Below are 285,728 nucleotides of genomic sequence, written 5' to 3' on the forward strand. Positions count from 1 at the left end.
TAACATCCGAGTCGAACCAATCTTGCTGCATTAGAGAGTTCTGCCATTCCTGCTATTAGCCGAGTGAAGCTCTGCAGCACTTCCTTTATGGCAAATATATCCTTTCTTAGGTAGGAAGACCAAAACTGCACGCAATAATCCAGATGTGGCCTCACTAAAGTTCTGGATAATGATGGTAATATATCCCTACCACTGAATTCCAATCCTCTCGCAATGAAGGCCCATATACCAATTGCCTTCCAAACTGCACACTGAACCTGCCTGTCAACTTCCTTTGAGTAGTTACAAAGACACCCAGATATGTTCATGCATCCACACTTCCCAAATATCACCATTTAAATAATACTCAGCATTTCTGTTTCTCACAATAAAGTATTTAACTTCACATTTAACCACTTTGTTCTGTATCTGCAATATGCTTGCCCACTCACTCATCTTGTCGAAATCACCTTGAAGCCTCTTTATATATCCTGGCAACTCACAATTTGACCCAGTTTGTGTTGCTAATAAGCTTAGAAATTTGTACCTGGTTCCCTCTTCCAGGTCATTTATTTGAATCACGAATAGGCCAAATATTAATTCTTGTGGCACCCTACTAATCACTGCCTGTCACTCTGAAAAAGACATTTATTCCCACTTTCTGTTTTCTATCTATTTACCAATTCTTGACACATGCCAATATATTACCCCAATTCCAAATGCTTTAACTTTGCCTACGAACATCTTATGAGGGATATAATCAAAAGCATTCTGAAAATCCAAATATATCCACTGGTTCTCCTTTATCTACTCCCCCAGTTACATCCTGAAAAAGCTCTAGTATCTGCATAATCCAAGCATCCCTTCATTCCCTCAGTATGAATGGTGATTTCTATCTTCAACATCCTCAGTGTCTGTGCATCCAAAGATGTCTGAGGTTAAGGACTGGAATGATTGACAGCTCTTTTCAGTACTAAATGGCTGACCCTTTAGACTGTGATCCTGTGTCCTAGCCGGTGTAGCATTCTCTCAGCATCTAACCTGCCAAATGTATTTGAAATTTTATATGTTTGGATTAAGATAATCTCTCATTCTTCTAAATGCTAGAAATTTAGGCTAGTCTTCTCAGCCTTTTTTCATCCAGGGAGCCAGTCTAGCAAATTTGCAAAGTACTGCAGATCAGATTTCAGCTATGAGTGGAAGCAACTTGGTTATTTCTGTCCCTATCACAACTCTTCCATCTTTTAAAACAAGTTCCAGCACTTTAAAAGCAACTTTTCTCTTTGAACACTGCACATTGCAATCATTAGAGATATATGCAGCCAGCCAAGGTCTCTGAATCAGCTTCACTTGCCTGCATTTTATTCAAGAGTGGAGACCTGTGACCAGTGGAATGCCACAAGGATCGGTGCTGGATCCACTCCTTTTTGTTATTGGAGGTATAGTTAGTAAGTTTGCAGATGACACCCAAATTGGAGGTATAGCGGACATACCTCAGATTACAATGGGAACTTGATCAGATGGTCCAATGGGCTAAGGAGTGGGAGATGGAGTTTACTTTAGATAAGTGTGAGGTTTTGCATCTTGGGAAAGCAAATCTTAACAGGACTTATACACTTAATGGTAAGGTCCTAGGGAGTGTTGCTGAACACAGAGATCTTGGAGTGCAGGTTTATAGCTCCTTGAAAGTAGAGTCACAAGTAGATAGGATAGTGAAGAAGGTGTTTGGTATGCTTTCTTTTATTGGTCAGAGTACTGAGTACAGGAGTTGGGAGGTCATGTTGTGGCTGTACAGAATGTTGGTTAGCCCACTTTTGGAATATTGCATGCAATTCTGGTTTCCTCCTATCGGAAAGATATTGTGAAACTTGAAAGGGTTCAGAAAAACTTTACAAGGATGTTTCCAGAGTTGGAGGATTTGAGCTACAGGGAGAGGCTGAACAGACTGGGGCTGTTTTCCCTGGAGCGTTGGAGGCTGAGGGGTGACCTTATAGAGGTTTATAAAATCATGAGGGGCATGGATAGGAAAACTAGACAAAGTCATTTCTCTGTGTTGGGGGAGCCCAGAACTAGAGGGCATAAGTTTAGGTTGAGAGGGGAAAGATATGAAAGAGATGCAAGGGGCAACTTTTTCACACAGAGGGTGGTACGTGTATGGAATGGGTTGCCAGAGGAAGTAGTGGAGACTGGTACAATTACAGTATTTAAAAGACATCTTTAACGAATAGGAAGGGTTTGGAGGAATATGGACCAAGTGGTGGCAAATGGGACTAGATTAGTTTAGGACATCTGATTGGCATGGACGATTTGGACCAAAGGGTCTGTTTCTGTGCTGTACCTCTCTATGACTCTGAGACCTCTAAATAGGAAAGCTGGGCTTACTTCCTTAAGTTTGACATTGTAGCACCCAAACTACTTGTCTTCAACTGGACTTTAGTTTAACTTAAGACCACTATCTGGGAAAGCAAAATCACAGATTCTTTGACAACCTCTAATGATCCTTTGGAACCTTCTATTGTACTAATTACAGAAAAGTTAAAGATTTTCAAGCAAATTTAGGAATGTAACATCCTCGATTCCATTAAATAGATCAAAATACTTCCAATGGTCACATATCTCTTGTCTATTTTCCTGAGTGATAGGCTCAATGGCCTCCCCCGGACTGTATCAATCTATAAAGTCACTGAAAAATCACACTGCCAGTTTGTATCATAATCAAAATATCAGAGTAAACTGTGAAGAACAATTGACTTGTTAGCATCTTTTCATAAATTAAGATTATCTGTTCTTTGAAACATTGATCTCCAATTCTACATTCAAATTTTTGTCATTCTTTTTCACATAGCATATGTCAATGTTTCCTTATAATGTAAGTAAAATACATTTTTCCCATCTGTTAAATAATATCCTTAATATATTTGTTTCTTGAACTTGAGAGGCTCTGCACCTTACAAGTTAAAACATCTCCAGACCCACTAATGATGTGTTGTCTGGTGTATGACCCTCCTGACCAAACTGACTTGCAGCTATGCTGAAGTGAATAAACTTCATCTGAACATTGGCCAGCTGTTTTGTTGCTTTCCATTGCAAGCTGAGCTCTTGCCAAGTAAAAGGTATGTAAATTGAAGATGTCACCCAAACTAGTAAAATATCAGGTGAAAGTCAGGCTTAGTTAAAGTTCGAAGATAAAGAACAACTTAACTTCAGCGAATTTGTTGTTTAGTGTGACGTTAATAAAAGGGTAGCAGTTCTGCAGTCATTACTATATCTCATCTGTCAACTGCTTCTGGCATATTTTTCTTAAACCTGATTTGATTACTTACAGGCAAAGAATTGGAAAGACAGCCAATGGATTCTGGTACCAATTGTAGCATACTTAATTAAAGGTAAGGATGCCATAGTTTTACCAGACCATAGGCCTAGCCTCTCTGCAAGGAAAAACAACTGGTGGTGGTTTTATCCCAAGGGTTACCACACCTCTGGCGAGGGAAGCAATTCAGTCCTTCATGTTAACCTCAGCCAGTGTGGAATATGACTGCTAATATATCATAACAGTGCAATAAGTTCAGGCTGGGTATTTTCCCCCTACTTTTCCAGTTCTCTCCTTCATTTCTTTGTGGTTATTTTTACTTCTCTCCTCCCAACTCAACTGTGCACCATTTGTCTTGCTCAGAGGCTGAATGCACAACCTGTTCCCTGGTTCTCTACTGCGTAACTAGCTGAAAGAATTGTGCATGTGTTGATTGATTTGCTCCTTCCCTGTGGGGAAATTCTTTGATTCTGGTGTGCTCCCTGATTTTCCCAGATGGCCAAGTGGAAGCTTTCTGAAAGAATGGCAGACTTTGATCTCTGCTACTGTGTGGTGAAGCCTGTTAATGGTATCTGTTCACAGCACTCCCCAAAATGCCTTTGGCCTCACATGACCATCTTCTCTTATGTTTAATGAGTGTGACCTAGTTGTACAGTTCAAATGGTCTTATTTGCAGTAAGGCAACAATTGAAAACTAATTTAGAAATTAATTCTTGAAGTTAATCTGTAGTATTTTGTAAATTTGCTATAAATCCATAGAACACCTAATTAGGCTTTCTCAAACTAGACGTTAGTGTTGCTAATCTAATGGAAGAAATGCTTATTGTATTTATATTAACCTCCAACTGCTATTATTCCAGAGCCATTTAGAAGAAACTATGGAAGGTTAGGGTTACAATATCAGTGATATCTTATAAACATGTATTTTGTGGCCACCTATTAATGTTGTCACCATTGGTTTTTAGGTTTTAACTCGACGTACATTTTAAAATTATGAAATTAAGTACTACCTCAGTAGCACTGCAACTGAATGTAGAGCACTTAATGTTTCAATGGTGGAGACCAACTCCAGCACAACTCAGTAATCAAAGACAGGGCCATTCCTGATAGTTAAGGTTCTATCACTCTGAGCAGTGCAGTATCTGACTAAACTTCCAGTGACATTCTTCACAAAGACCATTTTTAATTTTTCCAAGTCGGCCCATGTGGATTATAAATGTACTTTTCCCAAATACTTTGGGGTTTGTTTTTTCAAGCGTTGACTGTAATCCGGGCAATGTGGTTTGACAGACATATTTTCATCATGGCATTCCTGCACCCAAAATACAGTTACTCAGTGTGAACCTTTTACAGGGTGTTTAGATCCAGTGTCAAGAAGAACAAAGAAACAGCCACATGCAATTTCAAATAAGGAGTAAACCTTTCAAAGCCTCCTTTAACAGTTGCTGTAAAGGTACATTTCATACAATGTAATCCTAGATGACTTTCTATTAGTTTTTTCCAAGCATTACATGCAGCACTGAATAGGATTACATAGAAGCCGAATTCCACAGATGCCTTGCTTTGCAGTTTTTGAAACCCAAACTGTTGTAAAAGTCAAAATTGATGGCATTTGATGAATCACCTTTACCCTATGGTTAGTGCCATGAGTAAATCAAATCATTTTACTATATCAGTTACTACCCAAAGCTTTAAACTGTCAGCAGGGAGAAAAAAGAAAAACGAGGAAGTTGTTGGTACTCAAGTTTTCATTGTAAAATGAACCAGAATTGGGCTTATTTGAATCTGCTCCCACTGAACATAATGTGGATTTTCAAATCAGTTGTGCAAGGATGGAGAAGAAGCACTGGGATGAGAAAATTGGGTCCGCAGTTTTTATGTATAGTTTACACCAGATTAATTCTAATACATGATTTTCTGTCAAGTTGTAAATACGTTTTTTAACATATCTTGTGCCACCAGGGGCAATTTTGATTTCTACTGCCCAGAGGAAATTTAAGTTGCTGTGGTTCGGATCGCCGAGCTGGGAATTTGTATTGCAGAGGTTTCATCCCCGGTCTCGGTGACATCCTCAGTGCTTGAGAGCTTCCTGTGAAGCGCTTCTGTGATGTTTCCTCCAGCATTTATAGTGGTTTGTCTCTGCCGCTTCCTCTTTTTGCAGTTCTGATGCAACTTCTTTTGTGTGTGTTGGGGTGGTTGCTTTCGTAGTTCAGGACTTGTTCTGTGTGTGTGGCTTTCCTGTATACCTTTGTGGTGAATTCTCCGTTCGGTTTTCTCTGTACCATCACGCCTAGGAATGGGAGTTGGTTGTCCTTTTCTTCCTCTCTAGTGAATCGGATTCCTGTAAGTGTGGCATTGATGATCCGGTGTGTGTTCTCTATTTCTGTGTTTTTGGTTGTTGAATGTGAAGTGTGTTGTGAGGCACAGGTCCAGTAGTTTGAGTATGCCATCTTTGTTGATAGGTTCATCGTCCTGTTGTCTGTTCTGTATGTCCAGCAGGTTGGCTATTGCTTCTCTGGCTAGGGAAGACAACGGAACGAGGACATGCCGCAACCCAAAGGACTAGCCACACTACCATACACCAAGAGCATTTCCGGACTGACAGCCAGATGACTGCGACCACTAGGACTCATAACAGCACACAAACCAACAGCCACGCTCAGACAACAACTCACCAGAATGAAGGACCCGATACCCAGCATGAGCAAAACCAATGTAGTGTACAAAATCCCATGCAAGGACTGCACAAAACACTACACAGGACAAACAGGAAGACAGCTAACGATCCGCATCCATGAACACCAACTAGCCACGAAAAGACACGACCAGCTATCCTTAGTAGCTACACAAGCAGATGACAAGCAACATGAATTCAACTGGGACAACACTACTATTATAGGACAAGCCAAACAGAGAACAGCCAGGGAATTCCTAGAGGCATGGCACTCATCCACAGATTCAATCAATAAGCACATCGACCTGGACCCAATATACCGACTACTGCAACGGACAGTTGGAACTGACAACCGGAAGCGGCAGATTCAAACCACTATAAATGCTGGAGGAAACATCACAGAAGTGCTTCACAGGAGGCTCCCAAGCACTGAGGATGTCACCGAGACCGGGGACAAAACGTCTGCAACACAAATTCCCAGCTCAGCGAACAGAACCACAACAACGAGCACCCGAGTTACAAATCTTCTCACAATCTTTGAGGAAATTTAAGTAGACAGACAATTCAAATGATCCTGATCATTTTGCAGAAAACCACTAGGAACGCACCATTCAATGACAGGCTAGTGGCTTTCATTCTCATTTAATTATCTTAAATGCATGCCTCCCAGTTACTGTCTCATTAACCAGTAAAAATTGAATTGCCTGTTTCCCTACCAAACACCACATAATATTGAACCACTCTATCCGAGGGAATCTTAACTTTCTTTCATCCTATGAAATTGGTCTTTCTTCATTGTAAAGCCTTTTATCTTCATATAATCCTGATTAATCCATTCTGCACTTTCTCTATGGGCTTTGCATTTTTAAAAATAATGTTCCCAACAATATAACTCCATATAGGTCTCCCGCCTCAGGCTTACCTTCTGCTTTGTTTCCAGTGTGTTAGCCTTTCAACGTGTGCTGTGATCCCAGCTGATGTTATTCCTGGACAAATCAAATCCCAGACTGAAATCAGGCTTGATCAGTCATATTTTGTTATGGTTTCAACAAGGTGATTCATCACTGAAACACAAACACACAGTATTGCAGATTTTGTTTTAGCAACGAATTAGAAGTTTATTCATGAAAAAGAGATAAAATAGAATAAACCAATGTAATTACATATAACATAAATTCAAATATTTCACAAACAGATGATAAAAGCAAAATCCCATTAATTCTATCACATTTATTCCCAGATCCCAAAACATGTCTTACACAGTTTCTAAAATTACTCCTTGTCCAGCACACACATCAGTGGAAAATTAATTCTCTATCACCTAAGTAGACTTAAGATAAACACAACTTTAATTTGCAATCCTGATTTTTTTTCCTGGAGCTTTCATGCACCTTATTTTAAATGCTTCAAATAACCTCTTCAAGAAACCTTTATCCACATATTTCTGGTTGAGGCTATCACTAACTCCTTAATCTAAGGTTATCTATGTTTACTATTTTCTCCTTCCTTTTTCAGGAGCACTGATCGGATTAGATTCCCTACAGTGTGGATACAGGTCCTTCGGCCCAACAAGTCCGCACCGACACTCTGAAGAGTAACCCACCCAGAGCCATTTCCCTCTGACTAATGCACCTAACACTATGGGCAATTTAGCATGTCCAATTCACCTGACCTGCACATCTTTGGACTGTGGGAGGAAGCCGGAGCATACCCACGCAGACATAGGGAGAATGTGCAAACTCCACACAGACAGTCATCCAAGGTTGGAATCAAACCCAGGTCCCTGACAGCAGTGCTCACTATTGAGCCACTGCGGCACCATGCCACCCTGCTTTATACAATTAACTTCATGCAAAGACTTTGCAGAACTGCCTAAAACTAAAAGTAAAAAAGAAAATGTCTCACTGCTTATGCTAAGCTTAAAAGATCCCAAGTCCACAAATTTCTAACAGAAAACTTGAGGTACAACCAAATGACATTACTTCAAAATTTAAAAATCAAACTTAACACAAACAATATAAAAGTATTTATAGAATACAGTCTACATCACACTGTGGAATCACACTGTGAATTTTCTTAAGTATTAGATACTTCTCCACATGCATGCTCTGGAATTTCATACACTTGGATGCAGTCATGGTTTACTTGCATTCAATTTTTTGTCTACCTAAAGAGAAGCTAAAATCTTTGTTTTTATTTGCATCCTTTACTCTTCAGTAGCAGATATGTAAATAACTGTGACTTTGTCTGGGCCTCCATGCGTGAGGCTACACCTAAAATTGAATTTGCCTCTTTTATAAACTACAGTAAGTTTAAAAGACAAATTCTGAATATTTAAACACCTGAAATAAGAGAGAAGGAATTAAGTACTCACTAGCACCGAGCTATGGCCACTGGGATTGAAATTCACAATCTGCCCATACGTATTTCCCTTGAGACAGGCAACACACAAAATTCAAGCAGCCTCCTTGGTTTGCAAAATTTCGGCATGTAGTTAATGCAACCTGCACTGCTGACTGGCTGCACACACAACTGGGGGTTGCCAATATGTGAGACTAGCACATGCTCCAGCTCGCCACCACTGTCACCCTCTTCAAGGTAATTCGCTCTGGATCGATGGAAGCTGTTGCTATCTGTCACTACTGCAGTTGAAGTGAAGAAGAAAGAGAGCAGCACTGGGAGAAAGAGTTGGCTCAGATGAACATGAGGAGAGTGCATGCTTCCTTGGAAATGAGGTGGGCCAGGGGGATCTTTCTGTTCGAAAAGAATTGGAAAAAGTGGTCAGGGAGATCAATTCCCAGAGTACTGGCAGAAGATTAGTGACCTTCTTGAAATGGTCAAGGTTGTTGTATAATGTTCTGAAAGGGTTACTGGTGGAGAATGCATTAAACTCCACCCTCTTTGACGGTGTTATAGAAGCTTGGATAATGATAAGATAAACATCTTAGGATTTCATGAAATGGAGATCTATATCAAGAGTTCTCTTCATAGCCTCAGTAGCAATATCTAAGTAGCTAATGTAATTTAATCTATACCTTAAGACAGGATCCTTTTCTTGTTAAAGCTCAGTATTGGTTGACACCAATGTTTCCTGTAAGCTGTGCGTTTGAGAAGTCACTCTGAGGTTCTGCCAAGGTTCTGCACATGCTGAATGTTCTTGCAGACACAATGACTTCTAGCTTCTGTTTTGGTCACAGAATGTGGGAAACCTCCATTTTGACGTGAAAACATGCGCAAAACATCCAGCAAATTGTACAGATATACAGTATAGCTATTTAACAGTATTAAATAATTTAAAAGAAGATAGATAATACTATGCTATACTGCAAAGTCTAGAATTTTAAGATAAGGAAAGTAAAAGTGCAATTCTAACTACAGAAAAGCCTTCAAGTGAAAGAAATTACAGCATTGTTAAGATACCTCAGAATTTCAAAACTTGGAAGTAAGAAGAGTAAATAATTGCATCAGAAAGACATAGCAGGAGAAATAATACCATCAGCAAGATTGCAAATTGAAGGTAGACCAAAAAGAACACAGAATTAAATATCTTGAAAAAAACAGTTCATAAGATACAGAATTGCTTCAAACTTAAATATTAAATCACAAACTGACCAAATAAATACATTATTACATTCAATAGGACCTAGAACTGATGATGTTATAAATTAGCAAAATAAAAAGGCACAGATACTTTTGAAGATGTTCTAGAAACTTTTGACTACTTTAAATTACAACAAATAACACCTTAAAAGAGTAGGAGTTAACAGAAAAGGTCAGCATACAAGGAAATTCAGATAATTTATTTTAGGAATTCTACAGGTTGGCAGAAAACGGTGACGATGGAACGTTTGAAATTAGAATTTGTAAGGGGTAGATCTGCTCTTGGAATTATTGATGAATTTTAGCAGATCTGTTACTATCTGAAGAAGATTTGACTTTGGAAACAACTGTGCCAGAAGCATTAATCAAGAAAATTGCAGCAAAATCCTCAATGGGAAAGGATAACTTTATCACAGGAGAGACTAGAACTCATCAGGTGACAAGGTAATGCAAAGAGTTAAACAGCAAACATGAAGAGACACTTTCAATATGCTGGAATGAAAAAACGCCTGACAGGCACAAGCAAGTTTAAAATTAATTTCAAGCTTGATACAGGTACAAGTGTCATTGCCTCATTATACTGAATACCACAACAGACATTACAGCCTACATAAATGAGAATACACTCTCCAGAGCGCATAACTCTCAAGATTAAATGTATACTACAAACAGTGCTGCAACAAAAGAGTTTAAAAGTGTTGAGAATGTATATGTGTTTTGCAATGAACTCTTCTCACCTCAAGCCCACATGCATCTCATGATCTCAACATCCTTGAGGTAGCTGAAGGAGTTCAATTACTTACAAGGGTAAGTGAGCAGCTCAAGAAAAACAAAGCTATATTAAAAAGGCTAAGTGAATTCGCAATAGGACACAAAAGAAAGATTCTATTAAGATTACCCTTGATAGAACAAGCTAAGTGTTTCATATGGCCACAAATAAGCCAAAAGAGACTCAAGTAAGTTTGACAAGAATAATGGTGCTACCATTCACTGATGTGTTGAAAGTTGGCCAGAGCAAAGGTCCAATAAATTGGTCAAGCGCTCATTTTTGAGAAATGATTGCAAATGATCATAGCTGACTTACTTGTATGTGGTAGAAGAACTAGTTATTCCAGCTTCCTTTTGGAAGCATGTCTTAGAAATAATACAATGGCAAATACACTATGTGATGCTAGACATACACCCAGGGCTCTGTCAGCAATGTCGTGGCCAATGCTTGAAGATCCCATAAGTCATTGTGAAATCAGTGATTTTCTCAGATTGTCAGGTCTTGAAAACATTCCGATCATCACTGAACAAAAGTCAGCAAAGTTTGCACGAAGAAGAAAGTACTGCAAAGAAGAATATTGAGAACTCTTTAACTGAAGTTCTTCATACAGCAAAGCTATCTGCAGAACAATAGCTATAGTAGTCTCAAAAGTGATTTCAGATGCTACGATGACACAAGTGTGATAGGATCATTTCAATTTTTCATTTCCAAGGGAGTATTGTCAGTACCAGCAAATATTGTCAGTACCAGCAAATATTGTCAGTATCAGCAAATCATCAGCAATCCTCAAGTAGCATGACTGAACATAGAACATAGAAGAGTATAGCACAGGAACAGACCCTTTGGCCCACTATGTTGCTGCCAACTGTGATGCCATTGTAAACTAATCCCATTTCCTTGCACATGGTCCGTATCCCACTATTGCCTATCTGTTCATGTGTCTGTCTAAATGCCTCTTAAATGTTGTTATCATGTCTAGATCCATTACTCCCAGACACCTACCACCTTCTGTGTAAAATAACTTGCCTTGCACATCTCCTTTAAACTTTCCCATCTCACCTTAAACCTATGTTCCCTAGTATTTGACATTCCACCCTGGGAAAAAGACTCTTACCCTTCATCCTATCTATGCCTCTCATAATTTTATGTACTTCGCCCCTTGGCCTCTGATGCACTAGCGAAAACAATCCAAGTTTGTCTGACCTCTCTTTCTAGCTAATGCACTCCAATCTAGAGGACATCCCGATAAACCTGTTCTGCACCCTCTCCAAAGTCTTCACATCCTTCCAGTTTTCCAAATGTAGCCTAACTGAAGGTTAATACAGTTGTAACGTGATTTGCCAACTTTTATACTCAGTGTCCTAACCAATGAAGGCAAGCATGCCATATGCTTCCTTTATCATCATATCCACTCATGTTCCCACTTTCATGGAGCTATGGATTTGGACTCCAAGATCCCTCTCTGTAAGAGTCTGGCCATATAGAGTTTACTTTCCTCTTCCATTTGACCTGTCAAAATGCATTACCAAACACTTCTCCAGATTAAATTCCATCTATAATTTCTCCACTTAACTTTCTAACTGAGCTATAGCCTGCTGTATCCTTTGACAACCTTCCTCACTTTCCACAAGTCCACCATTTTTGTGTTGTCTGTAAACTTGCTTATCAGACCATCTATATTTTCATCCAAATCATTTATATATATACATATTTTTTAAAAAGGCAAAAGTCCCAGCACTGATGATGTGGAACACCCTGGTCACAGACCTTTGGTCAGAAAAGCACCCCTCTATAACTAACCTCTGTCTTCAATGACCAAGCTAATGTTGTATCCAACTTACCAACTCACCTTGGATCCCATGCTAATTAATCATCTAGACCAACTTACCATGAGGGATCTTGTCAAATGCTTTAGTAAAGTCCATGTACCCACCACCTGTGGGCCTATCCTCGTCAACCATCTTGATCACATCCTCAAAATTCGCAATCAAATTTGTAAGACAAGAGCTCCCCCATACATTCTTTCCAAATGTGAGTAAATCCTTCCCTAAGAATCTTGTCCTCTAATTTCCCTTTCACTGCTGTTAGGCCCATCGGCCTATCATTTCCTGGATTATCACCATTGCTTTTCTTGAATAAAGAAACAACATTGACTGTTCTCCAGTCATCTGGGACCTCATCTGTGACAAAAGAGGATACAAAGATCTCTGTGAAGTCCTCTGAAATCACCTTGCTTGCCTCCCACAGTACCTTGTGATCTCATTAAGTCCTAGACTTATCCACATTAATCTTTTTCATGACACTTGATTGCTTCTCCTTAATAGCGAATTTCCCTTCATTATCCCTTGTTTAAGTTCTTTCTTACTTCCTTTATATTCTTCAATGGCCTTGTCTGATTTCAGTTTTCTAAATCTTACGTTTGCCACCTTTTTCTTATTGACAAAACTTTCAATATCTCTTATCAACTAGGGTTCTGAAGTATTGTCATCCATACTTTTCATTTTCACAGCAGTATGTTGGTCCTGAATTCTGATCCTTAAAAATACTCCCATATATCAGATGTGAATTTACCCTCAAACAGTCCCAAGTCCAATTTTTCCAGTTCCTCCTAATGTGGTTGTAATTGGCCTTCCCCCAGTTGAGATCTTTCACCGGTGGACCAGACTTATCCTTATCCGTAACTGTCTTAAAACTTACAGGATTATGATCACTGTTCCCAAAATAGTTCCCCACTGAAACTTTGGTTACCTGGCCAGGTTCATTCCCTAACACAAGGTCAAGTATGGCCCCTTCCCTAGTTGGAAAATCGATATTTCAATAAACCTTCCTGGATGCATTTAACAAGTTCTGCCTCGTCTAAGCTCCAGCACCAAAGAAATCCCAGATAATATGGGGGAAATTAAGATCACCCACTTCAACAACCATGCTGTTTTTACTATCTGTTCCTCTATTTCCACTGGCTACGGGAAGGCCTATTGTCTAACCCCTTCATAATCATCATAGAATCCCTGCAGTGTGGAAACAGGCCATTTGGCCCAATGACTCTACACTGACCCTCTGAAGAGTAACCCACCCAGACCCATTCCCCTACTACCCTACACATCCCCTGACTAACGCACCTAACCTACACATCGCAGAACACTATGAGCAATTTAGTATGGCCAATTCACCTAACCTGCACATCTTTTGTGACTGAGGAAGGAAACCCACACAGACACAGGGAAGAATATGCAAACACCACACAGACAGTCGCCCGAGGCTGGAATCGAACCCAGGTTGCCAGCGCTGTGAGGCAGCAGTGCTAACCACTGAGCCACCATGGCACTCTGTCTTATTTCTGAGTTCTACTCTTGCAGCCTTGCTGGATGAGCCCTCCAAGATGTCCTCTCTTAGTCCAGTGTGACATTCTCCTTAATAATTAAACTCCCCATCTCTTTTGCATCGCTGTCTGTCATACCTGATATGTGAATGCGTTGGGTTCATCAGTAAGATAATCACAGAGGGCAAATGAAGATGTTCAACATAATATGCAGGTGAAATAAAGGGTTTACTTAGTTCAACACAATTCTATCAGCAGGTTGAAAATAAATATTTGCTTAAAGATTGAAAACGGGCTGCATACTACTCCCAACAGTGAACTGGGACCAACCCAGAGTTCACAATATCAGATACAGAAATCTAGGATACAGTCAAGAAGAATTTGCCTGAATTAGAAATCTAGGCTAATGCAAAAAATAAAACACTTGGCTCAACAAAGCAGCTGCATTCCACAAAAGAAATTCAAGAGGACATCGAGGACCTTCCAGATAATGTCATGATTGACGATCTGGTTCAGCAGGAACAAAATCCTCAGTGAACGAAATGCAAGATCCTCCAGTGCAGAGAGACCTTACGATCCACACAAGTTTAAAAACAGAACCAAGGACTTTAGCAAAAGACCTACCAACCATCCAGGTCTGAAAAGAGTGGCCTGGGAGAATTGTGAAACTGCCTCAGTGTCTTAATGGGAGATGAAGCTTGGCGGGAGGTGTTGTGTAAGCTAATTGTTCTGAGAGCATTAACGTTGGAGATTGCACTGAGCTCTAGCCAATCTAATGATATTGTATCCGCTTAGGTTTAAATAAGACAGATCAGATTAGGATCTCATGCAGTGAAGACATATCCATAGGTATTCTCGTGGACATTTGAATTAATTTGTTCAAATGTGTCATGACTTCTGGGGCAGGTAGGTCTGGAACCCAAGACTTATAAACCAGAAGTAGGTACAACTGCACCACAACAGCCCTCAGCTAGTTTGCACAGCAGAGTAAAATACATCAAACTAGCTAAAATAGCTTGTACTTAATTGCAATAAGCTAAGAGAAGAGTCACCTCTAGTTTAGACGCAATATTCTTGATTATACATTAAATATACCCAGTCAAGAAAAGAGGATTGGTGACAACATCCTTCTACACACAAATACCACAAAGGTCAATGAAGGACTTCTAAGGACTTAATGCAAATCATACCACCCATCTCTGACTATTCAATGTACCCCACCTCCATCACTCACCCCAAAGCATAATATCCACATTCTCTAACTTTCTGAGCAAGGTTCACCATGGAAGTCCTTATCAGAATCCATTTGATTATATTGGACCTTGCCATCCGGTGAGCTTATACTCCAAACTTTTGCTGTGGCCTGACTGTATGGCTGGAGTGGTAGCTCTTGCAATTTCTATTTTTCCCCCTATTGATGAAGGGAGCCAACACCATTGGGAATATTACTATCCAGCCAAATATGTAGCTCACGTAACCTCCTACCCTTTCCTTGGAAACAATTCATTAGCCAGCCCTACCTTCTAATGTAAGTCTCCTGAAAGAAAGTTGGAAGAGTTATTGTCTGTGAGTGTATGCTTAGCCTGCCATAACTGAAAGCCAGATATTTTTGAAAGCGACAGTGAAAGATAGGTATGAAGCTGACATCTTTTGAAACAAACAGCAAGATTCACAGCTGACCTTGGAGAAACCTGTGTGGGGGAGCTCACTGCAGGGGAGCAGCTCAGTGGCTACTTTGAAAGTGTAACCTTTTAAAAAATCCACAACAGTGAATAGAGTGGGTTCGTTCTTTACTATTAGTTTTTACTGAGATCTGTCTCTTGAGTAAACATTAAAAATATAAAACATAAGTATTAAGCTTGCCTGGAGCAATGTTTCTTAGAGCAGTAAGATGGCTATTTTCTGGGTCGATACATTGTTAAAGTGCAAAGATGGCGTTTAGTAGAGTAATGTGCTCTTCCAGTCAGATGTGGGAGATTAGGGAGAGTTTCCATGTTATTGATGATTATGTCTGCAGGAAGTGTGTTCAGCTGTGAATCCTGTCGGATCGCGTGGATCGGTTGGAGTGGCAGTTAGAGGCAATAAAGAATTTATAGGAACGAGGGGGTATGATGAATGGCAGTTGCAAGGAGGGAAATAAACTGAAGATACACTCAGGTAGGTGGGTTACCTCCAGGAAAGGTAGGAGAGGGAGGCAGGTAGTGCAGGAGTCTCCTGTGGCTATCCACATCTCAAACAAGTATGCTGTATTAGAGAACATAAGGGGTGGTGGACTCTCAGGAGAATGTAGCACAAACAACCAGGTTTCCAGTACCAAGGCTGGCCCTAATGTAGCGAGGGTTACGTCAGGTTCCAAGTGATCAATTGTGATCGTGGACTCTCTGGTCACAGGCACAGACAGACCTTTCTGTGGCTGACAGCAAGACATCAGAATGGTATGTGGCCTCCCTGGAACCAGGATCAAGGATATCCCAGAGATGGTCCGAAATATTCTCAAAGGGGAGAGGGACCAGCAGGATGTCTTTCTTTTTAAAGATAACAGCATCAAATTACTTCATAGAGGTGTACAGCATGGAAACAGACCCTTCAGTCCAAGTTGTCCATTCCAACCAGATATCCTAATCTAGATCATAGAATTCCTACAGTGTGATAACAGGTCCATCGGCCCAACAAGTCCACACCGACCCTTTGAGCAGTATCCCACTCAAACCCATTCCCCTCCCTATTACTGTACATTTATCCCTAACTAACACAACCCTGAACACTATGGGCATTTTAGCATGGCCAATTCACCTAATCAGCACATCTTGAAATTGTGGCAGGAAACTAGAGTACCCAGAGGAAACTCACTCAGACACGAGGAGAATGTGCAAACTCCACACAGTTGCCTGAGGCTGGAATCAAACCCAGTTCCCTGGCACTGAGGCAGCAGTGCTAATCACTGAGCCACTGTGCCACCCCAAATGTATCATTGTGCGCATGGGAACTAATGACACAGGAAGTGAAAAGGATGAAATTATGAGGAGAGAATATAGTATGTTAGGCAAGAAGTTAAAAATTAGACCCTCGAAGGTAGTAATATTTGGGTTACTCCCGATGCTACAAGCTTGTGAGGGTAGGAATAGGAGGATAGAGCAGATGAATGTGTGGCTGAGGAGCTGGTGCAGGGGAGAAGGGTCCATAGTTTTGGATCATTGGAATCTCTTCTGGGGTAGATTTGACCTGTACAGGAAGGACAGATTGCACCTGAATTGGAAGGGAACAAATATACTGGCAGGGAGATTTGCTCGAGTTGCTTGGGAGGATTTAAACTAGAAAGCGGGGAGAGGGGTTTGGGACCCAGGGAGTTAGTGAGGAAAGAGATCAGTTGGAGACTGATACAGTTGGGAAAAGGAATAAGTCAAGTTAGGACAGGCAGGAACAAAGCAAAGAACAAGGTAGGACTGATAAATTAAACTTCATTGATTTCAATGCAAAAGGCCTAACAGGTAAGGCAGATGAACTCAGGAAATGGCTGGGAATATGGGACTGGGATATCATGGCAATTACAGAGATGTGGTTCAGGGAAGGGCAGGACTGACAGGTTAATGTTTAAGGATATAGATGGTATTGGAAGGATTGAAAGGGGGACAAGAGGAGAAGTGGTGTTTTTGATTAGGGATAACATTATGGCTATACATAGGAAGAATATTTCTGGAAATATGTCCAGGGAAGTTATTTGGGTGGAACTGAGAAATAAGAAAGGGATGATCACCTTATTGGGATTGCACTATAGACCTCCCAGTTGTCAGTGGAAAATTGAGAAATAAATTTGTAAGGAGGTCTCAGTTATCTGTAAAAATAATAGGGTGGTTATGGTACAGGATTTTAACTTTCGAAATATAAACTGGGACTGCCATATGTTAAGGGCTTGGATGTAGAGAAATTTGTTACGTGTGTACAAAAAAACTTTCTGATTCAATATTTGGATGTATCTACTAGAGAAGATGCAAAACTTGACCTACTCTTGGGAACTTAGGCAGGACAGGTGACTGAAATCTCCGTGGGAGAGCACTTTGGGACCAGTGACCATAATTCTACTGATTTTAAAATAGAGATGTACAGCATGGAAACAGGCCCTTCGGTGCAACCTATCCATGTCGACCAGATATCCCAACCCAATCGAGCCCCACCTGCCAGCACCTGGCCCATATCCCTCCAAACCCTTCCTATTCATATAACCATCCAAATGCCTCTTAAATGTTGCAATTGTACCAGCCTCCATCACATCCTCTGGCAGCTCATTCCAAACATGTACCAGAATTGCACGCAATATTCCAACAGTGGCCTAACCAATGTCCTGTACAGCCGCAATAACTCCTCTACTCAATACTCTGACCAATAAAGGAAACATACCAAACGCCTTCTTCACTATCCTATCTACCTGCGACTCCACTTTCAAGGAGCTATGTACCTGCTCTCCAAGGTCCCTTTGTTCAGCAACACTCCCTAGGACCTTACCATTAAGTGTATAAGTCCTGCTAAGATTTGCTTTCCCAAAATGCAGCACCTCACATTTATCTGAATTAAATTCCATCTGCCACATCTCAGCCATTGGCCCATCTGGTCCAGATCCTGTTGTAATCTGAGGTAACCCTCTTCGCTGTTCACTACACCTCCAATTTTGGCGTCTTCTGCAAACTTACTAACTGTATCTCTTATGCTTGCATCCAAATCATTTTTGTAAAGTCCTGTCAGGATCTTATTTATTTCAATAAAGTCACCTCTGACTCTTCTAAATTCCATGTCTGTGTGGGTAACAAATGGTGACTCCTATGCTCAAAAAATGTTGCAGGCAGATTTTTTAGCCCAGGATGATTAACTGAAAACAACAGAAACTGCAAGACAAAAGCAAAAAGATAATTACATGAAAAGAAACAAATGCAGCTTCACTTTCAACTCCAACATTAAAATGAAATCATTTAGTCAAAACGGCAGAACAATATCTGCCTAGGTTTTATAAGGTCGTGATGTAGAGAGAAGCAAATTAAATTTTCGGAGATATTTAATAGATGCTGTATTCTGTTGTTTGGCTAGGAGATGTCATTTTCGATAAATAGTTTGAATGAAATCCATAAAAATGTTTCATAAATGTTATTCTGTGCTAAATTTCTCAAAGCTAATGTTATATCTGTTTTACATTGTTCTTGAATCAAAGGAAATTAACAACTGTAATGTGTGAACAGAAGACAATGAAGCCACAGCACCATGCTACACTAGCAATAGTGTTTTTGGAAATCACTAGCTTAACTCTCACATTTGCTTTATATTAACATATTTTTGGAGACAGGACTGGCAGAAATTCATGCAGGTTGTGGCATTACCCTTCTAGTTCTGCCTCATGCCTAGATGCCAACATCAAAGGTAGCAGGTGCAGAAACGCCAATCATCAGGACATCTGCAACTGCACAACCAGGATGAAGACTGACAAATAACCAGTCCTGCATCAACCTCAGCTGCTCAATGGCCCCAAGCAAATCCAGAGAGTGCAACAATAGTCACAGATATCTGGGCACATTTCAGGTCCAATGGAGGCTCCAGCATTAATCTCTAGCATTAATCTCTTTCTCATCCAGACACTGACAGACTTTCCGCACTTCGCCAGCATTTTCAGATTTAGCATTCTACATCCTCCTTTAAGCATGTTAGGGATAGTCAACATTGCTTCGCGAGTGGGAAATCATGTCTCACTAATGAGTTTTTTGAAGAAGTAATGAAGACAATTGATAAGGCCAGAATGGTGGTCATGATCGATATGGACTTCAGTAAGATGTTCAACAGGGTTCTTCATGTTAGACTAGTTAGCAAAGATCACACAGAATACAGGGAGAGATAACCATTTGGATACAGAACTGGCTCAATGGTAGAAGTCAGAGGATGGTGGTGGAGGGTTGCTTTTCAGACTGGAGACTTGTGACTAGTGGAGTGCCACAAGGATTGGTGCTGGGTCCACTGCTTTTCATCATTTATATAAATGATTTGCATGTGAACATAGGAGGTATAGTTACTAAGTTTGCAGATGACACCAAAATTGTAGGTGTAGTGGACAATGAAGCAGGTTACCTCAGATTATAACAGGATCTTGATCAGAATGGGCCAATGGGCAGATGGAGATTAATTTAGATAAATGTGAGGTGATGCATTTTGGGAAAGCAAATCTTAGCAGGACTTATACACTTAATGATAAGGCCTGCGGAGTGTTGTTGAACAAAGAGACCTTGGAGTGCAGGTTCATAGCTCCTTGAAAGTGAAGTTGCAGCTAGATAGGATAGTGAAGAAGGCATTTGGTAGGCTTTCCTTTATTGATCAGACTATTGAGGAAAGGAAAAGAGTTCAGAAAAGAATTACAAGGATGTTGCCAAGGTTGGAGGATTTGAGCTATAGGGAGAGGTTGAATAGGCTGGGGCTGTTTTTCCTTGAGCATTGGATGCTGAGGGGTGACCTTATAGAGGTTTACAAAATCATGAGGGGCATGGATAGGGTAAGTAGCCAAAGTATTTAACGTGGGGTGGGGGAGTCCAGAACTAGAGGGCATAGGTTTAGGGTGAAGGGAGAAAAATTTAAAAGGGACCTAAGGGGCAACATTTTCATGCAAAAGGTGGTGCATGTATGGAACGAGCTGCCAGAGGAAGTGATAGAGGCTGGTACAAGTACTTCATTTGAAAGGTATCTGGATGGGTATCCAATAAGCAGGGTTTAGAGGGATATGGGCCAATTGCAGGCAAATCGGACTAGATTAGGTTGGGATACCTGGTCAGTGGGGATGATTTGGACCAAAGGGTCTGTTTCTGTGCCATACATCTCAATGACTCTATAGGGTGGAGATGATTTCTGGTCATGTGATGGTCAAATTCTGATTACCTATAGGCTTTGATAGAATTGACTATTTTGGGAAGGTACAAAGTGTTAATTAATCCATTTTATGAGTGTAAACCAGATGAAAGTGCATTTACCTATAAAATAAAAGATGCATTAACTGACAATCACCTCCTAAATACACACACAACAGAGCAGAGACAGAAGCAAACCAAGAAGGGGAGCAATCATAGGTCTTCACTACATTAGTTCTACCCAGTTTTATCAAATTATCCCCAGGATAGATTGCTCAATCTTAGTTTTTAAAATTCATTCACAGGAGGTGGGCATCACTGGCTCTGCCAGGATTTATTGCCCAGAGTGCATTTAAGAGTCAACCACATTGCTGTGGGTCTGGAGTCACATGTAGGCCAGACCAGATAAAGGTGGTAGTCCCCTTCTGTAAAGGGCCTGAGTGAACCAGATGGGTTTTTCCAACACTTAACAACAGCCATCATTTATTGAATTCAAATTCCACCATCTGTCGTGGTGGGATTTGAACCAGAGTCCCCAAAACATTACTTGGGTCCCTGGATTAACAATCCATTGATAATAGCACTAGGCCATCACCTCCCCAGGCCAACCCCCATAAGTCTAAAGAATACAAATTTCTTAATTTAGTCGGGATAAGGTAACTGAGTACCTTAGAAAAGATTAATAAAGTGGTATTTCACCACTTTTTACAGATTGCTGGAAATGTATATCAAATCAGTTACCTTCCTACTGAATTATTGTTATCAAGAATTTCAGTCGTGATGTTATGAAGTATCATCAAAATGTCAGTTGGTTTTGGCTGCTTTCTCCAAAATCAATTTGGTTGGATAGGTGGCCAAAAATCTGCAAGTTGTCTTCCCAATCTTGCCTCCAACAGAATTTCGAAATTGGAACAAGCGTCAATGAGGTCACTATTTACAGTACCTTTTTACCTATTGCTATTCATAAACTAGTCACTTGCAAGGCAACCTAAACACATGGTCTCCAAGTGTGTAAACCATAATATATTCTATTAATGTAATTATGCTGAGGTAGTATAGACCAACATATCTTGAGACTGTGCAGAAGTTCTTTTGGATAATGTTTTGGGCCCAACAATCTTCAACTATTTAATCAATGATGTATCCTCCAACACAAGGTCAGAAGTTAAGATGGTTGCATATGACTGCACTGCACTTAACATAATTAACTATCACTGGGTAATCCAAGATGGAGGACGGGAAATATTTCTGGTTGTAAGAGCTGCTCCTTTTTTGAGGCATTTTAGGTGTTGGAGGTAATTTCCTCAAATTCCAGGAGCAGCAATTACTGTTTTATATGCTGTTGCATTGTTTAGGAACTTAGGGAAAAAAAAGTCAAAACAACAGCAGTTTTAAAAAGGAGAAGAGCAGACAAAGGTAGCACATGGTTAGGTCAGTGCAGGTGAGAGAGAGAACTTGCACAGTTACTGCCTTTGCTGTTTTTGAATTTGTGTATCACTGGACATCGGAGTGCATCTGGGAAAACTAACGAACAGTGATATTCACAACTAATCTTGGAGGAACTGTTGGGCGAAGTTCACAGCACAGAATCAGATAAGTCAATTGTTATAGAATCATAGAGATGTACAGCATGGAAACAGACCCTTCGGTCCATACCGACCAGATATCCCAATCCAATCTAGTCCCGCCTGCCAGCACCCAGCCCATATCCCTCCAAACGGTTTCTATTCATATACCTATCCAAATGCCTCTTAAATGTTGCAATTGTACCAGCCTCCATCACATCCTCTGCCAGCTCATTCCAAACATGTACCACCCTCTGCGTGAAAAAGTTGCCCCTGAGGTCTCTTTTATATCTTTCCCCTCTCACCCTAAACCTATGCCCTCTAGTTCTGGACTCCCCGACCCCAGGGAAAAGACTTTGTCCATTTATCCTATCCATGCCCCTCATAATTTTGTAAACCTCTAAAAGGTCACCCCTCAGCCTCTGACGCTCCAGGGAAATCAGCCCCAGCCTGTTCAGCCTCTCCTTACAGCTCAAATCCTCCAAACCTGGCACCATCCTTGTAAATCTTTTCTGAACCCTTTCAAGTTTCATAACATCTTTCCGATAGGAAGGAGACCAGAATTGCACGCAATATTCCAACAGTGGCCTAACCAATGTCCTGTACAGCCGCAACATGACCTCCCAACTCCTGTACTCAATACTCTGACCAATAAAGAAAACCATACCAAATGCCTTCTTCACTATCCTATCTACCTGCGACTCCCCTTTCAAGGAGCTATGAACCTGCACTCCAAGGTCTCTTTGTTCAGCAACACTCCCTCAGACCTTATCAGTAAGTGTAAAGTCCTGCTAAGATTTGCTTTCCCAAAATGCAGCACCTCACATTTATCTGAATTAAACTCCATCTGCCACTTCTCAGCCCATTGGCCCATCTGGTCCAGATCCTGTTGTAATCTGAGGTAATCCTCTTCGCTGTCCACTACACCCTACTTCAGGCTTATGCCTGAAACGTCGATTCTCCTGCTCCTTGGATGCTGCCTGACCTGCTGCAATTTTCCAGCAATATATTTTTCAGCTCTGATCTCCAGCATCTGCAGTCCTCACTTTCTCCCCTCAAAGATCAGCAAAGTGGCCTTTGTGTGGAGCCACAGAAAATGGGGGAGATACTAAATGAATATTTTGCATCAGTATTTACTGTGAAAAAGGATATGGAAGACATAGACTGTAGGGAAATAGATGGTGACATCTTGTAAAATGTCCAGGTTACAGAGGAGGAAGTGCTGGATGTCTTGAAACGGTTAAAGGTGAATAAATCCCCAGGACTTGATCAGGTGTACCTGAAAACTCTGTGGGAAGCTAGAGAAGTGATTGCTGGGCCGCTTGCTGAGATATTTGTATCATCGATAGTCACAGGTGAGGTGCTGGAAGACTGGAGGTTGGCAAATGTGGTGCCACTTTTAAGAAGGGCGGTAAAGACAAGCCAGGGAACTATAGACAAGTGAGGCTGACCTCAGTGGTGGGCAAGTTGTTGGAGGGAATCCTAAGGGACAGGGTGTACATGTATTTCGAAAGACAAGGACTGATTTGGGATAGGTAACATGGCTTTGTGCATAGGAAATCATGTCTCACAAACTTGATTGAGTGTTTTGAAGAAGTAACAAAGAAGATTGATGAGGGCAGAGCAGTAGATGTGACCTATATGGACTTTAGTAAGGCGTTCAACAAGTTTCCCCACGGGAGACTGATTAGCAAGGTTAGATCTCATGGAATACAGGGAGAACTAGCCATTTGGATACAGAATTGGCTCAAAAGTAGAAGACAGAGGGTGGTGGTTGTCATTTATATAAATGATTTGGATGCGAATATAAGAGGTACAGTTCGTAAGTTTGCAGATGACACCAAAATTGGAGGTGTAGTAGACAGCGAAGAGGGTTACCTCAGATTACAACAGGGATCTGGACCAGATGGGTCAATGGGCTGAGAAGTGGCAGATGGAATTTAATTCAGATAAATGCTAGGTGCTGCATTTTGGGAAAGCAAATCTTAGCAGGACTTATACATTTAATGGTAAGGTCCTAGGGAGTGTTGCTGAACAAAGAGATCTTGGAGTGCAGGTTCATAGCTCCCTGAAAGTGGAGTCGCAGGTAGATAGGGTAGTGAGGAAGGCATTTGGTATGCTTTCCTTTATTGGTCAGAGTATTGAGTACAGGAGTTGAGAGAGTGTTGCAGCTGTACAGGACATTGGTTGGGCCAGTGTTGGAATATTGCATGCAATTCTGGTCTCCTTCCTATCGGAAGGATGTTGTAAAACTTGAAAGAGTTCAGAAAAGATTCACAAGGATGTTGCCAGGGTTGGAGGATTTGAGCTGTAAGGAGAGGCTGAACAGGCTGGGGCTGTTTTCCCTGGAGCTATGGAGGCTGAGGGGTGACCTTATAGAGGTTTACAAAATTATGAGGGGCATGGATGCGATAAATAGACAAAGTCTTTTCCCTGGGGTAGGGGAGTCCAGAACTAGAGGGCATAAGTTTAGGGTGAGAGGGGAAAGGTATAAAAGAGACCTAAGGGGCAACTTTTTCACGCAGAGGGTGGTACATGTATGGAATGAGCTGGCTGAGGATGTGATGGAGGCTGGTACAATTGCAACATTTAAGAGGCATTTGGATGGGTAAATGAATAGGAAAGGTTTGGAGGGATATGGGCCGGATGCTGGCAGGTGGGACTAGATTGGATTGGGATATCTGGTCGGCCTTGGACAGTTGGACAGAAAGGGTCTGTTTTCATGCTGTACATCTCTATGACTCTATAACTATCTCTCAGGTTCTGAGCAAATGCATGCCTGCATGCTGTAAGATCTGGACTGTGTACAGACTTAGGCTGATAAAAGGCTGGTATCATTTGTACCACAAAAGGCAATATTTCCAACAAGTGCTGATTCAACCCCTCTAATAGTATTATGAGTTTACCCACACCTATTGGCTGCATCAGTTCAAGAAGGTAGCTTGACACCATCTTCTCAAGGGTAATTAGGAATGGACAATAACTGTAGGGACAGTCCACAACATCCTTGTCCCATGAATGAATAACCAAAAACAAACCAATCATTCAACTGCACTGAATATCACTGAATTCCTTCCTACCAACATCCTGGGGGTAATTATAAATTAGAAATGCAACTGGATTATCTTCAAGGTTTGTGTAAAGATTTGTAACTTGGGTGTCAGTTGCCGTAGTTGTGGGTATGCTCGCTGAGCTGGGAAGTTGATTTGCAGATGTTTCTTCCCCTGCCTCGGTGACATCTTCAGTGCTTTGGAACCTCCTGTCAAACTCTGCTCTACTGTGACTTTGGGAATTTATTTGGTTCTGTTCCTGCTGCTTCCGGTTGCTGGTTCTGGTAGTCCGTTGTAGCTGCTGATGTATTGGGTCTCAGATCATGTGTTTGTTGATGACGTCTGTGGAGGAGTACCATGCTTCTAGGAATTCTCTGGCTGTCCTGCTTAGCTTGTCTGATGATCGTTGTGTTGTCCCAATTGAATTTGTGGTCTTTGTCATCTGTGTGCATGGCTACTAGGAACAGCTGGTCGTGGCGTTTAGTGTTTGTGGATGCAGATTGCTAGCTGTCGTCCTGTTTGTCCTATATAGTGTTTCGTTCAGTCTTTGCATGGAATCTTGTAAATGACATTAGTCTTTAGTCCTGGTGAGTTGTTGTCTGAGCGTGCCTGTCAGTTTATGGGCTGTCAGGAATCCCAGTGGTTGGAGAAGTCTGGCTGTCAGTTCAGAGACCTTTTTATATAAGGTAATGTGTGTTGGGTCGTGACACATCATTGTCGTGTTGTCTGTCTGCTAGACATCTGTGGATAAAGTTATGGGGATATCTGTTCTTGGTGAAGATTTTGTCGACTTCGTATTTATGTGACTGATCAGGAGTAGGTCAAAGGTTGACAATTTTAAGGCAAGTAATTCACCTCATGGATCCTCAAAACTTGTCCATCACCTGCAGGCACAAATGAGGGGTGCAGTGAAATAATGGAATATTCTGCTTGGATAAATGCAATACCAACAACTCGGGATACTTATTATCCAAGACAAAAGCAACCTGCCTGATTGGCACACCAGCTATCACCTTACACATTGACTCCTTCCATAACTGCCACATAATGCCAGCAGCATGCACCATCTCTAGGTCATTCTGCAATAACGCGTGTTTCGTCAATTCGCTGTAACGCGATTGACAAATTGGGGACGTTGATTCTAAAGTGCAGACTTTTAAAACCTGTGTTGGCTGTAACACAGTTACATTGCCAACACCTTAAGTGCTGTGCCTAAAGCATGATTTTTCTATACAGCAGGATTATACAAGAATGCAACCATCTCGTTATAAAAGAACTGGGTCTGTATTAAATGAACTGCAGCAACTCGCTGAAGTTCCTTCATCACCTTCCAAACCTGCAACTCCTGAACCCAGAAAAACAATGGCAGCCAGTGCAAGGGCAGCCAAATTTATAGATGACATTAAAATAGGTGGGAAAGTAAGTTGCAATGGAGAAATAAAAACAAAATTCAGGCAAATATGATCAGAACATAGAACATTACAGCACAGTACTGGCACTTTGGCCCTTGATGTTGTGCTGACCTATGGAACCAATCTGAAGCCCATCTAACCTGCACTATTCCATTTTCCTCCATTTAAATGCCCTTAAAGTTGGCGAGTCTACTATTGTTGCAGGCAGGGCATTCCATGGTCCCTACTACTGAGTAAAGAAACTACCTCTGGCATCTGTCCTATGTCTATCACCCCTGGATTTAAAGTTATGGCCCCTCATGCTAACCATCATCATCTGAGGAAAAACATTCTCACTGTCCACCCTATCTAACCCTCTGATTATCTGGTATGTCTCAATTAAATCACTTCTCAACCTTCTCTTTAACGAAAATAGCCTCAAGTCCCTCAGCCTTTCCTCATAAGACCTTCCCACCATACCAGGCAACATCAAGTAAATCTTCTCTGAACCCTTTCCAAAGCTTCCACATCCTTCCTATAATGCAGTGACCAGAACTGTACCAGTGAATTTGGCAGAATTAGGTTAAACTTAAGTGTGAAGTTATCCATTTTGTCAAAAATCACACAACACCAGGTTATAGTCTGAAAGTTAGCATTTTTAAATAAACCTGTTGGATGATAGTTTGGTGTCGTGTGATTTTTGACCTTGTCCCCCCAGTCCAACACTGGTACCTCCACCTCATGGTTATCTATTTTGGTCAGAAGATTTGAAAGATAGCTTATTACCCAAGTTATAGTGTTTCAATGCAGAGGTGTCTTCGTTCATGAAATGCAGAAAATTAGTATATGGATACAGCTAGTTATAAAGAAGGCAAATGGATACTTGGCATTTATTACTGAAGTAAAAGTATTATAGTATTGCTTATCCTGTTGGTCCCCTTGTTTGAGGAGGAACGTAGTTGTGTTGGAGGCAGTTTAGGGGAGGTTCATGAGATTGATTCCAGAGATTAGGGACTTGTCTAAGAAGAGAGATTGAGCAGTTCAGGCCTATATTCTCATTGGAGTTTTAAACGAGAGTAGACCTAACTGAAATATCTAAGCTATTAAAAGGGGATTGACAATGTAGATGCAGAGCATATGTTTCCTGTTGTGGAGCAATCAAGAATGAGAGGTCATAGTTTTAGGATAAGAGGTAGCAGATTTAAAAAAAGGTAAATTATGAATCTGTGGAATTCATTATGCCAAAGTGTGCTGGATGCCAGGACACCAAGTAAATTTAAGAAGGAGATAGATCTTTAGTTAGAAATGTGTTGAATAGACTGAGTAGGCAAATAGAATTGAGATCAGCCATGATCATTAAGTGGCACAGCAAGCTCAAAAGGGCTGAATCGTCTACTCCTAGTTCTTACTTTCTACTAAGTACACACGAACACCACCACCTACAAATTTCACTTCAGGTCATGTAAACTTCCTGACTTGGAACTATATCATAATTCCTTCATCATCACTGGGTGAAAATCCCTCCCCAACAGTACAATGGTATATTTAAACCACAAGGACTGTTCAAGCCAGCCACTTTTCCAGGGCCACAAATACTGGCCATTGCAATAACACTGCCGACTCAGGATTGGACTTTTAAAATCCATCATTTAAAAAATAATGATACTTTATGACACAAAAGGTGGTCTGTTCTTATTTCCATGTTCTGGATTTTTAAAATTGTAACTAGGCCTTCTTTTTTTTAAAAACTCAGCTGAGGAAACGGGGTTGTGCACAAGTTGGAAAGGGAGCTGTTGGAGGTGAACAGAAGTTCTCCTGGAGAGAATCAGAAGCCTGTTGATTTTTATTAATGGGACTCAGTTGAATCTGGTCAGTCAGAAAGCAGAAGCTGGTTGACAGCACAACCAGGTGACGTTGAGCACCTTTTAACAAGAGACACTTGGTGAGCAGTAAGGTCATACTGGGTGGGAGTGGGAGAGGTGGGGTTGGAACAATTCTGGTCCTTCAAACCACTTGGAAAGTCTGTTTTCGAAGTTATTTCTGCAGTACTCACTCCACTTGCCCCTCTCTTTCTTCCACCCTCACCCCACAAACAAGGAACAAATAGCTATGCATTTGACAGGCAAACATGGGTGCAAGGCTCAGGTGTCAGTTTAGATCCATTAGGGTCCTACAGGTACACATCCAGTCAGGCAGCATCCGAGGAGCAGGAGAATTGATGTTTCGAGCATAAGCTCTTCATCAGAATCAGTTCATTCCTGATGAAGAGCTTATGCTCAAAATGTCGATTCTCCTGCTTCTTGGATACCATCTGACCGGCTGTGCTTTTCCATCACAACCTCTCTTACAGTCGGATCTCCAGCATTTGCGGTCCTCACTTTCTCCTACGGGTGCACCACAGAATACAGTCATGGACTCAGAGATGTACATTATTTAAACAGACCCTTTAGTCCAATTCGTCCATGCTGACCAGATATCTCAACCTAATCTAGTCCCACTTGCCAGTACCAAGCCCATAACCCTCCACACCCTTCCTATGCATATACCCATCCAGATGGCCTTTAAAAGCAGAGAATGCTGAATAAATGTTTAATAATTGGCAGGAGTCTGAACTGTTCCATTAATGTGCAACAGATTAAAACCAGGTATAGAGCAAAAACAAAAATGCAGCAGTTCCATTTTAACTTCTCTCTGCACTGTTCACATTGAGTAGGAAGGTTAAACTTATCCGGATTCTGTAGAACACTGAAAAACAACAGCCTTTCGTACAATTACCTGAAATTCTCATTAATGGCATTGTTGCAATGAAAAAGATTGATTACACTTCTCATAACCTTAAAAAGGTATTCCAAAGTGCTTTAGTAGTCAACAAAGCTCTTTTGAAGCATAGTAATTATGTTCTCAACTGATGTAATACTGACAAAAGAAATCCTAGAATGAAACTCACCTTGATAGACATCGACATTTAAAAAAAGTCATGGAGGTTAATTACTTAAAACATTGACAAGACTCTGCCGGTGTACTTACAAAGAATAAAATACTTATTAAACAAAAACATTAACTGCATTCCATTGGATAAAAGGGATGAAAGCTTTCATTACAAATGCCAGAAAAGGATTCAAACTCACTTCCTTTCATTCCAGCAATATCCTCACAAACATCAGTCCCGAGTGAAGATTTACCAGATTCGCTACACCAAACCTTCTTGCTCAGACTGATGAGTGGCAAACTGGGCAGTTTCAAAAAAACAGAGTTGACACTTAGCCCAAGTCCAAGAATATCACATGCTGCAACCAGTTTCCTTATGGATGATTTTTAAAAATATATCAACTAAATATTTGTTGTTCAGTTGGCTTTTCTTCCAAGAGACCCAAACAAAACTGCAAACTAAATTTGCTATTTCTTTAAATGGTAGTAAAACAGTTTCCTAAACTCAATTTCCAGCATTCTTGCAGGACTCTCTAGACCATACATCCATTGATGGACTCCATTCTGGATTTTTGGGCTGTGTCCCTCAACTCCTTTAAGTAACAGAGGATATTTTTTCCTAACTTTTGCTCATTGCACTAAACTACTAACCCTCATCTCTAATTCAAGCTTGCAAAACCTCACTAAAAATGTACACAAAGTAGTCTCCAGACTCCTCTGCATCAAATCACAAAAAACTCAAAAATACTGTTGGAATATCACGTGCAATTCTGGTCTCCTTCCTATTGGAAAGATATTGTGAAACTTGAAAGGGTTCAGAAAAGATTTACAGGGATGTTGCCAGGGTTGGAGGATTTGAGCTATAGGGAGAGGCTGAACAGGCTGGGGCTATTTTCCCTGGAGTGTCGGAGGCAAAGGTCTTATAGAGGTTTACAAAATTTTGAGGGGCATGGATAGGATAAATAGGCAAAGTCTTTTCCCTGGGGTTGGGGAGTCCAGAACTAGAGGGCATAGATTTAGGGTGAGAGGGGAAAGATATAAAAGAGACCTAAGGGGCAACTTTTTCCACGCAGAGGGTGGTACGTGTATGGGATGAGCTGCCAGAGGAAGTAGTGGAGGCTGGTACAATTGCAACATTTAAGAGGCATTTGGATGGGTATATGAATAGGAAGGGTTTGGAGGGATATGGGCCGGGTACTGGCAGGTGGGACTAGATTGGGTTGGGATATCTGGTCAGCATGGACGGGTTGGACTGAAGGGTCTGTTTCCATACTGTACATCCCTATGACTCTAAAAGCTAAATCATGCCTCAATCTCCTTAACACAAAATATAAAAGTAAACTTCATTTAAACAATTACTAGGAATAATGTATAAGTGGAAGGAAGCAAGGAACAATAAGTAAAATAAGTGTGCAAATATATGTTTAGCATTTTGGATAATTCTATCGAATAAACTTGCCTTTTAACGTAATTTGTGATGTGGATAAAATGTAATTCTGGTTTTAATTCTTTCAGACCTATTTTTCCTCAAAATGGGAGACAGCACTATTACACAAGAATTATCTATTAACACAGATGTTTTATTGGCCACTTCAAGTAGACTACTATAATCAGATTGGACAAAATACAAAATTTTCTATATTCAGGACACGCAGATCAGAAAACAAAGTAACATATAACCAAAACATACAAAAGCAGAACAAACTTGCCCAATTAATGATCTCAGGCTAATAATTTAAGCCTTAATAAAAACCAAAAGAACTGCGGACGGATGCTGTAAATCAGACAAAAAAAAAAGCCAGAAATTGCGGGAAAAGCTGAGCTGGTCTGGCAGCATCTGTGGAGAGAAATCAGAGTTAATGTTTTGTGTTAAGTGACCTTTCCTGCTGAGGAAGGATCACTCAACCTGAAATATTAACTCTGATTTCTCTCTGACAGATGCTGCCAAACCAGCTCAGCCTTTTCTATTTAAGCCTTGAATCTGATCAAGTAAAATAGCATTTTATTTGTAAATTCACAAGCCCTGAAGAAATCACAAGACATGAAAAAAGGAAGAAATCAGAATGACTCAGTTTATTACATTCAGTGAGTAATATCCAAGTAGGAAAAGTTACTGACTTTTAGGAACAGTGAAATATTTAACATTTCAGTCAGATACCATTCAATAGATCAGTAAATCCAAAAAAGGTGAAAAAAGCACATGAGACGATGCTTCAGAAATAATGCCACTTATAATTTTTACTGTAATTTTATTTCAATGATTCTAGAGTATAAAATCTTTGAATCTCCACTTATCCTGTACTGAAAGTAAATAATTTCCACTTTGTCCATTGCAATTTTTTTTATATAAATACAAACTGTGTCTCTAATGTTGCTTGAAAAAAAAAGGACATCACATCTAAATATAAAGGAAACATTCTTTGAGAAACACATTAGCATTTTAGTCAAAAATTGACTTTGACTTTCAAAGTTATTGTTATAAAAAGATAGGTCACATGCTTTTAAAAAATGACAAACATACAATATACAAAAAAATTCTGTAAGGGTGGCACAATCGATTGCAACTGAAGTCTGCACCAAGGCAGAATGTACACCACAATCAAAGACTTTTAATGAATGGCTGAGATATGACTCTTTTTACCGTAGCCTTCCAATGAAGACAGCTAAAAATCTGTTGCTCATTTTCTGTTTAGGGCGTCATCAAAAACTGGTTTTGTAAACTCCAAGGTAGCTGAAAAGTAGTTAACCAAAAGAAAACACTGTACATACCTTTATGGAGTTCAATTGTGTACACTGTTTAAAAGTGATCAAATTCTCCTGGAAACAATTCTAACACATAGAACAAAAAAACCCAATGATTATATAGTCACTGTGTTAAGCTCAATGTTGCACATATCTTCAATATTTTACAGAAGAAAATGAAAAATCTTCTAATTTTAGGTTAAACGTGGGGCAGTCTTGATTATCTGAATTAATGGACCCAGTCTTTGGGATTCCTCAGGACATTCATAATTTCTGCCTCTCTTGTGCCCTTGGCTGGATTATGCATGTATTCCCATCTGCAAAACAGAAGCAAACATGGACCATGAATTAATCCCAACATTGAAAAAGAATCTCAGCAATATAATCAAACTTTGTGCCTTCATTGTATCGATGTACATAGGTATGGTTGAACCAGCAGTCACTCACGACCCAGAACTCGTATAGCTAGTGAAAGAACCTGCCAGGGTTAAACCCTCCCCAGTTGTTTGATCCCAAGTTGTTGTCTGATGCTGAAAGTGAGATATGGCAACACCTCTGCAGGTGTGCCTTTTTAACCAGATTGAAGGATTATGAAATGGACTGTATCTGGTCTGGACGAGGAAACAGCATGAAATCAATTCCAAATCAGATACATCAAGAAAAATTAATAGATAAAAGATGAAAATTGACTAAGTTGGGAAAAAAATGACAAGTTAGAACGCAATTACCACCAGAAGATTGGACTTTGTTCTTGCAATACTTAAATTTTCAGTATGAGAAGTTGTGACAGTAATTAACGCTTCATCATTAAAAGGATTATGTAAACTTCAAAGAACAATTTTATTGATGAGTTCATGCCATACGTATTGTTCAAGTACAGAAATTTTATACCATTTGATTTATTGTTTGTATTTTCTGAAATGCTCGACTTGAGCTGATTTGTAATGGATTTGTAGATCATTTATTTTTAAAGGATACTTTTGCAAAACAATTTCACACTGCTTAATTGTTTGAATGGAAAACCAGACAGTGACAGCCTGCTTTTGTGAAGATAATGGTAAAAGTTAAACATTACCAACAATAACCTTTTGACAGTTGTACTGCTTTATCTGAAATTCTTGTGGATTTGAACTTAAATACCATTATTTCAGCAGCGATCTTAAAACCAATATTGCAAAAAAAAAGTGACAAATGGGATTAAAAGTACAATTTCTTGCTCTTAGATTGTGACTGAATCTCTCTCTGTTAATGGTGGCTTAAGTGCTAAATCAAAACATAAGAAATCTTGATCCTTGCATTCTTTTATTTTCTTACTATTAAAGTATTCAAAATGGCACCAAGATCATGGCAAAATTGAAAAAGCTTTTCACTGTTCTTCTTGTTGTAAGATATACGTGATAATCAAATCGTTCATAAATCATTCATTCACATGTAATATGTTCTTTTGACTTTCTGGATTTGTTTTTGATTCCTTGCCTGGCCTACATATCGCACTGAAATTCAATAGCAGTTTGCTTTCAAATTAGAAATCAGTTATCCATCGGAGACCTTATTTGTCTGGCCTCTCCATTGACAAAAACAGCATATTACTGTCATATCAGCAAAACTGGAGAACATGAGTTAACCATTAGATAAAAGCAACTTGAAGTCCTCAATGCAAAGAGGACACGAGGGAAAGTACCAAAAAGAGAAAAAGAGAGAGGCTACATGGCATTGCTAGCAAAAGGAAACCTATTTGGACTACATTATTGGATGTATTTTGAAGAATGGGATTTCAGAGTTAGAAATGTAAAGACCATATTTCGCTTCAGCCTATCAAATAGAATAGTGGTTACACATGTTATGGACTAGGCCAGACCCCCTCAAAACATTCAGTAGGCAAGACCCTGACTTTGCTAGCTGTTTTACGCAGGTGCAGAGCAAATATTCCCGAAGGGATGCAGCTGGTCAACCACTTTGTTTTAAACAAAACTGAATTTATTTGCAAGATTACCAAATGAAACACAAGCAAAAGAGAACAGCATACTAAATAACTCAACCTGTCCGAAAATCCAACAGATTATCCCAATGTAATGATGCTATTCTGAATGCAGGTTTGATCGCTGAGCTGGAAGGTTCATTTTCAGAAGTTTTGTCACCACACTAGGTAACCTCTTCAGTGAGCCTCCTGAGGCTCACTGAAGATGTTACCCAGTATGGTGATGAAACATCTGAACATGAACCTCCCAGCTCAGCGAGCAAACCTACATCCAGAACCTCAACCTGAGCTACAAATCTTCTCAAAACTCATTAATGATGCTGTTCCAAATAATTACAACAATCCCCATACATCTCTTGGCACAAAAGATACAATCAAACCCAGGGCCTTACAGGCGATGTCAGAGAGAGGGAGAATCAGCCTGGACCTGCTTCCCTGGGTCCAGCAGCTTTACAACTTTAAGTGAACAGACAGACTGCCAAAAAAATCAAATCAAACCAGAGGAAAGCCGAGCTGGGAGAACTGTCCCCTCCCCTTTCAATCTGTTTCTTTTGCCCAAAAACTTGAAAGCCTTTTTCCTGAGGCAGTATCTGTTAGCTATAATCAAATTGGCCCTAAACCCATCCAAGCCCAGACTTTTCGGAACCTGTGTTTATTTGCTACCCCCGAAATAAAAACCAAGGACAACATAACTTTGTTAAAGGAGCAGCTTTGTCCCAGACTATAGGGAATAATAGCAATGCTGGCATACATTTGTTTCATATCTTAGAAATAATTATTTTGAATTATTAGCTAAGAATTTAATATAAATTACGCTATGATGATTAATTAAATACTGTACAACTTCACTTAATCCATTAGTATCACTCAAACCACTTAGCTTAATTAAATGTCACATTTCAGTATAAAACCAAAAAGTAAATGCACAGGTAATGGTGAAAGTGTGAGATAATCTTGCTGGCCCCTTACCTAGCAGTCAGTGGGAGAGACATCAGAATACTTTCTATCCTAGATCCTGGAGTTGCAAGACCAAATTTTGTTCCTCGATCGTAAACTAAATTGAACTCTACATATCTGAAAGAGAAATCACAAAGAAATAAAAAAAGAGAGCCAACACTGTTGGCAAGGACGGCTGAACAGCTAGTATCATTTACATCATGGTCAGGAGGACAGGAAGTGTAAGAAATACTCAGCAGGCCTGGAAGCATCAGAGAGAGAAACAGAGTTAATGTTTCAGATGAAGGATCACTGACTGAAAACATTAACTGTTTCAGTCCACAGATGTTGTCTGATCTGTTGAATATTTCCAACATTTTGTTTGAACTTTAAATTTCCAGCATCCAAAATATTTTTGCTTTTATGGGTCAAGGTAATGCCAGATTGCAGCAAAATGCAAAACTAGCTTTACCTTGGTGTAAATGTAACAGAACTAGAATCTATGATAACGCATGGTAAATTTATAACAAGTGTGCTGAAAATAAACAAGCATTAGTTTGAACTACTTCTTTCTGCCTCTCTGCTTTCACTGCTGATAGATGAGACTAGGATTTGAAACAATTCTATTATTGGAGTTCCAGGTTAAGTAATGAGTTAAATAAATTCAAACTCTCTGTGGATCTTGGAAAATAGCAATGTGAAACTCTGCTTAAATGATTGACAAATAGTGCCACCTATTGGAATATTTTGTAGCTTTCCCTTTAGGACTGAATATAATAGAACAAATGTGCACAAGACAGAAAAAGGTTTACAGTACTATGAAGAAAAACAGAGAAGGCATAGAGAGGAGGGTTATGTACCACAGAACACATTGTAGACCATGGTCAGGTTGGATTGTGCCAAAAAATTGCTTTTCAGCCGAGATTAAGCTGCTTTTTGCAACAATGTCCCCGCTTCCAAAAACAGGAATTGCTGGACAAACTCAGCAGGTCTAGCATCATCTGTGGGAAAAGAGCAGAGTTAACATTTTGAATTCTAACAAAGGGTCAGTGGTCTCAAAATGCTAACTCTGCTTTCGCTCCACAGATGCTATTGCTGAGAAACTACTGAGTTTCTCCACCCATTCCTTTTTATGATTCAAATCTCCAGCATCTGCAGGTCTTTGTTTTATTTTGATGTTCTTTCTATGATTGCTGCATGGCAGCTTAAAACACATGCAGGCTGTTCATAAGTTGTTTCTTTTAAAAATAGGACTTGTATTTGTATAACACCTTCGTCACAATCAGGTGCCTCAAAGCTCTTTTCCCTCAAGTACATTTTGAAGGTGCAGTCACTGTGGGAAAGCAGGAAATATGGCAGATAACTTGCACACAACCTTGTCCTATCAGCAGCAACGTGATAATGACCAGGTAATCTGATGGTGACTGAAGACTAAATATTATCCAGGATACTGGGGATAACACCCCAGCATCTCTTTAAAATACTGCCATGGAATACTCTATCAACCATAGAGATCAGGTAGAACTTAGTACTTCTGCAGCATTCCCCGAGGTACCAAATATTTGGATTAATTTGATTCTTGCTCCAAAGCAAGTTTACAGAGGTCAATGTTTTCATGTCTTGTTGGTTGTTCACACTGAAATAACCCTAATCACGACCAAATGCCAGGATTAATGCACTGTTTCTCTATGGAGGAGATGCATAAAGTTGCAAACAGGACATTCTCTTCACACCCATCTTGAGCAGCCAGGTGCTTGATTTACCAGCTATCAAGTAGCACTCGATACTTATAATTCCACCACACCCACCCCCTCCCCAACAAATCTATCTTGTTTTTTTTCATCCTAGCTTTTGTTTCATTTTTATCCGCCATTGTTCCTTCTCTCACACTTGAAATCCATTCAGAAACACTATAAAAATAACTAAAACCTATACGTGCCACCAGAAGCAACCACTTATAATCAAGTGCTCATCCCTTTAAATTTGGCCTGGGGCAGACTTTGCAACGATTAGTAGGTAATCATGTAAATTGTATGATTGCTTAGTTTTACACCAGCATGAGAAGGAATAGACTAAAACTTTGTAGAAGCACAGAGATCAATCCTTATTATGCAAGAACTGTTTAAAATTAATGTCAATTAAACTTAAGGGCTGCTGATGGGACTCAGTGAATTGTAAACAGAAATGGAATATTAACTCCTTACATTATGGGAAATGGCACGTATTATCAACCATTAAAAAACTTTGGAAAGCTCTCACATCAGCAATTTATTTTTGAACTGCAAACACATTTCCAAAAAGGAGAAAATGTTCATTATTAAATTAGGCCTCAATTATTGGCCAGATGTAGTTCAGGTCACATGTAAACTTCTGCACAATACATTTACCAGAGACTGAGCAGTTAATTAGGAAGGTTAATGGAATTTCACCCTTGGAAGAATAAGAGCAGTGAAGTCTTATTGGTGAGACCACATCTGGAGTACAGTGAGTAGTTTTAGTCCCTTTATTTAAGGAAATATCTCATTTCAGTGGAGGCAGTTCAGAGAAGGTTCTCTCAGGGAGGAGAGATATCCTGGTATGGAGAGATTGTCTTATGAGCTAAGGTTCAACAAGTTGGGACTCTACCCACTGGAATTTAGAAGAATGACAGAGATGGTCTTATTGGAGCATATCAGATTCTTAAGAGACATACAAATTAAAAACAGAAAAAAGGTTATTTGACCCCTCAAACCTGCTCCACTGTTTAATACGGTCGTGGTTGATTGGTTTGTGTTTTGAATTCCACATTCCATCTGTCCTGAAATCATTTGATTTCCCTGCCCAACAAGAAGTTATCAACCTTTCCCCTTAAAAATATTCAATAAACACACCTTCATGGATTTCTCTGGCAGAGCTCCAAAGTCACACAATCCTCAGAAACAAAATCTCCTTATCTGGCCTAAAAGGGTAACTCCATTTTTAAACACTTGTGGAAACGGTTTAACCTTTCCTCAAACAACCTGCTCATTCCAGATATCAATCTAGTAAACCTCCTCTGAAACGCCTCCAACGCATTAACATTTTCCCTCAGATATGGAGACCAACGTTTCACATAATGTGACCCCACCACTTCCCTGTATAACTGAAGCACAAAGTTTAAAAAAAAAATCACACACCTGGTTATAGTCCAACAAGTTTATTTGGAAGCACAAGCTTTCGGAGCGCCACTCCTTCAACAATTGAAGAAGGAGCAGAACTCCGAAAGCTAGTACTTCCAAATAAAGCTGTTCGACTATAATCTGGTGTTGAAAAATGTGTTGCTAGAAAAGCGCAGCAGGTCAGGCAGCATCCAAGGAGCAGGGCATAAGCACCCAAGGGCATAAGCCCTTCTTCAGGAATGAGGAGGGTGTGCCAAGCAGGCTAAGGTAAAAGGTAGGGAGGAGGGACTTGGGGGAGGGGCGTTGGGAATGCGATAGGTGGAAGGAGGTTAAAGTGAGGGTGGGGGCGGAGAGGTCGGGAAGAAGATTGCAGGTCAAGATGGCGGTGATGAGTCCGAGGGTTGAGACTGAGATAAGGTGGGGGGGGGGAGGCGGCGGAGGGGAAATGAGAAAACTGGAGAAATCTGCATTCATCCCTTGTGGTTGGAGGGTTCCTAGGCAGAAGATGAGGCGCTCTTCCTCCAGGCATCGTGTTGCCATGGTCTGGCGATGAAGGAGGCCAAAGACATGAAGGTCCCTGGCGGAGTGGAAGGGGGAGTTAAAGTGTTCAGTCACGGGGCGGTTGGGTTGGTTGGTGCGGGTGTCCCAGAGGTGTTCCCTGAAACATTCTGCAAGTAGGCGGCCTGTCTCCCCAATGTAGAGGGGGCCACATCGGGTGCAGCGGATGCAGTAAATGATGTGTGTGTGTGGAGGTGCAGGTGAAATTGTGATGGATATGGAAGGATCCCTTGGGGCATTGGAGGGAAGTGAGGGGGGAGGTGTGGGCGCAAGTTTTGCATTTCTTGCAGTTGCAGGGGAAGGTACCGGGAGTGGAGGTTGGGTTGGTGGGGGGTGTGGACCTGACGAGGGAGTCGTGGAGGGAGTAGTCTTTCCGGAACACTGATAGGGGAGGGGAGGGAAATATATCCTTGGTGGTGGGGTCTGTTTGGAGGTAGCGGAAATGACGAAAGATGATACGATGTATCTGGAGGTTGGTGGGGTGGTAGGCGAGGACCAGTGGGGTTCTGTCCTGGTGGCGATTGGAGGGGCGGGGTTCAAGGGCGGAGGAGTTGCAGTGGAGAGCATCTTCAACCATGTCTGAGGGGAGATGGAGGTCTTTGAAGAAGGAGGCCATCTGGGTTGTTCGGTATTGGAATTGGTCCTCCTGGGAGCAGATGCAGCGGAGGCAAAGGAATTGGGAATATGGGATGACGTTTTTACAGGGGGCAGGTGGGAGGAGGTGTAATCTAGTTAGCTGAGGGAGTCGGTCGGTTTATAGTAAATGTCCGTGTTGAGTTGGTCGCCCAAGATAGAAATGGAGAGGTCTAGGAAGGGGAGGGAGGACTCTGAGATGGTCCAGGTAAATTTGAGGTTGGGGTGGAAGGTGTTAGTAAAGTGGATGAACTGTTCAACTTCTTCGTGGGAGCAAGAGGTAGCGCCGATACCCTCTGCTTCTTCCTTTCCCACCAAACCAACCAGTACCCTTCCACTGACACCCTCCTTCAACTGACTGAACTGGTCCTCATTCTGAACAACTTCTCTTTCCAATCCTCCCACTTCCTCCAAACCTAAGGAGTAGTCATGGGCATCCGCATGGGCCCCAGCTATGCCTGCCTCTTCATAGGATATGTGGAACAGTCCATCTTCCGCAGCTACACTGGCACCACCTCCCACCTTTTTCTCCGCTACATCGATGACTGTATCGGCACTGGTCCTCACCTACCACCCCACCAACCTCCAGATACATCGTATCATACTTCGTCATTTCCGCCACCTCCAAACAGACCCCACCACCAAGGATAGATTTTCCTCCCCTCCGTTATCAGTGTTCCGGAAAGACCACTCCCTCCGCGACTCCCTCATCAGGTCCACACCCCCCCACCAACCCAACTTCCACTCCCGGCACCTTCCCCTGCAACCGCAAGAAATGCATAACTTGCGCCCACACCTCCCCCCTCACTTCCAAGGCCCCAAGGGATCCTTCCATATCCGTTACAAATTCACCTGCACCTCCACACACATCATTTACTGCATCCACTGCACCCGATGTGGCCTCCTCTACATTGGGGAGACAGGCCGCCTACTTGCGGATCATTTCAGAGAACACCTCTGGGACACCCGCACCAACCAACCCAACCGCCCCGTGGCTGAACACTTTCACTCCCCCTCCCACTCCGCCAAGGACATGCAGGTCCTTGGCCTCCTCCATCGCCAGACCATGCCAACACGACGCCTGGAGGAAGAGCGCTTCATCTTCCGCCTAGGAATCCTCCAACCATAAGGGACGAGTGCAGATTTCTCCAGCTTCATTTCCCCTCCCCCCCACCATATCACAGTCTCAACCCTCGGACTCAGCACCGCCTTAGTGACCTGTAATCTTCTTCCTGACCTCTCCGCCCCCACCCCCTCTCCGGCCTATCACCCTCACCTTAACCTACGTCCACCTATTGCATTCCCAACACCCCTCCCCAAGTCCCTCCTCCCTACCTTTTATCTTGGCCTGCTTGGCACACCTTCCTCATTCCTGAAGAAGGGTTTATGCCCAAAACGTCGATTCTCCTGCTCCTTGGATGCTGCCTGACCTGCTGCACTTTTCAAGCAACACATTTTTCAGCTCTGATCTCCAGCATCTGCAGTCCTCACTTTCTCCTATAATCTGGTGTTGTGTGATTTTTAACTTTGTACACCCCAATCCAATACTGGCACCTCCAAATCATAGCTGAAGCACAACATTCTTACTTCAACATTCAATTCCTCTCATAACAAAGGATAGTGTTCCATTAACTTTTCAGAATCCTGAGGGTCAAAAGCAATCCATATTCTCATGAGATTTTTAAAAAACTATGATAGGAGAAATATGTTAAGTAGAAAGCGGTTTCTCACACTATTTTGTCAAGTATTCCAGAAGATGCCACATGCCATTATGTTAGAACACATTTTGGTAGTATTTATACCAGATTTTGGTTTGTGAAGGAACTGTGAAGACATAGCATTGGCCCAGTGGAGGCTGACTGGTTTGCAGAAACAGGGCTGTAGTGGCAGTCAGGCAGCCAAAGAGCTAGAGGCTCTGTGAAAGTGGTAAAAGTATGACTGAAAGACTCAGAATTCTGCTCGCAATGCTGGACAGGGTAAAAAAGTGATTCTTCTGTGCAGTAAGACAATTAAGATAATGGAAAAAAAAGAGTGTGCATGTTCAACAGGTATGTACCACAAAAATAAATTAACAACATGAGAATTAAACAAAGATATGAAAAAAACAAAACTATGATGAAGGGTACTAGAAGAATGGAATTGAACACACTGGCAGTGCCGCATTTGTCTGGCTGACTGTTAGATGACAATATGCGATACAACTGTGCCAATGCCTCTCTTGTAAATCATCACTCGTGAATAACTTTGGGTGAATGGCTGTCTTACATCAGAAGAATCTCAGTGGAAAGGCTTGTACCAAAAGATGTGCCTCATGTTTAAAAAAAAAATCACATCAAGGTTCTAATTGTACAATAGAACCTCACCATGCATATTTGTCATGCCCCTTGGCTCCCTATAGCAAGCATTTTCATTCCCTTCTGAAACCTGGAATTGATACTGGGTGAGACATGAATAGAGAAACTAGTAACTCTCCCTATTTTAAACTTGCTTCCTCCTGCTCTATCTTCAGGCTCAAGGGACTAAAATAAACATTAATGATTCTACTTTCTAAAAGACTTTTCATTTCCCTCTTTGGATTTGAGCTTGAGTGTGAAGCTTGCAATACTCATCAGCTTCCTTGCATAGAAGCTTTTGATGAAGCTGCATGAGGAGTTGGTTTCACATAGAAAAAAGAAAAGTATGAGGTTTAATTTTCCTGTCAAAAAAAAACAATTGTTAACTGTAGACTTGTTACTAAAGACTCTACTGAAATAATTGAGGGAACTTAAAACATATTCATAGCACTTCCATTTCTTATGTAGTAGTTGCTTGGACAATAGTTCTCGGTGGCTGTGAAAGATATAAAACTTGGAAGGACAATTTAAATTTTTTTTAAATCTTCCAGCATACCAGTGGAGAATAAACTTATTCTTAAATTAGCATGGAGCGAATAAATGATCAGTTTCTGGAAACTGATCATTTTCTTTTGGATTGCATTCAACTCACCTGCCTCTCCGAAGTTGCTGCCAGGCTTTTTCTTCTGCTGTATATGAATCATGGAGATGCTTCCACACAATAGGAATGTAGCAAGGAACCACAGCCTTAGCACAGCTTCGGACAAATTCGAACAGCCCTTCTGCTGAGGGTGAATTCAAATCATCAAAAAATATGCCTCCCACTCCTCTCCGCTCCCCACGATGTTTGATGACAAAATAATCATCACACCTTTATTTGGGAGAATGGAAGGAATATATAAATAAAAATGTTAAAATATGTATTAATGTAAATTTCTAAATTTTCCTTCAATATGTCAGCCATCCTGACTGACTTTCGGGTGCAGGTGCAATGGCTTAGTTAGTGAGATAAAGATGGCCTAAGTGTTGGAAAATCAAATTGGTTCCCAGGAAATATCATTGGACTGAGTAACTGTCAAATAAAGCAATATTGTATATTGATTGGTAATTGTTTGAATGTACTATGTGATTATGGCCTGTAACCTTCTTTAAGTATGAAAATGTCTGTTTTAAACCATGTGGGCAGCTCCTCCGAGGAATACAGAATTATGTGTTTTCAGACCGCTCCGTACCCATCTGTATGAAGAAACAAAGAATGAAGTCTTAAAGAACCAGACTGATTGTGAGTGCTTATTGACCAATCATGGAACAGAGATACCCCCCACCACACCTCCCCCGACCCCCCCACCCCCAGGGGTCCAGATCTTCAAATGGTCTTTACTATCCACACAGAACAATGCTCCAGTGTCTTCTCACATTACTCATATCATCCTATTCCTTGTCCCCTCATGTACTTATTGAGCTTGCCCCAACCATTTCACATGATGATGTGTTCCACTTTGTGTGTAAAGTCAATTCTCCTAAATTCCTCATTGACGGGACATACTTTAAATTTATAGCACTGAAGCTATTGTACCCATATTATGGTTGAAAAACTATAGAATGAAGTTTGTTACAAGTGGATCTAAGTTGCTCAGTTTGTAGATGACACAAGATAGGTGGAGGGGCAGGCAGTGATTAGGAACAGGAAAGGCTGCAGAAGGACTTGGACAGGCTAGAGAGTGGGCAAAGAAGTAGTAAACGGAATACAATGTGGGATGGGATGAGGATATACACTTTGTTAGGAAGAAAGAGGCACAGACTATTTTCCAAATGGGAAAAGGCTTCAGAAATCTAACGCACAAAAGGACTTAGGAATCCTAATTCAGAATTATTTTAACATTAATATGCAGATTCAGTTGCAGTTAGGAAGGCAAATGCAATGATAACATTCATTGCAAGAGGGCTAGAACACAAGAGCACAGATTCCCTGTTTAGGCTGTTTAAGGCACTAGTGAGACTACGTTTGGAATACTGAGAGCAGTTTTGGGCCCTGTTTCTAAAGGAGGATGCACTGGCCCCAGAGGAGATTCACAAGAATGATGCTGGAAATTAAGGTTTTGTCATGAGGAACGATTGAAGGCTCTGGGTCTGTTCTAAATGGAGTTCAGAAGGATGAGGGGGAATCCACTGAAACCTACAGAATACCAAGAGGCCTGGATAAAGTGATATGCACAAGATGTCTCCACTAGAGACTAGGACCTGACGGCAAAACCTCAGAGTGAAGCGTTGACCCTTTAGAACTGAGATAAGTTGGAATTTTGTCAACCGGAATGTGGTAAATCTGCAGAACTTGGCCTCCACAACCTTCTGCAGCAACAAGTCACTGAGTGTCTTCAAGACAGAGGTAGATAGGTTCTTGATTACTAAGAGGTCAAGGGTTATAGGGAGAAGACAGGAAAATGGGGTCGAGAAACAGACTGCCATAATCAAATGCTAATGCATACTCAATGGGATGAATGGCATAACTCTGCCGATTTCTCTTGTGGTTATATAACCATAATATAAAATACTTCACAACCACAGTTTCTTTAATAAAAATGCCGACCTGTGTATTTCTGCCTGTTTTAGTGCAAGGACAGTCCCATATATTCCCAGCATTGGTTGACCAGATCCTCAACCCACTCTTACTGCTATTCAGCTAAGTCAAAAAGTACAAAGATACACAGATGTTTCCAATGGGAAAGCTACTGCAATCTCTCCTAAAATAGTTTGGGACAAAAATACCAAATCAACAGCAAATTTCACAAAGGCAGTTATTATTGCAATTGTAACAATCAGAGACAAGTCAAACTAAGATTAGGCTCTTAAACTGCTTTCCACTATCACCTTAGTAGCTTTCTTATACAAAAAGAGGAAGAAACACTGCTACAAAAAAGGAAATTGTAGAAAATGGCACACTGGGTAATAGGTCTGCTTTACTTGCATGGAATTCCCCAGCATTTTATTATGTGTTTTCCTGCAGCCATCAATAATGACAGTCGAATTTGGAGAAAACACAGGAGAGAGCAGAGACTTGACAGTATGAAACTCTTGTCAACTTTTCCAGTTGGATGACACAATCTTGACTTTGGAGTATATTCCAGGTTTTGAAGACAATGGGATGCACAAAAAAAAATCATCCAACAGATTTGTCACTGGTTATTGTAAACCAGGTTTGAACTGAGTGAACCGACCCATTCCACAATGACAAGTATTTGACAAAAATGCCAGGAATCACACTAATTCCTTTGTGTACCCTTGATAAGAACTCCCCAGTCCAAAGTCACTGCGATCTGGTTTCACACACAAAGTTCAGGCATAATCTTACAAGTCACAAAAATGATCAGTCATTCAACTGACTCTTATCAGTGTGTCCAGCTGCAACTTCCAGCGAGGTTAGCCAAACCTTCCCCAGTGTGCAATCATAGAAAAACAGCAGCTTTTTTAGGAAACAAAGCGAAAATAATCAGAAAACAGTAGCCTGGATAGAACGATAGAAAGAATGGTCAAGAATGCTCAGTTTTAAAAATTGTAAATCTAACAGAACTTTCAAACAAGTGCAGTGAAACACAAAGTGGAACTTTCTTTCCAACTTCCTTTACCCCAACCTTTTCTTTTCAGCTTTAACAGGGTGACTCAGTTTGAAACATAACATGACCAAGTCAAAGAAAATTTAAATATTTGTCCGAAGATCAAAAAGCCATCAAACATACACCCTTAAAGGCACTTGTATTCTAACCAAATAACTGGAGCGCCTTTTCACCCCTCCACAATGGGTTTCTATTTTCCTCATGTTTACCTACCAGTTTCTTCTCTAAGATGTTTTCGTACCCTCCCACTCTTAGCACTAGTAGAGATATCCAGTTTGTTGGCATGTGCCATTGGGCAGCATGGTGGCTCAGTGCTTAGCACTGCTGCTACACACAGACCTGGGTTCAACTCCACCCTTAGGCGACTGTGGAGTTTGCACATTTGCTGTGTCTTTCCTCTGAATGCGCCGGTTTCCTGCCAATGTGCAGGCTCGGTGGATTGGCCATGCTAAATTGCCTATGGTGTCCAGGGATGTACAGGCTTGGTGGATGAACCATGGGAAATGCAGGGTTATTGGGATAGGGTACAGGGTGGGTCTAGTTGGGATGCTCTTCAGAGGGTCGGTGTGAACTCAATGAGCCAAGTGGCCTGTTTCCATACTGTAGGGACTCTATGAACCTCTTAATTCTATGACTTTCTGTCTTTTCCACCTTTGTAAAAACTCAAATGACTGTATCTTCAACATTCTTACTTAATGCAATCCCCCACAGTCACTCCACTATGTTACACCAAATTCTGGTTAACCGCAGAGTACAGGAACATAGACCATCCCATGAGTAACAAAAAAACCTGCGAGGTGCTATAATAGAAATTGCCCATCTATTGTGAAGGACAGCACAATCCAACACGTCCTGTCAATTAAAGAGGGGAAAGAAAATCAGGGTCAAAATTAGTATCTGCAGTATCCACTTCTGCCTGGAAGAAAATCAGACCTGAGGCTGATCTCGAAAGTGCATGGATGGAGTGTATTCTCTTGCACATGGCCAACTTTATATAGGCTTTGATAATTACGTATATATACTCACAGCATTCGGTAACTTTGCACATTAGCAATTAGACATTTTCAATGGATTTGAATGAGATTCTAAAAAAATCAATCCTTAAAACAAAATAAATGAAACAGCTTCTGCATTCCATTCAACTCACCATTTTTTAAAAGTTGGATAATAACTTTTATCATGCTTGTCACAGACCTCCTTGAGAGTCTTGTGAAAATGGACAGCATCGTCCTTATTCAGGTATGTCGGAGTAAGGTCTGTGCCCCCACCAAACCACCAAGATTTATGACCTATTAAACAAGAATGTTTAACTAACAACAACAACATTTATTTCATATTTACAATACTATTCAATTCACAAGATTACTTTGACACTGAGGTAATTTTTGTATCACTAAGATAAAAGATCAAAGGGCTGAGTCCCATAATGGATAGCCTCAGAGAAGAGAGACTAGAATTTGGTGAATAAATACTGCAGTGACATCAAGTGGGCAGTTACTTCATGACAGAAGATGCAGTATTTCCACCTCCCAGTCTGAAAGGTTGAGGTTAAACCCACACTATGCAGTGCTGGAGAGAGAACACTGCAGCACTGTTGACAGTTGTGACAACCACGCAGCAATGGAGACAGGGTCACTGAAGAGAGTTAAGACAGAGTTAGGTTGATTTCCTTGTCAATCCAGAGTCAAAGATTATAGGATGTGGATAGGAAAGTAAAGTTGATGCCACAATCCAATCTCATCAAATGGCACAGCAGTCTTGAAGAACCAAACGGCCTACTCTTGTTTCCAATTCATATGTTAGTATGAAAAGCTTAGAACTAAATGTTAGCTTTTGTTTTGAGGGCAAGGAGGTGGTGGTTATTTTAACCCCATGGAGAGGAATAACATAGCAGTAAATCAGTCTGCCCGAAACACAATATGTGATTTGAACCTTTTTAGAGCATAACCATACTTTTCCCTGTTCCCAGGTAACATGTAATGTCATCCTGTGCTTTACTGATCTTCACATTCCTATAGAGACAGTTGGAATGCAACTGTGCCAACGACGCTCACTGGGTTTTGAAAAAAATCTCGAGCAATAATTGATGGGAATAATTTACTGCTACCATCCTCTCCATGGAGTTCACTGGGGCAGTCTTTCAATCAGAGTAGGGGATACTCCATAGTTAAATGACCCCCATGGAGCTGGAAGCCTCATTGGCAGAACTTGTGCTGCCAAGTGGAGGCTTAACTCCTTCCGTATTCTCGGAGATCTGTGGTAATGGATATTGGTATCCTGACATCCTCATTAAATCCTGCTTCCTACGTTTCATGTCTTGCTATTCTTGGCCCAATCTACAGCCATAAATGCAACCTATTAATTCAAAATTGACAGAACCATATCGCTGAATGGGTCATGGGTGTCTCGTTGGCATATATTAATTGCCCTCCTCCAGTTACCCTTCAGAACATGGGAGTGAGCTGCCTTCTTGAACTGCTGCAGTCAAACCCACAATAGCCTTTGGGAGGGAATTCCATTATTTTGAGCCAGCCATAGAGAAGGAACGTTGATATAGTTCCAAGTCAGGATATGAGTGACTTGGGAGGGAACTTACAGGTGGTGTGCCCAAGTATCTGCTACCCTTGTCCTCCTGGATGGAAGTGGTTGTGGCCTGGAAGGTGCTGTCAAAGGATCTTTAGTGAATCTCTGCAGTGCATTTTGTAGATCACACACACTGCTGCTACTGAGTATTGGTGCTGGAGGAAATGGCTGCTTGTGAATGTAGTGCCAATCAAATGGGCTACTTTGTCCCGGATGGTGTCAAGTTTCTTGCAAGTGAGAAGTCTATCACATTCCTGACTTGAAGATGGTGAACGGACTCTGGGGAGTCAGGTGGTGAGTAATTTGCCACAGTATTCCTAGCCACTGTATTTATAAAGGGAAGTCCAGTTACGTTTCTGGACAGTGATAACCACAGTTATAATTTGTAATGAGGGATTCTGTGACCACTAAATGTTATGGGTGATAGTTAGATAGTATCTTATGGGAGCTGGCCATCGCCTGGGTTTTGTGTAGTGCGAGTGTTACTTGCCACTTGTCAGCCCAAGCCTGGATATTGTCTAGATCTTGTTGCACTTGAACATGGACTGCTTCAGTATGGAAAGGGTCACAAATGGCATTGAACATTTGTGCGATCATCAGGGAACATCCCCACTCCTGGCCTTACGATGGTACAAAAGGTGATTGATAAAGCAGCTAAAGATGATTGGGTCTAGGACACTACCCTGAGGAACTCCTGCAGAGATGGCCTGGGGTGGAGATGACTGACTTCCAACAACCACAACCATCTTCCTATGTGTTGGGTGTGACTCCCACCAGCGGAGGACCTGCCCCCTAATACTCATTGAATCAAAGGTTTGCTAGGATTCCTTAATGTTACACACAGCAGAACGTGGCCTTGATGTCAAGGGCTTGTCACTCTCACCTCACCTCTGGAATTCAGCTCTTTTGTCCATGTGTGAACCAAGGCTACAATAAGGTCAGGAGTGGAGTTATCCTGGTAGAACACAAACTCGGTGTCACTGAGCAGGTGCTGCTTGACAGCACTGTTGATGACACCTTCCATAACTTTACTGATGATCAGCTAGGAGAGAGTAGACTAGTGGGACAGTAAGTCCCTGTTTGGCTTTAGATTAAGTCAGATTTTATTGTCACATGTACCAGTGTTCAAGAGTACTTTGTGTGTACAGGGCATACCTGGACAATTTTCGATATTGTCGGACAGATACCAGTGTTGCAACTGTACTGAAACAGTTTGGCTAGGGGTATGGCAAGTTCTGGAGCACAAATCTTCAATACTATTGCCAGAATTTAGTCAGGGCCCATAGCTTTTGCATTATCCAGTGACTCCAGCCATTTCCTGATTCTTTGTGGAATGAATTGGATTGACTGAATGTCTGTGATGCCGAGGGCCACTGAAGGAAGCCCGGATTAATCATCCACTCAGCACTTCTGACTGAAGATTGCTGCAAATGCTTCTGCCCTCTCTTTTGCATTGATGTGCTGGGCTCTTCTAGCATTGGGGATAATCATGGAATCTCCTCCTCCAGTGAGGTGTTTAAATGTTAAAACCATTCATGACTGGACGTGGCAGGACATAAGAGATAAGTTAACAGTGAATATATAAAATATTTTAAAATGGACACTTACCATCTGCTTCTTCAATTTCAAAGTATCTATAGTTGAAATGGATGGTTGGAATGTGGGGATTCTTGGGATGGATCACAGAACTCACTCCCATGGCACAAAATGGCAGTTGCCCTGCATCCAAAATAACACAACACACTCAAATGACAGGGCTACATTTATAGTGTTCCTTTAAGGGTTGCTTCATAGCCTGCAGCAAAGATAAGGCTAGGAGTCTAATGAGACCTGTGACCAGTGGAGTGCCATAAGGTTCAGTGCTGGGTCCACTACTTTTTGTCATTTACATAAATGATTTGGATGGGAGCGTAAGAGGTATAGTTAGTAAGTTTGCAGATGACACCAAAATTGGAGGTGTGGTGGACAGCGAAGGAGGTTACCTCAGATTACAACGGGATCTTGACCAGATGGGCCAATGGGCTGAGGAGTGGCAGATGGAGTTTCATTCAAATAAATGTGAGGCGCTGCATTTTAGGAAAGCAAATCTCAGCAGGACTTATACATTTAATGGATAGGTCCTAGGCAGTGTTGCTGAACAAAGAGACATTGGAGTGCAGGTTCATAGGCCCTTGAAAGTAGAGTTGCAGGTGGATAGGAGAGTGAAGAAGCAGTTTGGTATGCTTTCATTTATTGGTCAGAGGACTGAGTACAGGAGTTGGGAGGTCATGTTGCGGCTGTTCAGGACATTGGTTAGACCACTGTTGGAATATTGTGTGCAATTCTGGTCTCCTTCCTATTGCAAGGATATTGTGAAACTTGAAAGGATTCAGAAAAGATTTACAAGGATGTTGCCAGGGTTGGAGGATTTGAGCTATAGGGAGAGGTTAGATAGACTGGGGCTGTTTTGCCTGGAGCATCAAAGACTGAGGGAGTGACCTTATAGAAGTTTATAAAAATCATGTGGGCATGGATAGGAATAACTAGACAAACTCTTTTCCCTGGGGTAAGAGAGTCCAGAACTAGAGGGCATAGGTTTAGGGTGAGAGAGGAAAGATATAGACACCTAAGGGGCAAGTTTTTCATGCAGAGGGTGGTACATGTATGGAATGAGCTGCCAGAGGAAGTGGTAGAAGCTAGTACAATTACAACATTTAAAGGCATCTGGATGGGTAAATGAATAGGAAGGGTTTGGAAGGACATGGGCTGGGTGTTAGCAAGTGGGACTAGATTAGATCGGAAAATCTGGTTGGCATGGACGGGTTGGACCAAAGGGTCTGTTTCCATGCTATATATCGCTATGACCAAGGTATCCTTTCTATTACAGAACCCTTTCAACTAGAGGCAGATCTGGGAACTGCAGAATTAATCTTGTTCAAACTGTAGAATAGTTTGCCCAGTGCAAACCAGCAGTAATTTGGAAATACTGCACATGTTCAAATTTATTTTTATGGAACTGTTTGAAAGTTGTCAGTGTGACAGAGCATGCACAGGCCAGTGATAGAAAATTCCCACTGGCAATCTGCACAGCTAACATAAGTGATCATGGTCAGAAAAAGTGGCAGCATTTGGCAACTGACATACAGGTTAACAGCATCCTTTAATGTAGTTTCTTCCTCCTCAAGTACCAAGCCATTCCTATTATTGTTCTGGCATTGAAATAGGGTCTGCTAACAAACTCAGCACCTCAATTTACATATATTAGCTTTAAAAAACACTGAGGATAAGGAGGGTAAATGCAAAGAATGGGTGCATGCAAGACAGCGCAATTATAAATGAGGAGGTGGTTGTGATTGGGAACATGGCAACAAGCACCACCAAATAACATTCATCCCAAAAGGTTAAATACATCTCTATGACTCTATTACCTAGGAGGAAGAGAGTCTTGAAATTCTTTGGGCTAATGCTGACTGAGTTTGGTGTCAAACAGGAAATACTAATTCAGTCACTGTTCAGCCTTCCTACTTGCGCCTTGTGACTGAAAGTGAATGCAAGGCACATAGAACATAGGACCTGTACTGCGCTGTAATGTTCTTCGGCCCTCAACGTTGCGCCGACCTGTCATACTAATCTGAAGCCCATCCCACCTACATTATTCCATGTACGTCCATATGCCTGTCCAATGATGACTTAAAGCACTTAAACTTAGTGAATCTACTACCGTTGCAGGCAAAGCATTCCATACCCTTACTACTCTCCGAGTACAGAAACTATCTCTGACATCTGTCTTATACCTATCTCCCCTCACTTTAAAGTTGTGTCCCCTCGTGTTTGCTATTCCCATACTTGGGAAAAGGGTGGACAGGGAGAGCCTATCTAACCCTCTGATTATCTTGTATGTCTCTATTAAGTCACCTCTTAACTAGCTTCTCTCGAACGAGAACAGCCTCAAGGCCCTCAGCCTTTCCTCGTAAGACATTCCTTCCATACCAGGCAACATCCTAGTAAATCTCCTCTGCACCTTTCCAAAGCTTCCACATCCTTCTTATAATGCCATGACCAGAACTGTACTCAATACTCCAAGTGGGGCCGTACCAGAGCTTTGTAGAGCTGCAGCATAACCTCCTGGTTCCGGAACTCAATCCCTCTATTAATAAAGGCCAGAACACTGTATGCCTTCTTAACAACCCTGTCAGTCAATCTATTAAATTCTATTAAAGCTCGAAGTTCAAACTGATGAGAACTTGAGGAAATATAGCGATTAGCTGCTCTAAAGCGCTTTGCACATCGCCACATTGATTCAACTCCAATTTCACTAAGATTCATGTGTTCCACTTGGCTGCAGAACATGAATTTAAGAACTTAAATGTTTAGGACCAAACTCGCAATCCGGGGTCCTAAAGTCCAAATTCACATACGAACAATATACAAATCAGTAAGTGGATAAAAATGTTAAATTCTTATGTGGAAAACCTGACTATGGCCATCTGCAGGACAAAGCCTTGGGAACAATGAAATTGCGTAGATGATACTCTTGAGGATCCATGGGCTCTTCTGGCGTGGGTTTTTGGGAATGCATCATGGTTGGTTTTATTCACACAGTCAAAAACAAAATCAGTCCATTAAAATTGTCAAATCTGAATTGAAACCAACAATTATTGGGTATCTGTTTACAAAGAAAATGAAACTGATTAATGCCATGTCACTCAAAATGCTCTTAAAAATCTTAAAATCCAAGGTAATGAAACAGAATGTAATTTATTTATTCAATTCACGTGAAAGGAGCGGTTTGATAATTAGCTTTTATTCAAGACTAATTTACACTTTTTTGTGGCTGGGAGGGGGAGACTGAATTCTACTTTCATGACATTGTTTTTCAGCTTTTCCAATTGTTGTAGATTGACATATAAGGGAAAATTAGAAGCCAACAAAAACTTGTATGACAGAGTGCAGACGAAACATTCAGAAAAGTGAGAGAGAGAGAGAGAGAGAGAGAGAGCAAAAGCCAGTTTGAACAGGACAGAAAGAAAGTTTCTATAATATGAGAAAGGCAAATGCTGGGAATTACAAACCAACAGATTTCAAATCAGAAATTCCTCCTTACCATCTTTAGTTTTCAACGACTTTCCTCTGCTTCGCATCTGCTTAGCAGCTTCCTCCGAAAGGTTGCCAAATACAACAGAAACATTCACCCCGGCTTTCTCAAACACTTTGCTATCTTGAAGTACACAGCTTATCCCACCGCCACCTGGAATAATAAGTGTGTAACTCAAATGTCAATCAAACCAGACCAGCGTTGCCTATGAGAGAGCAAAATACTTGCACAGGTCTTAGTCAAGCACACCTGACACAGGTGTGTGCAAAACTATTCAATTTTTGTCTTCCTTTAAATGAACTATAGGGGAAAAAAAAGATGCAGATCTGCTCTAATTCCAATCCACTGTAACTCGTTAAAGAATTCATTAACCATTTTAAACTAAAGAAATATAAAATAAAGGAGAGAAAGTTCGATTACAACTATACAGAGCCCTCATTGGATCTCAGTTAGAGTACTGTGTATGGTGGGGATGGGGATTCAATGGCATCAGTAATGAGACATTTTGATAGGCTGTCTTGGAAGCAGGAGATGTTTTGTAAAGAGGACTCTATGGGAGCGGGAGCGGGAGCAGGAGTGGATGTGTAGAGAGATCTGAGTAGGTCACATGTTAATCAGGTTTTTTTTTAATAAACAAAAGCTAATAAAGTATTGGACTTAATTTATAGGAGCAGATCCACTGAGAAAAGATGTTAACATTTCAGGTGTAGGCTCTGTAGTCTAACAAGGAGTCGACATCTAAATTGTTCACTCTTCTGTTTTCTCTCCACAGCTGACTGACCTGCTGAGTTCTTTTGTTTCTCGAAATATATTTTCATAACTACAGGCCATTGCCTCTAGTTTCAAGCTAGTGAATCTACTCAGTGTTTATTTCCGATAATAGGTGATCAAAAACAAAGAATATTCCAATTTCAGATTGAGATATATTATAAAATTCAACAATGCCTTCATGATCTTTTATAACTTTTTTTAAATATTCAAAACTAAATATATTGCTTTACTTATCCACCCTAGCACATTTAATGATTTGCATATCTGTAGCTCTTTCCCAACTCATTTAAAATTCAAAATGTATTTTCCATGTTGAGCTACACTTGCTGTCTATAGGCATCTTATTCATTTTAGCTGATACTGTTAACTTTCACAATTTGGTACAATCTCCAAAAAGGTGTCATCAGAAAATGTTAATGCAAATTCTAAACCCAGACTATTTATTATATGCATACAGATTGCTGGTGGAACACCACTCAACATAACTAATTTACCATTCTGGGAAACTTCCTTTCATACTGACCTTTACATTTAACCCTCCAAACAACTCTTTAGCCTTGTAACCAATTTCCCCTTAGTTCCATGATCCGTTAAGTTTATCACAAATCTCTTTCAGGTACCTTATCAAATATTTTTTGCAACTTATTACAATATCCACTACATCTAGTTTTGCTGCTGTAGAGAATTCTACTTGACTGGTTAAAATAAAGCTGCCTTTGGAAAATCTATGCTGACTGCATTCATTAGCTGATGGTTCTCCAACTGCTTAAGAATTCAACCAGATATAAAAAAACTAGAAAGTAGGACACACCCTGAATTGTTACATGCTCACACTGGCAAAAATTGATTAGATGAGGTCAACTAATTTAAAAGGAATTGCAAAAAAAAACCACCAGGCTCCAAATGATCATAATCTCACCCCATCAACGTAAATTACAATATTTTTTCCTTAAGTGTTTATCTAGAGTCCCCTTAAATATACAGTATCCATGATATTCTCCTGAACTACTCACTGTGACAATGAGTTCTATATATATTAACACTCTGGGATTTCAAAAGAAATATGTCTTTAACCAATAAATGCATTTATAAGCCCTTACTTTGGTCAATACCAGCTCCATCACTCACCACTTTGAAACGTCTATCTTTTCATAATCATAAAAATTTCTATCACATTATAATTTCTCTTCTGAAAATAGCCCCAAACACTTGGATCTTTCCCTACAAGTTTGCATTCTCGGGGATAAGATCACCAGTGTGAAACTTTCTTACACCTTTCCCAGTGCCTCTGCATCAATTTTATCACAACGTAGACCAGAACTGTGCACAAGACCCCGAGTGCCGTCTGACCAATTTTAAAGGACTCGCTTGTTTTTCCAATTCCACTCCACTATAAATTAAGTCCAATACTTTATTAGCTTTTGTTTAAAAAAAAACCTGATTAACATGTGAACTACTCAGATCTCTCTGCACATCCGCTCTTGCTCCCGCTCCCATAGAGTCTTCATTACAAAAGATCTCTAGCTTCCAAGACAGTCTATCAAAATGTCTCATTACTGATGAAGGGCTTTTGCCCGAAACGTCGACCCTCCTGCTCCTCGGAAGCTGCCTGATATGCTGTGCTTTTCCAGCACCACTCTAACCTCCAGCATCTGCAGTCCTCAAAAACAGACCACCACACACTTTGCTATCCTAAAAAATATTTACCAACTGCCCATACTTTTCTCCAAGTTTATGAATTAGATATGGTGTTTTGTTGCAATCAATCTCAGTATTACCTACATTTTCTAATTTGGTATTTGAACATTTTGATCTGGTAATTCTGATTTCCTATTCAAAATCATTTATGCCACGATGAATAACAGTAGTCTCGAAACTTACCTTTGTGGACAGCCGACTTCCACTTTCTCACGGGCAAAGTAACTATATCACCAACTCTCTGCTTTCTGTTTTGTAGCCATCATGCTATGTATTCTGTTATCTGCCCTCCCCAATTCCAAATGTCCCAAAGTACAAACAGAAAATGCTGGAAATGCTCAGCAGATCTGGCATTATCTGTGTCGACTGAAGCAGTGAGCCATGAACTTTCATCTGAATTAAAGTTACAAATGTTATTGTTTTTATGGAAGCAAATGTGGAGAAAGTAAGGGAAAAAAGGAAAGTTGACGGCAGGTTAGAAAGCAAAGACAATACATTAAAAAAATGTGTTGATGGGAACAGCCAAAAAGGACAAGTTAAGAAGTCCAAGATGGGTGGCAAACCTTGTCCACTCCAGTCCCACATCAGCACCTCCAAGAGATAGGTCGAGAAATAGTTGTGAATGATAGAGAAATTAATACTGCTGTTTGAAACAATACAGGAAAAGTGAGATTAAGGCCAAAACATGCAAAGAAAAGGAAACAAAATGGTGGAGCAGGGAAAACAATCTGAACTTGTTCAACTTAATGTTAGTTCAAAAGGTTGCCAACTATTTAATCAAAAGACAAGTTGCTGTTCCTCAAATTTGCTTTGAGCTTCACTGGAACACTGCAGGAAGCCAAAGTCAGCAAGATCAGCTTCAGAGCAATGTGCAACATTAAAATGGCCAGTCACCCAGAGCGCCAAATGTTCCAATCTTAGTCACAAATCTATGAAATCTCATTTCAAAACCCCTTCCAAAATAAGAATACATTGCGTCTACTGCATTCCTTAATACACCCTGTTACTTCCTCAAAAGAATGCAATAAATTCAGTTAAGCCAGAACTTCCCATTTTGAAATCTTTGCTAACTACTTTTCATAACGTTTTCCACTTTTAGACTTATTTTCTATTACTTCCTGGAGTATCACACAACACCAGGTTTAGTCCAACAGATTTAATTGGAAGCACTAGCTTTCGGAGTGCTGCTCCTTCATCAGGTGGTTGTGGACCAGATCACACATCACTCCTGTTGGACTACAATCTGGTGTTGTGCGATTTTTAACTTTGTACACCCCAGTCCTACACCAGCATCTCCAAATCATTCCTGGAATACAAAATTGCATTTCTTGCAAATTTCCTGCAAATTGACACAATGGGTCTGCTGGACAGTCCTTCTTGTGGACTTTGGGGAGTTGGTAGAAACAGTCTGTCAGGGGTTGGGAGACTATGAGGTGGTGGGGGGGGGGGGGGGTGAAGCGGAGGCAAAATGGAAAACAGGGGAGAAGGGTAGCAAAGGGGGAAGAGGAGAGGAAAAAGGTGATGAGAGAGTGGGGAGCAAGAGAAAGAGAAACAACCAAGAAATAAGAGGTACAGAAGTGAAAAAAAATTTTTAAAAGGATAAATAAAATAAAATTATCTGAAGCTGTTGAATTCAGCGTTGAGACCAGCAGGCTGTAACGTGCCTAATCGGAAGACAAGATGCTGTTCCTCCAGTTTGTGTCGAGCTTCAGTGGAACATTGCAGCAGGCCAGGGGCAGACATATGGGCATGGGAGCAGGATTGTGTGTTGAAGTGGCAAGCCACAGGAAGGTCCGGGACCTGATTGCGTACAGACCGAAGGTGCTCAGCAAAGCGATCACCCCTTTTTTTTGGGACCCTATCCTTATTCTGGGACGGGAGGGAGGGGGTGAGGGTCGTGGCGCGGGAGATGGACCGCACGTTGTCGAGAGCCCTGTCAACAACTGTAGGTGGGAAGCCACGGTTGGAGAAGAAGGAGCACATATTAAGAGCACCACTTTGGAAAGTGGCCTCATCGGAACAAATGCGGCAGAGGCGAAGGACCTGAGAGAAAGGGATAAAGTCCTTACAGGAAGTAGGGTGAGAAGAACTGTAGTCCAGATAGCTGTGGGAGTCAGTGGGTTTGTAATGGATATTAGTGGATAAACTATTGCCGGAAATGGAGACAGAAAGGTCAAGGAAAGGAAGGCAAGTGTCAGAGATAGACCAGGTGAAGGTGATGGAGGGATGGAAACTGGGAGCGAAGTTTATGAAATTTTCCAGGTCAGGACGAGAGCATGAAGCCGCATCAAAATAGTCATTGATGTACCGATAAAGCAATTGTGGGAGGGGACCTGGGTAGGCTTGGAACAAGAAATGTTCCACATACCCCATGAAAAGGCAGGCATAGCTAGGACCCATGTGGGTACCCATTGCTACACCTTTGATTTGGAGAAAATGGGATGAGTTGAAGGAGAAGTTGTTGAGAGAGAGAACAAGTTCAGCCAGGGGGAGAAGAGTGGTGGTGGATGGAGATTGTTCGGGCCTCTTTTCAAGAAAGAAGCAAAGAGCTTTCAAGCCGTCTTGGTGTAGGATGGAGGTGTAAAGAGATTGCACATCCATGGTGAATAGAAGGTGATTAGGGCCTGCAAATTGAAAGCGGTCAACGTGTCGCAGGGCATCCGAGGAATCCCAGATGTAGGTGGGGAGGGAGTGAACCAGAGGAGGGAGGACGGAGTCGAGGTAGGAGGAAATAGGTTCAGTGGGGCAGGAGCATGCTGACACAATGGGTCTGTTGGACAGTCCTTCTTGTGGACTTTGGGGAGTTGGTAGAAACAGTCTGTCAGGGGTTGGGAGACTATGAGGTTCGAAGCTGTGGGGAGAGGGGGAGACATCTGGAGGAAATGAGATCAGTCACGGTTTATCACCTACTTTCCTACCTTAAAATTTCTTCACATTTCTTTTGATTTCCCCGTCTAATGTCATGCCCATTTGCTTAAATTACCTGGTCAGCGCTGAGGCAAAGAAAAATTTGTCTTTCAAAAGTTCCAAAATGTTTTACAGCTAATAACGTACTGTGGAAGTAAGAAAATCTGCTATCGGCTCAGATTTCCAGCACCTGCAACGTTTTGCTCAAGTATAATTTGTAATCATAAGCTTTATTCGTGGTTACATTCACTTATTAAAAAATCTATTCTGAAATTTTAATCTAGGAGGAGATAAAGTGCAGCAAACAACTTGATGACGTGGGATCTCCCTTCCCCAGATTAAATCAGTTGCAATGCTAATACTAATGTCAAAAAAAAATGAAATTAAGTCAACATATGTAACCTGTGTCCCCTACCCTAAAAATACATTGGACAGCAAAGCAGTTTCTTCCACCCCATTCACATCATTACGACAGTTTCACTGACAGTTGGTATTTCCCAACAACTTCTGCCACTCAAGAAGCATGTGCATTTGCACGTAGACATACATTCAGAAATGTATACCTTCCTTACGGTGCCATCGGTCGACTTTGAAGGTCTGACTGCCGTCAACTTCAGCCAAGGCTTTGCAAACATCAGCCTGAACATCCATGATCAGCAACTCCATCTTAGTCCTCATATTCTCCTTATTTTCCAGCAACTGGTCGATGTCGGTCACCGGATCCGACATGAAGTGTTTGCATTTCTGCAACATTTCATCCCGCGCCAGCTGGTCCCGCTCGGTCCCCCCGCGCCAGCGTTCCGCTGCCATCACGGCCCGCTGACGGCTGAGCCCAAAGCCGGCGGCGGTGACCCCGACCAGCACGGCGCCACCGACCAGCAGCCCCGTGCAAACACCGTCCCCCCGGCCGATCTTCCGAACGCCGTGCCGGCTGAGCCATCGCACGCCGCAGAGGCGCCGGCTCACGGCGGTTCCGCCGGCTCGCTGGTGCGCCGCGACGGGGGCGAGGGCGGACCTGGCGCAGATTCCGCAGCGAGCCAGCGCGATCAGCTGGGACATGGTGACAGTGCGGCGCGCGCGCTCCCCTGGACGACACAACGTTCCAATCCCAGACACTTTTATATGAATGGCCCCGCGCTGCCTTTCAAATGTTACACTGGGATGGGAGGGCGACGGCAAGCTCGCGACCCGGCTTCCGAATGTTACACCGCAAGGCAACTCCCTGTTACTAGCGCTCCTGCCTATGAGCTAGGACACCCAAGGTTGAAGTCCCACCAACTCCACAGATGGTGCGCAATAACATTTCTAAATAGGTCGTTTTCAGAAAATATCTATACCAGAAGGGCGGGGCGCCCCAAGTCATAAATTACACCGGAGAGGCGGAGCAATTAGCGCACACAACCCAACTGTCTGCTGGGATTTGTAGTTTTTAGTGGGACTTGTTTTGATATTTATATAAAGGATCTTTACCCTACAAAATAAAATTAAAAACCTTCCTCCTGAAAGGTCCTTAGTTCCTACAGGAAAATTCTCTGCACCTTACAAATTGACCACACTTTCTCCATGGTGCACTTCCTGGTTCCCGGGCTTTCCACCTTCTACGGTCAATCCGGACAATTCTCAAGCCTCCCTTGAAATTTGGCCAGCGGAGATTTGGTCACCTGCAGCCCACACCGAGCATAGGAAACGGATCAGATGTGTCTATCCAAGTCAGACCATCATCCATGATTGAACTCAAAATGCTAACTGTGTATCTTCGCCTATGCTGCCAGACTTTCCGCTTTAGAATATAGAACATAGAACAATACAGCACAGAACAGGCCCTTCGGCCCACGATGTTGTGCCGAACTTCTAACCTAGATTAAGCACCCATCCATGTACCTATCCAAATGCCGCTTAAAGGTCGCCAATGATTCTGACTCTACCACTCCCACGGGCAGCGCATTCCATGCCCCCACCACTCTCTGGGTAAAGAACCCACCCCTGAAATCTCCCCTATACCTTCCACCCTTCACCTTAAATTTATGTCCCCTTGTAACACTCTGTTGTATCCGGGAAAAAAGTTTCTGACTGTCTACTCTATCTATTCCTCTGATCATCTTATAAACCTCTATCAAGTCACCCCTCATCCTTCGCCGTTCCAACGAGAAAAGGCCGAGAACTCTCAACCTATCCTCGTACGACCTACTCTCCATTCCAGGCAACATCCTGGTAAATCTTCTCTGCACCCTCTCCAAAGCTTCCACATCTTTCCTAAAGTGAGGCGACCAGAACTGCACACAGTACTCCAACTGTGGCCTAACCAAAGTCCTGTACAGCTGCAACATCACTTCACGACTCTTGAATTCAATCCCTCTGCTAATGAACAATAATACTCCATAGGCCTTCTTACAAACTCTATCCACCTGAGTGGCAACCTTCAAAGATCTATGTACATAGACCCCAAGATCCCTCTGTTCCTCCACCTGACCAAGAACCCTACCATTAACCCTGTATTCCGCATTCTTATTTGTTCTTCCAAAATGGACAACCTCACACTTGACAGGGTTGAACTCCATCTGCCACTCCTCAGCCCAGCTCTGCATCATATCTAAGTCCCTCTGCAGCCGACAACAGCCCTCCTCACTGTCCACAACTCCACCTATCTTCGTATCATCTGCAAATTTACTGACCCACCCTTCGACTCCCTCATCTAAGTCATTAATAAAAATTACAAACAGCAGAGGACCCAGAACTGAACCCTGCGGAACTCCACTTGTAACTGGGCTCCAGGCTGAATATTTACCATCTACCACCACTCTCTGCCTTCGACCAGTTAGCCAGTTTTCTATCCAATTGGCCAAATTTCCCTCTATCCCATGCCTCCTGACTTTCCGCATAAGCCTACCATGGGGAACCTTATCAAATGCCTTACTAATGCCTTTAATTTCAGATCACCAGGATGCACAGTATTTTGCTTTTGTCCTTTTACTGAACTTCTGCCAAGTGATTCATTCCTGTATCATTCCCATTCACGTGGAACTGTTGAATGAACTGCTGACTTCCATAAAGAATATAACTGCACCCCCTTAAGGAAATGTGAAGCCAACTTGCACGTTCTCCTACCTTCCTTCGACCACAGTACCAGCACTGAACATAAAACTATCATTTCCCAAACTATCATCAACTTCATCTCCTCTGGAGATTTTACTCCAATTGCCCCAATTGAATTTATTCCACATTGCCTTTTCTGCTCCCTTTCCAAGAACAACAAATAGGAATAGCCACATCCACTATTCCAACCTGTTGTTGCTCTACATAACTTATTGCTTTCTCTTTTAACTTTCTCTTTTCTTTTCCAGCCTCTTCCAATTACTGATAAGTGATTCTTTGGATGCCGGCTGCAATGTTAAGTGTTAATAATTCCATATCTTCTTTATTATTGGCTGTCTAGTCCATGTACACCTCCAGTCTCACCAGGATGGGCAAGTGGGTGTTATGCCTCTTCCTTGAACAGAGATCTGATCAATGCTAGGATCAACACCTTGTCTACCTGGCAAAATTTTCTTCTTATATTGGAAAACTTTTCTGTTCAATTTCTCCAAGTAAAAGCTTTTGCTATTGGTAATCATATGGGTTCTAACAATACCTGCCTTTGGATATAGTTTTGCTCACTGAGCTGGAAGGTTCGATTTCAGATGTTTCCTCACTATACTAGGTAACATCATCAGTGAGCCTCTGGATGAAGCTCTGGTGGTATGGCCCACTTTCTATTTATGCGTTCAGGGTTCCTTGAGTTAGCGATTTCCTTTCCTGTGGTGACACCATTTCCTGTGATGATGTGATTTCTGGTTCTTTTTCTCAGGGAGTGTTAAATGGGATCCAAGTCAATGTGTTTGTTGGCTGAGTTCCCGTTGGAACGTCATGCTTGTAGGAATTCTCATGCATGTCTCTGTTTGGCTTGTCCTCGGCTGGATGTGTTGTCCCAGTCGAAGTGGTGTCCTTTCTCATCTGTATGTAAGGATAATAGTGAGAGTGGGTCATGGCTTTTTGTGACTAGTTGATTTTGTGTATCCTGGTGGCTGGTTTTCTGCCTGTTTGTCCAGTGTAGTGTTTGTTACAGTTCTTCCCAGATATTTTGTAAATGATATTAGTTTTGCTTGTTGTCTGTATAGGGTCTTTCAAGTTCATTAGTTGCTGTTTTAGTGTGTTGGTGGGTTTGTGGGCTACCGTGATGCCAAGTGGCCTGAGTAGTCTGGCAGTCATTTCCGATGATGCTATCTAGTATGGTGACGAAACGTTTGAAAACGAACCTTCCAGCTCAGCGAACAAATCTACACCTAGAACCTCAACCTGAGCTACAAATCATCTCAAAAACTCACTAACACCTATGGGTGCAATCTGCTAAAACAGGCCTGAAAATGGGAAACCAATGCCATCTGACAGAGCGCCACCTGAAAACAGCTGTACTTCCTGCACAAATGCCTAAGTAAACAGGTACTACCTGAATGTCTTAAATTCAAACCACTCCTTAACACCCACTAACCAAAAGAATAGCAGAATGAAACGGCCACAGAATACTGAGAGAAATGATTAATGATGCCCACAACAGACTCCGTATATACGACCGGGAAATTTTGTGTCAAAAATCTCTACTCAGTAATGCAACAGATCATGAAATGACAGAAGCTGCACAACAAGCCCATAAACATTATACAGTGACAAACACAGAAAATGAAAAGAATAGACATGCAAAAAAAACTAGACCAACTTACACAAAATAACAACACAGACAACACAGAGGCATGGATAAAAATCTGATCTGATCGACCCTTAACAGACACTGAAATAGCCGTCTTAGCAAGAGGATGAAATGACAACTTCCAGGATATAAACAAGAAAGATTTATTAGCAGCATTAGAAACAACACTGAAAGACAACCAACTCACAGAAGAAATCCAGCAAACCATCAGACAGACAGTCGCACCAACATTAAGCAGGAAAAAGAAAGGAAACATGCTCAATACACAAGAATGAATTGCACTAGAAAGATTAAAAAAAAGATAAAAACGTTGTTATCTTAATTGCAGACATAGGACGCTTGACAGTGATTTTAAATCAAAGATACTACAGTGAGAAAGTGAACGCACTACTTGCAGATACTAACACTTACCAACAAGTGGCAATAGACCCGACCCCACAACAAGTGAATTGCATCATAGCCCTTCTCAATAAACTTCAGAAATCTGGAGAAATAAATAAGATCGACTTCCAAAAAATGGAACCAATTGGATCCAACACACCATGCTTCTACAGATTACCCAAAATTCACAAACCAGGAACCCCCCCCTCAGACCCATGGTCTTGCTATCTGGAACACCAAATTACAGATTTGCCAAGGCTAAAGACTCACACCACTCCATCCACTCCACCCAAGAATTCCTGAAGACTAAAGACACCAAGATATAAGAGGATGAAATAATGGTCTCCTTTGACGTAATAGCCCTGTTCATATCCAACAACATCAACCTGGCAAGGAAACACTGACTACACTATTAGAAGAACCAAATGCACATACACCAAACACCAAACTTCACCAACAAGGGCAGTATCATCAAGCTAGAGGATCTATGCCTTATCACCCACTTCACCTTCAATAACAAAACCTATAAACAAACCAACGGAACATCCATGGGATGTCCGATATCAGGGTTCTTAGAAGCGGCAGTAATGCAGAGACTCGAACAAACAGCTCTGCCAACCATCCAACCCAAACTTTGGGTCCGCTAAGTGGCTGACACCTTTGCCATCACCAAATGAAACAAATTAGAGGAAACCTTAAAGAACATCAATAATACCCTTACTGGCATAAAATTCACTAAAGATGAGGAAAACAACAACAAACTGCCATTCCTAGATAGCGCAGTAGGCGAACAGCTGATGGGGAAATTCAAACCACTGTCTACAGGACAACAACACATATTGACTAAATACTGAACTACAGAAGGAATCATTCCCAATATCCACAAATGAAGCAGCATTAGAACATTATTTCATTGAGCAACCAAACACTACAGCACAGAGGAACTACAAAGACCAGAGGAAACTCATCTATACAGTGTATTCAAAAAGAACAGGTACCCAATGAACACAGTCCACTGATTTCTCAGCAACAAGCCCAGACAAGCAGACAAACACATCCAGAAACCCTAGCCACTGTCCACTACATCAAAGACTTATCGGAAATGACTGCCAGACAACTCAGAACTCTTGACATTATGGTAGCCCACAAACTCACCAAAACAATAAAACAGCAGCTAATGAAGTTGAAAGACCCTATACAGACAACAAACAAGACTAACGTCATTTACAAAATACCTTGCAAGAACTGTAAGAAACAATACATTGAACAAACATGTGGAAAACTAGCCACCAGGATAAAGGAACATTAACTAGTCACAAAAAGACATGACCAACTCTCACTCGTATCCTTATATACAGATGAGGAAGGACACCACTTCGACTGGACAACACATCCCTCCTAGAACAAGCCAAACAGAGACATGTATGAGAATTCCGAGAAGCATGGCATTCCAACTGGAACTCTACCATCAAACACATTGACTTGGATCCCATTTATCGCCCCGTGAGAAAAAGAACCGGAAATGACATTGTGACAGGAAATGACATCAGCACGGGAAATGACACAACCAATCCAAGGAAACCTAAACACATAAATAGAAGGCGGGCCATACCACCAGTGTGTCATCCGGAGGCTCACTGATGATGTTATCTAGAATGGTGACAAAACGTCTGAAAACAAACCTTCCAGCTCAGTGAGCAAACTTACATCCAGACCCTCAACCTGAGCTACACATCTTCTCAAAACTTGCTATACCTGCCTTTCATGGAGTATGTAAAACAATCTTCATTCCAGCCCTGCTCAGATCCAATATCTAAAACTAAATTGCAGCAAATCCAAACTGGAACATTTCAACAAATATATTTCAAGTTTCCTCTGTCACCTTCACATGTTTTAATGGTTTGGTTGTGTATCCTTAATCAATATTAATAATGATTTGTACATGGCACTTCATTCATCTTCATTCTATCATTAAATTAAATCAATAAACCTGGGATCTCACATTGATATGAGGGTAATAAATTGTGGTTGTGTGTTTTTGCATCATGAAATTGAGTAAATGGAAGTGATTGTTTACAGAGGTCTTGTTCCATTTGAATTTCTAGGTTGGCACTAATTTCCATATTTTCTGACGAACTCTCACCAGCCAAATGGCTTGATCCAGGGGCCTGAATTCCCGTATTTGTGATTTGAATTCAAGTAGCTGCTGCAGTTAATAGCTGCTGCAGAGTTAGTGGTCCAAATCTGGTAAACGACAAACACAACTCACTTATAGGAATCAATACGTGAAACCAGGAGATGACTGCACAATTCAGTGATGTTGCAACAATGATGATGTTGGTAGAGCTGGCCTGTCTGGGCCTCCAAAGTACTATCAAGAGAGAAGAGCAGTGTACAATTTCTGTGAGGTTGATACTGTTAAAAGTACTTGTAAAAGAAAGATTATAGGCGACAAGGAAAGACAAATATGTGACAAAGCTGCTCCTTTAACAAGGTTATGTTGTCCTTGGTTTTTTTATCAGAAAGGCTGTAAAAGACACAAACTCCGAAAAATCTAAGTTGAAGGATTTTAGGGCCAGTTTGATTATAGCTAACAAATACTGCCTCAGGCATCAGGTTTTCAAGTTTTTGGAAGGAAAACTCGTATAATGAAAGGGGAGTGGCCAGTTCTCCCAGCTCAGCTTTACTCTGGTTTGGTTTGGTTTTTAGCTCCTCGGATGTGTCTGACGTGCTATGCTTTTCTAGCACTACACTTTTCAACTCTGGTTTCCAGCATCTGCAGTCCTCATTTTCTCCTTGGTTTTTAGCAGTAGTATTGAAAAGTTGTTGGATCCAAAGAAGCAGGTAGAGGGTGGAATTCTCTCTCTCTGACTTCTCTCCTGTAAGACCCTGTGTTTGATTTTACCTTTTGTGCAAAAGGGTATTTATGGGAATTGTTGCAAGTATTTGGAATCATTTGGTATCATTATCTGTTGGGTTTTCAGATAGGTTAAGTTATTCTCTATTCTGTTCTCTTTTGTTTGTGTTTCATTCAGTAATCTTGTAAATAAATTCTGTTTTGTTTAAAATGAGTGGTTTGACCAGCTGCATTTCTCCTGGAATCTCTCCTGTACACCTGCTTAAACAACTAGCAAAGTTAGGGTCTGGACTACTTTCTTGAAATCTTTTGAGTGGGCTCAGCCTGGTCCAAACAAATATTATCCATCCCTTATTACAGCAACAACTTGCAATTATATACCACCTTTATAGTAAAACAAAGATGCACTTTAAAGAGGCAAAATCATAAATAAAGAGATGCTAAGCCAAAAAGGGATATAAGCCCTGATGACCAAAAGCTTATTCAAAGAAATAGGAAAAGAAGCTACAAGTCGACGAGTAAGATAAATAGGCAGACAATTCAAGAAAGTGGACCATTAAATCAAAGTGTGAACAGAGAGAAGCTATGTAAAGTAAATAAATTTTGAAGGTTGGATTTGGGCGTGGAAAGGGTTTTTTAAATGAAGGGAGTTATAGTGATATATAAAAATGTATTTCAATAGTGAACTCTGGACGTTAGCAAGATCAACGGACAGATAGATAGCTGGATAGAAAGATAGACAGATAGGTAGGTAGGTAGGTAGGTAGATGGATAGATAGATAAACAGACATAAAGCCAGATGTATAAAATACATTAGTTAATGCTACATCCGAAATTTTCAAATCTCTCATCCTTAGTATTAACTTGTAATAGTTAGGTATGATTTTAAATCCAGCAAAAGGATTGTCTAAAATGATTACATGCTGTGCCAGTTGTAAAGCTGAACTAAACTAAAGGATGAAGAGTCAGTGATGTAGTAGTAATGTTACTAGACTAGTAATACAGGGACTCCGATGATGGGGCTTGAGTCCTGCCATGGAAGATTTGAAATCAAAGGCTCTTGTGATGTGATGACTTCCAGACCAAAAGATTGACATTGCAATCGCTCTGCAGGTACATCATAACATATTCAAGTAGTTTAACTCCAAATCCTTTGGTGCTCTTGTGGAACAGTGGTCCTATTCTCTATCTCTCAAAAAGTCTAGGTTCAAATCCCATTACTCCCCAGGCATGTGTCATAACATGTCTAAACACATGGACTCAAAGGATATGTCTTTCAGGCAATGGTGTCATAGTGGTAATGTCACTGGATGAATAATCTAATGGTCTAGGCTAATACTATGTATAAATGGTTCAAATCCCAGCTGGAAGAATTGAAAAAAAAATTGTTCAAGTCCCACCTATGCCAGAGGTATAATATAAATGACTGAACAGATTGTTTAAGAATATACAAATCAGATTAAAGGCATGACATTATTGCCCAGTAAGGCTCTTTAATGCTCCTGTCAGCAATTACAATGATTCAGGAAAAGCCACCTGAAAATCTGATTGAAAATATTTCAGCATACATGGATAGTTGAAGTAGGATAAAAATTGTTAACTTCCATATTTTGGTAATATGACAAATTATCCCCTGTTTTCAGTTCATTATAGGATATTTCATATAGATTCCATAGAAAAAGGGCTCCATTGGCTACATTATCTTTTGTGAAACATATTTTTATGTTGTTGACTGCAGTATTTGGCATACTGTGTATTGTGAAGAAGTATTCACTCAAATAACATTGAAATTGTAGTGCCTTGCACTGAGTTGATGCATTCAAAACTAATTCAACTGAAGCTTCATGAAATACGATAATAGAACATCATATTTTGGATTCAAAGAATGAGTCGTAGATACTGTTAGTTATTACCATGAAAAATAAAAGAGGGTGTGATAGTTAATGGTAGTTAAAATACAGAATACAAGGGAGCAAACAGTTACTTGATGTTTGGGAGAAATATGATACAAATACTTGATACAATGCCACACCACAGAACTGTGAACAAAGTTACAGTTCATAGAAGAAAAGGACAGTAACAACATGGATACAACATTGGCTGAGTGACACGAAACAGAGAGCAGTGGTTAATGGATATTCTTTGAACTGGCAGAAGATTTGTCTCAACGTTCCAAGGGATCAGTGTTGCTTGTTTATCCTGACATTTATTGATGATCTTGATCTTGGTGTACATAGGATAATTTCAAAATTTGTGAATGACATAAATGAAGGGCTTTTGCCTGAAACGTCGATTTCGCTGCTCGTTGGATGCTGCCTGAACTGCTGTGCTTTTCCAGCACCACTAATCCAGTATAAAATTTGAAAGCACTATAACTGTGAAGAGGATGGTGTAGAAATTCAAAGGGCCTTAGAATAAGTTTTGAGAATATAGATGGATACCAGATGAAGTCTGATATGGAGAAATGTGAAGTGATTCATTTTGTTATGAAGACTGCAGAGACTCAATATAAAATAAAATCTGCAATTATAAAGAGGGTGCAGGAGCAGAGGGATTTGAATGTATATGTGCATAAGTTGACAGGACAGGTTGAGAGAGGACAGTTAAATTATGTACAGTATCCTCAGCTTTGTTAAAAGGGCCATGGAGTACAAGAGCAAGGAGATTAATTGTATAAGACACTAGTTTGACCTTCGCTGGAGTATTTTGTCCAGTTCAGGGCACTGTACTTTAGAATGGCTAAGAAGGCATAGGGAAAGTGCAAAAAAACCCGATAAGAATGGTTTCAGGGATGAGGAACTCTAGGATAGGTTTAACAGGTTGGAACTATTTTCTTTGGAAAAAGAAATGTTGAAAAGTGATTAGATACAAGTGTGCAAAATGAGAAGTGGACGGAATAGATAGAGAGAAACTGTTCCCACTCATGTAAGGATTGAACCAGAGGGCACAGATTCAAAATAACTAACACAAGAAGCAAACGTGATATGAGAAAGCAAACGTCTTTCGCAGAACAGTCCTGAGGATCAGGAATGCACTGCCTGAGAGGGTGGTGGAAGCGGTCTAAAAGGAATTAGTTTTTTTCATTGAAAAGGAAGAATTTGGGGGGTTTGGGAAAGGGGGCAAGAGTGGGGGAGGCAGAGGAGTGGCACGAAGGGAACTGCCAGCAGAAATAATGGGTCGAATGGCCTCCTTCCGCGCTGTAGCAATGCTGCGATTCTGAGATTTCGTATTTTTCAGTCAATTCGGACTCAAGTTCCACCAGAGGGAGCGCGCTGCACTACAATGGGACTTCTTTACAGAATGCACAGTAACAGTAACAGTTAATATTTACTCTAATACCTGAAACATGTTACACCAGTCAGTGTGCACCAGCCGTGTGCATGGGGGTCAGGTAGAAAACCGGGGAATACCTGTTTTTGAATGCCCTTGTCATAGAGGAAGCTGCATTGAAATTATTTTTCAAAAGGTCAATGCTGACATCCAGTTGTCTAAGGTGCATCGAAAGCCGAGTACTCTGCACTTTAAAGCAACTGAGCTCAGAAACAAAACAACCCAGTAGACGTCACAGGTGCGTAGTTTTCCTTGTTGATGTGGGGAATTAGTCAAAGCAATAGGAACCTCTTGCCATCTTTCTTGCCTTGGCATCGCGTTTTATCTGTTGCGCGCTATATTTTCATGTACCTAGCAGTCCGAGAGCTTTGTGTGACAAGCGGTAACGATATAGCACTTTTGGAATGTATACCAACTATATGATATATCCAGTACACATCAAGCTGCCTTATGTGAGACTCTAAACCAACTTCTTAGATTATGCTCATGTCCTTGATCTACAAGGGGGTTGGGGAGAGAAAAAGTTTGCAGCCTCCATTAGTTTCGGGCTGGCGAGGGGAGCAGCATTTGCAACACGTTCCGCCCACACTTCGTGACGCTTCATGTTGTCAATTCAACCACCAAAACACTGGCGGCTGTTTTCTTTATTTTCACCCAAAGGTCAGAAAGCCCCAATCGGACGTGTTTTACATTTAGACGTGCCATTGGCGAGCCCCGTGCGGGGAAAGTCTGACGCAGAAACAGATGAAGTGGGAAAAAGAATCGGCGCGAGCTTTTGATTTGAGGGTTACACGGGACCGTGTGTGGTTGCCGATTGAGGATTACCTGAAACTGAGGTGGGAATAGAGGTAGGCAAACCGGGGAGGGCCCGGAGGCTGAGAGACTCTCACTCTCTCCAGCCATGGGGACGGGACAGAAGCTAAACAGTTTCACAGCTCAGTAAGCCTGACTCCTCCCGCGTTCATCCACTTGGGATAAACAAGGGTCACCGGGAGGAGGAGCAGGGTGGATAAATGATGGAAAATCGAGCACTGTTGGAAAATAGCCCTCAAATTGGGAATTGATGCTGCAACTTCTCTAGTAAAAGGACCCGAGGAGGGTTTACTTCACAAGGGGACAAGATACAACTGAAGACTTTCCTACCTCCAAGAGATTTTAAACATGATTACACTCAGCGGCCAATATACTTAATTTTCTCGAACTCAATCATTTAACAAACGCACCTGAATTGCGCGATGAGGAAGTGCTTTTAAAAGAAAAAAAAATGAGATTTGCACCTTTTTAAAGGTGTCGACCCCAATAAGCTAGGGATGACAGTCCAGCGGAAAGCCCCTGGTACATTCTGGTGGTGAAGAGACAGCCGACACTTATCTGGGTGTGGAGCGCTTACTGGAACTGCAAGTTTACAAATCAATGCCAACTCCACTGGACTGGAAATTTAAACCGATTCGGGACGGCACTGCCAACAAGCATTGGCAAGCGAACAGGACGGTGCGGTGAGGAAAGCTGTTCGCTCCGTACCGCAGTTTTTGGATATGCGCTGGTAGGGGACAGAGAGCGTCTGCACTATACTGTACACCAAGAGACAGCAACCTACATCGAGTGGTGCACGCTGTGGCAGTTCGAGACAAAAACGCATCCAGAACGGGAGGCAAAACAGCTCAGTCAAACTGGTGGTAATATAACGCGGAAACTCGGAGCACTGGCGCACAGCCAGAACTGGGCGCGCCGGCCTCTGTGATTCAACCCTCGCACCCTTTCAGGTATTGGGTTCTATACTGTCCCCTGCCCCTCAGGTGGGGTTTCTGTACTGTCTCCCTGCCCCTCAGGTGGGGTTTCTGTACTGTCTCCCTGCCCCTCAGGTGGGGTATATATACTGTCTCCCTGCCCCTCAGGTGGGGTTTCTATACTGTCTCCCTGCCCCTCAGGTGGGGTATATATACTGTCTCCCTGCCCCTCAGGTGGGGTTTCTATACTGAAGCCCTGTTCCTCAGGTATGGTTTCTATATTGTCTCCCTGCCCCTCAGGGGTTTCTATACTGTCTCCCTATCCCTCAGGTGGGGTTTCTATACTGTCACCCTGCTCTTCAGGTGCGGTTTCTATACTGCCCCTGCTCCTCAGGTGGGGTTTCTATACTGTCTCCCTGCCCCTCAGGTGGGGTTTCTATACTGTCTCCCTGCCCCTCAGGTGGGGTTTCTATACTGTCTCCCTGCCCCTCAGGTGGGGTTTCTATACCGTCGCCTATCCCTCAGGTGGGGTTTTCTTTACTGTCCCCATGCTCCTCAGGTGGGGTTTCTATACTGTGCCCCTATCCCTCCAGTTGGGTTTCTATTCTGTTTGCTTGCTCCTCAGTCAGGGTCTCTATACTATCCCCCTGCTCCTCAGGTGGCGTTTCTATCCTGTCCCCGTGCTCCTCAGATGGTTTTCTGTACTGTCGTCAGGCCCCTTAGGTGGTGTTTCTATCCTGTCCCACTGCTCCTCGGGTGGGGTTTCTATACTGTTCTTCTGTTCCTCAGGTGGGGTTTCTATCCTGTCCCACTGCTCCTCGGGTGGGGTTTCTATACTGTTCTCCTGTTCCTCAGGTGGGGTTTCTGTACCATCCTCATGTCCCTCAGGTGTGGATCTATACTGTCCTATGTTCCACATATGGCCATTCAATACTGTTCTCATCACTCTTAAATTGGATTTCTACACAGTCCTCGTGTTCCTGATGTGGGATTTTTATGCTGAGCTCATGTTCCATACACTGCATTTCTAAACTGTCTCTACATGTCACTCAAATGGGTGCCTACACTGTCGTCATACTCCCACTTGAGTGTCTGTGCTGTCCTTACAAATCTTGGGTGCTGTGCTGTGCGCTTGTCTTTGTGTCTATCACACACCTCAGGTAGGTGTACCTGTGAGGTTTTGTGTTGCATTATTTACTTGGGGCAACTTGGTGACAACTGCTCTTTTTCTGGCTGTCCAGGGCCTGTGACCTACACACCTGAGAAGGACGTCACCTGGAGATGGGTGGTCAGAGAAAAATTTAAAACAATGTGAACTGCTAGTTGTCAATACACAATGCACCTGCTTGATGGATGTCATAGGAAACAGATACCAGTGCTTCTCAGTGTGATCTATGTTATACTTATTTGGACCAAAGAGATGGGCGCTTCAAGTATTTTTTCAGGTAAGAGAGCATTTTATTTTAAAAAACACTCTACCAAGTAGTCAATAATGCAATCAAGAGTTTAAGTGTTTGTATATGTCTATTTTAGTTTAATTTGACACGTTATTGCCATGTACGTCAAGCTCTTCACTGATTATTATCGTTAATATGAGGATTATGGAATGACATTGTGCACCAGTCAGTGAATGTGTGTTTAAAACTTTTATGTCGAATAAATTGTTTGAAGATTAAAGCTGAACTTGAAGTTGTATCCTGAAACATACAGAATGGGATGATATGTGTGAGAGAGGAGCCTTGAACCTTCCTATTGCAAATCTGATTCTGAGTTTGTCATTACCAATAAGATGGCAAAGAGTGGTGGATGGGGCTGTTCATCATTGTTGTGTTCCTTTTAATCTCAGCTTTAAATAATAAATATTGTAATCAACTTTTCAGTCTCTTCAATTAGCTATCATTGATTAATATTTAAACATGGGTGTTTCTAAAATTTGAATTGCAGAAAATTTTGTAAAATGTTTACTTGTGAGTAGATATAAATAGAGATATAATTACAAGTATTTGTCCTGCGCATTAAGTAAATGGTAATGATAATGTTGACATTGTGAACTCTCTTTTGCTTGTTATGCTGACTATAGAAATGTCAGTTAAGCATATCAGTAGAGTAGAATTTGCCTCAATAGACTGCTGCTTTGTTCCTTAGAGGTGGGAACTTTCTTTTGGAGTGAGTTTGTATAATCTTTTTATTTATAAAATTCACTTTGTTTAAATAATCCGAGGTTTCCCTTTGGGCAGCACATAACTAGCAAATGACCAAAGGTCAATCTATTCCCACACCTTCACTGTGTTAGTTTATGGCATGTGGGCATTGCTGGTTAAGTCAAATGTAAAGTTAAAAACACCAGGCTATCGTCCAACAAGTATAATTGGAAGCACTAGCTTTCGGAGCGCTGTTCCTTAATCAGGTAGCTGTGGAGCAGGACCATAAGACACAGAATTTATAGCAAACAATTACAATGTCATGCAACTGAACTGATAATTGCATGACACTGTAATTTATCTTCCTGAACCGCAGCCGTCCATGTGGTATAAATACCATCATTTTTGAAAGAGGGGTCCAATCTTTGACACATGAAAGTAATGTAACAATGATTATTTTCCAAGTCAGGATGAGTGTGACTTGGTGGGATACTTTCAGGTGGTGGTGTTCCTATGCTTCTGCTGCATTTGTCCTTCTATGCGATAGAGATCATGTGTTTGGAAGGTGCTGTAAAGGGAGTTTTGGCAAGTTACTGCAATGTATCTTGTAGGTAATAATCATTTGTACCAAGGGGTTGGGGGAATGCTAGGTGGAGAACAAGGAATCAGTCTTGTATTGACCCAACTCCAAATATAGTGCAAACAGAAATCCTGGCATCTTGTGATTGGCATGAGGCTATTTATACATAAGCAAAGTTAGAAATTATTTTACATGCACCTTGTAGCTGCTACCCTGTTGGCAGAGGGACAAATATTTAAGATGATGGATGAGGCATTGATCAAGTAGGCTGCTTTATCCTGAATTGTCTTATAGCTTCTTGCATTTTGTTGGAGGTCTCTTATCTAGCCAAATGGAGACTATTACAATAAAATCAAGGCTTGGGCCTTGTATATGGTGAACAGACTTTGGGGGCAGGAGAAAGTGTGGTCAGGAAATGAGTCACTTATTGCAGAATTTTCAGCCTTGGACCTGCTCTTTAAGCTCAGTATGTCATCCTAACCAAGGCTAAAGTAACAATTTTACTACTGTATTACTTTCAGGCTAATGCAAAACAATTTTGAGTGTGCCTCTGTGCAAGAGCTGCATTGTAACTAAAGAAGGGGATAGTATTGAAACCAAATGTTGTAATAGGACTATAGAAGCTGTTCTTCTGTTACATTTTAAAATTGCCTAACCACAACCCAATATGAAGCCAAGTTCGAAGTGTCTCAGAAGCCTGTTGCATCAAATAAAACTTGTATTCTTGGCTTAAAATTTTAAAATATATGCCATAGGCTAATTTTCAATGACAAAATAGAGCAAGCTGATGATGGGTGGAGCAATTGCACTACTCACTTGTTGACAATAGCCAGCGGACTGAATTATTTTCATGGTTAAGACTCAATTGCATGTTTACCAGAGCTGTAAGTATTTAATGAGGCCTGAGTGCTCTTGTGCTGTAATGGTAGTATTCCTATCTTGTAGCCCAGATTCAATTTGGCTTCAATTTCCAACGACTGTGGAGGTGTGTCTATACAACTTGATTAAATGAGTACTGAGAGGGAGCTTGTCAATACAGAACAGTGTAAATGTGGCAGGCACTTTGGTTGTGAGTTCCAAGTTTAATTTTAATGGGGACAGGGGGAGTTCATTATGGGGTCATGCATGGAACTTAGTGCTTTTGGTATCAGGAGCAGATAAAGAGACTAATATCATATCTTTGATGTGTTATGCAGCAGTACCAGTTAGGACCACTGATCAGCTAAAATTATATGGTGCCACTGAATAGCACACAGGTGATACATGCGACTGCCAGTGACATTTGAAAATGAAATTGTTAGCCCAATAAAATCCTCTCCTTCCCCATATCTTTATACTCACCTTGTGTTAAAAATTTGCCACTTCGGAGAGATGATTGTATAAATTCAACCAAATATGCATCAGCTGATTGCTTTTCCATTAGGACAACAACCTAGTGCAGCAAGTGTTTAAGTTGAGTCTTTTAGCAGCACACAGTACTATGACTATAGCATAGCAACAGCTGAGATCAGTCTTTGAATAGTTCTGTTTCCAAGTTATTCAGTAAGAAAGTATTCAACCACCACTCCCACATGGAGATAGGGAGTTCAAATACATGGAAGCTAACAATCATGAACCCATATCCCATGACTCTAACATATTGTTTCATTCATTTCTGTTTAACTGCTCTTTTGAAATGAATACTGACAGTGCGGTTACTTTTCAACTTATATGGAAGATGAGATGAGTTGAGGAAACAAAGCATGTTATTAAAATTGTGGATGTGGATTTGGATGTGGATTAAAATGGTGTTGTCAGTTAGCGAGTTTTGAGAAGATTTGTAGCTCAGTTTGAGGTTCTGGATGTAGGTTTGCTCGCTGAGCTGGAAGGTTCATTTTCAGACATTTCATCACCATACCAGGTAATATCTTCACTGAGCCACCAGATGAAGCAATGGTGATGTAGCCACTTCCTATTTATGTGTTTGGATTTCCCTGAGTTGGTGATGTCATTTCCTGTGATGTCAGTTCGTATGGCAATGTCGCTTCTTGTTCTGTTTGTCAGGGGGTGGTAAATGGGATACGAGTCAATGTATTTGTTGATAAAGTTCTGGTTGAAATGCCATGCTTCTAGGAATTTTTGTGCTTGTCTCTGTTTGGCTTGTCCTAGGATGAATGTGTTGCCCGAGTTGAAGTGGTGTCCTTCCTCATCCATACTTTTTTGGATTAGATTAGACTCCCTAGAGTGTGGAAACAGGCCCTTCAGCCCAACAAGTCCATACCAACCCTCCGAAGAGTAACCCACCCAGACCCATTTCCCTTTGACTAATGCACCTAACACTATGGGTGATTTAGCATGGCCAATTCACCTGACCTGCACATCTTTGGACTGTGGGAGGAAACTGGAACAAACCCATGCAGACACAGGGAGAATGTGCAAACTCCACAAAGACAATCACCCAAGGCTGGAATTGAGCCTGGGTCCCTGGTGCTGTGAGGCAGCAGAGCTAACCACTGAGCCACTCACACTAGTATCCTTACATACAGATGAGGAAAGACAAAACTTCGACTCAGACAATACATCCATCTGAGGATAAACCAAACAGAGACACCCACGAGAATTTCTAGAAGCATGACATTCCAGCTGGAATTCTGTCAACAAACACATTGACTTGGATCCCATTTAACACCCCCCCGAGAAAAAGAACAGGAAATGATATCGCCGTATGAAATGATGTCACCACAGGAAATGACATCACCAACCCAAGGAAACCCAAACACATAAATAGAAAGTGGGCTACACCACCAGTGCTTCATCTGGAGGCTCACTGATGATGTTACCTAGTATGGTGATGAAATGCCTGAAAATGAAACTTCCAGCTCAGTGAGCAAACCTGCATCTGGTATTGTCAATTGTTAAAAATGGTAATTGTGGTAAAGAAAGTTGTAGGACCCTTTGTTCTGTGGTATTGTTCCCATACTAAACAAACCAATACATTTTAAGGATAGAAATAATATTGTTTCCAGAGATCTAAATTTCTGATTTAGGCTTAACTACTTTCTCTGTGGATTGAACATCTTACTGCCTGTACTTCTCATAAATTGTCTGAAAATAAATATGTAATTGTGGCATTAACTAGCTGAGTGAATATCATTGTTTTCTGTATTAAGGCTAGCTATTTTTCATAGTTATTTTGCTCAGGAAGATGACACATTATGCAGTGGATCTCATGAAATATGTTACACCCGTAGGCATTTGTTGAATTACTTCATCCATATTAAAGGCCCATAGGGTTTTGAGGTAACAGAGAATATGGTTAGTCCTGTATCAAACCAAATCAAGAAGTATTGTGAAAATAGAAGTAATGGAGTTTTGTCTTTGGCATGAGCCTATTTACACATAAAATAAGCAAGGTTAGAAATGTCATACTTTTTTACTGTTTTAATTGCAGTAAATTCTCGATCTTGATTACTTTAAGCGTGGCATCAGGACTGTGGAAATATAATTGTGAAAGAATGTTCATACTTTCACTTAATAATGTATTTTTAACATTGTTCCCTTGGTTTGAGCTGTTCTTTAACTAACCTTTCCCAAGTGTACAAAGTGACAAAGCCACTTTTAGGACTGTAAGAAATGCAAGCAATGAGTCATAGCCATTGTTAGAACTGTGGATATGACTACTTTCTGAATTTCAGAAGGCAGTTATCTACCATAACAACTGAATTTTCTTGCATGCAGAAGGCTAAGTCTTCATGTGATTTCCAGAAAAAGTTGAAAGTAAAATGAAACTTCAAGAAAAAACATTATTAAATATCATCCTGGAGATTGTATTAATTTTAATACAACATATTTTCATTTGCCATTTAATTCATGTCAAAATCAGTTTACATTTTTGTTGTTCCTGCAACAGATGTATGCACCAAATTAGGAGATATTGGAAGAACAGGAAGCTTGGTCAAAGGCATAGGTCAGCAAGTCAGTACAGTTTGTAGCTGAGAGGGAAACTTGCAGCTGGTGTTTTCCCATATACCATATGCCCTTGTCTCTCTCATTCGCAGAGTTTACCACCCACAGCACTTTAGTGCCAGAGAAGACACATTTTCAAATTAGTGGATGAGTTACCGATCATACAGAATGTGGGTATTTTTTATTGAGGCCAGGATTCTGGGCATTGATTATTGATGCACTGGCCAAACCCCGAGAGATGTAAGTGGGAGGGATGAACAAGATGGAAAATACCTTCAGAATGAAAACGCCTGTCCTCAGGCCTACATCATTGTCATCAGTTGACTATTATCAGGGTTCCTGTTAAACATATTCATCCTATTTTATTCACCATGCATGATCATAACTCTTCAGAGGGGATTTTCTATGCTATATGAGTTAAGTATTTTACTGTCATGTAAGTTTGTTCACTGAGCTGCAAGATTCATTTCCAAACGTTTTTTTATCCTACTAGTAACATCTTTAGTGTGCCTCAGGCGAAGCAATACTGAAAGTTCCTGCTTTCTATTTATATGTTTAGATTTCTTTGGTTTGGTGATGTCATTTCCACAGGAAAGATGTTCCTGAAGATGTTACCTAGTAGGGTAACAAAACGTCTGGAAATGAACCTTGCAGCTCAGCGAGCAAACCTACAACCTGAGCTACAAATCTTCTCAAAACTCAGTAATTTTACTGTCATGTTTTATGCTTCTCATTGTTGCTTTTTTAAATGAATGAACTCACAGATATTGGCTAATTCACCTTTAGACAGTCTTTCTTTCATTGGAATTCCACTACCCTCCCCCAAAGGCTCATTCACCTCTGTTGTGTGTTTTTGGATGTGGCCAGGTATATTAAACTACTGTCTGACCTACAGGGTTAATCTGTCACTGGCAGTATCATCTACTGTCTGTATGGCAGAAGGATCTAATAATTGCCTTGACTTATTGAGTTTACATAGGCATGATCTGCCCTGATGGTAAATATAAGACAGGGAGATGATGAGATATGAGCCCCCCCATCATTGCACTTGGCAAACTGGATAATGAGAGTACTGAAACATAGGATTGCTCCAAAGTCACTTTATAGTTGGCTTTAATGAAAGGTGCAGGAGTAGAATATAGTGACTCTGCCTTTATCTCTATAGGCAGAGAAATAACTACCCTAGAACTTTGTGGGAAAATTAGGGAAGAGATTGTTGGACCCGTTGCAGAGATATCTGTATCATCAATAGCCACAATCAAAGTGCTGGAAGACTGGAGATTGGCGAATGAACACAAGCATCATGTACCTGGAGTAGGCTGCAAGGGTGCATTCATGATTCCCAGATGAATTCTCCACTATTTAAGCAACGTGGTAAGGAAAAGCCAGGGAACTATAGACCAGTGAGCTTGACATTGTTGGTGGGCAAGTTGTTGGAGGGAATCCTAAGGGAATGGATTTACATATGTTTCAAAAGGCAGGGACTAATTAGTATTAGTAAACCTGGCTTTGTGCATGTCTCACAAACTTAATTGAGTTTTTTGAAGAAGTAACAGAGAGGATTGATGAGGGCAGAATGGTGGATGTAATCTATATAGACTTCAGTAAAATGTTTGACAAGGTTCCTCATGGGAAACTGGTTAGCAACGTTGGATCTCATGGAATAGCGGGCAAACTAGCCATTTGGATACAGAACTGGTTCAAAGATAGAAAACAGAGGGTGGTGGTGGAGGATTGCTTTTCAGACTGGAGGCCTGTGACCATCAGTGTGCCACAAGGGTTGGTGCTGAATCCGTTGTTTTCCGTCATTTATATAATGATTTGGATGTGAACATAAGAGATATGCTTAGTAAGTTTTCAGATGACTCTAAAATTGGAGGTGTGGTGGACTGGAAGGAGATTCCCTCAGAGTGCAACAGGATCTTGATCAGATGGACCAATGGGCTGAGGAGTAGAAGATGAAGTTTAATCTAGATAAATGTGAGGTGCTGCATTTTGGAAAGGCAAATCAGAGCAGGACTTAATACACTTAATGATAAGGTCCTGGAGAAGGTTGCTGAACAAAGAGACCTTGAAGTGCAGGTCTTGGAGTGGAGTTCATAGTTCCTTGAAAGTGGAGTCACAGGTAGATGGGTTAGTGAAGAAGGTGTTTGGTAGCTTTCCTTTATTGGTCAGAGTATTGAGTATAGGAGTTGGGAGGTCATGTTGTGGCTGTACAGGACATTGTTCACGCCACTATTGGAACGCTGTTGTGAAACTTGAAAGAATTCACAGAAGATTTACCAGGGTGATTTACGAGGAGGGTTTAAGCTATAGGGAGAGGGCTGAATAGGTTGGGGCTGTTTTCCCTGGAGGTTTGGAGGCTGAGGGGTGACCTTTATAGAGGTTTATAAAATCATGAGGAGCATAGATAGGGTAAATAGACAAGGTCTTTTCCCTCGGGTGGGGGAGTCCAGAACGAGAGGGCATAGGTTTATGGTGAGAGGAGAAAGATTTAAAAGGGACCTAAGGGGCAACGTTTTCACACACAAGGTGGTGTGTATATGGAATAAGCTGTCAGAGGAAGGGATGGAGGCTAGTACAATTGCAACATTTAAAAAGGCATCTGGATGGGTATATAAATAGGAAGAGTTCAGAAGGATATGGGCCAAATGCTGGTAAATGCAACTAGATCTATTTAGGATACCTGGTCGGCATGGAGTTTGACTGAAGAGTCTGTTTCCGTGCTGTACATCTCTATGAGTCTTATCCCTCTCCGCACCTGCTAGAAATGCAGTTCCTCAATCCGAAAGTGGAGAATTCATCTGGGAATCATGAATGCACCCTTGCAGCCTACTCCAGGTACATGATGCTTGTGTTCATTTTTAAAAAAACTATACCTGCTTTTAAATTGTTAAGAAAATGCACTTTACCTGTGACTGATGTAATCAGAAAGTATTCTATATAATATTCTAGATTTGTGAAATAAAACCTGATAATCACTATTATATAGATTTATATGGTTACATGTAGATATTAATATCTATATTAAGTAGTCTTATTTCTATAAAATAGTTTTCAGTTGTGTATAGTCCATACTGATATCGTAAATAAACATAAATATTTACTCAATATGGATGTAGTTAGGTGAAAGGTAGTGTGTGTATGGAATGAGCTGACAGAGGAAGGGATGGAGGCTAGTACAATTGCAACATTTAAAAAGGCATCCATGTGTTTGGTGTTCCATAATGATTATTGAGAATAGGATGGGTTGGTTGTGCAGAATAAAACTAATTGCCAGTTTTATATGAAGCTGCTTCTCTATTCACAACAATTGTCCTTGTCACACTTTTATTTGTTTGTAGCACACTAAGAGTAAGTTACACTGTAGTAGTGTACATTGAACATCGAAATGATGAAAATCCTAACAACAGTGAGAATGTACCCACAGCTTGGGCTGTAATGGCTCAAGAAAGCAGCTCACCACTATCTTTTCTAGAGCTGTTAGAAAAGGGCAACAATTGCAGGCCCAACCAGTGCCATTCACATCTCATGAAAGAATCAAAGGGAAATAGTGCTGCCATAGATGTAAAGAGCTGCCAGGCATATTCAGGAAGCTGAGCTCCTAATCCACTGCTTGGGGAACTTAAAGTGTCTCCTGCCACCTGCAGGATCCTGGAGGCTGACTCGAAAATCTAAATTGGCCTCCTTTAAAATGATCTGGGAGTAGACCTTATTAAACTGTGTCAGCTGCCCAACACGTAGTGAGCTATGGCCATGATAGAAGCATGTGGTTAACTGTTCCCTGAACTTCACAAGTGGCGGACAATTATTTACCACAACTTGCATCTTTTTTGGGAGAAGAAACAGGTTACTCATGCTTTCAAGGGAAAGATGAAAATAAAAGGAAACTTCAATTAATGATGTTATTAAGTTCCTTCTTAATGTTTATTTCTCTTGAAATGACATGAAAGATGGGACTAGGAATTAGCACTCTGGCCATATTTTAACTCCTATGTGTCTCTAATCCTGACCACAGTAGGGTATAAAAGCCTAGTCCATGATAACATGCTAATGCTGGAGAGTCAGAGTCCAAAAGTATTGTGCTGGAAAAGCACAGTAGGTCAGACAGCATCCGAGGAGCAGGAATGTCGATGTCCTGGGCATTAGCCCTTCATCAGGAGTGTAGAGGGGAAAGGGGGCTGAGAGATAAATAGAAGGGTGCGATTGGGGCTGGGGGGTAGGTAGGTGGGAAGGCAATTGCTGAATGCAGGTGGGAGTTAATTGTGATAGGTCAGTGTAGAAGGTGGAGTGGATAGATGGGAGGGAAGTTGAACAGGTAGGACAGATCAAGAAGGCAGTGCTGAATTGGAGGGTTGGATCTAGGATGAGATGGGGGGGGAGGGGAGATTTGGAAACTGGTGAATTCGATTTTGATGGTGTATGGTTGGAGGGTCCCAAGATGGAAGGCATTCTTCCTCCAATTGGCAGCTGGGTTTGATTTTTCGGTGGAGGAGGCCCAGGACTTGCATGCCCTTGGGGGATTGGGTGGGGATGTTGAAGTGATTGGCACAGCTTGGTTGGTTGGTGCGTGCGTCCCAGAGATGTTCCCTGAACCGCTCTGTGAGTTGGTGTCCTGTCTCCCTGATGTAGAGGGGACCACATTGAGAGCAACAGACACAGTGGAAGAGGTGCAGAAAATCTCTGCCAGATTTGAAATTATCCTTTAAGATGTTGGACAGAGGTGAGGGGGGAGGTATGTGCGCAGGTTTTACGCCTCTTGCAGCAACACGGAAAGGTGCTGGGTATAGAGGCTGAGTTGGTATGGGGCATGCGCAGCACCTTCCTTTGCAGCTGCAAGAGGTGGAAAACCTGCTCCCATACCTCCCCACTCACCTCCGTTCAAGCCCCTAGAGGATAATTTCAAAACCAAATGGAGATTTTCCATTTTCCACAGGATGCCAATTTGCAGAGCAATTCAGGGAACTTCTCCTGGACGTACGCACCAATCAACCCCAAAACGCTGTGGCCAACTTCTTCAACTCCCCCTCCCACCCCCCCAAGGACATACAAGACCTGGGCCTCCTCCACTGCCAAATCAAACCCACGCACCAACTGGAGGAAGAATGCCTCATCTTCCAATTTGGGACCATCCAATCACACGGCATCAACATCAACTTCACGAGTTTTCAAATTTCCCCTCCCCCCACCTCATCCCAGATCCAATCTTCCAACTCAGCACCGCTCTCTTGACCTGTCCTACCTTTCCATCTTCCCTCCCATCTATCTGCTCCACCGTCCCCACCATTAGATAAATAACACAATTACCTATTGCCTTCCCGCCTACCTTCCTCCCAGCTCCACTCCACCCTTTATTTATTTCTTAACCCCCTTCTCCCTCCACATACCTAATGAAGGGCTTATGCCCAAAACGTCGACTATCCTGCTTCTTGGATCCTGCCTGACTTTCTGTGCTTTTCCAGCACCACACTTTTCGACTCCATCTCTGTTGTTAACACACTGGAACCCACTCACTGACCTTGTGTTCTATTTTCATGCTTCAAACTGCAACAATATTTTCCGTTGTGGCTCCCCTTCAAAAAGGATGACTGCCAGGCTTGCTGTTTCATGTGCCATTAGCATAACATTGTCCAGTCTTCTACTGAGTCAGAGGTAGCTGCCAGCAAGGTGGATGCTCAACCACTGTTATAGTAATGAGGTGGGGGTACCACATTTTTGTGCTGCTTACCTCTAATGTTACCAATGTAGACACATTATGAAGCATAACCCCTGCATCTGAAATCCATGGCAAACCACCTTTTAACCATTAGTTTCCCTGTGTTAAGTATCATGGGTGAAATGGACTGGGAAATCAGATATTATTCCCTCTTCTGATTAATATTCAGTTAGCTCTATTGATGTATTGTGGACTTAAAGTGAAAATTTGTTTTAGCCATAGCATTTTTCGTACTTGAATAATGCTGATGTTTGCTGTCCAGATACTGCTACTTGTGAGAAGGATTTGGTCACTCATGATACCAATACACAAATCAGTGCCATCAACAGATGAATAATGACTAAGGGCAATGATCAATAGCATCAATCAAACACAGGTTTGATTGTTTAATTCTTCACTTCAGATCAAAATTATAATGTCCATGAAACTGCATGGATATAAATTAAAAGACTTAGTAGTGAAGTTACTGTGGGGAGATAGAAACTGCAACTACATCATGCGTCCATGTAGAAAGAAAGGTCACATTAACATAGTTAGACAGTGGTTTGTTGTATAGAGTTACAATGATTCTTGATTTATATACGATATAATAAATTGTTAAAAGCGATTACGAGGCAGTAATTGAAATTTTCAGATGGTATTGACTGTAATCCCCACTTGAATAATTGGTTTATTTGACCACCAAAATAGATTATAACTATGATAATATAACAGGAGTTCTGAGAAATTATTTTTCAATGGGAGGTGGTGCTTATGTGATAAATGGATTTAGATTGTCAGGAATTGTGATTTCAGTGGCAATCTATGAGATTACTGGCATCTGGAGTGATTTTTTATATATTTATTTCACATTCATTTCTACAAAATTTTTAAAATTAACTCTCATGATTAGTCCATTGCAGCAAGTCCAGAATTTATTACCACCATTTATCATCCTTAAGAAGGTAGTAAAATTAACTTGTGTGAAAGGCGATTTAGAAAGTGGGTTTAAGTCCAGATTGATGTGGAGCTAATGTAAATATAGACTAGGTTTTTTTTAACTAAAGGACATTTGTGAATCTGTTCAGTTTTTAACAGCTATTGAACAACATTGTAGTAATTTTTACTGGTATTGGCTTATTAATTATAGATTTTTAAATCGACTTTTATCATTCCTTTGGATACTGAGGGCAATTGCAGTCTTTCTTGAGATTAGTGCATAAAATCATGTGAAAGTGTAACCAGTTTGAAGTAAACCCCCATTGCAGAATGATCACTGATTAAAGTGGCGGCATATCTTTAAAAGTTTGCATCCCTTCTGGTATTCGCTTTTACATCTTCCTTCAATGGGTAGAATTTACATGGAGTGCTCAGGTCATAGAAGAATAATAGCTGCCTTGCAATAATCTCAATAACAACAACAGGTAATGTGAAGTGTGAATAGTATGCATTGCAAGTTAAGTCATAGGAGAATAAGTCAATATTCTCCTGATTTTTATGCACCCATTTATCTCCAATGGGATTGCTCCCATACATCAGAACATATACGCTGTAATTTCCAAATTTGGAGCAAACGTGAAATTCAGGTAGAAATATTTCACCCAATGTTACTAGGCATATGAAATAAATAGGAGAGCGTATAGCTTGAGATTTCATGAGGGTGTTTAGCTATTAATAATTGTTCCAAAATGTATCCCTATCTAAAAAAAACTCTTGTACTTAGAAATATTGTAGGCAGGAGTTAAGCCTGTTGACCCTTTTGTCAGACAGAATTGTAACTTAATGAAAGTTTAATTAACACTTTACATGTTGCTATTTTAAAAAATATATTTCATGCTGCCAGTTCTTACCTAATTAAAGTCTTTAGGGAATCAACTTGAAAAAAGAACCGTAAAGACATAATAGGATTTCTTTAGGCTGTTTTGTATTAAACTTGGCCCATTTGAGTTGAGCTCTTGAAAAGTTACATTAGTGTTTTTCACAAGCACTCCAGTGACTTATGGTTTTGTAAAATACATTTATAAGCTCTGTTAGCTGAGGTCAGTGAAGGTCCAATGCATTCGATTTATTTATAGACCTTTGCTATTGTTCTAATTCGGCTGATGATTAACTACTTTTTTTGTTTTATATGGCCAAAGAACAAAATGTGCTGTACCTTATGTGGTACTTTAGCTGTTTCTTCTTCCACCAATGTAAGACTTCTGCTTGACTTTTTCAGATGGAGTTCCATAAACAACCTCCTAAGTTTATAAACTGGATAATATGTATACAAAAATTCATTTTTGTTTCTTCACAATGTTGTGCATCCCTTAGGAAGAGTTGAGCAATTTTCCTGTATTTTTGTTTACTCATCTCAGTATGTTATTACTACTTTGTCTGTAGTGATTGAAACTACAACTGTCTGTGAGCTCTGTTTTCATTTCAGAATTATTGTTGTAATAAATAGCAGTCATGCTTCTTAGGACTCTTAGGCGCAGACGACCAAACATTATTTATATTGCATTGTTACAGACATTATCATGTGTGTCACAATGTAGTTAATAGTTTACAAAGGGAATCAAGACCTTGCCTCACTATTGTTAGCAGGACAAGATCATCCTCTACCATTTTGGCTAGAGATGTTTAGATTAGATTACTTACAGTGTGGAAACAGGCCCTTCAACCCAACAAGTCCACACCGACCCTCCGAAGAGCAACCCACCCAGACCCATTCCTCTACATTTACTCCTTCACCTAACACTACGGGCAATTCAACTAACCTGCACATCCTTGCACTGTGGGAGGAAACCCACTCAGACACGGGGAAAATGTGCAAACTCCACAGAAGCAGTTGCCTGAGGCAGGAATTGAACCCGGGTCTCTGGCGCTGTGAGGCAGCAGTGCTAACCACTATGCCACTGTGCCGCCCTTGACGAAAACTGCTGATAACAATTTAATAATCTCTTTTGCACTGAGCTGCCCTTCTGAGGCCAGATTGATTAGATTACTTAGTGTGGAAACAGGCCCTTCAGCCCAACAAGTCCACACTGACCCTGCGAAGAGCAACCCACCCAAGCCCATTTCTCTACATTTACCCCATCACGTAACATTACAGGAAATTTAGCATGGCCAGTTCACCTAACCTGCACATTTTTATTTGGACTGTGGGAGGAAACCGGAGCACCCGAAGGAAACCCACTCAGACACGGGGAGAATGTGCAAACTCGACACAGACAGTTGCCTGAGGCAGGAATTGAACCCGGGTCTCTGGCGCTGTGAGGCAGCAGTGCTAACCACTGTGTTCCAAGTCATCCCTTAATTTTCACAACTGGTTACTATTGGACACTTCACCTATCTGGCTTTGCACTAATTCTTTTTTAACTTGGCTCAGAGAAGAATATTGGTTGAAACTACATGGCATGGCTTCCAGGTAAATAATTAACTTATAATTCTGATACTCAGAAACTGTAGATAATTTTTTAAAGTTGCTTTTTATCAAAAGATCTATCAGTCATGTTTTTCCTGGTCTTTTTTTTTGAAAATTAGCATTTTAATTTTATTACTGAAGATTTGGAAAAATTAACCAGAACATGTGGAAAAAGCCAATCTAGTGCTCTGTGACCTAATAATGCTTGATATATGTGAGAGGTTTACCAATAAGGCATGAAGTGTTTCCAAACCTGTCCTGATAAAACCACCCATCATTCCATTGCTGATCTATTTACTAGCCAATTTGTCCTTCTAACTTTGTTGAGTGAAGATTGCCATATTATAACTAATTATGGGAAATCTGAGAACAATTTATATTGAACATATGCACTGGAAGTTGAATTATGAATGCCCAAATAGAGAAAACAGAATTTAAATTTAAACTGAAAGGACTGTGGAAGCTGTAAATATCATTTAATGCCCTCTTGAATACCTTGATTAGAACTGCCATCGAAGCAGTGCATTTCACATCTGACCCTCACACTGTCTGAAAAATGTTTTTTCTCAAATCATGGTTACTTCTTCTGCAAATTACTTTAAATCTGTGCCCTATTGTTCCAGATCCTTTGACAAGCAGGAATAATGTCTCCCTGTCCACTCTGTCCAAAACCCCCTTGTTGAAATCTTCAGTAAGATCTCCTCTTTAGCTTCTTTCCAAGTAAAATACTCCCAACTTCCCCAATCTGTCTTAATTATGCACGGCGGCTCAGTGGTTAGCACTGCTGCCTCTGAGCACCAGGGACCCAGGTTCAATTCTAGCCTCACGTGACTGTCTGTGTGGAGTTTGCACATTCTCCCCCCTGTCTGCGTGGGTTTCCTCCGGGTGCTCCAGTTTCCTCCCACGATCCAAAGATGTCCAGGTCTGGTGAATTGGCCATGCTAAATTGCCCATAGTGTTAGGTGCATTAGTCAGAGGGAAATGGATCCGGGTGGGTTACTCTTCGGACAGTCGGTTTGGACTTGTTAGGCCAAATGGTCTGTTTCCACACTGTAGGAAATCTACTCTAATCTAATATGAAACAAAAATTGAGGTTGCTGCAAAAGCTCAGCAGGTCTGGCAGCATCAGTGAAGAGAAATCATAATTAATGTTTCTGAGTCCAGTGACCCTTCCTCAGAACTGACGATGGCTAGGAAAATGTCGGTTTATATGAAGAAGATCGGGGTAAGGGGTAGGGGAGTAAACGATAGGTGAGGATAGAGCCCAAAGAGAGAGAAGAACAGTTGACAGACAAAGGAGGGGATAATGATCTGGCTGGGAGGGTGAATCGCGGTTGATGGTGACTGTTAGTGGTTAACAATAGGTAGTGTGTCAGCTATTGTTAGCCACTAACAGTCACCATTAACAGCTATTCATCCTCCCAGCAGGATCATTATCCCCTCCTTTGTCTGTCCAACTGTTCTCTCTCTTTGGGCTCTATCCTCACCTATCGTTTACTCCCCCACCCTCTACCCTATCTTCTTTATATAAACCGACAATTTGATAGCCACCATCAGCTCTGAGGAAGAGTCACCAGACGTTAATTCTGATTCCTCTTCACAGATGCTGCCAGACCTGCTGAGTTTTTCCGGTAACTTCTGTTTTTGTTTCAAATTTAAATTTGCCTTATTATGTTGTCATAAAAAGAATAGAGCTCCCAGTGATAGAAGAGTTTATTTATTGGATTTTATTTAAATTAATATAGCTGTAATTAGATTGATCATGATATTATCTGAAATGGGTGTCTGTTGACTTGCTCCAGTCTGACAGACTTAAGAGATCAGAGTTTAGAATGTGGTGCTGGAAAAGCGCAACAGATCAGGCAGCATCCAAGGAGCAGGAGAATTGATGTTTTATGCATAAGCCCTTCACCAGGAAGGCTTATGCCTGAAATGTTGATTCTCCTGCTCCTCGAATGCTACTTGACCTGTTGTGCTTTTCCAGCGCCACACTCTCAACTCTGATCTCCAGCATCTGCAGTCCTTACTTTCTCCTAGTCATAAGAAATGAGCCATTGTCACCGGTAATTGTTCAGAGGATCAATCACAGCAGCCAGAAAAAAAGATGGAAGAAAAGGAGGGCAACCAGACAAAGCATCAGTGTGTCCAAGATTAACAGCCCACACCTTACTGCTGTTTAATTGAAGAAACCTTTTCACAGAAATGCTTCATCATCAGACTTGGACTACAACTTAAGATCCATCAATAAGTCCACAATTTACATTCAACAGCTTCCTTGTGAAGACCACAATGAAAATAATTATCAACTTTGCTACCACCAATTTGAATTACGTTTAACCTGTGGCAAATAATTGAAATATGAAGTGCCAAATCGATTTTTTAAGAACAAACTTGTGGGACTGTTTGGGTCAGCAGTGATTGTCCATTCCTCGTTTCCCTTCAGAAGTTGGCAGTGAGCTGCCTTCTTGAACTGCTGCAATGCTGTAGTTTGGCCCACAATGCTGTTAGGGAGGGAATTCCAGGAGTTTGGCCCAATTACACTGGAGGAACAGTTGATCTATTTCCAAGTCAGGAAGGTGAATGACATGGAGGCACAATTGTAAGTGATGGTGTTTCCGTGGTATCTTCTGTGCTTATCCTTCTGGGTGGAAGTGGGTGTGGGTTTGGAAATTGCTGTCTTAAGGAGCCTTGGAGAATTTCTGCATTGCACCTTATAGTTAAGTATACATTACTGCTACTAAGTGTTGATGGTGGACGAAATGAATGTTTGTGGATGTGGTGCCAGTATTATCACTGGCTTGTTAATCTAACGACCCAGGTAATGCTCGAGGTACCCAGGTTCAAATCCTGTCATAGCAGATGGTGGAAATTGAATTCAATAAAAAATAAATCTGGATTTAAGGGTCTCATATTGACCATGAACCTGTTGTCAATCATCAGGAAAACCTATCCAGTTCACTAATGTCCTTTAGGGAAGGAAACGGCTGTCCTTACCTGGTCCAACCTCCATGTGTCTCCAGACTCTCAGCATTGTGGCTGCCTGGGCAATTAGGAATGGGTAATAAATGCTGATCTGGTCAGCAATGCTTACATCCCATGAATGAGTTAAAAAAAATCATGTGAGCTGCTTTGTTCTTGATAATGTTTTTAGATTAGATTACTTACAGTGTGGAAACAGGCCCTTCGGCCAAACAAGTCCACACCGCCCCGCCGAAGCGTAATCCACTCATAACCCTACATCTACATCTAGATCTACCCCTTACCTAACACTACGGGCAATTTAGCATGGCCAATTCACATCTTTGGAGTGTGGGAGGAAACCGGAGCACCCGGAGGAAACCCACGCAGACACAGGGAGAACGTGCAAACTCCACACAGTCAGTCGCCTGAGGCAGGAATTGAACCCGGGTCTCTGGCGCTGTGAGGCAACAGTGCTAACCACTGTGCCACCGTGCCGCCCATGTTCTTGAGTGCTGTTGGAGCTGCACTCACCCAGGTAAGCAGAGTATTCCATCACACTCCTGACATGCGCCTTAAAAATGGTGGACAGGCTTTGAGGGGTCAGGAGATGAGTTGCTTGCTGCAGGATTCCCATCCTTTGAGCTCCTCTTGTAACCAATGTATTTATAAGGCAAGTATAGTTCAGTTTTTAATCAAGGTAACACCCAGGATGTATTAGTTTAGCCTTAGTGGATATTCTTTAAGGAGCAAGACAATATTGAAAGATGTTAGAAGAATGAATGAACTAGGATCCCTGGTTTAGACTGCTAATCTGTGACCTGCTGGAAAATGAGAGTTTTGATGTCAAATATTGTCAAACATTCTCGTGATATTCATTATTTTGGATCGTATCAGTATCTACTTGGGTGAGATCCAACAGAACAGCAGAAATTATTGCATCCAGGACTGATAAGGAGGAAAGGAGAGATAGTAAGGTATTGTGTTTGAATAGTTTTAAAGTTGCTGTGTTGATAGCAAATTTGACACGGTTGAGATAAGAACTATTATGAGCTGTTCAGCAGAGTAGTCACAATAGTGCTGCATGTTTCTGATTTGAATCTTGTAGGACTTGTAATTTGTAATCCATTTTTACAACATGATAAAAGGTCTTTGAAACATAGCTTATTTCTCCCTTGTATCTGAATATTGAGACAGAGATTTCACAAAAGTATTAAGACATCAACAAGTTTCATCCCACCATCAAACTCCCCATGGACTACTCTCGACTGTCTGTCTCATTCTTGGACATGTGCGTCTCCATCAAGGATGGACACCTCAGCACCACACTCTACCGCAAACCCACATACAACCTCACAATGCTACACTTCTCCAGCTTCCACCCAAAACAGATTAAAACAGCCATTCCCTATGGACGAGCCCTATGCATACACCGGATCTGCTCAGATGAGGGGGAACGTGACGGACACCTGGAAGTATTCAAGGATACCCTCACAAGAATGGGGTACGATGCTCAACTCATCGACCGCCAGTTCCAATGTGCCACAGCAAGGAACTGTAAGGACCTCCTCAGGAGACAGACACGTGCTGCAACTGACAGGGTACCCTTCGTTGTTCAGTACTTCCCTGGGGCTGAAAAATTACGCCATGTTCTTCGTGACCTGCAACACATTATCAATGAGGATGAGCACCTCACCAAGACCTTCCCTACACCTCCACTACTTGCCTTTAAACAACCGCCAAACCTCAAACAGATCATTGTTCGTAGCAAACTGCCCGGCTCTCAGGACAACTCCATACAACCCTGTCATGGTGGACGCTGCAAGACATGTCAGATTGTGGACATAGATACCACTATTATGCGTGGGAACACCTCCCACCTTGTACATGGCAGGTACTCATGTGACTCAGCCAACATTGTCTATCTTATACGTTGCAGGCAAGGATGCCTGGAGGCATGGTACATTGGGGAAACCGAGCAAAGGCTATGACAACGGATGAATGGGCACCGCACAACAATCAACAGACAGGAGGGTTCCCTCCCAGTTGGGGAACACTTCAGTGGTCCAGGACATTCAGCCTCGGACCTTCGGGTGACCATCCTCCAAGGTGGACTTCGGGACAGGCAGCAGAGGAAAGTGGCCGAGTAGAGGCTGATAGCTAAGTTTGTTACCCATAGGGAGGGCCTCAACCGGGACCTTGGGTTCATGTCACATTACTGGTGATCACCATTGCACTACACGCACACTCACAGATATTCCTACACACACACACTCTCACATACACACGGACAGGTACACACAGACTCGCACACAGACACCCACACACACCCTTATAGACACACACACTCCCACACTCACACATGCACCCCCTCACAGACTTAAGACACTCTACACTCACTACACACACAAACACACACACACACACCCACCCACATGCACACATATATTTTGTGGGGTGAATTTGTAATTGCAGAGTTACATTGCACTTTTCTCAAAAACTGCATACATTCATGTAGAACTCTGAGCTCAAAAACTGCATGAATTTATGTAAAACTCTGTTATCTCACTTTATAGATTAGAATCAATCTAAACATCATGGCATACACAGAGAACACAGGGGGCCAACACCTTCAACATATTGTCTAGCTATCACCATTGTTAACAGCTAACCCGTGAATGCAAATTTTAAAAAAAGTTTTGTGATTTACACATGAAAGAAGTGAAACTATCACTGTATTCTAACAGATGAAAAGCTTAACATACAATCAATGTTTCAACGTATAATTTCAGTTACATCACACTGTAAATTTTTGCTATAAATTCTGTGTTACGATCGAGCCCTCCACTATCACCTGATGAAGGAGCGTTGCTCCGAAAGCTAGTGTGCTTCCAATTAAACCTGTTGGACTATAACCCGGTGTTGTGTGATTTTTAACTTTGTACACCCCAGTCCAACACCAGCATCTCCAAATCAGTCATAGAGATGTACAGCATGGAAACAGACCCTTCGGTCCAACCCGTCCATGCCGACCAGATATTCCAACCAAATCTAGTCCCACCTGCCAGCACCCATCCCATATCCTTCAAACCTTTCCTATTCATATACCCATCCAAATGCCTCTTAAATGTTGCAATTGTACCAGCTTCCACCACTTCCTCTGGCAGCTCCTTCCGTACACGTACCACCCTCTGCGTGAAAAGGTTGCCCCTTAGGTCTCTTTTATATTTTTCCCCTCACACCCTAAAACTATGCCCTCTAGTTCTGGACTCCCCCACCCCGGGGAAGAGACTTTGTCTATTTATCCTATCCATACCACTCATGATTTTATAAACCTCTATAAGGTCACCCCTCAGCCTCCGCTCCAGGGAAAGCAGCCCCAGTCTATTCAACCTCTCCCTGTTGTAACTCAGATCCTCTAACTCTGGCAACATCCTTGTAAATCTCTTCTGAAACCTCTCAAGTTTCACAACATTCTTCTGATAGGAAGGAGACCAGAATTGCACGCAATATTCCAACACTGGCCTAACCAATGTCCTGTACAGCCACAACATGACCTCCCAACTCATGAACTCAATACTCTTGACCAATAAAGGAAAGCATACCAAACACCTTCTTCACCATCCTATCTACCTGCCACTCCACTTTCAAGGAGCTATGAACCTGCACTCCAAGGTCTCTTTGTTCAGCAACACTCCCTAGGACCTTACCATTAAGAGTATAAGTCCTGCTAAGATTTGCTTTCCCACAATGCAGCACCTCACATTTATCTGAATTAAACTCCATCTACCACTTCTCAGCCCATTGGCCCATCTCATCAAGGTCCCGTTGTAATCTGAGGTAACCTTCTTTGCTGTCCACTACACCTCCAATTTGGGTGTCATCTGCAAAGTTAATAACTATTCTTCTCATGCTCACATCCAAATCATTTATATAAATGACGAAAAGTAGTGGACCCAGCACCGCTCCTTGTGGAACTCCACTGGTTACAGGCCTTCAGTCTGAAAAACAAACCTCCACCACCACCCTCTGTCTTCGATCTTTGAGCCAGTTCTGTATCCAAATGGCTAGTTCTCCTTGTGTTCCATGAGATCTAACCTTGCTAGCCAGTCTACCATGGGGAACCTTGTCGAACGCCTTACTAAAGCCCATATAGATCCTGTCCACCTGTCTGCCCTCATCAATCCTCTTTGTTACTTCTTCAAAAATCTCAAGTCAAATTCATGAGACATGATTTCCCAAGCACAAAGCCACATTGACTATCCTTAATCAGTCCTTGCCTTTCCAAATACATGTACATCCTGTCCCTCAAGATTCCCTCCAACAATTTGCCCACCATTGATGTCAGGCTCACTGGTCTATACTTCCCTGGCTTGTTCTTACCACCCTTAAACAGTGGCACCACTTTATCCAACCTCCAGTCTTCTGGCACCTCACCCGTGAGTATCGATGATACAAATATCTCCGCAAGACGCCCAGCAATCACTTCCCTAGCTTCTCACAGAGTTCTAGGGTACACCTGGTCTGGTCCTGGGTATTTATGCACTTTTATGTGTTTCACGTCATTCAGCATTTCCTCCTCTGTAATATGGATATTTTCTAAGATGTCACCATCTATTTCCTTACATTCCACATGTTCCATTTCCTTTTCCACAGTAAACACTGATGCAAAATACTCGTTTAGTATCTCCCCCATTTTCTGTGGCTCCACACAAAAGCTGCCTTGCTGATCTTTGAGATGCCCCATTCTCTCGCTAGTTACCCTTTTGTCCTTAATGTATTTGTAAAAGCCCTTTGTATTCCCCTCAACTCTATTTACCAAAGCCACCTCATGTCCCCTTTTTGCCCTCCTGATTTCCCTGTCAAGTATAATCCTACTGTCTTTGTACACTTCTCAGGATTCACTCGATCTATCCTGTCTGCACCTTACATATGCTTCCTTCTTTTTCTTAACCAAACCCACAATTTCTTTAGTCATCCAGCATTCCCTATACCTACCAGCCTTTCCTTTCACCCTAACAGGAATATACTTTCTCTGGACTCTCGTTATCCCATTTCTGAACGCTTTCTATTTTCCAGATGTCGTATTACCTGTGAACATCTTCCCCCAATCAGCTTTTGAAAGTTCTTGCCTAATAACATTAAAATTAGCCTTCCGCCAATTTAGAACTTCAGTTTTTAGATCTGGTCTCTCCTTTTCCATCACTATTTTAGAACTAATCGAATTATTGTCACTGGCCCCAAAGTGCTCCCCCACTGTCCTTCTTGTACAGGTCACTTCTACCCCAGAAGAGATTCTAGTGATCCAAAAACATGAATCCTTCTCTCATACACCATCTCCTCAGCCATGCATTCATCTGCTCTATCCTCCTATTCCTGCCCTCACTAGCTCACAGCACCAGGAGTAATCCAGATATTACTACTCTCAAAGACCTTTTTAAATTCCGGCCCACCTCTATATTCTCCCTTCAGGATCTCATCCTTTTCCCTTCCTATGTGATTGGTTGCAATGTGTACAATGATCTTCTGCTGGTCCTTCTCTCCCTTAAGAACATTCTACACCCTCTCTGAGACAGCCTTGATCCTGGGACCAGGGAGGCAATACACCATTCTGATGTTTCGCTGCTGGCCACCGAAATGTCTGTCTTTGCCTTGGACTAGAGAGTGCCCTAACACAATTGATCTCTTGGAACCTGACATACCCCTCATTGCATCAGAGATAGCCTCGATACCAGAAACTTGTCTGTTCATGCTACATTCCCCTGAGAATCCATCATCCCCTTTATTTTCCCAAACAGCATACTTGTTTGAAGTGGGGAAAGCCACAGAAGACTCCTGCATTACCTGCCTACCTCTCTTACCTTTCCTGGAGTTAACCCATCCATGTGACTGTATCTGCAACTTTTCTCCCTTCGTATAACTGCCATCCATCACATCCCCTCACTCTTGTAAATTCCTCAATACCTTTTACTGTCTCTCCAACTAATCCATTCGATCTGATAGGATTTGCAACCAACGGCATTTATTGCAGATATAATCCTCAATAACACATAAACTCTCTCTAAACTGCCACATTCGACAAGAACAGCATATCGGTCTACTAAATGCCATTTTTGCTTCTTTCAATCTACAGACCCAGACAATTGCACGGTCTTATTCCTCGACAAAACACTGCTCCAGGCTAACTTAATACTTATGGCTTATATTTTTAATTTTAATCAAGAGACATAGATCAATGTAACATATAATCAAGAAAGAACCCACTCCACTCACGACTGCAGACTTAGTTTAAGGCCACACTTAAAATCCACTTATCTGTTTCTGTGCTGTGACCTCTCCCAAACAGGTTCCTCCAAGATCAGTTGTGAATTTCACTGTTCGTTACTTTTCCCAGATGCACTCTGATGTCCAGTGATACATGAATTCAAAGGCAGGAACTGCACAGGTTCACTGCTGTGTCAGTTAGCATTACCCCAGGCAGTTTTTATAAAATTCTTTCAGAGTCTTACCGTAAAGGCTTTAGAGAACTTTATGGTTAGAGATGATGTAAGGCACAAGAACAGGAATGGAAGGATATTTTCAAAAGTAAAGCAGCCTTAAGGTTCATCATTAGGTCGGTGTATATTCCTTGTATTTAATTCTGCATTAAAGGATGTATACTAAAATTATTTGTCATTGCATAATTTTTTTTATAAATGCTAGTTGATTATGCTTCATAAAGATCACCTACCTTGCAGAAGTGTCTTGGAAGATAAAAAAAATTCAAACTTGACCTAACGCTGTATATCACACCTAATAGTGCATCTAGTCCATCCTGAAAATGCACTGGAATTTTATTTATGAAAATATCATGCTATATAATTCTATATCATGTAATTGCACAAGGTAGAGTTAAGAGTAAGTGCATTTTTCCTTAAAGTGAGGGACTGTTGATGATGCTGTCACTGCCAACACATTGTACCAGCTGGAATGCAGCAGTTCAAGAATTTGCACCACCTTCTCAAAAGCAGTTCTCAGTCGGTAGCAAATCCTGGGCTTGTCAATCATGCCCACATCCTACTGAAAAACATCCCACCAATTCTAGTGAGGATGCTTGAATTTGCAAATTGAAGACTGGAATCTTACCAGCGTTGCAGCTTTTTCTACGTTGGCAAAATAATGCCAGTCCCAACTTCAAGCATATAAAACCTGAAAGTGCTGGTGAACTCAGCAGGTCTGCCAGCATTTGTGGGGAGAGAAAAACAGAGTTAAGATTTTCAGTCAGATATGACTTCTCCTTTGGAACTGGGAACTACCAGCTTCCGTGATGTGAGCTGGGCGTAGGATGTTGCAATCTTACAGAAAGTAATCAATTAAGAATACCCTTCCTTAATTAAGGACAATGGACAGACTGCCCAGGTGGGAGGCCCATTCAGAGACCTAAAAGCTGTGGAAGCCGGCAGCCTCACCAGAGGAGATAGCAGCTATTCAGAGAGGCAAGGCTCCATGGCAGCACCTCAAACTGGAAATGCTTTTGACAGCTTTCAAAAAATGTGAAAAACATTCGGGGACAGAAATGCCAGACTGGCTTTGTGGAGTGGTGGCAGGAGCCAAAATTGTAGCCCTGTTTCCAGGGTCAGCATACTTTGGGTATTAATTCATGGCTTGAATGGTGTTCTGGCTTGCTCCTAGGAGTTTCCACCTTTCATATGTCAGACTGCAGCCTCATTTGAGGAGCTGACTGTTGTGGCAAGATCCCCAATATGCTGCAACCATTCCCTTTTTTGATTTCTTAAAGGGCCCACTTGGCTATCTGCTACTGCAGAGCAGGTAGCTGTTGCTGCATTGACCCTGATCCAGCAAGATTGACTCATTCCTACACTGGAGCAATCTGATTCTCAAGTTTCCTCCTGATCCTGCCTCCCTGTGTAGTTCCAGGAAAAGTTCACTAAAGGTGTTATTCATTGTTAGGTTTCCAGATATTTTCTCTTGCAATCTGTTCAGAGAAGGTAGAATTTGAACATAGTCCACTGCATCACAACACCAGTTTCATGTTAGTCTTCTTGTCGTGATTATAATGAGGTCAGCCAGGTGGACCTCATAGAATATGAGTGCCCTGATGGGGTCTATTAAGCTGATCTAACCAGGGAGCCCTGGCTGACAGATATAAATAGGAGTGTCAGAGGTTTTGTCATTTTGAAAGCTGGCTCTGAGGATGCTAGATGAATGTCAAGGCCTTTCCAGATTTAATTAAAGGATGACTTGGTGACGGGATACTGATCGCTCTGAAGTTATTTCTGTGGCAACGGGAGAAAAGCGCACTTCTGAAGGTATTCATTGTTACATTCATCTTTGAGTTGGGAAAGAATGTATTATTCTTTGTGAAGATGACATTGGGCCAGATGAAAAGCAATGAGTAATTCTCCTGACAGCTTGTGGACTTGCAGCTTTTTGGTTATAAGGGGCTTAACTTTTCCTGATGCACCAGATACTAAAACCTTTCAAGAATTGATGGATTAAGTTAAGGAATATTATGACCTCAAGCCTCCTCTAATTCTGAGTCACTGTTGGTTTTACTCAGCATTCAAGAACTAGCGAAATTTGTATCGGGACTTTTGACTATGTTAAGATGACTGGCAGAGGAGTGTGACTTTGGTTTAACCCTTAATGAGATGCTGAGAGATCGTTTGGTATGTGGGATGAATGAGGTAACCCCGCAAAATTGCCTACTAACTTAAGTCCAACTGGACTTCAAACAGGCACTACAACTGGTTTTATCATTGGAAAATGCAGCAAATGGAGCTTGTAAGTTGCAGGGTATTCTCATAGAAGTGGACACCCTTGTTAGCCTGACTTAGCTTGGGAGCACAATTTGAGTGAAGGCAATTGCATTACCTCATTCAGGACATATCCTGATCAGAGGGACTTCAGGTCAGTCCACAGGAAAACCCCAAAACAAAGCCAACCCTCGGCCAAACAGTTAACATTTTCTTCAGGAACCGGGCTGGCAAGCCATTGTAGTTGCTGCTGGCATGTGGACCCGAGACAGCAAAACGGTCCCACTGGATCTAAATGGAGTAAGAGTAAGAGTTCATAGGCTTGTATCCAGGAGACTGCATACCCTGGAAAGTCCACCTCCAGCTGTTTTGGAATACTTAAATTGCTTAGTAATATCCAAATCAGAACCAATCAAAATAAGCATCTGGTTAAATGGTCACCCAATACTAATGGAGGCTGATACTGGAACGGCCATTTCACTGATCACAGAACCAATATTTAACAAAGCTTGCTCTGGACTACAACTCTTAATTCTGTGCAAAACCTTGGTGAGACCAAGAATCTGTACTGGAGAACCTTTACAGACTAAGGGTACAACTTCAATTTCGGTCTCTTATGAGAAACAGCTGGTTCAGTTACCACCAATTGTAGTAAAAGGCTTAGACCTCAGCTTGATTGGTGAAATTGGTTGAGAAAGATTCACCGATATTGGTCCAACATTTTTCAATTAGAAAATGGCTGCCTGATTGAAGTCTTAATTAAATACCTGAATGTTTTTCAGCAAGGTCAGTGACTATCAAAGGAGCCAAGGCCATCTTGCCTGTTGACAAGGAAGTAATTGCACAATACTGTAAGCTTCGCCCAGTGCCAATTGCCTTATGGGCAAAAATAGAAGCAGAAATCAAGAGGCTGGAGAGCAAAGGAATCATCAAATCGGTCCAGTTTGTGGAATAGGCAGCACTAGTTGTTAGGTTTCACAAATGGTACAAGTCAGTTCGGTTTTGTGGGGATTTTTAACAAACAGTGATCCACTTTTCGCAGCTGGATAAATGCCCAATCCCACACATAAAGGACCTACATGCAAAGCTGGCTAGAGTGACTGTCCTTCATGAAGCCTTGCATGTTTGCACTTGCGGTTAGATGAAAGTTCTCAGAAGTATGCTACAATTCATGCCCATAAGGATTTGTACTAATATACAAGTCTGCCATTTGGGGTATCATCAGCCTGTGCAAGGTTTCAGTGGACTACTGAAGAAGAACTACTGGAGAACATTTTACAAGTTCTACCCCAGGTGGCCATTTATCTAGATTATATGCTAATAACATGGAAGACCAATAAGAAACACTTACAGAACTTGGACAAAGTCCTTAGATATTTTTCCCAAGCAGGTGTATGACCTACCTGGGTTACAGAGTCGACAAGACCGGGTTACCCATTGAAGAAGACGTGAGGTCGATCAATGGTGCCCTGGCTCCCACCGCCATGCCAGAGCTTAGGTCTTTCCTTGGATTGGTGAATTATTACAGAAAGTTCATACATAACCTGGCCTCCATCCTGTCATTTTTCTATCAATTCTTAAAAAAAGGGTCAGCCTTGGAATGGTCACATATCCAAGCCATAGCCTTCATGAAATTGAAGAAACAGCAATCATGCTTTCAGGTGTTGGCACACTATGATCCCAAGAAAGGTCTGGTATTGACGTGCAATGCCTTCTCATATAAGCATCAGGGTAGTATTAGCTCAAAGGTGGCCCAAGGGAGAGGAATATCAGATCGCATATGTCTCCAGGGCTTTGGATAATGCAGAGGGTACATATGCCCAGATGGAAAAGAAAGGTTTGGCTGTCATATTTGAAGGCAGGATCTTCCACCAATACCTATATGGGCATAAATTTGTAATAATAATGGACCACAAACCTCATAAAGAGGACAAGACAGTGCTGCCCATAGCTTCAAGCCGAATTCAGCTCTAATGCTGAGTGCCTATTATTATAAGTTGGAATGGCATCTGGGAGCCCATAAAGCAGGTGCATTGAGTTGCCTTTCACTGACAGATTAACCACAGGTAGTAGTGCCACTGGAAGAGTCCGTGATGGTTTTAAATTTTCTGGGCACACTTTCAGCTACAGCTGACGACATCAGTCTTTGGGCACAGAAAAATCCAGTCGTGGCAAACCTGAAACAGCTGGTGGTGATGGGGGAAGCCATCACAACTAGAATTGAAATCTTTCTGGACCTGAGAGATCAGATCACAGTGGAGGATGGAGTGTTATTGTAGGGAGAAAGAGTGATTGTCCCAAACAACAGTCACCACCAGACATTGGCTGAACTCCACCAGAGTCATCCAGAGATTTCCAAAATGAAGATGTTGGTGTGAAGTCATGTCTGGTGGCCAGGATTTGATGCAGACATGGCTGTGTTGGTGGGGCAGAGCCCAGAGTGCCAACAAAGACAAACATTACCACCAGCATCTCTCTCACATTCATGTGAATAGCTGGGGAAACCTTGGACTCAGTTACACGTCGACTATGCAGGCCCTTTCATAGGCTCAATGTTCTTAGTCATCTTGGACACTGACTCAAAATGGCTGGACATGCACAGAGTTCATTCATCAAACACTGGTACAATGAAAGAAAAACTACGTGCATCCTCCGTAATACGTGGACTCCTGGAAATGTTAGTCAGAGATAATGGGCCATTGTTTATCAGCAGGGAAGTTGCACATTTCCTAAAGTTGTACAGTATTTGTCATATAATGAAAGCTCCATACCATCCATCATCCAATGATCTGGCAGAAAGAGCAAACCAAACTTCGAAGGTTGGCTTAAAGAAACAGCCTGCAGCTTCACTAGATACCAAACTGTCCTGGTTCCTATTTGTTAACAGGACGACCCCTCATGTAACTGCAGGATAACGCCAGCAGAGTCACTAATGGGGAGAAGACTCTGCACCAGGTTAAATCTGATCTTCCCGGACCTGGCAGTGAGGGTGAAATGATATCAGGCAGGAACATCAACCCAGACACAAAACTCCACTAAGTGAGAGAGACAGTTTATTTCAGGGAATGAAGTTTGGTGTAGAAACCATGGGAATAGCCCTGCACGGGTAAGAGGCATGATTGACGCAAGGTCAGGTCCAGTGACGTATAAAGTTCGGATAGGGGCAATGGTTCAGAACAAGCATGTGGACCATATAAAAGCTGCAAACTCACAAACAGTGGGAGCAGGAAGTGTCCTTCTCCTCAATTGCCTTGCTGACTGTTCTGAAACCCGTGGGCTCTCCCTCTCCATTAAGCGTTGAAGATACCTCAGAATCTGAGTTAGACATGGTGGATGGTGCTGCCTTGACATGGTGGGCACCATGGTGGCTCAGTGGTTAGCACTGCTGCCTCACAGTGCCAGGGACCTGGGTTTCATTCTGGCTCAGGCAACTGTATGTGTGGAGATTGCACATTCTCCCAGTGTCTGCGTGGGTCCTCTCTGGGTGCTCCGGTTTCCTCTCACAATCCAAAAGATGTACAGCTTCAGTGAATTGGCCATGCTAAATTGCCCACAGTTTTCAGGGATGTGTAAGTTAGATGCGTTAGTCAGGGGAAAATGTAGAGTAATAGGATAGGGGAATGGGTTTGGGTGGGTTTGGAGGGTCGATGTGGACTTGTTGGGCCTAATGGCCTGTTTCCACACTGTAGGGGTTCTATGATTCTTTGACACATCTGCCACCTGAAGAAGAAAATAATTTCTTCAGAGATGTTCTGGGTGTAAGAGGCGAGCTATTGTGTGTTACACTCTGCCCATATCAGAGGCAGAGTTGGAGGAAACTGACCCGGTGATAAAACCCCCTGGGAGGAGCTACATGAAGAAGAATCAGCCTATGTCATGCCAGGTGGACCTCAGTGTATATTGGTTCCCTGATTGGGACTGGTCGTCTGGTCTAATCTGCCTTGGCTGACAGATAACAGGAGTGTCAGAGGTTCTCGGAACTGGCTCTGAGGGAGTTGAACCAGTGTTCATGATTCTCCATATATAAATAAATAGTAACACAGTGAAGGGAATCCGCCCTCTGTGAAGTTATTTTACTTCTAATTTGTAAGTATTTAATTGCAACTGTTTAATCCTCATCATCAATAAGGACACTTCATGATAATGTTGGTGTTTGGTAGTGTGTTCCATCCAACTTTAAAAATATCTGCAGACAGAACACAAGTCCTGGTCTCCTTCCTATTGGAATTATGTTGTGAAACTTGAAAGGGTTCAGGAAAGATTTACAAGAATGTTGCCAGGGTTGGAGAATTTCAGCTATAGGGAATGTTTGAATAGGCTGGGGCTGTTTTCCCTGGAACATCGGAGGCTGGGGGGGGTGACTGTATAGAGGTTTATAAAATCAGGAGGGGAATGGATAAGATAAATAGATCAAGTCTTTTCCCTGGGGTGAGTGAGTCCAGAACTAGTGGGTCTAGGTTTAGGGTGAGAGGGGAAAGATAAAAGAGACCTAAGGGGCAAATTTTTCACACAGAGTGTTACGTGTATGGAATTAGCTGCCAGAAGAAGTGGTGGAGGCTAGGACAATTGCAATATTTAAGAGGCATTTGGATGAGTATGTGAATAGGAAGGGTTTAGAAGGATGTGGGCCAGGTGCTGGCAGGTAGGACGAGATTGGGTTGGATATCTGGACGGGTTGGACCAAAGGGTCTGTTTCCATGCTGTACATCTCTATGACCCTAATATCTGGTCACACTGTATAAGCAGAATGTTCATACTTGCTTATTTGATTTGTTTGCAGTATTAAAAATGGCCAAGACATCATTTTTTATAACAATGCAAATAAAACAAAATGGTTTGCATGATGGTTTAATCAAATAATACTGTACTTAACAAGTTGGGCTTAATGCTATCCAGTGGCCTGTGCTGCATTATGTTTGTAGGGTGAGCTAAAATTGGACAGAATTATGATGTTCTACACTGCTAAATAATCTGTCAACACTTCCTATTCAGAATTGCATATGAAAAGTGGTTGCTTTGGTGATGTACCAGAAGGTTGCCAACACTTGTCCTGGATGGAAAAACACGTATGAGATGGATTTAAGTCACTCTGCATCACAACAATGTAATTTAATGAGTCTAATGTGACAAAACCATATTCATGTTGCCTATGTATATTAGAGCAAATGTTTTCAAATATTTTTTGAACTTGATTTCCACTTCCACAAAAAAAATGCAACACAGCAACTTAAAAGTAATCAGACTGTGGGTAATAAGATGGTAATTGTGCCTTGTGGAAGACTAGTGTTTGGAACCTGTGTTCACTGACCCAGAAACCGATGGGAAGTCAAGCCATTAGAGTATTCTATTAATGTCGCGTGCCAATATTCATTCATAAAAAATCCACAAGATTTGCAGAATAAAAGACATATGCTATGATTTTTGATTCTTAGCAAGCGGCTGGAGGATTTCATTAGTATCAATAAAGTCAATAAAGTTTCTTCTTGCCCTAATTTTAATGGAATGTATGAAATTGATGCAATTAGGACAATATTACAAATTATTCCCATTGTAGCCGTTGAAGGTTGATAATTACTGCGTCCTGGTAAAGTGGTGATATTTTCATCCTCACATGATGCTGAATATTGTCAGCCATAAAAAACCAATGAACTGGATGTTTCAAGCAACATGTGGTAAATGATTGGTAGAGAATATTTACTTTTTTTAAAATCTGTTTTGTCAGTCTTTATATGCCAGTCTTGCTACCCACACACACACTGTCACTGACACAAAGCAAACATTTTTTGTATACAAAGCCCGTGGGCACACCGAAAAGGGCATACATTGAAATGCAAATCAGATTATTTCAGAAAATAAAATTCTAGAATACATTATTTGAGCACTTTGAGACAAAGCATGTGGTGAGAGCAGTGTATCTGAGAACAAACAGTGACATTGTTTCCAGTGCTCACCACCACTGGAATTTTATTTTTGGGTCTGTAGTAGACTAATTGATATGGATTGATGCAGTGATTAGTCAGTAATTCCACTATATTTGTTTCTAACAAGTAGAGGATGTTGAATCTTGTCATTTTTTTTCTTTTAACCAGCCTAATATCTATTAAAACAATGCATGCCATTCCCATTGGGCACTTCACTCTTCCTAATGAGATGTACAGAGCTGCTGATTCTATAGTTTATAGGTCAGGAATGTTAGTATATGTTGCACATCTACTGTGCTACTCACTCATTAATTTCTCATGGAACAATGCACCAATTCATAAAACACAATTGACATACAATGTCTTTTTTTGTTGTTGGTTCTTCTTAAAAAATTTTCTGTTTCCTTCTTTATCATTATTTTCATTTTTCACTGAAGGCTGAATTTAATGCTCACCGAGGAATAGAATGAGAGGCAGAGAGGGGGAATATAATGGGGCAGGAAGGCACCGTTGCCTCCCTAATTGAACCCAGTTGTGTCCAGGGCAGGCACGGTAAAGAATGAACTCTAACCAAGCTGGCACTTTAAGGGCCTCATCCTGCCACTGATAATCAACCAGCTCATACCATGTGAGGAAACCTTCATACTGTAGCCTTGTGGAGGAGAACTACTTCCTTCTTGGGCCCTAGGAGACCTCGCCACTGCCAAGTGAGGGATTATTGGAAAGCCATTTCCCTTCACTTGACAACAAAACCCCTCTTGCCCTCCCTAGGGTTTTCTTCACTGGGCTTGGGGTTCTCAGCCATCTTAGCTATGTCCTGAGGCTCCAGTGACCTCTGATCAACTTTCAGGTCTTGGAACACTGCAGGAAAGTGTCCCTGCAGAAACTGTGAACCCCAACAACAGACAATGCACAATCTGACTGAGATTTCATTCTGACAGCACTGCCAAAAATGACCAGAGTGGATTGGCCCACCCCCTATGATCATTAAATTTTATCCAAATTTTTCTGGGATGAAAATTCTTGGAGTGTTTATGGAAACTTTGTCATTTGTGAAATGCAATGGATCTTTTTAGTAAAATCATCTCCAGGAGAGGTTAGGGAATAAAATGCTAAGATGATGGCTGGGGGTAATCCATCCAAAACTTAAGGAAGCCTGAGCTATTTAACATTTTCAAACTGATCATCCTTTGATGAAGAAAGAATATTTGTTTTTTGTAACTTTAAAAGGAAGGAAATAACAGAAGTTTATCTTGTTACATACATTGCTACGAGTCAAAGCAGTATAAATCCATGTGTTTTATATGTAACATATTAGCCTTATTGTGTGGGCAAATGTTTAACAAATATGCTATATCTCTATTGTTTAAAGACATCTATGCATCATTGTACTGTCCTATACGTCCTGTTTTTGCAAAAGGCCTGTTTATATTCTTTTAGCTCAAGATTCCTGGGGCTAGAGAAGGAAAGATCTGTCTATGCAAATTGAAGCTACATTCCCTTTTCAATATATGCATTTGGAATTCTACTTTTCAAGATCCATATTATTGGCAATCTTGTGAATGGGGCCCTAACTATCTGCTCATCACATAAGCTTGACGCTGAGAAATGGTGTGACAAAATGATCCCATAATAGCTACTGTAGGAACTGCAGACTCATGAAGGAGTCTATATCCACCTCTTTTGGCTCTGAACAGTACCCTGTCTACTGCAGAGCGAAGGTGTCTCAATAGCTGAAGCCAGCTTTCACACATTATTACTTTGCAGTATACCCTGAGGGATTTTCTTCACTGTTATAGGGAGGATATTATTAAGCTAGAGAAGGTTAAAAGTAGATTTACCAGGATGTTGGTGGGAATGGAGGGTCTGAGTTATAAGGAGAAGCTGGAAAGCCTGGGACCGTTTTCACTGGAACGTACAAGGTTGACAGGTAACCTTATGAAGATTTTTTGAATCATGAGGGAAAAAGATAAGATGAATGGCAGGTGTCTCTTCCCTAGGGTTGGGGATTTCAAGATTAGGAGGTATATTTTTAAAGTGAGAGGAGAAAGATTTAAAAAAAGACATGAGGGGCAACATTGTTAACAGAGTGGTTTGTATGTGGAGTGAACTTCCGGAGAAGTAATGGATACAGTTACAATGTTTAAAAGGCATTTGGATAAGTACATGAATAAGAAATGTTTGGAGGGATATGGGCCAAGCAAAAGCAGCTGGGCCTAGTTTAGTTTGGACTATGGTTGGCATTGACTGGTTCGACTGAAGGGTCTGTGACTGACTAATAGGATGCTGCCATAAGGGCAGAAAAATATTTTGCCTAACACAAAAATGAATAGTAGGTCATATGCATGTCAATGCTAGGTTCACAGGCCATACATCCTACTGACTGGCAGAGTGTATCAAACAACATGTCCTGTTGATCATTTACAGCAGACAGCATGCTAAACATCTCAACCAGCTTGTGTTTACAAACCTCGAAATACCATGAGCAACATTAGATGCTGGAAATCAGATACAAAAATAGAAATTGCTGAAAAAGTTCAGTAGATCTGGCAGCATCTATGGAGAGAAATCAGAGTTAGTGTTTCAGGTCCAGTAACCCTTCTTCAGAACTGATGATAACTATAATCAGTTCTGGATGTAGGTTTGCTCGCTGAGCTGGAAGGTTCGTTTTCAGAAGTTTCATCACCATACTAGGTAACATCATCAGTGAGCCTCCAGATGAAGCGTTGGTGGCATGGCCCACTTTCTGTTTATGTGTTTAGGTTTCCTTAGGTTGGTGATGCCATTTCCTGTGGTGACATTATTCCCTGAACTGCAGAAGCAATCGTCCTAACACCCACAAATGAAGCTGCATTAAAACATTATTTCAATGAGCCACCACGCACTGCAGCACAGAGAAATTACACAGAGCAGGGGAAAATCACCTATACCGTGTATTCAAAAAGAACGGGTACCCAATGAACACAGCCCACCGATTTCTCAGCAACAAACCCCAATAAGCAGACAAAACATGTCCTTAGCCACTCTCCCCTACATCAAAGACATCTTGGAAATGACTGCCAGACTACTCCGATCCCTTGGCATCGTGGTAGCCCACAAACCCACCAACACACTAAAACAGCAGCTAATGAACTTGAAAGACGCTCTACAGACAACAAGCAAAACTAATGTCATTTACAAAATACTGTGCAAGGACTGTAACAAATACTACCTTGGTCAAACAGGCAGAAAACTAGCCACCAGGATACATGAACATCGACTAGCCACAAAAAGACATGACCCATTCTCACTAGTATCTTTACATACAGATGAGGAAGGACACCACTTCGACTGGGACAACACATCCATCCTAGCACAAGCCAAACAGAAACATGCACGAGAATTCCTAGAAGCATGGCATTCCAACCAGGAATCTATCAACAAACACATTAACTTGGATCCCATTTATCACCCCCTGAGAAAAAGAACAGGAAATGACATCACCACAGGAAATGACATCACCAACCCAAAGAAACCTAAACACATAAATAGAAAGCGGGCCATGTCACCATCAACACTGATGATGTTACCTTGTATGGTGACGAAACGTCTGAAATCGAACCTTCCAACTCAGCGAGCAAACCCACATCCAGAACCTCAACCTGTGCTCCAAATCTTCTCAAAACTCACTAACTATCATCAGTTTTGAGAAAAGATCACTGTAGCCAAAACGTTATCTCTGATTTCTCTCCACAGATGCTGCCAGACCTGCTGAGCTTTTCCAGCAATTTCTGTTTTTGTGCAACATTAGATGTGATTCTGCTGATGGACCACATTTATTAAATTATCTGCACTAAGAATTATATCAGAAACCACTGTTAAGTTTATCAGTCCGGCTTGTGTTACAATCTATGTATTTTAACACATAGGATCCTGCTTTATGTAGGCAGAAGAAATTTGTATGGACATTACAACATTTCATTTTAAAATGAGTCGTTGAGACTGCCTATCTTTGCTGTGTTCCTATGGCAATGCCCTGATTAATTAGAATTGACTAACTTGATCTGAGAACTAAACTTGACAATTAACTATTCTTGCTGCATCTTCATACCAGCACTGATCCAGTCAGCACCCCCTTTGCATATTATATGAATTGGTGTTTATTCTCCACATTTGGTTACTTGTGTTCTAGTCCTATTGATTGTGTGACAAAAGGTTTCAACATTGTGTCACCTCTCAGCAATGTTTAAGTTCTGTTCTACCAAGCAACTATCAAGATTATTTTGTCTATATCCTGACATATTATACTTCACAAGGATTAGGTTCCGTGCATAGAGGTTAAATAGCTCTCTTTGAGACAAAGGTGATTTTATTTCCGAGGTCCTATCGTTGCATGTTGAAGTTTAATCTTTGAAAAGCAATCTGGACAGACATGGGCAGTGTACCATGGCTATACAGATTGATTTTCCAGTATTTGATTTGGGGAGCCCAGGCCATGGTTGGGATAGAGGGAGGTCGACAGCAAATCATTTGTATTGGTGGTGAGGATGCCAGGAACTTTGGGACCTGTTTTTATTTAAATTAAGCTTTAATTTTCCTCATATCATTAAGTAACATCAGTGGAAGAATGTTAAAGCTCTTTATCAACAGAAGTTTTCTCTTGTGCCCTTATTCAGGTTGACCATTCACATTTCCATCAGCATTTCTTCTGAAATATGATTTCCCATTATTCTGTTTTTGGTCAGACTTGCCATCGGTCATGAAACACATCAACCATTGCACTTATTTTGAGCAAAGCCAAGTAATTTACATTACATCATCTAATAGATGATTAAAGAGAATTCTTATCAGTGGCGCTCAAACTATCAAATACTGGAGCTGTACTTGGCACATTTGCAGCCTACAGAAAATACTGTAGATGAGTAATGTAGTCTTATTTTACTTCTGTGAATTTACTTGGCCATGTTTAATCGTCTTCCTGTGCTGACAATTTCACCAGTAGAGGAGAACAATGTGGGAAGCAAGCTCACAATCTGCACCTGTAACCCAGCCAATTCTATTGCGGGGGTACACATCTCTCTTCCTCATGTAATCTTTCCTGGATTCTGGCCAGTTTCTTGAGGACTCTCAGATTACAGACCCATAGGGGAGTCTGGATTCATGAGACTTTAAAAAAAATAAGTTTACAAGTTCCTATCCATTTCCCCTCATATCGCCCATGGTTCTCCTCTGTAATTTTTATTACATGCTCACTTTACATTCCTCATTCCCCATCCTTGCCCTCTGCACCTTCTTGCCCACTCACCTAGTATACACTACATACAGAACTATGAATCATAGAGTAACAATGACAAACTTTGATTTTAAAAAAAGCCGTTAAGAAATCTACTTTGAAAAGCAACTGCTGCTCTTGCAAAATTGTAAATCAAACATTGCCATCCATAATTTGAGGAGCATAAACTTTTCCCCACTTCATACTTTTAATCTTGTCCAAATAAAAATCCACTCATGGCCTGGGATTTTTTTCTCTGGAGTATAGGAGGCTGAGGGTGACCTCTTAGAAGTCATGACAGAGAGGTCACCCTCAGCCTCCTATACTCCAGAGAAAAAAATCCCAGCCCATGAGTGGATTTTTATTTGGACAAGATTAAAAGTATGAAGTGGGGAAAAGTTTATGCTCCTCAAATTATGGATGGCAATGTTTGATTTACAATTTTGCAAGAGCAGCAGTTGCTTTTCAAAGTAGATTTCTTAACGGCTTTTTTTAAAATCAAAGTTTGTCATTGTTACTATATGGTAGCCAAGGTCTTTTCCTAAGGCTAGGGGAGTCCAAAACTCGACAGCATAAATTTAAGGTGAGAGGGGAAAGATTTAAAAGGGACCTGAGGAGCAATGTTTTCCACACAGAGGGTGGTGCATGTATGGAATAAGTTGCCAGAGCAAGTGGTAGATCGGAGTACAATTACAACATTTAAAAGATATTTTGAAAGGTACGTGGAAAGGAAGATTTAGAGAGATATGGGCCAAATGCAGGCAAATGGGACTAGTTCAGTTTTAGAAACCTGCTCAGCATGGTCGTGTTGGGCCAAAGGGGCTGTTTCTGTACTGTATGACTCTATAACTCAAGTTCTAAAAAAAAGTAAAAAGCATTTTTTTAATGAATGCTAACACTCCACTGCAGTATGTGTCAACAAATCCCTGCACAACAATTCCAAAAATTCAAATTCATTGGTCATTTGTAGAGACCAGCGAGGTATTTATCATGATACATGAGAAGTCTGGCTATATGTTTCCATTGCTTGATATTGAAGCACTAAACTGTACGAACTCTGACTACAGGGGCCTGTGTATCATGATGAAGTCCTAGGCCCAAAATCTGGGGCTCATTAGGCCTTCCCAGTTGAATGCAGATTGTTAAAAAACAGTTTTATGATACATTTCCATGGTAGGTGGGACTTGAACCTAGATCCTTTGTCCCAGAGGTGTGGACACTACCATTGTGCTACAAGACCACTAATCAACCTGTTCAGAGATGTGGGTCTTCAGCTCGTCTCACTTTAGGGATAGGGTCTCTACCATTGTGCCAAAACAGGGCCCCAAGCTTGGCAATTTAAAAACAACGTATTTTTCAACTTTTGTCCATTTCAGTTCAGGGGTAGTAATTTGACCATTGTCTACAAGAGGGGCCCAAGCTTGGTCATTGTTTTTTGTTTAACCTATTTTTCTAATCAACTGTTCAGAGATTTTATTACTCACCTCCAGTGCTGGTGGGACCTGAACCTCCTGGTCCAGTGGTAGGGACTCTACTTCAGTGCCACAAGAGGGCACCAAGCTTGACAATATTGCAATGGAAAGATGATTGGAAATAGGTGTGGAACATTTCTGCCCCATTGCATTATCAGCTTAAAAAGTAAGGTTAATTTCAGCTGTTGTAAAATGCAAGTTTTTAGATGTAAAAGGAAGGGTTTGTGGGACTTGGGTGTTGCTAACAGAACTATTTTTTTTCCTGGCAAGTTCTCTTCATGGTTATCATGGAGTTAAATCACTATCCTTTCAAACATGACTTTGGACATTAATCCAGCAAAAGCAGCTGGAAGGATAACATATACGGTTATTAAAGTCAAAGGTAAATTGAATATGATGGTTTAAATTCAGTACTAAGTTGATGCTAATGTTAAAAAAGACTTAGCAAGGAGATTGAGTCAATGCTTTTTTCAACAATCTCCTTCAGATGGGGTACAAGAGACAGAATCTGGGCAATGTAAATGTCACCTTGTGAAAATACAGGATTATGTGTGTGATTAAAGTACACTAGGTTTATGCAAGAAGGCTCTGCATTATATCTGTCCTAACTTTCTCATGTTGCAAAATGTGTTTGATGCAACTGTCTGCGAATGGAAATACTGTTAACAATGTTTGTTCATGAATTATACTTGTTCGTGAAAATTTCCAGCATGATCCCAGGCTAATTACATAACACTTGAAAAACAAACTCATAATTATATTTGCATGAAGGGTTTAAATTGAATTTAATACCATATTTTTAACTTTTAGAAATATTTTGTAAATAGAGAAAATGTAAATATGCAAGACCCATTTTATAGTTGGGAGAATATTCAAAGGAGAATGTGGTGGTTATCTACAGTGGTAATGTTGCCGTAAACCTGCATTAAGAATTTAGATCATAATTTAATTATTTCTGAAAGTATTTTGATTATTATGCAGAAGAACATTTATAAAGGCAATAACAATGAAGTACAAGATTGTATTAGGTAAATCAAAATCATTTTTTAAAAATCTAAAATATACCTGATAACCACCTGATTCCCCTTTTGGAAAGAAAATGCCCAACAAATACCCAAATAAAATCGCTGGAAGTACAAGCTGAAAATGTGCAGTTACAGCAGCAGAGTTTCTGGAGTTTTGACAAACAATGGGATAACAGTAGATTGAGATATAATGAGAAGAACATCAGAAGTCACAAGTCATCAGCTTATTGTCCAACAGGTTTATTTGAAATCGCAAGCTTTCAAGCACTGCTCCTTCATCAGGTGAAGTGATGAAGGAACTACACTCCAAAAGCTTGTGCTTTCAAATAAACCTGTTGGAGTGTAAGTTAAGACTTTGTCCACCTAGGTCCAATATTGGCACCTCCACATAATGAGAAGAATGGCTGAGCTAGGAGTGAATTATTGTGGGAAAATTCAACATACAATAATGTAGTGAAGGTTTGGCCTGGATATTCATACCAAGGTGAGTGGTTGAGTTAAGAAAATTCCTCACTTTGTGCATGTGCCTTTGGAGAAAAGGTCTGGTGCAGGCCGCAGTTAGCCCAGCTGACCTGGGAAGGAAGTCAAAGGTAGTCATATGGTTATTGCGTACTGGGATGACCTCTTTAAAAGGCCAGCTTTGGTGTCGCTGGACTTCATCCCAGTTAAAACAAAATAAGGAAGAAGCCCTAGCCTTTACCCCTCATTCTATCTCAGGCCCACACAATCCCAATGTCTCCTCCATGCCTCCTCATGCATCCTGTGTCCCTCCAGTTAACCCCTGATGCTCGTATGCTAAGCTATGGGACATCCTCACCTATTGGCTACAAACTTCACAGAACAAATGAACTTTAAAATGACAATAGGATATCTAAGGAAAGTCTCAAAGAAGTCATTCATTTATTACTTTCTACTATGTTAAATAAAACCTTCCTATTAAAGAGTAATTAAAAGTATGAATCATGCAGGCTGTTGAGCATCAATCACCTTGTGTAAGTAAACATTGGGCAATTGGTAGCAGATATTGGAGAGACGGAGCTGTCAATCCCTTGGGCTCAACTGTTTCAATAGATTAATGGATTTCTGGGCTCTCAGCCAAGTCAGATTCTGCATTTACTTATCGGTGATTAATGTACTATACTACAGAGAGCTATCCCTTCCTTAACTTCTTAATACAAGCTAAAACCCCATGCTGTAAGACCAGAGATCATAAGATCTAGGTAGGTGCAGATGCAGGCTATTCAGCCCATTGAGTTTTCCACTATAATGAGATCATGCTTGATCGATTAATATTCAATTTCACTCTTCTGCCTTTTCCCCATAACCCTTGATTCCTTTACAATTAAAGATCTGTCTATTTCAGCCTTGAATATACAGCCGCTACAGTCTTCAGTGACAAATAATTCCACCAATTCACTACCATCTGAGAGAAAAAAACTCTTCCTAATCTGATTTAAAAAGGAAAACCTTGTTCTGAGACTAAGCCCTCTGGTCCTAGACTGTCTCACAAGGGATAACAACCTTTCCACATTAACCTGGCCAAGTATCCTAAGAATTGTCTGTAGCCGTGGAGGACTGAGATGAGGAAGAATGTCTTCACTCAGAGAGTTGTGGAATTCTCTATCACAGGAAGCTGTTGGGGCCAGTTTGTTAGCTATATTCATGAGGGAGGTGGACATGGTCCTTGCTGCTAAAGGAATCAAGGGTATGGAGAGAAAATGGGAGTGGGATTGCATGATCAGCCATGGATCATCTTGAAAAGTGGTGCAGACTTGAAGAGCTGGATGGCCTACTCCTGTACCTACTTTCTGTTTTATATGTTTCTATGTTTTAATAATGCTGCCTCACATTCTTCCAAACTCCAATGAGTAAAGGCCCAACTACTCCATCTCTCTTCATAAAACTGTCCTTCCTTTCCTGGGATCAGCCTAGTAAAGCTTTTCTGGACTCCCTCCAATGCTAATATATCTTTCTTTAGATAAGATTCCAGCTGTGATTTAACTGGTGTCTTGTATGGTTTTAGTGAGGCTTCCCTATTTTTATACTACATTCTGTTTGAAATAAAGGCCAACATTCCATTTGCCTTCCCTGTTTCCTGCTGAACGGTTATGCTATCTTTTTGAGATTTATCCACAAGAACTCACAAATCCCAGCTCCCTGCAGTCTTTATCCATTTACATAACACTCAGCTCCTTCAATCCTTCTGAAAAGTGCATAACCTTATGTTTTCCCACATTGTATTCTATCTTCCAAGTATTATCCACACTCTTAACCTGTACATATTCCTTCTTTGTGTCATCCTCACCACTTTCCTACTTACTTCTGTGTCATCCACGAACTGGTCTATAGTCCATTCACTTTCCTCATCCAAGTGATTAATATATATATATAAATAAATGAATCCTCAGCACTGATCCCTGTGACACTTCACCAGTCACAGGCTGCCAGCCTGATAATGTGCCCTTTATCCCAACTCTCTGTCTTCCAGTAGTTAGACATGTTAAATAAAACCTTCCTATTAAAGAGTAATTAAAAGTATGAATCATGCAGGCTGTTGAGCATCAATCACCTTGTGTAAGTAAACATTGGGCAATTGGTAGCAGATATTTGTCACTGAAGACTGTAGCGGCTGTATATTCAATGCTGAAATAGATCTTCCATCCATGCTAATATAATACCTCAAACACCACACGTTCTTATGTTATTTACTACCCTAACATGTGGTACCTTATCAAATGCTTTCAGATAATCCAAATATGCTATTTTGCTGTTTCTCCTTTACATAGCCTACTTGTTACCTCCTCAAAGAATTCAAATAAATTTCTCAGGCATGAGATGCCCTTCATGAAGCCACAATGACTCTGTTTGGTCATACCATATATTCCTAAGTGCTCTACTATTACATCCTTTATAACAGACTAACATTTTCCCAATAACAGACTTTAAACTAACTGGCTTGTTGTTATCTCCTTCCCTTTTCAAATAAAGGTGTTACATTGGCAGTTTTCCAATCCTATGGGAATTTTGCAGAATCTAAGGATTCTTGGAAGAATCATGCTATGTGTGCATACGTTATGTACACTTTTTATTCAATTGTCGTATTTACAGGAGTCAGTCTGAAGTGACTGCCAGTGTGCAACATGTTCGCTTCTCATTGTATCATAACAGCCAGTGTCAACAGAAAGACAATGTCCTCAGTTTTCTGAGAATTTCCAAACTGATGTTGGGCAGCAAGGCACACACGGGTGATTCTTTTTTCCGATGACACTAGGGCAAATGGTGCTGATTTGCAATTCTTGACGTATTTCTTCCATGCTCCAAAGATGTTTGCTAACTTTCACAATAAATAGTCTTCAAAATACAGTCTGGCCCTTTATCCCTCACTGATATATTCAGCAAACAGTGAAAATACCACAGGTGGTATTGTTGGTATCTGATACCTTTTTAAAATGATTTGTTTGGCATTCTTCTGTAGATACAGTCACAGAGTCATAGAGATTACAGCATGGAAACAGACCCTTTGGTCCAATTTGTCCATGCCAACTAGATATTCCAACCCAATCTAGTCCCACCTGCCAGCATCAGGCCCATTTCCCTCCAAACCCTTTCTATTCATGTACCCATCCAGATGCCTCTTAAATGTTGCAATTGTACCAGCCTCCACCACTTCCTCTGGCAGCTCATCCATACACTTACCACCCTCTGCATGAAAACGTTGCCCCATAGGTCTCTTTTATATCTTTCCCCTCTCCCCTCTAGTTCTGGACTCCCCGACCGCAGGGAAAAGACTGTCAATTTACCCTATCCATGTCCCTCTTGATTTTATAAACCTCTATAAGGTCACCCCTCAGCCTCCGATGCTCCAGGGAAAACAGCCCTAGTCTATTCACCCTCTCCCTTTAGTTCAAATCCTCCAACCTTGGCAACATCCTTGTAAATCTTTTCTGAACCCTTCCAAGTTTCACAACATCTTTCCGATAGGAAGCAGACGAGAATTGCATGCAATATTCCAAAAGTGGCCTAACCAATGTCCTATACAACCGCAACATGAACTCCCAATTCCTGTACTCAATACTCTGACCAATAAAGGAAAGCATACCAAACACCTTCTTCACTATCCTATCTACCTGCAACTCTACTTTCAAGGAGCTATGAACCTGCACTGCAAGGTCTGTTTGTTCAGCAACACTCCCTAGGACCTTATCACTACATGTATAAGTCCTACTAAGATTTGCTTTCCCACAATGTAGCACCTCGCAATTATCTAAATTAAACTCCATCTCAGCCTATTGGTCCATCTGATCAAGATCCTGTAGTAATCTGAGATAACCTTCTTCGCTGTCCACTGCACCTCCAATTTTGGTATCATGAAAAACAGTCTGAAAAACAAACCTCCACCACCACCCTCTGTCTTTTACCTTTGAGCGAGTTCTGTATCCAAATGGCTAGTTCTCCCTGTATTCCATGAGATCTAACCTTGCTAATCAGTCTCTCATGAGGAACCTTATCAAATGCCTTACTAAAGTCCATATAGATCATGCCCACTGCTCTGTCCTCATCAATCCTCTCTGTTATTTTTTCAGAAAACTCAATCAGGTTTGTGAGACATGATTTCCCATGTACAAAGCCATGTTGACTATCCCTAATCAGTCCTTGCTTTTCCAAATACATGTACATCCTGTCCCGCAGGATTCCCTCCAACAACTTGACCACCACCAACATCAGGCTCACTGGTCTATGGTTCCCTGGCTTGTCCTTACCATAATGTAGTGGCACCACATTAGCCAACCTCCAGTCTTCTGGCACCTCACCTGTGACTATCGATGATACAAATATCTCAGCAAGAGACCCAGCAATCACTTCCTTAGCTTCCCACAGATTTCTGGGGTACAGCTGATCAGGTGTTAGGGATTTATCCACTTTTATGCATTTCAGGGCATCCAGCACTTCCTCCTCTGTAATCTGGACATTTTGCAAGATGTCACCATCATTTCCCTCCATTCTATACCTTCCATGTCCTTTTCCTCCGTAAACACTAATGCAAAATACCTGTTTAGTATCTCCCCCATCTCCTGTGGCTCCACACAAAGGCGGCCTTGTTGATCTTTGCGGCGCCCTATTCTCTCTCTAGTTACCCTTTTGTCCTTAATGTATTTGTAAAAACCCTTTGGATTCTCCTTAACTCTGTTTGCCAAAGCTATCTCATGTCCCCTTTTCGCCTCCTGATTTGCATCTTAAGTATACTCCTACTGCCTTTACACTGTTCTAAGGATTCACTCGATCTACCCTGTCTGTACCTGACAAATGCACTATGGTAGTCCCAGTCTCTGTTTGGAAAGTTAAAATCCCCAACCATTACCACCCTATTATTCTTACAGATAGCTAAGATCTCTTTATTGATTTGTTTAGGCGGAAATGAGTACTGCAGATGTTGGAGATTAAAGTCAAGAGTGTGGGGAATGAATCAGGAATGAAGGGCTTTAGCCTGAAACGTTGATTTTCCTGCTCCTTGGATGCTGCCTGACCTGCTGTGCTTTTCCAGCACCACACTCCTTACAAATTTGTTTCTCAATTTCCTGCTGATTATTAGGGGGTCTATAATACAATCCCAATAAGGTGATCATCCCTTTCTTATTTCTCAGTTCAACCCAAATATCTTCCCTGGATGTATTTCCAGGAATATCGTCCCTCAGTACAGCTGTAATGTTATCCCTTATCAAAAATGCCACTCCCCCTCCTTTCTTGTCTCCCTTTCTGTCCTTCCTGTACCATTTGTATCCTGGAACATTACTCTGCCAGTCCTGTCCATTCGTGAGCCACGTTTCTGTAACTGCTACGATATCCCAGCCCCTGTTTCTAACCATGCCCTGAGTTCATCTGCCTTCCAGTTCGGCCTCTTTCGTTGTAATAAAAGCAGTTTAATTTATCAGTCCTATCTTGTTCTCTGCTTTGTCCCTGCCTACCCTGACTGTTTGACTCACTTCGTTTCTCAACTGTACCAATCACTGAAATTTATAATCACTATGCCAGCTATCGAGAAACAGTGAGCAAAATACTGAGGGATGTACAAATCCATACCTGTTCTTGGCATTTCTACAATATTCAATTTTGGATCATACTAAAAATAACAAAACCAAGAATACTGTAATTGAGATTTATCTGCAGTACACGAGTTGACAGGCACTTAATCTGTATGTGCATTGTATGTTAGATAGCATCTATTTGGCAAAGATGGATTTTAATTATGATGATTTTTTTGCACAGTGTCTACTTTAATTCATGCCAGACGTAGCGTGTGAGTTTTGATTGTAATTAGTACCGAAGTAATTTACACACACCGATGATACTGATGGTGAACAATGCACATAGAATCTAAAGTAACCTGATAAATGAAGTATGGTATTTTGTATGAATGAACAACACACTGTTAGATAGCATTTTAGCTACAATTGTATCAATGGCCAAGATCTAATAGGGGTGTGAACAATGTGAGAAATAGGGCAGAACCACATGAGAGGTCCAGCAAGCCCTACTTCATGAACAACTTGCTTCATCACAGAGAGAAACTCTCTGTGAAACAACACTTAAACCAAACAAAAATTAGATGCATCCCAAAACATTTGTACCAAATATTCTGTGTAACTTCTCCATACTCAAACTACATTTACTAATTTATGAAAATCATCTTGCAATCACCGTTTTATTAATTGAACTTTTCATGTTTTGGCTGCATTTCAGAACTTATTGACTGAAACTGGATCCTAACTGCAACATTGTTACACTTAAATTCCCTATCTTTCTGAGATTTATTACACATTAAAACTTCTACATTAACTGGTACATATTTGCAACTTTCACTGAGCCTTGTATGTAATGCACTGACTAGAATTTATATAGCTCTCTACTTTCTATATCTGTTTCTCTTTTGGACACATTTTACTAAAAAGTAAAAAGTAAAAAAGTGAAAAGTAAAAGTCCAAGGGATTCAGGATAATGTGTCAAATTGGATCCAAAGTTGGCTTAGTAACAAGAAACAAAGGGAAATGGTCAATGGTTGCCCTTGTGAATGGAAAACTGTTTCAAGTGGTATTCTGCAAGGTTTGGTGCTTGGACTTCTTTGTTTTATATATTAAAGATTTGAACTTGAATGTGGGGATACACAATTAGGAAACTTGCAGATGACACAAAAATTGGCTGTGTCGTGGATAGCATAAATAATAGCCATAAACTCCAAACTTCTGGAGATGGGTTGCTAGAGTTGGCAGGAAAGGGACAGATGGAGTTCAGCTCTGATAAGTGTGAGGTAATGCATTTAGTGAGGTCAGACACTAAAAGGAATATACAATAAATGGGAATATACTGAGAGAGGTCAATGAAGTCAGAGGTTTTGGTGTGCAAGTGCACAGGTCCCTAAAGGTAGCAGTGCAGGTAGAGAATGTTGTAAAAAGTGTGTATGGAATGCTCGCCTTCATTGGCAGAGGTATAGAATACAAAAGTAAGAATGTAATGATAAAACTGTATAAGACATTACTGACATCCCAACTGGAATACTGTGTGCAGTTCTGGTCACCACATTACAGGAAGAAGTTAATTGCTTTGGAGAGAATGCAGAGAGAAGTTACTCAAATGTTGCCAGGGCTGGAAAATTATAGCTACGAGGAGAGATTGGAAAGGTTAGAGTTGTTTTGCTTGGAACAGAGAAGCTGAGGGGTGACATGATTGGTATATAAGACTGTGAGGGATGGAGATAGAGTAGATAGGAAGAACCTGTTTCCCTTAGCTGAGAGTTCAAAAACCAAAAGTCATAGATTCAAGCTAAGTGGCAGAGGGATTAGACAGAATATGAGGAAAAATATTTTTACATAGAATGGTGGGTGCCTGGAGTTCGCTGCCTGGGTTAGTGGTGCAGACAGAGATCCTGAACTCTTTAAAAAGTTCCTGGATCTGTACTGTTAGTGCTGTAAGCTGCAGGGCTATGTGCCGTGTGCAGGAAGATAGGATTGAAAAGGGCATCTGAGGGTCTTTAGGTTGGCGTAGACAACATGGACCGAATGGTCCCATCTGTGCTGTATTATTTCTATTCTTCTATGGTACATGATTTATGTCAGGTCAGGTGAGTCGTGAACTAACAGGGAACCATTTCCTGGAGTCAGGAATCTTCTGATAGCTATGTTTGAAAAATGTTGTCAGCATCATATATCAGATGCTACGTGATTATTTCATTATGTTTGTAATGCAGTGATTTATGATTGGTCATTGTTCTTAAAAGGTAGGTGACCATTAAAGTAACTTGCATTGTGAAAGTGTTTAGATACATTAGAGTACTTTATGTAGAAGCTAAAGGATTCTTTTTCATTGAAAACAATTGAGATTCAGATTTTATTGTATCAATTGGTATAATTTGTAGTTTTGACATTTATTTTCCTTTGCAGTCCAGTCATCTGTTGAGTCTCTGAAAAATGGCTGATGTCCTTGATTAAGTCATAGTCATCTGTTCAGGCTACTTCAAAAGTTTAAATGTTTAATTCTCTGGAGGTTTGTTCACACATTTATGCAGTGAAATACCATTATGAATACTTGGCTGTGTTCCAAACTCTACAAGTGGATTCAACCTAGCAGAGATTGTAGATGAAGTTGTAAAGGAAAAGAAGAGCTTTGTTTTGGTTGGCAAATTTATGAGCTCCAAAAATTATCATTTGTTTAAAAACTGTTTTTTGAATGAAGGAATTTTCAGAATTCTATAACCATTCATTCATATGGGGGGCGGTGGTGAGAGGGGAAGGGATGGGTGGAGCAGTGAGTACTGAGGGCTAATATGCTTAACAATCATGTGTAGAACAGGTTCAATTTCCCAGTGAATAAAGGTGTTTTTACCCAACTCTGCACCTGTCTCAGAAGTATGCTGAGTGGGTGTCACCCAATACCAACCTGACTCTGTCATTCACCACAAAAACTTTATGGATGGGCACTGCTAGACTAAAGGTGGGATCACAATGTCATGAATTCTTTCAACTCACAATTTCTACCTCAAAGGGACAAATGCTTCCCATTTACTTGAATACTATTTACTATCCCATGGCTCTGTCAGGATATCCAAAATAATTAGTGCAGTATGAGTAAAACATAATCCACTCCTTTACTCTGAGAGTGAGTAGGAAAGCACAGGATAGAAATAGTGTTCCCTTCTTGGTCCTCAGATTAAATCAGACGCAGAGAGGCAGATGAGAATAGCTTGCTCACCTGGAGGCCAATTAATATCCTTAAATGGCCACTTAAAACATCACCCTGCTGTTGCTGGTGTTCAGCCATGCCACATAAGGAGAGAACACCACCGTGGCAATTAATTTTAGCTATATTAGCAGGCATTTCCCTCATTGGAATGGAAGGGGAGGTGGGAATTAAATGGGTATTGTTGGTAAATGTCCCAGCAATCATGTCAGTAAAGTATTTCAACATCAACATTCTGGAAGCAAGATCTGACAAAAACAAAGTTTGATATGTGCTGCAAATTCAAAACAATACTCATATAGGTCATTTTTACTTGCTTTGGTCTTATCTGACCACTTTCTAACTGCAGCTGCGAAATGTTAGTCAGGCCCTGAAGACCATTTGTTGTTTTTTAACAAATAATGAAAATAATAAAGATCCATGATGGGGTGGTTGGATGAATTGCTGGTTCATTTTACTTTTCATAGATCTTGACACAGTCTGTGAGTAATGATAAGATATATATAGATAAGTGTATAGATAAGATGAATGGCAGGTGCCCTTACCCTAGGGTAGAGGATTTCAGACTGGAGGGCACTTTTTAAAGTGAGAGAAGAAAGATTTAATAAGACATGAGCGGCAACATTTTTACACAGCGAGTGGTTTGTATGTGGAATGAACTTGCAGAGGAAGTGGTGGATGCGGGTTTAGTTACAATGTTTAAAAGACATTTGGATAAGTACATAAATAAGAAATGTTTGGAGGGATGTGGGCTGAGTGCAGGCGGTTGGAACTAGTTTACTTTAGGATTATGATCGGCATGGACTGGTTGGACCGAACAGTCTGTTTCTGTGCTGTCAGACTTGTCATGAGAATAGTGCAGGATCAAATTGTAAATGTGGTTTCTTTAAACTAAAGTTGAAGCAAAATGTGTTGATTGACAATAATGCAAGTTCTTTCTTATTTGTGCTTGTCGAGAGTGAATGCAGCAATCATGAGATTGCTACAATTTCACTAATATTATTGTGTGTGAGTGCAAGATCAAATTCATGAATCTAATCTTCTCACATCAAATTGCATTTTGAAGCTACAATATATTTTATTTTGTTTGACTCTTAATGTTCTATACTTGATATTAAGTCTAATAAAGCTAAATTCTACTTAACAATCAAGTTTTAGTCATGGATTTTTAAGCCTCATTTTATGCTACATTAATATTGATGACAGAACTTTTTAAATCACATGTTGCCAGCCCAGGTAAACAGCATGGCTCAGAGATTTCAATCAGGGCTGGAAACCCTATTTGCACCCTTACCTGCTTACCTTTAGATCATTTCTTGGACAGGAGCCTCTTGTTGCGAAACAGTGGAGACCGATCTAAAAAACCTCCGAGCGAGCAAAGAGAGTCATTGTGGAAACCATGATCCATTTGCAACAATAACTGTGCTGTGCTCTAAAGTTTAAATGCCCAGCAGCAGAACAATCCATTTTGACATTTAATGTATGTGTGGGAGCAGGGAGGATGGGAGGGGGAAGAATGGACTGTGGGTGACTTGAATTGTGTGCATGATGAATGAAGTGGATAGGGTACCTGGTGGGTGAATAGTTCAAGTAGAATAACAGGTGAGTGAGTGAATGGGTAGGGTGCCATGTGGGTGAGTGGGTTAGGTACACATATATGGATGAATGTGGGTTCAGCAAAGTTTTGGGCTTAGAGACCGTCGCACCTTTTGTGTGTGTGTGTGTGTGTATGTGTTTGTGTGTGTTCCAGTAGAAAGGCTGTCTGATATGGTGGAGATTTGGTGATGGCTTTAGGTTTGGAATTGGGAATGGAGTGGTATTGGGTCCAGCATGGGGTAGGCGCAATGGGGATTGGTGTCTCGAATTCAGTGATGGTTGTTTCAAGAATGCCAAGGGGGTGACTGGCCAGTCCAGAATGAGGGATTTGCTGGGTCTGGTGGTGTTGGTTGTTAGGTCAGAAGAGGGGTGTGAGGTGTTTCCTGAAGAAGGGCTGATGCCCGAAACGTCGATTCTCCTGTTCCTTGGATGCTGCCTGACCTGCTGTGCTTTTCCAGCAACACATTTTCAGCTCTGATCTCCAGCATCTGCAGTCCTCACTTTCTCCTCGTGTGTGGTGTATGGTCAGGGAGGCTTTTTATTCTGCAGAGATATGGGTATCAGATCTGGGTATGTCAGGAGTTGGTAAATCTAGGTTGGTGGGATCAGTGGTAAGTTGAGATTTCAGGTTTATAGTTCCCCAGAGTTTCAGTAGGTTTTTAGTCCTCTAACCTTTCCTGGGTAAGTATTGAACTTGAATTATTTTTCATCAGTAAAGTGATAGAAGGTGTCATCAACAGTGGTATCAAGCAGCACCTGTTCAACAATAACCTGCTTAGTGATGCCCAGTTTGGGTTCCATCAGGGCCATTCAGCTCCTTACCTCACTCCAGCCTTGGTCCAAACATGAACAAAAGAGCTGAATTCCAGAGGTGAGGTGAGAGTGACAGCTCTTTACAATCAAGGCTGTTTTCGACCAAGTGTGGCATCCAGGAGCCTTAGCAAAACTAAAATAAATGGGTATCAGGAGGCAAATTTTCCGCATACCTGGCACATAGAAAGATGGTTGTGATTGTTGGAAGTCAGTCATCTCAGCTTCAGGACATCTCTGCAGGAGTTCCTCAGGGTGATGTCCTCGGCCCAACCATCTTCAGATGCTTAATCAATGACCTCCCCTCCATCATAAAGTCAGATGCAGGGATGTTTGTCGATGATTGCACAATGTTCATCACTATTTGCAATGCCTCAGATACTGAAGCAGTCTATGTTCAAATGCAACAAAATCTGGACAATATCAAGGCTTGGGCCGGCAAGTGGCAAGTAACATTTGCGCCACACAAATGTCAGGCAATGGCCATCACCAAAAAGAAGGAATCTCATCACCATCCCTTGACATTCAATGGTGTCACCATCACTGAATCCCCCCACAACCAACATCCTGGGGGTTACCATTGACCAAAATCTCAAGTGGATTCACTACATAAACACAGTGGCTACAAAGGTAGGTCAGGAGCTAGGAATCCTGCAGTGAGTAATTCACCTTCTGACCCCTCCAAAGCCTGTTCACTGTCAATAAGGCACCAAGTCAGGTGTTTGACAGAATACTCCCCCTTGTCCGGTTGGGTGCGGCTCCATCAATACTCAAGAAGCTTGACACCATCCAGGACAAAGTAGCATGCTTGATTGGCACCAAATCCACAAGCATCCACTCCCTCCACCACCAATGCTCAGCAGCAGTAGTGTGTACTATCCACAAGATGCACTGCAGAAATTCACGAAAGATCCTCAGACAGCACCTTCCAAACCCATGACCACTTTCATCTAAAAGGACTAGGGCAGCAGATGCATGGGCACACCATTACCTTTAAATTTCCCTCCAAGCCACTCACCATGCTAACCTGGATGTATATTGTCGTTTCTTTGCTATCGCTGGGTCAAAATCCTGGAATTCCCTCCCTAAGGGCATTGTGGGTCAACTCACAGCAAGTGAACTGCAGTGGTCCAAGGAGGCAGCTCATCGCTACCTTTTCAAGGGCAATTAGGGACAGGCAATAAATACTGGCCAGTCAGCAACACCCATTTCATACAAAAATGATTTTACAAAAAGTTGGAATCCTCTGAAGTCACAGACATTAAGCAACATTTCTTGAGGGTTCAGACGCAGTGAAATTGTTGATTGATGTTTTTTTCCATTTCTCAAGCAAATCTCTTAGGCTTTCACATGATGCTGACCCATAACTCCAATCTAGGCTGCAGAAACTGCAACCTGGTCATTGGTATGTCTGTTTTCTTCAGCTATATGCCATGCCATATGAACCAAATGAAATAAAATTCTTGACATATATGAATTACGTAACGTATGCACATGCTGCACGGAGAAAATTGAGTATAGACTGATAAAACTTACAAGGTAACTCTTTCCTTAAATTGACCTTAATTTCCTGTTACAGTGTATATACTCTGTATGTGTGTGGATTATAACAATGGGCTCAGAGCTTTATTTATATTTTGAAGGGATCATTTGATATATTCAAAATGTGAATGCATTATCAACAGCACTGTTGACACTGGCTCTGGGAAGGTTAGGAAATCTCACGAAAGTAACTTTAATCATATTGAGGTAAAGTGTCTCAGATCCTTTTGAACTAATTGTAGCCTGTGGTAAGAACTATTGAATTGTCAATAGGAAAATTTGAAGAGCCAATTAATACAAGGTGAGAAAAAAAAACGATGACTCACCTTACTTCAAAACTTACAGCTGGGATTTCTTTTACCAGTTGGGGGTTCATCAACTATGTGTTAAAGTTTGTTTGTTTTAAATCCTTTTAATTGCACATAATCAAAATATTATTTCAATAATGTCATATTATTTCCAGATAAGATTGGAACAGTTTAAGGGCAAATCCAGAAATAAGTTACACCAAGCATAGATATTTTTAATTTGTGGTAAAATAGTTGTGAAGCATGCAGAATGTTTGCAGCATTCCCCAAAACTACTTTCAAATACTCAACTCATTTTCAGGTTTGAACTTCACCTTTGTTTCAAGTAAAGAGAAGTTCATTTCACGTTAGAAAATTTGAGATGTTGCTTGGATCAGAATAACACTACACCTTGACCAGGTGTGCATCTAACTAGGCTTTACTTAATAATCACAGTTTAATCTTGTTAATCTGTTATCATGCATGAACGCAACTGTTGTCTCTGTTGCTTTGTGGTGCAGGCATTACATTTAAGCATTCATGAAACTATATTAATGGGGGTAGATAGTATCAGTTGCAGTATATTACAGCAATTAAGCTGACATAGTTAATGCAGATCATTTTTTTGAAGGCTGGCCTAAAGCAAGTTATTGCATAGTCTGTTCCAAGAAGCATCTCACATTATAACAATCATCATTGTAATTTGATATGTTGGAAAATCCATCTCTTTAATGTTACTTTCCTACAAAGAGATGGATTGAACTGAGAAATTACAACCCAAGGGAACTCATTGTCGACTATTAGACAATATGCCTCGGCAAAGGAACTTTAAAGAAAAATACTCTGGTGGAAAGGAACATCCTAAACAGTAAAATACCCATATTTTACATAACTAGAATTTCATTTCCTTTAGGGAATCACCAGTTGAAATATTTGTGTAAAATTTTCGAGTGTAGCATTTTCATAAAATGGTAAGTGTGTAACCAGTTTCACTTATATTCTACCACACCTCCCTAACAAAGATTTAACTGCTTCCAATAGTGTATTGGTTTTTCTGTTTTTTCCCATGGCATATTTACAGATGTAAAATGTGTTGATGGAGTTGATTCTAATTGTCTCTACGTGGCACGGCTCTCTCTGTAACATTAGTGTTTTGACAAGGGCCTTCAGAAGAATAAGGCAACTGCCCACCCAAAACATGCAGGAATCTCTTTAAAGTATTTAAATCAGGGTCATATGGAGTTCAGAGAATGCAGTGTCATGTTCATTAGGAAAATTGGAAGTCATGCTCAACATTGGACTTGAACGCTACTGAGGCAGAGGCAGGAAATGGCATTGGGGAGTCCCCTTTAAAGAGCCACTCACCCGCAAAGTACTCGGGTCATTGGAATCTGGTTTGCCCAGTTGGATATTTTGTAGAACTTTTGATCTTGGAAATCACTGTATTTATGCTTTTAGTCAGCTTAAAAGTCTTCAAAACACTGAAGGAAATCCAAAACACAATGCTCTCCCATCCTCCTTATATGCTTCCACCACCACTGTCCCCATTCCCTCCCATACATACTGCACACATAAATGCGCAAAAACATGGAGGCTGACTGTTTGCAGAAAAAAGCTTTCCTATTATGCCTGACTCATGACAATATCTATGTAACATCTGCTCACTGACTGCAAGTTGATAGAACCTGAGCTGTGTACTATTTGTGGTTACCTTGAGTAACTCCTTGGATTACCAAACCATGGACTGGTTTGAGGGATATCATGTATTGCTTAGATCATCCTGCATAATAGTTCTCTGCTATGTTTTACTCAAATTTGCTGTGAAATTGAGTTTTCTAAGTTGGGGTTTCGTTGCAAGAAGATCTTTTATAATTTGATAATAAAGACCTCAACAATATCAGACGCAAAAGTGTTAGCCTGCAGCTGGAGTTCCTCGATACTCCTGCTAATTAGTTGCAAATTCAAATTAATCTGTACACCATCTTTACCAGCCCAACCCCATATTAAAGTACTTCCAACCTTTGAACACAATTGACACTACATGTTAAAGACTGTTTAGCCAATACAGGATCGCATTACAGACAAAATTTAGATATTCTAATACTTTGGTATTGTGTTATCTAATGCATTTGCTGTCAAATATTACCTTTGTCTATGAGTTAGTGATAGAATTTTGTTTAAGTGATTTTTTTTGTTTATTTTTGCTACTTACAATGTGCTATCCCAATAGTTGCCTGGTGATGGAAGGTTGCTGACTCCAGGAGCTCAGAGCCGTGAGGGCCAGCTGCTTAATTCAAGTTGAGTTTTACTGGATCCATTTATCTCAAAATCCAGATTCAAGTGTATTCATTCACCATGAGCTGAATATTGCTTTAGGTTCACACCAAATATAATATCTGTTGTTACTATTTGCGAAGTACTTTTGATTATGGGTACCAGATTGAGTTTATTCCACAGATGATGCTGAAATTGCAGTTCCTTATCACCTTCACTTTAATCAGTCTCTCACCTCAGCTATAACCACAGTGTTGGTTGTCATTATTTCATGTTACCAGTTGTCAGCTGAACGAGCTCAAATTTCAAGTTTCAAAGGTTGACTAGCAGTTTACATCACTGAAGTGCACCCACAAACCTGAGAACCACAGGGATGTGCTCCCCCAGCACAACTGTTTATTCACTCATAAAAATTCTGTCAATGAAAGCAAAAACCCTATTATACACCAGGAACTCTCTCTTTCGTATTGTTTTTAGAAAGAAATCACCATAGCTACAGAAATGCTTACAAGTTAACCATTCAATCCCCTCAGACACAGACAAAAATGTGCATGCCAACAGTATATACTCTAAAATAAATGATATTATCTCTAGATAAATCACACAACTTACATCACAGTATTGACTTCTGTGTTCCCACTGTCTGTAGCATTTGCTGTACTGTCAGTGCTGATTCAATTAAAAGTTCATCAATGATTTCATGCTAACTGTCCTGCTTAATTCGAAAAGCAGTGTTTGGTGTTTGCCTCAAGTCTTACTGACAGTTATCCTCTCAGGATTCTTCCATGGTATTAGGGATAGGAAGCATTTCCTGTAAACCAGTGGAACCTGTGGCTTCTCACTGCTGGTAGTGTGAAAGAAATTTTGATCTCGAAAATAAGTGATTTCCATTGGCTGAAGCCTCTTAGCCATTAATCTTGTCAAAATATTTTTGTTTTAGAAAATTATTTAGAGCTTTAAAATACTGTAATTTTGTAATATCTTTCTAATAACAATTTTGAAATTATTTTCAAATTTCAATGATTGTAAATTCTGTTAAGTGCTTTTACTCCCTGTTTTAAGAATTAGAATCAGAATTCCTTCCTTTTTTGCTTCTTCATGGGAAATTTCTCACATTTATAAACAAAATGGAGGGCTTGTACACTATCCCTTTCATATTGGGGCGATTTGTGGCTTCTAACAATGACAGAATGATGTATTTTAACTCTTTCTGCAATTTAAAATATCCTGATTTTCAAATAAAATGTGTTTTGTCTCTGAACTGCTTTTCTCATTGTAATTTTCTTTTGCAGTGGATTTGAGACATATAAGTTTGTTTCTGACATTCCCAACTTCAATATTTAGTTATAGCCCTGTTTTAATTTTTGCAGTTGTCTCCTATTTGTGTCTTTTCACAACTGCAACAATGCCTGTTTATCAGTAAATACTCCAGCTTTATTTTTTCAGCCTCTCAGTCTGGATTTTGTGCTGGATTCCTTTATTCCCTTCTGGATCCAAAATGTTGCTAGAGTTTTGTCCTCCATTCGCATCTCAGTCAGTTCCAACCAGATTGGCTCCCTTAGCACAAAGTGCGACTATCAATACCTTATGCTGGTTTTTTTCTAATTTTTTTTAATTAACCTGTTCAGTAATGTTATTGCACTCCTCTTGAGAAGATGGTACTTGAATCTGGGCCTCATTCTTCAGTGGTAGGGGCACTACCACTGAGAGGCTGGTGAAAGTGAGGACTGCAAATGCTGGAGATCAGAGTCTAGATTAGAGTGGCGCTGGAAAAGCACAGCAGGTCAGGCAGTATCTGAGGAGCAGGAAAATCGTGTTTCGATTCCTGATGAAGGGCTTTTGCCCGTAATGTCGATTTTCCTGCTCCTCGGATGCTGCCTGACCTGCTGTGCTTTTCCAGCACCACTCTAATCTAGACTACCAGTGTCATGTCTAGCTGCCTTTTCACTTCAGAGTGCAGCTGCTTACTGGTATAGCTAGCACGAGCCTGTGTTGACTGACGTCCATTTTAAATGTTTCCAGCTGCTGACTGACTTGTTAAGCCTTTCCTAAAAGGAGCCATGCTTTTAAAATATTAACTCCCTTGTCTGCAAAGTGTTTTTTTTTTCTCTTTCCTTTAGGTTCTACCTGCTTTCCACCCCTTCTGATGGTGGTCAGATCCACAGCACTGCTACCATGTTCTAACAGTGATGAGAAGATCTTGGCCCAACCATTTGTGGTGGGGGTAGAGCACTGCTGCCATTTCTTCTTCTTATGCGAGTCTAGAAGCTTTCTCATAGTCTGTGGTGAAGGGTGTACGATAGACAAATCTCAAAAGAGGTTCTTGTCTTAGGTACGAGAGTGTAGTAGTACAAGGCACCTGTTGAACCTCAGCCAAGGTATTGTGCGCTGTTCTGGACAGTATTTTATAGGAAAGATATGAATGCATTGGAAAGAATACAGAAACAAGGAAAATGTGTTAAAGAAATTGGAACTGTTCTACTTGGACAGAAGAAGGCTGGGAGGGGATTTAAAAAAGGTTTTCAAAATCATGAGTGGACTAGGTAGAGTATAAAAGGAGAAGCTGTTCCCGCTCATGAAAAGAAACAAGAATGAGAAGGTGCCTATTTAAAATAATGTGCAAAAGAAGTAAGAGGATGCAAGAAAGAGGTTTTCACATGGCGATTAGTTTGATATGGAATGCACTGCCTGGAAGTGTGGTGAAGCCAGGTTCAATTGAGGCATTAGATGACCATTTGAATAGAAGTGGCATACAGGGATATGGGGAAAAGGCAGGAAATTGGCACAAGGTAGTAGATCTAGTGTAGGCACAATGGGCCAGATGGCCTGCTTCTGTACCATAACAATTCTGTGATTCTGATATATCTCTTAGATCATAACTCTTAGACTTATCAGCTATTATTAACAAGACGTGTGTCTCCATGAGAAGATTGTACCAAACTTTTAATGCTATATGCCCCAACTTCCCAAGACTGCCTGATGCTGCACCCAGTTGTCTGGGTCATATAGCAGAATAGGCAGATCATCAGCAAAGCTCAGGCTAACTGTTTCATATCCAGTACCTTATATGACACTTTACAAAACACTTAGCCTGAACTCCTACTGTAAGCACCATGTTTAGGAAGGATGAGAAACCAATAGCAAGTAAAGTAAAACAGAGATGAGAGGTTTCAGTTACATGGATAGATCGGAACATCTGGCATTGTTAGAGAACGTTGAGAGGAGATTTGAAAATCGTGAGCAGTTTAGATGAAATAGGAAAGGACATATTTGACTGAATCTTCCCAGCCACTGAATGAGTGGTCATGGCCAGAATGTTGGGAAAATTAGGTGAGATACCTAGCAAGGAGCTTCACAACTCCTTGAGAGCCACAAGTCCGATTTTCCAGACAAATATTGAAAAGAAAGATGAGTTTCTCATTTGTGAGTGGGAAGAGTCCTATTTACATGCATTAACATCTCATCCTTACTTAATCCTAACCCTATCACAGTTAACCTCACCTTAATAGAGTCATAGAGGTGTACAGCATGGAAACAGACCCTTCGGTCCAACCCATCCATGACGATCAGATATCCCAACCCAAACTAGTCCCACCTGTTAGCATCTGGCCCATATCCCTCCAAGCCCTTCCTATTCATATACCCATCCAAATGCCTCTTAAATGTTGCAATTGTATCAGCCTCCACCACATCCTCTGGCAGCTCATTCCATACACCTACCACTCACTATGTGAAGAGGTTGCCCTGTAGGTCACTTTTATACCTTTCCCCTCTCAACCTAAACCTATGCCCTCTAGTTCTGGACTCCCTGACCCCAGGGAAAAGATTTAGTCTATTTATCCTATCTCATAATTTTGTAAACCTCTATAAGGTCACCCCTCAGCCTCCGACGCTCCGGGGAAAATAGCCCCAGCCTGTTCAGCCTCTCTCCGTAGCTCAGATCCTCCAACCCTGGCAACATCCTTGTAAATCTTTTCTGAACCCTTTCAAGTTTCACAACATCTTTCCGATAAGAAGGAGACCAGAATTGCACGCAATATTCCAACGGTGGCCTAACCAATGTCCTGTACAGCCGCAACATGACCACCCAACACCTGTACTCAATACCCTGACCAATAAAGGAAAGCATACCAAACGCCTTCCTCACTATCCTATCCACCTGCGACTCCCCTTTCAAGGAGATATGAACCTGCACTTCAAGATCTCTTTGTTCAGCAACACTCCCTAGGACCTTACCATTAAGTGTGTAAGTCCTGCTAAGATTTACTTTCCCAAAATGCAGTACCTAGCATTTATGTGAATTAAACTCCATCTGCCACTTCTCATCTGGTCCAGATCCTGTTGTATTCTGAGGTATCCCTCTTTGCTGTCCACTACCCTTCCAATTTTGGTGTCATCTACAAACTTACTAACTTTACCACTTATGCTCGCATCCAAATCATTTATGTAAATAACAAAAAGTAGCAGACCCAGCACCGATCCTTGTGGCACTCCACTGGTCACAGGCCTCCAGTCTGAAAAACAACCCTCCACCACCACCCTCTGTCTTCTACCTTTGAGCCAGTTCTGTATCCAAATGGCTAGTTCTCCCTGTATTCCATGAGATCTAACCTTGCTAATCAGTCTCCCATGGGGAACCTTGTCGAATGCCTTACTGAAGTCCATATAGATCACATCCACTGCTCTGCCCTCATCAATCTTCTTTGTTACTTCTTCAAAAAACTCAATCAAGTTTGTGAGACATGATTTCCCACGCACAAAGCCATGTTGACTATCCCAAATCAGACCTTGCCTTTCCAAATACATGTACATCCTGTCCCTCAGGATTCCCTCCAACAACTTGCCCACCACCGAGGTCAGGCTCACCGGTCTATAGTTCCCTGACTTGTCCTTACCACCCTTCTTAAACAGTGGCACCACATTTGCCAACCTCCAGTCTTCCGGCGTCTCACCTGTGACTATCAATGATACAAATATCTCAGCAAGAGACCCAGCAATCATTTCTCTAGCTTCCCACAAAGTTATCGGGTACACCTGATCAGGTCCTGGGGATTTATCGACCTTTAACCGTTTCAAGACATCCAGCACTTTCTCCTCTATAATCGGGACATTTTGCAAGATGTCACCATCTATTTCCCTACATCTATATCTTCCATATCCTTTTTCACAGTAAATACTGATGCAAAATACTCAATTAGTATCTCCCCCATTTTCTGTGGCTCCACACAAAGGCTGCCTTGCTGATCTTTGAGGAGCCCTATTCTCTCCCTAGTTACCCTTTTGTTCTTAATGTATTTGTAAAAACCCTTTGGATTCTCCTTAATTCTATTCGCCAAAGCTATCTCATGTCCCCATTTTGCCCTCCTGATTTCCCTCTTAAGTATACTCCTACTTTCTTTATACTCTTCTAAGGATTCACTCGATCTATCCTGTTATACCTGACATATGCTTCCTTCTTTTTCTTAACTAAACCCTCAATTTCTTTAGTCATCCAGCATTCCCTATACGTACCAGCCTTCCCTTTCACCCTGACAGGAGTATATTTTCTCTGGATTCTTGTTATCTTATTTCTGAAGTCTTCCCATTTTCCAGCTGTCCCTTTACCTGCGAACATTTGCCTCCAACCAGCTTTCGAAAGTTTGCCTAATACCGTCAAAATTGGCCTTTCTCCAATTTAGAACTTCAACTTTTAGATCTGGTCTATCCTTTTCCATCACTATTTTAAAGCGAATAGAATTATGGTCACTGGCCCTAAACTGCTCCCCCACTGACACCACAGTCACCTGCCCTTCCTTATTTCCCAAGAGTAGGTCAAGTTTTGCACCTTCTCTAGTAGGTACATCCACATACTGAATCAGAAAATTGTCTTGTATACACTTAAGAAATTCTTCTCCATCTAAACCTTTAACACTATGGCAGTCCCAGTCGATGTTTGGAAAGTTAAAATTCCCTACCATAACTACCCTATTATTCTTACAGATAGCTGAGATCTCCTTACAAATTTGTTTCTCAATTTCCCTCTGACTATTGGGGGGGTCTATAATACAATCCCAACAAGGTGATCATCCCTTTCTTATTTCTCAGTTCCACCCAAATAACTTCCCTGGATGTATTTCTGGGAATATCCTCCCTCAGCACAGCTGTAATGCTATCAAAAATGCCACTCCCCCTCCTCTCTTGCCTCCCTTTCTATCTTTCCTGTAGCATTTGTATCCTCGAACATTAAGCTGCCAGTCCTGCCCATCCCTGAGCCATGTTTCCGTAGTTGCTATGATATCCCAGTCCCATGTTCCTAACCATGCCCTGAGTTCATCTGCCTTCCCTGTTAAGCCCCTTGCATTGAAATAAATGCAGTTTAATCTATTAGTCCTACCTTGTCCCTGCCTGTCCTGACTGTTTGACTCACTTCTGTTCTCAGCTGTACCCATCTCAGATCAATCTCTTTCCTCACTATCTCCCTGGGTCCCACCCCCCCACCTACTAGTTTAAATCCTCTCAAGCAGTTCTAGCAAATATCCCTGATAGTACATTAGTCCCTTTCCAATTTAGGTGCAATCCATCCTTGTACAGGTCTCTTCTACCCCAAAAGAGATTCCAATGATCCAAAAATGTGAATTCTTCTCCCATACACCAGCTCCTCAGCCATGCATTCATCTGCTCTATCCTCCTATTCCTGCCCTCACTAGCTCGTAGCACTGGGGGTAATCCAGATATTATTGCCCTTGAGGACCTCCTTTTTAAATTTCTGCCTAACTCTCTGTAATCTCCCGTCAGAATCTCAAACCTTTCCCTTCCTATGTCGTTGGTTCCAATGTGGACAATGACTTCTTGCTAGCCCCTCTCCCCCGTGAGAATATTTTGCCCCCTCTCTGAGACATCCTTGATCCTGGCACCAGGGAAACAACAAACCATTCTGCTTTTTATCTGCTGGCCGCAGAAACGTTTGTCTGTACCTCTGACTACAGAATCCCCTAACACAATTGATCTCTTGGAAGCCGACGTACCCCTCGTTGCATTAGAGCCAGTCTCAGTACCAGAAACTTGGCTATGTTATGCAGTTTCCCATTCTTAGAGCAACTGGTGAGAAACTAGGTGCTGAGACTTCCTGACATGAAAGTCGGAGCGATTATTTGGTAACTCCAGTTTGCCTCTTGCTCCACTAGACTGACAGTCCCCAGCACCACGGCCTCAGCAGAATAGGAAAGGGTGAGATTGGAGCACGATCATGGTTAGGACTAAACTGTAGGTATGGGGCCAAGGATATAATGTTAAGAGTTGTAGGCATAATTCTAGATGGTGGGTGGGAACGTGTAGGCAATCAGTAGTGTTTGGCTGTTTAGGGAGTGCTAGGAAGAAAGGGACATGGAACTTTGAATGCTATTTCCTCTAAGTGACCAAGGCACAAGGTTGGTACTGACTTTGGATGTCCTAGGACGCTGAAAGATGCCAGCTGCTGGCTTGGCAACTACGAGCTGAAGGGATTGGTAGACAGCATACCCTGGCTGGCCATCACAGCTGGCTACTTCCAAAGATCCATGGGGGCAAGTGTTGGATCTATTAATCATCCATTTATAAATTTATTAATGATCTGACCAGAGCCAGTAATGCCAGATCACAACATTTCACTTTGATTCCCCATGACAAAGTCATTGTTACAGCGCAGTAGGATTTGGCAACATAGTTGGCTTCTGTCAGGTGCAAGTGTGATAGACAGTACAGACATCACATGAAGAGAGCCATATCACAACACTGCTAAGTCCATTCCATCACTGCATGTTTTATCTTTAATTATTGGCACCAGGTTCCCTTGGAGCAGCCATGATATCTATATCCTTGTGAGCTGTTATATTCCTACTGCATTTGAGGGGCCAGATGTCTTACAAGGATGGTTACAGGGCGGCACTGTACTTTGTAAACATAACTCTGTTATGTAAACCCTGATTGAAGTAGAGCATGGATACAATGCAACCTATTCTTCAGCCAGGACCATTATGAGGCAGATGATAGGCCTTCTGAAGATCAGCTTCTGCTGCCTAGATCAGTCTATGAGACCTTACGGTATGGTCTTGTTGAGTGCACTGCGTCATCCTTGCTAACTGTGCTGTGCATGCCTGGAGCAGGCAAAGTGGGTAAAGATGGAGGCTGATGAGTCAGGAGAGTGGGCGCAGTTTTCTGAGGAGAAAGATGAGGACATTGAACAAGAGAAACATCACCTGCTACATGACAAGAGGCAAGCAGGAGGCTGGGAGCACACCAAGCCAGGCAGCATCAGGAGAGGAAAAGTCAACATTTTGGGTGCAACCCTTCTTCAGGACTGGGTGTGGGTGTAAAGTGAGCTACAGATAAAGTGGGGTGGCGGGGTAGGCTGGTGAGGTGGGGTTAGGTGGAGACAGGCAGAGGGTATGACCTGGTTTGTCAATATAGGAATGAATTCAGTTGGAGGCTAAGAGGAATGGAAGGGAGGGGGAGGATCTGGGAAGGGAGGCGGGGATTGGGAAGGGACGCTAATTGAAACTGGAGAACTCAGTGTTGAGTCATCCAGGCTGTAGGCTGCCCGGGCAGAAGATGAGGTGTTGTTCATTGAATTTGTGGTCTGATTTGCTGTGGCAATGGGGGAAGCCAAAGATGGTCATGTTGGAAAGGGAGTGGGAAAGGAAATTAAAATGGTTGGTGATTGGGAGGTCTGGTCGACCCCTGTGGGCCCGGCTGAGATTCTCAGTGAAACGTTCTCTTAGTTTACGTTCTGTCTCCTCGATGTAGAGAAGACCATATCAGGAGTACCTGATACAGTAAGCTAGGGTGGAGGAGAATTAGGTGAACCCATCTCACCTGGAAGGACTGTTTGGGGCTCTGGATGGCGGTGAGGGGGGTGGTGTGCTGGCAGGCTTTGCATCCTTTCCAGTTGTAGGGAAAGGTATCTGGGGGTTTGGGGTGGCTCAGTGTGGAGAGTGGCGCAAACCAAGGACTGTCGAAGGGAGCAGTCTTTAAGGAAGGCAGAGAGGGGTGTGGAGGGGAAGACATCCTTGGTGATGGGGTCTAGTTGGAATTGGCAGAAGTATTTAAGGATGATGTGTTGGATACGGTGACTGGTGGGGTAATAGGTGTGAACAAGGGTCACTCTCTCTTTATTGTTTATAGAGTGGGGGTGTTTAACGCAGTGGAACAGTGAATGGAGGTGGTGCAGTGGAGGGCTGTCTGGATGACAGAGGCAGGTAAAGCACATTTGTTCCTCCAATTGGATGTCTCTAACAAGACAGAAGGCAACAGCATCTGGCTCTACAAGCCAGATAGTAATTAATTGACAGCCAATTCCAGTAGATTAATTTTAAAACTGTTGGTGATCAAAAGGCAAGTGATGTTTATGTTCAGACAGGGAAATCCATATTTTGTTTGTTTGTGCTTTGATCACTTTTTGCTGTTAGTGAATAAAAATGAATGGTTTGAATCATTTAAAGGCCCGTCCTTTGTCAGTCGTCTAACTAGATCATAAGGCTGCTCTCTGTCATAGACCTAAGGGTTACCACACTTCAGACAAGGGGAGAGGTTGAGAAGGAGAGTCCTTCACAGTAATCTCATTGATAGTCCTACAGTGAACATGATAAAATGCCAGTTGTCACCAGAGAAAAAGTCACATGACAATAGCATGAGAAAACCCATGAGGTCTCACAGCCTGTTGTTCACATGTAGGGAAGGATCGAGAACCAGACTCGTCCTAATGAGATGTGTGTAAGTCATGATGATATAACTGATGATGTCACTCTAAGTAAGAGAAGATGCCAGGAATAAGCATGTGAAGAGAGAAGTCTTGGACACCACATTAGAGAGCTTGTGCTGATAACTTGTTTTGTACAGATGTAAATATAGAAGTATAACAGTGCATGAGGATTAAAGAACCTTAGTTAGAGTTAAGGAAAAGTAGCCTCAAGGACTGTTTATATGCAGACACTAGAGATACTCCAGAGCAGGATCTCAATGTGCAGTTAGCAGTACTATCTCAAAGCACAAAGAACACCAATTTAAAACAAATGACAAAAATCAAAGGCAACATGAAGAACCTCTTTAACAATGGTTATTACCTTTAATACACTGCCTAAGTGTGTGGTGGAAACAGATTCAACTCTGGATTCCAAAAGGGAATCAGGGAATTACCTGAACAGAAAAAAAGCATGCAGGGCTATTAGAAAAAGACAAGAGTATGAGACAAGCTGAGTTCTGAAGAAGGGTCACGGGCCCGAAACATTAACTGTGATTTCTCTCCACAGATGCTGCCAGACCTGCAGTTTCTATTTTTGTTTGATTTCCAGCATCTGCAGTTCTTTCAGTTTTTATTTAGACTAGTTGAGTTGACGTTGTAGACAGCAACAATGGATTCAATGGGCTGAATGGTCTTCTATGCTGAAATCATTCTGTGATTCCATATCAAGCAGCACAGCCTGTTGATGTTTTTATCAGATCTCACCATTTTTAACTTCCTTTGATCATGATCCGTTGTAACATCATTATGAGATTTATGCTTCAGTAAGAATGTACTACCAGTTATTCCAGATAGTCCATAACTGTTTGTTTGAACCAGCACACTCTTCGTGATTATTTATCGGCCTTGGATAACTTGACATTGTGGAACTGCAATGTCAGAATTTCAGAATGTTCCAGTTTTGTCAGTGTATTTTTCTTACTTGGAGATAAATAATCATGAATAACCAGCTTGGCAAAGCAGTGAAACATGTCTTATTTAAGGGAGGTTGGCGTGGAAACATCCTGCTGGAGTTTGTTATCTGAAATGAAATGCCATGGATTCCTCCTACATGATGTGAGCGTTCTAATATGAGCTAGTATATATATCTATTAACTGGCATGATTGGGATATATATTTTTAATCTCAGGGAGATATTTTTAAACATTCATTATCAGGCACTTGTCAGATTTCGAAGTCAGATTCCATTAGACCTTACTGCTGTTATTTTAATGACTATAATAAGTGCTGTTTGATTAATCAAACTGTGCTCTATGTCTTACTGTTTTTTTCTACCATACTGGACTTTTACAGTATAAAGCTGAAAAGATTCAGTAGGCTGCTACAATATGGTGAGTAGATAATTATGCTTCAAAGTTAACAATTGGCTGACCATACAAGAATTACCAGATGAAAATGATAGAGTCTTACATAATTCTAAATTTGAAAATAGATTCCACTTGTTATGTAAGCCAAATTTAAAGAAGTGTAATTAGGATCAATTTCCATGAGAGTTTTCCTATTCTTCTGCCGTAACTTTGATGGACGAACTGTGGACATCCTGGAAAAACAGTGCAAGTATTCCCCTGATTGTGGGTCATTTTGGTGGAAAGGATCTGGAAACCTCTGAAAATGGAATGGAACCCAGTCATGCCATTTGGAATGTGGCAAAAGAAGTGATGATTAATAATAAAAAGTTGACTTGTCTTAAATGAAAAAAAAAGCAGTGCAACAAAAAGTGACATTAGGTGATCATGTGCCAAATGGTGCTACGTAGTCTGTAGAGATACTAGCTGTGCTTTTTGTTTCAGTTTTTACCAAGTGGGAGTCAAGTAACTTAATTGATCTGAAAAGGGAGATGGGAATTATTACAGAGGGATCTAATAAATTTATTCATATTACTACTAGCTTGGAACATGACGCAGGCTATAGAAGGACAATGAAGAATCATAAGGTAGAAGTTTTGGCTCTTTATTTGTCTAATTTTGTACCTACGATTTGTAACTAGGTACTTTGCACCTAGGATGGCGCCATTTTTGGCAATATTGTATACATTTCACTGTACTCCTATACTTTTGTACTTGAGTACATGTGATAATGAAACCTAATTCAAATTCTGATGTATAGACTCGTCCATCCTATGGGAATATCCTCTGGACTCATTTACTCGCTCAAATTAAATGCAGAAGCTGATGGGTTCCTGCCAACTTCACAACTTGCCTGGACTTCCTTGATGTTTGAATTTCCTGCAATCGCAAACCCCCTCTGACACTGGCAAGCTAACATTTACCATGCAAGAGCTGATAGCATGGCAGCAATTTAATAAGCTGTCCCTTATCTGCCATACATTAGCATTGTACTCTGTTTATAAAGCACAGATTGGTATAGGATTTCTTTTAAGCCTTGGCAACTAGATCAACCTTCTCAAAAAATATATATATGTGCACACCATTAGGTCTCTCTCATCCTGTCATGTTGTCCAAATTAATGCTGTGTCATTATTTCATATTCACTACCTCCTGGTTTCCTCCAAAAAAGTTTAATTTCTAAAAATTTACTGATAACAACGGTAAAATATAGATCCAGACTTACTTAGAAAGTGGTAGTGCACAGCAATGAAGATTCTACCTTATGCCATGATAGTCTTTTCTTGTATCCTGTAGTAATCGGTTCTTAACCAGTTTAGTAGATTGAACTGGGATAATTTATCATTTATTCTCATGCCGTAACACTAATTAAAGTAATTTTTCTATAATTGATTGCTGAGGATTTATTGTCACCAAAGAGTTTCTGGCTGTTAGTCTTGGGGCTAAATACAAGACTTGATTTTGCCGTGATAATGTTGATGAATGGGTAAATTAATTAAATGGATGAAAAGCCATACTGTAAATAGAATATCTCAGTGTCTGACTACCTTACTAACATTCTCACTATTAATCTGTCAGTTAAATTATTCCTATACAAAAGGATTGGTAATATGATACTGCTCACATGTATGTGAAGCCAAAGATAACTACTGTTATTGTTTTGCTATTACATAGCTTATTTATTGATATTATAAAACAGTAGCTAGATTACATCAAAGCTCAACAATTTGGTTAACGCTGATTGCTTCTGCTTTTACGTGGCACAGAATGCAGTTAACACCCAAAAATGAATGGCTTGGGGCTGTTGAGAACTGTAAAATATCTGAACCCTAGCCCCAACCCACCACTAACACCTTCCATTTCCATTGAAGGGAGGCCAGGAGCACCAACATTTTAAAAGACAAAGCTGTGTGCCTCCTTTCTATCCCAAGAAGCTCAACTTTCCTGCATCTTGGAAAACCAAGGAATTGGACAAGGTGTGTGAAGTTGGATCTAAGAATTTAAGTGCCATTCTCTATATTCACACAGCCTCCATTAAAACTCTCACCCCATAGCCTTCAAGTTGCAACCGCCCACACTCCACCCAGGCCTCCCACTCCATTAGTTCTTGCCTGAGCCCTCCAACACCCCTTACCAACCTCTGCGACTGCAGTGGAGCAGCTCTCCCTACTGCCAACTATTCCGGATCCACTCCAATGACTGGGATGGAGCCTTCCCCACCAGTTTAGACTCAGACTTAGTCCTTCAGCCTCTCCTCTGGTGTTCCTGGCCCTACTACACCAAACTAGATCAGGTTGGCTTCTTGCTGGTACATGTGTCAGTGACGTCACACACATGCTGTCAGTTTCCACAGTGTGCAAGTTAACCTTGACTTACTGGCTTCCTTTTTGTTTTTCCTATGTACTCCCAATAGGTTAAAAGGTTTTTCTAACAAAAAAAACTCTTCCCGCAGAGCTTTCTTTATATACTCCATATGTTTCTCCTGTTCCTATAGATTACTTATCCAAAGTTTTGCGTCGTCATACAGAGCAAGCTTGTGATGGTGGCCACCTAAACCTATATTGCCCTCGAGGTACAACAATAAGTATACAGTCAGCATTCTATGGACGTAAAGTGCCAAGTTCCCTCTTGTGCCCTGGTTCACGTCCCAGAAGTAGAGCGGAAGAAAATCTAAACTGCACAGCACCAACCACTTTACAGGTACAGCAAGAACTTTATATTTTTTTTACTATCCTAACAATAAAATGTACAATGACAGTAAGAACAACAATTGTGCAATTTTATCATTAGATGATGTTAATAATGGTCATTGTTTCTCAATTATACTCTTCTTGAATCATACAATTTTAGCACCTGCTACAACTATTAGAATAGTTGCATTTCAGCTGAGTCAAGATTCATAAGCCATCAAAGGTTTGTCTGGAAATTGCAAAGTTTATTGATTTTTTTAACTAACTTTTAGTTTGCCCCACAAATCTGATGCATATACAATGGTTTGGCAAAGAACTATCCTTTCTAACATGCAGTTCCAACTTTAGGCTTCAGTATATTTTATCATATCATATTGACAATTGCCAGTTTCTTTAGTCCATGGTAATTGTCTGAAATGTGGTACCTTTTAATAATAATAAATTAATATCTTCCAGTACTTGAAAGTGCCTAAGATATTTCACTAGTCCAAAAGAGGGCCTCACCTAATAATGCAGCAATTGCAACTAAATTATAGAAACCTACCTCTGAGCAAAGAAGCCTGGGTTTAAATCCCACCTGCTCCAGAAATGTATAATGTCATCTCTGAACAGGTTGATTGGGAAAATATGAACATCCAATGTTTTATGAAGCTGTTCACCTGCGCTCGATTGAAGATCTATCATGGTATACATAAGCAAAACCAAGAACTGTGGATGCTGGAATCTGAAACAAAAACAGAAGTTGCTGTAGAAACTCGGCAGGTCTGGCAGCATCTGTGGAGAGAAAGCAGAAAGAACACAGCTTCTGAAGAAGGGTCACTTGCCTTGAAATGTTAACTCTGAGTTTGTCTCACAATTTCTATTTGTGTATCATTATATACAGTTGATCTCCAGAAAAATTGACTTGCAACAGAGATTCAGTGTGATATTGCCAGAGATAATACATCACAGTTCTGAAAACAAACCTGAAAACTATTTTTTCTGCAGCTGTGGTGGTTGATAGAGATCTTCAAAACTATTTTGAGATACGTTAAGATAAATGTTGAACAAAAGGTGCATTTCACCTCAGAGTCTGTGCTCGTGCCTCATGATGGGTGCAAATATTTTACCATCTCTCAAAGAGTGAAGGAAATCTGGATTAGTGGGTATAAGTCATAAAGGGTATGGGTATGCACAAACTCAAATCTGCATAAAATGCAGTTTTTCTATCTCTCTAATTCTCCTATGTATACACGCTTTTTAAAAATTCTTTCATGGGATGTGGCAACATTGACAAGTCCATCATTTATTATTTATCCCGAATTGCCCTTGATAAGATAAGTCACCTTCTTCAATTGCTGCAATGTGATAGGTACACCCACAATATTGGTGAGGATGGAGTTCCAAAATTTTGGCTCATTGACAGAGCAGGAACGATGATGTAGTTCCAAGTCAGGATGTTGTGTGACTTGGTGGGGAACTTGGAGGCATCAGGTGCCATTGTATTTCTAGATGGTAGAGACTGCAGCTTTGCAAGGTGCTGTTGGAGGAGCTTTAGCAAGTTACTGGGATGCGTCATTATTGATGGTACACACTGCTGCCATTGTGCTTCAAGGTGAAGGGGCCAAATATTGAAGATGGTGAATGGGGTCTCAATCAAATGAGCTACCCTTTCGTGAGTGGATTGATCTTCTTAATTATATGCGGATGTTCAAACAGAAATGAAGAGTTAGATTTCACTGCAGTTTCAGGACTGTACTGAAGCAAAAATTGCAAAAATAAAATTACAATGAGCAGAAAATGTGCAATTCTCATCTCTGTTTCTGTCTCTAACTATTTTCACCACATTAGGAAAGGTATCAATTGGGAATTCCATGTGCTGCTTCTTCAAAGCTGCTGGAATCATTCTGACAGTAAACATTTCAGAACTTAATTTTCAGGAAGATGGCCATAATTTGGAAACCTTACTGTATCATATCCGCTGGGTAGATTAGATACAGAAAGAATTTCAAATGTGAGTACAAGTCATGTTGCCTCTTTTGTAGTTTATCATGAAACGATGTTTATTAAAATGAGTAATGAGAGTGCTGTGATTAGAAAGAATAAATGGCCACTAAGTGATGTCTTTTGCTGAGTTACTCCTAGCGGTCAGTTAGCTTAGCTTGCTGGATGGCTGGTTTGCAATGCACAGTGATGCCAGCAGTGAGGGTTTGATTCAAGTACCAGCTGAAGTCACCAAGAAGATTCTGCCTTCTCAACCTTACCCCTTGCCTGAGATGTGGTGACCCTCACGTTAAAGTCACCTCCCTCTAATGTGACAGTAGCCCTGCAGGACTGTAGCAACTTCTGACAACTGGAAAGCTGTCAAGTAGGAGAACAACATTGTAAAAGCAGAAGAGTCTTCAGATGCATTAAAATAAATTTCCACTGGATAAAGTATTATTCTGCATTGTAAAATATTAAAAGGCTAACCTAGTTTGAGAGGAATAGCAACTTGTTTAAATTATGCTATTAGCTATTATTAAGACCTGTGTGACTATTTGAAAATATTGACAGATGCCTGAGCTTTCATTCACTTTGTGCAGAACGACTTAACCATCTGTTTGGCTGTTTGCAAATTGTGACGGAAGTAACAGTTCTTGGCTTCCTTCAAAGTGATAATGGATTCTGTACTGCAAGGTTTATTTCTGAAATTTTCCAGGTTACAGTGAGTTTTAATTGACAGCTTGGCTGCCTTCCAAAGCACTAATGAACATTATATATGTACTTGTACTGGGAATATGAATTTGATGCTTCTGACACATTTCTGACTCTTTTTAAATAATTAATGAAAAGTATGCATTGCTGGCCAGATCAACTATTATTGCCCAACCCTAGTTGCCCTTACGAAGGTAGTGGTGAGCTGCCTTCTTGTACTGTTGCAATCTGTTTAGTGAAGGTACACCCACAGTGTGGCTAGGGAGACATTCCAGGGTTTTCACCCAGGCACACTGAAGGAAGCAATTGTTCAAGGATAATAAAGGGTTCCAAGTTATTTCTCAAGATAGTTATTTATTTTGACAGATTCATGAGATTTTTAAAGTAGACAAAATTTTAATGCCTATAAAACTGTTGTTTGTTTTAACAGATTTAGGAGCTTTTCAAAGATCTCTGTATGTTCTTGAGGACCTGTGAATCATCTATAATGTGGTTATGGTGTGAAGGATATGCAGAGGGGGTATAAAACAGCTTTCCTGCTAACTTTCTTTTCTTCTGTGTGGACCGTCAAGGTTGGACACAGCAACCACTTCTGGGACAGGAAGTCAGTGCTGTGATTAGTGTTGGTATGGCAATCACTGTGCACAGACCCTTGAAGTAGCTGCACCTGCATAGAGTTTAGAGCGAAGGTTAATGAAAAGTGAGTGGATTGGGGTGAAAAGAGTGACAGGGTCGAAGTTGAGGGGCACAGAAATGAAAGCAGGGAAGGGGTAGGGATAATGGGTGAGAGTGAGAGATACTTTGCACCAATTGGATGAACTAGGCCAATGTTTCTGTAGATGGAGGCTGGCCTTTTAAGGGAACTGCCTTAGCATCAGCCTCCTCTGTCTCAAGGAGAGGCAATGGCCTACTGGTGTTATAGCTGAAATGTTAATCTAGAGACCTAAATAATGTTCTGGGGAACTCAGTTCGAATTCTGCCACGGCAGGTAATGGAATTTGAATTCAGTAAGCTCTACAATTCTATCTAATGATGACCACGATGGTTGATGGGAAAAGCCGATCGGTTCACTAATGTCCTTTAGAGAAGGAAACTGCCATCCTTATCTGGTTTGGCCCTCGTGTGACTCCAGACCAACATCAACGTGATTCTTCACTAACATCTGGGTTATTCGGGATGTGCCATAAATACTGCCCAAGTTAGCGACGCCCTCATCCTGAGAATGAATTTTTTTAAAAATGTTGGATAATGACATTGAGAAAATCCTGAATTTCAGATTCCTGCCTCCATGTTGAAAATCCATGTCATGAGTGCATGTTTACATGAGTTTTTCTTTAAAAATATTATGTGGTAGAAATCACTGGTGTCACCTTTCATAAAGATCTACCTTTTATGGTTTTTATTCTCATGCCAGAGCTTGGGGAGGAACTCATCTGTAAAGTGAAGTAGAGCAGAAATTTATATACCACCAATCTCATGCTCCCTGACATTGAGATGAACAGGAATTGGCAAGTAGATAAAACTTAGTCTTGGACTAATAGCTGTTGTCTGGGAGAACTCAGTGAGAAGCCAGTGACCACATTCCATTCCATTCAGTGTTGCATAGCTGGGAAAATGTTAGTTTATGTTGGGGAGCGAGAGAGAGAGAGAGACTGGATACTAAAAGAGCCAAGGAGAGCAAAAGCAAATTAGAGAAGCAAGAGGGAATGTGTTAGACATGAACAGTGAATCCAGATTGGATTTGTTTTGGGCTGATAACGGCTTAGTCAAATAGAGACAACAAATGGATTCAGCTACTTGGAGGAAAACAGATATTTGGAACAAATGAAGGATGGAGGCTGAGCAGGAGAATATTAAAGTCAAACCAAAGAGGAAGTTAAAATTATGACTACGATATGTAATTTTAATGATGTTCCTCTTTTCTTCAATGCAAATATAGTAATCACACTCAAGAAACAACAATGTGAGTTCTTAATTTGAAGTTAAGACCATCTGCAGGTGTTATTCACTTGGAGGCCAAGATTATACCTCTGATTTCTTCTCCACCTATTTGCAGACTGATTACAAATCATGCAGCAAATATTCCATCCTGTCATGGTGGTAACTATGGATAGTAATTTAAGATATGATCCCTTAATGGTATATCATATCACAGCAGCTTCATAGGGACCTAAATAATCCATAGCATCTGAATTTGCTTGGAACAATTGACGCATTACAGACATTTTGCTATCTTGCAGAGTTACATCTGTTCTTAGAATGACTTTTTGATTTGTACTTGGACTTTCTTTGAGTTAATTTTGTTGTAAGCATTACAGAAAGTTTTAACATATTTGGTAAAAATGCTGGTCAACCAAAGCGATGTTTAGCCATCATAATTATTGCCAAAGTACACTCTCTGGAATATTGTCTAATGTTGACTGCAGATTCTAAGCATTTCTGTTCTTTGTTCAAAAGTTTTTAAAAAGTTCTTAATGCATTTGGTTTTTAAAGCTATTTAGATCACACTTTCAATCTAATAGTGTTTCATGGGCTTGTGCTTTCAGATAATTCTCTTTATTCCTGAACTCTGTCTCTTTGCTTTCATTCTTGCCAGAAAATACTGGACGAATGCCAGGATCAGCAATCCTGCCAGCTTCTTGTCAATAGACGTGTTTTTGGACTTGACCCTTGTCCAGGCACCAGCAAATACCTCCTTGTGTCCTACAAATGCAAGCCGAGTAAGTAATACATCCACACTTAATGAATGCATATTTTCTGGATCAAGCTCTCTGTTTGAGTTACATAGGGTGGCTAGCAAAATTGTATAATTAGGTATAAATATTTGATGTGATCTACCTTATAATGATAACAAAATCATATCTTATTCATAGTCAATTTGTACAAATCCATCTAATTTGGCCCTTAACGTCACTTTGTAATTCAGATTTAACTATTATTAATATCTGTGAGCCAATACAATGACATCTGTTTTCATTTGTTAATTCACTTCCATTTTGTCTTGTTCCAATAGAAGTCCGAAAGAAAGGACACTGGTCAGCAACTTAGCACTAAAGTGTCGTAGTCTTTTCTCCCACTGTGTTCCCATTCCAAATGCATGTCTCAACCTGTTCTCAGTGGGGAGGTGGAAAGGTTTGGAATGTGGCCCTCGCCACAGCAATAGCATCCAAGAGCAGATGGTAGAAAGAGTGATTCAAATAGAAAGAGTTTAGTCAGTCAACATCAGTTTTCCATTTCAGCAGGATAGCATTCGTATTCCTAAATGTGGCAAGCATAGCTGCCAGTTTTTAATGATTGTAGGCAAAATAAGACATTATGTCCAATGATTTTTTTTTTCTTGTTTTAGCTTCTGAACTATTACTTCTGAAAAATAGAACATATTTCCATTTTGGTCAGCAGAAAAGTAGTCTGACATTAGGTATTGCATCCCTCCTGGCCTACCGACAAATTGCACTAGTTTCAGCCTCAGAAGTACACTACTTAATGCACTGATGTCTCATTTTCTGGATTAAGCACTATTCAAATTATGATGACTCTAAATAACTGTTAATGGAGATTGTTAGTAGCTAACAACAGATAGTGTGATAACAAGGCCTGGTGTATGGGCTAGGGGTAGGGACATGAGAGAGCTCAAGCCCGAAAGTTGCTGAGCTCGATACTGAGTCCGAAAGGCTGCAGGGTCCTGGGGGAAAATGAAGAGATGATTGAGCCTGCTTCAAATGTACAGAACACTCAAGACCACTAAAATAGGTTAATCACGAATCAGTGTGGGTCACATTTGTGTCCAAGAAATGAAGGTACACTAAACTACCCAGAATTTTTCATCTGAAGCTTTCAGTGATCAGCAGCACTTTGAATCAGAAACATATGAATGAAGAGCAAAAGTGAGCCACTCAGCCTTTTGAGCCTGTTCCTCAACTCAGTACGATCCTTGGCTGATCTGATTTCAACCTCAATTCCTTCTTACCCTGATCGTCTTTCACCCATTTGCTTATCAAACATCTCTCTACTTCTGCTGTAAAAATATTCAACTACTCTATTTCCAGTGCTTTTTGAGGAAAGTGTTCCAAAGACTCAATCCACTGTGAAAAAAAAATTCTCCTTAACTCTGTTAAAGAGTTCTAGTTTCACCCACTAGAGGAAACATCCTTTTCACACCCACCCTCCCACCCCAGGATCTTGTTCAGTCACGTTGCCTCTTACTCTTCAAGCTTCCAGTGTTTAACCTTTGCTCATAAGACAACCCACTAATTCTGGTGATTAGTCAAGGTAAAGCTTCTTTCTAACCCTTTTCCATTGTTCTTTAAATAAGGAGATCTATACTGCATACTACGCTAAATGTGGTCCCGCCAATTCCCTGCAAAACAGAAGCATTACCTCTCTACTTTTGTATTTAAATGGCCCTTGGAATAAATGATAAAATTCTATTAGCTTTCCTAGTTATTTGCCGTATCTGCAGACTAACTTTTTGCAATTCTTCCACTAGGATACCCAGATCTCTCTGCATCTCCAAGCTTTTCAATCTCTCACCATTTAGATAATGCACTTCTGGCTTATTATTTCAGCCAAAATGGATAATTTCACATGCTCTTTCACTGTGTTCCGTTTGCCAGACATTTGCCTAATTACTTACTCCATCTAATATCCCCTTATATCCTCCTTATGTCCTCTTCACAACTTATTTTCTTTCCTATCTTTACATCATCAGCGAATTTAGCAACCATACCTTCAGTTCTTCCATGCAAGTCATTTATATAAATAGTTAAATGTTGAGAACAATGGTATTAATCCCTATGGCATACCATTTGTTACCTCTTGCCAGTCTGAAAAAGACATATTTATGCTTACTCTCTGTCTCCTGCTAGCTATCCTATCTTCTATCTATGCCAATATGTTACCCCATATGCAATAATCTTTAATGTGACTCCTTATCAAGTGCCATTTTAAAAATTAACCATAGTTCATCCACCCCTTTTCCTCAGCACATATTACTTCAAACTAATTTTGACAGTAGAATGATGGAACAGAAAGCACGATTTACAAATAAAACATTCAGGACTAATTTCAGAATGTTCTTAACACAAAGATTAATCCACAAACAGCAGACCACCTTTCGGTATGGTAGTGGAAGTCAAAACTGTGAAAGCATTTCAGAAGCTATTCGAAGAGCTAATGTTGACGAAGGGCGGGAGTTTAAAAAATCTAAATTAATGACTTAAGACAGGATGAAAAGCATTTCTATCCTGGCAACAAATATCGGAGCGGTCAATGACCGTTGAAAAGTTAGTGAAAAGTTCCACTTTGAATTTTGTTATTGGATGGTGAAAGGAGAAGCTGCGAAGTTTACATGAAATTTTTCTTTAAAAGTAGAACTGACAGTTTTATGCATTAAAGAAAATTACAATTGTTGCAGCCAATTAGACATGTTGCAATTTATTTACAATGATTTAATTCTGCCTTTTCTTACAGATGAGTACAAAAGCAAAGTCGTCTGTGAGGGGAAAGCACTTAAACTGCGCTGTAAAAACTCTACATTGATCAACATCTATTCTGCAACGTATGGCAGAATGATGAATGGAAATAAGGCTTGCCCTTCAAACCTTAAACTGCCTGATATAGGTATGTTGAGTATAGGGGTTGGGACATCATTTTGCGGCTGTTCAGGACATCGGTGAGGCCACATTACGAATACTGTGTTCAGTTCTGGTCTCCCTGCTATATGAAAGATGTTGTTGAACTCGAAAGGGTTCAGAAAGGATTTACAAGGATGTTGCCGGGATTGGAGGGTTTGAACTATTGGGAGAGGCTGAATAGGTTGGGGCATCAAAGGCTGAGGGATGACCTTACTGAGGTTTGTAAAATCATGAGGGACGTAGATAGGTAGGGTCTTTTTCCCAGGGTAGGGTAGTCCAAATCTAGAGGGTGTAGATTTAAGGTGAGAGGGATAAGGGATCTGAGGGACAACTTTTTCATGCAGAGGGTGGTGTGTGTATAGCACTATCTGCCAGAGGAGGTGGTGGATGCAGATACCATTACAACATTTAAAGGCATCTGAATAGGTATATGAAAAGGAAGGGTTCAGAGGGTTTTGGACAATATGCTGACAAATGGGACCAGATCAGTTTAGGATTTTTGGTTGATGCGGATGAGTTGGACTGAAGCGTGTGTCTCCGTGCTGTATCACTCTATTGCTCTATGTTATATGGAGCCCATTAAGAACATGGTTTGGTTCTTAATGGCTGCACACTGTGAACACTGAGGATAGAGTTTGAGAGTATAAATATAAAACCTTGAAAAACCCTCTTCTTTGAACTTCAGCTGAAATCTAGACTTTATGAGAGGATTATTTCCTTAGTTGAATGATAGATGGCACGGTGGCACAGTGGTTAGCACTGCTGCCTCACAGCACCAGAGACCTGGGTTCAATCCCCGCCTCAGGCGACTGACTGTGTGGAGTTTGCACGTTCTCCCCGTGTCTGTGTGGATTTCCTCCCACAGTCCAAAGATGTGCAGGTGAGGTGAATTGGCCATCCTAAATTGCCTGTAGTGTAGGTAAGGGGTAGATGTAGGGGTATGGGTGGGTTGTGCTTCGGCGGGGCGGTGTGGACTCGTTGGGCCGAAGGGCCTGTTTCCACACTGTAAGTAATCTAATCTCATAGACAGAAATTAGTTTTGTTATAAATGAAAATAATGGTGATGTGATGATCTTATGTAATTAATAATCCCCACAAATCAGTTCAAATTCCACCCTGGCCAGCTTGAGAAATTGGATTTAGTTTTTTTAAAAAGTCTGAAAATGAAAAGCTTGTATAAAACAAAAAGTTGTCAAAACATAGTCTAAAAGTGCTAAATACCTGGTTCATGATGGACCTTTTTGGAAGGAAACCTGCCACCCTTTTTGGGGCTGGTCTGTATGTTACTCCAGTTTCACCTAAATGTTTGATATTCGAACTATCCACTAGCATCACCCAGGCAATAAATGCTGGCCTTGCCACTGATGCCCACATCCCAAGAATGAAATCTATATAAGAAAACTCGATTATGTGATATGTATTGTTACAGCCGCAATATCACACAATCCTAGCTACATTAACAAGATAGCAGTGACATCTCTGAGTCAAATTCTTTGGTCCCTATTACTTTAAGGGATTGAATCTATCAAATCACTATCCAAAATGCCAAAAGCACTATCAACATCTATATCCCCATTTTGTGTGGCATGATGGCTCAGTGGCTAACACCAGGGACCCGAGTCCGATTCCTGCCTCGGGTGACTGTCTGTGTGGAGTTTGCCCATTCTCCCAGTGTCTGTGTGGGTTTCCTCTGGGTGCTCTGGTTTCCTCCCACAATCCAAAGATGTGCAGGTCAGGTGAATTGGCCATGCTAAATTGTGCATAGTGTTCAGGGATGTGTAGGTTAGGTGTGTTAGTCAGGAGTAAATATAGGGTAGGGGAATGGGTCTGGATGGATTACTCTTCGGAGGGTTGGTATGGACTTGTTGGGACAAATGGTCTGTTTCCTCACTGTAGGTCATCTATCTAATTGTTTTAATAAACATCAGGATCTTTCTGTGCCAGTAAGTTGATGTTAAGTATTCTATTGGATCCTGATGCTGGTGAAGCACATACGACAATCAGCTCATAAGGCTGCCTGCAGGACCGTTACAGGGTTTACTGCCAGCCTAATTAGGATAGAACTGTTGAGCTGTGGTGCTGTTTGCTGCTTTAGGTGTATTCCACCATTTATTGACCTCTGAGGGATTCAATGGGATCAGCATTCTGCTCCTTCTGGTTGTACAATAAGGTGAGTAAAAAAATTACCGTTGTGTGGCAGTCTCTAACAACCCTTTAAAGATCACCTGTTTACTGTGAAATGCCTACAGCTCAATACACAATGCATCTGGCACAGAATGAATGCCTGTCCATTGAGGTTATGTTTGCACAATGTTATGTCTGTTCATAGGCACAGATGTGTGCTACTGTTGTGCAGGGTATGATACAGAGGAGATGCTGATGTATTGGTAATGTCAATGGACTAATAAGCAGATCTCCAGGTTAATGTACTGGGGACATGTGATTGAATCCTATCCCTGCACGTGGTGAAATTTGAATTCACTAAAAATCTTGAAGAAGAAAGCTTGCATTATGGTGTTAATTAACGTGAAAACCAAACTGATTTGCTGTTATCTTTTAGAGAAGGAAATCTTCAGTCCTTCCCTAGTCTGGCCTATGTGTGACTCCAGACACACACCAATGTAGTTCACTCCTAATTGTTCACTCCAGTTGGTTGTGAAAAATAAATGCTGGCCTAGTCAACGATGCCCACATCCATAAAATAAATTTGAAAAAGGTAGTGCCAGTATTACACCCTCCAGATTCTATTCATACTTTCCAAATCAAGCTATTTCTCAAGACTAGTCAAGCCCTTGGTAGGATATTTGCTTTCATGAAGACTTTTTGCCAAGACTACCATTCTAGTAGTTTAACCTAGTGTCTTGAATTCAGAATCAGTAACTGGATAAGTGCATTTGATTTGGCAGCGTTCAGTTGGATTTCATTTTAAAGTTACTTCCACATGTGGTAACTGAATTGTTTTGTTTATGTTAGTAGTTTAAAGGAATTTCTGAGATTTGAACATGGCAAAATCTAAATAATTTTCCAAAGTACTCTGATTTCGCCTTGCAAAGGTTTTATTTTAAAGCTAACACAGTATGTGTGCTTAAAATTTATCTGATATATTATTCACTGAATGCATAATAGACCTATTCAAAAAGTAAAATGGATTTGTTTACAGAATTTGTTACAAGGGAGCTATTGATTTTATTGAGATAATATTATATGGCACCCGACCATAAAATGATTCTGCTTGTATGAACATGAGTTCCAGGAATTTCATCATCAGACAATCCATAACTGAATAGCCTAACTCTCATGGTTAGAGGAAACTGCAGCAATGAGAGTAAATGGCTCATACAGAATTAAAACTTGGAAACAATATATAATTTAATCAAAAGAACAGAAGCCAAGATGGCCTGCCAAGGAACTAAGTGTGAATGTTTGGGGCAACAGTTTTACAGTTACCTAGGAGTTACAGCACATTTCAATCTCTCTCACTTTGCCTGGGTAGCAATTAAGATAAGTAAGTCAGACCCAAGGAGTGCCTGATTTTACTCAGAATTGGGAATATTTTGAAGGGGATCTCCTGATGCAAGGTAGCTGCATATCAGAAGTTTAAATGTTCTGGGGAATCACCACACAGTTAGCACATCAGGACTTCCGAAGGTATGTCTGGTCTCACATGATCTTATGAATGGAAGAATTGGATTAGTTTGTCTTTATGAACATCAAGGGCACATTTGTATTGTAGTTACTGGTACAAGATCAATAGCTATAAGCATTAGTTTTTAACCAAGCAGCACTGCAGTTACAGGGCTAGATTTGCAATCCGTGGTGAAATAATGCCAATCAATACTAACCTCGAAGAAAACTGCCCACAAGGATCCAAAAACCTCTGCATGTAGACTTCCACTGTCTCAATGGCAGTTTAAATTCAAGTTAAAGGGATCTTCACCCATCCAGTAGCAGCAACGTTAGCCAGCAAGATGAGAAGAACAGTGTAGTGCTGGAAAAGCACAGCTGGTCAGGCAAACATCCAAGGAGCAGGAAGATCCATGTTCAGTTGGATTTCATTTTAAAGTTACTTCCACATGTGGTAACTGAATTGTTTTGTTTATGTTAGTAGTTTAAAGGAATTTCTGAGATTTGAGCATGGCAAAATCTAAATAATTTTCCAAAGTACTCTGATTTCGCCTTGCAAAGGTTTTATTTTAAAGCTAACACAGTATGTGTGCTTAAAATTTATCTGATATATTATTCACTGAATGCATAATAGACCTATTCAAAAAGTAAAATGGAAGCAGAAGCTCTTCATCATTCCTGATGAAGACCTTTTGCTCAAAACGTCGATCCTCCTGCTCCTCAGATACTGCCTGACCGGCTGTGCTTCTTCAGCACTACAAACTTGAATCCAATCTCCAGCAATCCTCACTTTCTCCAAGCAGGATGAGCAGCAAATCACATTGACATAATGGCACAGACAGCAAATCTGAAAGTAAACATCACAGGTTATCATTTTTAATTATTATTTCACAAGCTGCTGTGGAATATTGAATTGTGTATGGGCTTTCTCTGATTAGTTAAACTTTTGCACATTTTAGCCCAATGTTATCTTGTGGAACACAGCTTTTATATATCATGAAATGATGGACAATCTCATGGTGGATGAGACAAACCATATCACAGACAGGATTTGGATGTTTGATGGAACCTATTTATAGCTGCAGTTATTCATAGAATCACAGAATCCCTACAGTATGGAAACAGGCCTTTGGCCCAACAAGTCCACACCGACCCTCCAAAGAGTAACTCCCACAGACCGATTCCCCTACCCTGTTATCCTATATTTTCCCCTGACTAAAGCGCCAAACCTACACGTCCCTGAACACTCTGGGCAATGTAGCATGGCCAATTCACCTAACCTGGAGAAAGTGAGGACTGCAGATGCTGGAGATCAAGTATGTGGTGCTAGAAAAGCACAACAGGTCAGGTGGCATCTGAGAAGCAGGAGAATTGACATTTTGGGCATAAGCCCTTCATCAATTCACCTAACCTGCACATCTTTGGACTGTGGGAGAAAACTGGAACACCTGGAAGAAACCCATGCAGACTCAGGCAGATACAGACAGTTGCCCAAGGCTGGAATTGAACCCAGGTCCCCAGTGCTGTGAGGCAGCAGTGCTAACCAATGAGCCACTGTGCTTGTGGAGTCAAGTCTTTGCTGATGTTCCTGTCCTGCTAAGATGTATCCTTTTAACTGTGTGAATGGTATATTCTTTAGGTTTGTCCAGAAGCTCCTTTTAGAAATATTTGATGAGTGTAGGGAAATGATGAATTCCACAAATATTTCAGCGAAGTTAGCTTCAGTGAAATCACATTCTGTACCTTAGGCTGATGTCAATGCTATGAATTAGTGGGGCTGTTGTCAGTATGACATGAACTCAAGCCTACCTTTCCTCAAATAGACCCAAACTTCAAATTGATCTTCACAAATCCAAAACAATATTCTAGATCTTTACATTCATCGTCAGAACTGCCAAACAGTTTTATCCTTCTCAGTCCTTCAGTGCCCAAAATGAGAAGTTTTACTGTCTGTTATCCTTTGTCAGTTATCTGTTGATCCATAAAGATCCTTAAAGTAAAATTCCTTCTTCAAATAACTGAAGTTCTGACAGAAGAGTAATCATGTGCCAGAGAATTGTGTGCTTTCTTTTCAATTCCATTGTGCCTTTTATGCTCTTTAAAATGTCAATGTAAGAATCTGTATGGTAATGTAATACTTTTCTGTGACTTGGTGTTGGCTTCTCTGCTTTCTTCGATATTACACTTTGCTGCAACTTCAATTGCAAGTGCGTAGTAGCAGCTTTTTTTACCAGTAGGAAACATTTATACCAAAAATAGGAGTGTTTTGTTTATTTTCATGCTAATTTGGGAGAAGAAGGGGATGGAATTGACTGATGTCTGGATACAGGTAAACCTTTTTTGAACGTACAAATTAGGAGCAAAAGTTATTGCATTTGTCGGGGGGTGGAAACACATCTTTGGTCTTATTTAAGGAAGGATGTAATTGCAGTGGAGGCAATTCAGAGGAGGTTTACTGAATTGAAACTTAAATTGAATGTAATGTTCATGCATTGAAAGGGCTACCAAGCTTATTTTTAACTAATTTTTAGGATGTCAGCAAATCTGGAAAATCAATGATTTATTGTCAAATCCTCATGTTCAAATCAATCGAATGAGATGTTAGACCATTTTAGGATGAACTACAATAGTATGAAGCTAAAGTTGCATATGATCAAACTGAGCAAAGACGTTTTAGTCAGGTAAACCAGGGCAGGACTTATGGTAGTACTCTAGGGAGTGTTGCTTAACAAAGAGACTTGGCATGCAGGTGCATATAATCTTGAAAGTGGAGTCACAGGTAAATAGGGTGATGAAGGGGGTGTTTGACATGCGTGCCTTCATTGGTCAGAACACTGAGTATAGGAGTTGGGCTGTCATGCTCTGGCTGTACAGGACATTGATGAAGCCACTTTTAAAATTCTGCATAAAATTCTAGTTGCCCTTCTATTTGAAGGATGTTGTTAAACTTGAGAGGGTGCAGAAAAGATTTACAAGAATGTTGCTAGGACTGGAAGGTTTGAGTTATGGGGAGAGGCTGAATAGGTTGGGGCATTTTTCCCTGGGGCATCGGAGGCTGAAGGGTGACCTTATAGAGGTTTATAAAATCATGAGGGGCATGGATAGGGTGAATAGCTATATTCTTTTTCCTAAGGTTGGGGAGTCCAAACTGGAGGACATAGGTTTAAGGTGAGAGGGGCAAGATTTAAAAAGGACCTGAGGGGTAACACAGAGGTGGTGCGTGTATGGAATGAGCCACCAGAGGAAGTGGTGGAGGCAGATACAATTACAACATTAAAAAGGCATCTGGATGGGTATATGAAAAGGAAGGGTTTAGAGAGATATGGGCCATAAGCTGACAAATGAGACGAGGTCAGATTGGGATGTCTGGACAGCATGGACGGGTTGGACCAAAAGGTCTATTTCCATGCTGTAGATCTCTATGTCTCTAAGGCATCCCTCCTGTATGGACACTTGCGAACCAATTGGATTTTTAACAATTACCTTTCACCTTCATGGTCACTCTTACCAAAAGCAGCTAAAGTTTATGAGGCGACAGAAACAGTTAAAGTCAAACCACTGCTTTAAACCTGTACTGCAGGGCAAGCAAGCAAAAGGATAAACTTGGAGAAAACAAGTTCAAGACTGATGTTGGGAAACGCGTATATACGTGTATGAAATTACAGTGTCTGTAATATCTCCCAGGCAGAATAATAGATCTCAGATTTCAACACAAGAATGATGTAGTTAGGTCAAATCATTTCTTTAATCCAAATGTATCATTATAATTTATTGTAAGATACTTTTAGAGCTGTGCATTCTGAAATCCAACTGTATCTGCTGATCTTAGATAATGTGGAGGTCAGGTATAGTATTAAATAAATATGATAGCCTAAACCAAATTTCACTCCATCATTGTTAGAATTGTTTTGTTAAAGCCAAATTTGTTATTTCCAGTCACAGATATACAGTGCTAATCTAGCAATGAAAATAAGCACAATTTTAGAGAGGAATTCATGGTTTGTGGTTGTCAAAGCTTTCTCTTATTTATTTGCAAACGGCTCAACATTGAAATGTTGAAAACAGCCTTTGAATCAATAACAGTTATTGAATGGGTCTCATTGTTTTTTAAAAAAAGCAGTTCCATTTTCTATAGATGTTGCCGGAATAGCATCACATTAATGAAAAAAGTGGCCTTAGCTACATATTGTTTTGTTCTTGTCATTATTTAAAACCTAGTAAATTTACCTATTTATTTTCTGAGTGATAGTGATTAAGAATGGGATAGTTGTGGGGCCTCTTCCTATCTATTCATCAATTAATGTGTCTGGAAGCAGCAGGACTGCAGAGTTCAGATCTGATCTGTTGGTTACAGGATTGTTTAGCTTGGTCTATCACATGTAGTCTGGTCTTGTGGCTTCACTAAGTAGATAGCTCATTATTACCTATTTCTGCTCCTGGCATGTTCTGGTAGAGTGAAGGTAGAGTGAAGTATGTACTGGTTAATCAGACACCAGTGGCTTCTGGTTCCTGAGGCTTGCTGATTGAGGCCTAATGTTTGGGGGAATCCAATAGTGAGGAGGTAAGACATTTTTATCTTCTTGCTGTGCATTGGGGTTTTGAGGAAGGAGAGGTCTGGGGGGAGGAGGTGGTCAGAAACAGACAAGGTGGTGATGGCTTTCGAAGGTCATCCCCTTGCCTCAATCCATGCATTTGATTACCCCCAGTTTGGGATAAGTGGAGGCTCCTCTCTAAGCAAGCAGGATGCCATAGTTTTGTCGTCAGGAAATGAGCAAGCTTTTTGTGCATCAGGGAGGCATGTGATTGAGGAGCTGGCGAATTAAGGCCCTTAAGTGACCATTAGCTGACAACTGAAGACCTGAGAAAGTCCCTATAGGATGTTGTTGCCAAGTATTTAGTTATTGAGTTGGTGAGAAGAGGGTGAGTATGTGTCCAGAATCAAATTGCTGCACTATTTCCCCTTCTTGCTACTTCCCTCACTACCTCTTGGGAGGGGAAAGCTCAGTCCAATGTCATCTCTGCTTGATCCCACAATGTGCTGTTTTGAGAAATTGTCTTAAACAAATTTCAGACCTTATCCACCTAACACTGCTGTCAATTTGATTTATCTGGTGTATTTTCAGTATTTGACCTTATTTCAGATTTACAGCTTCTGAAGTTTTTTTTGTATAAATAGTCTTGAATCTCAGATTCAAAACAAGAAGAAGATACTAGATAAAAAAATTCATTCTGTCGCTATGCATTGAAGTAGTAAAAACACCTCAGAAGGTTTCTTCTGGGAAAATGTTCATGATTTCAATCAAGATAAACCACACAGCAACTAGAGGAGTTCTTACTTTATCATATCATTTCAATGAAATGGAGCTTCATGTCCCATTGTTCTGGAAGTTTAGTGCAGAGAATACTGCTTCAGTAAACAACCAATTTTAAAGTATAAAATAATATCATAGAAGCTACAGATGTGAATCAAAACTTCAACTAATTGTAGAATTTCTACAGTGCAGAAGCAGGTCATTCAACTCATAGGGGCTGCAGTGACCTTCTAAAGAGCATCCCACCCAAACTCATTCTCCCCCAATTTTATTCCCTATAATCCCACATTTACCATAGCTAATCCCCCTAACCTACACAACCCTGGATACTACGGACAATTTAGCATGCTCAATCTACCTAGCCTGCACATCTTTGGACTGTGGCAGGAAACCAGAATACCCAGAGGAAACCCATGCAGGCACAGGGACATCATGCACACTCCACACAGACAGTTGCCCAAGGGTGGAATTGAACCTGGGTCCCTAGCACTGTGAGTCAGCAGTGCTAACCACTGAGCTATTGTGCCACCCCTTGCTTCGCTCTATGCATCTGATTGACCCCAGATTGGGACAAGTAGAGGCTCCTCCCTTAGCAAACAGGTTACTATGGTTTCACAGACAGGAAACTAGCCCAACTAATGGTCTTGCACTTGTCTCCAGAGGTCAAACGACCTCTCCCTTAAAAACATATAAACCTGACTCAGATGTCTTTTATTAACCAACAGTGTGGAGGAATGCAATATTAGCACAGGAAAACTAATTTACTCATAAATATGGTTTTCTAAAATAATGTTATGTTTCTGTGTGCACCAAAACTTGGCAATTGGTGGGAGGATAATAGCTATTTGTTAATTGCCTGTCTCCAAGAGACCATAAATGGATAACAAAATATAGTGCACTCAATAGTATTGAGGCATTGTTGACCTAGATTTTGCTCAAGTCAGGTATCCTGCAGAATAACCTATTGATTAGACTTTCCAGCACACCTTTCAAACTTCCCAAGTAATCATCTTGTGTAAATTGTCAGAAATAAGACTTGATAATAGTATGTAAGGTCAACCAAACACCTTGTACCTTTATGAACAATGGGGCCAACAATCACTCAGAAGTAGCTTTTTTGTCACATGTTCTCAAATGTGTACAGTGAAACGTTTACAAGTTGGCACTTATGATGCCATCTTAGGTACAAAGGTGCCAAAATATAGATTCTTCAGTATAAATTCTTAGTGAAAAGAATAAAGAAATAAAAAGTCCAGCATTACAGATCATAGGAAAAAATTAGAAAATAAAAAGTTCAGAATAACAATCCTTCCAACACAGTCCACTCAAGCACCTAGCCTCTAATCCATGCCAAGCCTTGACTCCAGACCACACTGGGCTTCATCTCAAGGCTGGGAGACTGCTCTGGAATCATGGTGAGGCTGGAAATCCACACTGAGGCTACACTAGGCCAGAAGACCACCACACTGGGCTGCCAAGAGACTGCAACGCAATAACTAATACCAGATAGAATTGAGAAAGAAAACAGAGAAATGATTGAATAGGAAACAGAATCAAGTTAGGTGCAGAAAGGGGCGTATTGAGGCAGAGAAGAATTGGGATAAGGACCGGAAAAAAATAACATTGAAAGAAAAATCTTCAATAGAGCTTTTTTAGATTACATTACATTACATTGTGGAAACAGGCCCTACAGCCCAACAAGTCCACACCAACCTATACCCTACATTTTACCCCTTACCTAACACTACGGGCAATTTAGTATGGCCAATTCACCTGACCTGCATATCTTTGGACTGTGGGAGGAAACCGGAGCAAACCCACGCAGACAACGTGCAAACTCCACACAGTCAGTCACCTGAGGTGGGAATTGAACCCGGGTCTCTGGTGCTGTGAGACAGTAGGGCTAACCACTCTGCCACCGTACCGCCCAGTTTAAAAGTCTCCAACAACAATTTACTATCTGTAGGAATGTTTTTTTTTCTTGATAGGCTGGAGGTTTTGGGTAGTGTCGCAAAAAATTTTAAATTTTCAAATTTAAAAAGCTACTTAAGTTATTAAGAAGCAGCACTCATTTCTGGGATAAATTAAATTGGCGGTTAATACAGAAATGTGACAGTCTCCTGAAACATTGAGGGCAATTTACTGTTTCGCATGACCAAATGTGAGATAGTACAAATTCTTCAGCAACTCATGAAATTCACAATTCATGAGTATCTTGTATATTCCGGTGAGAAGGAAGGACTGTAAGAGAAGGGATAATCTGCCATGGGTGTCTAAAGAAATAAGGGAGGCCATCAAAATGAAAGAGAAGGCATACAAAGTGGCCAAAAACAGCAGGAATCTAGAAGATTGGGAAAACTTCAAAGATCAACAGAAAGCCACAAAAGGAGCTATAAAGAAAAGTAAGATAGAGTATGAGAAAAAACTAGCACAGAATATTAAGACAGATAGCAAATGTTTCTATAAATATATAAAATGATGAAGAGTGGCTAAAGTAAATGTTGATCCTTTAGAGGATGAGAAGGAGCAGTTAGTTTTGGGATATGATGAAATGGCTGAGGCACCGAACAGGTACTTTGCATCGGTCTTCACAGTGGAGGATACTAATAACACACCAGTAAGTGATGAAGAGACAAAGGTAAGTGTGGACCTGGAAACAATTATTATTATGGAAGAGCTAGTGTTGGGTAAGCTCATGGAGCTAAGGATAGACAAGTCTCCTGGCCTTGATGGAATGCTTTCCAGGGTACTAAAAGCGATGGCAGGAGAAATAGCAGGCGGACTGGCAGTAATTTTCCAAAATGCACTGAACTCTGGGGCAGTCCCAGCAGATTGGAAAATAGCAGATGTGATGCCACTGTTTAAAAAGGGAAATAGACAAAAGATGGGGAATTATAGACCAGTGAGCTTAACCCCTGTAGTGGGGAAGATGCTTGAGTCTATTATCAAGGAAGAGATAGCAGGACCTCTCCAAAGAAATTGTCCCACTGTACAGACACAGCATGGGTTCACGAAAGGCAGGTCATGCATCACAAATCTTTTAGAATTCTATGAAGGCATTTCAAGCAAGGTGGATAATGGGGACGCAGTGGATGTTGGTGTACCTAGATTTCCAAAAGACCTTTGACAAGGTGCTACACGTGAGGCTGCTGCATAAGATAAGGAGGCATGGTGTTAGGGCTAGAGTATTAGCTTGGATACAGAATTGGTTGACTTAACAGGAAGCAGAGAGTAGGGATAAATGAGTGCTATTCTGACTGGCAATCAGTGCCTAGTGATGTGCCTCAGGAATCGGTGTTGGGACCACAATTATTTACAATTTATATCAATGATTTGGAGTTGGGGACCATGTGTATAGTGTCAAATTTTGCCGATGACACTAAGATGAGTGGCAGAGCAAAGTGTGTCAAGGACTGTGAAACTTTGCAGAGGAACACAGATATATTGAGTGAGTGGGCAAAGGTCTGGCAGATGGAATACAGTGTTAATAAATGTGACTTCATACGTTTTGGTAGGAGTAACAGCAAAATAGATTATTACTTGAATGGTAAAAGCTTGCAGCATGCTGATTTGCACAGGCTTCCTGGTGCCCTTGTGCGTGAATCACAGAAGGTTGGTCTGCAGGTACAACAAGTAAATAGGAAGGCAAATGGAATTTTGTCCTTCATTGCGAAAGGGATTGAGTTTAAAAGCAGAGAGGTAATGTTACAGCTGTACAAGGTGCTAGTGAGGCCACACCTGGAGTACTATGTGCAGATTTGGTCTCCTTACTTAAGAAAGAATGTACTGGTACTGGAGTGGGTGCAGAGGGGGTTCACTATGTTGATGCCAGAGTTGAGGGGATTGGCTTATGAGGAGAGACTGATTATTTTAGGATTATATTCATTGAAATTCAGAAGAATGAGGGGGGATCTTATAGAAACATATAAAATTATGAAGGGAATTGATGAAATAGAAATAGATAGGATGTTTCCACTGGTAGGTGAGACTAGGACAAGAGGGCATGGCCTCAAGATTAGAGGAAGCAGGTTTAAAACTGAACTGAGAAGGAACTTCTTCACCCAGAGGGTTGTTAATCTATGGAATTCCTTGCCCAGGGAAGTAGTTGACGCTACTTCAGTAATTGCTTTTAAAGCGAGATACTTTTTTGAAAAATAAAGGAATTAAGGGATATGGTGAAAATGAGACTAAGTGGAGCTGAGTTCTCGAAAAGATTAGCCATGATCTTACTGAATGATGGAGCACGTTCGAAGGGTCGGATGCCCTACTCCTGCTCCTAGTTCATCTGTTCTTATGTTTTATCCTGTCAATGCCACATATGGCTGGATAACTTGCACACTGATAATGACAATTGCTATTGAACTTGTTGCTGTTTCAGCAGCAAAGGTTTTGTCATGTCACTATGCACGTTTCTTTGATTTTATGAAATCTGCCAATGTTCTTTTTACTAATTAGGAGCAATGTTTCCTTGCATTTGGTTTCAACAAGCTGCTGATTCTGTATCTAGTTCTGCTTATTGTAAATGCATAAATAATTTCTCCATTTAGAAAAGAGAAATTATTTATCCTGAGATATGTCAATCAACACAATTTGCTCCTTTGAAATCATTGAAGCAGGATTAGACAGATGTCCAATACCTCTGAAATGAGATGGAAGCATAGCCTGGGATGATACTTGAGCATCAAAAACATTAGCTGAGCATAATATCTTGGAAGAGTTTATTAATCTTATTAAATTAGAACAGAAATTGATTACTTGAACTTGGAAAGGTAATATTCTGTATCTGAGAAGGGTGTGGTTGAAATGTGACAAGTTAACATGTACCTTTTGTTGGGGTTTTGAGGAATTATCAGTAATCTCGTATGTCTAATCAATGGCACTACAAAAATGTTCAGTTAAAGGATTCACATTGCTAATCCGTAATATACTTTGTCAATGATATTGTTAGTCCACACCAAATCTCCAACAGTGGTTCAGGCATTATTACACAAATGCTAAATACTAATGCATGCATACAAAAACATGCCGGCATTTTCAGACCTTTTCAGAATTTTTGGAGACTTCTGTCATGGGAATGTTATTAAATTTACTGAATTTTTTTTAGCTCTTTTAATGCGTTGCTTATTCCGATGCATCCCAGATTCTTAAGAGCAAAGTCATTGTCCCCAGTAGTTATTAAGATATTTTATAATCAGCCAGTTCAGAGATGTTATTACACACCTCTGAACCAGATAGGTCTTGAAAACAGGAGTCCTAGCTCAGAGGTAGCAACAGTACTACTGTGCCACAAGAACAGATACAGAGGAACCTCGATTATCCGAAGGTCATGGGAGTATTTTGTTTGATTAATCAAATTCTGGATGATCGAATGCTGGATAACATAGTTTAGCCAAGCATTGGGACCTTGTGATCTTGTCAGATAATCTGATATTCAGATAATTGAATGCTGGATAATCACGGTTCCTCTGTAGTTGTTAAAAGTCCTATTTTTAATTAACCTTACCAGTTCCAATCCAATTTTTGACTACTGTATATACTCAAGTAATAGTTGATCTCATGTAAAAGTCAACCCCCTACTTTTGGCCAAATAACCTGGAATTTTCCAATTATCTCATGTAAACGTCGACCCTAGTTCTTCACAGATAACAGATCAACATTTATGAGTCAGTGTGCCGGCCGTCACGTCCCGCTCCAGCTTTCCAGTATACCAGGTAAAAACAAGGACTGTAGATGCTGGAAACCAGAGTCTAAATTAGAGTGGTGCTGGAAAAGCTCAGTAGGTCAAGCAGCATCTGAGGAGCAGGAAAAACGACGTTTCGGGCAAAAGCCCTTCATCAGGAAGGGCTTTTCTTTCCAGTATACCAGTTGTTTTACTCCTTTCCTGGTATTCCAGCCAGCTGGCTGTTGTGTTCTGCTCTGCATTTTCAGAGTTACCATAATTCATTTTTTGTCCTTTATTCATTTAGAGATCAGTTGGGCTTCTGCTAATAATGCAGTATGAACTTTGACGGGCATGAGTTTCAGCCCCACAAAAGTAGTATCCATGTTATAGTCGACCCCATAAATTTAACCTTAAAAAATAGTCAAAAACATTCAGCTATTACTCGAGTCTGTATGGTAATAGTTGAATCGTTTCAGATATTGATGCAGAAAATCTAAGCGCCACTCAACATTACATAGTATTCTTTTGCGATTGATGTACAATGTGCTTTACTTTAGTTAAAAAATACTTTATCACTTAGGTCAGAAGATTTTTATTTACTATTTTTGCTAATTGGCATTTGCTAATTCTACTCTAAACCTTACATCATCTTGACGTGAAACTATATCACCATTCCTTCGCTATCATTGTGTCAATAATATGGAATTCTTTCCTAACAACACTGTAAGTTTACATACGTAAGATGGAATTCAACAGTTCAAGTAGGCAGACCTTTGATACTGTAGTTAGGTGTTTATCTTTCTGTCTAAGCTCACACAACAATGTCAGGGTCTTCCATCCTTTATGAACATCGAGCTAAAACTGGGGAGAACAGTTGTGGAAAATTAGATGGGGCCAATCCTCTGTGGTGTCCTTGTCCCTTTTCCCATCAGTGCTATCCGTTTGAGCAGTCATGTTGGGATGATCTTAAAATGCTAGAAATGCTGATATATTTTTCCCATGATTTCATTTGTAGCCAAATTGGGCATAATTCTGGTATGCAGCATTGGAACAGATGACAAACATTTAAATGATTTACTTTCTGAGCAGTCAAATGCATAGGCATAAACACAGCATTTCTTCCAACAAAATAAAATGCAGTTTTTGAATTTAGGCTGAAGAATCTCTAAGCTACTGGAAGACAGCTTCCACTTCACTCCTTGCAGATTTTGAAAAGCCCACTGAAATCATACAATCGTTTTCTTGGGCCAACATCAGCCAGGGTTAGGAATGCAGTTTTATAATGGGTGAAAGTTCCATCTGCAGTGGAAATGCATCTCAGTTGTACCTTTGTAGGAAATTGAGGCTTGAATAATTGCAGACTATTCACCCATAATGAGAATCATAGCTGGAATACGTCGTGCTCCTGTTTATTGATGTATCAAATTAATGCACATTTTGAAAAGGCTCACAGGGAACATTCATAATCAATAACTCTGGTTGATTATTTCTTTCTCGTAGAAAGGTGGTAAGACAAATTAATGCATTGCCAAAGCTAACTCAGAATAGTCTTGCAATTCAATCTCGTCTTTATCCCACATGACTCATTTTCAGATTGGACAGCAGACTTTTTGAAAGAGCTATCAAAGGATTATTTGAGCTTAAAATATTTAAAAATTTCTTTTTAAAAGGAAACCCCGCTACTTAGATTAAGGGCTACGTTGTCTTTTTCAATCCCAAAATATAAAGAAAATACCAAACAAGACTACCACAATGTTTTTGAAAAAGATCCTACTGTTTCTTTATGAAAGCAAGGAACTTGAAGCTGTATCCTGCTGTCTTTATTCTCCTCATACAATTGGCTGTCACTCACCCGAGTGCAAGGCTTTTATTTCTCTCTGAGAAGTCAGCAGTTCAGTTTTCTTGGAATTCAGTGCTGGTAAGCATGTTACTAATATCTTTGTAGTTGACAGGAAAGCATTTGTTTATGCAAAATATTTCTGGCACTAATCGAAATCTCAACTAGAATGTTCTTCAAAATATGCTGAAAATTTGCAAATTATGAAGTCATATTTTTCAGGTACAAGTTTAAAATGATGCCAATTTATTTAATGTTAATGTTTATAGAGCACCATTAGTTTAATGGAATTTTGACTGGCCAAATCATTGCAGTTTAACTCTGGAGAGAAAGTAAGATAAACGTAGATATCCAATCTTGCTTACAGTTATTTTCCATTATTTAGTTGTGAATAACACACGGCAAAACTAACCTTATATACTTCAAAAATTTTTGTTTTCCTTGTTATCGTTGTGTTCCTTGCATGTTGTGAAATATTCCAGTTAGGCATTAAACTAATGGCATAAACAAATACATTCCTGTCGGAAGTGCATATTTTATGAAGGAACTACAGAACTTGCAACCATGGCTGTTGGCCAATACATAGCGTGGTTAACATTGACTGTGATATCCGATTCTCAAAGTGACTTTCACAGTGTGAGCTAACCTGGAGATCCTTCTCTCTCATCAAAGCTAAACAAGTCTTCCAGCTTTGTTTAAACTTTCAAAACCTTGATCTCTTCAGTCTGGGCATGAGTTCCAACCCTTATTTTACGTGCTGCGCATTAGAGACTGAGGGTGGAGTCTTCTTTGCCTGTAACCAACATGGGCAATGGTGAGTCAGTTGGGAAAATATGACAAGATCAAAAAATGAGATTTTCGACATTGAAACTGCAAGTTTGATTTTCCATTCACTAAGAATCTCACTAGAGATGAACGGAGGCTTATTTGTATTAATTGCTTATTTGCATTAATAACTCATTAATACCTAATAATGAGAACTCCTCTCCCAAGGTCAATGTGGGTGTTCAAAAGGTAACTCTCCACCACTTTCTGAAGGGCTATTAGGGATGGAAAATAAATACTAGTCCTGTCAATAATACCCATGCACCATTATCAAATTTTGAAAGAAATCTCACCTCATTTATATGCAGTTTGCTATTTTCCCAGGAGCAAAACTAGATGGCGAGCAGTTCCTAACCTGAAATTCTGAGCAGGTGTCTAGCAATCCAGCTTGCTGCCTGCTTCAATGGACCTCCAACTTAGCTAGCAGTCTCCAAAAGTCCAGAAGGTTGAAACGGCCTAAACAATCTTTCCAGGTGCAGCAGTGTTTCACTCGTACCTCCTCCAATCATGTGTATGTTATTCGCTGCACCCAATATGGCTCACTCTACATTGGACCACTTTGCAGAACACCTCCAGTCCATGCACAAGCCTGCTCCCAACCTTCCCCAGGCTGGTCATTTTAACATAATGTCCTACTCACATGCCCATTTGTCTGTCTGCTTCAGTGAATCAAATTGCAAACTGGAAGAACAGCATTTCATCTTCAGACTAGGTACCTTACAACCTTCTGGACTTAATATTGAGTTCAACACCTTCAAATTGTGAACCCACCCTCATTCTGTCCCTTTCTTTTAGCTTCACTTGTTGCATTCTGTCACCATGTCCTCTCTCCCCTCTGAAGAGAAAGTGAGGACTGCAGATGCTGGAGATCAGGGTCAAAAAGTGTGGCGCTGGAAAAGCACAGCCAGCCAGGTAGCATCCAAGGAGCTGGAGAGTGGATGTTTCGGGCCTCTCTCTCCTCCCCCCACTCCAGCGGGACTGTCTGTTCATTCCAGTCTAGCCAGGCAGGAGCCTGGGAGAACACAGCAGGCCAGGCAGCATTAGGATGTGGAGAAGTCAATGTTTTAAGTGTAACCCTTCTTCAGAACTGAAATGTTGACTTCTCCACCTTCTGATGTTGCCTGGCCTGCTATGTTCTTCCAGCGTTCTGCCTGTTTATTTTGGATTCCAGCATCTGCAGTTTTTTTTTTGTCTTTAACCTTGTTCTTTTCAGTCTAGAAGTTAGATACACCATTGGTTTGCCATTCTCACATTCTGATCACTTAATTTGAACTATCAACACTTTTCTCCCTCAGCTTTCCAACCTCCCCTCCACTATTGCATAAATGCTGCCCTTCAATACTCCACATCAGCTCTAATGAAGATTCATATAGATATGAAATGTTAGCTTGCTTTCTCTCTGTGGATGCTGTGATCTCCAGCAGTTTTTGTTTTCAGTGCAGATTCCAGCATCTGCAGTAACTTACTCCTATTTGATGGCATGATTCGTTGCCTCAATATTAATACAGGTCGTTCTGCTAATGTGATTCGCTGTAACATGACTGACAAATTGGGACTGTTTCTAAAGAGCAAACTTTTAAAATGCATGTTGGCTGTAACATGATTACATCACCAACACGTTTAAACGCTGTTTCTAAAGCATGATTTTTCTATGATGTGAGGTTGCACAAGAAAGCAACCATTGCATTATCGAGAATTACCTGTATGGGAAAGAGAAACAAAAATCAAAATGTTAACAGTTGAAGTCTTTCCTAAACTATCAAAAGAATTGTAACAGCAGCAGCAATTATCTACACTCCAATGCCCCTTGACAAACAAATTATGCCTTTATAAGACTTTAATGATATAATTGGGAACATAGTCCAGTGGCCATGCATACACACCAATTACAGGCATTCACTGCCCTAAGACTGCCTTAAATAAGTAATTGGAAGAAGCTAATGATGCAGAGCCTCACTTAAAATTTACATACTGGCCAACTTTATCAATTAGTCTTAAGACATTTATTTTGAATCTTTGATTAGCTATTTGCTAACTATATTTTTATGTAAAATCTATGGTATTTATCAATTGATAGTTATCAGCAGGATATGAAAAATAACAATCCCAACGATTCATTACTAGAATTGACACCACTGTCTCTCAGCAGTCAGGCGTATGGAGATTGGTCTGGTTATCTACCTTCCCATTGTTTTAAATCTATGAATTTCCAAGTTAAAAATCACACAACACCATATTATAGTCCAACCTGTTGGACTACAACCTGGTGTTGTGTGATTTTTAACTTTGTACACCCCAGTCCAACACCAGCACCTCCAAATTATGAATTTCCATGAGGCATAGGACAAACAACTAAGATCAGAATGAATAAGAAATGGATGTTGGAGCAAATTACTACAGATACTGGAATCTCAACTGCAAAAACAATGCTAGCAGTCAGGCAGCATCCATGGAGAGAGAACAAGCTAACATTTCCAGTCTAGCTGTTATTGTTTTACAGAGATAGAACTCTTTCAAAATAATTCAGGAAGTCATAATTCTTATGTTATCTTGAACAAAGGAAATGTTCTTTTTTATTTATCTTGTCTCTGATGGGAGAGATATGAGGGGAGCATCCACATGGGCTATTTCAAGTAGGTCGAAGGTCATATTTTGTAACCATTTCTTTTTAGGTCTTTCTGAACCACAAATGGTTCACACCTCAATAGCTTTCGCTTGGACTACAAAAAAGTACTGTTGCTGCAGACTAACGGCAGTCCTGATAACTTGCCCTTTTTAAGACATTTTCCTTCTTGTATGTGGGTAACCTAAGAACTCAAGAAATAGGAGCTGGAGAAAGCTGCTTCCCAAGCCTGCTCAAACACTACATGTGTAAAATCTCCGAGCTCATCATGACTTTTTTTTTGCCGTTTGCTTATTTCTCTTGATTCCCTCCATGTACAAAAAAAATTGATCTCAGTCTTTAATGGTTAAGTGTTGATAGTTCTCTGGAGTAGGAAGTTCCAATAATTCGTAAACCTCAGAGTGAGTCCTAACTTCAGAGCTTATCCTGAGACTGTAACCGCAAATTCTACACCCTCTAGCAAGGGCAAACAACCTTTCAGTATGTAAAACACTTTATCAAGCAAGCCTATTACAAAACTCCTGCCGACAAACTAGTAAGGTGGGGTGAGGGGAGGGGGGGTGAGACCCAGGGAGACAGTGAGGGAAGATTTCAATCTGAGACATGAGCATTTTGAGAACAAAGGCGAGTTAAACAGTCAGGGTAGGCAGGGACAAAGCAGAGAACAAGGTAGGACTGATAAATTAAACTGCATTTATTTCAATGCAAGAGGCCTAACAGGGAAGGCAGATGAGCTCAGGACATGATTAGGAACATGGGACTGGGATATCATAGCAATTACAGAAACATGGCTCAGGGATGGGCAGGACTGGTAGCTTAATGTTCCAGGAAGGACAGAAATGGAAGCAAGAGAAGAGGGTGAGTGGGGTTTTTGATATGGGACAGCATTACAGCTGTTCTTAGGGAGGATATTCCTGGAAATACATCCAGGGAAGTTATTTGGGTGGAACTGAGAAATAAGAAAGGGCTGATCACCTTATTGGGATGTATTATAGACCCCCTAATAGTCAGAGGGAAATTGAGAAACAAATTTGTAAGGCGATCTCAGTTATCTGTAAGAATAATAGGGTAGTTATGGTAGGGGATTTTAACTTTCCAAACATAGAGTGGGACTGCCATAGTTTTAAGGGTTTAGATAGAGAGGAATTTGTTAAGTGTGTATAAGACAATTTTCTGATTCAGTATGTGGATGTACCTACTAGTGAAGGCGCAAAATTTGACTTACTCTTGGGAAATAAGGCAGGGCAGGTGACTGAGGTGTCAGTGCGGGAGCACTTTGGGGCCAGTGACCATAATTCTATTAGTTTTAAAATAGTGATGGAAAAAGATTGACCAGATCTAAAGGTTGAAATTCTAAATTGGAGGAAGGCAAATTTTGGCAGTATTAGGCAAGAACATTCAAAAGCTGATTGGGTACAGATGTTCGCAGGTAAAGGGAAAATGGGAAGCCTTCAGAAATGAGATAATGAGAGTTCAGGAAAGTATATTCCTGTAAGGGTGAAAGGAAAGGCTGGTAGGTATAGGGAATGCTGGATGACTGAAGAAATTGAGGGTTTGTTTCAGAAAAAGAAGGAAGCATATGTCATAGACAGGATAGATTGAGTGAATCCTTAGAAGGCAGTAGGAGTATACTTAAGAGAGAAACCAGGAGAGTGCAAAAAGGGGATATGAGATAGCTTTGGCAAATAGAGTTAAAGAGCATCCAAAGAGTTTTTACGAATAAATTAAGGACAAAAGGGTAACTAAGGAGAAAATAGGGCCCCTCAAAGGTCAGCAAGGTGGTCATTGTGGGGAGACGTAGGAGATGGGGGAAGATACTAAACGAATATTTTGCATCAGTATTTACTGGGAAAAAGCACATGGAAGATATAGAATGTAAAGAAATAGATGGTGACATCTTGCAAAATGTCCATATTACTGAGGAGGAAGTGCTGGATGCCTTGAAAAGAATAAAAGGGGATAAATCCCCAGGACCTGATCAGGTGTACCCTAGAACTCTGTGGGAAGCTAAGGAAGTCATTGCTGGGCTTCTTACTGAGCTATTTATATCATCGATAGTCAGAGGTGAGATGCTGGAAGACTGGAGGTTGGCTGACGTGGTGCCACTGTTAAGGACAAGCCAGGGAACTATAGACCAGTGAGCCTGACATCGGTGGTCGGCAAGTTGTTGGAAGGAATCCTGAGGGACAGGATGTACATGTATTTGGAAAGGCAAGGACTGATTAGTAAAGTAACATGCCTTTTTGCATGGGAAATCATGTCTCACAAACTTGATTGAGTTTTTTGAAGAAGTAACAAAGAGGATTGATGAGGGCAGAGCAGTAGATGTGATCTATATGGACTTCAGTAAGGCGTTTGACAAGGTTCCTCATGGGAGACTGGTCAGCAAGGTTAGGTCTCATGGAATACAGGGAGAACTAGCCATTTGGATACAGAACTGGCTCAAAGGTAGAAGACAGAGGGTGGTAGTGGAGGATTGTCTCTCAGATTGGAGCCCTGTGACCAGTGAAGTGCCACAAGGATCGGTGCTGGGTCCACTACTTTTCATCATTTATATAAATGATTTGGATGTGAGCATAAGAAGTATAGTTAGTAAGTTTATCAATAACACCAAAATTGGAGGTGTAGTGGACAGTGAAGAAGGTTACCTCAGATTACAATGGGATCTTGATCAGATGGGCAAATGGGCTGAGAAGTGGCAGATGGAGGTTAATTTAGATAAAAGCAAGGTGCTGCATTTTGGAAAAGCAAATCTCAGCAGGACTTATACACTTAATGGTAAGGTGCTCGGGAGTGTTGTTGATCAAAGAGACCTTGGAGTGCAGGTTCATAGCTTCTTGAAAGTGGAGTCGAAGGTAGATAGGATAGTGAAGAAGGCGTTTGGTATGCTTTCCTTTATTGGTCAGAGTATTGAGTAGAGGAGTTGGGAGGTCATGTTGTGGCTCTAAAGGACATTGGTTAGGCCACTGTTGTAATATTGCATGCAATTCTGATCTCCTTCCTTTTGGAAAGATGTTGTGAAACTTGAAAGGGTTCAGAAAAGATTTACAAGGATGTTGCCAGGATTGGAGGAATTGAGCTATAGGGAGAGGCTGAACAGGCTGGGGCTGCTTTCCCTGGAGTGTCGGAGGCAGAAGGGTGACCTCATAGAGGTTTGTAAAATTATGAAGGGCATGGATAGGATGAATCGACAAAGTCTTTTCCCTGGGGTCGGGGAGTCCAGAACTAGAGAGCATAGGTTTAGGGTGAGAGGGGAAAGATATAAAAGGGACCTAATGGGCAACTTTTTCACTCAGAAGGTGGTATGTGTATGGAATGAGCTGCCAGAGGAAGTGGTGGAGGCTGATACAATTGCAACATTTAAAAGGCATCTGGATGGGTATATGAATAGGAAGGGTTTGGAGGGATATGGGCCAGGTGCTGGCAGGTGGGACTAGATTGGGTTGGGAAATCTGGTCGGCATGGGTAAGTTGGACTGAAAGGTCTGTTTCCGTGCTGTATATCTCTATGACTCGAAGTAAGGCATTGAATTCCTCTTGCCTGCCATGACCAGAGCAAATGCCAGCACCAATGCAGGGCAGCTCTGGATTGACGGTGCTTGTCCAGGTACACAATGAGATTATAAAGAAGGCACAGGCACAAGGGGTGTTGGCGAATTCCAGGATATCTGTTGAGTGCTGCATTGTTCCAGGAATGGTACGTGGTAAAATTGGCTAGAAATCAAATGTGAGAGATACCATAATGGCCTGTTGGCTAATTATTGCGATGGGAGTGAGAGAGTGTGTTAAATATCGCAGCAATAAAAGCCCTCCAAAAAGCTTGACAAACCATTCAGCCCTCTATATGCAGCCCCACAACTGACTTACTGGCAGGTAGAGTCATGATATTGTGTGTTTTCAGAACGGGAGTCCTTGAAGTTGAACTTTCTTAAGAGTAAGATATACGTACTGTATTTCACTCTTCATTTCCAACAGACCATCTCAAAAAATTCCTACAAAAGACTGGGTGCTGATGTAGCTCAGCCTCAGCCAATTGTTCCATCATTCCAGCACAATCCCATCAGAGATACAGCAGGAGTGTACTAAAAATAGTTCTCAGCACTAAAGTGTATTTGCAAAGGCAATAGGGGGTACATGATTATCGGTCATTATTAGACATCAACTTCAGAATGCCATTGACAAGTATTCATTGCTATTCACAACAAATTTGCAATTAAGCGGTTAACCTACCTAGAGAAAATATTTCTTATAAGTATTACCTAATGGTTCAAATAACTCTTCCATTTACACAACAGAATACTAACTGGAGGTTGATTAAAAGGGCTGGTTACGCATTTTAACATTATCTCAGAGCTTTGCAATTTTAAAATTAATGTATGCCATAAAAATGCAGGAGAACCTGATTTAATTTACTTAGATGAGTTGGTGAGCCTCACAGTAGAAATCAGCAAGCTCCTGGTAACAGTACTGAAAGTGATAAGCACACGTTACACACTCACTCTATGGCCAAGTGAACATGAAAACCAATATTCATGATGAGGTTTAGTGGATATGATTTATGTCGTGATTAGGCTTAGGCAAGGTCTGGGACAGTGTATCCAAATGATAATCAAGGTTTTAATGTTACCAAAACATAAATAGAACAGTCAATTTTTAGTATCATCTCGAAGTTTTAAAAGATTTGTTTTACATTGGTTGCAGTGATAATATAGCTTATGTATAGTACAAGCAGAAGTAGTTTCACACTGGTTTAAGCTGAAATGAGCTGAGGTTGCTGTAGTTAGATTTATGGGTAGTAACATGATTGGGATACTCAAGTCCTCGCTGTGTAATGTGTACGTATCATATATTAGAGGAAGCAAAGATGCTACTCAAAGCTTTATAAACTAACCATGGACCTATGTGTTGTAAAACAGGATGACTTTCAATGAAGGAATCCAAGGCTGGGACGATTTTTGCTAAGGACAGCAGGATAGTTTCAGATGGCCAACAAATGTTCCTAATTATCCAAGGCTAAAGATGTTTGCTCTGAAACGTAGGCTTTATGAGAATGGTAATCTGATGTGAATTCAGTAACTCCAAGTGAGGAATACAGGATCATTGTAACAACTTTGTTTAAAATTGTGGTGCTGAAGTATCACTATCAATGTCAAAATGACAATGTGAAAAGCTCTTGACTTTGGTTAGAAGTCAGATCTGATAGATGTTGGATGAATTCCTGAGGAAATAGCAGCTTTTAATTAACAAAGTGATGGAAAATCTGATGTGCCTTGAGGCAGAAAAAAAATCTCTAATTTGTTTGCTTCTGTTTCCGGACAATAGATTTCAGGGTCAAATATAATCTGGAGTACAGATTCAATCTGGCATTAAAAAGCGGGAAAGCATTGTGATTATACAGATGCCAGAACTTTGGAGTATTATATTTTATAAACAAAATTACAGTCGGATTAGCTGTTGAACTTAAAATTCAAAAGTACCTAACAGTTACAGCTATGTTTGCCATTTGTCATTAACAAATAGAGCAGGGACTTAATGTCCTCATAATAGATTCAAGCTGTTTTTCAATGAGCATCCATTACTTATAGTGGCTGAAAGCATTGATTTTAGCAGCAACCCAGAGGCTGGACAATGCTTAAGATCAATCTTATTCACTGTCATTAGATATGACAGGATTTAGAGACACCAGTATTGGACTGGGGTATACAAAGTTAAAAATCACACAACACCAGGTTATAGTCCAACAGGTTTATTTGTAAGCCCTAGCTTGATGAAGGAGCAGCGCTCAGAAAACTAGAAGGCCTTTTGGCCCCCCAAGATCTATCCCACCATTCAACCAGATCATGAATGATCTACTCCAGGTTTCAACTCCTCTATTTTCCGTAGCCAATGGCCCCCCAATACTTCAAATAATCTATGTTCTCTTTAAATATTTTTAGTTATCTCACCTCCACAACTCTCTAGAGTAGAGAATTCAAGGCAACCCCTACCTCTGGGAGAAGAATTTATTTGCAACTATGTTCACAATGAGTGTCACCTTATTCTGGAATTATGTGCTTTAGCTCCCCCATGAATTAAAGTATCTTCTCAAAATCTATCCTGGCCACCCCCCTCAGAATCATGTCTGTTTCAATAAGATAACCCTTCATTCTCCAAACTCTAATGAATAAAGGCTAAACCTGTTTAGCTGTTCTTGATAAGGGGCCTAGATTAGAGTGGTGCTGGAAAAGCACAGCAGTTCAGGCAGCATCCAAGGAGCAGGAAAATCGACGTTTCGGGCAAAAGCCCTTCCTTAGGAACAGAGGCAGAGTGCCTGCAGGGTGAAGAGATAATTGAGAGGAGGGTGGGGGTGGAGAGAAAGTAGCTTAGAGTACACGTAAATCCCTTCATTCTAGGAATCAATCTAATGAATCTCTGTTGAACCTTCTCCAATGCCAATATATCCTTTCTTAAAAAGGGGAAAACTACACAGTATTCCACACATAGCCTCATCATCACTCTGTATAGTTGTAACAAGACTTCACCACTGTTCAACTATTGATCCCTCCATTTCATTTACAACCCTGACATTCCCCACTTTGCCAACTGAATTTGTGAAGGCCACAACGATATGGGCTATTTTTTGAGGATGGCACAGTAGCTTAGTGGTTAGCACTGCAGCCTCACAGAACCAGGGATCTGAGTTCAATTCCTGCCTCGCGTGTCCGACTGTGTGGAGTTTGTACGTTCTCCCCTGTGTCTGCGTGTGTTTCCTCTGGGTGCTCTGGTTTCCTCCCACAATCCAAAAATGAGCAGGTTATGTGAATTGGCCATGCTAATGCCTGTAGTGTAGGTTATTAGTTTGGGGTAAATATAGGGTAAAGGAATGGGTCTGGGTGGGTTACTGTTTGGAGGGTCAGTGTGGACCTGTTGGGCCAAAGGGCCTGTTTTCACACTGGAGGGATTCTAATTCTTTCTGGGCTATACTGCAAAGCTAAAGAGAGATCCAAACATTGCACCTTATCCTAAAGAGGTTTATGGTCTGCTCTTCTATGGCCCTGGTGGAAGTGTACATACAATATGTCTTTGTTCTGTGTAATTTTTGGTTTTCATAAAGATGGCTTGAGCCATGTTTGTATGGGATAGCCTTTGTTTCCTGGCAATCATCCTTGTATGGTCCGAGACCTTAATGGAGGAGAAACTTGATTGGAATGACAATGCCATTCTTCTGTAACAAGCTTTGTCACTTGTGTATTCCACATTCAAGGTTTTCCTGCTATATTGGAGGAGTAGATTTCTACCAGTAAGCCAACCTGGTAACCCTTCCCTCTGAGGAGAAGGTGATCTTCCACATTGCAGCCTGTGAACTTGTATAAACCTAAAGTTCAGTGTGTGAATGTGGCAGAAATGAGTTGTCATCTTCCAATTCTAGTTATGGAATGCTCAGATGATGCTTTTGAGGGAGCTAGGGCTTTTCTCATTGGAGCGAAGAAGGATGAGAGGTGACTTGATAGAGGTGTATAAGATGTTGAGAGGCATAGATAGAGTAGATAGCCATAAATTTTTACCCATGGCCAAAATGTCTATCATGTGGGGGCATATTTTTAAGGTCATTGGAGGAAGGTTTAGGGGAGATGTCAGAGGTAAGTTCTTTATACAGAGAGTGATGGGAGTGTGGAATGCACTGCTCGCAGTGGTAGTAGAGTCAGATACATTAGGGACATTTAAGCGACTCTTGGATAGGCACATAGAAGATAGTACAATGAAGGGTATGTAGGTTAGTCTGATCTTAGAGAAGATAAAAAGCTGACACAACATCGACGGCTAAAGGGCCTGCACTATGCTCTATTGTTCTATACTTTATGTTGTTGGCTGATGACATTTGCTGGGAGCATAGCATACAGCATAGCTGGGGCCCATACAGGTGCCCATGGCTACTCCTTTGGTTTGGAGGAAGTGGGAGGATTGGAAAGAGAAGTTGTTCAGAGTGAGGACCAGTTCAGTCAGTCGAAGGAGGGTGTCAGTGGAAGGGTACTGGTTGGTTTGGAGGGAAAGGAAGAAGCGGAGGGCTTTGAGGCCTTCGTGATGGGGATGGAGGTGTATAGGGACTGGATGTCCATGGTGAAGATAAGGCACTGGGGGCCGGGGAAGCGAAAATCATGGAGGAGGTGGAGGGCGTGGGTGGTGTCCCGAATGTAGGTGGCGAGTTCTTGGACTAAGGGGGACAGGACAGTGTCGAGGTATGCAGAGAGGAGTTCAGTGGGGCAGGAGCAGGCTGAGACCTGACTGGGGCAGTCAGGTTTGTGGATTTTGGGCAGGAGGTAGAAACGGGCGGTGCAGGGTTGTGGGACTGTGAGGTTGGAGACAGTGGATGGGAGATGCCCTGAGGTGAGGTGTGGCCCCAGCTATGCCTGCCTCTTCATAAGATATGTGGAACAGTCCATCTTCCGCAGCTACACTGGCACCATCCCCACCTTTTCCTCTGCTACATCGATGACTGTATCGGTGCTACCTCGTGCTCCCACAAGGAGGTTGAACAGTTCATCCACTTTACTAACACCTTCCACTCCAACCTCAAATTTACATGGACCATCTCAGACTCCTCCCTCCCCTTCCTAGACCTCTCCATTTCTATCTCGGGCGACCAACTCAACACGGATATTTACAATAAACCGATCGACTCCCACAGCTACCTAGATTACACCTCCTCCCACCCTTCCCCCTGTAAAAACACCTTCCCATATTCCCAATTCCTTCACCTCTGCTGCATCTGCTCCCAGGAGGACCAATTCGAATACCGAACAACTCAGATGGCCTCCTTCTTCAAAGACCACAACTTCCCCTCAGACGTGGATGACGATGCTCTCCACCGCATCTCCTCCACTTCCTGCACCTCCGCCCTTGAACCCCAATCCTCCAATTGCCACCAGGACAGAACCCCACTGGTCCTCAACTACCACCCCACCAACCTCCAGATACATTGTATCATCCTTCATCATTTCCGCCACCTCCAAACAGACCCCACCACCAAGGATATATTTCCCTCCCCTCCCCTATCAGCATTCTGGAAAGACCACTCCCTCCGCGACTCTCTCGTCAGGTCCACACCCCCCACCAACCCAACCTCCACTCCTGGCACCTTCCCCTGCAACCGCAAGAAATACAAAACTTGCACCCACACCTCCCCCTTCACTTCCCTTCAAGGCCCCAAGGGATCCTTCCATATCCATCACAAATTCACCTGCACCTCCACACACATCATTTACTGCATCCGCTGCACCCGATGTGGCCTCCTCTACATTGGGCCACCTACTTGCGGAACATTTCAGAGAACACCTCTGGGACACCCGCACAAACCAACCCAACCGCCCCATGGCTGAACACTTTAACTCCCCCTCCCACTCTGCCAAGGACATGCAGCTCCTTGGCATCCTCCATCGCCAGACCATGGCAACACGCGCCTGGAGGAAGAGCGCCTCATCTTCCGCCTAGGAACCCTCCAACCACAAGGGATGAATGCAGATTTCTCCAGCTTCCACATTTCCCCTCCCCTCACCTTATCTCAGTTCCAACCCTCGGACTCAGCACCACCTTCTTGACCTGCAATCTTCTTCCCGACCTCTCTGCCCCCACCCCCTCTCCAGCCTATCACCCTCACCTTAACCTCCTTCCATGTATTGTATTCCCAACGCCCCTCCCCCAAGTCCCTCCTCCCTACCTTTTATCTTAGCCTGCTTGGCACACCCTCCTCATTCCTGAAGAAGGGCTTATGCCCGAAACGTCGATTCTCCTGCTCCTTGGATGCTGCCTGACCTGCTGCGCTTTTCCAGCAACACATTTTTCAGCTCTGATCTCCAGCATCTGTAGTCCTCACTTTCTCCTAGATTCTGGTAGGACCAACAGCTTGACTGACAATGGCCAACCCCCTATCCCATAATGTAACAAGACAGTCTGTTGACTACTTGTGGCAGTACCTCCTGACTAGTTCTATTTCCCTTTGATCCCTGCTCTTCCTTGATATTCATACATGGCCATTTGCTTGATGCTCAAGCAATGATTTTACTAACTAAGCCGCTGACACCTGCTGCAGGTGTGACAGTGGTGTAGACCAGTATTGTCCAGTAGCATGTCCACCCCCTTGACTGTTCATTGCTCACCACTGAGACAAGCTGCCTGCCTCTCCCTCTGTGCTAGAAGGCAATGCAAGCTGCAGTGATTGGGAGCCTGTAATTTACCTGCATGCTTAAAAGCGTTACGACTCTTGTAACACCCAAGTAAACATGAAGTGAGTGAGCACTGAGAAAACAAGCTAAGAGCCTTCAGATGCATCCTTGGCAAATGTATCAAATATGTGCGTGTCACTATGTGCAACTCGACCTGGCAGAAGCATGCACATTGTATGTATCCCTGACCTCCAAAGGAAAATCATTTGAGAGCTGAAGAGGTGAATGAGTTGATCCGAGAGCAGGCATAATGATGTGGTGATGCTGGTGGCTTACAACTGCTCATCTGCGTGGACCAAGAGTTGGGCTGGATGCTGGCCTTGGATCTGTTGAGATATTGTCCTGCAGATGCAGTTAAATAATGGCCGAGGCAAGCAGTTGATTAGATTAGATTCCCTACAGTGTGAAAAGAGGTCCTTCGGCCCAACAAGTCCACACCAACCCTCCGAAAAGCAACCCACCCAGACCTATTCCCCCACTTTTACCCCTGATTAATCCACCTAACACTACGGGCAATTTAGCATGGCCAATTCACCTAACTTGCACATCTTTAGAATGTGGGAGGAAACCCACGCAGACACCAAGAGAATGTGCAAAGTCCACACAGACAGTTGCCCAAGGTGGGAATTGAACCCAGGCCCCTGGCACTATGAGGCAGTAGTACTAACCACTGAGCCACCATGCCGCCAGCAATCTGCAGTTACCCATTGCATACGCAAAACAGAAATTGCCAGAAAAGCTCAGCAGGCCTGGGAGCATCTGTGCAAAGAAAGAAAAGTTAATATTTCAACCCTTCTGAAAAAGGTCACTGGATCCAAAACATCAACTCTGCTTTCTCTCCACAGATGCTTTCAGATCCACTGAGTTTTTCAAGCAATTTCTGATTTTGTACCTGCAGTTCTTTGGTTTCCTTATTGCCAATTATGTGTTAGGAATTGGTGCCATCCAGTTTTTTTTTTGGAGAAGGAGAGGAGAATTGGAAATGGTTTATAAATAAGGGCTATTATTGAGTTGCAAATAAAGTAAAGTAAAAGTTGCCAGCATCTCACCAGATCATAGGGCTTCTCTCTCGTCAGGGAGCAATGACTGGTGGTGGTTTAACCTGAGGATCACCTCGCACTTCAGATAAGGAGAGAGGTTGAGAAGGGGGTTCCTTCATGGTGATCTCAGTCGTGTGGAAAGTGAACCCATGCTGTTGCTCCTACTCCACATCAAAAAAAATCAACTGCCCAGCCAACTGAGCTAACCAATCCCTGGAAATAATGGTAGCTGCCAGTCAATCGTGACATTCTAAAGATGCGATTTAAAGGTTAAGAAAAACATTGGAAAACATTTTCTCAATGTTGAGAGACTGCTTTTCTTTCATTTTCACCACATTTTCACAACGTTCTCACCATTGCCCAAATCACACCAGGGAGAGAAAAATTGTGCATGTTTTTCTCATCACAAAAAGCAGTGGGTACAAAAGTTTAGGAAATAAGAATGTGTTATCGGAAACTTAACTGGTTTAGGTTTCTTTTTTCTATTGAATAGTGGTGACATTGATAAGACAACTTGCATTACCAATAGCTAGTTAGACAATTGAGTGACTGTTTGAACGTGCATTAAGGTCTAGTGCTGATGAGTCAGGTGGAGGTCAGATTAAGTTGGTAAATCATACTTTGCTTTCTGAAAGATATTATTAAAACAGCTCAATTTTTACCTCAAAATGGCAACTTTATTTATTGTCTAGCACTGGTGCATGATTTACCAAATGTATTGATTTCATGTACGGATTTAAATGTACCTCTAGGTTCTATTTTTGTAAACTATCATATCTGTGTGGTTAATGTGCGTTTTAACATATATCCTTTTCCTCTGTGTTGCAGAATGTTTATCACACACTGCCCTGGAAGTTGTATCTACAAACTGTTATGGTAAACAAAACTGTAAAATTATCGCTAGCAGCCACTATTTTGGAGACCCTTGTTTTCCTGGAACACAGAAGTATCTCAGTGTCATCTATGTATGTGGTAAGAGTAAATCATTTTGACATTCAATTATTTATTTTCAAAGAGAAATGGTTTGAACTTCTTTTCAGGAGCGATTTCTTTATTTTTCTTTTCATGGCATACCAGAACCCTAATCAGAAGCATCAAGATTGAAACGGTCTCACTCCAGTACATTCCAGCCTATCAACAAATACATCTTCTTCTGAAACTATTGCTGCTTTAAAAAGAAATCTGTCTTAAGAATTTATTCCTATCAGCTAAAAGGCATTATCAAAGGTTTCAGCATATGATAGTTGCATATGCAAAACACAGTCGCATTGGGCCATATTTTACCATGGGTTTCTGGGCCATGGCACAGGGATAAAAGATGGCCCTGAGTCTGCACTTCCCGGCAGTGGGACTAGCTCAGTCATAAAATCATAGAATCGCTCCAGTATGGAAACAGGCACTTTGGCCCAATAAGTCCACACCGACCCTCTGAAGAGTAACCCACCCAGACCCACTCCCCTACCCTATTACTCTATATTTACGTCTATCTAATGCACCTAACCTACACATCCCTGAACACTATGGGCAATTTAGCATGGCCAATTCACCTAACCTGCACATCTTTTTTTGGACTATGGGAGGAAACCAGAGCACCTGGAGGAAACCCACGCAGACACGATGAGAATGTGCAAACTCTACGCAAACAATCGCCCAAGGCTGGAATCGAATCCAGGTCCCTGCCGCTGTGAGGCAGCCATGCTAACCACTGAGCCGCCATGCTACCCAGTCATTTTACAGAAAGCGAGTTCCTAATTGGTCTACCATCCACTCAAAGGATTAGCAATTCTGAGGCCTTAGCTAAGGCACTAGGAGAGGTGGGCACTGCTGAAACTGGTCAGAAGCTGAGGGAGGCAGCAGTATGGAGGGATGCCTCAGATAAAAAAAGTCAACTTTATGATTCACGATAACTGACATCATTAGGCCATGCCATTTGCAGACCGAATCTCTCCAGGGGACATTTTGGGTCCACAGCCTCCATTAAGGAGTCTAGCACCTCTGACCCCAATGTAATCACATCCCCTTACCCCCAAAGGACTTTCGCAAGATGGGGGGCCTCTCTGTCTTCATCAAAATGCTGAGAGTTCTATAGAATGGGCAATCAATCTGCCTCACAGACCTTGGGAGCAGCAATAGACATCCCTTCTGACACGGGGTCCACATTATTTTATAGCACTCTCCTCCTCCATTCCCACCACCTGAAGTCTAGTAAAATTCATTGTTTCAAAGGAGAAGAAAGTGAAAAATCTCCTGAGTGATCCCTCCTCTGATTCCCCCTTCCTGTATAACTGAACCGTATTTGAAGGAATAAAACAGCAGTTGATTTTTTTTTAATTAGAAGGTCATCGATTTCAGAGCCTACTTCCCCACTGATTCTTTGCACCACAGAATCATGGGTCACAAGTTTAATCCCACAATTCCCCATGCCAGTGAATTCTTAATCTTCAGCGGCAGTGAGAGCTTTGATGTTATGTCGCCTGTGTGTGATGGCTGATAAAGAAAGTACAGTATTTCATGATGCAGAATCCCGTGGGGCCTAGACGGTGAATCATAGGAGCCTTCATTACCCTTTCTACATTGGAAATTGTAGTCCACAGCTGCTTGTTAATGCTTTCTTTCAAGCCAAGTCTCTGTTGATATCCATGTGATCTTAGTTACAAGGACACCAGAAATATGATTCATTCTTCTCTGTGTAGAGATAACTAGAAGATTAAAGATTCTAGATACAAACTGTTATTTGATATGATTCAAGTGAAAGATATATTTATTATAAAGCTCAGTGTCATCAGTTATTTTCATAGGAGGCTTGGGGAACTGCACAGTGTTGTATTAGAGTGCCCTTATAGTTGACTGTAGTTGACAAGTTGGTGATAGTCCTGACTTGAATTTTACTGATTACCCACCCCTCTGAGTTAAAAGTCAGTCTGCACCTCTTCATCATCAAAATCTGACTTCCCTTAAAATTGGAGACATCATTAACTGGTGAAAAGTAGTGAATCTACTCTTCAGGGACTGGATGCCCCAGCCCAGAGAACTGCTAGCTAATTTGATTGGCACTTCAATAGTCCCGGCAGCCAGTTGTGCCAGAGGGATGACTAACTATTGCTGTGGCTACAAGCAGTCCTTTGTAAGAAGTGACCATTTCTCCTCAATTTCAGGTAGTTCTAGAGATCTTGGGTGGGCACAGCTGGGAGACTGCAGTGAGGGCATGAGGTAAACAAGTCAAGACTGGTAAGGTGAAAGAGGTCAGGCGAGGATATGAAAGAGGAGCACTGTTTTGGTATGTGTTCTCCTAATGGGCGCACGGAAGCTCCCCCCAATCCCTCAAATAAGGTAGTCTCCCCCTTTGCCCACCACTAACCATTAAGCAAAAATGCTGAGCTGTTCACCATGAATATGCCTTCTCACCCGCACTTATATTGTGGCAGATCAGTGGCAGTTGATTGTCCACTTAAGGGCCAGAATAAACTTCAGAGTGGGTCATCTACCTGATTCTTTCCCCAGCCTCCTAATATGGGGTCAAGTTGAAGTTGGGTGGGAAGGCAGCAGGCTGGCATCCAACTTTATTTCATATGTTCTCACTGCCTTCAAATACATCAGCAGAGGGCAGTAATATTAAACTTCCCCTCCCCCAATGCCAGAAGGCTGAAACGTCTGGCCAATGAGACACATTGGTCTGACTCATCCACTTCCTTCAAAATGGATACCCAGTCTGACCAGCCCTTTCATCTTTTTTTGTTTTCTTGTGGGACATATGTATTGCTGGCTAGCTAGTATTTATTGCCTGTCCCTAGTTGCCCTTGAGAAGGTGGTGGTGAGCTGCCTTCTTGAACCACTGCAGTCCATGTGCCGTGGGTTGACCCACAATGCCCTTTGGGGGGGAGTTTTGGGATTTTGACCCAGTGACAGTGAAGAACAGCGGTGTATTTCCAACTCAGGATGGTGAGTGACTTGGAGGGAAACTTGGGTGGTGGACTTCCCACCAAGTATTATTGTTATTTTACCAGCTTTTCCCTCTCACTCTCCTACCTTTCTTTCTTCCAGTTTGCCCATAAGAACAGGTTAATTGTGAAATATGAATCACATTGAAGCTGAAGTCTTGAATTACTGCTTGTCTACCCATTTCCACTTTTCAAGTGAACCTAGATCTGAGTGGCCATTGCCAAATCTCATATTCGTCGGATGTGTGCATTACATGTAAATACTTACTCTTACACCAATCTTCTAAACAGTTATTATCCATTTTAATATAAAATGTTGCCATTTATCAATTTGATGCAATGAATGACACTATTTGGCTTTGTACCAATCAGTCCTAAAAATCATCACCTATACTATTCAGCAAGAGGTATTTATTCTCTGTTTACATGTATGATGGTCAAGTTTGAATAACAAATAATTAGAAATCTATGTAAAAAGCATGAGAAAATTTGTTCATATAATGGAATCTTTCAAACTGTGTACGTAAGCAATGATTGATAAAAGTTATAAAGTTAACATTGAAATATTTAACAATTTGCCTGCATCTGGCAAATTATAAACAGATATCAAAAATCGATGAGTTTTGAGAAGATTGAGGTTCTGGGTGTAGGTTTGCTTGCTGAGCTGGAAGGTTCATTTTCAGACATTTTGTCACCATACTAGGTAATATCTTCTGTGAGCCTCCAGACTAAGCACTGCTGATGATTCCTGCTTTCTGTTTATATGTTTGGGTTTCTTTGGGTTGGTGATGTCATTTCCTGTGGTGATGTCATTTCCTATGGTGATGTCATTTCCTTTTTTTCTCAGGGGTGGTGAATGGGGTCCAAGTTAATGTGTTTGTTGATAGAGTTCTGGTTAGAATGACGTGCTTCTAGTAATTCTCGTGCATGTCTCTGTTTGGCTTGTCCTAGGATGGATGTGTTGTCCCAGACAATGTAAGGATACCAGTGAGAGTAGGTCATGTTGTTTTGTGGCTAGTTGATGTCCATGTATCCTGGTGGCTAGTTTTCTGCCTGTTTGTCGAATGTAGTGTTTGTTACAGTTCTTGCAAGGTATTTTGTAAATTACATTAGTTTTGCTTGTCTGTATAGGATCTTTCAAGTTCATCAGCTGCTGTTTTAGTCTGTTGGGGGGTTTGTGGGCTACCATGATGCCAAGGGATCTGAGTAGTCTGGCAATCATTTCCAAGATATCTTTGATGTAGGGAGAGTGGCTAGGGTTTCTGGATGTGTTTTGTCTGCTTGTTGGGGTCTGTTGCTGAAAAATCAGCGGACAGTGTTCATTGGGTACCCTTTCTTTTTGAAAACACTGTATAGGTATACAGGAAATGACATCACCAATCCAAAGAAACCCAAATATATAAATGGAAAGCAGGAATCATCAGCAGTGCTTCGCCTGGAGGCTCACTGAAGATATTACCTAGTATGGTGACAAAATGTCTGAAAATGAACCTTCCAGCTTAATGAGCAAATCTACACCCAGATATCAGAAATATTCTACTGTTACTTCCAAAATTTGACACACATTTAAGACAAAGTGGACTTTTAGCATTGGAAGCTCATTATTATTAGTAGCATGGGGGTTATCTTAGTGCCAAATATCAGTTTTCAAAATTTTATTAAATAGTGACCTATTTCAAATTATGTTTACATCACTGTGGCAAATACAATGTGTTCAGTGGATACAGGAAACATTGTGTGTTTGCCACTGTAAAATTATTGACAATTCCTGATACATGTGAATTTAAATTTGAAATAATTTATACATTTAATTACAAAGAGTTTACATCATATGAAAACATTAGATGTCATTTTATGGTGTAACCTGACTATTAATGCAGTCGAGGTCCAATTGTTCACATAAGGAAATGCTATAGATTGACATATGAAAAATTACAAAGTAAAATTATTGTTCCTATTTTTCTATTCCTGTGGAATGAATATAGGGAGAAGGTTAGAAAATGGTACTGGGTGAAGTGACAATTAGGAGAACCAGGGCAAGCAGTATGGACTGAACAACCTCCTTCTGCACTGTTATAATTATGTGGGAGTTAATGTAAATGAAAATTTAGTGTTAAATTTTTTTGTCAACACTGGAAATTTTACCAATAATGTAATAGATCTAGAATAAACTTTTGTTTGAAGCACTGTTTAAGTAGCTTTTGCAAATCAAGCCAAACCAATTCTATTAACATGTACATGGCTATATATAAATGGTCTTCAATCGTAAGAGCAAAATACTGTCAGGTATGATGGTTACAGTGTAATATCTTATATTTGTGATCAACTTTATAAATAAGTGCATTTACATTTCTGTATATTTGTGTGAGATATTTGTCAGGTTCACCGGTCATTCCCAAAAAGTGATCTCATTCTGTACAATCCATTTTCTGTCCAATATCTAAATGTATGATAGCATGACCAAACAATTGAAGCTGAGAATCTATGCTCTGTAGATTAGTTACCAGAATGTACCATTCTCCTCCCTTTGTGAACAATGAACAAGATAAAAACTCTTACCTCGATAAAATAAATTCTCACAGCTTCAACGCTACTAATTGTATTACAAACATTGAGGAGGTTCACCCACTGTATTTTTGAAATAATTTTATTTGCCACATCTTGTTAAATTTGTGTCAGTTTTGTTTGTTTTCACTAATGTCCACAATAATGTACTCCAGTAGTAGCTTGGGACAAAATAACCTTGGTGAAGCTTTATGTAGGAATATGGGAACCAGGAACAGGAATAGCCCATTCAGCCCTTCGAGCCTGTTCTGTTATTCAACAAGATCATGGCTGATCTATGGCCTAAGTTCATATACCTGCCTTTGGCACATATCCCTGCCTTTGGCACATATCCCTTAATATCTTTGATGAATAAACCTTTATCTATCTCAGATTTAAAATTAAGAATTGATTCACTGCTATTATGGAAGAGAGCTCCAATCATTTATCACCCTTTGTGTGTGGAAGTGCTTCCAAACATCTCACCTCAACCGTCTGGCACGAATTTTTAGATATGCCTCCAACTCTAGAATCCCTAATCATTGGAGATAATTTATCTGTATCTACCTAGTCTTTTCCTTTTTAAATCCAGAGAGAGTATATTCCTGTCAGGGTGAAAGGGAAGGCTGGTAAGTAAAGGGAATGCTGGATGACTAAAGAAATTGAGGGTTTGGTTAAGAAAAAGAAGGAAGCATATGTCAGGTATAGACAGGATAGGTCGAGTAAATCCTTAGAAGAGTATAAAGAAAGTAGGAGTATACTTAAGAGAGAAATCAGGAGGGCAAAACGGGGACATGAGATAGCTTTGGCAAATAGAATTAAGGAGAATCCAAAAGGTTTTTACAAATATATTAAGGACAAAAGGGTAACTAGGGAGAGAATAGCACCCCTCAAAGATCAGCAAGGCGGCCTTTGTGTGGAGCCACAGAAAATGGGGGAGATACTAAATGAATATGTTGCATCAGTATTTACTGTGGAAAAGGATATGGAAGATAAAGACTGTAGGGAAATAGATGGTGACATCTTGCAAAATGTCCAGATTACAGAGGAAGAAGTGCTGGATATCTTGAAACAGTTTAAGGTGGATAAATCCCCAGGACCTGATCAGGTGTACCCGAGAACTCTGTGGGAAGCTAGACAAGTGATTGCTGGGCCTCTTGCTGAGATATTTGTATCATCGATAGTCACAGGTGAGGTGCCGGAAGACTGGAGGTTGGCAAACGTGGTGCCACTGTTTAAGAAGGGCGATAAAGACAAGCCAGGGAACTATAGACTGGTGAGCCTGACCACGGTGGTGGGCAAGTTGTTGGAGGGAATCCTGAGGGACAGGATTTACATGTATTTGGAAAGGCAAGTACTGATTCGGGAAAGTCAACATGGCTTTGTGCATGGGAAATCATGTCTCACAAACTTGATTGAGTTTTTTGAAGAAGTAACAAAGAAGATTGATGAGGGCAGAGCAGTAGATGTGATCTATACGGACTTCAGTAAGGCGTTCGACAAGTTTCCCCATGGGAGACTGATTAGCAAGGTTAGATCTCACGGAATACAGGGAAAACTAGCCATTTGGATACAGAACTGGCTCAAAGGTAGAAGACAGAGGGTGGTGGTGGAGGGTTGTTTTTCAGACTGGAGGCCTGTGACCAGTGGAGTGCCACAAGGATCGGTGCTGGGCCCTCTACTTTTCATCATTTACATAAATGATTTGGATGCGAGCATAAGAGGTACAGTTAGTAAGTTTGCAGATGACACCAAAATTGGAGGTGTAGTGGGCAACGAAGAGGGTTACCACAGATTACAACAGGATCTGGACCAGATGGGTCAATGGGCTGAGAAGTGGCAGATGGAGTTTAATTCAGATAAATGCGAGGTGCTGCATTTTAGGAAAGCAAATCTTAGCAGGACTTATACACTTAATGGTAAGGTCCTGGGGAGTGTTGCTGAACAAAGAGACCTTGGAGTGCAGGTTCATAGCTCCTTGAAAGTGGAGTCGCAGGTAGATAGGATAGTGAAGAAGGTGATTGGTATGCTTTCGTTTATTGGTCAGAGTATTGAGTACAGGAGTTGGGAGGTCATGTTGCGGCTGTACAGGACATTGGTCAGGCCACTGTTGGAATATTGCGTGCAATTCTGGTCTCCTTCCTATTGGAAAGATGTTGTGAAACTTGAAAGGGTTCAGAAAAGATTTACAAGGATGTTGCCAGGGTTGGTGGATCTGAGCTACAGGGAGAGGCTGAACAGGCTGGGACTGTTTTCCCTGGAGCGTCGGACGCTGAGGGGTGACCTTATACAGGTTTACAAATTATGAGGGGCATGGATAGGATAAATAGACAAAGTCTTTTCCCTGGGGTTGGGGAATCCAGAACTAGAGGGCATACGTTTAGGGTGAGAGGGGAAAGATATAAAAGAGACCTAAGGGGCAACTTTTTCACGCAGAGGGTGGTACGTGTATGGAATGAGCTGCCAGAGGATGTGGTGGAGGCTGGTACAACTGCAACATTTAAGAGGCATTTGGATGGGTATATGAATAGGAAGAGTTTGGAGGGATATGAGCCGGGTGCTGGCAGGCGGGACTAGATTGGGTTGGGATATCTGGTCGGCATGGACGGGTTGGACCGAAGGGTCTGTTTCCATGCTGTATGACTCTATGACTATATCTTGCAGACCTTGATAAGATCACCCTTTAACCTTCTAGATTCGACAGAAAACAGGACTATTTGTATTATTTCACCTCATAACTTATTGCCTGAAGTCTAGGTATTATTCTTGTTAACTCTTCTGATTGTTAAAGTTTTCGCAGTAATGTTTTCTTATACTGCTGAACGTGCTTCCATCTTGAACAGTGCAGTTTAGGAGTATAACTTCCAAAAAATAATAATTCATTCATAGCTCTTTACTAATAGCATCCATTTCTATAATAACATTTCCATACCCCTTCACCTCCTGTACTCTTAAATTAAAAGCAAAATATTGCTCTTTATAAAATTTAAGATTTCAGTCCTTCATGCACCTGTTTTTCAAAGGAACTGAAAAAAAAGCAGTGGAGATATTAAGCACTTTATGTCTCTCCAATAACAACCCACCAGCGTGCAAAAAAGATACACAAATAAGAGAAGCACAAAACAGATATGGTAAATGAAATACAGAAGGGAGAGAGAGAGAGAGGGAGAGCTGCATCATTAAGACAGCAGACATAGCCAACAAGAATAAGCTTCTAAGAATTATAACATTTGATTATCTGCTGCTGATTCCAAATTTCAAAAATATTTGGCTTTGTTGTTTCCCAACAACTTATCAAAGAAATTGCTTTACTGTCTGAATATATCTGTCACAGAAGTATTTCCAGAACTTTTGAAGGTACTTATAACAACATAATGTCCAATTTGTAGGAGGCAATGCAAATGGGGACATGCAAATTATAGAACAAGCTATCTATGTGTTTTTTATTGCAGTAATGAGCTATCTGTTCAAATGGATGTACAGTTGGTGCTTGCATGCAGGAGATGATTCTTTTAAATTTTGCTGGCTGTGTGGGTGCAATGAATACTGTGTAGCAACACCATAGGTTGAAGCTGGGACAGCTTTGAAAATTGACTGTAAAATGAATGAAACACTGTAAAAGATGTTGCAGAATTGATTTTTTTAGCACTCTGGCAAACAATATATTTGTTACGCTTAACATTTTAAATAAATCATAGCTCTAAAGTTGGTCAGGGGACAGTTAGCTTAGTGGACAAGGCAGCTGGTGAGAGGTTGAGAATTGTCCTAGCGCCACAGGATTCAATCCGGGTTTCAGGTGCAGAAGAGCTGCACCTACCAGCTTCACCTATCATTTGGTAAAATTATGGCATTAGCTCAGGTATGGCTGCCCTCAAATAATTGAGGGCGCTACCTAAAATGGTAATCCGAAAACTGTAGCATCACCACTCCCATAGCAAGCAACTCAACTGTGGCAGGGTAACTGTTTACAGGAAAAGGAATGAGAAATGAAATACTATCCTTCATTTGAAGGTTTGCTTTGTTATGGTCATTAAACATAGTTCTATCAAGTTGTTACATACCCCTATGAAGGATGAGCACCATTTAATATACTTTGATGAAAATAGTTTTCTCTAAGTATGCCAATGGGTAAAGCCTGCAATAGCAGCATATGACATGGTGATTAACTGTTGCACTAAGTATGAAACAGTGTTAGATGTGTGAGATTTAGACAGTGATGGGCTTGACAAATTGATGTGGATTATACAGGGTCTTGATCTTGTTCTTGTAATCATACTTACTTCAGAGAGTGAAATCGGTGATTACTTGGAATTTTTGCATGCCATGCATCACTCAACAAGACGCAGAGGACAAAATTTTTGAAATTCCATGGCATCGAGGGAGGCTGTTTTGATGGGAGTTTCTAGTGGATACACAGTGTTTTTCTCAGCCATCAGGAAATAAACATGCAAATTCTTAGTGATATCCTTATAGGGATAATGCTTGCATGAAAACAATCTGATCAAGTTTTCTTAAAATTTGTTTAGAGATATAATGCAATCATATTAAAATTCGGCATTGCATCATTTGGTTTGGGCATCATAATGAAAACAGTGCACAACTAAGACTGCCTTTGGTAGCTGAAGCAGCATTTTACATCCAGTTTGAAAGACAGAGGATTCAATCCAAGTCTAGTATTTTAAATGCAAGTAAGGACAATTCTGTGGACATGAAAGCTGAGCTAGCTAAAGTGATCTAGTATACTAGGTTGGAAGGTAGATGAGTAAAAATGCAGTGGCAGACATTTAAGGAGTTGGTTCAGACTTTTCAGAATTTCCACTATACTAAAGGGAGGGCCCACCATCCGTGGTTAACTGAAGAATTCAAGGAAAACATAAAACTTAAGAAAAAAGCATTTAACTGCATAAAGATAAATGGCAGGTATGATAATTAGCACATAACAGAGAATGACTGAAAGGTTAATCATGTGAAAGAAATTAGTGTGTGAGTGGAAGCTAACTAGGAATGCAAAAAAAAAATAAGTTCCTACAGGTATTTAACAAGGAAAAGAGTAACTAAAGTGACTGTTGGTCCTCTAGAGAGTGAGAATGGGACGTTAGTAGTAAATAATAAGGGAGTGACAGATGAAATGAACAAATATTTTGCTTTCTCTCTTGGTCATAGAGGATACCAAAATCATATCAGTAATACCTTAAATCAAGATGTGGAAGGAAAGAACAAAGTTACAATCACAAAGGAAGTAATACTAAGCACGCTGATGGATTTGCAGGCCTATTAGTCTTTGATACATTGTAATTTATAATTTGCTTAAAGAGAAATCAACTGTTTTTATGTTCTGTAATCGGAATCTTTTGAACAGACTTATATTCAAGTGGTGTATTGGGAAAGCAGTCTAATTAAGAACTGACTGAAACTGGCACCTCATTTATTGAGTTAGATAGGTACTTTGTTTTCAGAACATTATAAGTATCCATCCCAGTGTGACTGAGCATTTGAGCGTGACTTACAATCAAGTGCAGGAGTTAAGTCTCTCAAAGAGATCAGTGAAGGAGGGAAGAGAGATGTGTGGTTGATCTTTGCCTCAACAAAGTAGCTGATTGTTGAGAATTCCAGTCTTTAAAGTGAAAATGAGGCATGCAGTTTGTGTTCAGGTGTCCGGTCTTTTATTCCTCTTTTTGAAAAAATAGCCTTTAGAATAAAATATCCCTTATTGTCATGTGTTCTGAAGGACAGATGTACAGGAGTACAATAAAAAGTTTTACAATATCACAACTAATGGCAGCATGTTAGGCATAAGTACCTAAGTATAAATCTTAATATTTTACAGAATTAGGACATAGTTAAAAGGATAGGCATTACCGTCATGTAAACAAATTACATATAAGCATTACATTGCAGTAGCTGAGCTCAGAGGCTTCCACACATGGTCTGACCGCCCATGCCAGACCCCAGTCCAAAAACTGTCACACTCTGCACCAAGTCTCCAATCCGCTCTGCACCAGCACTCAGCTGCTACAAAATAAGTTTTCTCCCGGACCGCTTCCCCACATCGGCCTCTACTCTGGGACTTGATTCCACTCAATTATTAGGTTTAAGATTGTTGCTAGAGCATTAAAAAAGGGAAACAATACAATAAAGTGCAGAGATGCTGCGGTGATTTTAATTACTATCTTAATTAACAATGATGTGGTGGTGCTGGTATTGGACTTGGGTGGATAAAGTTAAAAATCACACAATGCCAGATTATAGTCCAACAAGTTTACTTGGAGGTACAAGCTTTTGGAGCGCTGCTCCTTCATCAGATAGCTACCTGATGCAGGAGCAGTGGTCCGAAAGCTAGTGCTTCCAATAAACCTGTTGGACTATAATCTAGCATTGTGTGATTTTTAACTTGATTACTGTGACCGAGATGTTAGTTTGGATGATGCAACACCAAGGTGATCACGTTAAAAGTAAGAGTTTGCAGCTCAGGCGCTTTTGGATCAGAGTTTGGGGATCTGGAATCTGAGCTGCAGACTATGTACTCTGTCAGGAAGGGGTAAATTACCTTGACACTTTGGGCCAGGAGGCAACCATACACCTTAAATTAGGTAATTCAAAACTAGTCTCTGATCAGTGACAGGGAAGTGTCATTATGAGTGAGGCAGGTATGAGGCTCAAAGGGCTGTCCTTGAGAAACGTCTGTCCCTGCAATTATGTAACAGTAGCAAGGTTCTTGCAAGGTATGTGGATGAGAGCTGAGATTGTAGGGAGGATGAGCAATCTGACCATGACATTGTGGTAAAGGGAGCTATTCAAGTAGAGGGAGGAAATAAGAATGTAGTAGTGATAGGGAACAATGCAGTAATGGGTAAATACTGTTTTCTGGAGCTATGAGCATAGATTGTATTGTCTACCTGGTACCAGGCTTAAAGGCATCACCTCAGGGCTAGAAATGAACTTGCATTGGGACGGGAGAGATCCAGGTGTTTTCATTCACTTTGATACCGACAACGTTGATAGGACTGAAATGGTAGTTTAGCTGAAAGACTTTGCACAGTTAGGAGCTAAACTCAAATGCAAGATCTCCAAACTCATAATCAGAGGATTGTTACCTGCCCCACTGCAAAATTGGCACTGGATAAATAAATTAAAGGACTTAAGTGTGTGGTTTAACGATTGGTGTGGGATTAATGGGTTTCAGTTCCTGAGATACTCCTGATGAAGGGCTTATGCCCAAAACATCAACTCTCCTGCTCCTCGGATGCCTCCTAACTTGCTGTGCTTTTCCAGCACCACACTCTTGACTCTGATCTCCAGCATCTGCAGTACTCACTTTTTCCTTTGGATAGAAAGGAACTGTTCCAGTTTGACAGCTTTACTTAACCTGTATTGCGACCAGTGTCCCAGTGAATCAAACAACGAAGACTGTAGAGAGAGCTTTCAATTAATTTGGGGGTTGGAGTGTTCAGGAGGAAATCTAGGCTTGCAAATCAAAAAGATAAGGCAGTATTGCAGGGCAACTATTTTAACAATGATATCCTGAGGGGGCAAGAAGGGAATAATATACCAGTATAAAACAAAGCAGCAAACAGGGACAAGGAGGGAACAAAAGATAATTAGGAAAATATTAGTGGCTGTTTTCTTGAATGCAAATAGTATTCAGAATAAAATAAATGAATTATTAGCACAAATCCAGGTAAATACATATGGTCTTATAGCCATTACAGATGCAAAGTTGGGAACTAAACGATCAAGGGTATGAGACCTTTTGAAAGGCAATGCTGGAATTGAAGGGTGGTGAGCTCGCTTTGTTAGACCAAGATGGAATTAATACATTAACAAGAAATTATCTTGGATTGGATGGTGTAGGATCTTTGTGGGTGGTGCAAGGATTAAAAAGGGGAAGAAGACATTGGTGTGAGTAATGGTCTATAAGATCCCTAACAGTAGCCATTCTGTAGGATTCAGACTAGCTGAGGAAATAATGAGGACATGTTAAGAAGGCAACACATTAATAATCGATCTCTTTAATCTTCATATGGATTGGAAAATAAAATTAGCAGAAGCAGGCATGAAGATGAATTCATAGCATATATTTGGAATAGATTTCTGGAATGATATGTTGTAGATCTAACCAGGGATCAGGTAATTTTGGACCTTATAATTAATGCATAATGAGGCAGGTGTAATAAATAATCCAAAGTAAAAGGTTCCCGAGGGAACAGTAACCATAACGTGGTAGAATTTAGCATTGGGTTTGAGTGAGAAACTTGAGTAGTACTAAACTCAGATAAAGGTAATTACATTGAAATGACACTTGAGTTGGGTGGAGTGGACTGAGAAAGGGTTTAACTGAAAGTATGATTGGTGAACAACACTAGATATTTAAAAAAATTCTTGACTCACAGCAAAGATATAAGTCAATCAGGAAGAAGGATTCTAGGAAGGGGATAAACCAACTAGGGAAGTTAAGGATGTATCAAATTGAAATTTTAAAAAAACATGAAAAAGATTAGTGCTAAATCAGATAGTTGGGAAGATTTTAAAACCAACAAATGAAGTCCAAAAGAAGTGAGTGACAAAATAAATAATGACTGCAAGCTAGCAACTAACATAAAAATAGACTGTTAAAGCTTCTTCAACTATATATAAAGGAAAAGAGAGGAAACATTGAATAAAAGCAAATTACTGTGGATGCTGGAATCTGAAACCAAAAGAGAAAATGCTGGAAAATCTCAGCAGGTCTGGCAGCATCTGTAAGGAGAGAAAAGAGCTGACATTTCGAGTCTAACTGACCCTTTGTCAAGTTAGACTCGAAATGTCAGCTCTTTTCTCTCCTTACAGATGCTGCCAGACCTGCTGAGATTTTATAGCATTTTCTCTTTTGGTTTGAGGAAACATTGAACATTGGCCCCTTTGAAAACAATGCTGGAAAAATATGATTGGGAGCCAGCAAATGGCTCGGTGCTAGACAAATACTTTGCATCAATCTTCACAGTAGAGGATACTAATAGCATTTCAAACATTCAAAATAATGAAGGGGCTAAAGGCGGGGAGGAAATGAACAGAATAGCCATCATTAGAGAAAAAGTACAAGGGAGACTATTGGGGTAAAAGGCCAATATGTCCCTGGGACCCAAATGTTGCATCCTAGCATTTTAAACGAAGATAATGGATATACTATTAGTAATCTTCCAAAATCCTTAGATTCTGGTACCAGAGGATCCCGAAACATCAATTCTCCTGCTCCTTGGAAGCTGCCTGACCTGCTGCACTTTTCCAGCAACACATTTTCAGATTGGATAACTGTCAGTGTAACACCCTTATTCAAAAAGGGTGGAAGACAGAAAAAAAAGACTGGACTAGAGGCCATAAAAACCAAAAGAACTGGGATACTGTAAATCAGAAACTGCTGGAAAAACTCAGCAGGTCTGGCAGCATCTGTGGAGAGAAATCAAGAGTTAACACTTCAGGTTGAGTGACCCCTTTTTCAGAATTGACTATAGGCCATTTATCTGAACAGGTGTTTTTGGTTAAATGTTAGAGCCTGCTGTAATACTACTTTAATCCTATAAAGTATTATACGTTAATCTCTTCTCATCTCACTATAATCCTACAATGGCAGACCACATGTGGGTTGGAAACCCACATTTTCATTGGAGTCAATATGGCTTCATGGAGGGGAAATCATTTCTGACAAATTTATTATGGTTCCCTGAGGAGATAACAAACTGGATAATTAAAGGAGATGCAGTAGATGTAATAGGTTTGGATTTCTAAAAGGCATTCATTCAGGAGCCACACATATAGCTACTTAATAAGATGAGACAATGGTAACAGGAGAGTATTTTAGCATGAATAGTGGACTGGATAATTAGTAGCAGACAATGAGTTGGATAACCTGTAACTAGTGGAGTATCTCAGGAATCAGTGCTAGGGCCACAATTAGTTGCAATATACTGTATATTAATAACGTGGATGACAGAACTAAATATACTATTGCCAGTTTTGCACATGACATAAAAATAGGTGGGAAGGCAAGTAGTGAGGATGACATAAGGAGTCTACAAAGGCATATGTTGAAAAGTGTGGTGCTGGAAAAGCGCAGCATCCGAGGAGCAGGAGAATCGACGTTTTGGGCATAAGCCCTTCTTCAGGAATGAGGCTGGTGTGCCAAGCGGGCTGAGATAAAAGGTGGGGGGTGGGGAGGTGGGGGAATTTGGGGGAGGGGCGCTGGGAATACGATAGGTGAAAGGAGGTGAGGGTGAGGGTGATAGGCCGGAAGGGGGTTGGGGCGGAGAGGTCGGGAAGAAGATTGCAGATCAAGAAGGCGGTGCTGAATCCGGGGGATGGGACTGAGATAAGGTGGGGGGAGGGGAAATGAGGAAGCTGGAGAAATCTACATTCATCCCATGTGGTTGGAGGGTTCCTAGGCGGAAGATGAGGCGCTCTTCCTCCAGGCGTCATGTGGCCAGGGTCTGGCGATGGAGGAAGCCATGGACCTGCATGTCCTTGGCGGAGTGGGAGGGGGCGTTAAAGTGTTCAGCCAGGGGACGGTTGGGTTGGTTGGTGCAGGTGTCCCAGAGGTGTTCCCTGAAACGTTCCGCAAGTAGGCGGCCTGTCACCTCACATCGGGTGCAGTGGATACAGTAAATGATGTGTGTGGAGGTGCAGGTGAATTTGCAATGGATATGGAAGGATCCATTGGGGTCTTGGAGGGAGGTGAGGGGGGAGGTGTGGGTGCATATAGACAGGTTAAGTTAGTAGACAAAAAAACTTGGCGCTTCGAATGCCAAGTGGGCAAATAAGACCCAATGCGCTTTGGCAGGGAGAATAAAACAGCTGAATATTATTTAAATGGGGAAACAGTGCAGAAAATTGGAGCTCTGAGTGATTTGGGGTTCCACTGCATGAATCACTAAAAGCTAGCATACAAGTTCAGCAAAAATAAGGAAGGTAAATAGAACATTGCCCTTTATGGCAAAGGGAATGGAGTATAAAAGTAGGGAGGTATAGCTAGAAATATGCAAGGCTCTGGTCAGAGTGCATCCAGAATGCTGCGAACTGTTCTAGTCAATTTGTCTAAGGGAGGATATACTAGCATTGGAGGAATCTAGATAAGGGTCACTAAATTGATCCCGAGTAGAGAGGAATTTCCTTGCAAAGAATAGTTGTTTAGGTCGGACTTATACTCATTGGCATTTAGGAGAATGAGAGGACACCTTATTGAAATGTACAAGACTCTTAGTAGACTTAAAATGGTAGATGTGGAGAGATTGCTTCCTCTTTTTGGTGAGTCTAGCACCAAAGGACATAATCTCAGTATAAGGAGTTGTCTATTTAAGACAGAGATAGGTGGAATTTTTTTCTCTCAGAAGGTGGTCAATCTGTGGAATTCTTTGCTGCAGAGGGCTTTCAAAGCTGGTTAGATATTCAAGGCTGAGATGATTCTCTGAAAGAGAATCAAGGGTTCTGATGAAAAAGCAACAAAGTGGTGTTGGGATTATCATGTAAACTATAATGTTTTTGAATAGCAAAGCAGACTAGATGGATTGAATGATCAACTTCTGTTCCTACATCTTGTGGTTTTATGGGTCCAGATGGATTTCTTTCATCCATTCATATTTCCCATAACTAGTTGCCATTGAGAAGGTGATGGACAATACTTTTTTTGAACCATTGCAAATCATTTGTTGTGAGTTGACCATTAGGGCAGGAATTCCAGGACTTTGATCCAGCAACAGTGAAGTAATTGTGGGTGACTTTGAGAGAGCTGCAGCTGCTGATATTCCCATGTATTTGTTCCCTTTTGTCCTTCTAGATGGCTGCAGTCCTGGGTTTGGAATGTGCTATCTAAGGAACGTTGTGAATTTCATCCTAGGGTCATAAAAGAAGATGGCTAATGAAGTGGGAGATAAATTCATGTTAAATTTCCAAACTTCCCTAGGGTCCATTGGACTCAAATATAGCAAATATAACTCCATATTCAAGAAGGGAGGGAGGCAGAAAACAAGATATTAGAGGCCACTTCATTTGTTATTTGTTGTGGGGAAGGTGTTGGAGTTAATCATTAAAAGATTACAGCTGCACACTTAGAAAACTCAAGGTAATCAGGAAGAGTCAGCATGGTTTCATCAAAGGGAAAACATGTTTACCCAATTTATTGGAGTTCCTTAAACGTGCTGCATGTGCTGTAGATAAACAGGAGCAAGCAGATGTATTCTACTTGGATTTCCTGAAGGCATTTCAGGATGCCACCTGGAAAACAATGAAGGAAAATGAAAGCTCAAGGTTAAGTGATAACATATTAGCATAGATAGAAGATTAACAGTTGGCAGAAAGCAGACAGTATGCATAAATAGATCTTTTTTTGATTAGCAGAATATGTTGAATAAAATGTGTGGGCTACACAGTGTATGTGGTGAGGTCACAAGATTTGTACAATTTACATCAACCATTTTGATGTGGGGCATGAAGGCATGCTAGCTAAATACCCTTCATAATAAACTATAACATTCATGTTAGCTTTAATTACATAGAACAGTACAGCAGAGAACAGGCCGTTTGGTCCACACCGACACTCTGAAGAGTAACCCACCCAACCCCTTTTCCCTCTGATTAATGCACCTAATTGACAATTTAAGCATGGCCAATTCACCTAACCTGCACATCTTTGGACTATGGGAGGAAACCAGAGCAAACCCACACAGGCACAGGGAGAATGTGCAAACTCCACACAGACAATCACCTGAGGTTGGAATCAAACCCGGGACCCTAGTGCTGTGAGGCAGCATTGCTAACCACTAAGCCACCATGCCACCCTGGCCAAGAGTGTGCCGAGACTTAATCCTAATGTAAAATAAAGTAACTCACTGCTATCCATATGCATATCCAGCAGTTGCTTAAATGTTCCCAATGACTCTGCTTCCACCACCACCGCTGGCAACGCATTCCATGCATTCACAACTCTCTGCGTAAAGAACCTACCTCTGACGTCCCCTTTATACCTTCCACCTAATATCTTCAAAATATGACTTCTTGTACCAGTCCATCCTGCCCTGGGGAAAAGTCTCTGGCTATTGACTCTATCTATTCTTCTCATTATTTTGTACACCTCGATCAGGTCTCCTCTCTTCCTCCTTCTCTCCAGAGAGAAAAGTCCATGCTTTTTCAACCTTTCTTCATAAGGCAAGCCTTTCAGTCCAGGCAGTATCCTGGTAAACCTTCTTTGCACCCTCTCCAAAGCCTCTGTATCTTTCTATTAGTAGGGCAACCAGAACTGTACACGATATTCAAAGTGTGGTCTCACCAGGGACTTGTAGACTGCAGCAAAACCTCGCGGCTCTTAAACCCGATCCTCCAGTTAATGAAAGCCAAAACACCATATGTTTTCTGAACAACCCTATCCACTTGGGTGGCAACTCTGAGGGATCTACGTACTTGTACACCCAGATCCCTTTGTTCCTCCACACTGCCAAGAATCCTGTCTTTAATCCTGTATTCAGCATTCGAGTTCGACCTTCCAAAATGCATCACTTAGCATTTATCCAGGTTGAACTCTATCTGCCATTTCTCAGCCCTGCTCTGCATCCTGTCTACGTCCCTCTATACTCTCAACGACACCTCCAACCTTTGTGTCATCTGCAAATTTCCTCTTCCTTGGTGATTTTGTAATATTCTTGAGTTCCTTTTCTTTCCGTTTCTTTATTTATAGCTATATCCAGGATATTACTTATATCTCTGTAGTGAAGACCAATATAAAATACCTGTTCAATTCATTGTCCAACTCCTTTTTCAGAGAGAAGAGGAGAATGTTTTTCTCTCAGTGGGTTTAACTCTTTGGAACTCTCTTCCTCAAAACATGGTGCGAACAGAGGTTTTGAGTATTTTTAAGACAGAAATAAACAGGTTCTTGTCAATTAATGGGGTGAAAGGTTATCAAAGGTAGGCAAGAATATTGAATAATCATTTAGCCATGACCTTCTTGAGTGGCAAATCCAGATTGAGGGTGTGAGTGTTCCTGCTCCTAATTTGTCTATTCACTTCTGAAATGATGGAGGGAGGCTGTTGTTCAGCAGCTGAAGATCCTTGGGCCTAGGGCACTGTGCCAACTAACTCCTGAAAGGCAAAGATCATTGGATGCCAACAATCACAGCCATCTACCAGTGCCAGAGTTTCTCCCTGATCCTCAATGACTTGAGCTTTTTTAGGGCTCCATGATGCCACACTCAGTCAAATGTGCCTTGATGTCAAGGCTGTCAATCTCACCTTTGGAATTATCTCTTTTGTCAATGTTTGGACTAAAGTTGTACTGAGGTTTGAAGCTATGTGGGCTTGGTGGAAGTCAATTGATGATGAATGAGAAGGCTTCTGGTGATGAGGTGCCACTTAGCAGTGCTGTCCAGAACACTTTCAGTTACTTTGGCGATTTTTGAGAATAAAATAAGGAGGTGGTAATTGGTTATGTAGGATTATTCCCACTTTTTGTGGACAGGACACATCTGATCAATTTTATATGGGTAAATTTGTCCTAGTTTTCGTGGACAAAGAAAACTGAACAATTTTTTGTCAGGTGCATGCCATTATTGTATCTGCAGTGGGACAACTGGATTGGATACTTTGGAACACTAGCTAGAACTACAGGCCTGGACACCCATTCAATGTGACTGGCATCATCAGTGGCAAATTTGACAAGATCGCCTATCCTAACAAATAGGCAAAAGTGAGGACTGCAGATGTTGGAAATCAGAGTCTAGATTAGAGTGGTGCTGGAAAAGCACAGCCGCTCAAGCAGCATCCGAGAAGCAAGAAAATTGACATTTCAGGCATAAACCCTTCATCAGGGCATCTATCCTAACAAATAGCTCACCAGTCCTGGTGTTAAGTATTTGTGGGCACTTGACAGAGAGCTCCAGCAAATGTCTCCAGCAGAGTTCTTGAAGGAGCAGAAGGAAAGAAGTTCAGGGCAGTGATCATTTCTAAAGTATGGACTGTAATCAGTATTATTTGTTCCAGCAGATTACAATTATCTGCCACCATCTGATGCCAAACCCTGACTATCATAAGGTTTATCCTACTTGGTTAGTATGGACTCCTGTAAGCTGTACCTCTGAATTCATCCCCGTCTCCTTTGAAACAGTAGGTCCATGCAGAGGCAGCTGTTGTCACTTCTGCTGGTGTACACCCTGCCGCATTTTTCTGTATCTAATGCTGTTGATGCTGCTGGTCATCTTGATCCCCATCCAAGTTGTAAATTAAAACCACATGAGCAGTGTACTTCAGTGTACTCTCATGAGTTTCAGTTACATGCAGAAGTCACAATTTGGAGCCAATTTCCAACATGCAATCAATTTCACACTTTTAACTCCCAGCTTCTCCCAAACTCCCACACTCATACTGTTAAAACTCACCCTAAGGCAAGAGAGAGTTCATAGAAAAGGAATATAGGTTTAGAGGGGAGCAGAGATTTTCAGGATGATGCTGTTCTGGCTGGTGGTGAGGATGTTTTAATGATGATGGTGGTGATGGTGATGAAAGTTTTAAATTGGAGGTTTTGGAGACCAGAGCGAAGATTGGGATCTTCACAGGAGTATAGGATGAGTTGAAGCTCATTGGAAAAGAGAATGGAAAACTAACCAAGGTAATATTGGGATCATTGAGTCTGGAGACAAAAACGGAATGGATAAAGTTTTCATCAGTGAATGGACTAAGTTTGGAACAGGTGACAATAACATTTTATTACATTTTTAATAGGTCTTAATCTGCTGTCTTTGAAATTGAAGCTATATTTAGGAGTATAATGAATTTGTGCACTGATTATTTTTTTCCTTGCAATGTAAATAGGAAAACTGAATCCTGTCACTGTAACAAATTGTATATTGTTTGTTCATTTATTTTATGTAATCTAAGCTGATTGCACATTTGAAATTATGCCTTGTGTTGGAGGAATGTTTTTCAGTCTGCCAATGGCAGTGTATTCAGTAGCTGATATATGTAGCAAAGCTATCATCCCTCAGTCCTGCACTTGGTTAACTCGATATTGGAGTATAAAAAAGTCATCATGGTTCATGAGGGACATGGGAACCATTTATGGGAGAGACCACTAATGCAGAACTTGAAAGAAGAAAATCTTATTTGCATCTGAAATATGCCAGTAAAAGACCATCTACAGTAACATGTGGTCTGAGAATAATGTCTGCTTCATAAGCTACAAGACTTGCCAAAGACTGTAATTGCTGGTTTTTAATTTAACTGAAGTTTCTTTTTAAAATCTTTTTCAGTTTCCAAACTGTTACTACAGGAAGCTGATCCAAATTTCTCTGGTCTTACACCTTCATGGGTTTATAATGAAAATGGTAGGTTTACTGTCTATTGCTGCTTCTATTACATCCTAATCACTGCCAATACTACTACAGAGGAACCTTGATTATCCGAACGAGATGGGTAGACACTATTTCGTTCGGATAATTGATTATTCGGTGAATTGATTCAATGCCTCTCTTCTCCGTGTTGGTGTTTTCTGAAGTTTCCTTTTTCCTCGCAGTGCCTGTCTTGCTCCCTCTCTGTCTCAGGGTTTGTTTCTGAGCAGACACACACTTGTGTGTAAGGGACCAACAGCATTGCTGAAGATCCCCCCCTCGCCCCAATCAGTTCAATAGGATTGACACAGTCAGCACTTGCTAAATCCGCTCCCCATTCAGGGGATAGGCAGCAGCACACCATGTGCAAAGGGGGGGTTTAGGGTACACCCATGTGTAGAACTCCAGAGAAAGTGTGGGGAGAGAGAGCTAGAATGCGCAGGCGGCCAGTCATTTGGAGACAGTGCCTGGGCTCCCATTGATGTCTAGGACTGTTCTTGGCAGCATTCCTGTAAGCGGGTTCATTTTAATCTTGTAAACAAAAGATGTGAACAGTATTGAAATACATTTTTGATATAATTAGGACCTTGAGATCTTCTTCGGATAATCCGAAATATGGATAATTGATATTCGGATAATCAAGGTTCCTCTGGATTTGAAACACTTGCTAACATTAGTTGACGCATTATTTATATATAGCTGACCAACAACAAAAAGCACATACACAACAGACACTATTTCAAAGCATGGGTGAAATTAATCTAGCCCCTCGAAAGAGGAAACATGGTTGTCAAGCCCACTTAATGACTGCAGAGGCTAAGTGTCAGTCTGCCAGTGGTGGGAAAATCACCCACAGTGGAGTTGGGAGGTGGGAAGGGGTTGATGCAAAAAGTGAGCCCTGTGCCTTTGCATTGGTGGTAGCTTGGAGATTAAGTAGAATTTGCATGGCTGTCCTGTGTTTCCAGAAGAAGGCAAAGCAAGCCCTGTTGTACTGGGAAGCAGTGTACTCAATAGAAAGGTCCCTCTTTGTCAGCCACATAGTGCTCAATTGAGGAACTCAACACTTGGAAAGACAGGGGGCCGCTGAAAGCAGCCCATTGTTTATTTGGGTCTGAAACAATCTGAGAAAGGTTAATACTAACTAGTACTATCCATTGCGATAACATCACGAGGGTTTTGAAAGACCGGGTCCTCCCAACAGTCTCTGAAATAATATATACCATATTAGATTAGATTCTTTACAATGTGGAAACAGCCCCTTCAGCCCAACAAGTCCACACCGACCTTCCAAAGAGTGCCCCACCCAGACTAATTTCCCTCTGACTAATGCACCTAACACTATGGGTAATTTAGCATAGCCAATTCACCTAACCTACACATCTTTGGACTGTGGGAGAAAACGTGCAAACTCCACACCAACAGTCACCCAGGGCTGGGATCGAACCTGGGACCCTGGTGCTGTGAGGCTACAGTGCTAACCACTGAGCCGCCATGCCACCCATATCCTTGTAGCATGTACTGTACATGCTTGCAGAGGCGCAATAAACTATATGCTGTTTACTACAAGATATTCATGTAGTTAGACCAGAAGTGGCAATCCTCATTTATACTAGACTATATGGACTGCGGAGAAACATATGACTAGAAAGTATTGATGGCAGTGTCTACAACATAGTGAGCAATGGAGCTGATTTGAAAATTTGCTTTAGCTTCATTTTAAATAGTAATCACCAATGGATAGTACCTGAAGACTGATTGACATACACATGCCCCACAGTGAGTGTGAAGATCATCGGTGGATACCTGAAAATCTGACGAACCCAAAAAAGAAAATCTTGCAGCAACTCCTCTCTGATGCACACTTCAAAGGACAACAGCAAGCATTTTTGGAATGATAAGAGGTGCACCGCTACAGAGGAAATCTGCATTTCCAAACTGTAGGTACAGGCTGAATTGCGAAGCGGTCTATAGGAGCTGTCCCGTGACCATGTTGAGCTGGCCATTGGGGATTACATTAGTCAAAAAATAAAAGTCCCTGAAATGAAAGGGAAACCTTAAATAGTGCAACAATTCAAGCTGAACAGCCGAGAATTTAAATAAGCTGAGTTAGAGTTCAGCCTGACACTGCCAAAGTGCACAAAAAAAACAGAAGTAGCAGGTACAAGACAGAAACTCAAACTGGAATCAGAGAGTCAGGGCTATCACAAATTTACCAATTAAAATTGCATAAGCACTGGGTAAATTAAATATTTAAGCAGTCCTGATCTAACAGGTGAAATCTCTTGGAAGTCTTCAATAAAGCCATGATAAAGGGAAAATCCCCATTTCAGCCACAAAATGCAGGAAAATTCTCCATTACACGAAAGCACAGATGAACCAGCTTCACTGCAAAATAAAGATCTTTCAACCAGATAAAGATCCAACCACATTGGGGAACCTGGCTTTAGAAAAAAAAAGTATTGCCTGGAAGATTTAATTTCAGAAATGAGCCAAATAGTGCACAACATTGGGTATCCTAGAGAAAGCAATTCTTGAAGTATAATAATGATTTTGAAACAGATGCTGTCAGGAGCTGACCAAGTAAGTACACTTTTGTGTAGAATGGAGTGTAGCAGATGTTATAACTCAGTGGAGTGTAAAAGAATCAACAGATAAAATTGAAGAAATATCAAAAGGTTTTGGCAATCATTTCAACCGCTGACATAGTAAAATTCCTGAATGAGAAGATTCGCAGCATCCAGAGGATTCCACCAGTGATTTTGTTAATGGCCTCCACAAACTAGTGGAGAGATGTGAATATAGTGATTTATATCCTGAATTCATAAAGAGCCAAACTGTGATAGGCATTGATGATAACTTGTCAGATCTATAACAGCCCAAAAATTATTCAAATAGTGAGTAAAGCAGAGGTCCTGAATCAATTCTAAGAGAAGATCAAATTTGGTACAGGAGCTCATCAGAAAGATACAGATAAGCCATACATGTATAGGACAGTACAGAACTTGAGTTGTGCTGGAAACAAGTTATATTTTAATCAAAGCTTTGCATCTTGCATTCATCAAGAAAATTCCTGATACATCAATTCAAAGCGAAAATCAATATTGATGCTGCATGAGAGATAAGTGCTGGTTGGTTAGCAAGTAGACTCTGATTGGTCAATGTGTTGGAAATTGTCTTGATGAGTACAAGGCAAAAAGCTTTGACAAAATTTGTCTTTTCAGCAATACATTGACAGTCCTTGCAAATGCTATGGAACAAAAAAAATCTCACCGGCTCAAACTATGCCCAGCTATTAATGTTCTTTTATTATAACACTTTTGCTATAAAAACAACTTTCAGAAAATATCTCAAAGCAGGACGCAGCCACAGAAAAACAAAATATCAAAGAGTTATCTGCACAAAGATAGAACATTAGAACAATTACTAGAAGATAGAAAGTTTCCTATGGGAAGCAGGTGATCCAGCCCTGACATTTCTGGATATGCCATGGCATCTTGTGAATTTCAAATTAGACACTGGAGCAAATGTCATCGTATTACTGGATGGTGAAACTTGATTTGAAAATTATACTCTCAGGCTGACAGAAATGCAACCAACTGGTCCAATAGACCTAACACTTTAATACTAAAATATATGCTACAAACAACTCCCTGACATATTGGACACAAAAAAAGAGAAGACCTAAAAGTACTTCACAACCTAGAATTCTCACTTGAGTTGAAATCTATATATAGTCATCAATTTCATTCAACAGACGGAAGAGGTTAAAGTATAAAACATCAAAAAACAGCTGGTAAATATTTTACACAGCTAGATAGCTCATGGCAGAACATAATCTTAAAGCAGAATTCCCTGAGTTAACTGCATTGGGATAAGAAATTTAGTTATTTAATTTCAATGACATGGAAAGCTGGGACTGTACTGGCTTAGTGGAAATGTTTTTCACTGCTGTCAATGCTCAACAGTGTTCAGACTCCCAAGATCCAACAAGGCTTGCAAGGGAACACAAACAAAGAGACAACTCATGAACCATATATCCCACTTGAGATAACTTAAAAATCTATAACTGAAGTAACTCAAATTGCAACATTGCTTAGTGAACAACTTGTTATGAAAAGAGTCAAGTATAACATTAGAAGCCAAAGTGACTTGGAAGAAACAAGTTCAAGCAGAATATTTGACCTCCTTGTCTTCCACAGGAGAACCCCGTACAGTAATGGAGATCATACCAAGCAAGAATGTACTCTTCAAGTAAAACAACTGAGGAAGTGAACAAACTGGTTTCACCAATAATTCAATTGTTGAGGGTGAACAAAAAATTCCAAACTATTTAATAAATTGAAGTAATAGTTCTACCTCCTCCAGCACAGAACTGTAGGCTGATTGAGACTGACACAGATTGACAATGTGATATATTCAGCTCCATAAGAGTCACCAACTAAGAAGGGACTACCAATGTCCACAGGTTCAAGGTACTGCAAAGAAAAAAAAACTGCCTGGTTGAACAAGGCCCAAATCCTCCATGAAAGAAGTTCGACAGATTAAAAATCCTTCCGTCAGAGAGAACTCCAAGCCTCAGACCATCAGAAAGACAGTCAAAGGCAACAAATTACCATTCTTCCAAGTTTGTGGAGAACATAGCCAGGGAGAACAATGAATCCTCCAAATCATCTGACTTTGGATAAACAAAGATTGGAGTGAGTCAGGTTGTGATTAATGTAATTATATAAACTTACTGGCTATACTGCCTGAGTGGAAATGTTTTTCACTGCTGTCAACCCTCAACAGTGTTCAGATTCACAAGATCCAGCAAGGCTTGCAAGGAAACACAAACAAAGAGACAGCTATGAACCATATATCCATAAATTTATATGATGTAATTATATAACTGAATAGAAGTGATGTAATAAAACAAGCATGAAGCATTATAAAGGCAGTAGGAATATACTTAAGTGCGAAATCAGGAGGGCAAAAAAGGGGACATGAGATAGCTTTGGCAAATAGAGTTAAGGAGAATCCAAAAGGTTTTTACAAATACATTAAGGACAAAAGGGTAACTAGGGAGAGAATAGGGCCCCTCAAAGATCAGGAAGGCGGCCTTTATGTGGAGCTGCAGGAGATGGGGGTGATACTAAATGAGTATTTTGTGTCAGTATTTACTGTGGAAAAGGACATGAAGATATAGAATATAAGGAAATAGATGGTGATATCTTGAAAAATGTCAATATTACAGCAGAAGAAGTGCTGGATGTCTTGAAACGCATAAAAGTGGATAAATCCCCAGGACGTGATCAAGTGTACCCTTGAACTCTGTGGGAAGCTAAGGAAGTGATTGCTGAGCCTCTTACTGAGATATTTGTATCATTTTTAGTCACAGGTGAGCTTCCGGATGACTGGGGGTTGGCGAACATGGTGCCACTGTTTATGAAGGACAAGCCAGGAAACTATAGACCAGTGAGCCTGACGTCGGTGGTGGGCAAGTTGTTGGAGGGAATCCTCAGGGACAGAATGTACATATATTTGGAAAGGCAATGACTGATTTGGGATAGTCAGCATGGCTTTGTGCATGGGAAATCATGTCTCACAAACTTGATTGAGTTTTTTGAAGAATTATCAAGGAGGACTGATGAGGGCAGAGTGGTAGATATGATCCATATGGACTTCAGTAAGGCATTCCACAAGGTTCCCCATGGGAGACTGGTTAGCAAGGCTAGATCTTATGGAATATAGGGAGAACTAGCCATTTGGATACAGAACTGGCTCAAAGGTAGAAGACAGAGGGTGGTGGTGGAGGGTTGTTTTTCAGACTGGAGGCCTGTGACCAGTGGAGTGCCACAAGGATCAGTGCTGGGTTCTCTACTTTTTGTATTTTACATAAATGATTTGGATGTGAGCATAAGAGGTATAATTAGTAAGTTTGCAGATGACACCAAAATTGGAGGGGTAGTAGACAGCGAAGAGGGTTACCTCAGGTTACAATGGGATCTTGATCAGGTGGGCCACTGGGCTGAGAAGTGGCAGATGAAGTTTAATTTAGATAAAAGTGAGGTGCTGCATTTTAGAAAAGCAAATCCCTGTGATTCAACTAAAGATCTTGTAACATTATTCAAAGAAGTGTAAGTAGCTTTCCATAACTCAACGTCACCAGTAACACCACTACAAAAAACATTAACTGGAGATTTATCTGTCTGTGGAATCTTGCTATATACTTTGTTTTCAACGTAAGTAATTAATTGCATGTAAAAATTTGCGTGTAGCAAAATTTATAAATTTTTTAAATCTTTTTGTATTTATAGCCAATAAATCTTTGCGTCCTCAAGAATCCAGCTTTTCTTTGAAAGAAGGCAAAATTGTTATCAGCACCCTGGTTACATTTGCTTACATCAAAAGTAGGTATACAGTATTTTGGTGTATATTAGTTGATATTGTTGGAAGAGTATATTTCATGGCAATTCAGTTCCTCCTTATTTACTCGATCAGGACATTTTACTTGCAAATGCTCAAAGAAGACACAATTTGTCAAAGCTTTTCACTCATTTTGGATTAAAACGTTTTGATTTGAAGACCATAGGAAATAGGAACAGCCCATCAAGCCTGTTCCACGATTCAGTAGGATCATGGCTAATCCGATATTCCTCGCATCCATTTTCCTGAGTTTTCCCCAATACCTTTGATTCCCATATGGATCAAGAATCTATCACAGCCTTTACAAAATGTGTATTTTTAAAACATTATTCAAGTTCTGTGTGACCAAATTAACATTTATCCACCTTAGTATCCTCAACCCAATATAATCGCAGTTTTGAACTTTTGAATTGATCTGGTCCCAACAGCCATAAAGGCAAGTTTCAAATTTCCATAAGACTTTGTGTGAAGGAACGCTTTATGACTTCACTTTGGACAAGTTTAGTTCTAGTTTTAAGATTATGGATGTCCCCTCCATCCCATTGGAAGAAATAGTTTTATCTAACCACCCTATCAAATCAGATCATTACCGTAAGCATGTCAATTAGATCACTTTTTAATTTTCTATAGTCCAGAGAATGTACATAGAAGCAAATGTTTTAAGTAGTAAATCATTCAACTACTTGAACATGTTCTGCTATTCATCAAACTCATGGTTGATGTGTTTGTCCCATTCCCCCTATCCTTAATATATTTTGATTCCCTTGCCCAAAGGAATAAGGTGTTTCTATGTGCAAGTTCTTATGTGTTTTCTCATGCAATTCTCTGCTACACTTCTCACTATGTATGCACCGTGTCTTTATGGCACTACACTCACGCTACCACCAGCACTTGAAGTACTCACCCACCAGTGCTGGGAACTTCCAGGTCTTCTGTCACTGACGTTATATTTAAAGTTTAGCTGTGCACCAGATCAAGGCTACCGGCCACAATTAGCCATTCACAACATACATACTGCAAGAGAAACGCAAATGAACAGTATATAAATGACATGGGTGACACTTCTTTGGAAGTAGAAGCTCACATTCATAAATATATTGCTACTTTACATTGTTGCCTGTCTGATCAATTGTCATATTAACTGCAGTTACACAGGGTACCCACCTTTAGGACCATACTATGTTAGAACTCTCTCCCTCTGCTACTGTTTCCCTATTGCTCAACATAGTGTAACATCTTGTCATTTTTCAATGTGGAGGGTGGGGGTGGGCGGCCATCCCACCTTGGAAAGCCTACAAACAGTTGAAAATGTTAACTTTAATTGTACAATACGAAAGCAAAAGAACACAATCTACGTTCCCTTCTGGGCATACTTCCTAGGAACCCTCCAACCACAAGGGATGAACTCAGATTTCTCCAGTTTCCTCATTTCCCGTCCCCCCACCTTGTCTCAGTCCCAACCCTCGAACTCAGCACCACCTTCCTAACCTGCAATCTTCTTCCTGACCTCTCTACCCCACCCCCACTCCGGCCTATCACCCTCACCTTAACCTCCTTCCACCTATCGCATTTCCAACGCCCCTCCACCAAGTCCCTCTTCCCTACCTTTTATCTTAGCCTGCTTGGCACACTTTCCTCATTCCTGAAGAAGGGCTCATGCCCGAAATGTCGATTCTCCTGCTCCTTGGATGCTGCCTGACCTGCTGTGCTTTTCCAGCAACACATTTTAAGCTCTTATAACTGTGTGACTTGCTAGTCATTTCAGAGGGCAGTTAAGAGACAACCATATTGTGATAGTCTGGAGTCACATATAAGACAGCAGTTACCCTCCCGATGGAGAACCAGATGAACTTTTACGACACCTGACAGTGATGTCATGGTTGTCTTTAGTGCATTAATTCCAGATTTTTATTAATTTCAAATGCCATCCTCTGCCATGAATATTAAATGAGTCTCTGAATTAGTTATCCAGCAACAGTGTCACTAGAGCATCACTCCCTCCATAGTTCTCAGCCACATTCTTTGGAATTGTGCAGCAACACTCTGTGAAGGGCTATTCCTGACTGCCATTTTTGACCCAATGCTGGACTTTAAATGTATCACCGGCAGTAGGCGAGCCAGAAGGTTCTGGCTGTGGCGAGCACTTCCACCTCGGCTGGATGCAAGATAGCAGGAGCACATACCTTAGGGACATGATGCATGGGAAATCAGGTGGAGAATGGCATGAGATAGCTTGTTAGAACTCCTGGGAAGAAACCCTTCATGAAACTCCCCGTGAAATTAACACAATTGATTCTTAGTACATTTCAGCCCATCATTATCAAGACTGTCAGGAATGTAAAGCTGGTTTTAGCAATCTGTATTCATAATTTAATCTTTTTAATCCTGGGACAATTCTTGTGAGTCTATGCTATTCCTTCAGCAAATTCAATCCTTCCTGAACTATTCCTGTATATATATTTCAATATAAGGCTTCTCTTGGTTGTTCTGAATACGTATCATCACTTTACAGGTTTCCAAATTAAATTTTATATCTAATGTTTGAAACCTCTTCATTATATGGAACATTATTTTCAGATCTTTGAAGAGTATATTGTGTTTTTTTTGTGCAAGATCATGGATGTTTATATCACATGTTTGCAAAATGTTTCTGTGTTGCAGATAATCCAGAAATGGTTGGTTTGTTGTTTGTATCCAGTGTCTGCATTGGCTTGATCTTCACATTGTGCGTACTAGTGATTCGAGTGTCCTGCCGACCAGATCTACAAAAGATTTGCAACAAGAACTCTAATGATAGGAAAATGGATTGTTGTCAGGATGAGAATGGAGATGAGGGTAACAGTAATGATGATGAAGATGAAAGCAGTGATGATAATGAAGAAAGTTCCTTGGACTTCACCTTTGAAGGATTAACAAAACTCTACAGGATAACAGGATCTAACATCAATGAAGCAGCAGAGATTGCTGAACGCATAGAACGTCGAGATAGGATTATACAAGAAATCTGGATGAATGGAGGTTCAGAACTGCCTGTGATTAGGAATCTTAACCAGTATTATTGATAACTAAAGATATGAAAATCATCGGTGTAGAGGAATTTGGCAGTTTATTATTGTGGACACGTCACAGCATAGCTTTTATTATAACTGCAAAACACTTTGTTTTAATTTCTATTGATCACTTTAGTTACGGTTCCTTCTGTGAAGGAAATTAATTAATGTAAAATGTGTTAAGTAAAGTTACAAATGAATATTTTTAACAGGGTGACATCTTTTAGCCAGACCTCAACTTCCAAGAAAGCACTGTGAACAATTCATTTAGTTTACTGTAAGTTTAAAAGTTTCGAACACTGTGCAATCCAGGCATCTCAATATTGAATCAGGTTAGTTTTGCATCATTGCCATTCTAAAGCTGATTTATTCCATCTTTGATAAAATCAGATCGGATTCCTTAGATTTAGTGATGCAAATGTTACTCATAGTCTGAATAACAGCAACGAAAAGCTAAAGGATTAGTGAATAGTTTCAGTGTACCATATCCTTATAATCAATTTGACCTTTCTGCTAAAAATATAGTTTTGTTCATAACAAATCATCTTTGAATATTTTCAATGTATCTAATTCCTAAAGGCAGCAATGTAAATATTGATACTTCCAATCTACTTCTTTTGTAAAGAAATGCCACTTTTCTTTTCACTGGTTGAGATTTGATGATAATATTTTGATTGAGGAGGTAAAACACCTATTGACATTTAAGTATCATTAATCCACAATGTGTATGTCGGGTTGAATTATACAAGATGCAGATGCTGCTACAAGTGGTTTAAAAGAATATATTTATAGCCAAAACTTATATTTTGTTCTTTTTGTAAAATAGTCATCTAACAAATTGAGAGTATTATGTACCAAATGGAATATGGAAAAATCTATTCACCATTTTTTTTTTTGTATTATCCAATTCTTGCAAAGATATGAATTGAGAGCAGAAATATCCATTTGATCCCTCAAAGCCACTCTACCATCTGTAAGACTGTGACTGATCTGTTTTGCTTCACATTCCACATTCCCCTCTATCATTGATAACCTTGTATCTCTTGACAAACAAAAACCCATTAATCTCCACTTGAAAAATACACAATGACTCCACCTCCAACACCACCAGAGGCAGCGAGTTCAAAAGTTGGACAACTTTTAAGAGAAAAAAAATTCTCCTCACCTCTCTACCAGAAGAGTGACTCTTCAAATGCTGTCTCCTAGTCTAGAGTCATGCACATCAGGAAATATCCTTTCCAAATCCATCTTCTCAAGACGGTTCAGAAACTTGTATACTTAAACCACGTCTCCTCTCATCCTTCTAATCTCCAGCAGATACGAGTCGAGAGTGTAGTGCTGGAAAAAACACACAGGTCAGGCAGCATCCGAAGGAGCAAGAGAATCGACGTTTTGGGCATAAGCCCTTCATCTTCAATGCCCAAAATGTCGATACTCCTGCTCCTCAACTGCTGCCTGTCCTGCTGGGCTTTTCTCGAACCATACTCTCGACTCTGATCTCCAGCATCTGCAGTCCTCACTTTCTTCCAGTAAATATAAGCCTAACCTTTTCTCATAAGACAACCTACTCATTCCAGCCATCAATCTAATAAATAAAGTACCACAGATGCTGGAGATGTGAAATGAAAAATGGAACATGCTTTAAAAACTCAGCACGTCTAGCAGCATCAGTGGATAGTGGAATAGTGAATACTTCAAGTCCAGCACAACCTTTGGTGAGAACTGAAGTGGGCTGTACAATGATGGATTTTTTTTTACTGTTGACAAAGAATGGGGAAAGGGGTGATGGTGGGGAGTGTGTAGAACAGATGGTACGATTGGCCTTTATTTCAAAGGAAATGGAGTATAAAAATAGGGACTCTGATGAAGAGTTATCTAGATTCAAAACGTTAGCTTGCTTTCTCCCTATGGATGCTGCCTGACCCACTGTGATCTCCAGCATGTTTTGTTTTCAGTACAGATTCCAGCATCTGCAGTAGTTTGCTCATATAAAAATGAGGAGACGTTGCAAAACCTATAGAAGATACTAATCAAACCACAGTTGGAATACTGTGAACAGTTTTGGTTCACGTTAGCTAAGGAAAGCTATACTGGCATTGTAGGTAGGCCAGAGAAATTTTACTGGACTGATGTCAGGTATGAAGAAATTTTCTTATGAGGAGAGGTTGAGTAGGTTGGCTTATATTCATTAGAGTTTTAAAGAATGAGAGGAAACTTATTGAAACAAATAAGATTCAGGGAGGGGCGCCCGACAACGTCAATGCAGAAATGTTTTCTTCTTGGGAATGGTTTGTTACAGACTTGGGGACAAACAGGCATCACTTCTGGATAATCATATGTATTGAACAACAGAAAAATAGTTGGTTCCATAATTTGACACGTTATTTTCCAAGAAATTGTTGAATGCATAAAATTATAAGGAGGAAAGGCAATTATAATTGTTCAAATCTGATTCTGCACATAATCAATTTAAGTAGAACCTGAAAGTTAACAACCAATACATTATTTTTAATAACATTTTATTGAAGAATTAATGAAATTTGAAAAGCAAACCAATAGATTATTGGGCTTGAAATTGAGACAGGCATTGACTTTATTTGTAACTTCATGAAGCAAATATTTTAGTACGAGATGTTCAAGGGGATAATTACAATATCCTTCCAAATTGTCAACATTCGTTTAAAGTTGTTTTTAAAAAAGCGGTGAATAATGTAAAAATGCTAGCTTTAAACTCCAGTTATACACTCAGTGATATCCCTTGGGCTTCATCAAGTAAGCTTAATTTTCTCATGATCGAATTTTGGGGAACTTAAGATTCTGCAAGAGGGCCAAATTCATTCTCCAACTTTTGTAGGAGATTATTTCAAATGAATATGACACAGGGTGAAATGTACCCATTTTGCATTCTACTTTTGTTGTGTTTGGCCAAATGAAAGCATCTCCATGAAATCTCTCATCTTAAATTTCACTCCTCAATTTTTATATATGTCTAAGATTTCCCACTGTCCCATTTTGATTGCTGTTTAGTGTTCTTCTACATGCAGGATGTATTTCAGACTAGATAACTTCAAATGAAAACTGGATAGACTTGTCAAAGCTTGCATCAAGCAGACATCTGCTAGCATTTATGGTCAAAATGCATAGATGAAGATTGGACATTTCAATAAAGTACTGTCAGATGATCAGTCCCTATAAAATAAGCAGAGAGTGGCTGCTTTCAAAGTTGAAAGAAAGATTATGGAAACAATTGCTTATGTAAAGTGTATCCAGAACCAAATTATAATTCACTTCTCCAGATCAGAGTTGTTTAGTTTTGGCACATACCAAAAATATTTCGAATACATATATACATTTCAAATATAGTGCATGAAAACAGGACCATGAGTCCCTATTCAGCCCTTCAAGTAATTTTCCCATTCCAGGAGCTTATAGAGGACCTGTATTTCAACTCCATTTAACTATTTTTAATTGCATGATCTCTTAATGCAATATTCATTGTCAGCTTCCTTAATCTTGCCAAGGATTAGATGCAATATTGCAGTAGTCACTTCTGCTATAAGTCTCATTTTTGCATTACGGTTTTACTGCTAGCAATGGAATATCAGTAAACTCCCAAACTTACACAGTCCAAAGCCAGAAGCTCACTTCTTCAGAAGAGTACTGTGAAGATGTCAACATTTTTTGGAGACTGCCTGTTGATGTCTGTCTGCCTGAGAATTACGATCCTCTCTCTCTGGCTCTTCCATCATGTCTGACTTTGCATATATTGACAGGCATGAGACAAAGCTGATGATACCCTCCTCTAGATTAAATGATTACCTGATGTGAGGTACTAGAGCATTCCCATTGGTGTATATTACCAGCTGCTTGGAGGAATAAATGAGAACCAAAGACATTGTGGAAGATAAATGAACCTTGACCACATTTAACACTAGAGTGTGAGGCTTTCAGTGACTTAGTGGTAGTAATATTGTCACAGAAATGTAAAATTTACCTTTTGATGTCATTACCTAATGAAGGTCAATGACTCTCGGTTTTTGGCATTTTCAATTGGTCTGACCATAAGAGTTTCTCGAGTGGGGAGTTCCACACTTCTTCTACTTTATATCATCTAATATTTTTGGTCTATATTAATCAGAATAATCTGTGTAGCAACTCTTCTGGGGCAAGATAGGTTACACTGCAATATGCAGAACTAAATGCAGTACACCAGATGCAGTCTAACTAAGCTGTGTCAACTCTGTCCTCACAACTAAGTACCATTCATGGGCCTTGCACTTGAGGTGTAGATGGTTGCTGAAAAATGTTGATGAGCCTTTCGAGATATAGGAAACTATTATCACAGAGTTCCCCAGACCTCAAAAGAAGAAGTTGATTCTGGTTCTGGGTTCCTTTGGTACCTGAATCTGCAGGGTACCACAGGAAGTTTATATAGTCACCCTCTATGCTGCAGTCATGAGAAGGAGAAGCACACCAACTCCCCTACTGATACTACAATATGATTCTGTCGCCAGTGATCATTAGAATAGGCTTAAATTAAATAGAAATATTCTTAACTCATTCCTTATCCAACTTATTACCCTCTGAGAATTGAAATCCAGTTGACATTGAGCTCATCAGATAGCCGCCATGACCCTCCATATTTCAGTCAGTGCTCACACATTGAGTTGGCTGCCATGCCTGAATCTTTCATGATGTGGCAAAGTTTTTCAGATACAAAAGCAGCTGTTGTACCCTGCAATAACTTAAACCAAAATTCATCAGTTTCCTTGCTTTAAAATGAAAATTCCAAATTCATTCACAGGCAGACCTTGTGACCAATGTAGTGATCACATTACTTTTGTTGTCCTTAGCAGAGAGCCTAATCTAACATGTGGGGCATAATATCTGATCTGTTGAGAATTTTCAGTCTTCTTTGGTTGTTATTTCAGATTCAAGATTAGAGTGGTGCTGGAAAAGCACAGCGGGTCAGGCAGAATCCAAGGAGCAGGAAAATCGACGTTTCAGGCAAAAGCCCTTCATCAGAAATTTGTTATTTCAGATTTCCAGCTTCGACAGTATTTTGCCATTGTATTGTGTCATGGGTAAATGCTCCATGTGATGATGTTGAACCAAATAGACCAAAAGTTACATGTCCAACGGTGTTGTTTATTTGAATATCTAGTGATCACAAATTATTAGTCAGCAGAAGAAAAGCTCCATTCTACAGTATTTTGCAGTAATTCTTGTTACAAATAATGTATGTTTGAACATCTGTGAAATGATTTCATCTCATCAATCAATCTGGCTTGATAAATGAATTTGCAGAGATTGTCTCTGGCTGCTAGTTCTATAGAAATGATAAATTCAACATGTTTTGCCCAGAAATCCAGATCAGAGGAAATGTTTAATGTCCAAACATTTTGGTTTGAGAAGAATGATAAATACGCGATTCTGCTCAACTGCAGCACTTTCCATTGTTGCACAGTTTCCCAACAATCACCATTTGATCAACACATCATTATTGAGTTGCTGTAGGCTTCCAGATCTTCAGTAAGTTGTCTAAGTAGACCCCAATGATTTGCAGAAGAATCTGATTCAGTGAAACTAATTTGAGAACTTCCAGCCCAATTACAGGCTCCGTAAATATAACTCCTCTCCTGCATCATCAGGAACAATTAGTACTTTCATTGAATTACTTTTATAAGTAGAGTAATATGTCATGATAAGGGACATGTATTGACATTTAGCAAGGATGTGGCCAGATATGGCAATTGTGCAGCGTTTTGTAAATATTTTACCGATAAAGGAATGGGAATTCTTCCCTGACAATGGGAAGAACTAGTTTTCTATCTCAATCACATCAGGACTAATTCTTTTCTCATAGGATCCTGCAACATGTTGACTATCAAGAAAGTGATAAAATTATCAGGCGAGGTGCTAGATAATCTCAACAATATAATGCTACACTATGTTGTGAAAGAGGATTCTCCAGAGAAGTTCATATGAAGGAATTCATAATAATCCATACATAGTTCTCTCCAATGAAAACCAACTACAAATTGTGGGTGTAATTCTTCAGTTACAAGATTTAATATTATATCAAATAACAGTTTAACCAAACTCTTGGCACTATCCTTCATAAAGGCCTGAAAGAACAACAAATTAAACATTCATGGTTGCATTAAGCTGATAGTTGTTATGGCAACTTGCATTATTTAAGTATTTATTTACACTTAAACCTGATGTCTTAAGTTAAATTTTATTCCAAAGATTTGCTTTACTGGGCTCGGGCAACGGTGATGATGGTATACATGATTAGCTACAATTTTTCCAAACATAACGGCAAATTTTCAAACAGAAATCTATTATTGTCAATTTTGTTTTAGTGAAAAAAGCAGTGAAGTACAGTGAAATGCTTTTCCACTGTCGCCAGGATCCTGCACCATTTAAATAGTTTTAAAAATAAGAAAAATAGAACAATATAACTTAAAGAGATTCCATCAGTCCTGAGCAAACTCAACATCAATGATGCCTGTTCCACCATCCCGCCTCCAGTGCCTTGCTGCTGTTTTCACCGGACCCAATCAACATTGAAGTCCCCACTCCTTAGACACTATCTTTCGCCCCTGGGCCAATTCTTATATCTACTGGTTCCCCTTTTTTCTATCCTGTTTGGTATCTCCTCAAAGAATTCTACTAAGTTTTCAGGCATGATTTCCCCTTCATAGTCATACTGACTCTGCTTGATTGTATTATATATTTCTAAATTATCTGCTGATACGTCCTTTATGATAGACTTTGAAGATTACGACCAATGCATTCATTACCTCTACAGTTACTTTCTTTGATATCCCAGCAGGCAACCCATTAGGTTGAGGGGACATATCAGCCTTTAGACCATTAGTTTTCCTAGTACCTCTTTTCTCTCATGATAGTTATTATATTCATTTTCTCTCCTACTGTTCTCTCTTCATTACTTAGTATTTTTTTCTGCTGTGACTACTGATGGAAAGAATTTGTTCAATTCCTCTGCCACTTGCTTGTTCCACATTATATTTTCCTTAGCCTCATTCTCTAAGGTGCTTATGTTCACATTGACCTCTCTTCAAATATTTAAATATGTTCTTCTTGTTCATTTTGATTTTACTTGCTAGTTTATCCATAAAGTTTATTTTCTCCCTTTTTTGTTAGTTTTCAAGATTTTCCCAATCCTCTGGCTTATCACTAATCTTTGCCACATTGTATGTGTTTTCTTTTAATTTGACATTCTCTTTAATTCCCTTGATTAACCAGAGTTGGTTTATCCCTTCTCTAGAATCATTCTTCTTCATTGGGATGTATCTTTGTTGCAAGACTTGAACTATTTTCTTAAACTTTTAAACCAATTAAGGCATCTTGGGACAAACCTTGGCATGGTCATCTCAGGAGATCCCTGGCAGGATGTATTCCAACTTTTAAAAAATTCATTAAAGGGATGTGGATTTTGCTGACTGGCCCAGCATTTATTGACTGTTTAAACAATCCTTAGATAAGCACATGGATGATGATGGGATAGTGTAGGGGGACGAGCTGAGAATAGTTCGCAGATCGGCTCAACATCGAGGGCCGAAGGGCCCGTTCTGTGCTGTATTGTTCTATGTGCTGTATTTCAAAATCTCCTGAGAAATGGTGGCAAGCTGTCTCCTTGAACTTCTGTAGGTGCACTCACAATTCTGTTAGAAAGAGAGTTCCAAGATTTTGATGCAGCACTGATGTAGGAATGGCAATATAGCGCCAAACCAGGATAACATTGATTATTTCAGCTTCCTACTGTCTTTGCAACTTAAAATAATATGCTGTTGATTTTTATGCACATTAAAATGTCAAGTTGATTTTGCTTATTGCTGTTAACAAAAAGACATAGGTTTCCAGAAAATTGGACAGCACTGAGTGCATAGTTCAGTACTTCTGAATAAAACACATTGGGTAGAGACTCAGTTTTGGTGATAAAGTTTCCTGCTTTTCAATCGAATGCAGTTCCAGCATTGTGGCCACAGTAATGTGGATTTTGGTTTGACAAAGGGAGGAAAAGTGTCACTTCCTAATAATGATGTTGATGTAATATATTCCACTCTATAAGGCTCCATTCTATCTGGGACTTTATGTTCTTGGCTGAAAAGCAGGCGAGAAGTGGGTGGAAATAAAATAAGTGCTTTTGTGTTCAAAAGCAATCATAAATGATGCACGAGGTAAACGTCAGGGCATAGATCATTTCCTTATAGTCTCTGTTGATAAAAATGAGTCATCGGAAATTAATGTAGTTTCCAATAAATATACTGTACTTACTAAATTCTGGCAACTTGTATTGATGTGAATCTATAAAGTAGCATTCTACAATTCTTTCCAGAGGAAGGAAAAGGCAAAAGTTCTATCAGTTAAGAAAGTCAAGATTGATTTGTTTTGTAGTGCACTACAATTTTTTGGGACTAAGAATTTTCCCAAATATCTTAAATAATGTCAGAACCATCACAGAAATTTATTTTTTCCTGAAATTCAGTGATTAACATGTTTTTTTAACATGTTTTTAACATGATTAACATGAAATACAGAACATAGAACAAAAATGTTTTCAATACTGTGTACAAATATGCTGAACTGAAGATTTTTTTTAAAAAACGACTTAAAATTATAGAACTATACAATAATGGCCAAAAGAAAAATTCAATCCCACAGTGCAGAACAATAAAAGATTTTAAAAAACAATTTGGGAGTCCTGACTATGAGCTGTCAAGCTTGAATCTTGAAAATCTCATGATTGAAGAGAATGGAGACTGAGGGAAAGAAGTCGTTTCACATTTTGAGATAAAATTTCAACTGCTTGAAACACTCAGCAAATCTGACAGCATGAGTAAGAAAAGTCTTAATGTTTTAAGTGTAATTATTGAAACTGAATTTACAACATATGCAGTGTTTTAATGCCTCAAAATCCTTCTTTGCAGAGGGATCTGTGTGTCTTTGTGTAGAGTCACAGAAAGCTAGTATGCAGGCACAGCAGGATTAAGGAGGTCAAAAAAGATTTTTGACATTTATTGCTAAAGGAATGGTGTATAATGGTCAGGAAATGTTATAACTGTACAAGACATTGGCTAGACCACCTCTGGTGTATGGGAGACAGCTTTGGTCCCCTTACTTGAGGAAGGATGTAACTGCATTGAAGGCAGGTCAGAGAAGGTTAACTGGATTAATTTCAGAAATGAAAGGTTTTTTTTGTGAGGAAAGACTGAGCAGTTTAGGCCTGTACTGGCTAGAGTTTAGAAAAATGTGAGATCTAATTTGATAAGGGGCGACATGGTGGTTCAGTGGTTAGCAGCACCAGGGACCCAGGTTCGATTTCAGTCTCGGGCGACTGTCTGTGTGGAGTTTGCATGTTCTCCCTGTGTCTGCGTGGGTTTCCTCCAGGTGCTCTGGTTTCCTCCCACAGTCCAAAGATGTGCAGAATAGGTGAATTGGCCATGCTAAATTGCTCATAGCGTACATCAGGGGTAAATATAGAGTAATTGGGATTGGATTTTGGCGGGTCAGTGTGGACTTGTTGGGCCTGTTTCCACACGGTAGGGATTCAAATTGAGGTATACAGGATGCTAAAGGTGATTAACAAAGTAGATGTCGAGTGGGTGTTCTACCTTGTGTACAATCTACAACTAGAGGTCATAGTTTTAGGTTAAGGGATAGTAGATTTAGAACAGAGATGAGGAGAAATCATTTGTCTACAAGGATCAGGGTATCTGTGGAATTCATTACCCCAGAATGTGGCTGATGTTGGGAAACTGAATACATTTAAGGTGGAGTTAGACAGTTTTTAATTTGTAATGCGTTAAAGAGTTAAGGGGAGTGGGCAGGATAGTGGAGTTGAGCCCAAGGTGAGATCAGCCATGATCATATTGAATGGTGGAGCAGGTTCAAGAGGTTGAATTGCCTACTAGGAATTGTCATTCCTAGTACGTACGCTCTTATATTTATCACTCCCAAGTTGTAGGAAATGTTCTCACATTTATCACAAGAAATCTAAATCTCAAGAAGTTAATGTAGAATTCGAAGATTTTGTTCACAACATAGTGCATATTAATGGATTCCATGCCATATCAATGTCAAATCTATAGAGTGAGTACAATTATAATCACAGGTACTCTGCTCAGGGTGAGAAAATTCAAATACAGAAAAAATCTTGAAAAACTCAGTCATTTTTGTTCAAACAATGTGAATTGTATAGTAATTTAATTGTATGTTTAACATTATGAAAAGATGGGTCTGAGTACATAGAAAAGTACAGCATAGGTACAAATCATTTGCCTCACCATCTCTGTCCTGCCCATGATGCCATTCTAAACAAATCCCATCTGCCTGCATGTGGTACAGTCTTTTTTGATGCTGTTACTGACCAACAGCATGCAGTAAGAAGTACAAAAGGAACAAGGCTAGCATGTCATAAAGTCATTGAGATATACAGCACGGAAACAGACCCTTTGGTCTAACTCGTCCATGCTGACCAGATATCCCAACCTAAGCTAGTCCCATTTGCCAGCACTTGGCCCATATCCCTCTAAACCCTTCCTATTCAAATATCCATCCAGATGCCTTTTAAATAATGCAATTAAAGAAGAATAAGAGAATCCATTGCAGCTGATGCTCTGGCTGTAGATAGAATGAAACCAAGTGAGTGCAATGTTTTGTGGTAAGCATAAATTATACAAGAGAGACGGTTTGCACCTTAATAGGTTGGGGACAGGCATTCTAGCAGGCAGGTTTGCTACTGCAACACAGCTGCGTTTAAACTAATTAGCGGGGGTGGGGGTGGGGGGGGGGGGAGGGGAGGGGAAGGGAGGGGACAAACTGGATGTTTAAGAAGGAAATTGAAGGGAAAGTTAGAACAAGCAAAGTCAAGAAAGACAACTGTATCAATGAGGCAGAAAGCTCAAAGGGATCATGCTTTAAGGTTGAGTGAAATAGGAGTTGATGGGAAGGGTGAGGGCAGTAACAAATTAAAAATACTATATATGAAAACATGAAGCATTCGAAATAAATTGGATGAGCTTGAGGCTCTTTTGGAAATTGGCAGATACGATATTGTGGGGATAACTGAGACATGGCTTCAAGTGGACAGGGCCTGGGAAATGAATATTCAAGGCTACACGTGCTATCGCAAGGACAGACTGACAGGCAGAGGGGGTGGGGTGGCCATATTCAGTCCCTTGCGCGGGGGGACCTAGAATCAGGGGATGTATAGTCAGTATGGATAGAGCTGAGAAATTCTAAGGGCAGAAATACCCTAATGGGAGTTATCTACAGGCCCCCAAACAGTAGTCTGGATGTCGGATGTAAGTTGAATCAGGAGCTGAAATTGGCCTGTCACAAAGATGTTCCTACAATTGTTATGGGGGATTTCAACATGCAGGTCGACTGGGAGAATCGGATGGTATTGCACCTCAAGCAAGAGACTTTGTGGAGTGCCTCCGAGATGGAATCTTGGAACAGCTGGTGCTGGAGCCTACCAGGGAGAAGGCAATTCTGGATCTGGTATTGTACAACGAACCAGAATTGGTTAGGGACCTCAAAGTGAAGGAGCCATTGGGAAGTAGTGACCATAATACAATAAGCTTCAATCTGCAATTTGAAAGGGAGAGGGTACAATCAGAAGTGACAATATTTCAGTTGAATAAAGGGAAATATGGAGCTATGAGGGAGGAACTGGCCAAAGTTCAATGGTGCAACACCTTAGCAGGGATGGCAATGGAGGAACAATGGCAGATATTTCTGTGTATAATGCAGAAGATGCAGGATCATTTCATTCCATAATGGAAGAAAGATCCTAGGAAGAGGCATGGGTGGCTGTGACTGACGAGGGAAGTTAAGAAACGTATAAAGTTAAAAGAGAAAAAGTATAACATAGCAAAGATAAGTAGGAAAACGGAGGACTGGGAAGCGTTTAAAGAACAACAGAGGATTACTAAGAAGGAAATACGCAGAGAAAAAATGAGGTACGAAGGTAAACTGGCCAAAAATATAAAGGAGGATAGTAAAAGCTTTTTTAGGTATGTGAAAGGCAAAAAAATGGTTAACACTAAAATTGGGCCCTTGAACACAGAAACAGGGGAATATATTATGGGGAATAAAGAAATGGCAGAAGAATCAAATTGGTACTTCAGTTCTGTGTTCACCGGGGAAGACACAAGCAATCTCCCTGAGGTAACAGTGGCTGAATGACCAACTGAAGGGAATATATATTTGCCAGGAATTGGTGTTGGAGAGACTGTTAGGTCTGAAGGTTGATAAGTCCCTGGGGCCTGATGGTCTACATCCCAGGGTACTGAAGGAGGTGGCTCGAGAAATCGTGGACGCATTGGTGATTATTTTCCAGAGTTCAATAGATTCGGGATCAGTTCCTGCAGATTGGAGGGTGGCTAATGTTGTACCACTTTTTAAGAAAGGTGGGAGAGAGAAAGCAGGAAATTATAGACCAGTTAGTCTGACCTCAGTGGTGGGAAAGTTGCTGGAGTCTATTGTAAAGAATGAAATTACGACACATCTGGATAGTAGTAACAGGATAGGTCAGAGTCAGCATGGATTTATGAAGGGGAAATCATGCTTGACTAATCTTCTGGAATTTTTTGAGGATGTAACTCTGAAGATGGATGAGGGAGATCCAATAGATGTAGTGTACCTGGACTTTCAGAAAGCTTTTGGTAAAGTCCCACATAGGAAGTTAGTGAGCAAAATTAGGGCGCACGGTATTTGGGGCAAAGTACTAACTTGGATTGAAAGTTGGTTGGCTGACAGGAAACAGAGTAGTGATAAACAGCTCCATTTCAGAATGGCAGGCAGTGACCAGTGGGGTACCACAGGGATCAGTGCTGGAACCGCAACTTTTTACAATATATATTAATGATATAGAAGATGGTATTAGTAATGACATTAGCAAATTTGCTGATGATACTAAGCTGGGTAGCAGGGTGAAATGTGAGGAGGATGTTAGGAGATTACAGGGTGACCTGGACAGGTTAGGTGAGTGGTCAGATGCATGGCAGATGCAGTTTAATGTGGATAAATGTATGGTTATCCACTTTGGTGGCAAGAACAGGAAGGCAGATTACTACCTAAATGGAATCAATTTAGGTAAAGGACCAGTACAAAGAGATCTGGGTGTTCTTATACTCCAGTCAATGAAAGTAAGCATGCAGGTACAGCAGGTAGTGAAGAAGGCTAATATCATGCTGGCCTTCATAACAAGAGGGATTGAGTATAGAAGCAAAGAGGTTCTTCTGCAGCTGTACAGGGCCCTGGTGAGACCACACCTGGAGTATTGTGTGCAGTTCTGGTCTCCAAATTTGAGGAAAGACATTCTGGCTATTGAGGGAGTGCAGCATAGGTTCACGAGGTCAATTCCTTGAATGGCAGGACTACCTTACGCTGATAAACTGGAGCTACTGGGCATGTATACTCTTGGGTTTAGAAGACTGAGAGGGGATCTGATTGAGACATATAAGATTATTAAAGGATTGGACACTCTGGAGGCAGGAAACATGTTACCGCTGATGGATGAGTGCCGAACCAGAGGACACAGCTTAAAAATACGGGGTAGACCATTTAGGACAGAGATGAGGAGAAACTTCTTCACCCAGAGAGTGGTGGCTGTGTGGAATGCTCTGCCCCAGAGGGCAGTGGAGATCCAGTCTCTGGATTCATTTAAGAAAGAATTGGGTAGAGCTCTCAAGGATAGTGGAATCAAGGGTTATGGAGATAAGGCAGGAACAGGATATTGATTAAGGATGATCAGCCATGATCATATTGAATGGTGGTGCAGGCTCAAAGGGCAGAATGGCCTACTCCTGCTCCTATTGTCTATTGTCTATTGCAATTGAACCCAGTGAGGAGAATCATATTGTCAACTGAGTCAGACGTTAAGATAGGTTGAGAAGAATGAAAAGAATGTTTTCTTTCTCACAGTAGAATAGTATGTCATTTATGTATTCGATAAGATTAGGTTTAGTTTGATCATTGTAATCCTGATTTTAACATGATAAACAATATTTGCATGCTTGGTGGTCTGTCTAAGTAGAAACGACCTCGTTTCTTTAAAAAAATCATTTAGAAATGTGGTTGTTGCTGACAAACTCTGCATTTGTTATCCATTCCCTAACTGCCCTTAAGGAGATGGTGTTAAGTCCCCCCTGAAACTACTGTAATCCATGTGGTGAAGTTACTCTCACAGTGCTATTAGTTGCATGGTTCCAGAATTTGGACCCAGCTACGACAAGGCAATGCTGACATAGTTCTGAGTCAGGGTGGTGTGCAACATAGAAGGGAATTTGCAGGAGTGTTCTATTCCCATGTGCTATCTCTTCATCTCCAATCCTAACTTCCTTCACGTTTGTGAGGTGATGCCAACTGGGAAGGACATATGAAGGACCTGGGACCCTATCTTGACAAATTAGCTTTTGCCAACATCCTGGAATCAGGTGATCATCATCCAATAAGGCTAACTATCTTTTGTAGTAGTTATTGACTGGACATCTTTATTTCTTTCAAATGGTTCACACAGCAATTAAAGTGGCCTTTTCAACAATGACATTAGCAAGTTAATTGACAGAAAAAGCCCATAGAGTTTCTTCCTTTTTTTGCTTGAAGAGGGTGGTACTAATTATGAGTTTAAAAAGAGACTATTTTAAGTGTACTAGTAATCAACAGAAACATAATTCTATCCCCTTAGAAAACAACCTGACGAGACATGTATCTAATTGAAAAGCAGATCACTTTTAACCATCAGGTACTTAAAATTGAGGTCATCTACAAAAACCTTTGTGAGGTAATTCTCCCCAAGGAGTTCAAAGATTTCACATCCTTTCCAATCAGGACTTGTGTCAACGAGCAGAGGGTAGCAGGGTTCAGAGAGTTGGCCATTCTGTCTGATAGCTGTGAGTTAACACATTGCTCTCTAAACTCAGTGAGACTGGGGTCTGGAAGCATTCACAGAACAGAGACAAGTAAAGGAAAGTACCTGATGGTTAAAAGTGATCTGCTTTTCAATTAGAGGCATGTCTAGTCAGGTTGTTTTACATGGTAAGAGAGAGAAATTATCAGTCTCCAACATGCCAGGTTCCCATAAACGTTTAGTAGGAAAATGAGAGACCTTCCACCATAATGCAACTTAAAATCCTGTGTCCTGACAAAAGGACTCATGTGAATGGTTAACGCTGACTGGGAAAGTGAACTTGTTATGGGTATAGTAAAGCATGGTAGTCCCAAGCTTGCCATTGTCTGGAATAAATATCTTATTGGGGAACAACCTTGCTAGCAACAAAATATCCCCCTCAAAACGTAAAAGGTAAGTCAGAGAGCCTGGAAAGACTAGAGGAAGCCAATAGTGAGCAGAAGAGAAGCTAGGAATTGAGAAATATTCAGAAACTTTACAGGGGGCATTGAGGCTGTGAGGGTTGGAGTGACTCAAGCATGGTCAGTTGAATTAAGCAGCACTTAAGCAGTGTCAGAAAGCTCAGGATAGAATCCAAAGGAGTTAAAGGGGCCACAATTAGACCAATGGCCATCAAAGAAGTCACAAAAGTGAGGAAAGGTGATAAAGATGACAGCACAGAGGTAGAGGTCAGGAACGTGATGGCTATAGTTCGTCAGGGCCAATCATTCAGGTTAGAGGAAAGCTCATTCCTGAAACAAATTGTAATGTTCAGGGAGGATACCTCCTACAGAGGTAAAAACAAGGACTGCAGATGCTGGAAACCAGAGTCTAGATTAGAGTGGTGCTGGAAAAGCACAGCAGGTCAGGCAGCATCCGAGGAGCAGGAAAATGCTCCTCGGATGCTGCCTGACCTGCTGTGCTTTTCCAGCACCACTCTAATCTAGACTCTCATACCTCCTACAGACACCACTTATGGAGGTCCCAGTGAGGTGAACAGAACCAAGTTTTAAACCCAGTTCAATCAGGTTAATGTATTGTTCAATGAGAGTTAGGCGCGGGATACAAATCAGACATCTACAGGAGGCAAACGTCAAATTACCGTCCACTAACACTCTGAGAAATCAAAGCCATATATTCATTCCATCTTGACTTTGTACTGGATACTACTACTTTGACATTGTACCTGTGTGTGTTTATGCTTAATATTGCATCTTTATTATTCTTCACAGTGTTAGCAGATATGAAACGCGCTTGTTCTTTCACTCAAGAAAGCCTTATAATAAGCTTCTTATTAGTTTTAATGAAAGCTTTGGGAGGAGTGCACTCAAAGTCAGGACCCATGTTCCAAGAAACACATGAATAGCGTAAATGTCTTATTCAATCACCAAAAATCATCAATTTGTTTCTCTTGATTACTGTTAACTACAACAAAGTGACTTTCCCCAAGTTTTTCAATAAATTCAAAAGACAAACATACTCTTCAAATAATTGGCAACTAAACTGCTATTTAAGTTATCTACATTTTCCCTTAATCACCAACACACACACATTTATACGTGGACAGGACAAAGACCTACATGAATCTGCAGAACCTTTATTGGTAGGAGAAATAACTAGGCATAAGGTGGGTGAATATGCAGCATGGGTTGATACTGCGACTTTGATGTTGTGGCCATTTTGGAGACATGGATAGAGCAGGTTCTGGGATTTAGATATTTCAGTAAGAACAGAGAAGATGGTAAAAGAAGGGGAGGTGTGGTATTGTTAGTCAAAGACAGCATTACAGAAGCAGAAAGAATATTTGAGGTCTTGTCTACTGAGGTAGTATGGGCTGAGGTTAGAAACAGGAAAGGGGAGGTCACCCTGTTGGGAGTTTTCTACATGCCTCTGAATAGTTCTAGAGATGTACAGGAAAAAATAGCAAAGATGATTTTGTGTAGCAGCGAGAGTAACAAGGTGGTTGTTATGAGGGACTTTAACTTTCCAAATATTGACTGGAAGTACTATAGTTTGTGTACTTTAGGTGGGTAGGTTTTTGTCCAAGGTATGCAGGAGGGCTTCCTGACACAGTATGTAGACAGGCCAACAAGAGGCAACGCCAAATTGGATTTGTTACTGGATAATGAACTCAGCCAGGTGTTAGATTTGGAGGTAGGTGAACACTCTGGCGATGTGACCACAATTCGGTTACTTTTACTTTAGCGATGGAAAGGAATAGATATTTTCCACAGGGCAAGAGTTATAGTTGGGGGAAAGGAAATTATGATACGATTAGGCCGGATTTAGGATGCTAGGATGGGAAAAGAAGTTGCAGGGGATGGGCACAATTGAAATGTGGAGCTTATTCAAGGCACAGCTACTGTGTGTCCTTGATAAGTATGTACCTGACAGGCAGGGAGGAAGTGGTCGAGCGTGGGAACTGTAGTTTACTAAAAAAATTGAATCTCTTGTCAAGACAAAGAAGAAGGCTTATGTTAGGATGAGATGTGAAGGCTCAGTTAGGGCACTTGAGAGTTACAAGTTAGCCAGGAAAGACTTAAAGAGAGAGCCAAGAAGATCCAGGAGGGACATGAGATGTCAATGGCAGATAGGATCAAGGAAAACCCTAAAGCTTTCTATAGGTATATCAGAAATAAAAAATGACTTGAGAAAGATTAGGGTCAATCAAGGATAGCAGTAGGAAGTTGTGCGTGGAATCCAAGGAGATAGGGGAAGTGCTAAATGAATATTTTTCGTTAGTATTCACACTGGAAAAAGACAATGTTGTCACAGGGAGAATATTGAGATACAGGCTATTGAACCAGATGGGATTGAGGTTAACAAGGAGGAGGTGTTAGCAAAGCTGGAAAGTGTGAAAATAGATTAATCCCCTGGGCTGGATGGGATTTGTCCTAGAATTCTCTGGGAAGCCTGGGAGGAGATTGCAGAGTCTTTGGCTTTGATATTTATGTCATTATTGTCTATAGGAATAGTGCCAGAAGACTGGAGGATAGCAAATGTCTCTTTGTTCAAGAAGGAGAGTAGAGACAACGCTGGTAATTATAGACCAGTGAGCCTTACTTTGGTTGTGGGTAAAGTGTTGGAAAGGGTTATAAGAACTAAGATTTATAATCATCTAGAAAGTAATAAGTTGATTAGGGATAGTCAACACCGTTTTGTGAAGGGTAGGTCATGCCTCACAAACCTTACTGAGTTCTTTGAGATGGTGACCAAACAGGTGGATGAGGGTAAAGCAGTTGATGTGGTGTATATGGATTTGAGTAAGATGTTTGATAAGGTTCCCCAAGGTAGGCTATTGCACAAAATATGAAGGCATGGGATTGAGGGTGATTTAATGATTTGGATCAGAAATTGGCCAGCTGAAAGAAGACAGAGAGTGGTTTTGATGGGAAATGTTCATCCTGGAGTTCAGTTACTAGTGGTGTACCACTATAAATGACCTGGATGAGGGCATAGAAGGATGGGTTAATAAATTTGCAGATGACACTAAGTCGGCGGAGTTGTGGATAATGCTGAAGGATGTTGCAGGATACAGAGGGACTTAAATACACTGCAAAGCTGAGCTGAGAGATGGCAAATGGAATTTAATGCGGAAATGTGTAAGATGATTCACTTTGGAAGGAGCAACAGGAATAAAGATTACTGGGCTAATGGTAAGATTCTTGGTAGTGTAGATGAGCAGGGAGATCTTGGTATCCATATACATAGATTCCTGAAAGTTGCCACACAAGTTGATAGAGTTGTTAAGAAAGCATACGGTGTGTTAGCTTTCATTGGTAGAGGGATTGGATTTCAGAGACAGGGGGTCATGTTGCAACTGCACAAAATTCTGGTGCGGCCACACTTGGAGTATTGCATGCTGTTCTTGTCACCGCATTAGTGGAGGATGTGGAAGCATTGGAGAGAGTGCAGAGGAGATTCACTAGGATGTTGCCTGGTATGGAGGGAAGGCCTTATGAAGAAAGGTTGAGGGACTTGAGGCTGTTATCATTAGAGAGAAGAAGATTGAGAGGTGACTTAATTGAGTCAAGAGTGTGTCGCTAGGAAAGCAGAGCAGGTCAGGCAGCATCCAAGGAGCAGGAGAATGGATGTTTCGGGAATAAGCCCTTCATTAGGAATGAGGCTTGTGGGCCAGAGCTGAGAGATAAATGTAAGGGGTTGGGGTTGGGGTGAAGGTAGCAATAGGTGGATGAAGGTGAGGGAGAAGGTGAAAGGTCAGAGGGGGAGTGATGGACGGATCTGGAGGCTGGTACCAATTTGGAGACTTGGGACTGGGATAATGTGGGGTCAGGGGAAATGATGCATCTAATGAAATCCACATTTATCCTGTGTGATTGCAGGGTCCCAAGATGGAATATGAGGCATTCTTCCTCAAGGTTTGGGTGGTAATAATTTGGAGGCCCAGGACTTGCATGTCCTTGTCTGACTGGGAGGGGGAATTGAAGTGTTCAGCCATGGGGCGGTGGAGTTGGTGGGTGCAGGTGTCCCAGAGATGTTCTCTGAAATGATCTGCAAGAAGGCGTCCTGTCTTCCTGATGATTTGGAGACATTTGATTATTGACTTACATTGATTTGAACTGGTGTGTACAAAGTTAAAAATCACACAACACCAGGTTATAGTCCAACAGGTTTAATTGGAAGCACTTGCTTTCATAGCATTATTCCTTCATGAGGCGGTTGTGGAGAATAAGATTGTAAGACACAGAATTTATAGCAAAGGTTTACAGTATGAGGTATTTGAAATTATATATTGAAAAAGGCCCGGATTGTTTGTTAAGTCTCTCATCTTTTAGAATGACCATGCTGGTTTCAGTTCTTTCATATGTAAATGACAAAACGTTTTTAAAAAAGTTACATTCTCAAGTGCACTTTAACAATTGGGGTCATGTCAGCCCAGATAAGGTATTAAAGATGTTAACTCCCTGTGAGATTGTCTGTGCCACAATGATCAGACTGATTCTAATCTAAAAGAAGGATTTACAGACTCTTACATGGATTCATGCAGTTTTCGAGTAAAGTAAAATGTAATTCTGCAAGTACAAATTCATCCCACAAACATATGTGTGTATGTATGCATGAGGATGTGTGTGGGGGTGGGGGTTGGGGGGTTACGAGTATCTGTGAGAGGGTGTGTGCATGTGTGTGTGAGCGTAAAGGGGTTTAAGCCTGTGAGAGGGTGTATGTGTGGGAGTGTACATGTGAGTGTATGAGAGAGAGTCTGAGTGTGTATGCGTGTGTGTGTCTGTCTGTGTGTCCGTTTGTGTGTGTGTATATTGTAATGGGGTCACCTGTAGTGTGACATGAACCCAAGGTCCTGATTGAGGCCATCTCCATGGGTACTGAACTTGGCTATCAGCCTCTGCTTGGCCACTTTTCGCTGCTGCCTGTCCCGAAGTCTGCCTTGGAGAATGGTCACCCAAAGGTCTGAGGTCGAATGTCCCGGACCACTGAACTGTTCTCTGACTGGGAGGGAACACTCCTGTCTGTTGATTGTTGTGTGGTCCCCATTCATCCGTTGCCATGGCCTCTGTTTGGTCTTGCCAATGTACCATGCTTCAGGGCATCCTTGCCTGCAGCGTATGAGATAGATAATGTTGGCCAAGTCATATGAGTACCTGCTACGTACATGGTGGGAGGTGTCCCCACACATAATGGTGGTATCCGTGTTGACATTCTGCCACGTCTTTCAGTGTCTACTGTGATAAGGGTGTATGGTATTGTTCTGAAAGATGGGCAGTTTGCTACAAACAAATGATTTGTTTGAGGTTTGGTGGTTGCTTAAAGGCGAGAAATGGAGGTGTGGAGAAGCTCTTGGTGAGGTGCTCATCCTCACTGATAATGTGTTACAGGCCGCGAAGAACATGGTGTAGTTCTTCAGCTCCTGGGAAGTACTGGACAACGAGGGGTACCTTGTTGGTTGCAGCTCGTGTCTGTCTCCTGAGGAGGTCATTACGGTTCCGCGCTGTGGCACATCAGAACTGGCGGTCGATGAGTTGAGCATCGTACCCCATTCTTATGAGGGCATCCCTGAGTACTTCCAGGTGCCCGTCATGTTCCTCCTCATTTGAACAGATACTGTGTATGCGTAGGGCTTGTCCATAGGGGATGGCTTTTTAACTATGTTTTGGGTGGAAGCTGGAGAAGTGTAGCATCACTTGGAAAGGTGCCAGGAGTGGGGTGTGAGTTGGTGAGGGGCGTTGACCTGACCAGGGAGTCACGGAGGAAATTGTCTCTCCGGAATGCTGATAGGGGTAGGGAGGGAAACATATCTTAAGTGGTGGCTCCAGTTTGGAGGTGGCGAAAGTGCAGAGGATGGTGGGATGTATGCGGGGGTTGGTGGGGTGGAAGATGAGACCGGGAGTTCTGTCCTTGTAGCATTGGGAGAGGTGGGGTTCAAAGTCGGTGGTGCATGAAGTGGAGGAGATGTGCTGGAGGCCACCAATTCCACCTCAGAAATTCCAAGATGGTCTCCTTTTTCTATGATCACAACTGCCCTTCCCATGTGGTAGATGATATCCTCCAGCACACCTCCTCCACTTCACGTACCATTGCCCTTGAATGCTACCCCTCCCACCCAGTGCAACAAGGATAGAAACCCATCGGTCATCAACTTCTACCTCACCAAGCTCTGCATACGTTGCATCACTTCTGCCACCTACAAAGGGACCCCACCACCAAAGATATATTTCCCTCCCCACCCTTATCAGTGTTCCAGAGAGACTATTCCCTCCACGACTCCCTCGTCAGGTTCACAACCCCCACTAGCCCACACCCCACTCCTGACACCTCTCACTGTCACCACAGGAAGTGCAAAACCTGTGCCCACACCACTTCCTTCACCTCCGTCTAAGGCCCCAAGGGATCCTTCCACATCCGTCAGAAATTTACCTGCACCTCTACCAATGTCATCTACTGCATCCGTTGCACCTGGTGCGGTCTCCTCTGCATCGGGAAGACAGGATGCCTACTTGCGGATCATTTCAGAGAACATCTCTGGGAAACCCGCACCCACCAACCCCATCACCCCGTGGCTGAACACTTCAACTTCCCCTCCCACTCCATCAAGGACATTCAGGTCCTTGGCCTCCTTCCACTGCCAAAACATTACTACCCGATGCCTGGAGGAGGAATGCCTCATATTCTGCCTTGGGACCCTACAACCGCACGGGATAAATGTGAATTTCAATGGCTTCCTCATTTCCTCTCCCCCCACATTATCCCAGTCCCAAGCCTCCAAATTGGCACCACCCTCCAGATTTGTCCATCATTTCTCCATCTGACCTATCACCTTCTACCTGACCTTCATCCACCTATTGCTTTCTCATCTACCGTCCCCCCAACCCCAACCCCCTCCCATTTATCTCTCAGCCCCAGCCCACAAGCCTCGATCCTGATGAAGGGCTTATACCCGAAACGTCGATTCTCCTGCTCCTCAGATGCTGCCTGACTGGCTGTGCTTTCCCAGCAACACACTCTCGACTCTGATTTCCAGCATCTGCAGTCCTCACTTTCTCCTAGGTGACTTAATTGAGAGATATATGATAATCAGAGGTTAGAGAGAGTGGACAGTGAGAGCATTTTTCGTTGGATGGTGATGACTGGCCAGAGACATAGCTTGAAATTGAAGGGTGATAGATAGAGGACAGATATTCGAGGTAGTTTCTTTACTCAGAAAGTAGTAGGAGTGTGGAACGGCCTGCCTGTAACAGTAGTAGGCCCACCAACTTTAAAGGCATTTAAATGGTCATTGGATAAACATATCGATGAAACTGATATAGTGTAAGGCTTCAGATTAGTTCCACAGGTCAGTGCAACATTGAGGGCCGAAGGGCCTGTAATGTTCTATGTTCTATGTTCTAAAATGTGGGGAAGAAAATCACCAGTGTAGGTCAAAGGGCAAAGTCAGGTGACAAAAACAGATTGGTTTCTCACAATTGCTTTGAATTCCCATTGACGGGATCTGATCATTCTAAGTTTCAGACTAGATTCCGAAATCAGCTGAAAAACAGCTTGGAGTCCTGATTTTTTTAAAGATTATCAAGTTTTCTTTCAAATTACTTCACTGAGAGATATAGGAAATGCTGCTTTCAATTCCAAAGTCTGATTCTTACTGACTCAGTGTAATACCACTGCATCCTTGCAAATGTCTCCAGCAACTTCCTATAGCTTCTGAAAAACACCCAGTGCTCACTCAAGAGGCTTGTTCTTGGCGATGGCATGATAGATCCATTAAGATTTTCCTAGTCTGTTTACTTAACAATTAAAATAATTAAGCTCCACCCTTATCTGTCTTTGAAATCCTTGCTGTATACTGCTTTCCCAAGTGCTTCTATTTTGTAAACAGCAAATAGAATCATAATGTTATTTAACTTTATGACGTTTTAGTTTCAAGCAATCACATGATAAACTTGGACTGATCCCTCCTGCCTGGAAGAGATTCCAATGATTTGGATATCTGAATCCCTCCTTCCAACACCAGCTCTTTGGTCATGCTTTTAACTGTAGTATCTTCCCGTTTCTGGCCTCACTGGCATGTGGCACAGGGAGGAGTCCCGAGATTACAACCCTAGAGGTTCCTACTTCTCTCAATTTCCTACCCAGCTCCCTAAATTCCCATTGCAGGACCTTATCTCGATGCCTATGCCATTTGTATCAATAAGAACTGTGACCTTTGGCTGCTCATCCTTCCCCTTCAGAATATCCTGTGCCTACTCATTCTTAAGTGTCCTTGATTCTCCACACACTGCAGGAGGAGCATAGGACACACATACAGGACTGAGTTCTCCTGACATTGTGAATCTTGCCAACTACAGACAATAAACTAGGAACCGATTACACAACCTTACACACTACTCACTAAAATCAGATTTCTCACTCTTGTTCTCTATTGCTAAAACAATACAAAAATAAGGACTTTACACTGTTTCTCTCTCTAGGCACTGCTCACTCAGTTTCGAATCCTATGTAACCTTTTAAACCCTGACTACCCTTCTAGAGTTCCGCCTTGATTAGCTCTGTTCCACTCTGCTCCCACCAACACTCTGACTGACCTTGAACCAGTGTTCCAGTAACCAAGGGTTAACTACGATAAAAATGATTCGAGAGTCACAGCGTCGTACAACTGGAAAACAGATCCTTTGGTCCATCTCGTTTGTGCCAACTAGATATCCTAAATTAATCTGGTCCCATTCGCCAACCTTTCTCTTCCTATTCATGTACCCATCCAGATGCCTTTTAAATATTGTAATTGTACCAGCCTCCACCACTTCATTGGCAGCTCATTCCCTACATGCAGCACCCTCTGTGTGAAAACGTTGCCCCTTAGATCCCTTTTAAGTCTTTCCCCTCTCAACTTAAACCTACGAGCTCAAGTTTTGTCTATTTACCCAACCCATGTCCCTTATGATTTTATAAACCTCTATAAGGTCACTGCTCAGCCTCTGAGACTCCAGGGAAAATAGACCAGTCCATTCAGCCTCTCCCTTTAGCTCAGATCCTCCAACCCTGGCAACATCCTTGTAAATGTTTTCTATACCTTTCAAGTTTCACAACATCTTTCCTGTAGGAGGAAGACCAGAATTGAATGTAGTATTCCAAAAGTGGCCTTAACAATATCATGTACAGACACAGCATGACATCCCAACTCCTATATTCAATGTACTGACCAATAAAGGCAAGTGTACCAAACGCCTTCTTCGCTACTCTATTTACCTGTGACTCCACTTTCAAGGAACTATGAACCTGCACCCCAATGCTTGGCAATGCTCCCCAGGACCCTACCATTAAGTGTATAAGTCCTGCCCCTGATTTGCCTTTCCAAAATATAGCGCCTCACATTTTTCTAAATTAAACTTAATCTGCCATTCTTCGGCTCATCAGTCCATCTGATCAAGGTGCTGCTGTACTCTGAGAGATGACCTTCTTCACAATCCACTACACCACCAATTTTGATGTCATTTGCAAACTTACTAACCATTCCTCCTAGATTCACAGTCCAATCAGTTATATAAATGAAAAAATTCTCTTTTCCTTTAAAAAGTTACAAGAAATTCTGCCTGTGTATGTCTTTTGCAGTCACAATATTTAAACAGATAAAAGTTGCTGAATTGTTTCTTTTTGTGGTCAACCTCACCTGGTTGAAACAGGAGGAAATGTCAACTTCTCTGATTTTCATCTACAAAGCAAACAGATGTCTTTATTCATGAAAAGTTTGCACTCCTTCAAACTTTAAACAATCACGCCTTACCAGAAACAGCGCAAGTTTTCTCTTTATTGAAAGGTAGAATCCCAGGGGTTGGATTGCTGTATGGCAAAAAACATGAGACAATCGGCCAAAAAGATGGGATTGGAATCACTTGTGGAAGACATCGTACAGCTACGGCAGGTGATTAATGTGGTGAGTTTGGTAAGACATGGTGAGAGAACTCATAGGGTCTCATGGCAAATAAGCCTCCAAAATCCAACATGCAACCTGACTAAGCAAATAAAAATGTAAGATTCAGCCTAAAGTCTTTTTTTCACTATAATAGCAGAATGTAGGCATTTGATTGCCAAATAGAGCACAACCATTGTAACCCTTTTATCATCACCAGCTAGGTCACCGTGGACTCTTGCACTCATGCTGTTAAGCATGTGAGAAAGTGAAAATGTGCCCAATTTGGCATTAAATCAATTCTAGAAAATGTCCAGCTTCTGTTTTAAAAGCAATAGCAAAGTTATTCTAAGGGAATTAGAAATAAATTCATGTGACAGCACACATTTGTAATAAATCAGCATTAAACACGCCTGTGGCAAATTGTCAGTGGTCTACATCATTATCAAGTGTTTTATTGCTTTGTCCTGTGATGTGGGATTGAGTGCCTCATTTGGGCGGTTGTGAAGTGAAGGATGGATATGCAGGCTGGATTAATGAGAGGCATTGCTGCGAAGCCTGGGACCTGGGCCTTACTGACGGTGAAAAGTGAGAGCTGCATTCTGTGGCAGTGACAGGGGTCAGCCTTTGCACCTCATGACATGCCTTGCAGAAGTTTAAAAACAAGGGGAATTTCCGGAAATACAACCTCCTTAATTACTCTATAGCACTTCATAAGAAAAGTGCTCTGCAGCACAGGGATAGGCAAGAAGCTTTGGACTGTTGCTTCTCCAAAAACAATTGTTTCTTTCTGATGTCTTGTGCGCAGAACACAAATTAAATGAACCTTCGATCGTTGCTCGTTATTGAACATAAGCATTTGCACATGATTCAGCAAAATTTCAATGAATCTTTCTTTATTTTTTAATGGGTTCAAAAGGATTGATTTATTCAAACAGTGCTTCTTCTGTCACATTGTCTGTCAGTACATGCTGCTCACTGGAATTGGCATACCACCCAGTTTTATACCAAGTTTATTTTTCTTGCGCTTGCAGAAGTCGCAGTAAGCCAGTTAAGTTTACTTGCATTCAATTTCTGTCACCAGGAAGTGGAGTCTCTTGCTATGCTTGGATCAGTTTTCTCTGGCAATAATTCAAGAGCTTTATTGCAGGCTGCTTCCGTCATTCAAATATTTTTCTTCTTTTCCTTTCATTCATCGTTTCATCCTCACTCCATTATATCATATTCATTTCCATGATCAAAAGGATAGTGATCAAATATGCTTCTATATTTCTGTCAGTGCTACTCTGTAACCAAATGCTGATGAGAACGACCTTGGTTGAATTACTTCCTAGATTTTCCTGCCTTTGTATGAGAAAGTGACTCACCTGCATCTATGCCTTGCCTGAATAGGGTGGTTAGTCTGGAACTCCATGTAAGAGTACAAATTGAACACTTTGTATGCATCCAGTGATTACAGTGTTTTAGTGTGTCACTAATACCAAACAAAATAGTTCAATGACATAGTACAGTAGCAATCTGAGTGACTGGCATTGGATCCTATTTATGATAATCATTTAAATTCACACATATTTCTTTGTGATTTTCTGTCAATCCTAAACTGAGCTAACAGTAATATATTTAATTCACTCTGCGGGCCGCAGTTTCATGAATTAGACCCTGCAAGTGACTCTGGAGATTTAGTACACCATTAAAAGAGATGCGCCGAGATATTCTTCATCAATGTTCTGGGTCAATGAATATACCTTAGCTGAATATCAAAGTGAAATTCTATTTACAAGCACAAGCAGCACCTCTACTGTATTTCCAGAGATGGATGACGAAAATAGCCCCAAATATTGGTCCAGGGATCAGGATGCATGTTCTTTCTTTGTTCTTTCAGGGATGTGGGTATCATTGGATGGACCAGGATGTGTGAAGGTGGTGATGAATTGCCTTCCTGAATCGTTGCAATCCATGTGTTGCAGAAATCCCATGGTGTCATTATGGAGGTATTGTCAGGATTGTGATTTCACAACAAGGAAGGAACAGTAATAAATTTCCATGTCAGGCTTGTGTGTGACTTGGAGAGGAATATGTAGGTAGTGGTGTTCCCATGTATCAGCTGCTCTTCTCCTTCAAAGTGATACTGGTGGGTTTTGAAGATGCGGTTTGAGGATCCTTGGTGTGTTCTTGCAGTGCATCTTGTGGACGGTGCACGCTGCTGCTATTGTATATTGTTGTGGAGAGTCTGAATGTTTATGGATGTGGTACCTGGCAGGCAAGTTGCATCATCCTGATGGTGTTAAGCTTCTGAAGTGTGCTTGGAGCTGCATTCATCCAGCCAAGTGCAGAGTATTCCATCACACTCCTGATTTGTGCCTTGTAGATGGTGGAACAGTCTTAGGGGAGCCAGTTCAGTGTGTGGTCAGTTGTAACCACAGGATGTTGATAGGCTGGTTACTTCTGTCCCTTTTGATGCGGGAAATATGTAAACATATTATCATTTATTTATTGAAGTGCTTGCATTTTTGAGTCCAACATTAAATGAACATTTGATCAATTCCTTACCCTGGTTGGGTGCCCAAATTAGGCCCAGCCTAACAACACCTAAAACCAAAGTTAACACATACCTTTTGAAGGGATGATGCATTCTATTTGGAGTAGGTACAGGGAGTGGCTAGGGATAAGTACTTGAACTGAAAGAGATGGGACTTTTGGACAGAAATCTCGCTCCAAGTTTCTCAAATGCTGTCTTGAAGGTTTTGGTGCTGGAGATGGAGAGGAGGTAAGGGATTTCCCTTAATGCAAGAGTCTTGAGTCTTGTCAGACAAATGTGATGGTGGTGGGCCAAGTGCTGTCATGGTCAATGTAGTCCTGAGCACCTGGACCATGTGCCACAAAGAGTTTAATTATCCACACAAATGGTTAACGTCAGTGAATGCATATTCAAAGCCCATAATCTACCAAGTCCCCAGCCTTCACACATCAGTCAATACTTCACACCCCAGGGCAAGGGATAACATAGCACTGGTGGCAGCATCCCAGAGGGCAAAGTCACACATGGGGTCCACTGCCCAGATGAGGACATCAGTGAGTGGATTACAGTCAGAGATTGATGGACATGAACAGTGAAATGCTTGGCTGATTGGAAAGATAACCAGAAAGCCTGTGATAAATATCAACTTAGTGCTGGGCTTTGTGCAGCCCAAACCTAGAAAGCATCCATTCCAGTGTGGCAGTGGCAACTAACATCATGCGAACACTTATAGACACATTTAGGATGCATCTTTTCAGGTCTCAGCTTCCATTGCAGCACAAAGTGAAGATACCTAGCAGCTGCGTACCGCACTGGAAATTCAGACTGACGCCATCGTCGTAACCATGGGCATGCATCCAAAGGGACATAGGGTGCTCTCATAGCAATCCACAAATCTGTCCTCTAGCACATAAGATAATTCCCCATTCCAAGTGTATATCAAGTGAACCTTCACTAACTGCTCCAATGCATTTGTATCCTTTCTTAAAAAAAGAGACCAAAACTGTACTCAGAACTCCAGATATAGTCTCATCAATATTCTATATGACTGTAGCAAAACATCCCTACTTAAATAATACAGTTCCTTTGCTATAAATATCATATGGGCAATATTGACTCAAGTTTTGCAGCTATGGTTTCCATGGATATTTCAAAAAGCAATTTGAACAAACTTATTAACTGTTAGTTTTCAGTTCTTCAGGCATAATGCAGTTGTTCTCCCTCCAGGAGCTGTTTCACTTGCTATGCATTTCTATTAATGTTAAAGCAAACTTTTTCTAGTAGCTGGAGGAGACAGTCAGCTTGCTAAGAGAGACCAACTCAGCAGATTTGCTTTTGTTGGCCTGAGCACACCTTCTCAGACATTGGAGTAAATGCATTGTTTGAAACAGAATCATACATCAAAGCCAATTTTCTGTTATAATGTCTGTTGTGAGATCTATCCTACCATAAACAGGGTTTCTGCTACAGAACCTTATATGTGAACTGACGTTACAAGCCTGTATTCCAAAGCAGCTTCTTACCAACACATTTTCTTTGTGTCAGTTGGTCCTTCCAACCTTGCTGAAATATAACTTCTCAAGTATTATGTTTCTAAAAGAGCAAAGCATAGAAAAGCTTATTGCTCAAACTGTGATATCCCTTGGCCAAAAAGTTACAGACAGATGGTTTTCTGACAGATAAGTAACTCAAACCATTTTAATCTCCCATCTTCCTGTTTTGTTAGTAAGGTAAGATTAGATTTGTGCTCTCTATCTTTGGGCTTATTCCAATTATCTTCAGTCAATGCATTGAGATATAATAATAACACTTAGTCCGTTGGAACTTTTTCTCGATGTGAAATGAAAAGATCGTGCACACTAACATAAACTTCTCCAGCCTAATGACATGCACCCTGAACAGTTGAGATAATTACAGAAATCATGTAACTTCTCTGATAGGTCTGGTAGCTTTCACTCTCCATATGAATCAGTTCCTTCAGTTAAAGTGTATTATATGAATTGAGATGTTTTGCCTCAACATTGCATCACTCCAAGTGTCCAATGTTGATTCCTCTTGGTGTAATTGTGCATTGATGCAATTAAGTGGGTCAGTATTTAGCACTGAGTGGGGACCTGCATTCAATCCCACTCTTCGGTGACTGTCTGTGTGGAGTTTGCATATTCACCCAATGTCAGTGTGCATTTCCTCCCAAGGTCCAAAGATGTGCAGGTTAGGTGGGTTGGCCATGCTAAATTGTCCAGGGCTGTGCAGACTAGGTGGATTAGCCATGAGAAATATAGGGTTGGGAGGTGGGTCTGGGTGGGATGCCCTTCAGGGAGTTGGTGTGGCCTTGATGGGCCAAATGGCCTGCTTCCATACTGTAGGGTTTCTGTAATTCTATCTTCGGCTGTACCGTGGCAGCATTGTCTTTTCGATGCTCCCTCTTTCATTTTTAAGGAAGTCTGTTTATACTGAAAAAGCAGCTAAATTCTGAAGGATGTGCTGCTTCATGTATTTCTTCCCACGTTGGAAAGGGTAACATGATCCTGCCTCCTACAGATGTTGACTGGTTAGGAGGATCAAGCAAGTGCTGCTATCCTGAGGCCCAGCAGCAGCTTGTGGGAATATGCCACTCGGAAGTAGCTCAGTGAGACAATTCTTGGCAAGAAAGCTGAGCAAATGGCACCAGAATGATCGCAGAAGTCTGAAAAGAATCATCTATCTCTAACAATCCCACACTGCCTCTCTTCTAATGGAGGGCTGTTAGGTCTAGTCTGAACCTAGTTTGAACAAATTGGTTGAGAGAACAAGTATGAACTGCAGTGAAACTGATCTGATCAACCAGAAACAAAGGGTGAAATCTTCCCAGGCCCCAAACAATGTGGGCAGTGAGAGCCAGTTCAGAAAATATGGCAAGATCTGAAAAATGAGATTCTCGATGGCAAGAAACTAATCCAATTTTCCATCCAAGACTTTAATGCCGAGATGGCACTGTCATGAATGAATGGTGAGACCCGTTTTTGCATGTGTTCACACCTCACTATTACCTTATCTCGTCCAACAGCCTGTAAGTTCTGAATGAGGTAGCAATATGCAGAGAAACAAGGCAGGGGGTGCTGTGATCATCCAAGTAGGCAAAAAGTGCTACAAACCCTGAGATGCACCCAACTCAGATGATTGACCATTGTGCAAAGTGGCCTAGTGTTAGAATATAATGTGGGTTTGGAGGCAACATACAAGAATGCATGCAGAAACAATTTATAAGAGTGGGAGATGATAAAGCATTGTAGGACATGTGTAATTCCATGAGGAAAGATGATTGAAGGTCCACCTATGATGGGGCAACAGTGCATAACAATGATTGGCATCAATGTTCCATTAGGCTGCCACCGTACGGTCACTTAGAAGGTCCATCCATGTCAACCAGCATCCTGATACAGTAAATGGCTTCTGCTTCTGGAAAAAGCTACCACACACACATCCCAGAGATTCATGCAGCAGCAGCTTGCATAATGGAAATGATAAATGGCTGCCACCACTGAAAGTGGACAGAATCAATTTTATTTTGCTCTGAGGGAGTGGGCCCTACTTGTAGGCAATTTTTCTTCTTATTCACTCATGCATTTAGTAGTCATCCCTAGTTGTCCTTGAGAAGGTCGTGATGAACTGCCTTCTTGAACAGCTGCAATTTATCTGATGTCGATAGACCCACAATGCTCTGAGGGAGGGAGCTCCAGGATTTTGAGTCAATGCCAAGTTGCCAATTCAGTTCCATTTCTTTTCCCCTTTCTAGTAGTTGATGCAATTTAATGGCGTGCTGGGCTATTACAAAGGGAAGTGAAGAGTCAATCACATTATTCTGGTTCTAAAGACGGCACAGTGGCACAGTGGTTAGCACTACTGCCTCACAGTGCTAGGGACACAGGTTCAATTCCCACCTTGGGCGAATATCTGTGTGGAGCTTGCACATTCTCCCTGTGTCTGTGTGGGTTTCCTCTGGGCAGTCTGGTTTCCTCCCACACACCAAAGATGTGCAGGTTAGGTTAATTGGCCATTCCAAATTGCCCATAGTGTTAGATATATTAGTCAGAGGGAAATGAGTTTCTCTTCGGAGGGTTGGTGTGGACTGGTTGGGCTGAAGGGCCTGTTTCCACACTGTAGGGAATCTAATCTATCTAAAGTCACATGTAGACCAGACCAGGTAAGGGCAGCAGTTTTTCTTCCTAAAAGGATGTTAGTGAGCCAGATGGATTTTTACAAAAGTCAACAAGAGTTGTCTGGAGAGTTTTAATTCCAGATTTTTATTGAATCCATGGTGGGATTTAAACCCAGACCCCCAGAACATTACTTACATATCTAGATTGCTAGTCCATCAATGATACCACTTGGGCAACACCTCCTCAAGAGACATTTCAGAGGCAATTGTATTAATCAAGACTCTTACACAATACAATTTAACCACATGCAGTGATTAATTATGTTGAATGCAAATCCTGGCCACTATCAATCTTGACCCACCATTGGTATTCTATATTAATCATCAGTAACCTCTATGAAGCAGAAGTAATAACAAGTGATCTTTGAAGTGGCAGCTATAGGCCACAATGCACAAAGACAGTCCAAGGGTTCACTGGCTGCAAAAGGCCACAGAGCTGCTTTCCACTCACTTTAAACTGTAAGTATATGACAATACTGCATTCACGATTGATGTGGGGATGAGGTGGAGGAGGCAAGGTTTCAATAAAGTTATTGCACTTACAACCTCCTGCCCTACTTGTGCAATATGTCTTTTGCTGCATATGTCAGAATAAGATCCATTGTATACAAGCTTCATTGACAGCGCCAAATGGCAAATTTCATCAATAGAAAAGGGTCTCATTTAGTCATGTGCAAGACAACTGTGATCAACTGGACCACATCTTAGAAACTGTCCTGATACCTAAATCATGTTCTTGCTCCATTTCAAGAGCTGGATATCTTACAAGAATGATTACCAGGAGACAAGGGCTGCCCTCTGTGACCATGTCTGCTGACTCTGTTATGCAACACCCGACCGAGGCTGAGTGTTGATACAATGCAACCCATTCCTCCACCAACACCATCATGACACCAGCAGACAATACGTTTCTTGAGAATAAGGTTTCAATAGTTCAGATGGGTCTGGTGTGCCTTGCAGTATATACCTGATAGTGTGCTAGTCTGAAGAATTGGAAGAGTGGCAGCGATCTTCCAAGGAGGAAGATTATGACATTGAGTAGAGGGACATTGCCTTCATCATGATAGAGCGGTTTAGCTTTGGGTGCTACATGCCAACCAGATTTAATTGGACTTCACTTTCAGTAGATATGAGTTGAGTGAAGACATCGTTCATTGCCTATAAATTTGCTGTTGCTCCAAAGGCAAGCAACTCCTGATGCAGGTTAATAGTTCCGTGAAAGAGGAGTCGTAGGTAGACAGGGTAATGAAGAAGGCATTTATTGGTTTGTGCATTGAGTATAGGAGTTGGGAGGTCATGTAGTGGCTATACAGGACATTGGTTAGGCCGCTATTGGAATACTACATCTAATTCTGGTCTCCCAGCCATAGGAAAAATGCTTTGAAACTTGAAAGGGTTCAGAAAAGATTTACAAGGATATTGCTGGAGTTGGAGGGTTTGAGCTATTGGGAGAGGCTGAATAGGCTGGGCCTGCTTTCCCTGGAGTGTTGGAAGCTGAGGGGTGACCTTACAGACATTTATAAAATCATGAGGGGTATGGACAGGGTGAATCGTCAAGGTCTTTTCTCCAGGTTGGGGGAGGGGTACAGATCTAGAGAACATAGGTCTAAGGTGAGAAGGGAAAGATTTAAAAGGAACCTAAGTGGCAACTTTTTCATGCAGAGATGGTGCATGTATGGAATGAGCTGCCAGAGGAAGTGGCGGCGGCTGGTACAATTACAACATTTAAAAGGCATTTGGGCAGGTACATGAATAGGAAGAGTTTAGAGGGATATGGGCCAAATGTTGGAAAATGGGATTTGACTAATTTAAGACATCTGGTCAGCATAGACGAGTTGGACCGAAGGGTCTGTTTCCATGGTTTATGTTCTCTATGACTCTAGTCCCAGAAGTGAATGCAGCATTTTTTTTTATTGTTCTTTTCTACTTTTCCCATTGTTTAATAAAAATACTGTTAGCAGCTGAAGACTTTAGGCCATCTGATGCTTCCACATTCAATAACAACAGGATTTTATGCTACGATGGATATTAGGGAAAGAATAGTAGTGTTGAAGAAGGATAATCTCTGTTGCTTCATTCTTGTAGTTGCAGTTAAAGTGTCCGTCCAGCAGACAGACAATGACTTAAAGTCCCAATACATTTATGAATGTAAACTTCTATCTACAATGAAGTGTCACTCCAGCCACCAACATGTCTTCTGAAGCTTTCTTTTTTTTAATTTCCCTCCCAGTATGTCTACTGTGAACAGCTAGTCCTCCTAGCCAGCAGTGGTTGTCCTGATGCAAAGCTGGGTAGTAAATTTGATGTTGATGATGAGCATGAGATAATGTGAGAATGGTGTTGTAAGATGAGGTACATAATGAGGTGAGTCAGTGATAATTACATGAGAAACATTTTAGATTAGATTAGATTAGATTACTTACAGTTTGGAAACAGGGCCTTTAGCCCAACAATTCCACACCGAACCGCCGAAGTGCAACCCACCTAGACCCATTCCCCTACATTTACCCCTTCACCTAACACTACGGGCAATTTAGCGTGGCCAATTCACCTAACCTGCACATGTTTGGACTGTGGGAGGAAATCAGAGCACCCGGAGGAAACCCATGCAGACACGGGGAGAATGTGCAAACTCCACACAGTCAGTCGCCTGAGGTGAGAATTGAACCCAGGTCTCTTGCTTGAATGTATGGAGAGAAATCCTCCATGAAACTCCCTAAGACTATATGGGGGATAGCCAAGTTTCTTGCGAAAATTTAGTCCATAGTTTCTAAATAAAACTGAATAATATCCCTTAATTACATTATCAGCCTGATACTATCATTCTGATATATTTAAAAATAAAAGGCACACTATGGCTCCAACAAGGAATCAATGAATAGAAATTTATAACTACCATCCTTAACAGAAAAATGAACAGATTCATAATTTATACAATGCTTTATTGGAACATTAATAATTGGCAAGCCAAAACACAGTTTGGAAAATTAGATTATTTAACAGAGATGCAATCATGTTGTTAGCGAGGTGATGTTATTATCTAATGTTTTCATTTACTCGTTATTTTCAAAAAAGAACCCAGATATAACATGTTATTATGTCAAATACCTGCTGTACACACTCATAACAACATATCATTAAAATACCACACTCAGTTTATCTCGGTCAGACATCTAATGTTAACGTTGTAAGCGAGTGAAATACTATTCGATGCTTCTCAAATTACTTTTAATTTTTCATCTTATACAATTGAGCAAAAAGTTATTGACATGAAGGATTGCATCCAATTTTACTTATATTGCAAACCTACAGTGTATAGTACATTCATTGGTGGTCAGCATATAACGTGATATTTTTAATAATATGAATGCTGCTCAATTATATAAACTAAAGTATTATCCAATAACCCACAGCGGTGACATTGCAGTTGTTCAACAATTTAGACTGTTAATCCTAGAGTGGCAAATATATGCTATAATTTTCTTCAGAACTCATTGGAACATGTCACAACAAGTAAGACAATTGAGTGAGAAGCAGAGCAAACATTGCCTGATACTGATCCAAGGCTCTGAGGATTTTTCCCACATTTCTAAGTACTTGCTTTAGGGAAACTGGCATAGAATCTTGTGAATCATGTTAGTTGTTTATGGTTGTTGACATGCCTTCTCGTGATAAAAGCTCAATTTCAATTCCTCATATAGTTCTCATAAATAACATTTAATCACAATCACAAAAGCACCAAAACTATTCCAAATTGGATAAGCTTAAAAGTAAAATGAGTTTCTAACTGCATCAGGCATTCTCTTTTACAGATGTTATAGTTTCTTCATATTCTCCAGATGTACAATTTAACTTTGGCTGACGTTGTTAACTTAGCAATTTTAAACACATGAAACCTTGTCAATTTATCACCACAAACAAAGGTAGTGCTTTATGAAGTCTCTCTGAAATATGTCCTGGTCTTAAATTTGATTTATGAGGCTGAGTCTGGGGATTCTCTTTGGATTGGGTGCTCTGTGGATGATGAGACATCAAAGCCAGCCATCTTGAATAAACAGACAAATCAAATTACTCTATAATGCACCCTTATGTTGTCAGTCTATGTGGAAGAGGTATGAGCATTGCTTTAGATGAAGTACAAAATCCAGAGAATAGTAACATTTAGTGGAATGTTCCCATTTACAGTTTGAGCGTTTTGTCAGTTAGGATTCATGGCTTTCAGTCTACCATGGCACACAGTGACATTTTTCTACTCTTTACCTCATTAGTTATGCAGCCAGAATCTCCAGTGTCCATTCTGTGTGTTCACACAGCAGGACACGTGGAAGCGCTGTCCACTGCTAGCACCTTCCAGTGTTCATGCTGTTGGTGCCATATTTCATGCCCAGCTCCATATCACTTCAGACAAGAACCACCCCTCATACTGTGCTGCTGGACCACTTTGGCAAAGAAAGAAAGCTCCACACGTTTTGTAGAGAAGCTGCTGGACAATGAGCTGGGGAGGTGGGCAGTCCTTTCTCCGGCTGATTACCACAGGCAGCCATGACACAAGAATTTAATACAAGATGATACATGTGGGCAGGGCAAACAAGACAAGGGGATACAGGATAAATGGTAGAACCCTGAGAAACACGTGGAGTTGAGGAACATTGGTGTCTGTAAAATACTCCACAGAGACTGGTAAACTGTCACCAAGTCACCCTTTATTTGCACGTGGAGTCCTTAACCCTAATCCAGTTCCCTTCAGAGCCAGCTCTCAGAGTGAACAGATGCTTTGACAACCCTGCTTATATCTGTCAGCCAGGGCTCCCTGTTTGGACAGATTAACAGCCCCAATCAGGGAACTCATATTCAATGATATTTGGCTGACCTTAATACAATCACTACAGTGTGCATGTTGACCAGTTGTTAAAGTCGTGAAGAAGCTAAATAGGATACTTGCTTATTAATGGCTGAAACATAAAGTTTAACTGGAACTGTAAAAAATTGGTGAGGCCACAGCTACAGCATTGTGCACAGTTCTGAAAGCCACATGATGGGAGGGAAGTAATTGCACTGGAGAGGGTGCGGAGGATGTTACATGGGCTAGAGACTTTCAGTTATGAAGAGACATTGGAGAGACTGAGGGTTGTTTTCCTTGGAGCAGAGAAGACTGATGGGGGATATGATTCAGATATGTAAAATTCTGAGGGGCAGTGTTAGGTTAGACAGAAAGGAACTTTTGTCTAAATTAGAGTGGTGCTGGAAAAGCACAGCAGGTCAGGCAGCATCCGAGGAGCAGGAAAATCGATGTTTCGGGCAAAAGCTCTTCATCAGGCCTGCTCCTCAGATGCTGCCTGACCTGCTGTGCTTTACCAGCACCACTCAAATCTAGACTCTGGTTTCCAACATCTGCAGTCCTTGTTTTTACCTAGTTGGTTTGAACCAGGAAGGAACTTTTCCTCTTCGTGGGTGATCAATGACTGGGTGGGGTGATGGGAGGGTGGTTTGTATCGATTTAAGGTAGGGGAAGGATGTTTAGAGAGAGCGTAAGGAAACATGTTTCACCCAGAGGGTAGTGTGAATCAGGAACTCACTACCTGTAAGGGTAGTAGGGGCAGAAACCCCATGCACTTGTGATGTCAAGACACCCAAGGCCATGAGTCAAGTGGTAGAAAATAGGATTAGAGAAGTCAGGTGCTTGTTTTTGATGGGTGCAAACTCAATGAATTGAAGGGTTTTTAAAATATTTTGTAGACCTCCATGACACTGTCACTAATTTACAACGTGATATTGTATCTCACTATAATTTCCTGGAATTTGTGGACTATGTATGAACACTGTGGTAGTTTTCAGCAAATTCAGGTCCATATATTTAATTGACTAATAACATTATTGCGTAATACTTTCAGTTCTCTCATCCATTAAAATGTAAGTTCATTCTCTTTTTGAAATTATTTTCAATATCAACTCATATAAAACTTTTGACGACAGCGCAGATGCCACACTTTAAAGCATCAAAAAGATAGGGAGAAAGGGAAATGGTCACTTCAATGTTTTTTTTTTGACTCAGAGCCAAAAATTTGCGAACAGTTTCCAAAGTTCTGTCGCCAAGCAGTAATTAAACATTGTAGTATCTTCAGTTGTGCTTACTTATAGCAGTTGGATTTTTTGAATTTCAAAGGTTTTAATTTTAATGAAAAAGATCTGCTGCCAGGAGAGGATGGGTTTTATCCACGGTCTTGTAACTCGACATCAATGCCGATCACAGAGTGTGACCATGATGATATTCTATGCCTGTTTGGTGGAAAGATATCTATTTCAGTAAAGGTCAGCTTGGCTACATTCTACAATTGTTCCATAGGATTCTTGAAGATAAAGAACAGAAGGTGACAGGGGAAGGTTGCCACCACTCATCCCTTGGCCAGTGAAATGAAAACATCGACCCTGACTTTTAATCTTTTCACCATGTTTCTTTTCATTCATCCATGGGATGTGGGCATTGCTAGCTGGCCAGCACATTTTGCTTTTCCTAATTGCCCTTGGGGGAAGTGGTGGCCTAGTGGTATTATCGCTGGACTGACCCAGATAATGTTCTCGGGACCCAGGCTCGAATCCTGCCACGGCAGACCATAAAAATCTGAAACTAAGAGTCTAATGATGACCATGAATCCTTTGCCAATCATTGGAAAAAACCCATCTGGTTCACTGATATCCTTTAAGCTGCCATCCTTACCTGGTCTGGCTGACATGTGACTCCAGACCCACAGCAATGTGGTTGAGTCTTAACTGTCCTTTGGACAATTAGGAATGGGCAACAAATGGTGCTTAGCCAGCGATGCCCTCATCCCATAAAATGAATAAAATAAAAAGAACATTGTGGTGAGCTGCTTTCATGAACTGCTGTGGTGCACCTGCAGATGGTACATCCACAATGTGCCATTATGAAGGGAATTCCAGGAATTTGGACCAGTGACAGTGAAGGAATGGCCACAATATATTTCTAAGTCAGAATGGTGAGTGGCTTGGAGGGGAACTTGAAGGTGCTGGTGTTCTCATGTATCTGCTGTCCTTGTCCTTCTGAATGGAAGTGATCATAGATTTGAAAAGTGCTCTCTAACAAGCCTTGTTGAATTTCTTGTAGATAGTACACACTGCTGCCACTGAACGTCAATGATGGAAGGAGTGGATGTTTGTGGATCTGATACCAATCAAGCAGACTGCTTTGGCCTGGATGCTTTCAAACCTCTGAGTGTTGTTGAAGCTACAATCATCCAAGCGAGCAGCAGGAGAGGGGTTGTTGTACTCCACCATACTCATGACTTGTGCCTTGTAGATAGTGAATGTTTGGGGAATCTGCAGTATGCCTAGCCTCTGACCTGTTCCTGCAGCCTCAATCTTTTTATAGTAAGTCCGATTCAGTTTCTGTTCAACAATAACACCCAGGATGTTGATAGTGGAGATTCAGTGATGGTAATGCCATTGGAGGTCAAGAAGCAATGGTTAGATTCTCCCTTGTTGTAATAGAAGAGGTCAAGGAGTCCTCTGAGAGGGCTGATGATTATGGGGGAGAACTGTCACACAACTTCACTGCAGACAGATACACCTCATGATAGGGTGATGGGTGAGAAAGGTGTCAAGGTGAGTTGGTGTCTGCAATAGAGATAACAAAAGCACATTTGATATTAGCTGGGGCCAGTGTGGGAGATTGACAAGATTCCTCTTGGAAAATGCAGCTCTGCTTGGCTGCACACAGATAGTAAGCCCTGGACAATTCACCAAGAGAGCAGTCTGCAGCAGCAATAGAAAATGTGTGAGGTTCTACCAGTCTTTGCAGAGTCAGAGTGCATTCTTGGAGAGAGAGTGAAAGTGTCTATCTTTAGGATGAGTGCCATTGTTTATCAGGCCTTTGTGCTGATGTCCACCTCCATGGAAAGAGGGATCACCTGCATCATACAGCACACCCAGAGGCAACCAAGTACTCTTTTGTCCTGACCATTGGACGGTGTACTCAGCCACCACTTTAAATGGAATTTAAATTGCCCCTTGGCATTTACTGCTTCACCAAAGTGCAGTGACATACTCCCCAGTTCTTGGCGATTAGGGAAATGCTGGTGGACTTCGAGAGGGAAGATGGAGAAGGAGCTTTCTCACTTCTCTTCAACTTTTCATTCATCTCCCAATGCCTCAGAGAGTGTTGCACATGCTACCTACTGACTAGTTTAGTGCCTGCACAGGTGGGACACTGTTTGGCTTCAAAGTCCTCAGAGTAATGGGCTAACCCCAACCAACTTCAGCTATTTATTCAGTGACCTTCTGTCCATCATAAGATCAAAAGTGAGTAATTTCATCGAAGTTTGGCATCATTCACAACTCACAACATAAGCGTTGCCACATCAGGTAAAATACTCTCATCTTGTCAACTGGACAGATTTCTATTACTATCTTTTCTCTTGTAAATGATGGACAGGGTCTAGTGAGATGGGAACTGAGTTTCACACCGCAGAATTCCTAATGTTCTAACCTGCTCTTGTAGCTACAAGGCTAGTCCCTTTAGTTCCTGATCTATGATAAACCCCCAGTTGTTAATATTGGGAGATTCGATAATGATAATGCTATTGAAAGTCAAAAGGCAATGGTTAGATTTGGTCATTGCTTAGGTGGCATGAATGTTACTATCAGTCCCAGTCTAGAAATCTTGCTACATTTAGACATGGACTGTTTCAGTCTGTCTAAAAGCGCAGCAGGTCAGGCAGCATCCAAGGAGCAGGAGAATCGACGTTTCGGGCATGAGCCCTTCTGGAGGAAGAGAGCTTCTTCAAGGAAGGCATCCTTGCAAGAGGATTCGCAGTAGGTTAAAATCTTCGAGGGGAAAGTGAGGACTGCTCCTTGGATGCTGCCTGACCTGTTGCGCTTTTCCAGCAACACATTTTCAGCTCTGATATCCAGCATCTGCAGTCCTCACTTTCCCCTCGAAGATTTTAACCTACTGCAAATCCTCTTGCAAGGATGCCTTCCTTGAAGAAGCTCTCTTCCTCCAGAAGGGCTCATGCCCAAGACGTCGATTCTCCTGCTCCTTGGATGCTGCCTGACCTGCTGCGCTTTTCCAGCAACATATTTTCAGCTCTGCTCTCCAGCATCTGCAGTCCTCACTTTCCCCTGTTTCAGTATCTCAGCAGTCTCAAATAGTGCTAAACATTGTGAAATCATCAGTGAAGATCTCTCTTTATGACTTCTACACAGATAGAGAGTCTTACTAATCAAGCTGATCAGGTCCTAAAGAACAGAACTACTAGATTGGATCTGACACAGATGGTGAGGGAACCAACAAGAGGGAAAAATATACTTGACCTCATTCTTACCAATCTGTCTACCACAGATGGATCTGTCCATGACAGTATCTGTAAGAGTGAGCCTTGCACAGTCCTTATGGAACCAAAGTCCTGTCTGCACATTGAGAATACCTTCCCTGGTGTGGGGTAGCATTAACACTGTGATAAATAGGACAGACTCTGAACAGATCAAAAAACTCAAGATTGGGCAGCCATGAGGAGCTGTGGGCCATCAACAGCAGCAGGTCAGAGGCTAAAAATACTGCGGTGCATAACTCACCTACTGACTCCCCAAGTCTTGCAATCCATCACCAGCAACAAGGCAGAAGTCAGGAGTGTGATGGAATACTCCCCATGTGTCCCCCACTGAGTAACTGCAGCTCCAACAACACTCAAGAACTTGATTTCAACAGGACACAGAAACCTGCTTGATTGGCACTGCATCAACAAATATCCATTCCCTCTATCACCGATGCTCAGTAGCAGCAGTGTGGACTATCTACTATGTGCACTACAGAAATTCAACAAAGATCCTTAGACAGCCACAACCACTTCCATCTAGAAGGACAAGGACAGCAGATAGATGCCAACACCACCACATGTAAATACCTCTCCAAGCCACTCACCATCCTGACTTATTAACATTTCATCATTCCTTCAGTATCTATGGATCAAAATCCTGGAATTCCCTCCCTAATGGCATTGTGGGTCTGCACTGGTTCAAGAAGGCAGCTGACCATCACCTTCTCAAGGGCAACTAGGGATGGGCAATAAATGCTGACCCAGCCAGTATTGTTCATACAAGTGAATAAAAAGTTATTTCATTCAAAAATATTTATTATGAAGCTGGATTGTTGAGGAAGTAGTTATATTTTGAGTGCTGCTTTGTTTTATCAGAGAAGAAAACTGAAATTAATTTTCATAGATTTGACGATATATTGCTGTGCATTTTAAAAATATGCTGGAATAATCTCTCTGCAGGGAATTAAGGCCAAAGAGGAGATTTATATTTACAACTAGAAAGGTGATTCAGAAGCGCAAAGTGCCTTTCCACTTTCCAGTTTTATTTTGTTCTGGGATGGAATATAATAGCCCCTTTTTGTTTAAATGAATCAAGGTTTATTTTCCTTTTTGTGGCAACTTTCTGTTTTCACCAGAAACATGCATTCAACAACAGTTTGTATTAATGAACAATATCCTAAGGCACTTCACAGAAATATAATTGAACAATATTGAACATTGAATGAAAGGAGATATTAGGACCAGTAACTAAAGTTTTGGTCAAACAGATCAATTTTAAGGAACACCTTAAAGGAGGAGAAAGAGGCAGTGAGGGTTAAGGAGGAAATCCTAATGCTTCATGCTTGGACTTGCACTGAAAGTACAATGCCAAAGACAATAGGGAGCCAAGGATATTAAAAATAAAGCTAGCACCCTTAACAACATCCTTTTTGAGATCAGAAATGCCAACGTGGGCATTGTTGATACTTGGATGCTCCTGATTCATTTGCTTCTGTTTCTCACTGAATAGCTTGATTAAGTCTTTAGCCAATGTATTTCAGCCAAGACAAAGTGTGTTTCACCAGATTTTTAAAAGTTAAATCCACACATTTATATATACACTAATCCTAACATTTGTTACATCCCCCACATCAGTGTGTCAATATAAGTTTAGGAGATATGTTTATGATATCATCCCTGCATCACATTACCTGAGAGATTTCAGACACCATCTTCCTAGGATCTCTTGAAGAATGCCATACCATTAAAACCATGATCTTCTAAGTAATGATTAGCCTAGTCCAAACACGTAGGTGAAAGTGAGGACTGCAGATGCTAGAGATTAGAGTCAAGATTAGAGTGGTGCTGGAAAACACAGCAGGCCAGGCAGCATCCGAGGAGCAGGAAAATATTTTAGGCATTTGGGGCCATGGAAATGGAAGTCTTGGAGGAGGTGGAGGGCACAGGTAGTGTCCTGAAAGTATGTGGGGAGTTCCTGGACTGGGATAGATAGGACAGTATCGAGGTAGGTGGAGATGAATTCGGTGGGGCAGGAGCAGGCTGAGATGATAGGTCGTCCAGGGTAGTCAGGCTTCTGGATCTTCGGTAGGAGATAGAATTTGGTGGTGCGGGGTTCCCGAACTATGAGGTCGGAAGCTGTGGGTTTTAGGCATTGGGGACCAGGATTTTCCTGCTCCTCAGATGCTGCCTAACCTGCTGTGCTTTTCTAGCACCACTCTAATCTAGTCCAAACATGTGTTTCTCTGTGAATATAATAATTGTTTCCAGCTGCAATAAATGCCTGTTGGATCTTTCAATACTACATTTTCCATACCGAGTTTCACGTGTTCTGAGGGGTCAAGGTTTATTTTCCTTTTTGTGGCAACTTTCTGTTTTTACCAGAAACATGCATTCAACAACAGTAACTAATGCTGTATTAGGCAAGGATACCCTGCTGGAGGCAAAACCCACATGTCTCCCTTGTCTAAACCACCCTCTATAATCCAGGTATCCCAAGGCTGATAGACTCATCCTTAAATTTACAGAAACACTGCTAACTCCACAAACAGAGAGTTGAAATTATATTGTGTTGTTTACCACGGAAGGATGCCTCCAAATAGTTTACAGCACAGAGAAAAAGGGTGGGAAAGAGAGGAGCAAAATTATTTGATAAGGTGTGATAGAAACCTCAAGGGAGTTGACCAACTGCAGTGCCTGAACTTCACAAAATATTTACTCCAAGTATCTGGGCATAGAAATCCTTCCCTCTCTCTCTGACACACACTCTCTTCTCTTTTAATATTGTTAATTTTCACCTTACATCATGTCTCTGTCATATCTGTATTTGTCTTTTCCCTTTATAAGTCAATTCAAAGGCCAAAAAGTTCACTGTGAGCGGGTGTGTGCAGACAAAGATCTTCCAATTCCTTTCTATTTTGTTAATTTACCATTAAAACAAATGCAGCCTTTCATTCCATTGGGATCCCTTCTAGCATAATGCCAGCAGAATAACAAGTAACCTGATTTCAGACGAATAATACAGCTATTGTGTCCCAATGTACCACCAGGTCACGAACATTGCATACTTTTCATTTTCAGATGTTCACATGAGCATTGAAACATAGGATTCCACAGCTGTATGGTAAAATACAGTATGTTCTAATGTAGTACCTTTAGATTTATTTGAACTTTGATACATGTGTTGTGAAATGTTAACATTAGTGAGAATATTACTAAGTCCTCCCTCTTCTTTCTTGCATCAGTTACATTCCTGCAACTCCCTCGGGTTATGACAGAGACAATGTTTTTGATAGTCTGGGATTTGGCTCTTGCTAAAGCAATATCCCACATCTAGACATGAATAAAATAGCAAAAGCTCTCACCCACTGAATCCTGATCCTAGCTACTGAGCTGGAATGTGAAAACAATCTACAGTGCTTTAATCACCTGAATACAGATAGGAAGACGTTTACACAGAATAGGATCATAACTAGCCATATTACCAAGGTCCCTTTGGAATCCCTTACAACATAATTACCAAGGCCCATTCACTTTTTAATGCCTATTCAGTCTTTTAACTATTTGAGAATTGGATCGATGCTGAGAGACAAATATGCATGCCCCACAGCGGTAAAATAGTATTCTACACACTCAATCATGATCAATAATAATTGAAAATAAAGTACATAAGCTCCTCACATATCAACATTGTGCAGTTGTCTGACTCTTGCCTGTTGTTCCTGCTGAAGAATGAAACACTGAAGACAGGGTATGTTGCCTGTTAGTGGAAGAAAGGAAGTCAGTCTCTCAAACCAAGAGAGGTTTGTTGGAAAAGGTTGAGTAAATGGAGAGGATTGTGGACCTTTGAACCTGTGTAGAGTGCCTCAGAGGGCTCACGAGGGCAGGCAGGTATACGTGGCAAACTGTACACACTGCCTTTCCCAGCATGCACTGCAACAGTACTCCTTGAAGCAAACCACCTCCCAGGGTCACCTATGCCTTTCTCTTCCACATCAGCATCTTAAGAGCCAACACTCACACTCACCCTCACTTTTATGCCGCACATTAACATTTAATCATTGGTGTCTATTGCTGCTCTCCACATTCTCCATTTTCCAAATTCAATTCTTTGCTTTCCTCCATTATTGAAGCAATACCCAACATCTCCTAGGAGAAATACAGGACCAAGGACTGGTAGTATATGCCTGTATGCCTCACTGCAAAGATGGTCATTTTCAAATTGGGTCCAAAAACCCAGACTGAGCTGTAAAAGCCAGAGTCTAATGAGGCTCTGATTCTCTGGCATGTTCAAAACCTGATCCTCTCAGCCCGTGGACCCTGTGGTGGAGGTATTGCCTTCATTAAGCTGAATCCCTGTGTCCATCCTTTCTTGTGGAGTGGCATGTGGCTGAGAAGAAAGCTGCTGGTTCAATCTAGTCCTTTCTTATCAAAGAACCATGGCTGCAGCTTCTGTGCTGCAGTGAATGCTGACAGGGACAGTCAGAACAAGATAAGTAAAAGGTAGGTGAAACAACTTTCAAAATGTCAGAATTCACCAATGAAACTGTGAAAGCGCACTCTCAGACCAGGTCACTGCAGTGCAAGCATTTTCTGTGGGCAGCCCAGCATCTGTGCAGCTCACTGTTTAAAAGATCTCCAGCCTGGCCACTTCACTGATCAACACCTCGCCAGTGCGCTCTCATCTTGTCGACCTTGGTGTACTCTACACAGTTCAGGAAACCCATCTACTACCTTAGTAAATCCAGAACTCAGGGCTTCTGGTTCAATTAAATAACTGCCCTGAGATCTCTATGGAAATTTCCTGCTCATTGCTGCCCTTGAATTTTAGTAAGATCGAGTATTCAGGTTGAAAAGTAAATTCATATATTCAAATCAACATAAAGTGGCTATTTTTTAATAACCTTGATCACTCAAGAGCCAGTACTTGTAAAAAAAGGTGGAGAATGTATAGATGATTGTATCTTTGATAATGACAGCCTAAAGTTTTACGAACTTTCCAAACCTGTGTATTTATTATCACCCCATACCCATGTCTATCACTAAAGTGTTTTAGTCACAATCACTAACTGAGCTGACCAAACCCTGGAGTATAGCACTGTCAGACTGGACCTGTGTTCATGAAAGTACCAAGGTGAGGGAGTAACCAGATTTCCCTAGTTCTCATCAATCAGCATGTGACAATGATATTGTATTATTAGTGATATTGTAATGATCTCAAAATTTAACTTGGGACAGGAGGTTGTTTTGAATCAACAATGAGTACTTCAAATCATTGGTATGTTCCCAGACTAATTCAATTTAATTACAATATATACAGAGTGACTGTTACTCAAATCCAGTGAAAGTAACATGGAGAGTAACAAGCAGGAATCCTGAAACTGAGGGTGCAGGTTCCAGGAAATGACAGTTAGCTAAGTCCTTCTATGGGAGGTTTGACCAAGTATATGGCCAGAGGGAGAGATAGAGCTGGGAAGATGAGGTTCATGAATATCGCATTTGGGGTCTGGACCAGGATTCCTGATTTGCTGGCCCACAAAGAAAGCTAACTTTTAGAAAAAAAACCAACACTCTTCTGAAACTGCTCCCATGTTGACATAGCACAGAGATGTTTATGTCAAATTTGCACCAGCAGATCCAACTTTCGAATACCTAAGAGGCCTTTGTCTGCTGAGAGCACGAATCCTGCTCGGAATCAAAACTATAGCCAGTGAGTGCAGCACCATGCAGGATGTTGCTTTGGGAGGGGAGGCAAAGGCACAGTTGAATTATTGGTTGACTAGTAATTCAAAATGGAGAAAGTGAGGACTGTAGATGCTGCAGATCAGAGTTGAGACTGTGGTGCTGGAAAAGCACAGCAGGTCAGGACACATCCAAGGAGCAGATCCTGACAAATCTCAGACATGTCCCTCCCCTTCCTAGACCTCTCCATCTCTATCAACAGTCCATCTCAGACACCTCCCTCCCATTCCTGGACCTTTCCATCTCCATCAATGGTGACCGACTCAACACAGACATCTTCTACAAATCTACCGACTTCCACAGCTATCTGGATTACACCTCCTCCCACCCTGCCTCCTGTAACAATGCTAACCCTTTTTCCCAATTCCTCTGCCTCTGCAGCATCTGCTCCCAGGAGGACCAGTTCCATCACAGAACACACCAAATGGCCTCCTTCTTCAAAGACTGCAATTTCCCCTCCCATGTGGTCGATAATGCCCTCCAGTGCATCTCATGCACTTCCCACCTCCGCCCTCAAACCCTACCCCTCCAACTGCAACAATGACAAATACATCACATCATCCTCTGCCATTTCAGCCACCCACAAATGGACCCCACCACCAGAGGTATATTTCCCTCCTCACCCCATCCACTTTCCATAAAGACCATTCCCTCCGCGATTCCCTTGTCAGGTCCATATCCCCCACCAATCCCAAAGGACCCTTACACATTCATCAGAGTTTTACCTGCACTTTCACACATGCCATTTACTATATCCGTTGCTCCCAATGCGGTCTCCTTTCCATCTAGGAGACAGGACGCCTACTTGCAGAGTGCTTCAGAGAATATCTCTGGACACCTGCACCAACCAACCCTACCTCCCTGTGGCCAGACACTTGAATTCCCCTTCCCACTCTGCCAAGGACATGCAGGTCCTGGGCCTCCTCCATCGCCACACCCTAACCACCCGATGCCTGGAGGAAGAATACCTCATTTTGGGACCCTCCAACCACACAGCATCAATGTAGACTTCACTAGTTTCTTCATTTCCCCTCCCCCCACCCTATCCTAGTTCCAACCTTCAAATTTTCACCTCATGACCTGTCCTACTTGTCCATCTTCCTTCCCACCTAGCCACTCCACTTTCCTCTCCGACCTATCACCATTACCCCAACTTCTGTCTACCTATCACACTCTCAGCTACCTTCCTCCCCAGCCCCACCAACTCCCATTTATCTCTCTACTCCCTCAGCTCACAAGTCTCATTCTTGACGAAGGGTTCTTGCCCCAAACGTCGATCCTCCTGCTCCTCGGATGCTGCCTGACTTGCTGTGCTTTTCCAGCACTACACTCTCAAGTAGTAATCCAGAGACCCAGCCACTGCTCAGGAGTATTCATAAAAATGTCATTTTCCATCTCCCTTCAGTTCCAAAGAAGAGGTCGGTTCAGACTTGAAACATTATCTTTGTTTTTCCCTCTGCCAGATCTAAACAGTTTCTCCAGCAGTTTCTGTTTTTAATATTGTTCCGGGAACCTGGTCTTGAACATCATCAGCAAATGGGTAAATTTGATATCATTAAAAAAAAATCAGGAATTAAAAATCTAATATTGACCATAGGTGGAATTTTATAGGGACCAGGTGACTTGGGCTTTGATGAGATTTCAGCAGAATCAGAGGAGCAATCTGGTTCGGCTTTTCTTAATGTCAGGAGCATCTTGTTCCATTTTATCTGCTTTTGTTGACCTTCTGAGGTTCATTATGCTTGAGAGCATGATGCTGGAAAAGCACAGCAAGTCAGGCAGCATCTGAGGAGCAGGAGAATCAACAGTTCGGGCAAAAGCCTTTCATCAGGAATGAAGGGCTTTTGCCTGAACTGTTGATTCTCCAGCTCCTCAGAAGCTGCCTGACCTGCTGTGCTTTTCCAGCACCACACTCTCGACTTTAATCTCCAGCATCTGCAATCCTCACTTTAACCTGATATTTACTACGACCAAGTATCCAGCTCGAGATTCAGGAATATATCCCCAACATCTTTAATCATCATAAAACAGGACCAGATCCTACTCAATGATTTCGCAATATTATCATATATTTAAAAATCAAGTGGTAACTGAAATAGTTTTAAGTCAACTGCAGATGTACATTGTCTTTTAGCTTTGGATTGTCATAGAATATTGTACGGTTTATGAAAAATGCAATTGCTGCCAGGTTTCAGTACTGTTCAAAACATCACTGAATATTTGGACAGCCCACTGGTGTTCCAGTATTTAGCTCGCAATTCGGGGACAGATTTCCTCTTTGAAAGTGGGGATTGGAAGGTGGGTTCAACTCTGGGTCACAAATCCATCTCCTATATTGTGAGCCATGGGTGAAGCCAATGTTAATGACCCTGGAGATGATTCTCTGTCTAACTGATGAGTGTGGGGTGTGAGAATGGAAGCAGGATCTTGGGGACGTGGGTCCATTTGGTCCTGATTCAGCATTCATTATGTGCAGTGTTTAAAACCATGGGAGGATCGTTGTGTTCACAGTGGGTGGGACAAACAGAAAGCAGGGATCATGGATTGGTTCTGGAAATATTTGTCACTAAAATGTATCACTGCTTAGCACTTCTGTTTTGTCCAATTATTGACTTGTGTTAAATCAAACTGTTACAGGGCTCCTCCTTCACCAGGCTGCAACTGTTTGGTTTCAGGGAGCTCCTAATGGCTGCATGTACCCATGAAAATCTCAGGAGGTTAAAAGATGAGCTTGAATCATAGAATCCCGACCATATGGAAGCAGGCCATTTGACCCATCAAGACCATACTGGCCCTCTGAGAATCATAAGACCATAAAACCATAAGACATAGGAGTGGAAGTAAGGCCATTCGGCCCATCGAGTCCACTCCGCCATTCGATCATGGCTGCTGGGCATTTCAACTCCACTTACCCGCATTCTCCCCGTAGCCCTTAATTCCCTGAGACAACAAGAATCTATCAATCTCTGCCTTGAAGACATTTAGCGTCCCGGCCTCCACTGCACTCTGCGGCAATGAATTCCACAGGTCCACCACTCTCTGGCTGAAGAAATGTCACCGCATTTCTGTTCTGAATTTACCCCCTCTAATTCTAAGGCTGTGTCCACGGGTCCTAGTCTCCTCACCTAATGGAAACAATTTCCTAGCATCCACCCTTTCCAAGCCATGTATTATCTTGTACATCTCTATTAAGTCTCCCATTAATCTTCTAAACTCCAATGAATACAATCCCAAGATCCTCAGCCGCTCCTCATATGTTAGGCCTACCATTCCAGGGATCATCCGTGTGAATCTCCGCTGGACACGTTCCAGTGCCAATATGTCAACCATCCCAATCATACTCACACTATTTGGCCCTGCATTTCCTATAGCTAATCCCTGCACATTCCTGGACACTATGGGCAATTTAGCACCTAACCTGCACATCTTTAGACTGTGGGAGGAAACCAGAGCACCCAGAGGAAATGCATGCTTACACAGAGAGTTATTTACCTCAGGCAATTTAATTAACCAAACTTCAGCTTCTAACATCCTGTTATCCAGACTGTTGCACAGGTTACTTGCCTATGTCATTTATCTCTATTCCATTTCTCCTTAGGATGTGAAAGATTCTTGCCTTAGTGTTGAATTTAACATCAATTCTTATTCAAGTTTAAATATACAGCAGTGCCACTAGGTGGAGACTGTTTCAATGGCCCACTGCTATACATCAAAAGAAAAGACAAGTTGGAGTGGCTATGTGGTTGGTAGATATGTTTCAATGCAGAGAAGAGAGAGGTGGTGCAATTTGGAAGGAAAAACTTTTAAAATATATCTAAGATAGAGGCATAATTCTAAGGGGTGTAATGAAGCAGTGAAATCTGGCTGCATATGTGCACACATCATTGAAGGTGTTAGGACAGGTAAAGAGAGCAGTTAGTAAACCATATCATCAGGGAGTCTATATAACATTTGGGTTATGTTCATGTGAAACAAACACGCAGTTGGCCTTTCCATTGTGCATCTGTTAAAATATAGTCGCCTTTGGAAATGGAGACACTCACAGGTACTCAGTTAATGGGAGTTTGTCACAGAAAGGAATCCTGATCTTTGGATCATCATTAAACTTTCGGCACTGGCCTCAGCAAAAGGTTTTCACACCAGACTCTTGGTACTGTGTTACCATACTGGGGTGGCACAGTGATTAGTACCGCTGCCTCACAGCGCCAGGGACCCGCATTCAATTCCAGCCTCAGGCGACTGTCTGTGTGGGTTTCCTCCCACAATCCAAAGATGTGCAGGTTAGGTGAATTGCCCATAGTGTTCTGGGATGTGTAGGTTTTTTTTAGATTACTTACACTGTAGAAACAGGCCCTTCGGCCCAACAAGTCCACACCGACCTGCCGAAGCGCGACCCACCCAGACCCATTCCCCTACATTTACCCCTTCACCTAACACTACGCGCAATTTGCATGGCCAATTCACCTAATCTGCACATTTTTTGGTTTGTGGGAGGAAACCAGAGCACCCGCAGGAAACCCACGCAGACACGGGGAGAATGTGCAAACTCCACACAGAGAAACACCTGAGGCAAGAATTGAATCCGGGTCTCTGGCGCTGTGAGGCAGCAGTGTTAACCACTGTGCCACCGTGCCATTAGGTGCATTAGTTAGGGGTAAACGTAGAGTAATAGGGTAAGGGAGTAGGTCTGGGTGGGTCATCCTTTGGAGGGTCGGTGTGGCCTGTTTCCACACTGTAAGAATTCCAAGGTGCAAACTAATGAGTGCAATAGAGCATAAATGCATATGAGTGAATGTTTGAGATTAAGTGAATGAGATAAAAAGGGATGAGCTGTTGAATGAAGCAGTGTGCACACAAGAACAATCGTGAGAGTAGGTACTGATAGAAGTGAAAGGCTGAGACAGTGTTCATGAGAATAGAGAGGTGATTATGAGGGGACCAGACCATTAATCGAGGAAGTAAAGGATACAAAGGCTGTTTTCATTGTATTTCACTCTGTTATTTGCCTGGCAGGCTCTCCTCTAACTCAGCCCACTTCTATTGATGTCTTATCCATTCCAAAACTGCACCAAGACCTGAGTTTTTCTGAACCTCTCTTGACATCTCTCCCAAGTAACCTAAGAACCTTTCTCCAAGCTGTTTGGCTACGTCACAAATTTCAGGGAAAGGCAGGGTCAAATCCTGTGGTAAAGAAGTAACCTTAAACATGATTAGTTTTTAGAGATAGAGTGCCCTCAGAGGTTTAGTTATTTTCTCTGTTCTCAATGAGCTTTCCCTTATACATCCTCAAAGGGCAAGCTGTCTTACTGAATGAAACAAATATCTGCAATGCAAGAGTTGAGATAAATGTTGCAACTAAAGATTGTGAACAAAATTAGACTACAGATAGGAATGAAAGACTGCAGTGAAATAAAAACAATAATAAACACATATGTTTGCAGCAATTTTTTGTTAGCCTTTCTGTAGTGTGGCAAACTCTACCTGTTGTGATATAAGTTTGATGATAACCATACGACAGGTGAACGACAACTTTGGCAAGGTTAGATAAATGAGCAAGTATAATGTATGAAAACAAAAATTAATTGTTCATCTGATAACTCCCCCAAAAAATGGTTCACCAATTTATATGGAATTTCATAACCGAATGCTTCTCAGTTTGTGTCGCCGTATTCCAAGCTAATTTAAGTTAACTTAAGAAAAAAAATTATTGCAACTCAAGCTTAAATAAAAATAAAAATTGGCAGCATTAGGAAGTGGTGGGCAAAGAATGTAAGAAATCAGAATAGCTTCAACTAATTCCCTGAGATCCATTATAATTGGCTGTGTGTCTACAGTTCGTTCATCTTGATATCCAGTATAACTGCAAATTATTTTCTGGATTTTTCAAAAACATTCCAAAGTAGCTAAAACCATTAAACCAGTTGAATGATTTTTATAATTTAGTATTGCTGTTCTGGAGCTAAGATCAAAATTAAATCAGAATGTCAGGAGAAAAATATTTCAGTGTTATGTGAAAGCAACTGATCACAGGCATCACTATTTTGCTATTATTAGTTTTCAGCTTTTCAAATGTATGGAATCATTATTACCATGAGAATGCGAAAATAATTCATTCTGATCCTCCTGTTTATCCATCTTTTGTTGAACTGAGTGAAATTAAGCTTGCGAATAAGTTGTAATAAATATCGTTGACCATAAGATGAAATATCAATCCATGGTAAAAGTTCAAATTTCAAGAAAAAGCTATAGCTGAATAGATACATCACAAAATATTTAGAAGTGATCACAATACATGTTCCAGCATTAGCCAAGCTCAGACATTGAGTAGAGAACTGATCAAATGATTTACAATTCTTCTGAAGAAAGACAGAAGAACAAAATCAGTGCAATGAGTAGCATGACATTTTTTTTCAAATTGAGCATAATATTGACTTTTCAGATGATACATCTGCATTTCTTAACTGAAAACTCAACATCAGTCATGTGAGATGAAATCAACTGCTAACCTTTAACAGAAAATGTTGACTTCTTAATCCTGGATTGCTGTAGTTAGCCAACAAGTCAATGTGAATTGTCTTGCATAATCCTGCCCAAAAACGTAAAAATCAACAGTCCTACAACTCAATTGACTAGGGGTGTTCTCCAGCATTCAATGAAAGAGTACAGATGTGAAATGGAAGATGATTTGAGACATTTGGAAAGCAAGACCAGAAAAATGTTAGACTGCCATTGTGATGGAACTGGGCCAATGAAGTCTGTTTTCATTAATTACCAGTGAAATCCAGGCTAAAAAAAACACTGAATGTATGCAAAGGCATTCAAAATAAAGTGAAATAGACCTGTAGGTGGTACTGGAAAAGCACAGCAGTCAGGCAGCATCCGAGGAGCAGGAAAATCAACGTTTCAGGCAAAAGCCCTTCCTGCTCCTTGGATACTGCCTGACCTGCTATGCTTTTCCAGCAACACACTCAACTCTGATCTCCAGCATCTGCAGACCTCACTGTCTCTCTGTAGGTGGTATGTCAGCAATTACCTATTACATCATTGCCATAATATCCAGGTGTCCTTAGAACAAGGAATGCCAGGGTCATGTATGAACGTACCTGTATGTGTGTCGTGGGGAAATGGTACCATGGTGTTAAGATTAGCTCGATTAGCATTCTGGAGGTCAAGGTTAATGCTCTGGGGAAATGGGTTCAAATCTCACCACGGCAACTGATGGAATTTAAAAATTCAATCTGGAATTGAAAGCTACTGTCAGAATGGTGACCAGGACAGGTATTAGTCATTGTTTTGAATCCCAGATCGAGGTCACTCGTGCTTTTTAGGGAAGGAAATCTGCTGGGCTTACCTGGTCTGGTCTACATGTGACTCAGGATCTAAAGCAATGCGATTCACTCCTAACCTTCCTCTGAAATGGCCCAGCAGCCACTCAATTCAGGGGCAATTGGGGACGGATGACAAACCAGTGATGTTCATAGCCCATGAGAGAATAATCATTCCTGAAGTGATCAAAAACAGATCCATTAGCAAAGAAAGCAGCCCCAGTGAAAACAAAAGCATTAACAATTGCAATAAGTGGTTGGAAAGACCTCGTGAGAAAACTGTCACCCAGAAAATTCTGGATGCCTGCCTATCACAACAGAGCTGGCTATCCAACACATGATGGAGCTTATCAAAGCCAGTGACTGACTTGCAGCAGGCAAAGTTCCAAATGCTAATGCTGTATCACCCGAATACCTCAAGCCTGATAACCCAGCTTTCCTCCTGCAACTTCTGCATCCTTCTGCTGGAGGGATGGGGCCAGTGTCCCAAGATACACATAGTGCAAAGTATTGTGAGAGAACAAGGGAAACCATAGTAATGGCAATAACTATCAAGGCATCATCATGCTGAGAATCAGGGAAAAATTTGCCTCAGTCAGATTGTAGATCCTGGCTGGTCACATTTATCCCAAATCCTAATTTCAGAACTGTATTTTGCTTTTGTCAATCTCCCCAAAGCATTTGACCATGTGAGCTGATGGGGTCCATTTAATTGCTGGATAAATTGGTTTCCAATTGAAACTGCTCAATGTGTTTCCCTAACAACATGATGGATAAGGATAGCAAGGGAAACTTTTGAGATCTGCAGTGCAATCAAAATGGCTGTGTTTCAGCACCAACTTTCTTTCTATATTCCTCTTTTTGCTGCTATCCTGTGTCTTCAGGGTATATCTATTCAAAGTACACGGAGGATTCGGGCATACTTGACTCCAAATGCACCCAAAATGTCCAGGAGAATTCAATTACGAAGTTAAGACTATTGAGATAAAAGGTCAACCCCACCCCACCCCACCCCGCCAGAAATAGTGAGTAGCTACTCACCCAATCACAGGCAGTTTCTTTCATGTGATTTCTGCTGGAAGCCTATCAGCAGGAAGTGCATGAGAGAAGCATTCTTGATTGGAAGAATAGTGTCTCATTGGAAATAGCAGTGGTGAGTCTCCAGGTAAAACTCTGGAGGAAGGAGGGCCATCTGCCAAGGGCTTTTAGGGGTAGTTGCTCTCTGCCAGGAATTTCATCTGCCAGGAACACAGAACATAGAACATAGAACAATACAGCGCAGAACAGGCCCTTCAGCCCTCGATGTTGTGCCGACCTGTGAACTAATATAAGCTCACCACCCTACACCATCCCATCATCATGCATGTGTTTATCCAAGGACTGTTTAAATACCCCTAATGTGTCTGAGTTAACTACATTGGCAGGCAGGGCATTCCATGCCCTTACTACTCTCTGAGTAAAGAACCTGTCTCTGACATCTGTCTTAAATCTATCACCCTTCAATTTGCAGCTATGCCCCCTCATACGAGCAGATGTCATCATCCTAGGAATAATACTCTCACTGTCCACCCTAACTAATCATCTGATTATCTTGTAGGTCTCTATTAAATCCCCTCTTTGCCTTCTTCTCTCCAATGAGAACAGACCTAAGTCCCTCAGCCTTTCCTCATAAGACCTTCCCTCCAGACCTGGCAACATCTTGGTAAATGTCCTCTGCACCTTTTCCAATGCTTCCACATCCTTGTAATGAGGCGACCAGAACTGTACACAATACTCCAAGTGAGGCCGCACTAGCATTTTGCACAGTTGCAGCATGATACCACGGCTCCAGAACTCAATCCCTCCACCAATAAAACCTAACACAATGTATGCCTTCTTAACAGCACTATCAACCTGGGTGGCAACTTTCAGGGATCTATGCACACAGACACCAAGATCCCTCTGCACATCCACACTACCAAGAACCTTTCCATTGACCCAATATTATTCTTCCCAAAGTGAATCACCTCACATTTAGCTACATTGAACTCCATTTGCCACACTCAGCCCAATATTGCAGTTTATCCAAGTCTCCCTGCAACCCGTAACATTCTTCACACTGTCTAGCACTCCACCGACTTTACTATCATCTGCAAACTTACTAACCCATCCATCTATGCCTGCACCCAAGTCATTTATTAAAAATGACAAACAGCAGTGGTCCCAAATCCCAGATCCTTGTGGCACACCATTGGTAACCAGACTCAAGGCTGAATATTTTCCATCAACCCCCACTTGTTGTCTTCTTACAAAAAGCCAGTTCCTAATCCAAACCGCCAAATCACCTTTAATCCCATGCCTCTGCATTTTCTCCAAAAGCCTACCATGTGGAACCTTATCAAAGGCTTTACTGAAATCCGTGTACGCACATCGACTGCCCTACCTTCATCTACATGCTTGGTCACCTTATCAAAAAAACTCAATGAGGTTTGTGAGACACGACCTGCCCTTGACAAATTCATGTTGTTGCTTGCTCGATGATTATAAATCCTATCTCTTATAGTCCTTTCCAAAACATTTCCTACAACAGACATAAGGCTCACTGGTCTATAATTACTTGGGTTATCTTTACTGCCCTTCTTGAACAAGGGCACAACATTTGCAATCCTCCAGTCCTTTGGTACTAAACCTGTAGACAATGATGACTCAAAGATCAAGGCCAAAAGCTCCGCCATCTCCTTCTTAGCTTCCCAGAGAATTCTCAGAAAAATCCCATCAGCCAAGGGGACTTATATTCTTTCACATATTCTAGAATTGATAACACTTCCTCCTCACTAACCTCAATCCTTTCAAGTCTAATAGCCCATATCTCAGTCTTCTCCTCTATAATATTCTCCTTTTCCCGAGTGAAAACAGATGAGAAATATTCATTTAGCTCCTTTCCGATCTCCACAGGATCCACACACAACTTCCCACTTGTGTCTATGACTGGCTCTATTCCTACCCTAGTCATCCTTTTATTCCTCACATACCTATAGAAAGCTTTAGGGTTCTCCTTGATTCTACTTACTAAAGACTGCTCATGTCCCCTCCTTGCTCTTCTTAACTCTCTCTTTAAATCCTCCCTAGCTATTCTGTAACTCTACATCACCTCATCTGAACCATCTCGTCTGAACGTCACATAAGCTTCCCTCTTCCGCTTAACAAGAGATACAATTTCTTTAGTAAACAATGGTTCCCTTACCTTATCATTTCCTCCCTGCCTGACAGGGACACATCTATCAAGGACACACAATATCTGTTCCTTAAACCAGCTCCACATTTCCATTATCCCCATCCCCTGCATTTTGCTTCTCCATTCTATGCCTCCTAAGTCTTAACTAATCGCATTATAATTGCCCTTCCCCCACCTATAACTCTTGCCCTGTGGCATGTACCTATCCCTTTCCATCGCTAAACTAAACATAACTGAATTATGGTCACTCTCTCCAAAGTGCTCACCTATCATTAAATCAATCACCTGGCCTGGTTCATTACCAAGCACCAGATCCAGTGTAGCCTCCCCTCTTGACAGTCCTTCTACATACTGTGTCAGGAAACCCTCCTGCACACATTAGAAAAAAACTGATCCATCTGGTGTACTAGAGTTATAGCATTTCCAGTCAATGTTGGGGAAATTAAAGTCTCCCATAACGACCACCCTGTTCCTTTCACTCCAGCCGAGAATGGATTTGCCAATCCTCTCCTCCACATCTCTGGAACTTTGCGGAGGCCAGTAAAAAACTTCCAGCAGTGTGACCTTTCCTCTTCCATTTCTAACCTCAGCCCATACCAATTCAGTAGACGAGTCCTTATCAAAATTTCTTTCAGCCACCGTTATACCATCCTTGACTAACAAAGCCACACCTCCCCCTCTTTTACCACCTTCCCTGATCTTAATGAAAGATCTAAACCCTGGAACCTGCAACATCCATTCCTCACCCTGCTCTATCCATGTCTCCGAAATGGCCACAACATCGAAGTCCCAAGCACCTATCCATGCTGCAAGCTCACCTACCTTATTTTGGATACTTCTGGCATTGAAGTAGACACACTTCAAATCAGCTTGCTGTCTGCCGGCATATTCCTGTGACCATGAAATCCTATCCATGTCCTCCCTACTCTTTTCCTCCTGTGTACTAGACTAACAACACAGGTTCCCATCACCCTGCTGAGCTAGTTTAAACTCACCTGAATAGCACGAGCAAATTTCCCACCCAGTATATTAGTACCCCTCTGGTTCAAGTGAAGACCATCCTGTTTGTAGAAGTCCCACCTTCGCTAGAATGAGCCCCAATTATCCATAAACCTGAAACCCTCCCTCTTGCACCATCCCTGCAGCCAAATGTTCAGCTGATATCTCTCCATGGTCTTCGCCTCACTATCCCGTGGCATGGGTAACAATCTGGAGATAACAACTCTGTTTGTTCTCGCTCTCAGCTTCCACCCTAGCTCCCTGAAATCCTGCCTTACATCCCTATCCCTCTTACTACCTACATCGTTGGTTCCTACATGGACCACAACTTGGAACTGGTCACCCTCTCCCTTCAGGACCCCAAAGACACGATCCAAGACATCACTGACCCTGGGACCTGGGAGGCAGCATTCCAACTGTGAGTCTCCTTCATTCCCAACAAACCTTCTATCTGACCCTCTAAGTATTGAGTCTCCAATGACTAACACTCTTCTCCTTTCCCCCCTTCTCTGCAATGCAACAGGGACAGGCTCTTGCCAGAGACCTGGGCCCCACTGCAGACCCCTGGTAAGTTGTCCCCTCAGCAGTATCCAAAACGGTATACACGTTTTTCAGGGGAATGACCACAGGGGATCCCTGCACTGACTGTTTTTTTTTCCCCTTCTTACAGTTACCCAGCTTTGTTCTTGCCTAGGATAATTACTTCCCTGTCACTCTTATCTGTTACAGACTCTGTCTCCCGAATGATCTGAAGTTTATCCAGCTCCTGCTCCAGTTCTCCAACATGGTCTTGGAGGAGCAAGAGTTGGATGCACTTGCTGCAGATGTACTTGGATGGGACACCGATGGTGTCCCTTACCTCAAACAACATGCAGGAGGAACAGTGGAAACAGGAAAATGGAAGAGAACGAGAGGGGTTGGGGGAGAAGGAAAGCTGTAAGAGGGATGGGGGCTGGGAAAGAGGCTGCAAGAGAGTGTGGAGGGGAGGTTGAGTTGGAAAAGAAGTGAGTACAGTTTTATAATCTGTCAACAAAGGACTACTCAGCCAACTGGGAGTCAGGTCAGCTTTAAATTACACATGTATGAATTTCTTGAAAATGGATGTATATTCTCAGGTGTAATGATGGATATTTTCAGGAGCTACATTACTAAATGTAATGGATTATAGTTTATTGAACATTGTTTCAAATATTACATTGAAATCTGAGATGAAGTAAGTAGGAGTATAAAAACCAAAAGAACTACAGATACAGAAACAAAAGCAGAAGTTTCTAGAAAAGCTCAGTAGGTCTGGCAGTATCTGTGAAGAGAAATCAGAGTTAACGTACAGGGTAGTTGACACACAAGAAAGCAAAATTAGGACAATACATCAATATCCTCAATAACTATCACTGTTCCATTAACCTTACAAGGAAACCATTCATTTTCTGAACACTACATTATTGGAATTGACACAGTGCAATATAGTTTAGAGAAAGTGTTTTTGTTTTTATCAAAAATTAAGACACCTATTGTTAGCCACTAATAGTCACCATTAATTGCTATTCACTCTCCCAGCCAAATTGTTTTCCACTCCTTTGTCTGTCCAAGTATTCTCTCTGTTTGGGCTCTATACCCACTTACTGTTTACTCCTTACCCACTCCCCCACCCTATCTTCTGCATTTGAAATGACATTTTCCCAGCTACCATCAGTTCTGAGGAAGGGTCACTGAACCCGAAAGATTAACTCTGATTTCTCTCCACCTATGCTGCCAGACCTGCTGAGCTTTTCCAGCAATTTATGTTTATGTATCACAAAAACTGCAGCTGTTATGACCATGTTGAGAATGAGTGTGAAACAAGAACAATCTGACAGTTAGCACCAACTCTGAAAACACTGCATGTCGACTTAATCTGCATCTCCAGTGCATTTCTCTACAGTGGCGAGACCTTCACAACATAAACTCAACAGGAGAGACAGCTGAGCAGATCCACTGTTTCAGATATAGCCTCGGCATCTCTTGACAGGACAAGGACATAAACTGAGAGATCATGGAGGTTTTTAATTCCACCAACATATATTCATTGCTAAGGCAACAATAGGTTCAATGATCCTCCTGAAGACCCAAAACATTAACTCTGCATTCTCTCCAAGGTCTGCTGAGTTTCTCCAGCAATTTCTGTTTTTGTTTCATCTAATAGTTGACTGGTGATATCCAAAGAGCATCTGTATAGTTAATTGGCCACTGGGTCATGATGTCTTTGACATCTACACTTCTGCTACAGGGACACTTACAAGCAAGACGGATATGGCAGACATTAAAACTGGCATTTGGAAAGCAATTGCTGAAGTGTATGACCTCTGGAGGCTGATTATTTGGCAGAGCGTGAGATGAGCAGAAACACTGGCTGAGAAGAAGGCTCAGAGAAAATGGAGGCCAGTGAAGTTTGCATTTTCTCAGCATCCTGTCTCACTTTGCAGCAAATGTGATATAAATTCCCCATGCCAGAGTGGGCACCTGAGCCATAACAAGTGGTGTTGTGTTAAACAATCATTTTACAAGTTAGAAGGCTTCCACTGCTAGCTGAGTCCTCTAATTTGAATTACGAGGGATTTTCAGCTACAAATCTTTGTGACTAATACCTTCAGAAGGTCAAAGTGCATGTATTTCTGTCCTTCTGTGAGGAATAAAAGGATGACTACGGTAGGAATAGGGCCAAAGACAGAAGTGGGAAGTTGAGTGTGGACCCTGTAGAGATCGGAGAGGTGCTAAACAAACATTTCTCATTGGTTTTCACTCAGGAAAAGGAGAATATTGTAGAGGAGAAGAGTGAGATACGAGATATTAAACTAGAAAGGATCGAGGTTAGTTACGAAGAGGTGTTATCAATTCTAGAAGGAGTGAAAGTAAATAAGTCCCCTGGACCGGATGGATTTAATCGAGGATTGTCTGGGAAGCTAGGGAGGAGATAGTGGAGCCTTTGGCTTTGATCTTTGAATTGTCATTGTCTACAGGTTTAGTACCAGAGGACTGGAGGATTGAAAATGTTGTGCCCTTGTTCAAGAAGGGCAGTAGAGATGACCCAGTTAATTATAGACCAGTAAGCCTCACTTCTGTTGTAGGAAAGGTTTTGGAAAGGATTATAAGAGATAGGATTTATGATCATCTAGCAAGCAACAACTTGATTTCAGATAGTTAACATGGTTTCGCAAAGGACAGGCTGTGTCTCACAAACCTCATTGAATTTTTTGATAAGGTGATCAAGCATGTAGATGAGGGTCGGGCAGTTGATGTGGTATACATGGACTTCAGTAAAGCCTTTGATAAGGTTCCACATGATAGGCTGCTGGAGAAAATGCAGAGGCATGGGATTGATGGTGATTTAGCAGTTTGGACTAGAAACTGGCTTTCTGAAGAAGACAGTGAGTGGTGGTTAATGGAAAACATTCAGCCTGGAGTCCAGTTACTAGTCGTGTGCCACAAGGATCTGTTTTGGGACCACTACTGTTTGTCATTTTTATAAATGACTTAGACGCAGGCATAGGTAGATGGATTAGTAAGTTTGCAGATGACACTAAAGTCGGTGGAGTAGTGGACAGTTTGGAAGAATGTTACAGGTTGCAGGTAGACTTGGATAAACTGCAGAATTGGGCTGAGAGGTGACAAATGGAGTTCAATGCAGCTAAATGTGAGGTGATGCACTTTGGGAAGAATAACAGGAAGGCAGAGTACTAGGTCAATGGAAAGATTCTTGGTAGTGTGGATGTGCAGAGGGATCTTGGAGTCCATGTACATAGATCCCTGAAAGTTGCCATCCAGGTTGATAGTGCTGTATTTTTTATATAATATATTTTTATTAAGAAAAAATAGATTTTTAAATATTACAACAAATACAAAACAATGCAATTCAAAACAGTACAAAAATAGTCCAAGACTAAACCCAAATAATAAAAATATTCCCCAACCCACCCTCCTATACGAATGTATAAACATATATAGAGAAGTATAAAATTTTTAAAAAAACCTAAACTAGCTATTTAACTAACTAAATAAATACCTAACAACAAACAAATAATAACTCAGCCCAGCCAAACAAAACACTCATACATTCACTCATACATTGGACTCCTGAAACACAATCGTTACGGCTATATAAAAGCCCTTGTTAAAGTGGCAGATAAATCTGTGTCCAGGTATTTCAAAAAGGGTTGCCATGTCTTGTAAAAATTCTCAGTTTTGTGGTGTACCATATTTGTGAGAAAATCCAGGGGAATATGCTCCATAACAATCTTTCGCCAACCCGACAGGCCTAGGGTGGGATTTCTGATATCCAACCTAGCAAGATATTCTTCCTTGCACAGAATGTAAGAATATTGAAAAGTTTTGCCTTATGCGAGTCTGCAGGAAATACAATGGTTAGGCCCAAAAGGAGCGAAATAGGGTCCTTCTCCACCCCTACACCTAAATTCCTCTCCATTGCACCCACTACAGTGCTCTAATATGTTTGAAGCCTATCACAAGATCAAAGACAATGGGTAAGAGTACCCTTACAGACCTTGTACTTGGGACATGCTGAAGATACCCCTGGTTTAAATTTTGACAAATGGTCTGGGGCTAAGTGGACCCTGTGGAGAATCTTCAACTGTAAAGCATGGTTCCTATTGCAAATTGATATCTTCCTTGCATTCTCCCAAATATCCTCCCATGCCTCTGAAGAAACTTCAACACCCAGCTCTCTTTCCCACATCTTGCAGAGTCGATCAGACTCATCTGAGGTGGCATCCCCCAATTGGTGATATAGAGTACTGACAGAGAGTGTACTCTTAGCCCTTAGTACCCATCTTTCTATGTCAGATTTGTAGGGATCAGTCAAAAGTGTGGTCCTTTTTTGAATAAAATCCCTAACTTGAAAAAAACCGAAAGAGGTCTCTATTAGGTAACTCGTACTTCCGCACTAACTGATCGAAGGACATCATTACATCTCCCTCAAATAAATCACCCATGCAAGATATACCCCGAGCTGCCCAACGTTTAAATCCTGAATCTATCATACCTGGTTAAAAACTCGGCATACCCACTAAAAGTGTAAACAAAGATGTTTTGCCAATATTACCTTCCCTCTGCCAAATTGCCCTCTATGCTTTAACAGTATTAATGACTATTGGGTTATGTCAATATTCCCTAACTGTCCTCACCTTGTCCAAAAACAGCAAACTGGTAAGGGGGCACCCTGCCTGGGAGGCTTTGATATCTAGCCATATTGAAAGAGGGCCCCCACAAACCCAATCACTCACGTAGGTCAAAAGTGAGCTTAATTGGTAATTTTTAATGTCCGGAAGGTCTACTCCCCCAATCTGTGAGGCAACTGCAGTTTGGCTAATTTAATGAGGGGCTGTTTATGGTGCCAGATAAAGGAGCTGAACCAACTGTTCAGTCTCCTGAGTGTTTGTTTATTGAAAATCAGGGGGAGCATCCATATAGGGTATAGCAAACGAGGGAGAATATTCATCTTAATCAGTACTATCTGACCCAACCATGAGACTGGAAGTGCCTCCCATCTTTGGAGACCTTGTTTAATTTTTTCAAATAATTGAGTAAAATTGGTTTTGAACAGGGAATCCAGAACTGGAGTAATGAATATGCCCAAATACACAAAACCCCCCTGTGACCACCTAAATGGGAATCTATAGTCACTCTCAAGAGCCAACTCTTTTGTAAGACCACCCATCGGCATAACCTCTGATTTAGCAAAATTAATCTTATACCCTGAAAAAGCACCAAATGTGTGAATGCATTGTATCAGGCAAGGCACTGAGACTGCTAGATTTGTCAAGAAAATTAAAACATCATCTGCATACAGCGAGATCTTATGTAATTTTGACCCCACTTCTGGAGCTGATATATTGAGATCCCCACAAATGGCCTCTGCCAACGGTTCAATCACCAAAGTAAAAAGTAATGGTGAAAGCCCTGCTGGCTGTCCCTAGAAATATTAAAATTGCTGATCGTACCCCGTTGGTAATGACTGCAGCGAGAGGTACACTGTAGAGAACCTTTACCCATCTTATGAAAACTTCGCTCAGACCAAACCGGTCTAGAGTATAGAAAAGGTAGGCCACTCAACTCGGTCAAATGCCTTCTCTGCATCTAAAGAAATCACCAATCCCTGTATTGACTGCTGTTAGCATGCTTGAATTACGGTAAGCAGCCTCCTAACGTTATTGGAGGATCTGCGACCCATTATGAAACCCGTCTGATCCTCTTTAATAATAGAGGGTAACACAGTCTCCAGCCTTAACGCAAGAACCTTAGAGACGATCTTAAAATCCGCATTTAAGAGCAAGATGGGCCTGTATGAAGCAGTCTTCTGGATCCTTCCCTTTTTTAAGGATAAATGAAATATTGGCCTCTCTCAGAGATGGTGGGAGACAAACATGACTGTATGAATCATTAAATACATTCAGCATTGGGCCTGACAATAAACTTATAAATTCCTTATAGAATTCACTGGGAAATCCATCAGGACCGGGTGCCTTTCTACTCTGAAGCTGCCTCACAGCTTCCTGCACCTCTTGCTCTGATAATGGGGCATTGAGAAAGGACTGTTGTTCGAGAGTCACACCTGGGAGCTTCAGATCTCTAAAAAAGGATTCCATTTTGGCCTGCCCCTCCTCACAATTCTCAGACTGATATAACTTAGAGTAGAATCTCTGGAACGCCACATTAATCTTTTTAGAATCGCATGTTAGGTTCCCAGACCCTTCCCGCTATCTCTTTCTGGCAAGGTATGCTAAGTATTTGCCTGGCTTGTCACCATGCTCGTATAACCTTTGCTTTGCAAAAGCCAGCTCCTTCTTTGCCGTCTGCGTGAGGACGGAATTTAGTGCAGACCGCAGTGCCGTAATCCTCTGTAGTTTGACCAATGAGGGTCTGTCAAAATAGGCCTTCTCGGCTGCCTTCAACCGTGCTTCAAGGTTGCTGCTCACCCTTCTGCCGCTTCCCACTGGTGGAATATGAAATAATTAACCCTCTGGCATAAGTTTTGGCAGTTTCCAGAGAACAGATGAGCTATCAACCGAGCCTATGCTGATGTCTAGGAATGCCCGAAATTCCCTAGAGAAATACTCTACACACTTGCTGTCGATGAGAATAAAGGGGTCCATTCGCCAGTACCTTGTATCCACTGTAACATCCTTATTTTTAACCATGGGGTACACTGGAGCATGATCAGAGATGGCAATATTACCAATCGTACAGGATGCCGCCAGATCCAGGGTTACCGCAGGGGTCAAAAAAAATTCCATCCTCATGTGACATCTGTGCGGATTGGAGAAAAACGTGAAATCCCTACCTCCAGACGTCCACCAATCCTAATTCCCCACACAAACCCAATAACTGTTTAGTTTGTGCAGAGGGTATCGAGGGACCTTTAGGCAACCTGTCTATTGTGGGGTCCATGAGACAGTTAAAATCTCCCCCTATAATGAGGTACCAAGACTTGAGACTTATCAGTTTAGAAAAAGCATCTACCAAGAATTTAAGAGGATGAGCTGGGGGACAATAAACATTTAAAATGCCATATTCTTCCCCATTTATCAAGGCTTTAAGAATTACAAACCTTCCGTATGTGTCTTTTACACATTCCAACTATTTAAATGAGAGATTTTTCCTTATCAATATAGCCACTCCCCTACTTCTGGTATTAAATGATGAAAAATAAACTCAGTCAAAGCCATTCTGCTGTAATTTCAGATGCTCCTTGTCATCCAAATGTGTCTCCTGTAACAAAGCAATATCCACCTTCTCCTTTCTAAGACTCAAGAGTACCTTCTTCCTCCTAATTGGTGAGTAACTTCCCTTGATATTCCAGGTACACCATTTAATCAAATCATTAGCCATAATCTTCTGCAATTACATTTAAATTCCAGAGAGGAGGAACCCGAACCACAAATTGCTGAGCCTTAGTGTTGCATGGTCCACCAAATATAAAAACTACATAAACTAAAACCACTACATTTAACAAACATACAAAATTATTAAAAATAAAAAAACAACAAAAACCAGAAAACAAACCAACATATAAAGCGCCAATAGTGCTGAGTAGGGGAACTCACCCCCTGACCGGAGGGGACTATTACCTGTCCCGAACTGCCCATAAGTAGGCATCTAACCATCTCAACCACCTTCACTTCTCCCAGCTAAGCCGCATCGCAAGCACAAGCTTCCTTACCCTCAGGCAGACTGATGATCTGAATGCTTTTTCTCCTGCCCCTGTTTTCAAGATCATCCACTTGGTCACGCAAATTACGAACCTGTCTTCAGGACTTGGATCTCTTCCTTGAATGAACTGGCATCAGCTTCCACCACTGTGACCCTGTGCTCCACCTCATCTGTCCTCTTCTCCAGGTCTCCCAGCTGCTGCTCATGCTTCTGCAGCATGAGAGAGACTGGAGTCAGCTTCTCTTTAATCTGTTTCCCCAACATCTCGCGAGATTTCGAGAGCTGGTTCACCAGGTCCTGGAGAGTAATCGGCTCCGAGGCTGCTGCAGGCTGAGCTGCAGGCCCGGCCTCAGATGCTCCTCCTCCCTTTTTAGGCATTTCTGGACAGTCAATTTTTAAATGTTTCTTGGGGCTCCACAATCTTTCCAACACCCCAAGAAATCTGATGACCTGAGTTGGGTGGGTTAAAGGACCATCCTGCTCCTGCTGTGATGCAAAACTCTGCAGTGTGATCTTCTCAGATCGCTGCCATCTTAGATCCCCGATAGTGCTGTTAAGAAGGCACACAGTATGTTAGGTTTCATTGGTACAGGGATTGAGTTCCGGAGCCGCAATATCATGCTGCAACTTTATAAAACGCTAGTGTGGTCACACTTGGAATATTATGTACAGTCTGGTCGCCATATTTCGGGAAGGATGTGGAAAAGGTGCAGATGAGATTTACCAGGATGTTGCCTGGTTTGGAGTGAAGGTCATATGAGGAAAGGCTGAGAAACATGGGTCTGTTCTCATTGGAAAGAAGAAGGCTAAGAGGGGATTTGATAGACACATACAAGATGATCAGAGGATTAGTTAGGGTAGACAGAGAAAATCTTTTTCCTAGGATGATGACGTCACCTTGTACAAGGGGGCATAACAACAAATTGAGGGGTGATAGATTTAAGACAGATGTCAGAGGCAGGTTCTTTACTCAGAGAGTGGTAAGGGTGTGGAATGCCCTGCCTGCTAATGTAGTCAACTCAGCCACAAGAGGGAGATTTAAACAATCCTTGGATAAGCACATGGATGATGATGGGATAGTGTAGGGGGATGAGCTGAGAATAGTTCACAGGTCTGCGCAACATTGAGGGCCAAAGGGCCTGTTCTGTGCTGTATTGTTCTATGTTCTATCATCAGAGCTCACGTGAATAAGTGATAATTTTATTTCCAATGCTCCAAAGTTTATTCTTTCTTATTTTCTCATATCAGTAGACAACAGTTCTTTGTATTACTAAAGCGTACACAAATAGAATTCGATTGCGCCTTCACAGAAAATGCAAAGATGAACAACTCTCAGCACCTAACTGGCAAATTCCCAGCTATGCTGGATTTTTTTTGGAGATTAGCCTGACTGTTCCTACAAGCAAAAATAAATATTTAATGGAATATTAAATGTACCCACTGAGAGCATTGGATTTGTTACTCAGTTTTAAGTACAGTTGCAATAATTATAGTATTAATGGATCTGTTTTTAAAAATATGCTACGTGTTTTCTTACATTGTCACTCACTCAACCACATAATCTGCAAACCATCAGGGGATTTTGATAGTACCACTTTGTTTTCAATTATTTATTGTATAAACTCAAATTGCTGAAAGAACTTTTTATAAATCCTGATCATTTATAACATTTTATTTCTTAATGCAGATTTTATTTAGTTTCTGTTAGTTTTGCTTTCATTCATAATCATAGTACATGTACAATGGTTATAGATGGGATGTGGGACTCAAATCTTTAATAACATTTTTAACCTATGACATTGCGAAGTTCAATGGGAGAGTAGTTGGGTGATGAATAGCACAGAGCAACTGCAGAGAAGCTACAGCAGATGTGTAAGAATAGCACAGACAGATAAACACTCCAGACCATGACAGCAGCTTTCCTGGCAGCAATAACTGGAATCAGCACCAACAGTGTGGAAATATTAAAGTTAGTTTTCTATAGACTTTATACCTTATTTAAATTCATTCACAGGATGAGGACATTACTGGTTAGGCCAGCATTTATTGCCTCTCCATAATTGTCCAGAAAATAGTTAAGCATCAATCACATTACCATGGGTCTGGAGTCACTTTTAGGCCAAACCAGATAGGGATGACAATTTATTTCCCTCAAGGATATTAGTGATCTAGATGGGTTTTCCTGACAATTGGCAATGGATTTATGGTCATCATTAGATTCTTAATTCCAGACTTTTATTGAATTCAATTTCTACTATCTGCCACGATGGGATTTGAATTTGGATTCCCAGAACGTTACCAGAGTCTCTGGAATAATACCACAATAATACCACGAGGCCATTGCTATATAAGCAATACAGAGGAAGCTTGATTAGCTGAAGTACACGGGTGGGTAGTATCTTGTTCGGTTAATTGAATGCCGGATAATCAAGGTTCCTCTGTATATGCAACTTAAGCAATGTTAACATTAAAAAATATACTGTAGGTGTTGAAAATCTGATGCAAAAACAGGAAGTTGGTCAGGTAGCATCAGCAGAGAGCACAGAGAAATTAAAATTTTGGGTATTGACACATTATCAGATTGCAACTTGGCCTGTTAAACATTTCCACTTTGAATTCCTTTTTAAGCTCAACTAATGCCTTCTGCCTGCCAGAGAACTTAAATGCCTTTAATTTAGGTATTTAGATATTTGTTGTCTAAGTTCTCTGCTAAATGGAACCTCAGAATCCTGATAGTACAGAAAGAGACCATTCAAAGAGCACCCCACCTATACAGGTATTAGAGCAGAGAGAGTAGAAAGTTTTACATTTGATTATTGGTCCGTAGTCAGTCTGCTAGTCACAGCCAGGCCAGAGAATTGGGTGCTACAGTTGGCTTTGGCTACTGAAGGAAAACATAAGTAAGGATCAGTGATTAACAATGCCTGCTGAAGATACTACAGGAAACTGGGCTCAAAAATGATGCTAATCATTACAGCAAAGTAAACTGCCAAACTAATAAAGCTAATGGTTAGCTTTAAAAGAACAATAGTTCCCCTGTATATATCATCTATCTTTTATTGATTGCAATTAAAGCCCAATGAACTACACAGGAAAATATTCACCCATGCTATATCAGTAATATTTCATCATGGCAATAGGATTGATTGACTAGTCGATCTGATTTGATAAAGGCAAAATACATTGGACCTTGGAGATCTGAAAGAAAACAGAAAGAGCTAAAGAAACCCAGCAGGTCTGGAAGCTGCTAAGGAGAGAGAAACCAAGTTAACATCTTGAGTCTAATATGATGCTTCTTCAAAACTGTTTTGATATTGGTTGAGGGAAATGGTAGGAAATGGTAGGCCAAGGTACCAGAATTCCTTGTTGCATTTCAAATTTTGAATGCCCCGCCTGAAGAAAAATTACCAACAGGATGGGATCTCTGCTGCAGAAGGAAGAACTAGAATCATAATGGTTGCCATTATTGAGCCATAACCATATTTTAGAGGGCTTCCGAACCAATAGAATCATTACATTAATAGGAGCTTTTTCCTTCATTCATTCATGGGTTATAAGCTGAATATGTTCCCATCCCTGATTTCTCTCGAAAATAGTTAAGAGTTAACCACATTGCTATAGGTCTGGAGTCATGTATAGGCAGACTGGGTAAGGATGGTGGATTTCCATCCCTAAAGGACTTTAGTGAATCAGATGTGGTAACTGATGACAGTTCCATCATTACTGTGACTCGCCTTCAATTACAGTTATCCTCAATCATTGGAATATAAATTCTAGCATGGTGGGATTTAAAGTCCTCAAAGCATTAATGTGGGATTTCACTGACATTACCTCTGCACCCCCAATACCTCCAACAATGTAATTCTTTGATAATCTTCAGATCTTCCAGTGCGAAACATTACAAAACAAGCAATTCCGCTGCTCCAATATTTGTGCAAGCTTACAAAAAGATATGATGAAACATAGAATGCAAGGAAGCACATATCTACTCAAGACCCAACTCCCTAAAGTAAAATTATCAATATGTCAGTGGGAAAGGGCTTTTCTCAAGGGTATCTAGAGATAGGCAATAAATGTTAGTTTAGCCTAAGACACCTACATCCCATGTGCAAATAAAAAGAGTGCTAAAGGAAGGAAGGTACCACATTTGGACAGAATCAGAGCAAGATGTTACTTAATATTATTCTGCATTGTAGGAACACACACACAGAACCTCAACCAAGAATCTTCAATTGCCTGTAAAGTAAGGTTGGGCAAAATTACAAATTTGCAGGATAAAACTTGTAAGGAAATGGAATTTGGCATTTGTAACCTTAAGAATTGAACACAACTGGCTATGAAGAATTTGTTTCAACTATTTTATTGTGAAAATCATTTAGAATGTTTTTACTTGTTTGGCAATGGGACAGACAGCATAGCGTGAAGGATGATGTCAGTGAAGTCACACACCAGCCAACACCTGCATAGATCTTGAGCTGATAGACGATGATTTAAAAAAAACTTTTGTTAAAATGCCAATGAACACTTCTTACATTGTAACAGATTTTTACAGTTGTATGGTCAACAACCAATCAAGATTAATGCCTCTTTGTGTACTGTCTGCCATCCATTCAAAATAAACAGGTGCATAGGATGCACAGGGTGAACTTGTAGAAGAGGATTCTTAAACACATGCACACATTAAATGGAAATCCTAATCATATCCCAGAGGAGATTTGCCAGAATGAAGCCAGGAATGAAGGACTTCAGTTATGTGGAGAGATTAGAGAAACTGAGATTATTCTTCATGGAGTGGAGAAGGTTAAGAAGAGATTTAACACAGGTGTTCAAATTGCTACCTTTGGTGCTTTTAGCTCAATGACTGCAAATAAATGAGATTTTACCTCAAAATAATCTGTAGACAGCAGGCACAGTCCATTCACTTTTATTAGAATCCAACAATTAATCTATTGTAGCTGCAGGAAATATAGTCCATTTCAGTTCCATGATTACACTGGCAATATGTGACAAGATGTTTCAACGTGTTTAATGCTTATCCATCACTTACAGTTTGTGCAATTATATA

At 41.1% G+C, this 285,728-nt stretch overlaps 2 protein-coding genes across 2 annotated transcripts; one reads left to right on the forward strand and one right to left on the reverse strand.

Moving 5' to 3' along the window:
* Positions 1 to 31,508: 31,508 nt before the first annotated feature.
* Positions 31,509 to 59,751, reverse strand: cpox (coproporphyrinogen oxidase). The gene is made up of 7 exons (XM_072585497.1): positions 58,979 to 59,751; positions 53,049 to 53,192; positions 49,574 to 49,684; positions 46,530 to 46,671; positions 42,424 to 42,642; positions 35,144 to 35,248; positions 31,509 to 32,513 (listed from the first exon to the last, which is right to left on the reverse strand). Exons 1-7 carry the CDS (start codon positions 59,472 to 59,474, stop codon positions 32,426 to 32,428), a joined length of 1,305 nt encoding a protein of 434 aa, XP_072441598.1. The 5' UTR covers positions 59,475 to 59,751; the 3' UTR covers positions 31,509 to 32,425.
* A 10,599-nt stretch (positions 59,752 to 70,350) lies between these two features.
* eva1c (eva-1 homolog C (C. elegans)) lies at positions 70,351 to 221,103 on the forward strand. Its single transcript, XM_072585499.1, has 9 exons — positions 70,351 to 71,487; positions 72,693 to 72,896; positions 141,933 to 142,138; positions 147,401 to 147,524; positions 150,274 to 150,423; positions 182,387 to 182,530; positions 204,303 to 204,377; positions 210,677 to 210,769; positions 213,447 to 221,103. The coding sequence occupies exons 2-9, from the start codon at positions 72,788 to 72,790 to the stop codon at positions 213,845 to 213,847; spliced, it is 1,302 nt and encodes a 433-aa protein (XP_072441600.1). The 5' UTR covers positions 70,351 to 71,487; positions 72,693 to 72,787; the 3' UTR covers positions 213,848 to 221,103.
* The last annotated feature ends 64,625 nt before the right edge of the window (positions 221,104 to 285,728 follow it).

The sequence above is a fragment of the Chiloscyllium punctatum genome, chromosome 15 (genome assembly GCF_047496795.1).
Source record: "Chiloscyllium punctatum isolate Juve2018m chromosome 15, sChiPun1.3, whole genome shotgun sequence".
NCBI lineage: Eukaryota > Metazoa > Chordata > Chondrichthyes > Orectolobiformes > Hemiscylliidae > Chiloscyllium > Chiloscyllium punctatum.

Excerpts from the sequence above, each read along its gene's own strand:
- cpox (XM_072585497.1), bottom strand. The coding sequence starts at position 59,474 with ATGTCCCAGCTGATCGCGCTGGCTCGCTGCGGAATCTGCGCCAGGTCC. Across the intron at positions 42,643-46,529 it reads TATCCAACTTTTAAAAAATG|GTGTGATGATTATTTTGTCA; the intron begins GTGAGTTGAATG and ends TCCCAAATAAAG. Across the intron at positions 32,514-35,143 it reads TCTCTCCCACTGACTGCTAG|ATGGGAATACATGCATAATC; the intron begins GTAAGGGGCCAG and ends TCTGTTTTGCAG.
- eva1c (XM_072585499.1), top strand. The coding sequence starts at position 72,788 with ATGCACCTGCTTGATGGATGTCATAGGAAACAGATACCAGTGCTTCTC. Across the intron at positions 72,897-141,932 it reads CGCTTCAAGTATTTTTTCAG|ATTACTTATCCAAAGTTTTG; the intron begins GTAAGAGAGCAT and ends CTGTTCCTATAG. Across the intron at positions 150,424-182,386 it reads CCTTAAACTGCCTGATATAG|AATGTTTATCACACACTGCC; the intron begins GTATGTTGAGTA and ends TCTGTGTTGCAG.